The sequence below is a fragment of the Castor canadensis genome, chromosome 5, assembly GCF_047511655.1.
Source record: "Castor canadensis chromosome 5, mCasCan1.hap1v2, whole genome shotgun sequence".
Lineage (NCBI taxonomy): Eukaryota > Metazoa > Chordata > Mammalia > Rodentia > Castoridae > Castor > Castor canadensis.
Genome location: NC_133390.1, coordinates 164104596 through 164313465, shown reverse-complemented (window position 1 = coordinate 164313465; position 208870 = coordinate 164104596). Strand labels below are relative to the sequence as shown.

Genomic DNA, 208870 nt, shown 5'->3' with positions numbered 1-208870 from the left:
AGGGAGCCTTTTGGTAGGAGGACTTAATTGGTACCGGTTGCCATGGAAATTTTTTCATTATGAAAACCACCAAAATAAGAAGGGAAAAAGAGAAAGCCAAGCATTTATTGTCAGTTACATTCTATTCTTTTTATTTTTAATTTTAAAAACCTTTTATTATGGAAACTTTTAAACACAACACAAAAGAAAGAGGAATTCAGTGAGTGTACACCGGGGTCCAATGTGCAGGGGTTCTTTGTTTGTCATTGTTGTTGTTTAAGCAGGGGATACATTGATGGTCACAAAACCCTATAACATTTCAGGGTTTTTTTCTGCAGAAATCAGTAGGGGTCTTCAATGATGAAAAGATTTTAGCTTTGATTCTGATCTCCAACGACTCCAAAAGTGAACCTTCAAAAAATGACTTACAACGATGCTTTTTGCCTGCAAACATTACTCTAGCATCTCCACAACTGACTTTTTTTTTGGTGGTGGTGGTACTGAGCTTTGAACTCAGAGCCTCACACTTGCTAGGTAGGCACTCTATCACTTAAGCCATGCCCCTAAGACTCTTTTTTTGCTTATTAATGGGCAAGATGAGCCAGCGTTTACCTGCAACTGTTAAAGGACATCCGGCTTGGGATGGCATCATTCACTCCTGCCAGTGAGTGCTTGGTGCAAATGACAACAGAATGTTCTGAACTAATTGTTCTTAAGAAAGAAACCACAGCCAACCTTGATGAAGTCATCAAAAAGTAAAAACAGAGTGGGAAATACTTGCAAGCACAGCAGTAACCAAGCCAGGCTGGTAGGCAGGTGGACACCAGGTAAGTAGAGAGAAGACACAGAAATGCCAGCACCAGCCAACTTGTTCCCAAACATTCATATTTTCCTTCATTTTTTCTTTCTCAGTAAAAATGTGTGACTTTTTTTTACCTTGTCACCCACCATCTTAGTCCATTTCTGTTGCTACAACAGGACACCCAAGATTAGGTAAGTTATAAAGGAAAAAGGTTTAGTTTGGTTCACAGGTCTAGAAGTACAGAGCCAGTCCTAGCTCAGCCTCTGATGAGGGTGACAGGTTTCTCCACGCATAGTGGGAAAGCAGATAGGCAAGTACATGAGTGTGGAAGAGAGGAGGGGACAAAGGAGCACCTTATAACCACCCATTCTCTCATGATGAGAACTAATCCATTCCCAAGGGAACTAATCCAGTCTCAAAATAATGACATTATGCAGGTGCAGTTGCTCACACCTGTAATCCTAGCTTCTTAAGAGGCAGAGATTGGGAGGATTGAAGTTCAAGCCAGCCTGGGCAGAAAATTAGTGAGCCCCCATCTCAACCAATAAAAGCTGGATGTGGTGGCATACAACTGCCATCCCAGCTACAAGGAAAATGTAAATAAGAAGATCATGATCTAGGTCAGCCCGGTCATAAATGCAAGACACTACTCAAAAAATGAATAAAGCAAAAGGGCTGGAGGTGTGGCTCAAGTAGTAGAGCACCTACCTAGTAAGGGTGAGGTTCTGAGTTCAAACCCAGTACTGCCAAAGGGAAAACAAAACAAAAAAGCATTAATCCCTCTTGAAGTCCTCATTCCAACACTATTACACGGGCAACCAAATTTCTACGTGAGTTTTTGGCAAGAAAAACCATATCCAGATCATAGCGGTCACTAAAGCGAATAGTAGAATTATATCTGTGATTTACATATCTGTTTCAGATAATTCTTGAAGGCTCTGTAATGTTTCTGCTGATCCTAAGTTTATTTCCTCCTGGGAACCTGGTCAGGGAACACTGGCCCTTGCTCCCAGGTTCTCCCTCACCCCCCATCCCCCCGCCAGATACGATCTTACAGCTCTGGATGGTTCCTGTAAGTGTGTGTTATTTTCCTCACCCTCAAGCTGCAGAGGGCTGTGGACAGCAGGCAATCACTGGAGCCCTGTGGCCTTGCAGTCACTGCAGATGCTGTGGTCTAGTGTTCCCTCAAACTTTCCCTCCTCCTGGGCCCCATCCAAATATCCCTCTGTCCCCAACCAAAATCTCAGGAGAAAGCCTCACCTCCCATTCAGCAATAGAAGCATAGATCATTTCCACTTCCTGCCACCCCCTCAGCCCTCACTGCACCTGCAGGCTCTGCCTCCCAGGTCCACTCCCCTCTTCCCCTCCCACCTCTCCTCCCTTGGGCCTGGGCCTGTCTCTTTCTAGACCTCGCCTCTCTCTCTCTGGCTCCTTTTCCTCTGTCTAGAAACATCTCAGCATCCTCAGCCTTCTCTGATGTGGCTCATTCCTCACCTGCTTTTGATTTCACTCTTTCCTCTTCCACTCCTTCACCCCTGCACCTTCTCCCTGACTTAACCCAGTTCTGCCCAGGCCCCAGGCAGAGGGCACCACTGCGTCCCTCCTGGCTCTAACATCCAAGACCTCATCTGTAGCTTCTCTGAGTCCCTCAGAAACTTCTCCCTTGCTCTGTTGTTTTGGCTCTCTCTCTCTCTCTCTCTCTCTCTCATCTCTCATTTCTCTCTCAAACACACACACACACACACACACACACACACACACACACACACACACAAACATGCCTCTCTGAACACACCTTCACCAACACAACACTTTTTCCTTGGTTTTCACCTTTGACATCCCCAGCTTTTGCCAGTGAGTCAGTTTTTCTCCAATAAGTTGGGGCAGATTTTGAAGCTTCAGCTTGTTTTTGTTACAGAAACTTTTTTGTCTCTTTTTTCCACTGCATTCGAAGCCACAGAGCCCATTCTTCTGAGAAGAGTGACCCTCTCTGTGGTGGAACACAAACATCTTCCCTCTTCCCAGAATGCCAACCTGATGGGCACTGGGGTGCTTAAGTCCTGGCCATCAAGATGGGGAAACTAGTCTCCCTGCTGAAGAAGATTTGGGCTCCAAATATAATGGGTAATCAAGACTTTTTCTGATTAGGGGAAAGGAGAATAATGGGGTTTGGGGGAGGAAAGAGGGAGGATCCCTGGGAAGGAAGCCCTGAGAAAGCCAGCAGAGAGGCCAGGAGCAAGGGGTGGGTCTAGGAACCCAAAGATGAAAGGGTGGTCAGTGAGGGACAGTTGTCTTGGAGGTGCCAGGCCAGTGCAACAGGAGAGGACAACCTCTAGAGGCAGCATCCAGTGGCTTGGTTTGCCCCAGAAATCCCTAACACTCTCTGACCAGGGGCTTCACCAGCTGTCTGGGAGGAGGGTGGTTACCAGGACCACCACTTCTCTGTGGCTTTAATAGGAGCCCTGGAGGCCAGTGGGGTGGGCCTCCTGATCTTGCACTAGAAGACCAGACTGGGAAGGGGCAGGGAACAAATGAGACTCCCAACTATAGACATAGCCTGTTGCCTCTGGACATCCTTCTCCAGGGTATCCACAGACATATCTACTTCAACCTGGCTTTCCTCCAAACTTGTGCTACCCCTCTTACCTTTGCCTCAGCAAAGAGACTGGGAATCTGAAGTTACCCTGAAGCCCTTTGCAAGTCGCCAGGGCTCTCAGAGCTGCTCCTAAGCTCTCTCGATGTCCTCCTCTCCCCTCCATCCTCTCTGATGTGAGGAGATTCTGGCCGCAGCTTGGCTACCAGCACAGCCTCCTGACCCACATGGCTGCCACTTGCCTTGTTTCCTTCCCCACAACCACCCAGGAACTCTTTGGTGGGCAATTGGGTGATGATGAGATGGGGTCCTTCAGGATACAGAGTCAGAGGAAGTAAGAGGAGTGAGGGAAGGGGAGGCTCTGGCTGGAGGTGGGATGGGGCCAATATGGGCAGTGATGAGACACAGTCAGGGAACAAGATGCCTGAATCCCAGCCTAGCCCCCAGGTCAGGGGAGGGACCAGTGAGATAAAGTCCTGTCTACTCTTTTCCAAAGGAACTGGGAAGCCAGCCAATGCTAGTATGGCCAGGAATGTGGAGGACTCAATGTAGAGGCTCCACCTGGAAAAGGCCTTAAAGTCACATGGTAGGTGGCAGGAGCAGGTGGGTGGGACCCAGGAAATGAGGCAGGGCTGTTGGAAGATAGCGGTGAGGGTGGTAAGGCCCCAGCAGAAAGTCCTTTTGAATAGATGCCAAATACATCATTGAGCCCTAAGCATAAGACAGGGGACACAGCCCTTGTGGAGTGAGGATCCCAACTCTGACCTCACCCCTGACCCATATCCAAGCAGATCCCTAAGCCTACAGTTCTCCCTCCAGAATTCCTGCCCTGTCTGCCTTCAGCAAGTCTTGCCCAGATTCCAGTACCAGCCTAGTGTCCCTTTCTCATGTGATCATGGGCAGGAGATGATCCTGTACCCACAACTGCCAGTCTGGAGGAAAACTCAATACAGGGACAACAAGGACCATGCCTGTCTCAAATGGTTTCAAGTAGATTCATGGAGCTGGACACCAAGAGTCTCCATTCACCACCTCCCCAGCCTCTCCTAGTCCTCAGCCTTTACACAGATGCCCCCCACTGCCCCCCACCCCCCGTTTAACCCCTCCCCCTCTGATTAGAGCATGCTCTTCCCAACTCTCATCCACTTCTGCCCCTCCAGTCTCCTGGTGCCTAGAGCACAGAGTCTGAGCCATCCTGACTGTGCTTTCTGTACCAAAGTGGGGGCCCAGCAAATGTCCCTGTGAATTAAGGAATCATGGCAGAGCCAGTCTGTGATAAGGACAGTGTCTGGGTGAAGGCCAGTTTCTGCCTGTCCAAGCATGAGCTTTCTATGGCAAAACTCACCCTCCCCTCCCCCTGGAGGGTGGACCCTCTCTGCCTGTTTTGGCCTCTCTGTGCCTGTCCATCACAGGCCCACTACCTCCATCACCAGCAGGTAATCCAGTGTGGTGTTTTACTACAGCGACCGTGAATAGGAAAGTTAGAGGAGAACAGGCAGAAGTCATTCCCAGAGCCTTGTACCCCTACCTCCATGCCTGGACAGCTTTGCTCCCCTCCAGTCTGTCTCTGTCCCTGGCCTAGACAGGTCCAGACACTGGCCCCTTTGGCAGGGAGCGGCTCTAGCCCCCACTGGAATCAAGCCAGCAGTACCCTGCATGCTTGCCAGTGGCTACCTTCCTGAGAGCTCCCAGCTGGAGGCTCATCCTGGCCCTGACTGTGGTGGATGGGCACAGGGAATTCAGACCACAATCCCTCTCCCTGGACTTGACCACCAGAGCCACCCCTGCCCCAGTCCTGATGTTTTATCTCCCCTCTGCCTGGCATCTTCCAGACTCCTTTCCACGCCCAAGGCCCCAAATCAGCTGCCAAGGTCTATCAGCTCTCTTTATCCTAACAGCCACTAGAATCTATCCCTGGTCCCCTCCCAGGTCCCTGATGGCCTGGGGCTGACAGTTACAATACCATCCCACTGGTCCGTCACTTTCTGTACATGCAGTAGCAGCTCAGGATGTTTTCTATGACAGTTCTGTAATCCCCATTCTCCCGCTGTAAGTCTGGACGCTTCACTTGGGTGTTCAAGGCCCCTCTTGTCTGGCCACTGCCAATCTCTCTTGGGACCTGGGCCACCCAAACATTCTAGGATTTTTCCTCCATCCAGACCATGCCTATTGCCTGGGGTATTTCCCACATGGTACCCTCTAGTGTGAACTGTCTTGTGAAATGCTCTCTGACTCTTTCTCCATCCCAGGTGTCCAGCCACTTTGTCCTCTGTGGGCCTGCGCCACCCTGTGGCCCCTGACCACACCAACTATCATGTTCACTAACCTCTCAGCTTGCAGGTCTGTCTCCTGAATTGGGTCACATTCCCCAGAAGCAGAGACTGAGACAGGGATCCACATTCAGGTGATTTATAAAGGCAGTGGGGGGTGGAGGGGAAGACTCTCAGGAGAAATACATAAGGGAGGGAGAGAAGCAGAAGACAAAGGCACAGAACAATAGACATCAGGAAGAGTTTAGACATGGCATAATCCAGGGGTTGTGCAGCATAAACTGCACTATGAGCCTCTCTAGAGGTGAGCAGGCTATCTTTTGTGTCACTGCATCGGCCAATCATTGGCTGTGGGGTGGGAGGTTCATAACTTCCCAGGGGAGGTGACTGTCATCAGCCAGACACAGTTCATGGCACAAGGGGGAGCTATGGGCAGCAGCAGTCATCACGCCTATGACAGAGGGATAGGTGGGTGCACTAGCCAGGTAAAGAGGGTCTGGACCGGATACCAACAACCCACTGTAGAGTGGGACCTCTGACAGATTTCTGAATGAGTGAGAAGTGTGTGGACTCCTGGCTCACCCAATACCAGAATTCCTCAAACACATTGCTGTGCGTGCTGCTCTCGGAGAAGGTCCTGCCCTCAGACTGTGGGGGCATAGCCAACTGTTTCAGGGACTGGAAAAGGGCCAAGACATCCAACCCCCAGAAAAGGACTCTGTGCTGAGTACTGCACAGCTGAGTGTCTTTATATGCCAGATCATATAGCTGGGAGTTTCAGCCAAAGTTCTCATCATCCCTCATAATACCCATTTTGCAGATGAGAAAACAAAGGCTCTGAGGAGTGGTGGGACTCCAGGAAGGTCATCAACTTGTGAGAGGAAGAGCTGGGATCCAAATCTAGGTCTGATTGACAACCTGCCTGGTTCTTTCCCACAATTTAAGGACAACCTTGGAGTTCAGCTCTTCCTGACACCATAAGAGATTGAGAGTCCAGGGTCGTCTCTCTACCCCAAAACAGGGCTCTGAGAGTCCTCCTAATCTTAGAGTCCAAAAGGGTCACATCTGCATTTACAGTAGTTGGAAAACCCACACATGTATTTTGCATATTATTTGTATAATGGTTGCATCTGGTTTGCATGTGTCCATGTTGAGAGCCCATCAGCACTGCACAATTTTTAAGTTGTTTCTAAGCCACTCTCACTCAATGGAGGTGCATCTGGACTTTACAGAGTCTAGTTTTTGTGATTTCTGGACTCTCCCTGGCCTTCACCTACCAGCTGCACTCCAGGGTCCTGGGCGAAGCCAGCTGGAAGGGGGTCACTGCAAATTCCTGCCTCAGAAATTCATATAGATTTAACAGTCACTTTTTTTTTTGATGGCACATGTGTAATCAAAACGCTGATTGGACTTTGAGCATGCAGGTGTTGATATTAAAAAGAGAACGAGGCTGGACTGAGCCTTGCTGCATAGAACTGCCAAAGGTGGCCCCATGTGCAGGGAGGCCCAGCTGTGCACTCTCAGGAAAAGGAGACTGGAAAGGGGTGGTGGGCAGGGACAAAGGACTGGATGGAGTCAGTAGCCTGTACTTTAATGGAGGCGCCACCACCAATTGGCTTGGGGGAAGAGCAGCTGCGCCTTTCTGAGCAGCAGGGAGGGCTCCTACCAAAAGCTGGCAGATTCCAAGCTTTCTATTTCTGTCCCTTTTAGGAGAGCTACATTCCATAAACTTTGTGTGGCTTCCACTAATCTTATGTGATGAACCCTGGGTAAAGAAGAGACACCTCTGTGTGGTGGAAGGAGCTGGGAGAGAAGAGAGGAACTTCAATTCTGAGAAGAGAGTGAAGGCAGGGAAGGGGTGTCTCAGGCTCATGGGCTATTGAACACCAGGGCCCCATGCTTACTCGCCACCAGGCAAGCATCTTCCTGACATCCATTCTCAAACCTCTTTCTGCTCCAGGAGGCAAAGAGAGGAAAGAGGGAAGCTCTAGTGTCCAGTAGAGGTTCCCACTCATATCCCCCCACTGGGCCCCTGAAGGATTTTAAAAGCAAGAGTTTACTCTTGTGTCCATCCAGGATGCTCTTGTCATCCTGACAGCATCTTCGCTTCTTCCTGAGGAGAGAGGTGGTGTATCTATGGCTAGGGCTGTGAAGGTAGGGAAAGTGGGGTGTGTGTGCGTGCGTGTGTGTGTGTGTGTGTGTGTGTGTGTGTGTGTGTAATGGGGAGTGGTCCAAGTGCATCTGGATGTGGTTGTGCATCTGTGCATCTCATGGGAGCAGAAACCTTGCGCCTGTGTGTGGTGTCAGCCTGGAGTCCCTCCAGGTGGAGAAACTCCGATCCGAGTCAGGGAGAACATGACTGTCTGCCTCTCTCCCCTGCCTCTGGCTTCCCTAGGTTTCCTGTCTGGCAGATGCAAAGTGGCCTCATCGTCTACAGGGAGACCCCAGACTCTGGCTGCATCCAGCTAAAACCCTGAGCATCTCCCTGTGCTGACCTCCTCTGCCTCCACAAGGATGGGGCCCAAGCCCTGGCTCCCCAAACTGTTCTAATTAAAGAAAGAGCCTGGTTTTTATGTCAGCCACCTGGAAAGGGGAAGAGGGGTCCAGCTGTTCTTCCAGCCCTGTTACATGGACATTTTCAAGTTCAAATAGGGTCCGGCCTCCTTCCTATGAGTTGTGGGCCCCACATCTGGGGCTGGGGAAGGGAGTGAAAGGAAGGGGTGGGACCCCCTTGGAAAAAGATCACAGCTCCTGGGGTGAGGGAGTTTTGTTCCGGAGCCAGCTGGGCAGTGCTGCCAAGCAGAACCCGGCCTTGGGTGAGGAACTAAGCTCTGCTTATTTCCCCCTCAGATGTCTCTCACTTTCTGAAAAGCAGAAAGTCAGTGGTTGTAAGATCAAGTCACATGGGTGCTATGTCTTTGCCCCTAGCAAAATGGCTCATAACATCTCTGTTAAAGTTAGACAATATAATACAGCATTTGGGGTTTTAGGAGGAGGGCACAAAGCTGTCTTGAGCATCATTCAGTTGCTCAAATGGTGGATCATTGGAAGCAGACAGGGAAGCCATAGTGCATCACCAAATGGCTATGTACCATATTTTTCCCTGAGTACCACAGCCCCTTGTCTCTGGCTCAGTCGCTCAGCCAGCCCTCAGTTCCTCATAACTTCTGCAAAGCATGCCATAGTGTGTCTTCTCACCACCCCTAAAAGCCCCCATAGTGGATTGGATAGAGCTCTCCTCCCCTTAAAATTCACGTCCACCAGAACCCCAGAATGTGACCTTATTTGGAAATAGATCTTTGCAGACATACTTAAGATAAGGTTGTGTTGGGCCCTAAATTCAATGACTGTTATCCTAATAAGACAGGCCACACAGACAAACAGAAAAAGACCATGTGAGTGCCAGATACAGTGGCTCACACCTGTAATTCCAGATACATAGGAAGCAGAGATTGAAGCCAACCTGGGGAAAAAGTTAGCAAGACTCCATCTCAACAAATAAGCCAGGCACCAGCCAGTATGCAGTTGTGATTCCAACTACATGGGAGGATGAGGTCTGAGACTGGCCTCAGGCAAAAACAAGAGACCCTGTCTAAAACAACTTAAAGCCAAAAGGATGGCCCAAGTGGCAGAATGTTTACTTAGCAAGCCAAGACCCTGTGTTCAAAACCTCAGTAATGCTACATGGTGTGTGTGTGTGTGTGTGTGTGTGTGTGTGTGTGAAGATACAGAGAGAAACAGAGATGGGAGTGTTGCTGCTGCAACCCAGACGGCCAAGACTGCCAAGAGCCAAGAAAGGATTCTTCCTGAGAGCCTTCAGAGGGAGAACGGCCTGCTAATACCTTGATTCTGGACTTTTAGTCTGATTCCCTGAAGCTCAGGAGAAAGGACAATCCGTCTGGTTGGGTCAGGTGTCTTCCAATGGCTGGGAGAGGGCAGAGCCATGGATATGAGTTCAGACCTGCCCTTTCCAATATTCTAGATACCATCACCTTGCCCAAAACGTGTATATTCACACCTGAAAGTCAGTTTAGAACGAGGTCTTTCCAGGCAGGCCCTGCAGTCCAGTGCCTTCTACACAGCTGTCAGACACTTGGGTGAAGATACAAACAGCTGCAGTCACCTGTGTGGATGAGACAAAGCCAGAAAGAAGTGCTACTCTGTTGGATGACAGAATCAGGATTCCAAAGGCTCCTTGCAGGTTAGGAAGTTAACAAGATGATGTCGATTACTATAAAAGCCAACTCCTTGTTTCCAAGAGTCAATTTCACCACGGAAACATGGAGGAAGCCTGACTTAAGTACAACTTCCTATGAGAAAGACCTAAAGGTTTTCTTTGACAGGAGGCTAATAACAAACCAGAGCTGTGGTTCAAATGATTCAGAAGTTTCTTTGAGCAACACACACACACACACACACACACGCGCGCGCGCGCGCGCGCGCACACGCACAAGCAACAAGCCAGAGGGACAGCCTGGCCACTAAACTGGGTTACTGAGATTGATGGGAAGAGGAGTCTGTGGAGTTATCAGGTCTCCGGGTACCACCAGACAACGACGAGCGAGCCTGCAGGAACAGTCTGGCTGGGGAGGGAGTGCTGGTACGCCCCAAAACACAATTATCTCGGCTCCAGATCCCTGAACCGCGGTACCCAGACACACTTAGACTTTTAAGACCACGATATCCTGCGAGTGGGCGGCTCCTGGAGAGCCAGCGGCCAGGCCAGCCTCAGGGCTCTGTTTCTCTGCTTCTGGCCTGTACCCACCGGCGACCGTAGTGGCAGGGTAAGTGCGGGGGGCGTCTCTGGGCACCGCGGCCTGCGCTCCGCCAACCCGCGCCTGTTCCCTTCTTAACCTCTTGCTTGCAGGAGGCGGCTCGGGCTTCAGCTCGGAGCCGGGGCGGGGGGCTGGCAGCAGAGGAGGGGGCTGGCAGAGGAGAGTGGCGCGGCCCCAAGTTTATGCTAATCTGCACAGAGCCCGCCTCCCGCCTCCCCTCTGCGGCCCCAGCCGCGAGCAGCGCCGGCCACTCGGCGGGACACAACCGCCGCGGAGCGCCAGGCGGCCAAGTGAGCGCGCTCCGGGCACCGCGAGTGGCGGCGGGACCCGGGCCGGCAAGCGGAGAGGGCGGCGGGCGGACACCCGCGGGGGGTACCGCGCGGAGCCAGGTGGAGACAGGACCGCGATGGGCCACCGCCGTCTGTCCGTCTGGCTGTGCGCCGTCGCGGCGCTGCTCACAGGAGCGCAGGCCAAGGGCACCCCGCTCCTCGCGCGGCCCGCGCCGCCCGGTGCCTCCCGCTACAGCCTCTACACGACGGGATGGCGCCCGCGGCTGCGCCCGGGGCCACACAAGTAAGCGCGGGCCGCGCAGCGGCGGGAACGGGAGGGGTGGGGCCCACGCGGCGGGTCGCCGCTCCCACCTGCCCGGACCGCGCGGGGGCGTCGAGGCCCAGGGTACCCCCGGCCGCGACTCGGAGGGGAGGATGCCCAGGACTGAGCTCTTGCTAGGGCGGGCGCCCTACGCTCCAGGAGGCTGCGGGACTGGAGAAGAAAAAGAAGCGAGGGGGCCCGGCGCGGTGGCTGGGATCCTGGCAGTGCCCGCGGAAACCTTTCCAGCAAAGTAACATTTTCCAGCTGCGCTGTGTGCAAACTCCGGGCGCGGTGGACCAGGTGGAGGGAGAGGAGGAAGGGCTGTTCGTCCTGTAACACGGCTCCCGGGCCCTCCATCTCGCCCTCGCCCCGCCAGGTAGTAGACGGAGCCATGCCCCTGCCTGCTGTTTGGTTCCAGCGGTCAGCCCCTCCCCTTGGGAGCCCCAAAGTGGCTGTCTGAAAAGCTAGTGGGAGCCTCTGTGTTCTACATACCTATTGCGGAACAGGCAGGCGTCCACAGCAGTGGGCTCAAGCCTGAATTTGAACTCTTAATTGAATTTGAGAAGTATTGTAGGAAGAGAGAGTCCAGCCCACAGCCACTCCCAGTGGACCTGATGTGCCTGAAGGAGACAACACAAAAAATGGTCTGAGTGAAGAAACGGCAAAGGCAGGGACTGGAAGCTGTTTCAGGGGAGAAAGGAGGCCACTAAGTTGGGATTTCAGAATCCTTGAAGCCCAAGATAAAGAGTTTGGAACTGGTGAAGGAGTTAGGGGTGGGAGATGTGGAAAGGCACTTGGCAGAGAAACCAGTGGGCCTCTTCCCCAGGTAGGGTGAGCAGCTACATTGGGCTCCTGGTTCATTGTAGCCCTTAGCCCAGTGGCCACCAATAGAGGACATAAGAATCAAAGAGACCAGCGGTGGGATTGAGTCCAGCCCAGAAGAATCTGGACCCCAGGCAAAGGCCCTGGCTTCTAGAAACAAGAACAGACAAAAGAGAAGTGGGAGTCTGGTCCGCTGCTAAGGCCAACAGGTGGGGAAAAGAGGGTAGAGGCCTTAAAGGGCTTGGCTGGGGCCAGATAGCTCACAGGTGCCATTTTCCTCTGTAGGGCCCTCTGTGCCTATGTGGTACACAGGAATGTGACCTGCATCCTACAAGAGGGAGCAGAGAGCTACGTGAAGGCTGAGTACCGGCAGTGTGGATGGGGGCCCAAGTGTCCTGCAACAGTCACGTGAGTGCACTCCCATCCCACCCTCTTGGGAGCCCCAGTGCTGCCTTCAGTTGAGAGGAGAGCCAACTCCAAAAGGGCCGTAATTTTTTGAATTCTAAAGAGCCACCTAAGTCCCAGTGCAGGCCAGAGTGGGCCAGGGCCCCATAAGTAGGCTAGGGAAGACCTCAAGGTTTTGAACTTGCAGCAGGGCCTCACTCATGAGTCAGGCACAGGCTTAAGTTGAAGCCTGGAAACCATAGGGGGACAATGGAAGGGTTTTGAGGAGAGAAGCAGAACAAGACTAAGAGTATATAAGGAAGGAGAGGACAGAGACTTGTTCGGGCAATGGTTGATACTACAGGGGGCATGGGCAGACCCAGGGAAGACTGTGGTGATCATGAGAAAGTGGGGCAGAGATGACAGGTGGGAGCCAGATACCCAGGCAAAGGCCAGATTGGTGGAGCTATCTGGGTGGGGATGTTTCACAGAGACATGACGCACAGGTCTGTGTTTGGAAAGGTTCAGATGTGTGTGTCTGGAAATGGACCTGTGCCCCAGTGTGTCAGTGGGTACACAGGTACATGGATGAACAGATGAAGGTGTGGCCTCTGGTGAGCCCTGCCTGCACCCTGGGTCTTCTCCTCCCTGTTTGAAACCAGAGGCATCCTCCCCTAGCCTCAATGAACAGAGCTGAGTTCTTGGAATAGGCTAGAGAGGAGTGGAAAGAACTAAGGGAAGCAGGTGGGACCCCAGAGTGGCTCCAGGGCCCTGAGGGAGGCAATGCCCCTTCTACCCACAGAATGGGTCAAATGGTCTTAGGAGGGTTGGGGCTTAATCACTGCTAGCTTTCTCCCCAAGCCACCACCAGGATGGAGCATGGCTTCTACCTGTGTCCTCCACTCACCAGGAGGCTCAGAGCCTTAGAAGCGCCCTACCTGAAACCACAACTGGGTTTGTTGTCGTTTTTCTAAAAGAAAAAAAAGAAACTCCTGGAGAGTGGTATGGAGATGGGGAAATATCTAAACTTTATGCAGGTGTCCAAGGGTAGCCCTGAATGCCAGCTGGGGACAGGAATCTCAGTCCATAGGTGCAAGACCTGCCCTCTCACCTTCCTAACCCAGGTACCGCTCAGTGCTCAGACCCAGATATAAGGTTGGCATCAAGACAGTGACAGATCTCGCCTGGCGTTGCTGCCCTGGTCTCGCTGGAGAAGGCTGCCCTGAGCACCTCACAAACCCTGGGGCCAACCCACCCCAGCAGGAGCAGGAACCCCAAATTCCCTCAGGGCAGCTGGGCCCAGGCCCCAGACCCCCTTCTTACAGCAAAGCAACCCCCAGACCCCATGGTGAGTTTACCTGTGGACACCTTTCCAGGAAGATCGGGCGTATGGGCTCAAGGGCAGAGGGCGGGGATTGACCCAGGCTAGCTGAGCTCTGGCGGGATTGGGGAGAGTACATCTTACACTGGGCATAACAGTGAGCCTTCAGCTTCCATCCCCTGACCCCTGGCTCAAAGCATGGAAAAGGGCACAGGAAACCTCTTGGGTGGCTTGGCAGTGTGACACAATGTGAGGGCAAGCCTGTGATGCTCCTGGGATCTCTCCCTCTCTTTCCCAGGAAGGAAAGGCCTAGGGCTGTTTGGTGAGCGGCTGGAACGCCTGGAGGGTGATGTCCAGCGCCTGGCACAAGCATATGGTACTCTTAGTGGCCTGGTGGCTAGCCGTGAGCATCCCAATAGGGTGTTTGGTGACTCCAGGACTCCTGCTGCCCCTGTGGGCTTTGGGGTTATCCCTGAGGGGCTTGTGGACCCAGGAGACAGAGACAGAGGACCATTCGCACCTCCCCTGGGCGAGATCCTGAGCAAGGTGTCAGAGGTGAGCAACACGCTGCGAACCAAGGTGCAGTTACTAGACAAGGTGCATGGGCTGGCCCTCGGCCACGAGGCCCACCTACAGCAGCTGCGGGAGGCCCCGCCATCCCCTCTGACCTCCCTGGCACTGCTAGAAGAGTATGTGGACAAACGGCTACAGCGACTCTGGGGGAGCCTATTGGATGGTTTCGAGCAGAAGCTGCAAGGTGTCCAGAGTGAGTGTGACCTGCGGATGCAGGAGGTAAGGAGGCAGTGTGAGGAGGACCAGGCAGCCAGCCGGCGATTGCACCAGAGCCTCAATGGCCGGGAGCTGGCCCTGCGTCGGGAGCTCTCACAGTTGGGTACTCGGCTGCAGGGCTTGAGTGTGGCTGGTGGGGGCAGCTGCTGTAGCCAGCTGGCTTTGATCAGTGCCCGAGTGGACAGCCTTGAGAGGAACCTGCAGACAGTCACCGAGACCCAGAAGGGTCCTGGTGCCCAGGCTGGGGATGATCTAGAGCACCTCTCTGCTGCCATGCTTGAAGGAGGTGTGGATGGGCTGCTTGAAGGCCTGGCAACCATCAATGGGACAGAGAATGGAGCAAGAAGCTGCTGTTTGCGAATGGAGATGGGAGGCTGGGGTGTAGGCGGCTTCACGTCCATGCTGGAAGAACGTGTGCAGAGCTTAGAGGAGCGTCTAGCGACATTGGCCGGAGAACTAAGCCATGATGGTGCCCCACCAGGCAGGTCAGCACGGCCTCTCGTGCAGACAGAGCTGGCAGTGCTGGAACAACGGCTGGTCTCACTGGAGACCTCCTGCACTCCCAGCACTACCTCAGCCATCCTGGACAATCTCGTGGCAGAGGTGAAGGCCTGGCAAAGTCGGAGTGAAGCCCTCCTACACCAGGTGGCCAGACACACGGCTCTGCTCCAGCAGCTCAATGGCACTGTGGCAGAAGTCCAGGGACAGCTGGCAGAAGGGTCAGGCAGCTCACTCCAAGGCGAGATCACTCTGTTGAAAGTCAACTTGAACTCAGTGAGCAAATCACTCACAGGCCTCAGTGACTCTGTCAGTCAGTACTCTGACGCCTTCTTGGCTGCCAACACGTCCCTGGATGAGCGAGGACGCAAGGTGGAAGCTGAAGTCCACGCTATTCAGGAGCAGGTCAGCAGCCAAAGTTCAAGACTTCAGGCTGGTCACAGACAGGTCTTGAACCTGCAGGGGGAGCTGGAGCAACTCAAGGCTGGTGTGGCCAGTGTGGCTGGGAGTCTGAGCCGCTGCCAGGACACAGCCCAGGAACTCCAACATGCAGTAGACCACTTTGACCAGCGGGTGGCACAAGTGGAGGGTGCGTGCAGGAGGCTGGGCCTGCTCTCTGCCAGACTGGACAGCTTGCCCACCAAGCCACTTAGGTCCAGAGAGGGCCTATGGGGCCACGTAGATCAGCTGAATCGCACGCTGGCCCAGCATGCACAGGACATCGCTCGCCTCCGGGATGACCTATTGGACTGCAGGGCCCAGCTGGCTGAGCAGATGAGGCCAGGGCAAGCCAATTAGGCAGACTGGACAGTATCCAAGCCCCAGACCCCACAACCCAAGGAACATGACCCTAGAGCCCAGCGGTACTCAACAGTGCCTCCCAACCTCCCCTGGCCCACTTCAGATGCCACTTCAGAGGTCACTGGATGAATGGTCCTGGTCCAGGTCCGCATGACTGTCCTGGCCATCAAAAGCCATGCTCAGTGCTGCACAAACTGGATAATTCAGGATAGCTGTCAAGGCAAGGACATCCATTGTGCCTGAAAACCAGGCTGGACTTCAGAGACTGCATATACCACAGTTGCAACTTGTCCTTGGGCAGACACACTAGAGCTAGCAACTATGCAGAGATCTCCAGGCCCAGTGTCAGACAGGGGGCCCGACGACAACTCCCTTTGCCCATGAGGGGAAGTTGCAGCCCTTAGAGGCATCTGTTCCCTTGTCCCTTGGCCTCTATCCCTAAACATCTGTGTGAAGTTTCTGCAAGGAAGGTGATACCCACTGGAACTGCCTTCACACCTAGCAGCTTCACAGATGCTGTTTGTGAATCAAGGACGCGAGGTCATCTGAGGTTCCCAGCTCCTCACACATCCTTCAGGACAGAACTGAAGCACAGAGACCCAGCGGAGAGTACTCTTTATTCCTTTGATCCTCCCTCATAGTGAGGGCGTAGGCAGCTGTAAACTCCCAGAGGAAAGAATTGGATCCAGCAATCTGTTTGGAGACCCCACCCCAACTTTTCCTTTCCTTCCCCACATAAGTTTTCAGAGTAGTATGGTGTCCATGTGGTTCTCCTCCTTCTAGTCAGGGAAAGCCTTTTCCCTCCAGGTCAGTACCTTTCTGCTAAGAGCAGCCTTGGTGTATACTGGGGCCTGAAGGAGATCAAATCCTGAGAAGAAGGATCTTCTCAGGCAAACGGGATCCTGACCTTGCTTTTAACATCCTTGCAAAACCCCAGCCCTGCCAGGATGTTCACACAGTGAGAAATTCAGGTATGAGACTATCCAGAGATAACAGGAAAATGCATGTTTTCCTCTGGCCTGCACACTCTTCAGAGACTCTGATACCTGACTGTGCTCAAGTTCCTGGTCTCAGTTCTCCCCACAGCAGCACAACTTCTGTGCTGTGTGCAGGTTCCCACAGCCCTATCTTCTGGTTTCTGGACATTTGGTGTTGTGCCCTTGACTCTGGCACTGTTGGAGAGCAGACTCTGGATTAAAGCTTTTAGTCAGTATAAAGGTGCTTTCTTCACTAACAGCAGTGGGAGGGAAGGCTGCTTGTGGTATCACCCTGGGCCTCTCAGAGCCTAGAACCACAGTTCACTTAGCAGTTGAGCACTGAAGTGACCGGCAGAAGCCCAGAAAGAGCACTTGACAACACCAACTGTGGTTGCCGATTTGGGGCTGAGTTCTCAGGGAAAGTGCCAAGAGAATCAGGGCAGTGGATGGGGCAAGCAGGAACCCTGCTCCCTCAGCTCTTACATGGCCTGAATTCCCCTTCTCTGGTGCCGGAGAGGCCTTGGAGCATCCGAACTTGGGGCTGAGATACCAGGGCACCAGCAAGGGGAAGCACTGATGGCCTGGCTCAGCACAGGGCCATGTTAGGCCAGGCTTTGAAGGGTATATAATCTCCCAAAGTGAGGTGGGGAGCACTATGTTCTTCCCAGACACCCCTGCTGCTGCCAACCCCCACTTCCCTGTTTATCCAAGGCTTCACATCTCCATGGGGCCTCCTTCTTCTCTCTGTCCTACTAGGAGCTTAGCCAATGCCCCAGGGTGTCAGGGATAGACACAACAAGGGAGAACTCTGCAAGGGCCTAGGTGATAAACATTTAATTGCTACAGGTCAGGGTGATACTGAGTCCTGGAGCAGCTGCCTTGTTCCTTGTGCCTTTGGGAGAAGGGAGGGTCTCTCTGGCTGCAGCCTTCTTTCCCCTTCAATGGGTTGGCCCTGTGGCAACTGGCCAGGGTACCAGGGGTACTCCCAGACCCCCGGTCAGTCCTGAGCAAGGCCAGGGCGGAGGGGAAGCCAGCATAAGCTCAGGCCAGGGCATCAAGGTCTACAGCAGGCAGTGGCTCGCGCCAATAGCAGAAGTTGCTGTATTCAGGGTTGGCCAGGTCTGTGCTGGGGCCACGGGCCAAAGGCGGGAAGAGGAGCTCAACCACCTCACCAAGCCGCTCATACCTACGGGCAGAACAGGGCACCACTGAGGGCCTAAGTCACCACCAGGCCATGGCCTCTACCATGGGAGGTGAAAGCTCAGCATCCCACCCAGGATTTGTCCAGGGGAGGAGGTAAGATTGGGGTCCAGTGAGAGACTGGGATATGGAAATATGGCAGGTCATGGGGACACATGGTCTCACGTGGATTTGTGGTTCTTCATGAGCTCCTGGATGAGCTCTCCCCGAGGATTGACTGTGAAGATCCGGGATTCAGGTAGGCCCACCTGCCGGTAGGCAAAGACATCCTATGGAGGACAAAGGTATTGGAACTGAGACCACTGAGGGAAGAGGGATGGAGTACAGCCATGGAAAAGGGGCTCACTCACATTGGGCCTGTTCCCAAAGGCAGCATAGAAGGGCTTTCCATGGGGGAGAAACAGCTCCTGGATATCACTCAGGCAGGCAACCTTAAACACCTCTGGCTTCTTCTCAATCACTTCCCTGGAGCAACCACACCACGGACAGAGAAGGGAGCAGAGGAGGGGCAGAAAAAAGAGAGGGTAGAATAGTTAGGTGACACAGAGTCTGACCCAGCCACAGCTAATACCCACAAGTGAGTGATTGCCATCCTGGGCAGGCCAGAGAGTGAACCTGCCTCTCCCCCCAAGGGCCTGTGGGCTTATGTTGTGTAGAATATTACCTGTGGAGGGCAGAGAAGAGGCTGCTAGGAGACAGCAGTATGGGGCCCTTTGGGAGGCCACAGCCACCTTCACTCACCCACTGCAGGTACCACTTGGTGAGATTGGCCATACCAATGGCCCGTGCTGAGCAGTATAGGAACTTGTACCCATTTCTGGGGATGGGGAATAAGGATGGTATAGAGGCATCAGAGACCAGCCAGAACACTCTACCCTCTTGGCTTTGGCTAGCCAGACCAACTCTGGTGCTCTTGGCCTTTAAACTCAGAGGTCTATGCAGGGAGGGGATTTAGGGAGAATGGCTAGGCCAGGCCTGAGAAAGGTAGCTCCAGTAGCTTTCCCAATTGGAAAGAGTGTGGACACAGTCCCAAGACCCAGTGGACCAGAATGGAAGGGGGCTTTCCCCAGCCTGAGGCCAGCAGGTCTCAGTGCTCCATTGACCTGCCATGCTGCTTCCACTGTGGGTGTTCTGGTCTCCAAGCCTGGCTTCCCAGGGCAGAGATCACAGTGGCCTAAGACATCCTGTCACCCCCTCCCTCCACCAAGGGACCCTGTTCCAGCCGCAGCCCAGCACTCACAGGTGGATTTTGTGATAGAGACTGGTGATACCCTGGTGTGTCCAGGCTTTCCCCAGCTGGGGCAGAATGTGGCCCAGAGCATCTGACCTACAGCCAGAGAGGAAGGGTCACTCAGGCTGTTCCACATAGCTCTTACATTCCAAGAGTATGGCCCAATGGGGCCTAGACCCCAGCCCCAAGATGGCACATCCTGAAGGAAAGGCCTCCCACACTGTTGTACCACACACACATACACACACCCAGAACAGAGGGAGGTGAGTCTCCAGGCCCTCCCTGTCTTTCCCACAGCCAGGTGGGTCTTGGGTCTCACTTGGTGATGGTGCCATCAATGTCAGAGATGACCACCTTGTCATCCCATTTCCATAGGTAGATGGTGGCCTTGCAGCGGCAGGTTCCCTGGTACTGGGTGGTCACACTGAAGACCACATCGTTGGCACCTTCATGCAGATTCAGGCACCGCTGGAGCCAGACAAAGGGCAAGGACATTGTTACCCTCCACAAGCAGGCACTGTCCATCTGTGGCCTTTAATCCCCACAGGCCTCTCATTATCTCTTCCTCTAAACTCAGAGACCCTAAAGGTTCTGACAATAGTCACACAAACAAATATCCATGTGGGCAGAATGTGCCCGTACTGGTCAGATCCCTGCACAACATTTGGCATGGCAGCCCTGACCTCCCTTTATTCCCCTTTGAGATGAATCTCACACAAACAATGCCTGTGACTACCTGCCCAGATTTCTAGGTCAGCCCCAAGGTGAGGCTGCTCTTGGCAGAGAGATATCCCACTCTATAGATAGGAGTGTCTTTCTGTGAGATCTTCACAGGAAGCCCCTTTCTGGAGCTAGGGTGCCTGACTCTACATTTTCCTAAAGAGAGGCCTAGCTCTGTGGTCCATGGAGAAGGATGAGGGTAGCTCTCCACCAAAGTCAGGTGACTTTGTGGCTCACCCTGAAGTGGGTGTGAGCCCCAGGGTACCAGACAGATGACAGCTGCTTTGTACCAGGCTGGTGAAACCCTTGCTGACCATGGAGCCACACTCAGGAAGAAAACATGTTCTTATCACAGAAGCTACCAGCTATGGAGGTCAGAGAACACATGATATGAAGGAATGGGGCTGCCAAAATCTAAGAAACTATTATCAGCCTTGATTCCTTGAGTGTGGCTTCCAAAGGCAGATCCAGAGCCAACCAGTTCACTACAGGTAGATATTCCAGAACATGAGAGGACTTTTCCAATCAGAGCACCCAACAGAGAAATGGGCTGGCACTAAAGAAGTGAGCACCCACCCCAGGAGGTATTTAAGGAGAGGCCCTCAAGGATGGACTCTGGATTTTGATGACCCACGTCTCATCTTGGGACAGAATTAGCTCATTCCCAATCCCTCTACACATGAATCCATGTGTGCATACACTTACAATCTGATCAGAAGAGAGGCGGAGGGACTTCTTGTAGGTAGGAATGTAGGCTGGAGTGGAAGGTGGCGGGAAGGGGGCCTCGAGGATCACAGGGCTGTCTGGGGCATCATCATCACTGCTTAAAACTTCAGTCTTCTCTCTGTGGGCAGCACTGGGGCTCAGGCCACCTCCACCAATTGAAAGCCCTTCACTTGTAGTAGGTGCTGGCCCTTGCAGTCCAGGGCATGAGGACCCTGGAGCTTGTCCCTGTCAGTCCAGAGGCTACCTCTCCCTCTAGGTGCCACACATGTGGAGTGCTATCTTCCAGTGTCCGCCCAGATAGAGGCCCAGGCTGTCCAGCCTTAGTGTGCCTCTGTAGCCAGATGCAGGGCCTGCCCTGGAGATGTCATCCTGAAACAAACTGGCATGCATCCTGGGGCATATTCCCAGTGCCACCTGCTTTGGTTTCAACAAGCCCATCCTTCATTACCCTCCACCTAAGCTCAGGTGGCTGGATCTGAGACTGAAACAGGGAATCCAAGTCAGCTGGTCCCCATAAGTTAGAGGAAGAGAGAAGCCTCTCTCTCTTTAATGCTGCAGCTCCTCAACAGGGCCAGAAGTTTGAACTCCTATTATATCTCTGCCATTTCCTGGCTCAGAGACATTTGATGTGTCTCTAGGTCTCAGTTTTCCCTTCTGTGAAGGAGGCACACTTCTGAAGACAGTAGCGCTTGAGGAAAGACAAAGAGCCACAGCTGGGGAAGGGGTACAGGCTCCGCCCCCGCCCAGAGCAATCCTTCCCAGGCTCCAGCTGCAGAACCCACAGGTGCACTCACCCCTGCTGCTCTCTGGATGTGGTTTTCTCCCTTTGGGCACTGTGCTGTGGGAAGAACATCTATGAGTGAACCCCACCTCCTGCCCTGTCCCAGCCCCACTCTGTGACCATGACCACCCACCTCCTCTGCTGGGAAGTCCCTCCGTCGCCAGGAAAACCACCACCGCCCACCCTTCCGCGGCATCTTCTCCTTTTCCAGCTTGTCCACCGTGCTCTGTGGGCAGATGAAAGCCATAGAAGTTCTTTCTATACCACACAACCCCACCTTACTTTGCCCTTGGGATTTTCACAAGCCCAGCATCTCAGCCAACCCGAGACCAATGTGGAGCAATACCTGGAGGTTGAGGAAGCACATTCTCACCCCTCTTCCCCCCACCCCCACCGACACGATTGTAAGCAATGACTTATGGAACTACACATGGGAGACCAAGGGCCATTCCTGTTCCCCAGTCCTGACTCCCTAGCTCAGTCCAGCCTCAGTCGGACTCCAAGTCTTGCAAGTCAGCCCGCTTACTAAAATAGCTGAAGGTAGCGCTGCTTTGGATTTTCTAGAGAACAAATACTCCCTGCACAATGCTACCAAATGGCAGCAGAAGAGACTGTAGCTAGAACCTCCAAGATAGACAAGGCAACCTCCTAAGGTCAGTAATCCTATCCGGTATGTTACCATCACTTTGGTTTTGGTGCACCATGACCTCGTGAAAAATGCTGATTAGATGTGTGCTAGATAACCCTAGGAGGAGAGCAGATTGAGGCCCACCTGGGGACACTTCAGCATCCTACAGATGTAGAATGAGAACTCAAGTCAGGAGGACACGGGGATCAGGGTGGATCAGTCAGGTGACCCCTTGCAGTGAGAGCAGGTTTGCAGGGGGTTTCTCAGGGGCCTCAAGTGGTGGGTCTGACTGAGTAAGGTGAGTAGAGCTAAGAGAGGAAGTGGCTGTCTTCCTTCCCAGAGGCTCTGGGTTCTAGCTCTGACCCATGGTGAACCAAATGATGGAGCTCATTGTCACCAAAGGGAGGCACCAGCTGTCAACATCTGACTGGTAATACTTGTTGGACAAACCTGAGTGAAGAACAAGGGGCCAGATTGGGGGGCACCCTGGATGACTCCCAGAGGGGCAGAAGGGGCAGGTACAGTCACAGACTGGCACTGTCTGAGAGGGCACCGTCTTCTGAGAGAGGACAGGTAACCCAGGAGGTCCAGGAGAAGGTGCTGGGAGGGAGTGAAGAGGCTGGGTCCCTTCCCACCTCTGAGCATCTGTACATACAGTTCCCTGCTCCAACCTCAAGGCCACAGCCTCCAGTCTGCCCAGGGGACACTAGCTTGGCAAACTCCCTATCATAGGCTCATAGCAACCTGGGTGGCTCCTTCCCAGCACTTAGCTTAATTTGATACTTAGTTGGGCATGTGATTAACTCTGACTTCCTAGAGAGTGGGGACAGTTTCTGTTTGGTTCATGACTGTCCCCATCCTGGGCCTAGAACATAGACTAGCCTGGAAGGATAGTCTTAGAGGAAGGTGAAGGGTGGAACCCCATCTCCCAGGCCTCATCTTTTATATCCAAAATCCTCCTGTTGAAGGCCTGTCCCAGTTTAGGAGTGTTTGGGATGTTTATTCCCCTCTGGTTTGTCCTGCGCTCCTTTGATATAAAGGTCAAGTGTAACAGGATCCAGTTATAGCCAGGAAACCTGAGAAGGGTGGCCTTTGTCTACAAAGAATGGGCAAGGATCTGGCGATGTCTGTCTTCTTTCTCTGAGTGGCTCTTATAGCTGCAGGCCCCTAGGCCCACCTCTGCTCACCCTCCATTTCATCATTGAGCCAGACATCAAGGCCATGGCCCCAACCATTACCTCAGGCAAGTTTTTCTGGAAGGCTTGCAGGGAGAGGATCATTGGGGCAGCCACAGCCCAATTATAGTGCCTAGGGAGACAGAATGGGGTACCAGGGTTGCATCAGCTGCAGAATCATGGAAAGCAGGTGACTGGGATCAATAGCAGCCCCATCCTGCCACTTACTTCTCATTGATTTTCACTACTAGGTTTGGGTCATCCAGGAGCCCAGGGTTTTTGGTGAGGTCCTGGTAGGAGACGATGTACTGGTTGAACTTCTCTGGGTGCAGAGACAAAGAGTGAGGGTGAGGCTGGCACATCCCATGTGACCCACTGCCACCACCGGACTCCAGAATCCCCATACTCTCCCACCCACTTCCTGCAGGCTAATTCTTTGATCTGGCAGGGTTCCTCCCTACGTAAGGCTTTTGCACCTGTTCTCACCCTGGGAATCAGTGGATAAGTCAAGGATTAGCATCAAGCATTTGCTTTACAGGAACTTGGGAATGCCCAGCCCCCACTTGCTGGAGTGGGCTCCCAGGGCAGAGAATGGCAAAGAAGCCCAGCCCAGCCTCATGCCTCTGCAGCCCCACCCTCGAGAGTCTTACCTGCCCTCCCCTGACCCATGGCTAGATCATGGTCGAACATACCCAGGGAGATGTCCCCACTGTCAGCCAGTCCACCACAGAGGGACAGTGCTATTGTGTCCACTGAGTCTGGAGCGGATTCTGGCACATGTTCAGGGGTGGGGTTCCTCAGGAGCTTCTGGCTGCTGGGTTCACTCCACCTCCTGGCCCCCAGCCCACAGTCACTGGGGACAGAGGGGCCAACAATGATATAAATACAAGAAACGGGGAAGTGGGTCCCCACTCCTCCCAGGCCCTTGACTGTGGACCTTTGGCTCCATGGACCCCAATCCCAGAGCCAGGCACCTCTGGGGAAAATATAGGGCTGCATTCTCAGAGTCCAGGGATGGCAAGTCGTCCAGGTAGATATCACTGGGGCCCAGGTGCTGGCTTCTCTTCAGGGGTCCTGAGGGCAGAGGAAGTGACACCCGTAGACTGAACACATACTCAGTGGCTTCAGGAGCAAGTGGCCCCTTGCATTTGAATGCCCTAAGGAAACAGAACTTTCTGTGGTGATAGAAACATCTTATGTCTGCACTGTCCAATAGCTACTAGCCACATGTGGCTACTGAGAACACTTAAAATGGCATTAGTGTGACAGAGAAATGGATTTTTAAATTTTGTTTAATTTAAAATCACCACAGAGAAGCCAGTGCCAATGGATTTAGACAGTTTGGGCCAAATGCCTTCTTACCACTTTTAGGTGAAGCCCAGCTGTGAGCTAGGAATAGTCATCCCCTGGAATTTGTATCCCTGTCCTCTCCCCTCCTTGCTCAAGACTTGCCAGCTGCCTTCAGTCCCTAGGCATGAAACCTTTCTCCTATTGGAGCCCCAACTTGTACTGCTCTCTCTACCTAGAATTCTCTTCCCTGTTCTTCCTCACTTGGTTGGATCTGGATCTTTATCATTCACCTCTCAATTCCAACATCACCCGCTCAGAAAACCCTTCCCTGATCATGTGACTTAAATAGTCTCCATTCCAACCAATTGCTCTGCACTGTGTGGCTCCGTGTCATGTCTTTCCTTGTTTTGCACATGTCTTTTGTCTCCTTCACTGAATCGTGAGCCCCATAAAGCAGGTGTTCAAAATGTACTTCGTCTCAGAGCTCCAAGGGAACCTGAGGCCAGGGAAGCAGTGCAAGTGGTCCAACCATCACTCACCTTTCCCCCCGGAGCTCTCTGGCCGCCCAGCGGGAACAGGGCCCTCCAGAGTGGCCCAGCTCCATGATTTAGCAGCAGAAGAGAGGCCTGCACCTCTGGAGTTCTGAGTCTTGGTTTGCTCGTTCTCTGGAGTAGGGAAAGGGGGACCCACCAGAGTCTCTCTCCAGTGGTACTCCACTTCCGGCTGACGCAGGTCAACACTGGCTCCTGTTTGCAGGATTGGGGGTTCCGAAGGGCCCACACCAGCCACAGAGGAAGAAGAAGAGGTGCTGGGCTCCACCAGGAGAGGAGAGGTGGCCTTGGCGCCACTATTAGGAACCATCAAGGACTCAGGCCACTCAGCTTTGGCCACCTTCAGTCAAACAATTACAGAAAGATGTGGGCTGGTACAGAGCCTGCCTCCTGTGTCCCACAAAGCCTTGGGTCTTAGTCACTCCAATCCTAACTCATGGAGGCCCGGGTGAAAAGCCAGGACTGAGGGTGGGATGGAGGAACTTACCTTAGGCAACCTCCCCCAGGCCCACTGCATGTGGGACTCAGTTCTTAGGGGACTGGGCTCCAGGGCCCGCAGCTCCAGCTCCGAGTCACTCTTTGGGGACATTAGCCCACCTGATGAGAGGCTGCAGGGGACAAGTACTCAGAGACTCCTCTAGCTAGTTGCCACCCCAGCCACCCAGCCCAATCTGGGAGAAAAATATTTGCAACAACGATATGCCTGTGTCAAATCCAGAATATATAAAGAATATGCAAATATATCCAGAATATATAAAGAATATGCAAATATATCAAGAATATGTACATATATAAAGAACTATAAATCAACAGTAAGAAGGCAATCCAGTTTTAAAATACACAAAAAGAAGGGAAAGCTGCAACCACTTAATGGGTACAGGGTTTCCTTTTGAGGCCGTGGGAGGTTCTAGAACTAGACAGTAGTGACAGCTGCACAACCTTGTGAATTTACTTAATACCATTGAATTGCACACTTTGAATTGGTTATAATGGTGAATTTTATGTTATGTGTATTATACCACAATTTAAAAATTGGGTTTGGCTCCCAGCACTGCCAAACATGTAAAATAAAAATTGCCAAAAGATTGGATCATTTTATAAAGGAGAAATGCAAATGACCAATAAACATATTAAATGGATTCTAAGTCATTAATTATCATAAAGATGAAAACTGAAACCATTCTGAGACCTAGATCAGGGGTCTTGGCCTGCACCCCACTCAAATGCTTACCTGGCCTGGGGAGACAACTCTCCATCAGAGTAGGGGTAGATGTCTTTGGACTGCAGTGAGGACTCCCCTGCTGACTGAACACTGCTGAAGGACCACAGGGGAATGGTCACCGGCAGGGAAGGACACCCCCAGCAGGGCATGGGAGTCTGGATATTAGGGTTTGGGGAGGTGAAGTAACTAAAGCCCAGAGAGGTTAAGTCCCTTGCCCAGAGTCAGGCAGCATCAGCTGAGGAAACAGGAGTTGAACCCCACACCCACAGTCTCCCCCCTGGTCTCCACACACCCTGGAGATTCTGGCTTTGGCTTTTCCAGCTGGGATGGCTCACTCTCTGTGCCTGCCTCCAGCTCCTCTGAACTGGAGTCAGTGGTCACAGCATCCTCCTTCCGCCTGGGTTTCCTCCTACGACGTCTCTTCCTTCTCCCCATGAAGACCAGGCCCTCGGGCTCACTGGCTGTGCCAAGCTGGGAGTCAGAGGGGACACCAGACAGGCCTCCCCAGGGGATGGGTGAGGTGCACAGACGAGGAGGCACGTCTTCCTGTGGAACAGACCGGGGGCCATAGCTGAGAGGTCTCAAGAGGAGTGGGGCTGCCTCACCACCCAGCCATCCTGAGCCCTGCCTGAGGCCCAGGCCATGCACTGAGCTCATTTATGAGCTCATTTATGGTCAGGAGCAGGTGTGGGGGCTGGACAGAGAATGGTAACATCATGGCCTTGCAGCCTCAGCTGGCCACCAAGCCTAAAAGAACTAAAGTACCCCTAATGCCAGAGGACCTACGTGACATCCCAGCAGCCAGGCAGAAACCTGTGCTTCAGCTTCTCATCACCTCCTTTTGCCCAGATACAGTGGGCACCTATTTCTCCTTTAAGACTCAGTCAGCTGCCACCTCCTCCAGGGAGCTTGCCCTAACTACAGTTCCAACTCCCTTCAGTACAATGACCAAGTAGCTCCACCATTTGTTGTTCATATGTCTCTCTCCCAGGCAGACTAATCTGGAACTTTTTTGAAGGCAGAGGTTGCCCTTGTCTGAGTCTACTGCATAGTGTTTGGCATACAGTAGGAGCTCAATTAAAGTTTGCTGGACACTGGTGGCTCATACCTGAACTCCCAGCTACTGACGAAGCAGAGATCAAGAGGATCACAGTTTGAATCCAGCCTGGGCAAATAGTTCTTGAGACCGTATCTCAAAAAAACTCATCACAAAAAAAGGGCTAGTAGAGTGGCTCAAGGTATAGGCCCTGATTCAAACCCCACCAGCAAAAAAAAAAGTTTGCCAAGCTTAAGCAGCTCAAACTCCTTTGTTGGCTTGTGCTGGACTCTGCCTTCCTTCTGAAAACACCCTCTCTTCATCCCCCACCCACCCACCTCTCTGCTCCAGCTGCACAGAGCCAGCACCAAAACAGAACATGTCAGGCCCTATTCTTTCCAGCATCTGGCCATTCCTCATTGCCCTGTCCTCTCCACGCTCCCTGGCAGGTCTCCTTCTCACCCCTCAGGGGGCCATCTCAGGAGACCCTCTTCGGTGACCTTCCCCAACTTCCGAGGAAGTAGAGTCAGCCCAAGCTGGCCCCTTTCTCAGGGCTCTAAAGCAACCATATCCTGAGGGTCTGAGGCCAGCCACAACTGATCCCCTACATCAGACCTCTGCAGACAGGATGCTTCTGAGGGCAAGGACAGTGACAAAGCCAAGGACTGCCCAGAGGAGGCATGAGAGAAGGGGCGGGGGCAGATGAAATCCAGAATGATGGCTCTCACCTCATCGCTCTCCAGCTCCTGGACAAAGAAGGCCTCCCCATTGTCCCCCAGCTTCATGTGCAAATCCACTGGCTCCCCATTGATCTCAATGTCCACCTGCAATATGAGTGGTGGCCAGGGGTGGCATGGACAGTACTATAGGCCCTCATGCCCACCTTCCAGGCCACTGGAGACACAACGCCTGGGTATCTAGAGTTCTACACCAGTTGGAACTCTCTCCTCCAGACCTCAGCATGACTAGCTGCTTGTTTAGTACTTGATTTCCACACTCCTCTCTCTCCCACACCCCACAAAACAAGGACATGACCTGTCTCATGAGCTGTACCCTAGCCTCCAGGTTGCTGACTGCTTGAACAGTGGTGAGAATCCCTACTTATTGGGCATTTCATATGGTGCTGTATATAGATCATCTCCCTTAATCTTCCCAACAACTTCTTGTAGTAGCTCCTATAATTATCTGCACTTTATAGATGAGGAAACTGAGGCTTGGGAGGGGGTTTAAGTAATTTATGAGGAAGTGGCCTCACAGCAAGTGAGTCTATGAACCTAAAAGATCTGAGTCCACAGCCCAGCTCTTAGGATCTTGAGGCACACTGTCTCCTCCAGGTTCTCCTTTCCTATCAGGAAACTGAACTAGAAAGTTCACAGTTGCCTCAATGCAAGGAGGGTCTGATGCCACCTTACTGCCATTCGTACGTGGACCTTGGTGCTAACAAAAGTCTCTGTCATGTTTATGTGTACCTGGTGGAGACAAGTGTGGCTTTACTAGGAGAGGAACTAACTGTCTCCACATACCTGGCCCCAAGGCAGCATTAGCTGTGCTTGTTTACTCTCCCAAACCATCCCACCACCATCACTAGGCAGATAAGACCTTGCCTGTTCCTAGGTGAAGTGATTGGCTGGAAGACCTGAGGTGATTTAGCAAGAACACAGAGGAGGGCTTATCTTAGCAAGCTGGAGCCAGCTCTGATGGCCACAACACCTGGGGCTGCCCCACTGGGCTTCTTCCTTGGGCAAATGGGGATATTCCCAGACCCAAACCCCCAAACCATCCCCAAAACTGTCAATGAAAATACTGAAGAAGAGAACCCTGTCCCCAGAGGACAGATGCCCACCTTAGGGAGGCCAGGTACTCTTCTAAGATTGTAGTGACTGTCCTGTCTTAAAAAGCCTAGCCCACAGTGGCCACCTTGCACTTACCACCTTCTCCCGAGACCGCAGGACACCCAGCTTGCCGAACCGTACATGGAAGGGTGAACACCTGAAGGAGCCATCAGCCTGCTTCACCACCAGCACATCAATGCCACCGCTCAGCGTGGCAGGGTTCAGGCCCCGGTATAGCTCCTTCATTGTCCCAAACACCGTCTCAGCCAGTTGCCCCACGTAGTTCATGGCTGATGCTGGTAGAGAGAGATAGTGCCATGGACAAAGACTCCCTCAGTGGGGAGCTTCTGTAGCCTGACTGCCCACTGCCCAGGCTTACGTTGTGTCCAGCCTTGGAGAGGGAGCGCCTTTGTTTTGTCTCAGCAGCCGCAGAGAGGAGGGGCTCCCAGAGATGTGGGTCTAGCCCAGCCTCACCCACCAACCTGCTGTCGGACCCTCAGACAGCTGGCTCCCTTCTCCAACTGCTGATCTCCACATCTGCAAAAATAAGAGCACAGAGTAAGACAATACCTGGGTGCCTGTGCCTCTAAATGCCATGACTCATGATAATGACCATGGGGTTCCATGGGCATGGCTCATTTAGTCTTCACAACAACCCTGCAAGGCTGGCAGAGCAGGTGTTATTACTCCTGTTTACCGATGAGCCAGCTGAGGCTCAGAGAGGTGGAATGACTTACTGAGGGTCCCACACCTAGTAAGGAGAGGACCTGGGATTTGAGCCCAGGTCTGTCTGGTCCATACCCAAAGCCCTTAGCGTGAACCACTGGCATGACCTGACTGTGGAAACAGGATGGGATGGGCAACTGGATAGCTTCATGGTAAATCAGGCCCAGGCACAGCTGGATAATGGGTGACAGTTTTAAAGGAAAGTGGAAAAAGAGGTCTCTGTTTCTCTAGCTGAGAAATAGGTTCAGCTGTCTATCTGCATGGGACCCCAAATTCCAAATTCTTTCCAGTTTTTCTTGTGGGATGCCTATCCATGGCCTACTCCTCCAATCAGGCCCACAGTTTGACCCCAGAGTCTCCAGGCCACAGTTCACAGCTCCCAGTTTCAGACTGAGGCTCTGCTAAGAAGGCCCTTAGACCCATACTCAGGCTTTGGGCCAAAGCTGATCCTTCCCCAGCCAGACCGGCCACTCCAGCTGTCCCACAGGTAGGGCTGGGTGATCACAGCCCAGCAGGAGGCTGTGATGGCCACAGAGAAAAGCCAGGACTCGACTGAGAGCTACTTCCACTCTGGCATGGCACCCACCATCATACCAGCTTCAGCTCATCACACCTGCCTTGCTGGCCAGGTCAGTGATCTGCTGCTCCTCTGGCTGCCAAGACCATCCCACTTCCACCGTGTACTTGCCTCTCTGAGACCCTGCTCCCAAACCCCTAGAGGACAGCCTGCCATGTATCACCTCAAACAAGTTAAGTGACGTATCCAAAGTTAAGTGACTTATTCAAGCTCTATGAAGCTAATAGGGCATAGATTGTGTACGTGGTGGGGGAAGTAATGACTCAGGGCTCCTGACTCCATACCATGGGCTCCTTCCCAAACAACACCAGAGTTGTCTGCAGAGAGGGTAGCTTTGTGATGTGTTGCTCAGAATGTAGTCCGTGGACCAGCAGCATCAGAATCATTCGGGAGCTTGTTAGAAACATGGAATCTTGGACCCAACTCACTCCTCCTGAGTCCACATCTGCATTTTCACAAGATCTCCAAGTACTGCCTGAATGCTTTAGTGTTTCTGAAGAGCTGTCTTAGGGTTCACCATCCACAGCCTACTCTTGGAAGAGCCTGAATGACAGACAGGATCCCAAAGGAGAGCATTTCTCAGGGATTACTGCTATTCTGCCTGTCCTGGGATGCAGACCAAGTACTGGATTCCTTTGATCTATGTCAGAGCTTCACAAACACAAGGCATGGTTTGAATTGCTAAAGTGAAAAAGCAGTAAAGCGAAACTCTTTGGACCCCTAACATGTCACTCAAATTCAATAACTTATTTTCAAGGCACCTACTGTGTGCTAGGTGAAAAATTCCATTTTGGCTTCTCCCTAACACCAAACTCTGTGACTATAGATCTGGGGAGACAGATAGACTGGCAAGAACAGATATTTATCTGGTGTGCAGGGATCTAGACCAGTGAGCTCAGGAAAAGCAGAGTGACCCAGAAGTTTCCAGAAATAAAGGAGTGAACATGGGAGGCACAGAGCAGGGGAGGGGGCAAAGGTCTGGCCAGCTGGAGGCCCATACCTGAGCTATCTGCCCTGCTAGGAACAAAAAGGGTGTACTGGAAGGGAGGGCAGCAGGCATGGCTAGCTCCTGCACGGGTTCTCAACTCAGCATTACTGTTATTTGGGGCCAGAAAATTCTTTGTTGTGGGGTTGTGTATTGTAGGATATTTAGCAGCCCCTGGCCTCTGTGCATTAGAGGTCAGTAAAACCTCCTCTCTCTCACCCCAGATTGTGACAACCAAATTGTCTACAGATATTGTTAAATGTCTTCTGGGGACAAAATCACCCCCAGTTGAGAGCCACTGATCTGGAAGAAAGAACCAGATGGCAGAGATGGGCACTGGATGGAAGGGGTGGGGCACTTGGGTCCTACTCAGATCCACCCAGGCTTGCCTGTTTCCCTTCTATGATACAGGCCTCAGTTTAGACCCATTTCAGCTTGAATGTCACGGGGTGTCTAGAATTCTTTCCTCCCTCTCTCCTCCCATCTCTCCAATGGATGCCCCCACATCTACCTATTCGGCCTATGGGGGTCTTCCAATGAGTCTCCTCCCCTCTGCCTTCATCCATCCCTGAGGGCACATTTTTTTTTTGGTGCTACTAGGGTTTGAACTCAGGGCCTCCACACTTGTTAGGTAGGCTTTCTACCACTTGAGCCATGCCCCAACTGCCTAAGGGCACCTTCTTTTCCCAGGCCTCTGCTCTGCCTCCTTGTTCTTCTCCAGACAGGGATATATATCTACTTGACTTCCCTATGTAACCCTCCACCCCCAAACTAACATGTCTAAAACCAAGCATTTTACCCTCATCTCCTGGAAATCCAGTCAGCTGAATACCTCTCAGGACTTATGGCACCCCTCCCTTCCAAGCCCTCTGAATCCCATCCCCCAGGGTCCAGCTCATTCCCTCCTTTACCCTCCTGCTGTCCTAGACTAGGCTTTATTACCAGATGCCCAGATCATGGATAACAGTGGGACATTTTGAGTAAGAACACCACAGCCACTTACTAGCTGTGACTTTGGGCATGTCATCTGTCTGAGTCTTAGTGTTAATCTCTGAAGTGGGATAACATCATGGCTGTGTAAATGATGACATAATTTGTATAAAGCAATAATTGTCCGTATGTGTCACCAAGCAGAAGCAGCCGCATCTTTTTGGCATCATCACAGCCCCACTCACCCAGCCTGGTCCTGAGGGCACTGCAGTAGCAGCCTCTGATCACTGTCCCTGCTTGCAGTTGACAGTTTAGACATTAAGTTGGCATGAAAGGCCCTGCGTAATGGTGGTCTTACTATTTGCAAAATGAGCAGGGTGGCTCCAGGCAAGTCTCACAGGGTGACTTGCCCTAGCCTCAGACCCCATTCTGGGAACATCTGGAGGCCTTCCAGGCTAGCCCGCCCTCTACCACAGGGAAGCCAAAACAAGCTGTCCTGAGTCTGAGCTCTCAGCCCTCCTGGGCTCCCAGATCTAGATGGGAAGGAAGGGTGTGGCTCTCCACCTAGGACCAGAAGGCTAAGCATTTCTTCTCCTTTTTTTTTTTTTTAAGGCAAGTGCTCTACCACTGAGCTATATACCCCAGCCCAGGTAAGCACTTCTATTGCCCTGGAAGACAGAAAGTGCCATCTCAGTCCCCCTGATTGACTTGCCCAGTCTCAAGGCAGGCAGGGCAAGGATCAGAAACCTTGCTTTGCAACTGGCAACTGAGTACACTCAGTACCAGAGAGGATGGGTGTCCTTCCGAAGGTCACACGATCAGCCTAGGGTAAAGCTGGGCCAGCTTCCCTGGGAGGTTTTGGCATCTCCTTCTCTCCAGAGTCATGTTTCTGGCCATCCAGGAAGGCCGCAGCCACTGGGCCACGGAGAAGGAGGAAGCTAGGACGGCTCCTCCACCCATGCCTTCCCATCTGATTGCTAAAGGAAGAAGGTCAGATGGCAGGACAAATGGACAGGGTGAAAGGGAAGCATCTCTTCCCTGGCCCTGGTTGGGCCCTACCTGGGAAGCTGCCCATTGGACTTCCTGGAGCTGGAGTCGCCGCCTCTGCGTGTGCGCACAGGCTCAAAAGGTAAGCGTCCTCGGTTTGCACTTTCCGGGCGCTTCCGCCTCGTCTAGGACAAGGTGTGATCCCGGCTCCACCCCTTCCACCAACCAGGTACAGTCTCCGCAGTCCATAATCCGTCCAGGTTCCACCTCCAACCTCGAAAAGACCCCGCCTCTGTCCCGTCTCCTATAGGTGCTCCGCCCCTTCGGGCTCCACCCCCGGCCCCGCCCGGCGTCCTCTGACCACCTGTTACAACTACAGGAACTATGGGAAAGCTGGGACTTTGGACTTGATCCGACCTAGGTTCTTCTGGCCTTGCTCCCAGCTCCCTCTGGGACCTTGGGCAAATTCTTTTCCCAATCTGAGCCTGTTCCTTGTTTTGTCAAAGAGGAGCGCTACAGTACGTGAAATGACTTTGTGAGGTGCGAGGCGCCCATACTCCCCATCCTGGGGGCAGTTTTTCTTGTCCCCTTCTACACCCTCAGTCCAAACAGGGCCCCAAGGTAATATGCTCACATAGCCCAGAGTTGTAATTTAATATTTGTTTGACTATTTGATTAATGTCAATCTTTTGTTTATTTTACAGTGCTTGGGTATCGAACCTAGGGCCTCGCTACACCCCCAGCTCCGAACATCTGCGTCTTTATTTGAATTTTAACTCCATGAGCTCAGGTCACGTTCATGCTTACACCCCAGCGCTCAGTACAGTGTCTGATCATAACAGCAGTCATTCAATAAATGTTTCTTCATTCCAGCCATCCCACACATTGGTCGGAGAGTGGACTCAATACCGCCACTGGCCAGCAGAGGGCAGACGGTGACCAGCCTTCTCACCCAGCCAAGCTCCAGCTCCACTTGGCAGGTTCTGCAGGAAGGAGACAGGTGGATCCCCTGACCAGGTATGTCAGCTCATGTACCACGGGGAGGCTTGAGCCAGGGAATAGCAGGCTATCGCTCGCGGCCTTCTTTGGCTCAAAGACCTCTCTGACGACTTGTGAGGATTTGTGGTCTCTGCAGAGAAGATGCACTGAGAAGGGTCAGGAGAGGAGGGTGGCAATGGCTGGACTGGACTCAGTCGCCTCATTTTAGAAAGTCATCAGTCCCAAAGCCAGACAGGGTCTAACGGCCATCCAAGAGCAGAACAATCTCAAGGTGGGGGAGGGGGAGGGGGGGGCTGTACTATGCCACAAACATGTCCACCCGTAGCATTATATTATAACTATTACATATGACAGGAAAATGCTGCAAATCAGGGTTTTTAGTCTTTTCTTTTTTTAAATTTGTATTTATTTATGTTTTGTGGTACTGGGGTTTGAACTCAGGGCCTACACCTTGAGCCACTCCACCAGCCCTTGTTTGTGTTGGGTATTTTTGAGATAGGGGCTCTCAAACTATTTGCCCAGGCTGGCCTCCAATCGAGATCCTCCTGATCTCTGCCTCCTGAGTAGCTAGGATGACCCACCCGCACCTGGCTTATTCTTTTATTTTTGAAACAGGGTCTCACTGTGTAACCCAGACTGGCCTCAAACTTGTGATTCTCCTGCCTCAGTCTCCCTAGTACTGGGGATTCAGGCTTGCAACACCATGCCTGGAAGGAATTTCTCAAAGGAACTGGAGAAGGAAGGAAAGAAGGGTCACAGGTTGAAGCTACAGATGCCAGAGTTATTTCACTTTTTGAGCCTCAATTTCATCTGAAAAATGGTGGTAAAATTTACCTTGCAGGATTTTATTGTGAGGATTTGCAGGATAAACTAAATCAGTGGTTCTCAATCTTGGCAATACATTTGTCACTGTCCCCTTGACAAAGACAGATCCCAGGGTACTAGGATTTTGAAAACTCCAGGTGATTGTTCCAAGGCTGAAAACCACTGAGCTAAATAAAAAGTGGACAAAGTACACAGCACACAGTAGATATTCAGTAATGTTTATCACACTTTTTTTTTTAAGAGGCAGGGTCTTGGCATGTTCCCCAGGCTGGTCTCAAAACCCTGTACTCAAGTGATCCTCCTCCCTTACCTCTTGAGTGACTGGGACTACAGGTACACACCACTGTGCCTGACTTTATCTCACAGTTTTAAAGATGGAACATAAGTTGTTTTCATTGTTCTTTTTTAGAGGAAGAAAAAGTTGACATTAAAGCTCATTGCAGAAATTGGATTTCCAACAGGCTTGTTTCAGGAGCTGTGAATCACCTGGGATTTGGCACTTGAGAAGACTGATGGGGCAAGGAGGCAGGCTTTGGTAGTCTTACTTGTCCCAGCACCCAACTGAACGAGACTCTAGCTTGTGGTTTACATTACCAACTCCAAGACATTCCTTGAGCCTCATGAGTATCATGGATGCTTTGTTAGCCCATTCCTGGGGTTAAGGTAGAGGCCATTTTTTCCCTCTCCCTGGGTACAGCCACTAGTGGGCCTATGCCGCTGGTGGCTGTTGGTTTCTAATTAATCCAAGAGTGGAGGTGACACTTCTTTCTTTATGGAATTTGGTAGCCTACACGCTCTGTTAATTCATGGATCCAGTGGCTACTGTGTCTCACTACTTTCTTGCTGGGTTAACCTGCCAGGAGATGAGTGGACCCTCTCACCTAGGCCTGCAGCAGTTCTCCCAGGTCATAAGCAGCAAGTCTGGATGCCAGAGGCAGTTCCTCCATCATTCCTGGTAACCTCATTAAACGTGGAAAGGAACGCAATGGAAAGTGGGGTTGGCTTCCCCAGCATGCAGGTTTAGGGGTGGGGAGAGGCAGGCAACTGGTATGTGGCTAGGATTAGCAAATAAAAATAAAAGAATAGCAGTTCAATTTTAATTTCAGACACAAAACAAATGTCCCATGAAATATTTGGGGTATGCTTATGCTAAAAACTGATTCATTGTTTATCTGAAATTCAAATGTAACTGGGTGCCCTTTATTTTTATTTGCTAACTCTGACAAATCTATCTCTGACCAAACAGCCCAGCCTCCAGCACATGGGATTTGCTGCTAGCAATGGCCTTCTGCCAACATTGCCACATTTCAGCTTCCATCTGTCACTGCCCAGCTCTACAACTATGCATGACTCCCAGCTGCTTCCACGGTACAACTAGGACTCCCTGGCTGCTGTGCTTAGCTCTTCTGCCAGTGCAACAGAACTGCTCTGTTCCCCTCCTTTGTTCTTGTCCATGTCTTCCCTAGTTGGAAGTCTTCTGCCCACTTGCAGAAGCAATTCTTTTTTTTTTTTTTTAATATTGGGGTTTGAACTCAGGGCTTCATGCTTGCTAAGCAGGCACTGTACAACTTGAGTCACTCCACCAGCCCTTCTTTGTGTAAGGTATTTTCGACATAGGGTCTCTAGAACTATTCGCCCCAGGCAGGTTTTGAACTGCGATCTTCTTGATCTCTGCCTCTTGAGTAACTAGGATTACAGGCATGAGCCACCAGCGACAGGTCAATCGCTAATTCTTATCGAGCACCTAGTGGGTGCGGACACCATGCTGAGTTCTTCATTTGCATTGTCTTATTGGATTCTCACAAAACCCAGGACAGAGGGGACAGTAGTTATCCCACTTTACGGAAGAGACTAATGCTCTAAGACAATGTTTCTTAATGTGTAGTCCCCGGACCAGCAGCAGTAGCAGCGTATGGGAGTCGGTAAGAATGCAAATTCTCAGGCTCCACCCCTAAACCTAGGAGTCAGAAACTCTGGGGGTGGGGTCAGCAGTCTGTATTTTAATCCCTTCCCTCTCCTCCCCCACCCTCAAGTGATTCTGATACTAGCTCTAGTTTGAGATCTGCTGCTCTAAAAGTTGAAGTCTTGGGAGTCTCCCACCTGGGCGTCTCAGGTAGGTTGCTTATGATCTACTGACACCAGGCCTGGGCAAGCCTCAGGGATCACACCGGTCTTGGGACCTGGGAGGAAGAGGAAGAGATGTCAATCAGGCAACTATGATGGATGGTGAGGAGGGCTGAGATGGGGCGAGCCCAGGAGTCCATAGCTGGATGAGAGCGGTCACAGAAAGTTTTTTCAAGTAGGTAGCTAAGTCTGAAAAATAAGTTAGACTTAATGAAGACGAGTGGAGCACAGTGTTCCAGGTGTGGGGACTCCTTTATACAGAGCCAGGATAAAGCAGTTCAGTATTGGAGGTGGGGGGCTGTGAAGTTCCCGGTCCGCAGAGCAAAGGAGGAAGTATGGAGAAAAAGCCCTCTGCTTCCCAGGTGAAGCAAGCACTGGGGAAGATGAAGGATAGAGGCAAAAAGAGACCCAGGGGGTGCCAGGCCTTGCCCGTCCCTTAGAAAAGAGAGTTTCTGCGCTCCAAGGCGTCTGCCGAGCGTCTCACCCGAACTGCGGCGGGCGGGTGGGCCGGTGAGCGGACGCAGGCGGGGAGCCAGCGCCGCAAGTCCCTGTCGTAGGGGAGGCGGGGCCCGGGGAGGCAGCGCGTCCTCCCGCCACGCCCCTCCGTCGTCACCACAGGGAGTCCAGTCCCAGGATCACTGGCCTGGTTGCTTTTGCCACAGCTTTGCAGCCGCTGGGGAACCTCTTCTCCCAGTCTTTTGGGAGCTGGCCATGGATCACCCGGCTGGAGGGCAGGAGACTTCCGTTGCCTTTCCCCACGCCTGCCAAAGAAGCCGTTGGTGCAATCAGAGGACTGACCCAGCTTGGCCAGGGTGCCCAGTAGTGGGGGCCGGGGCTGGGCAATTCCAGGCTCCAACTCTCCTTTCCGGAAAAAGCATCAGATTGGCGAGCCTTCTTGGAATTCTTTTGGGATTTCTAGTTTAGAGAGGAATGCTGTAAGATCATTAACTACTGAAAAGTGGAGCATTCTAGGTCCTAAAAATTTCTCAGGACTGACTCCCCCATGGGTTGATTCCCCGGCAGGAGGACCTCCTATTCTTCTTATGTGGCTGTATCTTCCCTCTCCCCACCCCCACCAGTAGACCATGTCTCATTATGCTTTGAAGTGTGAAGAGGGTGTAACATGGTGCCTTCCACTTAAGCAGATGTTCAGAACCATCGCTTAGGGAAGGCTGGTGTCGGGCCTTGGATTATATGTAGATTATATATATGGAAACAGGTGCCTAAGTGGATGAACGTTGTAAATGAGGGCATGAATGCTGAAGAAAGAAAGTGAATGTAAGGAGATGGATGGTTTTGAACATGGGCAAAACCACATTAGGCAAAACCACACACTAACATAATTAAATTATTTAGGAGCAGAGTGTAAATTTCATGCTGGTATGGCATAACGTCCTTCATATAGCATTGTATTTTCCAAAAAAGCACAGCTGTCTTTCCAAAAATACTTCTGGGCTCCTTTGGTTTTCCCAAAAAGCTTCTCTTAATTTTTACTTAAATCATTCTGAAACTCTTGCCCTATTACTGTCCTTTTCCACCCTTGTGTTGCCAGATCCTCATCTGTCAATGCTTTGTACAATTCCAGCTATTCTCCAATATTGCTTTCATCAGCTTCATAAAAATCTACATTTTGGGCAAGATTTACAGTTCTATTTTACACTCTACTTGAATTGTTTAGTCAGAAGTCAAAGCAATCTGATGGCAGGATGCTCTTAAAACCAAAGTCAGTTCCGATTACATCTCTGCCCTTCAATGGTTCTCAGTTCCCCTCTTCCCATGCCCCCCACTTCCCAGCCTTCCTCTCCCACTGGGTGCCCTCCCTCCCCCCATTTTGTTCTGCAGTTGCCATTCACCCACTCATGGATCCTCAAGCCCAGTGGGCACACTGCAGCCTCTGCACTGCTTCTTCCACTCAGAATACCCTTTCTCCAAATGCTCACATGGCCAGCTCCCTCACCAACCTCATGACTACTCCAGTGTTACTTTCTTAAGGAAGTCTGCATTGTCTGCTCCTAGCCACCTTTCCCCACGCTAGTCTTCTCCAGCAGTGGGAATCACTTCCTCACAGGTTGTCTAATTTACTTCTTGATGATTAATGTGGTGGTTGTATCCCTCCACAGGAATGCAGGCCTCATAAGAACAAGTCTTCACTACCCCAAGATCAGTGTCTGGCACCTGACAGGTCTCCAGTAAAGGTCTTACTTCCACCTTAAAGTCTCTGTTGCTTGCTGCTGCCACTGGCCTCTTTCTCCAGAAAGCTGGACCCTGCTCCAGGAAATAGGACTTGTCTGGTGTCTGCTAGACTCTAATGGGCCTTCCTAGGTGCCAGTGTTTTGACCTTGTTGTGTCTGCCAAGTCACCAGCATACACGAAATAGCAAATTCCATTTTTTTTAAGTCAAGAGTGTTAAAGAGAAGGAGCAAGGAGAAGGGAGATGATAAGAGCAGCAATCAAAGTGGAGGGGAAGAGAGAAAATGCAATCACAGATTTTATGGGGTCCCCACCCTGTCAACTTTCCAAGCAACTCAGAGCAGCAGCCAGCAGTAAGCCAGGGCTGTGTGCCACATATCCTGAGCTTTGAGCCACATGGCAGAGCCAGACCTGTTGAGTCATGGGATGCTCAGTCACATTGCTTTGTAGAGTTTGGTGTGTAGAATATTTTTGTTTTTTGCAGTCCAGCTGTCTCTGTAATGACTTCCTTCCCATGGCCTTGTTCACCGAGGTGTCCCTGAATGACTAGCTGAGTCACTACATTCCTTGCTGCTTAAGACACTGACCCAAGCAGTATCCCATGAAGGATCAGTTCCTTCATGGAGGTGAGTCTTTCAAGGGCTGCCAAAGAGTGTAGACAGAATGTAGGGCTCCCATCTCTAAGCTGCACCCTCCCTAAAAATATGATTTATAAAACAAGAAAGAGTAAACAAGAAATTCCATCTGTTAAGTAGCTAGGGAATGGCCACAGCCCTGTACCACAGTCTGAAGAATTATTTGTCAAGACTATAAGGTCAATGCCAAGTTGACATGGAGATGAGGGGGAACACCAGGAACAAAGTCCGTCCCTTCTGTCTTTTTGTAGTGCGAAGGGTTAGAAACTCAAATGAAGAGACGGAGAACTTTCATACCCAGCTGACAGGAATATCAACTTGCTTAGTACCTCTGTAAAATAAGCAGGTAGTTCTTAGTAAAAACGGAGTATGCATTGGGTTTGTAGCATGCCTTACTTCTTATATTCTGAGAATATACCTAGAAAGTTTGCTCAGATCTGTAGGAAGGCAAGCAAGAGGTTATTTGTTAGAGTGTTGCGCATGGATGGGACACTGGAGGCAAAGGACCTGGGGAATAAGTTAGCAAAATGCATACCTTCACGATATTGCAAATTCTTCACAACAGTAAGGACCCATGACTTAGATGGTCCTCTAACACCATGGATGTAACTTACAGTGTTAAGTGGGAAAAACAGTAAAAAAAAATTAGAAACATTATTTTTCCAGTTTTATTGAGTTATAATTGGTGTATTATAAACCACATATATTTAAAGTATACAATTTGGGTCTTGACATGTGTATGTACCTGTGAGACCAGTTACAATTAAGATAACGAATATATCCATAGCCCTCCAAAGTGGGAAGTACATCTATATGTACTAAAGCAGATAGGTATTTAACATGTACTGTTAAGGTAGAAAAGTTCAACAATATGGGCATCATACTCCCATATTATAATAATTATAATAATAATGCTTGGATAGTCAGAAAAATTCTGGAGGAATATACACCAAACTTAATTATGTTTAGTATTGGGAATCTTTCCAAATCTGCATGCCCCTATTTGGACATGTCTCATGCTGTATCTGGGCACACATTTTGCTAATGTGCCTTGCACCTAAGAACTTGTGTCTACTGTTTCATATCAAGGTCTTCAGGATGAAGGCCCCCTAACTTTGAGTGACTTTTCTAAAATGTCACAGAGGGTCCTCACAATGGACTCTCACAGAATAGTGTCTGGTTCTGATGTTCTCTGTCATTACAACAAAGGCTATCTCAATAATTTCCTTGAGCTCACTCACCTCCAGAACCAATTTCTATCTTTACTTCTTCAAGTAGGAGATATGCCACCAGAGGGTTAGTTGTCTGTAGATGGGTACAAAATGGTGATTTCCCAACTTGCTATCATGAAATCTGTCTTTTATTACCATTCTTCCTGTATCCATAAGTAAAGGAGTGGTGGAAGAGTTTTGGGGCAGAGGCATGTTTTGTCTAGTTGAGTTTTTATTTTTTTTTAAGTATATAAACTGTTTATTAATGGAAAGGCCCCACACTCATTTCTTCTTGGACACACACACATTGTGACCACTATGGCCAGTGGTCTTGGTGTGCTAGCCTCTGAAGCGAAGGCCCCAGAAGTGGCGCAGGCCCCTGGCCTAACCTTCTTCAGTCATTCCAGGTCTTCACGGAGCTTGTTGTCCAGACCACTGGCCAGAACCTGTCTATATTTTACATCCTTTACATCCTTCTGTCTGTTCAAGAGCCAGTCTGGGATCTTGTACTGGCGTGGATTCTGCATAGTGGTGATCACACGTTTCACCTCATCCTCGGTGAGTTCTCCAGCCCCCTTGGTGAGGTCAATGTCTGCTTTCCTCAACATCACTTGAGCATATCTTCACCCCACACCCTTAATGGCAGTGATGGCAAAGGCTGTTTTCTGCTGCCCATAGAGATTGGTGATGAGTACTCCCAAAAAGTGATGGAACTGCTCTTGGATCACTGGAGACATGGCAGCAGTAACAGTGGTGGCATGTAGGCCTGAGGTGGAAGAGTCTAGTTGAGTTTTATATAAAAGCAGTCACAAGGAGTGTTTTTTTTGGGTCTGACTTCTTTGGCTCCACATTGTTTATAAGATTCTTCCGTGTTCTGTGCAGCTATAACTACTTCACTTTTATTGCATATAGCATTGCATTTTCCCTTCTGTTACTTGTGGGCATTTGGGTTTTGATGTTGCTATGAATACCTTGCATTTGTTTACTGCTGTATCTGGGCATGCATTTCTTATGGGAGTGTATTTTGGAGCAGAATTTCTGGATTATGAGGTATGCCTATGTTTAACTCTACAAAATAACAACAAGCTGTTTTCCAAAATGATTATACAGTGACTGGGGGTGTAGTTCAGTGATAGAGTACTTGCCTAGCATACACAAGGCTTTGGATTTGTGCCCTAACACCACCAAAAAAAGACCTAATTCCTCAAGATGATTACACAAGTACACTCTCCTCAACACTGTATAAGAACTTCCCTTATACATTCATCAACAGTTATTATCAATAGTTGGCACTGTCAGATTTGGAACTCTTAGCCATTTGGTGGGTCTATAGTAGTCATTTCCTTGCCTAAGCTAAGCTATTTCCAAACTAAGCTATTTGTAATTGTGGCTATTTGGATTTTTTTGATGTACGTGTGTGTGTGTGTGTGTGTGTATGTGTGTGTGTAAAAGCCTGTTCTTATCTACTTTTTTATTGGTCTACCTTTTCGTTATTATATACATATTATTTATAGTTTTGTATATTCTGGATATTTGTTAGTTATTTGTATTGCAAATCTTTCTGCTCTGTGGCTTGCCACTTCACTATCTTAATGATGTCTCTTAATGAACAGAAGTTCTTAACTGTGAAAAAATTTCAATTTATTAATTTTTCCTATGGTTAGGGCTTTTTCTGTCCTGTTTAAGAAAACTTTTTCTCCCTTGAGTCATAAAGATATTAATCTGTGTTATTCTGTAAGGTTCTTTTATTTTACCATTTATGTTTAAGTCCATATCCAATAGGAATTAGTTTTGCTGATCACTGAATAAAGGCACAAGATATCATCCTATGTATGTATCTATTTGCTCAAGCACTGATTGATTATTTTTTGTGTGTCAGGCCATGTATAGTTTTGCTTCTTCCATATTTAGGTTCATAATTCAGAAACTGTCTTTTGAGATAGGGCTCCAAGTCATTTTTTCTATGCAGATATTCAATTGACTCAATGCCACTTATTTAAAAGATAATTTCCCCACATTATTCTGCAGTGCTATCTATATCATTGTTTTGGGATTCTTTCATTAGTTGGATTTTGCCTATTCTTGTGCCAATATTCTGTCTTAATTATTAGAGCTTTATTAGAAATGTCATTAGATAATAGAGCAAGTCTTCCCACCTTGTACATCTTCAAGACTAACTTGGCTATTCTCAGCTTTCTATAGTTTCATGCAAATATTATATTTGTCAAGTTCCATATGAATATCAACTGGGAATGTTTTGATTGGATAGAATGATAGCTTTACAATATTGAGTCTTTTTTGTTTGTTTGTTTTGTGGTACTGGGGCTTGAACTCAGGGCCTTCACCCTGAGCCACTCTGCGGGCCCTTTTTGTGATGGGTATTTATTTTTGAGATAGGGTCTTGTGAACTATTTGCCCAGGATGGTTTCAAACCACGACCCTCCTGATCTCTGCCTCCTGAGTTGCTAGGATTACAGGCGTGAGCCACCAGCTCCTGGCTTGAGTCTTCTAATCTATGAGCATAATACTATCTCCCCATTATTAATTTATTCTTTAACATCTATTAAAATATTCATGGTTTCCTGGGCTGGCTCAAGTATAGAGTGTCTGCCTAGCAAGAGTGAGGCACTGAGTTCAAACCCCAGTACCACCAAAAAAATATGTTCATGGTTTCCTTAATAGTGCTATTGCATGTCTTTTGTTAGATATGTTCAAAGGTACTTGGTTTTCTTCTATTTTGAAAAATATCTTTAAAAAACTATTTTCTGACATTTGCTGGAATATAGAAACAAGGTTGATTTTAGTGTATTGGTTTTGTATCAATCTTCCTAAACTAACTTATTCTAATTTTTATCTGGGTTCTTTTGCTTTTTTCCACATATAGAGTAATATCTGCAAATGACATTTTTCTTACTTTCCAATTCTTTATGCTGTTGTATTAATTTTCTTATTTTACTGTAGCAGTTCAGAGCTCCAGTACAATGTGGAACAGAAAGTGGTGATATTGGACATTCTTGTCTCATTCTTAGTTTCAAGCCCTTAAAATAGGAAAGATGAATAAATTGGACTTGTTCATAACTTTGAATATTTCACCATTGAAAAGGATGTTTACCATCTTTTAGGGTATTTGATCAAATGCCATATTTGTGTCTTTTAAGATGACCATATAATTTTTTCTCTTTAGTTTGTTAATGTGGTGAATCCTTTTTGGGAAATCCTCATGTTTGCTTCCCTGGAATAAATGCAATGTTGGGCTTGCTTTATTTTTAGTGTTTGTACATATATAACCAATGACACAGGTCCTACTTTTTTCTATTTCATGCTGTTCTTAACTTTTTCTTTCCCCATTGTGCTGGGGATTGAGCCCATGATTTTGCATAGTCTAGACAACTACTCTGTCACTGAGTTACACCCCCAGTCCTTCCTGATGTCCTTGTCAGTTGCTTCATAAATTGTTGACACTTGTTATTACCAATTAAAAAAATTTTTTTCAGCAGTTCTAATTTTTAGCGTTAAAACCAATTTGGATTCTTGGGATAAGTCACGCTTGATTATGATTTGCTATTCTTCCTATTTATTTCTGGATTTTACTTGCTAACATTTTGTTTAGGATTGCTGCATTCATGGTCATGAGAGTATTGTGATATTTCCCTTACGTTCTTGACAAGTTCTGAGATTAGGATTTGCTGACCTTATAAAATGAGATGAAAATTGTTTCCTTAAACCTTAGAGAATTTGTATAAGATAGTTATTATTTCTTATTTAAGTATTTCCTTGAATAGTTCCATTTTACCTTTTAATCCTATATTCCCTTAACATATATCTCTTATAAACATCAAATAGTTGAGTCTTGGTTTTTTTCAACTCAGTCAGTTTTTTCCTTTTGCTAGAATATTTAGTTCATTCACACTTAATGTCATTACAGATATGACTCTAATTTATGTCCATAATCTTTCTATTTGTTTTCTATTTGTCCTAACCAGCTTTTGTCCCTGTTTTTTTCTTTGTCTTCCTTCTTTTGGATCAGCCAAGTATTTTTCATTATTCTATTTTATCTTGTCCACTGGATTTTTTAAAATTTCAGTAAAATACACATAATATAAAATTTACCATACTAATCATTTTATTTGTACAGCTCACTAATGTTAGGTATTTTCACTTTGTTGTACAACCAATCTCCAGAATGCCTTTTGTCTTTCAAAAGTGAAACTATACATCCATCCTTCCCTCCCCCAACCCCTGAAAACTATCACTTTATATTCTGTATCTGTGAAGTTGACTATTTTAGGTCGTTTACATAAGCGGAATCATATAGTATTTTCCTTTTCTAAAAGCTATTTGTTGTTTGTTCATTTGTTTCTTTTCTGTTTTTTGAGACAGGGTCTCACTGTGCAGCCCAAGATTCCCTTGAACTCATGATCTTCCTGCCTCAGCCTCCTGGGATTACAGACAAGCCCCACCATGTTCAGCTGTATTAGTTTAATTTAGTATAATGTCCTCAAAGTTTATCTGTGTGGTAGCATGTGTCAAACTTTCATTCCTTTTCAAGGCTAACATTTTATTATATACCACATTTTGGCTTTCCATTAACTGTCAATGAATATTTGTATTGTTTCTACCTTTTGGCAATTGTGCACACTGCTGCTATGCACATGGGTGTACAAATATCTTATGAGACCCTGCTTTGGACCTGGGAGTGATGTACTTTTACTGGCCTTTATTGGCTAATCCATGTCACATGGCCGCTCCCAATTCCAAGATACAAGAAAGTATAATCCTATCACCCCATTTTGTTGGAAAAAAGATAACTTCCTCTTTTGACTGCAATCTATAAAAGGGCTCCCTACTCTGCAAAAAACCAGAAACTCAATACTCTCAAATGCCTCCAAGGGGGATTTGCCACAAAATGGAACCAGTAGTTCTGTGGGAGACTTCTATTAAAATAGTTCCTTGACCAGAAACAATTCTCCTTTTCCAAGTGATTGCCCATTCCTTGACCCAGAGAGATGGATTCCAGGTGAACCACATGACCTGTAAGCTGGTCATTATTGTCCTAGAAGAGGAGGTCACCTGAATTGATTGAGTCATTTAGAGCCCCTTCTCTGGGAGTTTAGAAGTGGAATGGTTAGGGAGTCTCAGCCTTTCTTTCTGTAGTTGGAATTACATCATATACTCAGGTGTAGTTGGTAGACACACTTCCCATTGTTTATAACCTGGAAGCAGAGAAAATAGGTTTGCACAGAGTCCCATTAGCACCCCTTGCTCTGCTTCCAACCCATCCAGGAGTTCAATTGGGTTCTTACCCTTGCCCTCTGAGAACACCCCCACAAAAAAGCCTAGAAATAAAGTTCTCTGTTGTTTGTTTTCCTTAAATTAACCTGATAGGTTACTGGTACTTGCAGCCAGTGAACTCCTGATATGTGTTCTTTGCCTCTGGACCCTAACATAGAAAGTTCACAGGTGTATCCCATTCCATGAAACAGAGATCGAGTTGTACTTGATAGAACAATAATGCCGCCATTGTGAATCAGCCAAAATGGTAGCCCCGGCCTTAAACAAATTCCCATGCTCTAAGACAGCCCCACCCCTACCAGAGACTACTGCACACGTGCTAACTTCCTTACTCTCCCCCCCTATAAAAGCCACTGCTCACCCAGATTCGGGGCTGCGCCATCTTTTCCCCAGCCAACCTGGCAGTTTGGGCCTGCTGTTAAACTTTGCTCTATGGATGTGAGACTTTTCTCATGAGTTTTCTTTGTGAGCAGGGTTTTTCCTAACATTTGGTGCCATGACTTGGATCAGGTTGAGTTCCCGGCACTGTCCTTGTTCTCCTGGCCTCCCCCACCCCATCCCTCCCTCTCTCTCTCTTTCTCTCTCTCCTCTCAATTCCCATTTCCTTTCCTCCTGGATCTGAGCTGCTTTACTGGGACCCCTGATCCTAGAAAATGCCACTCACTAGCTCACAGGGAAGTTCCTCCACTCCAGCATGCCTCCAACTGCCATCCACCACCAGCCAATCTTCCCTCAAGGTCCTCTCTCCCTCGATGAGTCCTCCTTGCATGCTGAGCTGTGATCTCTCTCTCTCATTTCCTCAAAACCCTAGTGCTAGGTTGCAGCTCACTCTCGTCCTGGGAACTGGATTCCCCACTAGGGACTGTGGACCCCCCAGTGGTGAAGACGTTCCCTCTGGGCGTTGTGTTCCACATTTCTCTCTCTCTCCTGAGGACCTGATATTTTGGGGACACCCACCATATCTCTCCTCAGGTCAGGCCTTCACCATGGGAGTTGGACCATCCCAAATTCCTTCTGACTCCCCATTGGGATGTCTCCTGGCCAACCTTGGGCCCCTCCGCCTAACACCTGATCTTAAGCCATGAAAGCTCATTTTTCTCTGTAATCAGGCCTGGCCCCAATACCTATTAGACAATGCCTCCAAGTGGCCACTTAATGGCATTTTCAATCCCAATATTTTAAGGGATTTATACAATCTCTGTGAATGTACTGGTAAATGGAAGAACTTTCCTACATCCAATCCTTTCCCTATCTCTGTACTTTCTGTTCCCCTCTGTACTTTCTGTTCCCCTGCACAGACTCTATTAGCCTGTAAACCAGTTTCTAAATCAACCAATTCCTCTCCCAAACCTCCTCCTTCCCCATGTAAACAGACTTCTTGCACTGCTTACCATGCCTATCTTCTCCTATCTTCCTGAAAAACTTTCTCCATCATGGAGTTAAGCAAGCCACTCCTTGCCAACTCTGGCCTCAAGGCGATTCCAGCTCTGGGAGAGCTCATGCTCCCTTCCTGTGGGCTGAGACCAAGCCCCAGATTTATTTGGGTACGCCTCATGCTACAGTGGCAGAGCCCTGTTTGATTATGTCATCTGACGACTGCTTCTCTTTTCCCCCTATCTAATGTCCCTTTTTCCTGAGACAGCAACCAGAGAGTGGAGGTTTTGTTTTGCTGAAAGTGTTCCAGTACCAGTCAATGGGAGTGACCTAGAGGCACAGGTGATGGCTGACCCCTCAGGCGTGTGTCATGCCTCGAGGCTCTGCCTTCCCCTCCCTTGCCTAAGATGTCAGGACACCTTTTCTGCTTCCTCCACAGTGGTCTCACTGTGTGTCCTTTGTCTTAGTCTGCATTCCCCTCCCTGGGCTTACTGGGACCCTGCCTCCCATGAAAAACCTGTAGCATGGTACCTTATGACTTAAGTTATTCCAATAGTTTACCAGGCCTCTCAGTCTAAAGTAACTTTAAATTAGCTGCTTTACAAAAACGCTTACAAAAAACTGTGGCTGCCACACTCACGCCATAACTCCGCCCCCACAAGGGGAGGAGGGAAAGCAAACAGGCACGCTAATGCACAGGATGCCAGCTCCTGGACACAGCAAAAACACCTGCCATGGCTAAGAAAATCCATAGAGAGGACCCAGCACATCCTGGGCTGCCAGCCACATGTGGTGATGGCTGCAGCCCACCACCACTTCCCCTAGAATAAACACATGCAGAGTACACAGGAATGGGGGAGGGGCGACAGGCTGCAGAATCAGGCCTAGGCAGTCAGGCTTGCTTGTCCCGGGTGTGTGTGGAGGGCATTGGTGCCTTATACACACCCTGCTCCTAGCCCCACCTCACACCTCAGGTCATCAGACCCAGCCCTTGTAAGCCAATTGTTAGCTCAAGGTTATATTTCCAGAAACAACAAAAAACTTCTCATTTAAAATTTTCTATACCTTGGGCCTCAACATAAATTTTTCCCTCCAAATATTAACACTAGTTGTCCCGTATGTACTGTTATTGGCCTGAAATGCCCTCTGAATGCCCTTCTCTAACTTTACAAATGATTTATTTCTTTGTTAAAAAGGTAGCCTTTATTAAAGAGGCTGCCTGCTGTTAGCTAAAAGACAGGATCTTAGTGTTTTGTTCTTTCTAGATGGACCTGCCCCATACCAATCTTCTGGCCTGTCTTTTATTTTTTATTTTTTTTATTTTAAATTGCATTTTCTTGATCTATCAACCACAGATAATACATTTTTTTTTCATTTTGTGATACTGGGGTTTGAACTCAGGATGTCCTGCTTGCTAGTCAGGTGCTCTACCATTTGAGCCACACCTTCCCACTTGGCCTGTCTTTTAAAATGTTAAAAAAAAATATTAAAAGCTTTGTACTGAGGCCCGGCCTCAATATGCCATGGGTGACCAAGAGAAGTGGACTTCACAGGGTTCCTTAAATTACAATACCATACTCCAATTAGACCTTTTCTATAAAAGTAAAAAAATAAACTGAGGTCCCCTATACAAATTTCTACCTTCTAAGCCACCCCAATACTCAGAACCTCTTAATGAGTGCTTCCCTCTTCAACAGGCAATGGAGGGCAAGTCTTATGTCCCCTTCCAGTTATCAGATCTAAGGGAAATTTAAAAACATCTAAACAGGTATACTGGTGCCCAGACAAATACATTCAGGCCTTTATCTCTGTGATCCAAAGCTTTCAATTGACATGAAAGGATATATGATTCTACTAGACCAGACTTTTATCTCATTAGAAAAGCAATGGGTTCTGGCCCAGGCCACTCAGGTTGGAAATGATTATATGGCTCAAGCAGTAGAGTGCTGCTTTACAAGCATAAAGTCCTAAGTTCAAGCCCAGTACAGCCAAAGTAAAAAATAAATAAATAAATAAATATATTTAAAAAAATAAATATATTTAAAAAATATATATATAAATATACATAAAAAATAAATATATTAAAAAAATAAATATATTTTTAAAAATAAATATATTTTAAACATATATATATATAAATATATATAAATAAATATATTTGAGGCTGAGGAAGTAGCTCAATGGGAGAATGTCTGCCCAGCATGTGCAAAGCCCTGGGTTCAATTCCCCAGCATTACTAAGTCAAAAAAAAAAATGGTAAAGAAGATAAGTGGCATTAATGTCACTTCAGCCATCTCATAGTGGAAAAACGTAGTTTCACCTAGACCAGATCCCTCATTCTTCAAGTGAGGAAACTGAGGTCCAGAACAGTTCAGAGACCTGCTTTCCAGAGTGTCAGGTGTCAATGTAAAATAACAACTTTACTCTATAGCAACAACCTAAAAAAAAAAATCCTCTTACCTTTCTACAACATCTTAAGGAGGCTATCAGAAAGCATACCATGATGGACCCAGAGTCACAGGTGAGAGAGGTTATCCTCAAAGATAAATTTCTAACAGTCAGCCCCAGGTATTTGTAAAAAACTCAGACTGTGGTTGAAGGGAAAAAGTCATTGAACCAAGTAATACAGCTAGCACCATGTCTGTATTTATAACTATGTCTGTATGTCCAAGACCTGACTAACAGGAGAGAAAAAAAATAAGAGACACCATGGCCTCATTGCTGCTCTCAGAGAGGGCCCCACCCGACTGGGGCCTTTATCCTGAACTTGCTACCATGGTGGACAGGAGGGGCACTTCTGCAGAGAATGCTTAAGGGGGACAGCCCGGGAGACAGCCCCACCCCCAACCAGGACCCTGCCCTCTCTGCAAGGGTAACCACTGGAGGTCTTAAGTGCCCCCATCACCAAATGGAAGGCGAGGTACCACCTCCTATGGATTTATGGGTCCTGGCTTCCTGTCCATGCTCCACTTATTAATTTCAATATTGAGGAGCCTCAGGTAGTCATATAGTAGAGAAGTGAAAGGTCATTTTCCTCCTAGACAGTGGAGCCCATTTCTCTGTTTTACCCTTTTCTCCTGGTCCCCGGTCAAATGACAAAAGTTATCATTTGGGGCAAATCTGACAAGCCCCTAGAGTGCTAGTTTACCTGGCCTCTGGCCTGCTCTTGGGGAGACCTCCTCTTCTGTCACTCTTTCCTCATAGTACCTAAAACTCCAGTGTCCCTGCTGGGATGGGATTTACTGTCTCAATTAAAAACTCAAGTTCTCCTCCCCTCAGGCAGCTATCTCTGCTGGCCCCTCCTTCAGGAACAAAGAGATTCCACAGTGTGGACTGATGAGATGAGTGTAGGGTGGGCCAGGATGGCCCTCCCTATTCAAATAAAACTCAAAAATCCCTCACAGTTTCCACACCCAAAATATCCCCTCAAGACTGAGGGACATGAGGCCTTATGCCTATCATAAATTCCTTAAAACAACAAGGGCTACTAATTAGTTGCTTCAGCCCCTATAATAAATTAAAAATTCTTATAAAAGTTAATTTTAAAATACAAGTTATATAGTAAACAACTAGAAAGGATATAGATAGGTAGTGAATGTATTTTTTGAGAAGTTAAAGGAAAAAGAAGTGTTTTTAGATGAGAAAGGATTTTGTAAAGAAGGGTTTGTCCTAAAGATTGTTTCAAATAGGAGGGATAAAGACAAACCATCAAAGTTTATATAAAGGTCTAAGTAAGTTTTAAAAGTGTATAATAAAAAAGCTTCGGTGTGTAATAAAGTTGAGTGTAATCTAAGAGTTGCCTAAAAGATTTTTAGGGTCATGTCAAACTAAAATCAAATCCTCTATGTCTATAAAATAACAAGGTTATCTTAATATTGTTCTGCTCTGAGTAACATCTACAAAAAAAGTTACAGAGAAAGATTTTATCAAAAAATTATTTGTGTTTTCTGCTGATCTTGTCAAGCTTTAAGTACTACTAATTCAGAGTTCATTTACATATTTGCTTATGTGTCTTAAATGACCACCTTGTAACAGTGTTATGTTATACTTTATCTAAATATGGTACAAACATTTACAAAGTTAAAAGTGTCAATTTATATAAAATAATGAGCTAAAGCTCTCTTTTATCCAAGAGTGTTACATTTAAATCCTGACAGCCCCTGCCTCCCACAGGTCACCTACCTAGGTGTGGCCTTAAAGGGACAGACTCACTCCCTGAGTCATAAATGCATCAACCCAGTCTTCTGTTTCCCAACCCTCTAACATAAGACAGCTTACGGTTTTCCTGGGAGTTATAGGATTTTGCAGAATTTAGATCCCTAGGTATGCAGTCCCTGACCAGACACCTTTTTATGCTCCTCCTAATATTCCTATTTGGGTTTTAAATAATGTATGGCCACCCATTTCTCTTAGAAAACTTGCCTCCAACAGACTCTGCTCCTCTGGCTGACTACCTGCCTTCTCAGGGAACTTCTCAGAGAGCATGCAGACCAGATCCTGCCCCACCCTATAACATTTTCTGTTAAACCAGGGCATCTTGTTCTCCAAAAAGGATCTTCTACCCTGGGTTCCCCCAATGGTGGCATCTCTCAAGAAACAATTAGAAAAGTGGAGAAGAGAATTGGAGGACTCTTGAAATTGTCTAGCGAACATTTCACAGTGGTTCTCCTGGCCAATGCCCATCCTAATGCCTATGTTTCTTGCTCTCCTATTCTTAAGCTTCCTCCCTTGTATCACACTACATGTCTGCTATTGCTAATCAAAAGTTTAACCACTTGTACCTCCAGGGATACCAACCTCTCCAAAACCATCCAGAGGACTGCTATGAGGGCCCCTACCAGGACACAGGAGCCTGAGGATCCTGCCCCATACAATGCCCCCTGCCAGCAGGAAGCAGCTAAAGAGACTGATGCTTTGCCCCAATTCCTGATCCTCCGCCCCTACCCTCATCATTATTAAAGAAAAACTTGGGGAATGATAGAACAATAGTGTCGCCATTTTTTTGAATCAGCCAAAATGGTAGCCCAGGCCTTAAACAAATTCCCATGCTCTAAGACAGCCCCACCCCTACCAGAGACTACTGCACATGCGCTAACTTCCTTAACCTCCCCCTTCTATAAAAGCCACTGCCCATCCAGACTCAGGGCTGCGCCATCTTTTCCCCGGCCAACCTGGCAGTTTGGGCCTGCCATCAAACTTTGCTCTATAGACGTAAGACTTTTCTTGTGAGCTTTCTTTGTGAGTGGCAGTTTCCTAACAGTACTTATATCACATCAACTGTATGTCTGGCAATTTCTTTCCTGCTTCAGAAGGCTCATCAGAATGTGTGTGTGTATATAAGTGATGTAATTATAGGGACCACCGAAAATCTGATTAACTTATTTTTTAGAGGAAACTAATTTGCCTCCTTGGGCAAACATTATTGGTGCACACCTCCCAGCACTGGTATTAAATGTTTACTGTTTCCTCTGCTTTCCCCTTTCTCATCAGCTCTTCAGATCCAGCCCCAGAATCACCTCCTGCGGGAAACCTTTCCACACTCTCCTAACATTGTTAATTATGCCCCACAGTATGCCTCCCAAAGCAGTTGGCACCTCTATCTAGTGTTACATATTTTCTTCCAGAAGTATTTCTTTACATATATATGTATCTCCTCTGGAATACAGAGTTCCTTGGGGTTAGGAGAGCACCTTGCTTATCTTGGTATCATCCTCCTTGGAGCAGAATAGGTTCTTGGAAAAGTTTGTTAAATGAGTGAAGGTAAATTGGAGCAACATATCCTATATGTATTTTCAATCATTCAAGGTGTATTTATTGAGTACCTGGACATGTCAGCCTATGTCCCAGATGTTGAAGATGAGCAAAACAAAATTCCTACCCTCAGGAAATTAGAGACAATATTAGGTCAATAGGGTTAGGAGGGAGAGTAAAGCACAATGAGGGGATACAGAGTAGTAGAGGTTCAGACTTGATGTTTTAGTAGAGTGTGTAGAAAAGTCTTTTGGAGGGGTAACTTTTGAGTATAAATTTGGAACTAGGACATACATCTTTCTCATGTCTGAGAGAAGAAATAGGAAGCACAAAGATCCCAAGGAAGGAGTAGGCCTCCCTCTTCCAGGAGCAGGAAGGAGGCTAGCGTGACTGGCTGAGGAATGAGGGAGAAGAAGCGAAGGAGATGCAGTTAGAGAGGAGGAGAAGGAAAGAGGAGAGAAGGCAGATCATGTAGGATCTTGGAGGCGATTGGGTTTTATTCTGCGTGAGATGGAATCCACTGGATGCTTTAGAGGAGGAGAGAAACATATTCTGACTTAGGTTTTAATAGGATCTTTCTAGCTGCTGTGTTGAAAGCAGGGTGGAATCAGGGAGAACGGGTAGAAGCAGGCTATTGCAATATTCCTGGGAAGGAGGAAAGAAAGGTAGAGATGACAGGCTTTGTTAATGAATTGTGTGTAGGATATGGTAGGAAGAAAGGAGTCAAAGATGACCACAGTGGTTTGGCCTGAGTCACTAAAATGCTAGAGTACTTTGAGATAGGAAGATTGTGCAGGGAGCAAGTTGAGGGACAAGGTTGGGTGTTTGCCTCTGGAAACGTTAAGTTTGACACATTGCTCACACTTAGGTATTGGTTCATTTGTTTCCAATGTCTGAAGGTTCTAATGCAATCTCAAGTTAAAGTCAGGCTTTTTATGAGTTTTTTTTTTGAGACAAGGTCTTGCTAGGTATCTCAGGCTAGCCTCAAACTTGCCACACTATTCCCCAAGTGCTAGAATTACCGGCTGTGCCACCATGCCTGGCTATTTATTGCATACCACGGCACTCTGCAGAAAGCTTTATCTAGGCTGTCATTTAATTCTTTCACTCATCCTATTGCTTAGTTGCCAATATTTATTGCCCTTTTATGGATGAGAGGTTAACATGTCCAAAGTCACTCTCTAATTAATAATCTGTCAGATTATTGCAGACCTGGAATTGGGAGCCACAGACCTTTGTTTATTAATCACAGGATTCTGAGAATATTTGTTACAGACACGGGTTGCACGACAAAAACAGTGCCTGGAACATGTGACAAAAATTCAGAAAAGGGCCTACCCTCATTCCAGGTAGATTGCACAGTAACTGTGAAGAAAGATCACATTGCTGGAGCCATGTGATTGAAAGCTGAAGTATCTGAAGATTTTAAATAATGTTAAGAGAAGTGGTGATCAGAAGTTTGTTTTGGTTATTATTACTTTAAATAAACAAGAAGATACTAAAAACTTCAGTGAAGCCATGGAGGTGTAAAAGAAAGACCAACTCCCAGGCAGTGCTTGTTTGGAAACATTGCAGGGGGAGAGCAGAGGCAGACAGGGTCCAGCGCCCCTGTCCTGTCTATATGATTTTGAAACCACAGCCTGGTGTGGCCTTCCTTAAGTAGTCCTCTAGAAAGACCAGGATATGGAGTACAAAAGCCGGGAACCTCTGGGGCCACAGCATCCGCTCAGCAGGGCCCCCTCCTCCCGGGTCCCCTTGGGCCTCAGCGTGAAGAGCCGGACAGGATCCCGCGCATGCGCTGGGAGCAAAGCCCGCTCCCCGCGACGTCAGGGGGCTCGCGCCCGCTCAAAAGCTCCGCCCCTCGGCGCCTGAGGCGACCTGGGCGGGGGGCTCTGGGCCACGCCCTTAGCAGGGCCGAGCGGATCCGAACACTGCCGAAAGCGGCCGAGCTGAGCCGAGCTGAGCCGAGCCGAGCGGCCCGGAGTCGGTTGGTGCAGCTGCGTCCCTACCGCTCAGCAGTCGGCGGCTCTGGCGTTGCCGCCGCCTCTGCGGGGCCTGCGCCGGCCGCCTGCCCGCCCGCCGGGAGGGAGGGAGGCCCGCAGCGTGGGGAAAGCGGCCCGGCCGCGGGTGCCGCCGCCACTGCCGCTGCCAGGTGAGAGCCCGCTGCAGCCCGCTGACCCTGTGTGCTCCTGCGGCTGTCAGTCCCCGGTGTTTGTATGTCTCTCTGCCTGTCAGCCCCTGTGTCTGCGCGAACTCCTTCCCGCCAGGCCGGGCCCCCGCGCGGCCCGCAGGCTCCGTCAGCCCCTCCGCCCGCTGCCCCTGGTCTTTCTGTCAGTCGCCAGCACCCCCATGCTGCGAGGCCCCGCCCCTTCCCCCCGAGGCCCCGCCCTTCATCTGTCATCGCCGGGAGTCCAGGCTCCATGCCCTGGGGTCCCGGGATCAGTGTGGCCTGTGGGGCCACAGTTGTGAACAGAACAGAAGTGGGTGGCGAGGGCCAGTGGGGTGTTCGCGGAGGGGCGCCCGGCCGTGGGAGTGCGTGTCGGGGAGCCGCTCGCTTCCTCTGCAGGCTGTTGGCATTGGGGCAGCCCATGCCTCTGGTGTAAAGAGCGTCAGCTCTACCAGCGGAGGCAGCTGAGCCGGTGCTCGAACCACTCCCGGTACAGTCGAATCATGAATCCTGGGACCCTTGCTTGCCCACCAGAAAACAGTACTCGTGGACCTCGTGTTCCCGGATGCCCTGAATGGCGTGTGAGCAGAGTTTGGGGCTTGTTAAATCTTCCCAGTTTGGGATTGTCATTCAGAGAAGACTGTTGGAAGTGATTGAGGAGTGGGTTGGATATAGACCTTCGGTGGAAAGGACTTGAGAGCTTGAGTCATTTTGAGTTGCATGTTTTGCATTTCTGAGCAGTGTGCCCTGCAAGAAACTTGTGTGACTGGGGTGGGGAGAGGTGTTACGGGAGAGGAGGAGGGAAGGCATGTTCCTTTCTGTTTTCATGTATGTCATGTTAACCCTTGCTATGTACTTATCTAGACACCCTAAATGTTTATTCATCAAGCGTCCGCACATTTTCAATTTTAAAAAGGATAGGGCAGTTTCCATTTATATACTTGTTCTTGTATGTTGTTATCTTGATCTTTATTTGTGGTAACTTAGCATAGCAATATTTCAAAATTAAGAGAAACAATTGGTAGTTTGCTGGATAATTCTCAACCATGGAGAAAGAGCCAAAAGCTCACTTCATTAGCTGGAACAACTTATTCGGGCTTAATTTGTTTCTAAGAGACATACAGTGGAAAAATCCAGAAGTGCAAAACAGTATCAAAGAGACTTAGGAAATGAATGAAAAGGGCCCTTCTATTGCTGCCTTGGAAAGATAGTATCAAAGTTGCTTTAGAGGACGGATGGAAGGACTATGTAATGATAAACATATTAACCAAGTTGGTTTTGTGACCTTGATACATTGAGCCATGCTTGATTTGTGCAGTGGTTCACAACAGGCAAACATTGCATGGAAAGTGTGGTAATTTTTGAAAAAAATGTTCCTGTAGTTTCTTTTCTTTTCTTTTTTTCCCACATTGAACTAAGATTTCTGGGTAGTCTTACGATGGAGTTTTGTTTTGTTTTTTTAAAGATAACATTGAAACTTACAAATTAATTCATGTTTAAGGCAGAATACTTGAAAAACAAAAACATAAGGAAAAAAATCCATAATCTCACAAATCATAGTAAACCACAGTTTGGCATTTATCTTTTCAGTCTTTTGTTCCTATGTGCATGTTTTTCCCTTGTAAAAATGCCACCAGACTATACAACTTTTATTGTGTGCTTTTGTCTTTTGCTTATAAATAGATTATGAAGGATATGTCTTAGTTTTATGAGTAGGGACTTGCGTTCTCTTTGTGATCCATTTAAAAAGTAAGCCGTATTGTGTCAGTTCTCTCTTAAAGTAAAATCTCAAGTCTTGCTGTGGCCTACCAGACTACCTACCTCCCTGTCTTAACTTCCATCCTTGCCAAAACAATTTCTTTGCTGTTCCTTAAAAACTTCAACCATACTCCAGTCTCAGTGCCTTTGCGTTTACTGTTCCCTCTGCCTACAACTCTTGCCTCTAGATGTTATCATGATTGGTTCCCTTACTTCTTCAGGTCTTCATGTTTTCTCTGACTATTCTATAAAATATACCTCATCCCCTGGTCCTTCATGCACAGTTTTAATTATCATCACTTAGTAGAACTATTTATTTGTTGGTTTATTGTCTGTCTCCCTCATTAGCCCAGAAGGGTGAGACTTAACTGTGCCTGACCCACTGTGGGTACTTAATATTTTCTGAGTAAATAAATGGATAAACATTCATTATCAATCCATTCATATGACCCTTCTGGTAGTCTGCTAGATGGCTATATCATGAGGTAGAATAACACTCTCTTAAATATCATGACATTCCTCTCCTTTCCATATCTGAGAAGAAGAATTTTATAAGGTGAAACTTATGATCTTAAGAAGAATTGCAAGCCGGGTGCTGGTGGCTCACACCTGTAATCCTAGCTACTCAGGAGGATCATGTTTTGAAGCCAGCCCCAGGCAAATGGTTTATAAGACCCTACCTCAAAAATACCCAATACAGAAAAGGACTGGTGGAGTCGCTTAAGTGGTAAGAGCACTTGCCTAGCAAGTGTGAGTCCCTCAGTTCAAACCCCAGAGGGGAAAAAAAAAGTCCTGATTTAACCTCAACAATCGAGGGAAGAAACATTTTTGGCAAAATGTTACTGGCTTTCCTTCTTATGCGTTATCCCTGTTTTACATTGGGAATCTTTGAAAAGTATAAATTGTCCCAGTATGTTTACAGCCATGATTCCAATTTGGTAGTTCTTAGTGATAACAGAGGCCTCAAGAGCATAGTGGACTTTTTGTGTCAGCAGATACACACAAAGGTATAATTACAGCTTTAATGTGTTTTCATTTGAGGAATAGCTGTTGTATTTACTTATTTTTCTTGGCAATTCTATTCTTTTCATCTCCTAGCTTATCATTTTTGAATGATCTAAACAGGTACACTTGCTTTTTTTTTTTTAACATTTCAAAATTAATCCTTGACCTTTTGAGCATTTTACATTTCTCATGTGACTTTTGAATTGCTTGAAAGTACCAGTTTCATCTTTCAGGATTAAACAATATCTGTTTAATCCTAGGATAGGAAAATTGTATCTTGGGCATAATGTTTGCAGAGAAGATACAATGTGACTGTAAGCTTCTTAAAGACTTGAACTTCCAGTGGGCTACTTTTTAATTTTAGTGATTTTTTGAAAAAGAAAAGACTTACTTTTTGCTCTGAAGGAAATGGATCCTTAGAACAGTCTAGAGATCTTCTAATACTTTTTAAAAAATGTTCCAATATATAAAAACTTGGGAGTCCTAAGTGAAAATTTTATTATTTTAAAGGGACTATGTTAAAATTTATTTTTATTTGTTCCATAGGTATTTGTTGAGTAAGTATTTGGAGCAATTCTGTGTTTTTGTGGGGTTGCCTAACCATGTTCAATTTTAGATTACCAACCTGGTTTCTCCTCCTCTTCTTCCTCTTTTTTGTGGTACTGGGATTTGAACTCAGGGCCTTGTGCTTGCTAGGCAGGCACTGTACCACTTGAGGCATGTTCCCAGCCCTTTTTAATTTAGACATTTTTCAGAATAGGGTCTTATCTGGATTGCAATACTACTATTTATGCTTCCTTCATAGCTGGAATAACAGTTTTGTGTCACCACACCCAGCTTCTATTGGTTGAGATGGAATCTTGTGAACTTTCTGTCCAGTCTGGTCTCAGACTTTGATCCTCCTGATTTCTGCCTCCTAAGTAGCTAAGATTGCAGGCATGAGCCACCATGCCCAATTCCTCTTCCTCCTTTTTGAGACAGGGTCTTGATATGTAGCTCAGACTGGTCTTGAATTCACTATGTAGGTCAGGCTGGCCTCAAATTTAAGATCCTCCTGCCTCAGCCTTTCAAGTGCTGGGATTACAGGCATGTAACACACACTTGCCTTATTTCTTTTCTCACTCAGCTACTTCCCTTCTCTCATTACATTCTCTCCCTGAATTATCTCATTCAGTCCTACAACTTTATTACCCCTCCTCCTTCCTTTATGCCTCCCACCCTTTCTCTGGTTCCAGGCTTGCATTTTCACCTACTAGGCCTTCCTGTTGTCTTTGCTTCCTGCCTCTTAGTTATCTCAAATGTCACATGTCCAAAACTGTTGTTTTAATCTCCCTCTCAAACTTCCCAGTTTGTATTCCTCATTTCTGACCCATCCCTCCTGTGTACTCCTCAGCCTTCCCTGTCTCAGTGTCATTACTGTCCACTTATTCTTCAGGCCACAGACCTGAAGTTGTCCTTCATTCTTCCTTTTTCCTCATCCCATGTCCAGTCCATCAGTGTGACTTGTCAACTTACCTGCTAGAATATTTCAACTCCATCCTTCTCACTCCTTCCTAATTCAGCAGCCATGGTCTTCTTTCAGCTGGATGAACACCGCTGCCTCCTAGATGATCTCCTGGCTTCACTCTTCCTTCTTCTAGCACATTCTTCCATAGCAGCCAGAGTAAGCCTACTAAAAGTAAGAGCATGCCACCTCCTTGCTTAGTGGCTTCCATCTGCACTTAGGATTACATCCACACATGGTGAGGTGCCAGCCCCTGGCTCTGTCTCCAACTTCTGTTCATTGCTCACCCATATTTGTTAGCTTGAACACCATCAGTCCCTCAAATATGCCAAGTTCTCCTGTTTTGCAGAGGTCCTTCCCTCTTCCTTGCGCTCTTCTCAGACATCCAGTCTCAGCCAAAATGTGACTCAAAGTGGTGGTCACTGATAACTCCTATATAGCTCAGTAGCTCTCTTCCCACCGTCCCCTGTCTCAGTACATGTGCATTCTCTTCTTGGCACTTCACCTAATCTCCAACTAACTCATTTATATATTTGTTTCCCTCTTTATTGTCAAATTTCCCAGTTGATTGCAAGATCTATGAGGTAAGGAACAGCCTTCCTTTGATCATATCATCCATTTTTCTGTCTAAGATCCAGTAGGTATAGGGACTCAAACATTTTGAGTAATAATTATAACAACTAACTTTTTTTTTGAGACTTGTTATGTAGCAGGTCCACTGCTAAGTGCTAAATCTTTGGGAGAATCCAGTAAGGTGGCAATGATAATTGCATTGCCATTTCTATTCTTAGTTGAAAAAGTGGAGTTTAGAGAAATTAAGAAATTTTTAAAGTTACACAGCCAAGAAATAGTGGATTTAGGATTTTTATCCACGGGATCTGGCTTCTGGACCTTCCACCTTAATCACTGCTGCTTCTGATGTGAATGTAGGAGTGACTGATTATGAGATATGCTGTGACATTAATATTCCATGAGTGTTCATGTTTGTGGTTCTAAGCATATGTGGGAGCATAAAAACTAAGAATGCTTGGGTTAGGATGTTATGTACTTCTGGGAAGTTTCTCTTAATAGCACTATGCCAAAGCAAATAGATTAGTTTGCTTTTAGGCTCTGCGTTTTAACTTTACCTTTGCCACTTCCTAGCTGTAGTTCTTGGGAAAATTACGTCTGTTTTTTTCACAGAAATGGAAGAAGATAGTTTTTATCTCACAGGATCATTGTGAAAGGCAGATTTACGCATACATGCACACAAATCAGTGTTAGGTATAAGGAAGGAAAGACTTACAGTCTCATCAACGAGTTAGGGTTCGATTGAGAGTGAACAGCAGACCGTAACTAACTTAGTATTCTTTCACTGACCCTCATTTTGAATTTATAAAAACTGTCAGGGAATTGACTATTTGGCTTGGGATTTATAATTATTCTATTGACTATAGCAACTTGATGTTTGGATTTAAGCTTGTTATATAGTTATTAGATAAGATAGGTTTCTTCTTTCAAAACTCTTCTTCACCTTTAGGATTCTCAGGGTCAAGAGACTTTTCTTGGGGGCGAGGTGCATGTGATGGTACTGGGGATTGAACCCAGGGCCTTGCACATGCCACTTTCCAGCCCTAGTGAGATCTTTCAAGAAGCCAGAGACAGCATTTTGTTTTCCTTTTTCCATCATACTGTTTACTTCAAGATTGCTTACCACTAGGGAGCGCACTTCAAATAACCGTGTGAATAGTGGGCCCAGTTCAGGTCCCATGAACTTGGCAGCCCTCATGGTGGAATAGCTGGGCAGAGTCAATTTTCTAGTGGGATGACATATTAATGAGTGCCAGTCTGATGAGTTCCATCATCTCTGTGAAATAGAGGGTGAGGTTCTCTGCTAAGAATAAGTGGTAAGAGATCAGAGGAAAAATGGCAAGTTTTGACAACAGTTGAGGTTAGGAAAAGGCAGAATGATCTCAGAACAACGTTCATCATGTGCAGGCAACATGAAGGGCTCCATTGAGATAGGAGACCATGGATTGATTGGAATGCCAATAGCATTCAACTGTCTCGTTTTAAGAGCAGAGAAGGCATTGAGCCACAGATGGGGTTTGCTAGGGGTGAGTGGCAGGATAGTGGAGCATGCAAAGTAAGGGTATTAGCTAGAGTGTTGAACACGATAGGTTGGATGGCAAGGGAAAAAAGACCAGAGATGTTGATGAAGTCAAGGAATTAGTGTATTGGAGTGATGGAGTAATAGGAGGATGTGGTTAGAGGGACATGTGAATGGAAGATTTCAGAGTTGGAGCAATTAATTACTGGACATAACAGACTACTGTGTTTTGCCACAAACATGAACCACTGTGAGGTGAACTCAGTGAAGATGGCTGAAGTTAAGGAGGTCAAATAACTGAGTGGCTGGAGAGTTGTTTGGGTCATTTATATGGCTAGAGAAGCTATCAGAAGGATGGCAGGATATTTGGGATAGAGAAAAAGAAGGTGGGCCAAGTCTTCAGTGAGTAAGGTAGGGTGAGAGGTTATGGGAAGATGTCAGAGAAGTTACAGTCAGTCTGTAGGAGCCTCAAAGGATCAAGGTATTTTGTCTGAAAGAGGTAGAAAAGCATGACCTGGAACATTTATTGGTTGCAAGGCCTCTGGAAAAAAAAATCAACCTTGGTCCATGTTCTTTATGCTTCTTGAAGGAATCCCAATTCAATTGGGTAGCACTGGTGGCATGTATTACTGTTTCTAAACTGTCCATGAAAATCATCTGAGAGTATTTCTTAAAAATATAGATTCTAGGCTCTATCCCAGAACTAGAATCTCCAAGAGAAGAAACTATGAATATATGTTTAACACCCCTCCTACATATACACACATTATAATTCTTTATAATTAGGCAAGTTTGGGGAGTATGGCTACAGTGATTGAGAACACGGGATCTGGAAGCTGACTGCCTAGATTCAAAGGAGGTGAGACTGGGGCCAGGGAGTGAGCCTTTACTCATGACTCTTAGTAGCTTGGCTTTTCAGGTTCATCTGATAACAGAGGCAACAAATGAGAGAATGCTGCATTAGAGGCAACCAACCTGAAAACAGCAAGAAGGAACAATTGGTAATGACAGAAACAGAAATACTCCACAAAATAATTCAAAGTATTGCCAGTTTGGGGAATGTTCACCATAGAGGAAACAGTTTCTGTTTGCCTTTGTACTCTCTGAGCATATTAATTATTATAATTGTTATCCTGTTCAACAGGAATAGGTCAAATTATGATTTGGTTTACCATAAAGACTGGGAAGGAAATCATGCAATTCAGAAAGCTTTCCATCATAAACTATCAAGTTTTAGTGCTTTAGTGATCCATATAATTAACTTATACAACACAACTCTATGTCTGAAATACCAGATTAAAAGAAAGATTTACTCAATACAAGCAAAATTAAGAACAGTTTTTATCCCCAAGGAATATATATGTGACTGTAAACTTAATATGATTCTAGAAGCCCTACTGTCCCATTTTCTCTCTCTTTACTAAGAAAATTCTTCCCTTTCCATGACAAGAAGAATTCTATGAAAGAGTAACTGCTGAGGATGGAACTTGAAGTTAACCACTCTTAGCTGACTATTGAGAATCCACTTTTACTAGTAAGGAGGTTTTGAGTTTGAGTTGCATTATTTAGAATACTTAAAGCTATAACTACCACCAGGTTTATCACAACCAAACACTAAAATTTCTGGAAAAGATTGTAATCACACTGATAGCAGTAGATGCTTTGAACCTTAAACCTAAAACTTTTATTTTTCTCTATCATGTATTCCATGTCTTATTTCCTCTTAGACTGAGAAGCCTGGCTTTCAAACTAGGTAGCACCTCTGAAACATTCCAGTCACTTACCACATTCTTATATTTGCTGTCTCTTCTCTCCTCCTCTGTGAACTCCAGGGAGCTAGTTGCAACGCACATTGTGAGGCCTGGAAAATGTGACAATGGAGATTTTTAGCACTGCCAACTCAACCAGAACTTTCAGTTTTTAAGTTGAAGCTTTTGAAAACTGATTCCCTTTTATAAGAAAAATAGGAATTCACATTATTTTTTTCCTTTTACAAAAACATTTTCTTCTGAAGTAGAGAAATACTGAACATAGGTAGTGGGTGTTTTAGTGATAGTAACATCTTTTTTAGTATCATGCTTTTCCTTCCTGTAGAGCTGGAACCTCTGGAAATTCTGGTGTATTGTTGTGTTCTTTATAATGTTCAAATCACTGAGAGTATTCAGTTTGTGAAGTATTTGTATGCTTGCTGTGAACTAGGCATCTTGGGGTTAAAAAAAGAAGTTCCCTAGCCTCAAAGAACTTATTCAAAAGTTGAACAAAGTACATTTAAATCTCCAACCTCAAGCAGACCATGCTATGTGCTGCAAAGGAGGTATAATCAACAAAAGAGAAGTTATTTTTAGAAGTGGTGAGATTAAATTTGAGGATGTTTTAAGGAGGTGTTTGCATTCAGACTGGATTTTTTTTTTTTTGTAGTGCTAGAGATTGAGCTCAGGTCCTGGTGAATGTTAGGCAAGTACTCTACCACTGAATTAGAAGATTGAGTAAAATTTTGAACCATTAAATTATAGCTGATTTTTTTTTGTTTTTTGTTTGCTTACTAAGGCATCACTTATTTTAGCAAGACTACAAGAACATTTTGATGTTTAATAGTTAGCCTTCAGTTACCCAAAATGACTAATTCACCAGAATGCCTCATTCCTTAATTATTTTGGATAATGTCCTTGTTTCTGTAATTAACGTAAGTATTCTACTATAGTGGAGAAGTACTTTTATGGACACATAGCTGAAAATGATCTTGGGATCATAGTGGATATCTGAAAGAATTAGAAATACAGTCATTCATTGCTTAACAATAGGTATACATCCTTAGAAATATGTCCTTAGGTGATTTTGTCATTGTGTGAACATCAGAATATACTTACACAAACTTAGGTGGCATAGACTATTACATACCTTGGTTATATGATATAATATTGCTTTTACCCTACAAACCTATATAGCATACTACTGTACTGAATACTGTAGGTAACTGTAACATAATGGTGTTTGTATATCTTAAATATACTAAAAGTACTAGGTGGCAGGAATTTTGTGATTCCACTGCAATCATATGGGACCATGGTCATATTTATGCAGTCCATTGTCACCTAAAACATCCGAATGTGAGTCATGCTTATATAATGGTGTGAAAGCCAGAATGATAATGGAATGTATATAGTTTGGATATATGGTTTAGGAATTGGGGGAAGATGGAGCGCTAAGTGATGTTACTGAGGCTTTCACAGAAAAGGAATAGTCTGCTAGGATAGCAGGCCTTCTGAATGTGCACCATCTCATTTCTTAGTATTTTTTTCTTTTTTTTTTTTTTTTGTGGTACTGAGGCCTGAACCCACAGCCTCACAGTTGCTGGGTAATGTGTTCTCAGCTATGTTCCCAGATATTTTGTTTTTGAGAGAGGGTCTTGCTAACTTTGCTCAGGCTGGTCTCAAACACATGATTTTCCTGTCTCTGTCTCCTGAGTAGCTACGATTATAGGTGTGTACCACAGGCCTAACTAATTTTTTTTTTTGAAACAGTCGCACTATGTAACTTAAGTTGGTCTTGAAATCAGTACGTCTGCCTCTGCCTCCTGAGTGCTGGAATTGTACTACTGTACTTGGCTCATTTTTGAGTATCTTATTCAAGGATGGTTGGTGATATGGGCAGGACAGCCTTGTGGGGCCATGGAAAACAGAAGGGTGCCAGCTGCTCCTCAATCTCCCTTGCTCTACAATGGCTAAGCACAAAGGAACTTATAGAATGGCTGTAAAGCTGTGCTCAGAGTAGCTCTTTCTGCTCCAAGCCTCTGTGTGCCTGGTTCCTGGGCTGCCTAAGAGCTACATCTTCCTGCCACAGAATGAATTTTCTCACTGATGTATGTTCCCTTGGGTGAGTCCTCACTCCTTTGACATACCATTTTCTTACTGTGGTAGGTTAACTGTAGTTGGACCATCATGCCAGCCTTGCAAATGGTTAGTTATGTCTGGTACCTTGCACTTACCTTTTCTTTCCCCATGTTAAGACTCTGTTCTCACTCTTTCACCCTCTCACTCAATTCAACTGTTAATTTTCCCAAGAAGCTAAAAAACAACAACAAAAAAACCATGCCACTTGCTGCCTTTTGTGCTGAAACAGGGCTTCAGTTCAGAATTCTGGTCTTCCTGGGATATACAATTTAGGAAAGATGACTTTTTTTTCTTATTTTTGATAATGCTAATAGCTTTTTAAAAAATTATTATTGTATGGTAGTTTTAGTCCAGATATTTGGCAAGCCATACGCCCCATTTTACCAAACAAGGGACTAAAGCCACACTAAGAGAATGAAGTCAGCATTTCATCAAAAACATACTTCTGTGTGCATACTGTGTGTCAGGTACTGTGCTGGACACCAATAGAAAGCAAATCAGACATGGCCCTTCTCTGGCCTCATGGCACTTATAGTGTGATGGGCCCATGGCCAGAAAGCCATGATAACTTTATAGAATGACTATAGGCCTAGAGATGAAAAGACCTGATGTGTAGTCTTACTTTTGCTTTTTATCAATTAGATGAACTTAGGTATTTGTCTCTATTTTCTGTCACCTGAAATAAGAAGGATTTGCTCTGATTTATAAGACTTTTATAATACTTAAATGAGACTACACAGAAAAGAGCTTTGAAAATGTCAAGTTACTATGTATGCAAATATAGGTGAGGATAATCAACCCTGCCTTCTTTGTAGAAACAGATAATAGAGAGTTTTTACTACTCTGTGGCTAATGCCATGATGTCTCCACATACATACATGGAGTAAATATTACTAAAATTTTACTAATTATAATGTTTATTAATAATAAATAAGAAAACCAGCTATGTTTTGAGTTCCTAAGACTATTTAGTCATCTCTAAAATGTAAATTTAATAATACTGGCATTATTTCAGTGGACAATGCTTTTGGTTATTTACTACACAAGAAATTTATTATAACAATTAATATATGATAATTTTAATAATTTAATACACACCACAATGTTTTAATACAAAAATTAATATAGCCAATATTTATAATAAAAGAAAAAGTATTCTTTATGAATAATAGAATTGTGACCATCTGTTGTTTTTATGGTCCCTCTTACTTGCATATCACTGAAGAATGATATATGTACCTTTCGTTGTAGATATTTCTGTAGTAGCCTGGACAAGACCCTTAATTTTTCTGAACCTCAATTTATTCATAAATTGTGGCTTGCCTTTTCTTTGCTATGTAAACTTTATAGGGTTGTTGAAAGATTAAAAGAAAAGTACTGGAATGAATGTACATCTGTCTGTGTGATGGTTCTCACTCAGTTATTGGTGTGATAGTCGTGCTGTTCTGGCAAATGAATGCCCCAGGACAGCTCTGTGTTAATTTGTAGCATAGCCCTTGTTAGAGCCCTACTTCTTCCCCATCATGATTACAGTGCCTTCCACATCCTGTTATCCAGTCACATAATAGCATCTTATTTTATATACATTTGACCAGAATCCAAAACTTAATTGAGCTTTTGCTGTGTGTCAGTCTTGTGCAAGATGCAGGGGATATAGAGTTGAGAGGGCCAGACCTGTCTTCAGGGGTGCTTATTGTAGTGGGGGATGAGCCCAAGAATGCAACATCAGTTCTTGCTTAAATTTCCAGCCTGCTGGCCTGTTCTGCAGATTTCAGATTTGTTAGCCCTTACAATTGTATGAACTAGACATCTGTGTGTGTGTGTGTGTGTGTGTGTATTCATATATACATGCACACACATATTAGTGTGCTTATATTGGTTTTGTTTCTTTGGTGAACCCTGACTGATACAGTGCTCAATAAATGTTCTTTATTGATAGTAAATAAGGTGCTCATTGTGTTTTTAGCCATGTTGAACTTGAGGTGCCCATGAAATTCAGATGGAACTACCAGCAGGCATATATTCCAGAATGTGGCGAACACATGAGTAGCCTGGACTGGTATATCAATGTGGAGGTCACCTGTCAGTTGAAACTATTTTCATGACTATGTTAGGCAAGAAGAAGTATAAGGGTGGAACCCCAGGTTATACCAACATTTAGGGAGAGATGGAGAAAGAGGAATCTATAGATGAAACTAGGAAGGTATAGACATAGAGAAGGAGAATCAGGTGAGTGAAGTCATGGAAATCAAGGCAGAGGAGGATTTTCTAGGAAAGAGTCCCAACAATATCAAATGCCATAAAAAGTAAGAGAAGCATTCAAAATTGCCCTATGAATTTAGCTCCTAAGAGGTATCATTGAAGGTGACTGTTTCAATGTCCCACATTACAGAGGATAGAACATGAATTACAGTGATAATGTGGAGATGCATGTTTGTTCCTGCTGCTTCTTGAAAGAGCTCAGTCAGAAAGTGTGAGAATGGGCTATGGCCTTCCTGAGGAAGGGATGCTTTTAAGAGGAAGGGGCCTCTAGCATATTCACAGACCGAGGAAAAGAAAGAGCCAGAAGAAAAGAAAACACTGGGGGTTGAGGAAGGAGGGAGAGGGAAGGAAAGAGGGAGGGAGGGATGAAGGGAGAAAGAGAGAGGGAGAGGGAGGGAGGGAGGAAAAGAGAAAAGTAGAGAGGAGAGAGGAGAAGAGAAGGAGGAGGAAGGGGGAAGAAGAAGGGGATGAGGAAGGGGGCAGAGAGACAGGAAGAGAGGAGAGAGAGAGAGACTGACTCTCTCTCTTGCTCAGGGAAGAAAAGATAAAGGACTGAGCAGGATCTCTTCCATGGATGGAGGGACATGCACAGGAGATGGCCAGTAGCATTGCCAGAGGGAGGATATCTTTCCTATTTGATGGTATAGAAAGAGGAAAGGTTATTTGGAAATACAGAGAACTCTGTGGAAGGCTGAGGGCTGGGGGTTTTTCCTTTGTAAAAGCTTCAATTTTCTTTGAAAATGGACCTTTGGAACCAACACATGTACAAGGAGAGATGGTACAGTAAGGTCTTTGAAGAGAGGAGAGTATATATATCAAATTACTGCTGTGGATCTTGGACGTAGGAGTTGATTATTGCTCTCCATTGTGTATTGAATGAAAATTATTCTCTACAGACTGATGTTTATAAAGACTTCCTCCACCATCTATGATCAGTTTTACCACACTACCTATCCTTTTTGTTTCATTCCAGCACCCTTGTATACCAGCCAAAGGTATCTCTGATATAGCACCAGGATATGGCTTTGAGAGGCCAGATGCTGTAGTAAAAATGCTATTAACTATGGGTCAGGAGTCCTGTGGCTCTGTCTTGGCTCCTCCATTTAGTAGTGATTTACATCTTTAAGTTTATTCTTCATTTGGAAACCGTTTTAACCATTTATAATAACAACAACAATAAGTGGTGATGATGGTGTGTCAAATGAGAAAGCACATTTTAAAGTTCTTTGAAGATAAGTTATGTAAATGGGGGTGGTGTCATCAGACCATGCCTCATCGTAGCTCCAGGCTTTTGTATAAATTTTCTTTTTTACCTTTACGTTCTTCTCCTCTTAAACTACCAGAATTTAGTTGTATGCACAGAGAAACACTAGTTCTGTAGTAGACAATCCCTGCTCAGTAGTATAAAATATTACACATTTTTTCCTGCTCATTTGTAATCTAACAGCTGTGATGGAGGAGATCTAGTATGATAGATCTCTAGTGTCCTCAAATCATGTTTTCCAAGATTGCTTTGTTTATGGCCAGTAGGATGGGGGAAGAGACTGAGAGTGAATGATTATCTGGGAGACTTTTATGCATCAAGTCTAGGATTGGAGCTAGTGAGTAAGGCCACAGAAGAGAGGCTTGAGAAGATGCATCTACTAGGTGAAGGAGGTAAATTTGGGTTTGTTTGCACAGAATGGTGGAAGGGCTCTAGGAAGAGTGAGGCAGGACTTGTACAGCTTCAGAATAGAATGGAAAGGCCACTGCTCTTGCCTCAGTGGGCAGGGATTGGGAAGTTCTGAGGGGTCTAGGACTGGTTCCTGATGAAGACAAGTGATAACAAAGGTGAGAAAGAGGCCCCCAGGTCAGAGGAGATATGACTGAGAATTAAGGTATACACATACTTTCTGAAGTGAGCTTCCTAACAGCGGGGGAGGCAGATGCTATTGACCCTTTAAGATGAGAAAATTGATGAAATGCCTTGACAAAGGATTAACAAAGGCTACACAATTAATAGTCAACAGAGAAATAAGCTAAGCCTGGATCTTTGGTGGCGAGAGTCAGGAACTATTCCACCTGGAAGACTAGACAACCTGGACTCTGAAGGAGTTGATTGGAGGTGAATCTCTGGGCATAGGGTAGAGGAGGATCTTTGTGGTAGCCTATTCCTTTGTAGGTAACCTCCTGTTGGCTGTTTCAGTATGAGGAGGGAGAGTAAGAGAGGAGCATTTCCAGGCAGATGGAGCATCCTAAGCAGGAATCCTAAGGTAGGAATGTGCTTAGAGGTTTTGAGGATTGAAAGGAGACCAGATTGGTAAAAACAAGCAGGCAGGAGAGATGATGTGAAGATGAAAAGGAGGGAAGTAGGGCCTAGGTCACCCAAGAACTTACAGACCTTGGTAGGGAGTTAATATTTTATTCTATGGACAGGAGGAAGCCATTGTACATTTTGACTGAGGGATAAGATTGTATGACTTATAATTTAAAAAGACTATCCATGCTGTTATATGAAGAATAGGTAGAGGGGAGGCCGGGGTATAAATTGAATGTAGTAGATGAGGCAAAAGGAAAATTTCAAGAGGAGTCGAGTCTGGAGGTCACAGAAGAAGTTTAATCTGGAAAATAAAATTTGATCTTGTATTTCCTGTTAGCTCACTCCCTATTCTAAGCCAAGCTTCCTGGGAGTAGCCTTATCCATGGTTTCTGCTTCTTCACCTTCTGCAATGAAACCCTTTGTGCTTTGGCCTCTATTGGTGCCACTTCCCTGGAATGTATCAGACAAGGAGCACCTAAGACCCTTTGTAGTTTGCTAAGTCTATGTCTTTTACTTCTGCCAGACTTGACTTGCACACATTCACTCTGTGAACTATTCCATCCTTGAAATGCTATCCTTCTTAGCTCTTCTATTTGGCCCCTTGTCCCATGGCTGCTTTTTGGTCTCCAAGTCCTCACACCAGTCCTGAAATGATAGCATTCTCCAGGCTTCTGCTTTGGTGTCCTCCTGGGTTTTCTTTTTATCACTCTGCATAGAATGAACCCTCTTCCTGATCAAACCTTTCCAGCTTTGTCTTAGGTGCCCTCTCCTCCAAAAAGCCTTCCTTGACCTCTGTGACTGTATTAGGCACTACTTCTTGGTTTCCATTTCTCTTGGAGCATAAAGTAGATACCTTCATGATAGCACTTAGCACCCTGTTTACTTACTTGTCTGCCCAGCTAATAGTGCTTGAAGGATAAAGTTACAACAAAATACTTTGTGATCTAGGCCAAAGATTGCTTTCTCCAGTTCAGGTGAAAGCCATACTTCATTAGGAAGGTATCTACACTGATTGTATGTCCTTTATAGAGCATTTATTCCCTACCAGATCTGAAGGCTGGAATTCGGGTATAATATATTCGATGAACAGAAGAAACTAGTTTAATTCATAATAATTAATCAGTAATTGTCTCCATGTTCTGAAAAGAAAAAAAAAAACGATTTAATAATCTGAGTTGCTACAAGTTTCTAAAGACTTGTGTTTCTTGTCTGGTAATTTGCAGCTCTACTCCCTTGTTCACAGTCTAAAACCTGTTACATGTGTCTTGTATTTTGTGATTTCACAATTCTGGTTTTGACTTTACAATTGCCTCCATGGTGATGAGCGTTAATGTTCTCCTATGCTGAATTGTGATAGCCGTGGAAGGCAGCAAATAGGCCAAATGAAAGATGAGCTTCTGCCTTTATGTCCTTCCCTCCTGCAAACCAGCTCATTGTGGTGAAGATAAAAGAAGAGATGAATAAAAACATCACATTGTACACTTAGATACACAAGTCAAACATTTGAAATTTCAGTAAGGTTTGAGGAAGTGAATGTCACTAAACTCTCATGCTTGTATTTCAAATGTCTTTTTCAACTCTTTTGAATCCTTTTTGTCTATCAGTTCTAAACCCACTATCTTTTTTGGCAGGTGGAACAAAGAAAATAAAATGTTGAATCACTTTCTTCCCAGTAGCTGTGATTTTTAGAATCTTTCTTGATTTTTTTTATTACTGTTATTTTATAGGCTTACATTGTACATTGGTTAGATCACCCTCTTGATATATATATGTATATATGTTTAGTTTTCTGAGCCTAACAGCAAAAAGCAACGGTGCCTTTGAGTATATGAAACTCTTAGCAGCATTACTCAAAATAATGCAACAGATTATACTTGTGCCTTTTTTTAATATAGTGTTGGTACTTAAAATTTCTTTCATTTTTGGGGGGCGGGGTGGGGAGGTTACCCTGGGACTCCTGAAGGTGACATGAATGACTTGTCAGAGGCCTGGATAAGACCGATGATGCAGTAAGTAACAAAATTCCCTAGACACAGTACGGCACAGCAACATTTTTAAGGAACTGGAGAAGCAAACTTAATTTAAATCAGCTTCAGCCCATTGCTATGTGGACAGAGACCTGTGCCAACACAGGCCACACATGCATTCTAAGGGGGCAGCCTGACAAATACCACCTGGGCAAGGACCTGCCCAAGCACCAGGAAAGGAAGGCCAGTTTGCCACATGGGAACCTTAGAGGGGTACAGAGCATTATATGTCTATAATCATTAAGGAGGCCTTGATAGGACTCTCTGGAGAATAGGAACCCTTTACCTTTCTTCTTGCTCTTCAGCTGATTTTTTTTTTTTTGGCAGTAATGGGGCTTGAACTCAGGGCCTCACATTTGCCAGGCAGGCATTCTACCACTTGAGTCATGCCTCCAACCATTTTTGATTTTGTTATTAGAGATAAAGTCTTGCTTTATGATCAGGCCAGTCTGGACTCCCATCCTCCTATTTATGCTTCCCCAGATAGCTGGAATGACAGGTGTGCACCTCCACATCCAGCTATTGGTTGAAATGTGGTCTTGTGAACTTTTGCCCAGGTTGGCCTTAAACTGTTATTCTTCTGATCTCCACCTCCCTAGTTGCTAAGATTATAGACTTGAGCTACCATGCCAGATACTTGGGCTGATTATTTTTAAGAAAAATCATTATGGGTTATTTATTTGTAACTAGAAAATCTCTCAAATGTATATGTGTATGTATAGTCCTCCATGTTATCATGGTGAGAAATTCTGGCATATATGAGCCACACTCTATTGATTAGTACTTATGTTTATTTCTGGTGTGTATTTCCAAACAAGACATTAGGATTAAAGACCCTCAGGAAGTGATCATTTTCCAGCATGCCTACTGGTGAGATGCTAACTCTTTATATAGATGATCTCTTTGTTTGCTCAAGAACATTCTTCCTCAAAGGAAACCACAGTCTGTGTTTTTAGACTTTTGGTCCACTGGACTTACAGACTGAGTCTTTCCCAACATATGCAACATATACAACCCTTCACATATGTAAAGAAAGCTATCATCTTCCTTTTCATGTCTAAGTCCTTTTGTCCAGACTCTGAATCCCTAGTTTTTTTACATGTAACTTTTTTCCTTATTCTATATATTGTTATCCTAATAGATCATCCCAAGGTCTCATTAACTATTTCTGGTGGATCAGTCCCTTGGTTGAACTTACTCTTGGCTGAAACTCAGGTGAGTTTCAGTAGGTTTTCAAATGTCTCAGTACAGGTTTTCAAATGTCTGTTTTATCTCAGTGGTCTCACTAGCATAGTTTCCCTGTTATGTCTTGTTACATTTGGCAAAGTTGTGATATACTTCCCCTTAAAAGAAAACAAAAGTTTTTAAGTCTTGGAATATAGGTAAAATGCCAGTAAAGCCATGGAATTTGATTTCCAGCTAGAATAGACTTAGCCACTTCAGTTGGGTCTGATGACAAGAGCTAGCATTTATTGAGCCTTCACAGCATACCAGTCACTGTGCCAAAGACTTTTACACATATCTCTTAGTGTTATGGAAAACTCTATGTTAATAATAATACCATTAATAGTAGATAGTGCTATTGACCTCATTTCAGTGAGGAAGAAATAGAAGTTCCAAGTTTTACAGAGCACAGTCTCTTAATATGCTACTATACTACTACTTTGACACCTTTCTGCAGGTAAAATTGTGTAAAACTCCTTTTTCTTGTTCTTTATACAGTATTTATCTCTCTGATATTGTTAATTAAAATGTAGATTTATGAAACTAAATTGGATTATTCTTTTCAACTCACCAGGATGCCTAATAGAGCACTATGTACACGAAGGGCAGAACTGAGGTCCTTGGCTCTATGTCTTTAGACATAGTAAAAAGAGATTTTTTTAAACCTTTGGGGCTTCTTCAGTCCTGGAATGACTGGGGCCACTACAGACCTCCTAAGTCCATCTTAAACCAGTAAAAGTCTGATGCATTGTGGTGGTCTTGGCCTGTTCTTGGGAGAGTGTTCCCTTTGACTTGCCTTTGAGAAACTTTGACTACAAACTAAATGGGAGTGCATGGCTGTCAAAGTTAAAGTTGGACTGGCAGCAAGATGCTAGTATTCATTTCTGGCTCTTTTTTGCGTATTTATGCTCTGTGGGCCTCAGTTTCCTCACTTTCTCTGGGAGTTGGGAGGAAGGGAAAGGTGGGAGGGCTTGGTTACTCGACATTCTTTCCCACTCTGTCAGAGGTTAAAATAGTCATTTTGTTTTGGAAACTCTACTTTTGTGCTCTGTTTCCTAACTCCTCACTTGAAACAGTGGCACGTTTAAGGATGATGTTTGAGAGGCTTGATGTTTTCTCTCCCACTCCCTAAAAAATTAGCATCAGGCACCGTTATTAACTTGGGAAAAGACTGGGATTTGTTGATTAAGACTGAACTGAAGACTTAAAGTATGGGATGGCCCAGTTCACAAGCCTGGAAATGGTTAGGAATTGATGTTATTCCTCTGGAGTCTGAGGAGAGTGGCCCAGGTGTGTTACTGATTCATGCCTATTGGGGGAGCACAGGCTAGCCTTGGGAGTTGGGCATTTAGCATCTCAGTTTGAGGGGAACCCAGCATTATCTATTCTCCATGTGTTGGTCAAGATGTAAATGATTCTGGAATGCTACAGCTAGTTGGGATTCTCAATTTAGGATAATTCCAGGAGAGATTACTTAAAAGATGTATGGGTCAGATGTAGAGGTAATCATAGGGGTAGTGCAAGAACCCTAGGTTTTGGCAATGGAGGCAGTATTACCAACCCTCACTCTGAAGAAACAATGAATGAACATGGTGATCAGAAGCCAGAAGAGATTGTCTCTTGAAAGGGCCACCTTAAGAGGAGCTGGTGGCTTTTGGTTGAGGAGTGCAAGCAGATCACGTAGAGTGAATCTTCCCAGGATCCTTCCTTCCCTATCCCTTGTTTCCTTCCCCTGGCTTCTTTCTGGACTTAGTGTTGATGAATTCAATGAGAGATCAAAGGGCTTAGGGACCTGTTGGTCTGATCCGTAAAGACCAGCCTTCCCAGGTCGGAGAGCAGGGTAGAGAGAAGTAGACAGTATGAGACATAATTACCCATGACGTTACACAATGGGCAGAACTTGTGTGTGTGTGTGTGTGTGTGTGTGTGTAAAGTGGAATGAAAGGATAAGACAAACATTTTTTGATCATTACCACATGCTAGGGACTTTCTTGTGGCCTCACGTTTTGGGGTAAGTAGATTATTTCCATGTTACGGATGTGGAGAACTTGAACCCTGATCTCTTGGCTCTGAGTCAATTTTGTCCTAGTGGTACCTGTGGTGACAGATAATAGTTGGATATTTCTTCATATCTTTTGCTAACCCATTCCAGAAAGCCACATTTTGTGGCATTGCTGGGAGAACAAGGGAGGGCTCTAACAGGCCTGCTGTGAACTTTTTTTTTTCATATCTATGAACTTGAGTGGAAGGAAAAAGAAGAAGAAAAAACTCAACCTGGCATGAGAGATGTTAAGCAAGACCAAATAAGGTGAAAAGCAAAATAGAATTCAGAAATTTAGTTTTGCTTTTGCCCAAAGTTCATGGGCATCTGCTGTACAAAGTTCTTTTTACATTCCACAAATGTTAAGCACTTTTCATAACTTGAATCTCATTATCTTTACTTTTGGTTGTTTATAAACTTAAAAAGCTTTATAAAGGACAAAGAACCAATTGAACTTGAAGATCAACTGTGTTACCTTTGGTATTTCATTTCTTGTTAATGTATAAATCCTTACCCTTATAGTGAGTTAGAGTTAATTTGGTCCCTGATAAATTTATCGTAAATGTATTTATTGAACAGGCAACAGTGAAATAGAAATTTTAAATAAAAAAGAAAAAATCCCAATACGCTAGAAAGTAAGCTTTAATTTTTCTTTTTCCCTAGCTTTTGTGCACATGTATAATTTTTACATGGCTAGAATTGTACAAGTTTTTACTTTTAACTTGTCATTATAAGTCACATAGTAACCTGAAAAATTACTTATAATATAGTATATCAGTTTACCTTAAACATTCTCTTACTTGTTGGATATTTATTTATTTATTTATTTACATATTATTATTTATTTATACCCTCCCCATGAAAAGGATTGGTTGTTTTGTTGAACATTCAAATGGTTTATGTATTATGTTGTTTTATAAATATTGTCCATTTGCATCTTTAGGCATCTAGTTCCTCTACCCTTTTTTCTTTGTTCTTTCTGGAAGTGGGAAGGGAATTGTTATTTCTTTAAGATAGTTTCAGGAGTGGGATGAGCACCTATGAAGCGATATTAAGGAACATAAGATATAGGAGTTTTAGAAAGGTAGCTGAGAAAAGCCAGGGTCCAATTATAATTAGTCAGTAAGCAGAGTTCTTGCTTAAAATGTTAAGTGGATTTTTATTAACTCTTAGGTTTTAAAAACTATTGCTAAACATGATAAAAGCGAGAGCACATAAGGGAGGGGTGAGGATAGGTAAGACACCTAAAAAACTAGCTAGCATTTGTTGCCCTTAATGCAGAGAAACTAAAGCAGATACCTTAAAGCAACTGAGGCCAATAGGAAAAGGGGACCAGGAACTAGAGAAAAGGTTAGATCAAAAAGAATTAACCTAGAAGGTAACACCCACGCACAGGAAATCAATGTGAGTCAATGCCCTGTATAGCTATCCTTATCTCAACCAGCAAAACCCCTTGTTCCTTCCTGTTATTGCTTATACTCTCTCTACAACAAAATTAGAGATAAGGGCAAAATAGTTTCTGCTGGGTATTGAGGGGGGGAGCGGGAGGGGGTGGAGTGGGTGGTAAGGGAGGGGGTGGGGGCAGGGGGGAGAAATGAACCAAGCCTTGTATGCACATATGAATAATAAAAGAAAAATGAAAAAAAAAAACTATTGCTAAAAGGGAAATATACAACATACAATACAAAATTTAGCTGGTACCCTAAGTTGTGGTTAAGTTTTAAAAAATTTGTTCTCTGCTAAATTAACTGTAACATAATTCTAAACAAATCTTGTATTAGATTAATAATACTGGCCCCAATTATCCTGTAACCCTGGAGTATTAACACTGATCTTCAAGTCCCCTGGGTTAATTCCTGGGAGGTGGTCATCCTCTCCCTAACCCATTCTTGCCAGCTGTAGGGAGCCCAGGCACTCTGTCTGTTCAGTCCTGTACAAAGCTGTAGCCTTCTGACCAGGAGGAGCTTACCTTAATGGTGCCCATGTCATTCCACTTGCCTTCTACTAGCCACAATTCTGTTTTTTGAAACTATAGTCAAGTTTCTTCCACTAGGCAGGAAATATCAGAAAATCAGAGAGCAGTCTGTTTTTCACTTTATGTATCCTTAACTCCTGGAATAGTGCCTGGCACATAGCAGATGCTCAAAAACACATTTGCAGAAATGAAATTCAAATATATGAAATTCATTCAAATATATGAATACTCCACAATGTCCTCTTTGTCAACTAAGTTTTTAGTGTGTACGTATCGTTTTGCTAAAACTGCAACTAGCATATAGGTGAATACCTACATAATTAACCTTAGTTATTTATCTGTTTATCCAACAAACTATTATTGAGCACCTATTATTTATCAGACATGCTGCTAAGGCACTTATAATATAGCAGTGAACAAGGAAGGCAGAGTCATTTCTCTGTGGTGGTTGTAACCTAGAGAGCAAAAAGCTTTCAATTCAGTACCCTGAATTGTTTAAAAAATGTGACAGTCTTAACTAACATTAGTAAAACTGCTGAAAAGAAAAAGGCGAATTTTGAAATGTTTAGTAGACATATCCAAACCTCTTATTGGTACAAGATCTCATCCTTGGCATGCTACCCAAAAGGAAGACAGATGTCTTCTTTATGAATAAAATGAGTTGTACTTAGGGAGACACCACTCTGAATCCAGTGCCATGATATAACCAGCCATTTAAACTCAAATTTGAAGTAAAACAAGGAGCTCCTTTATTTTCTGTCTGTTTGATTGTGACTTTGGAGCTACTCATTCATGAACTTGAATTTGGAGGCATAGTTACATTAAACAACACAACTGAAATTGTTATTCAGCAGTGACCTAGTAATTATTGGAAATGGCTATAAAATCAAGAATATTTATTAAAGTCCATTAATTAGCATGTCTAAAAGTGTCCTGATTTCTTCTAAAAATTTCTAAACATGTGTCTATTCAGTTTAACATATTAGTGCTAAATATTTATAAAATAAATGCAATAAAATAAGCAAAGTTACAGAGCCCTGAAATTCAAAGGAGCTTTAAAGACAATTTAGGACAGTTGCCCTTCCAGTGTGAAAATGCCCTCAGCCTATTTTCCAACACCTCTAGAGATGGAGAATGTTTAACTGTAGACTGCAGGGGGCGGGTATCGTAACATATAATATCAGGGTGTGGATTTGCTTTTTATAAGACAAGAGAAGTAGTATCTATAGTAGCTGTACCTCTGTAAGTACAGTCTTCTTTCCAAATATCATTCTAATCAAGGCAATCGTCTACAGGCCAGTTTCTGCCTATGATCATCCATGCGTTGCCCTTTTAGTAAATTTTGGCATTGGGTAGGGAAATATCCTAAGATAAATTTGTAATTAACATTATAGCATATAGTTTTAACCATGTGTTGATTTAGCAAATATTTATTAAGCGAGTATTTTGTGCCAGTCACTTTTCTTGGTTAAAGGGACACTATCATTAAGTAAAAGTCACCACTATCATTGCTGTTAACTACAAGTTGCTCTGCAACTGCAGCGCCAAGTACTGCCATGTTTCCTTAACTGAGGCAGTGGCTACCCATCACCACTGCCATCAGTTCCCTAGCCTGTGGCTCTCTGGTCCCTCCTAGAGTGCCTAATCCCACCCTCCTGTTTAGGGTGGAGTGGGCATGCAGAGGCAAGGGCCCTGCCTCCAGCCCCCCAGCTCACCCAGCAATCAACCCCTTCCTTCCCTGGGGACCCAGGATGTAGATAATGTACAAAGGTTTCTAAGTCTCTTCTTTTCTATGCACTTTTTTATTTGAGAGGGTGGGGTCGCAGGCAGGAACACCCTCCCCCACCACCCCCCAAAGTCTGTCAGTGTTTGAAAATAAAATAAAATAAAATAAAAAAGGTCCTTGCTTTGCTCTGAATTTGAATTTAAAGGGCTATTTATATCATCTCAGGGGATACAGAATGGTGTCTTGTCTCATATTTTATATTTTATTTTACACAAGAGGGTATATTAATTATCTATTGCTGCATAATAAATGAGCCTGGAAGTTAGCACCTTAAAACAATGATCACTTACCTAACAGGAAGGAGTTGTGAATCTGGGCAGGGCCTAATGGGTACTTCTGGTTTGCGATCTCTCATGAGATTGCAGTTGCTGTAGGCCGGGGATGCAAGTCTGAAGGATTATCTCAGGAGAGGAGGATCACTCATGTGGTGTTTACTAGGCCTTAGTTCTTCACCACAAGTGTCCATCTATCAGGTTTCCTCATGACTTGATAATGGGTTCCCCTAGGAGACATGATCAGATGATGATGATGATGATGAGAGAAGAGAATCTAAGATGGAAACCATGGTCTCTGTATAACCTAATCTTGGGAGTGACATTCTGCCACATCTGCTATATTTTATTTGTTAGAAGTGAGTCAGTAAGTCTGGCCCACATTCCAGGAGAAGAGGTTACACAAGGGCATGAATACCAGGAGACAGAGATCACTGGGGATTGTCTTATAAACTGCCTAACACAGAAAGTAAGACATATGATAAAAAATATAACATGTCAGCAGGTAAGAAATTCTGTGAAGAAAAAAACCCACCAACTGAAAATATCTAAACTATCATTCAAGCTGAACTGTCATTAGATATAAAGCTATCATTCAAGAATGTAGGTAAAATTGTTTTTTTAGACAAATCTTGGGAAATTTGCCATCCACTAATCATTGTTAAAGAACCCCTAAGGAGAAGTAGAAAAATGAATGGAGAAGGAAGAAGTGGGAGGTAAGAAGCAGTATTTCAATCTATAATTCAACAATGGCAGTGTTTCTAAATGTCTTTAATGTTTTCAATTGTAAGTGGCTAATTTTGGATAATCAAAATTATTTTCTATATTTTTTTGCATTAAATTTTTAAATGTTTATTTTGTGGTTATTGGGCATTGCTCTTAAGGCCTTGAGCTTACTAGGCAAATGCTCTACCACTTGAGCCATTATCCCCTGTTTTTTAAAAATATTTTTAATTTAAAAAGAGGCTTTCCAAATATGCAAAGGAAGTACATTCTGAACAGTGATTTTTACTCTAATACTATTATAAATTTTTCTTCCCCATGTCAATGAAAGAACATTACTAACTACTAGTTTAAAATTGTAAGAAAAGTTAACATTGATTGAGCCTTTACTCAACCCTTTGAGTAAATTGAGCCTGTACTAGGTGTACTATAGTATCCATTTTACATGTGTTACGTAATATTATGAAATAGAACTTTTTTTATTTCTAATTTGCAAAAGAAACAAATTCATGTTATAAAAGCTGAGTAACTCTTTGATGGCAGTTCATGGTTTTTGTTTGTTTGTTTGTTTGTTTGTTTTTTGGTACTGGGGATTGAACCCAGGACCTCATGCTTGCTAAGTAAGAGCTCTACCACTTGTGCCTTATGCTTTTAACTGCTATACTCTTCTCTTCTTCTACTCAGTTTTGATTATTTTGATGTAATTATCAAAGTAAAAAATTAAACCAGGATTCCTCTTGAAATGATCTGATGACTATGTCATACTGATTTTAGTGTTATAGAAATTTATAAGTGGAAAGAGCTTAATGTGTTAGTTAAGTGCTTTCATTTTATAAGCAAGGAAACAGATGCCCAGAAAAGTTAACTGACTTGTCCAAGGTTTCACACAACTTTCTAGATGTGAAAGCAACATCTAGAAGACAGGTCTCCTGACACCAATGCCAGTATTATTTCCTCTGGAGTCTGAGTACTTAGCCTCAATAGGTCAGCTCTACTTGAATAGCTTCAGAAAATAAATGTTTTGTCTAGAAATGCTTATTCAATAAGCTGGTATTCATATAACCAATATTTGGTGACATAAATACCTTCCATGGAAGAGTGTCAAATAAGACCCTTGGCCTCAAGTAATTTACAATTTAGTATGGATGCAGAAGAGTAAAAAAGAAACTACAATTCAGCATGTTAGGTTCTGTGAGAGCGGTGGGAACAGAAGAACAAATAACCAGTATTGTAGGTGGAAAAAAAAATAGTTAGGGAAAGCTCCTTGAAAGAAGTGTCTAAGCTGAAGCCTAAAATGACCAGTAGGAGTGTACCACGTGAGGGCTGGGCATGGTGGTTCATGTTCCTGTAATCCCTGCTACCCAGGAGGATTGTGGTTCAAAGCTATGCCAGGCAAAAACTTAGTGAGATCCCACCTCAACCAACAAGCTGGGCATTGTGGTTCATATTTATAATGTTAGCTATGCAGGAGACCAAATGTTGTAGGATAGTAGTCCAAAGCCAGTATAGTTAAGATCCTATCCAAAAAATAACTAAGGCGAAAAAGGGCTGAGGGTGTGCCTGCCTAACAAGTGTGAAGTTCTGGGTTCAAAACATAATACAAAAAATGTACCACATGAAGGAAGGGGTGGGAGAGTATGTAGAGGAGGCAGAGTATGTCAGGTAGTAAGGAGGAAAACCATGGGACAAGTGAATGCTTATGTCCGGGTCCCTAAAGCAATCCAGCATAGTAAGACCTTCCAGGGTAGGTGGGAGGATGGAACCTGGGGGTGGTTAGATTGGTGAAATATGAGGCTGGAGAGGCTGAAAGCCTAGATTCAAATTGTAACATGCCTAGACTTGATGCTGAGGGTTTGAGGAAGAGATCCTGAAAACTTTCCAGCAGAAGAGCAACTGACCAGACTTCTAGTGAGCAAGATTAAGCCTCCCAATGTCAATAATTCCAGGACTCTAGAGGCTAAGGGAGGAGGATTGTGAATTCAAGTAAAAAAAAAAAAAAGATTAAACCTGGAACAGGGGTCTTGGTTAAAACGGATCTTTCTTTGAACAAATATATAACTGTGACAAGTAGCAGACAGATTGAAAAAAGGTTCAGGAGAAGAATCTGACAAGGGTTGGATGCTGGTGGAAGGTGGGAGATTAGGAAGAAGTGGGTTTAGGCAGTTAGGTATACACTAAAGTGGGCAACAGAGGTAATGCATCAATTCTGAGGAAGAAAAGGATTCTGGTTTGGGATATGTGAAGCTTGGGAGGCAGTGGGTGATCTGAGAGCAGATATCCAGTGGGCATCTGGCACTGTGGAGAGAGAAAGCCACCTTTGGGGATTGTTGGCATGTGAGGTAGAACTTGAAGCAATTGGAGTGGCAGAGATCAGCACAGGACAGTGAGGGCCTGAGAGAAGGAAAGGGTCTAGGATAGTATGCTGCTTGGCGCCTTGTAAGTACCAAATAAATGTTTACAAATTCATTTATTTCATCAGCAGCTTTTAAAATAGTTATGTAATAAACATTCCCTATTTGGTAATCAAAATATTATGAAGCAAATGCAATTTTCTCATTACTCTGGGGAGGCTAATTTTTCTATTACAAAGGTTGGGAAGTAGAGGTCTTTGTGTAATAGAATTGTTTTTTCTTTTTAAAGTTATGTAAGTAATATACAAACACATACTTGTAACATTCCAAAAACATGAAAGTATAGAGAATAAAAAGTTTGCCACTTTTACCTTTCTGTTCTCCCTTTCTTGACCCAAGACCTTTTAAAAATGGCCATCCATTTACTGTTCTTAGGAGAAGCTATGTTCTGAACAGTACAAGTTGGAAATTGGAGGATGTAATTTCTCACATTTGTCCTCAGTTATATTAATGTTCAGTGACTGCCTCTCCAGGAGAGGAACATGCCTTTGCCCTTAATGATGGGAAATCTAGATTATATAGGATGTTATTCAGTTTCCTAGTTAGTGGAGAGCTGAAGCCCTACATTATGAACTTTGGGGAGCTCTACCACAGATGGACAGATGCAGAGGAGAGGATTCTCATTTCTAGAGAATGGAAAAATCACTGTGTGAGAATGCACATGCCATGATCACAGACACAGTTCAAGGGGATATCTAGGAGTTGTGAAGTATCTTTGGTGATGTATTGACTATTGACTTTTTCATTTTATTACTTATGTTGGTCTAACTAATCAAAATAATCATCTTTAGGGATTGTTAGTGAAAGTCATTGCCTATTTTATTAGATTTCTTATTTGCCCAGTTTTACTGTGTGCAATAAATGGACTTAGGTTTCTTAAGTTGATATTTGGCCATTATTTAGAAGTGAACCTCATTGGAGGCATTAAAAGTCTAATTGTGCCTAATGAACCTCTAAACTGTTGCTTCTATAGCGTTAAATATACATAAAATATGTGCTTGAGGAAGATTGTTACTTGATAGAAAGAATGAAAAGAGAAATCATATGATTGTCTTTGGTATTTGTAGCAAACCACAGGATCTAGGGAAAGTAGTCCAGAGCAAAAGTACTGAAAAATTTCTTACCATTTCTTTAACATCTTGCTGATCTGTTTCTCTTCTGATATTCCCCATCTTGGTAAAATGATAGTTTCATGGATTTAGCTGTTAAAGCCAGAAACCTGGAAGTCTTCCTTAACAACTTTGCTTCTCATGTGCAGTACATCAGAAGATTTGGTGATTCTACCTGCAGTATACAGAAAACTCATCTGTACTGCCTGCACCCTAATATAGGACTAATGCATGGATTCTGCAATAGTCTTCCACCTTCTCTTTCTGCTGCTACCTCTTGTTCCACTCCCATCCATTCTACACTTCAGAGCGGTGTTTTTGAGATCCTAATTCAACTGTGTTTGTGTCCTGCTTGAAACTCTTAAATGGCTTTCCATTGCATTGAGGTTAACATGTTTATTCTCCAACTCTGTCTTCAAAGGCTCTGTGTAAATATGGCCTGGAACTAATCAACCTCATCTTGAGCCTTTTCACTTCCATTCAGTACCATCCAACCAGTTCCTAGAAGAGATCATTCTTTTACTTGAATCTAATTGTCTGTAGGCATCTAAATTTAAATACCATATATGTTGTCTCTACAAACAAGAAAATACTGTATGTCAGCTTCTCTTTTCCTACTCCTCTGTTTCTCAGATTTGTTTCAGTGTTTATGATTAACTTTCTACAGTATATCTTTTTTTTTTTTTTTTAAGAATTCTTATTAGGCTGGGTACCTGTGGCTCACACCTGTAATCTTAGCTGCTTGGGAGGCTGGGATCAGGAGGATCGTGGTTAAAGGCCAGCCCAAGGAGATAGTTCACAAGATTCCTTTTCCAAAATAACAAGAGCAAAATGGACTGGAGATATGGCTCAAGCAGTAAGAGTACCTGCTTGGCAAGCGAAGCCCTGAGCTCTTATTAGCAGTTGAATTTCACTTCATATCTATTTTATCAATAGTTGTGGAGCTTTAAATATGAGTTTTAATTCTTTTTAAATTCACTGCTTCTTGTATCCTAAGTCATATTTTTTCCTCCATGGATTTATATTTAATTTGCTATATTACAACTTTTGAGTTTCTCCCTCCTCTCAAAATGCATGATGGTAAATGGAACATACCTACAGATAACTTTATTTTGCCTTCATATATCATAGTGATAGTTTTAGAGAGAAATGGGATTCTTTGTTTAAAAGTATTTCTCTCTTTAAGCTGTAGAAATCACTTCATTTGTGTTTTGCTTCTGGTGTTACAGATGTTAGAAATGCCATTCCCAAACGGTGATTAAGGAAACACTCAGGAGTCACTCAGCAAGGCAAAAAGAAAAGTTTTACTTCTGCAGAAGGGCGCAGCCACAGACCATAGTCTGATAGGCAGAACACACTGAGCTGGGAGTCAGCTCAGTTTTTATCTCTCTGCCTCTTACCCTGATGGACAGGTTTGGGTTCATAATCTTCCCAATTGGCTAGCTATTGTTTGGGGTAAAGGCAGGGTTTTCTGAGGCAGTGACATTTTTTACAGCTCAGTGAAAATAATTTCTCAAGGTTCCCTGAAGATAGGGGTCAGGGCTGACATTTTACTCATCAAGCAGTTTGAGATTAGGGTATCTGGCAGTAAACAGCTCTTTGACCACAAGAACCTTGCCAAGGTCAAGCATGTAGGCAGCAGTTCAGGGAGGTTAGCTGGCATCTATACGATGATAGTTAGACATTAACTCCTTTGACAGAAAAGACCTAACTTTAGTTGATTCTCACACAGACATGAAGTCTGTGGCAAATCCAATTTTCACTTTGCTATGATTAGCACCCCTCTTCCTCTAACCTTAAAGTACAGGGTTCTCTTTATTTTTGCAATTTAGAATTTTCACCAGGTTTTATTTTGGTGTTTCCCTTTCAGTATTGTTAGAAGCTACTTTGCGGAGAGTTTTAGCCTGACAACCATGTCTCTCTTTAAGAGAAATTTGGTCCTGTTATTTCTTTGGCAATTTCTTTTCCTTTACGCATGCTGCTGCAGCCTTCTCCCTCTCCCTTCTCCCCTCCTTCTTTTTTTAAAGTTAGATATATATTGGATCATCTAGATTTAGCCTCCTTTCCTTCTTATAGTTTCTGGCTTTTGGTTTAGGAGAATTCATCAATTCAATGTTTCAGATTTCTGCTTGAGTCTTTGCTTATGCTCTTTTTTTTGTTATTCAGATACCTGATGAGGGATTTAAAAATTTTTTTATAGTTTTGTTTCTTTATTCCATACATAGTAAATCTTTTAGCCCCTACAACTGTTTAACTATCTTCACTTCAGAGCAGTGGAAAAATTCAATGGGCTTGTGAATTTGTATTGTGATAATTTTATCTGACATCTCCTTTCCCAGTGAGCCATGTATATTCAAGGTAGGGTTGTACAATTCATCTGAAATCACAGAGGAGGTAGCATATATGGCTAATATCAAATGTCAACATAATAATGTAATAACATCTCAAAAAAGTTCTTTATATATATGTAATCAATAGAATTTTATAATGTCCGCATAATTTTTTTTTCATGGTACTGGGGTTTGAACTCAGGGCCTTGTGCTTGCTAGCCAAGTGTGCTATCAATTGAGCCACTTCACCAGCCAATAATATCCTTATAATTCCAAGATTTTAATTTTATTTTCAAAATCAAGGGCCATTGGTCTTGTCTGATAAGTATTCTAATATTTTATATATTCTGACTTGAATGAAACTAAAACTTGATTTATGTTTCAAGAATGAGAGGACAGTTAGTGCTGAGTGACTTACATATTCTACCTGAATAGTACAGTCTAGTGTTGAGTCATGTTTCCTCTTATCAAAAATAAAAATTACTCCGTTGTTACATTTATTTAGTAAACACTTGTCTAAAAGGCTGCCTGACCCTTTAAAATTATCTATATCATAGCGAAATGGAAAAGGTGCATAAGCTATGGTAGGTTGGAGTACTCTCTGCTAAACCAGGGAGCTGGTATCAGGATAACAACAAAGTTTTTCTGGGTATACTCGACTACTAGTATTTTATTTTTTTAATTTAGAAGACAGCATTTCAAGCAATTTATTTAAAATATATTGAACAATATATCTTTTACACAAGGTAATGATGTCTGTCGATAATAGAAAATAGAAGAAAATCATAGAGGAAATCAATTTTTGAGAGTTTTGCTTGTTCTTCTAATGGTGTCTTTTTGCATTGGGAAAGTGTGATGTGAACTTCATTTTCTTTTTTTTTTTTTTTCTTTTTTTATTGTGCTAGGTGGGGGTACATTGTGGCATTTACAAAAGTTCTTACAATGTATCAAATATATCACACTTGCATCCACCCTCTCCACTATTCTCCTTCATACTCCCCATCCAACTAGTAACCCTTTTAGTATTGCTCCTTCCCTCTTAGTGTCTTTATAGATCTTTGAAATGGTATCTTTATAGCGCTTTCAGGGAATTATAAAATTGTTTTCTATTTTCTTTGTTAACCGTTTCCTCTGGACCTGGTTCCTATGTTCAGTTTAGTGACACTTTTCAATCTATCATTTTTCTTAGTGTTTGATTATTAGTTTATTAGTTGGGTCTCTGTTCGCATTTATAAATAAGGATCCAGAACTGTGGTTTTCTGTCCTATGGGTACATTGAATATAAGCACCTGGACATATTCATTATATAAATGTTGACTTAATTGGACTGTGGTGTGGTCTAGGTGACCGATGTTTTTAAGAAGTTCCCCAGATGATTCTGATACGCAGCTAAGGTTGAGAACCTGGTTGTGTGATCAGAGTGGTAACTGTAGTGGTTCTGTTAGCTCAAGTGGGAATCATTGTTCTTTCAGAAGTCAATTCAGACTATAGGAGCCCTTGTCCTGCTAAGTACTTAGTTCAGAGTAGGTTACCTTCTGGGTGGGTATGTGCCTTGTGATTTGTACAGCTATTTCTCTACTCTGTAGTCCTAGCACCTTTGTGGGTGGTCCTCTACAGCTGACCCCCCACTTTATTACAGAGAGCTGTTCTCACAGCTTAGCCTTTCTGAGAACATTAGAGGATGCAGCTCTTCCCCAGACCTTTACTTATTCTCCTGACAATCCCTGGCTCACTTCTACTTCCATATCCACCTCCTACTGTCTCTGAATTTAAGTTTGTTGCCCACAGGGTTCTGTGGGCACACTCCATTCTTAGGGGTCCTTTCTTTTGCTTGATTCAAGTTGAAACTTCCACTGATAGCATCTTTCCTGTATCCTGTGCTACTGTAAACTTATCCTTGCTTTTATATTTTTATAATATATATTCTTACTTTTGCAATAAATACTTATTCTTTTTAATTGGCCATTTTATTATTTTTTTCTTTTATTATTCATATGTGCATACAAGGCTTGGGTCATTTCTCCCCCCTGCCCCCACCCCCTCCCTTACCACCCACTCCGCCCCTCCCTCTCCCCCCACCCCCTCAGTAACCAGCAGAAACTATTTTGCCCTTACTTCTAATTTGGTTGTAGAGAGAGTATAAGCAATAATAGGAAGGAACAAGGGTTTTTGCTGGTTGAGATAAGGATAGCTGTACAGGGCATTGACTCACATTGATTTCCTGTGCATGTGTGTTACCTTCTATGTTAATTCTTTTTGATCTAAACTTTTCTCTATTTCCTGGTCCCCTTTTCCTATTGGCCTCAGTTGCTTTTAAGGTATCTGCTTTAGTTTCTCTGTGCTAAGGGCAACAAATGCTAGCTAATTTTTTAGGTGTCTTACTTATCCTCACCCCTCCCTTGTGTGCTCTCGCTTTTATCATGTACTCAAAGTCCAATCCCTAATGTCCACATATGAGGGAGAACATACGATTTTTGGTCTTTTGGGCCAGGCTAACCTCACTCAGAATGATGTTCTCCAATTCCATCCATTTACCAGTGAATGATAACATTTCGTTCTTTATGGCTGCATAAAATTCCATTGTGTATCGATACTAATTGGCCATTTTAAAATACAGAAGAAATACATGCTAATACTCCATTATTATTTTATTTATTTATTTATTTTCTTTTATTTATATGTGCGTACAATGTTTGGGTCATTTCTCCCCTCCCCCCCGCCTCCTCCCTTACCCCTAATACTCCATTATTTATGGTAAAGCATAAATCCCCAAAACTTCTTGGTTAACTCTGAAGTGTCAGACATTTGTACACACTCCTATGGAATGCAAAGTGTGACCACTCTCAGTGCAGTTTTGCAATATGGATCTTAAAAACATTCATATTCTTTGACCCAAGAATTCAAATTCTGGCAGTCTATCCCAAGGAAATAATCATGCGTGAAGACAGTAATTCTTATACAAAACTGACATAAAGTAAATAAAAGCAAAATAAACGTTCAAATGCCTGACCATGGGTAGTTTTTAAATTATGATAAATCTGTACAATTAACAAAATTTTTCAAACAAAACAAAGCAAACAAAAGTAAATATTTATAAATATTTTAATGATAGAGAAAATACTCATGTAATATTAAGCTAAAAAACATATACTCTAAAACCAGATTTATCCAGAATGTCAATTCTATAGGAAAGCATTCAAAGAAAAATAAAAATTAGCTGTCATGATTATTATGATATATGTTTTTCCCTTATAGTCGTATTCTCTTCTGTATTGTCCACATTTCTACAATTAAGTGTTATAATCAGAAATGAAAATTAGCCAGGCACTGGTGGCTCATGCTGTCATCTTAGCTACTATAAGCAGAGATCAGAAGAATCATGTTGAAAGCCAGCCCAGACAAATAGTTCAAGAGACCCTATCTTGAAAATACCCAAGACAAAAAAAGGCTGACAGAGTGACTCGAGTTCAAACTCTAGTACCACTGAAAAAAAAGAAATGAAAAATTAATGTGTTTTAAACTGCCAACCTGTCCCACAGAAAAATGTAAATGACCAATATTCCCATGAAAATGTTTTAACCACAGTAGCACAGTAAAAATGCTCAGTAACATGGGAAGCGTTTGTTACATTTATTTATTTATTTATTTTGAACTCCAAAAAACATGCTAATGTATTCAGTATGCTCCCAGTTGGATTGAATTTATGTGCACATGTGTGTGTGTGCTACCAAAACTTTACCAGTTCTCATTTCTGGGCAGTGGATATTTTAGGGATGACTTTTAATTTTCTTGTTTATACTTATGATTTTGATTATAGTCCCCTTCTCCTATAGTTTTATGTATACTTGTGTATTTTCCAGTTTGCCTATATTGAATGTGTATGGCTCTTACAATCAGGGCTTTTTGTTCATACACTAAAAAGTAAAATTAATATTTCTATCTTCTATACTGTACTTTTTTTTTCTTAAAACTTAATGCTTAAAATATTTAACATGGAGGTTAGAGTAAGAGAAATTTGAGGGAATTCTTTATACAATTAAGTCTAAAGAATTAATTAAATTCATTAAGATAAATTTCCATACAGCTTTATAGAAATTTATCTTTGTTTTGTTTAAAGAGGTATATTTGAATTCACACTTCAAATATCTTACCTCTTTCTCAGAATGTTAGCCACATAGGTACATGGTGGAAACTGCCTAACAGCCTTTGTGCATCTTTTTAAAAAGGTTTTAAACTTTTTCTTTTCTTTCTTTTTTTTGGTGGTACTGGGGTTTGAACTCAGAACCTTGCACTTACTAAACAGATGCTTTCCCACTTGAGCCATGCCCCAGCTTGTTTTTAGTTATTTTGAGATAGGGTCTTGCTTCATGCCCAGGATGGCCAGGACCACAATCCTCCTTTGTGTGCTTCTGTGTGTAGCTGAGATGACAGGCATATGCTACTCCGCCCAGTCATTGGTTGAAATGGGGTCTCCCAGACTTTTTGACCAGCCTGGCCTTAAACTATGGCAATCCCAATCTCTGCCTTCCAAGTAGCTAGGATTACAGACTTGAGCCACCACACTCAGTAAACTTTTTTGTTTTTTTGAACAATTGAGATATAATTTATATACAGGAAAATAAAAGATTTTAAGTGTACACTTCAATAAGTTTGGTCAGATGTTTTTACTGATGTAAATGCCATCTCAAGCCCTACATAAGGCATTTTTGCCAGTCTAGAAAAGCTCCATTATGCTCCTTCTTGTTAGTCTTCACCATTTAGCAGTGATCGCTTTTCTGATTTTTTACCACCATAAAACAGAATCATGTAATATATTTTCTTTTATATCTAGCTTTATTTACTTGACATGATTTTGGGATCCATCCATGATATGTATTTTAGATAAATAGTCTTTCTTTTTTATTGCTGAGTACTATTCCATTGTATCAATCCACTGTCATGGCGACAGACATGGTTCAGGTTCTGGCTATTTTTAAATGGAGGCTGGTTAGTTTGTAGCTGTCCCCACTGTCACAAAAAATAATCAAAACAAAAAAAACCTCCCAGGCTGGGTTGGGTGATGTATATACACAATTGAAAAAACAAAAAAAACCCACAGACTCAAGTGGTTGTCATGCATTCAGGTACTAAGCATATCACCTAAGAGCAGGACTTCTGAGTTCTGGGTTTGAGAGGCCTAGGCTGTCTCTGTGACAAAACAGAAAATAACATCCCTAATCCTGTCTCATTTTTTTTCTACCAAGCCTCAAAAGAAAGAATCCTGACTCATTTTTTGTTGAGTTCATTTCCCTCTGTGCTACCACTAACCAAAGAGAATGTGGCCTTAACCCTCTTTCCTTAGGCATTGCTCTTCATCCCACATGTCCTCTAATTCTTGATACTGAGTTCAGGTGAACTGAGTACAACTAGAGCTGAGGAAATGTGGAGGGAGAAGTAAAATTATCCAGTTAGGTTGTTGAAAATATTCTTAGAGGATGGGAAATTGTAGGGGCCCTGAACGTAGGACCTTGTTAGGATGTGGCAGGACCAGAGAGGAAGCCTTTCTACCTCCCACATTAGAAGGGCTTCTGGTTCTGGAGGAATTAATACAAAATTCATGCCATGAGAATGCATCTACAAGGATGTTTTATTGACCCACATTGCTGATACCTCTGACTGCTTGGAGTCCTCCAGCAAGCCATCCACTACATGTCATACATCCTAGTTCAGCTCTACCTCTCCCAAGACCATAATCCAACTGTTGCCTCACTGTGTCAGGTCCTTATCTGGTTATTCTAGATCCAAGTTTTTTCCTGGGCCTATTTTTTAAACTTGCCCTTTCCCCTTGCTCTTTTCAAATTAAACTTTCTGATAAATAAATAAATAAGCAAACATTGAGTTACAACTCCCAACTTTGCATTAGTTAGCTAACATTCCCTTCCAAAGCACTGGCTGCAATTACCTGCCAGAACATATTTTTTTGCCCTTAGTTTCATTATAAACAACAGGATACATGGAATGGGATTTGGTTGCTAGTTGTTTATTTAAACACCAGATAGCATTTTTTATTGACGTTATTTAGAAGTAATTTGATTCTGATGTTGCTGGATCACTTCAGACTCTGAGTATCATTTGCATGGTTTATGTATTGAGAGGAGGTGCAAACTGAAGCTCTCAAAAATTGCCATCAGACATGTAAACTGAAACAGTTCTGCCTCTCAGGCTCAGTCTACTGGTCTCAAATGACTTTTACTTTTGGGAGATATGCAATTTCCTTGAAATTGCTAGTCTTAGAAAGCTCTGCAATTATTTTCCCTAGGTTAGTGTGTAGTCTTCAGTTCTAATTTTGATGTGAAAGTAAAGAACAGATTGTGTCCTGCTTAGGCTGTTTTTATAGCTTCAAGTGATTGGTCTCTCATAGATTTTAGCCAAAAAATCTTTAAAAAACTTTTAAAAAGTCTTCTTCCCCAACCTCCCACCAAATTATTGTCGACACTTTAAGCTCTGACTACTCAAGCTTCTTTGAGCAAAATCTTTGCAAAGTAGCTAATGTTTTATAATAATTTTGGGGGGGGATTTGAACTATATGAAATACAGTTCCTGTTATCATTCTGTAAAGTCTGTTAAGCAGCTCACTCTTACCAGTGAACACACAGTTCATGTATATCAGTTTCTCTACTAGGAACTGACAATGATGAAACTTAATTACAAATCAAAGAAATCAAGTCCTTGAATTCAAACCTTTCTCATTGACAAAAGCAAACAGTAAGACATTGAATAATTGACACCCAGTCCTTAGAGTATGAAGATTGGATCCTCTGTGGCAAATGTAAACTTCATATCTGTGAATTATTCTAGGGAGTTAGAAAATTAGCATAGAGATACGGACAACTAAGGAAGTTAGTATATTACTTTTCCAAGGATGTTTTAAGTAACATTAAAATTGCACCATAGAATGAAAAGACATCCCATGTTCATGATTGGAAGATTTAATATTATAAAGGTGGCAATACTACCCAAAGCAATCTAAAGATGAAAGTCTCTACCAAAATTCCAGTGGCCTTTTGACAAAAATGGAAAAGCTGATCCTAAAATTAGTATGGAATTGCAAAAGGACCCTGAGTAATTTAAAAAAATCTTGAAAAATGAAGTTGGAAAACTTGGTGTCCCCATTTCAAATTTTATTGTGAAGCTATAATAATAAAAATAGTGTGGTACTGACATAAGGACAGATATTTAGGTATATGGAATAAAATTGTGAGTGGAACATAATTGAAAAAATGAATGTGATCAGTTGAGGCTTTGAGAAGAGTATGAAGGATGATATGAAAAGATTAATCTCCTCAACAAATAGTGTAGGGACAACTGGATATCCACATACAGTAGAATGAATGTACCCCAGCCTCACACCATGTAGTAGAATTAACTCAAAATTAATCAAAGAGCAAACTATAAGAGCAAAATCCATAAAACTCTTCAAAGAAAACATAGGTTAAGTATTCATGATCTTGGATTTGATAATGGATTCTTATAAATGATATCAAAAGTGCACGAAATGAAAAAACAGATAAATTGGGCTATAACAAAATTTAAAAACTTTGGTGGTACTAGGGTATGAACTCAAGATATCATGCTTGCTAGGCAGGCACTCTACTGTTTGAGCAATGCCTCCAGCCCTTTTGCCCTAGTTATTTGGGAGATAAGGTCTCACTTTTTGCCTAGGCTGACCTGTACCACAGTTCCTCTATTTTAGGCCTCCTGCCATAGCTGGGATGACAGGTATGTGCCACTGTACCCAGCTTTCCCCTATTGAGATGAGGATCTGGCAAACTTTTTTACCTATGCTGGCTTGGCAACACAATCCTATGATCCTCCCAATCTCAGCCTCCCTGATAGTTTGGGATGACAGAGATGCACCACTGTAACCCAGCCATTGATTGAAATGGGGCCTCTCAAACTGTTTGCTCTAACTGGCCTCAAACCATGATCCTCCTGATCTTAGCCTCCTAAATAGTTGGAATTATAGGTGTGAGCCACCAGTGCTTTGTCAAAATTTAAAACTTTTGTTCAATAAAAGACATTATCAAGTGGAAATACAGCTTGCAGAATGTGAGAAAATATTTGCAAATTTCTTAAGTGCTTGTTATCCATAATCTTACAATTGAAAAACAAAGACAAAAGACTTGAATAGACTTTTGTATACACATGAAAAGGTATTCAGCACTATTAGTCATTAAAGAAATACAAATTAAAACCACTATGACAGACCACTTCACACCCGATAGGATAACTATAATTTAAAAACAAAGCAAAACAAACCAAAAACTACAGAAAATTACAAGTACTGGTGAGGATGTGAAGAAGTTGGAACCCTTATACTTTGCTAGTGGGAATATAAAGTAGTGCAGCTGTAGTAGAAAATGTTTTGGTAGTTCCTCAAAAAGTTAAATATAGAATTACTATATGGCCCAGCAATTCCACACTTAGGTGTGTACCCCAAATAGTTGAAAACGTGTTCAAATAAATACTTTTGCAGTAGCCAAAAAGGTTAAACAATCCAAATGTCTGTCAATGGCTGAACTGATGAACAGAATACTATATATTCATACAGTGGAGTGTTTTTTAGCCAGAAAAAGGAATGAAGTAGTGAGACATACTACAATGAAGATGAAGTTTGAAGTCTCATATTAAGTGAAAGAAGGAAAATTCAAAGGGTCACTCATTATATGATTGCATTTATATGAAATATCCTGAAGAAATAAATCCATAGAAACATAAAGCATATTAGTGTTGTCAGGGTCTAGAGGAAGGAGAATAGAAGTGACTGCTTAATGAGTATGGGGTTTCATTTTAGGTGATGAAAATATTTTGGAACTAGGTAGAGGTAATGGTTGTACAACACTGTGAATGTTTTTGATGCTACTGAGCTGTACATTTAAAAGTGGTTAAAATTACATTATGTGAATTTAACCTCAATGAAAAATTACATCATCTGGTTTCTGTGATCTCACAAATAACTATGACTTTGCTGTCATAGTTACCTTGTGAATGTTGGAACCCACGTGCTTTGTAGCATTAGTACACTGGGAAGTTCTTTCCAGCTGTGTCCAGGAAATCTCAAAGACAGATGATCCCAAGTGGGTTTCTCCCTATAATAACAATTAAGTAATATAGTTTTGCTTTCTTATTTTTATTTACTAATGCTGAGAAAACTTCCACCTTGAATGAACTTTGAATTATTTTATTTCATTTATTTATTTTTCTAATTATGTTTGTGAATTGTTTTTGGAGTTTGAACTTGGGGTCTTATTCTTGGTAGGCTTGCTAGACAGGCACTCTACCACTTGAACCACTTCACCAGCCCTGAGTTATTTTAAAATGTAGTATGGTCTGATATTGGCTGGTTTCTTCATTTAATTTGAAAAAGCATATTTAAAATAGCTTAATATTATTTCAAATGGAGCAATATATCATGAAAATGTATAGTAATTTTTTAAGACTCTTAGGAAGAAATACTTACGGAATTCCAGTCATTTTTTTCTGGTGGCCTTCTATGCTGCACTGCTAGAAAAAATTGATACTTTCTAAAACCATTGCAAATGTTTTTTATTGTCAGTAGAATTGGTGTCAGAAATAAGAAAATTCCATTTTTAGTTTAATCAAGCAGAATTTGTGTAAAAACCAACATTTCTTTCTTTCTGTTTTTTTTTTTTATGGTACTGCAGTTTGAACTCAGAGCTTTGCACTTGCTAGGCAGGAGCTCTACTGCCTGAACCATACCTCCAGCCCTTTTTATCTTATACCTGTTTTGTTTTATTGAAGGAGGAATTTTAGATTATACTCTGGTAAAATATCTGAGGTTGAGAAGTGCTTCTTACTCAGACAGGTAGAAGTGCTTTGATGTTGATCATGAAGCTTTTCTGCAAAGGAGGCACTTGTTTCTCCAGAAGGTGTGTTTATGTTAGGTGTCTTGCATACTCCCACCCAAAATCTGCCATCCAGATTTTACAGATCAGAGTTTACAGATGTGAAGTAAAGTTCTGTGTTCTGTAGTGGACTGAACCTAGAGCTTTGACATCATTAGCATCATGTGCCAGTCAACTGAACTAGAGATAAAAAGAAATGCCTTGCTTGAGCAAAGGCTTTGTGATTTTAAAGTTAGAAGGATCTGGTAAGCACAGAAAAATATCTGGAGTAAATAATAAACTGAAGTGGTGGGTGAATATGAATAGTCAGCTTAGAATAATTTTTGTTTCTGATTTCCACAAAATTAAAGACTTTCCTTCTTCTAATGTTCATAGGAAATTTTTTAATTAAGAAAAGGTAAGCTTTTTAAGTTACACAGAATAAGAAACTGGGCATTTAAATAAATTGTGAATTAGGAAAAAATTTCAACAAGAGATAATTTACGTAGGCATACCAGGACAGCAGGAAAAAAAAAGTGAAATAGGTGGATGAGCCTTTAGCTTACTGTAAAATTATATTTGCTCAGAGACTTCTGTTCATGAAAGCAGAATAGCACATAGTGCATTTCTTTGACCTTTTTATGCCTCAGTTTCTTCATCTGGGTGATTAGAATAACAGACTCTATCTACTAACACCATTACAAGGATTGTATCAGTTAATGTGGTTAAAGTTCTTAGAACAGTGCTTGATGCACAGTGTAAAGATAGATAAGCATATGTTAAAGATGCAGGAACACTGGTAATAACCCATTTTTGTACCTCTGGAATTCATACTAGGAAAAACTGAGAGCTTTGAATGGAAGAACATTAAAAAAAATAGCACATCCTTAAGGGTACGCATACTTGAAGTTGCAAGATCATCAATTAATTACTTCTGCCAAGCCACCTCAAACTTAGTTAGGAGGGAGGGATAGAAGTTCATTGATGAAAAAGGTGTTAAAGTTTTAGGTTTTAATGAATGATCTTGTTTTGATCTGTTTTCAAAGACAATTGAGTTTACCTTACTTGCATTTATTCCAGTTTCTACTAGCATTTTTAGTAGTTGTAAATTAGTAGTTTGTATTTTGATGATCTCATTTTGTTCTCTCCACCTGCTGTTTGTGTACACTTGTAAAAAAGAATTTGGAAAGGATATTGATGAGATTAGATAACTCAGCTTCCTAGAATGTGCTTTCTCTTCTCATGAAGTGATGACATGGCGATTCTTTTACAGAACTGAATTGCAACTGCAGAAGCAACAACAAATGATGCTGAGAAGATGCACTAGGGGCTGCATAAAGTAAAGAAGAAAACTGGAAAAGCCAATGAAGTAAGGAAGAAGTATATTTCTCAGGCAAAATTTAACAAAATTCTCACTACAATCCATTACTATAACTTTTTAGAGCCTGGATTATAGCCATAGTTAGTCTTTGTATTGCTATTAAGCATTCTTTGCTTTCTCCTGTTTTTTTTTTATTGCTTAGCTCTTTGATCAAGTGATTCATTTTTAGATTAGCCTAAAAATCTGTATTGAAAGTATAATTTAGTGAATTCTTAGATCATTTGGTAGGAACCTATTATACCTTTGGTTGACCACTGGATATTATAAAAGCAGAGTTATGTATTACATCTTTGTGATGTACTGATTTAGGGCAGGTATCAACAGTTAGTCTGAGTATAAAACTTATGCTTTGAAAACTAGTTTATATTCTAGTTATCCAAGCCATATTCTCAAGCACACATCTTTGGAAACATTTTTAATGCTAATTTAATATAGAGGATAAAGCAGACTAGCAGTCAGTGTAAATCGACATGGACTTCACTTGATGAAGTAGATATGCCCCATTAAAGATTTGTGTGTGTGTGTGTGGTACTAGGGTTTGAACTGAGGGCCTTGCAATTGCTAGGCAAGTATCCTAGTAAAGATTTTTTTTTAAATAAAGAAAATATTTAAATTATTTTCCTTAATAAAGTTACGAAACTTTTAGCTGTGCTCTTGTGGCTCACGCCTGTAAGCCTAGCTACTTGGGAGGCAGAGATTAGAGGATCATTGTTTGAAGTCAGCCTGGGCAAATAGTTTGTGAGACCCTGTCTTGAAAACACTGAACACAGAAAATGGCTGGTGAACTGGCTCAAGTGATAGAGCACCTGCCTAGCCAAGCATGAGGCCCAGAGTTCAAACACTAGTACTGCTAAAAAGAAAAGAAAAAAGAGGAAACTTTCTCCAATGTGTTGAATGAAAATTTTTGGAAAGAAAATGGAGACACAGTCATCAAAGGTGCAGTATGCTGGAGTTATGTGCCATAGCGTCCTTAGACAACTCCATAGCAATGCCACTTCTCCACAAGCCCATGAGATTTTCCCCACGACTGTGACCTCTGGAGCTTTCTGTGTCATGTGGCAGTGGGGTCTTCCCTATAATGGATTCCAGCAGGACCACTCTTCGATATTTGATGATTTTTTTGAGCTTTAAAGTTGAGTAAAACTATCCAGTGGCTTTGTATAGCAACCCTATAAATTAAAAATGGAATAAGAGAAGTTTCTTGCACATACTTTTTCTATTGCTCAACCTCACACTGGCTCTGTCCTGGCTGCTTCAGTCCATCCAGAAATGCTCCTGCTTCTGGGCCATTGTACTTCTTTCCTCTGCCTAGAATCCCCTCTTGCCGGATATCCACGTGGCTCCTGTCCTCTTTATCCTTCAGGTTTCTGCTCCAAAATTACCTTATTAGTGATGACATCCTTGATTGAAAATGATACATTACTCTGGAATCACTCTATCTTGCTTTATTTTCTCCATAGCACTTATCATCATATATTACTACACATATACTTGTTTGACTAGCTATCTCCCTGCCCTCCTCCCTCCATACCCACACACCTTCCCTTCCTGAGCTCCCCAAGAGCAAGAACTTTATCTCCAGGATCTAAAACAGTTCTGGAGAACAGATGCTCAGCAAGTATTTGTTTAAAGAGTGAAAGAAGCATGTTCGTGTTAGGAAAATGAAATAAATTTAAAGATCCTGTGATTGGATTGAAAATGATTAACGGGGGCTGGGGATAAAACTTGCCTAGCATGTGCAAGGCCTTAGAGTCAACCCTCAGCAAAGAAATAAAGAGTGAGAGAAAGAAGGCAAGAAGGGAAGTGAGGGAGAGAGGGAGGTAAAGAGGAAGGGAGGAAGGAAGGAAGGAAGGAAGAAAGATAGATTTTTATGTTTTTTCAAGCTTGAAGACCAGAAATACTATTGATTTTTCTATATTGGTGATGACTCTGGTCACTTCAAACTTATATCCATTTAAATGATTCCTTTGGGTTTTATTAGCATACAGTGCTATGGTATGTAAAACTATCTTGTCTCTGTCTTTATGTATCTCATTCATTTTTATGTTGCTTTGTATTGGAAGAAATTTCTGATACTCTTAAATATCAGTGATTACAAAATGCTTCTTTATTTTGTGCCTGCTTTTAATGACTGCATATCTTGTCCTTTCCCTTGAAGTATAATACCCACATTTGTGTTAAAAAGATACTGTGATTAAAGTTAGAAAGTATAACTTTATTATTAGTTTTAGAATTTTTAAATTATAGATTGGTATTGGGATGGGCATAGAGGTTCACAGCTATAATCCCAGTACTTGGTAGAAGGAGGCAGTAGGATCAAGAGTTCAAGACCAGCGTGGGCTGTATAATGAGACTCTGTCTCAAAAAAATATATATAAAAATAGGTTTTGAATTTTAACAAATGTAGTTTTGCTGTGTATTGGCAAGATACAATTCCTAGGTTCTATTTATTCTTTCTTTTAAGTTTTTGAGCATGAATCCTATATGTGTTCTGTCTATAGGCTTTTCTCTTTTCATTTTTTAAGCCAACTTTAGGATCAGATTAGTAGAATAAACTAGATAACCTATATCTTGACCTGTTTTAAGTACTATCACTATAACATGTGAATTACTTGTTTTCAGAGAGTTTGAAAAGATTCACTAATAAACCATAAGAGATTAGCTGCTTTGGGGAAAAATAGTTATTTAATTTCTTAAAGATGTTGGTTTAGTTAAGTTTTTTATTTTTTCCAATGTTATAATTTTCAATAGAAAATCCATCTATTCAGTTTTATCCAAATTTATCAACACACATGCATTGTATTTTAAAAAATAATTTGTTGCTTCTTTTTATGTCCTGTTTTTCCAAATGTATGTGTTTCCTTCTTTTGTAATTATATTTGCCAATAGTATCACTTTTAGTCTAGTCACAGAACATTTTAGTTGAAGTATAAAGCTAAAGTAATGCAAAAGGAAAAAGGAATATAAAAAATATATAAAGGGATGTAGTAAAGTCAGTTTCCCATTCACTCCTGCTCCTCAGCCAGTTCCCCCTTTAATAGGCAGCAACTCCTTCCAGTTTCTTATAAATCCTTCCCAAGGTTTTTGTTTGTTTCAAAGATATCAAATTTCTTTTTAAAGTCTCTCTAAATTGTTTTGTTTGCTTCTCAAGATTATTAGTTGTGTAGTTTTTATTTTTATTTATTTATTTAGCTAATACTGAAACAATGCTTGTTTTCTGTTCCTTTCATTAATAGTCTATTTATTGTGTATTTACTTATTAATTTTGAATCCGGGTCTCACTAAGTAGCTCAGATTGGCCTTGAATCCATGATTTTCCTGCCTCCACCTCCTAAGTACTGGGAATGCAGACATATACCCTACACCTGGCTATAAATTTCTTATGCATTGATTTTGTTATGCTTTCTAACTTCACTAAGGTTATTTCAGAGCTTACCTCTTGTGAGCAAAATATTGTTGGGTTTTCTCTTTTGATTTATCTTGAAGATTTTTGTCTCATTTGGGAATTTATACTCTTGAATTTATGGTTACTATTCTATCTTTTGTATCTATTTTGTTTCTTCATTTTTATATTAGTTATCTCTTCCTCATCCTGTCCGTTTGCTTTATGGAATATTCTTTCCTTCCTTTTAGCTTTCAAACAAACTTTAAAGGTGAATATTCTTTGGAATTCTCCTAGTGATAAAAATAGCATTTGTGAGGGCTGGCGGAGTGGCTCAAGTGGTAAGAGCACTGGCCTAGCAAGTGTGAGGCCTTGAGTTCAAACTCTAATGATACCAAAAAAATATATATATATATAGCATTTGTTTCTATACTTATTTACTATCATCAAAGCTGAAGCATTAACTTTCTTTTCCTTCTATGTTAGGAAACTCAGTTTCTCCCTTTTTTTTGGCATCCTCTCTTTTCCACCCACATCAGTTATTTTTTCCATATTTTACATTTATTCTATGAGGTATACTGATTCTTCTGAGTGTAAGCCTGGTACCCCTCTAGATATTTTGCTATTTTTGGTTCAGTCAGTTACACAACCACTTAGGCCACACTTGGAGTTGAAAGAGGCAAGACAATACAAAGATAAGGGTAGATCTTTCGCTACCTAAGGTCCCCTTTCTGGTTGAAGAGGTAGCATGTCAAGTAAACCCACCAACAACAGGAAAAGACATGTTTGTATTGGAGACATAGAGGAGGAAGGAGTGACGTTCAGTGAGTGAGTGAAAGCATCCTGGGAACTGAGTGTTACTGTGTACTGGGCAGGGCTTTGGGGACAGAGGATAAAGTGAAGATGTACCTGCATAGCACCTCTATTCTAGGGAGAGTAGGTAGAGATGAGACTGGACTAAGGGAGGTTGGGGCCAGTTGTGAAACACTTTAAATGCCTGATCAACAAGTTTTTGTTTGTATACTGTGGGGTGCACCAATGACATTTTAACAGGGAAGACTACATTTGAGTTCACGCTTAGAAAGATAACTCCTGCTACTGTGTGAAGCATTGACTGCAGGGAGGGAAGTCAACTAAGCAGCTGAAACAGTCATCCAGATGAGAGGTAAAGACTACTTGAACAAGGAGGTAGCAGTGAGGAAGGAGAAGAGAAGGTGAAGCATTTTGAGACAGAATCTACAAACACTGGTACCTGACATGGTGCATGGGAGGGAGGGGTCTAGAGGAGAGGCAGAGACTGGAGTTAGAGGATGCCTCCAAGGTCTTTTTATTTATTACTTTTGGAGACGGTGATGATAAATGGTCAAACTATTGACCAGAATTAGGAGTGAGGCAAAGGGTGTGGAGTAGGGTACCACAATTAATTTGGGGGAGAGGCAGAGGAGTTTATTTTAGGATTTGTTGAATTTAAGACACCTTAAAGACGTTTAGGGAAACATCTAGGAGCAGTTGGAAATATGGGTCCAAGGGTGCTAGAGATAACGTGTAAGATTCACTTACTTCAAGGGAAATGCTGATGCCATAAGAAAACACATAAAATCTCCCAAGGAGAGCACGTAGGCAGGAAAAAAAAAAAGTCTTCAGATGAGCTCTTGGCAAAGTCCAGGCTCTATGTACAGGAAATCAAAACATATTGAGCACTGTAATAGAGGTCCAGAAGGCAGTGGCTGGAGCTCTTCAGATGGCTTACTTTATCTACTCAACAGCCCCATGCATGGAAACTATTATTACTCTGTTTTGTGGGCCAGGAAACAAAGGCTCCAAGGCATTGTTACTAAACTAGAAAGTGGAATTGCAAACCAGGTCCCAATGCCAAGTCTATGCTAGAAGGAAGAGGAGAGACAAAAAGGTGGTGTGGAAGAGATAATTGCCTGCAAGAGGCAACGACCACCAGAGACCATAAACTCCTTCTTGTTTCTTCTTTTAGGTCTTTTCATTCTGGAAGCATTTTCTTCTCTAATTTTCAATCTTTTGTTCAAGTCAGCTTCCTCCAGAACTCTAATTCACAGATTGTGTCTCCTCCAGATGACAGTTTATTCATGTATTTTCTTTTCTTTTTTTTGTAGTGCTGGAGTTTGAACTCAGGGCCTACGCCTTTAGCCACTCCACCAGCCCTTTTTTGTTTCAGGGCTGGTTTTTACCTGCAGTCCTCCTGAGTAACTAGGATTACAGGTGTAAGCCACCAATGCCTGGCTCATGTGTTTTCTGACAATAGAAAGGTGTGGTGTTAAGCTCATGGGTGCTAAGCCAGGCTAGCCAGGCTGCCTGGGTTCAAATCCTGACTATGTTCAGTGACCTTGGGTACCTGTGTCTCAGTTTCCTCATTTGTAAACTGGGGGAAATAATAGTATCTACTGACAAGTGTGGTGAGCGTTAAATGAGCTGCTATGTGAAGTACTTAGAATAAACCTCGTCCAGTATTTATCATATATTACCCTGCTGTGAGCACATTTTGTTGTTATTGTTTTAGGGGGAAGTAGTAGATGAGATGACCTCTTCCTAATTATCATTTGGATCATAGAAATAAATGTTAAATTTACAGACTGTTGGAGTCTTATATGATGAATTACAAATAGACAAATCCTAGAGTAAGATAGCGTGTGTGTGTGTGTGTGTGTGTGTGTGTGTGTGTGTGTGTGTGTGTCTTTACTGGGGATTGAATGCAGGCAGAGCCATACCCCCAATCCTTCCCTCAATTTTTGAAGGAGTTCAACAATGAACAATTTTAACCTTAGTCCAGATGTGACATCTGGAGTTACAGATGTCTACTGTGTGACCTCACTTTCCTATCACAGTATTCAATTGATGTTCCTTAAAAATAGGCTGTAAGACTTTTATTTCTACTTTATAGAATAGCTCTCCCCAAAATTTTTTTACTTTTGCTCCTGTAAGTATCTAGTCATCTCATTTGCAAACACTTTTAACTCCCCATGCAATATGTATGCCGTATTTAAGGTGTCTTATTGCATTGGCCAAAATTTCAAAAATATTCAAGGTGGTAATGGTAGCCCATATCCCCTTTTTTTGACATTTGACTTAGACAAGGTGAATTATATTATCTTGTCTTATATATGACCTCTTTGTCTTAATGTTTTTATTAAGAATGAATGTTATCAAATGATTCTCTTCTGTTTGTTGAAAGACTTATTGGTTTTTTTCATTTGATGTTTTCATTTTGTATCGTATTTATCTAGAATTATCATTCCATTCTGGGCCAAATCCTTATCAGTTTGGTTATTCTTTTATCATTTAATTATTTTTGGCAGTCACTAAAATTCTTAATTCTGCTTTCAGAGTTGTTACCTATGACTGGATTATTTTTTTTTAATTGGGGTTTTTAAAGTAGCATGCTCTTAAACCAGGCCTGGTGGTGCACATCTATAATCCTCATGCTCATGAGTTAGAGGCAGAAGGATAGAGAGTTCAAAGCCAATCTAGGAGTCATAGTGAGACCCTGTGTCAAAAAAGAAAGAAAGAAAGAAAAAGAGAGGGAGGGGGGAGGGAGGGAGGCAAGGAGGGAGAGAGGGAAGAAGGAAGGAAGGAAGAGAAAAGCAGCATGCCCTTTGTAAAAAGTTCAAATGATATAATAATTATAGACTAGCTAAAGAATAAAATGCATCTGATAGTCCTGTACTTCAAGAAGTAATTAATGTTAAGTTTATTGTGAAACTTTCCAGATTTTTTTTCTTTGTTTTACATATATAGTTTACTCTTCCTCTCTCTTATTCATTTTCTCTCTTATTCACTTTCTCTCTCTCTTCCTCACAACGCTTTCTGTTTTTCTTTCCTTCTTTCTCTATCTTACCAAAAATAAAATCACACAAAGTCCTGAAAGTTTTACATTTAACAGAATATCATGAGCATCCTTATATGTTCATGCACAAATATCTACTTTATTCTATATGTGTTTCATTCTTTGTAATATATGTACAGTATTCCAGAATGTGGAGTGATCATAATTTATTTAGTCAGTCCCAATGGATATTTAACTTATTCCTGATTTTTTGCTAATGCTACATTAAACATCTTGGTATATGCTTACATGTGCAAGTATTATAGGATAGATTACTAAATATGGAATTGTTGGTTGAAGGAAAAACAGAAGAGGGATTCTTAGTCTGTGAGCCCCTAAAATTGTATGCAAAATATATATAATTATTATATATTGTACATTTTAGTAGAATGAGAGTGTATAGATCAGATACACAAAAAAAAAACACTACCTCCTTAACACCCTCCTCTGAAAAATTACTAGCATACAAAGTTAAGTAACTTGCCTGAAGTCCATGGTGGGACTGGGATTTAAGCCCATGGTATCTTAATTTCAATCGTGTCAACAGCAGAAAAAAGATTCAGATGGAATATACATCAAACTATCTATAGTGCCTGCCACTGAGGGGTGATTATGAGAGCTCCATGATTTTTTTAACAATGAATATATATTATTTTTGTAAGGAGAAGAAAAGTAAAACTCACTGAATAAACAAAAACATAATAACAAAATGACAGAAATGGTAAGGGGAAATCATACCAGCTAATCCCTTGGGGTTTTTAAGGAGAATAAGCAGGTTTGCGAATGAGGGAGCCAGAAGCCCTTTAAGAAACCTTTGACAAATCTTGCATACTCTCAAACTACCTCAGTATGTTTGTTTACTATAATGGAAAAGATAGTAAATTTATGGCAGAGAAATCACCTTAACTAAGTGATCAAAGCAACATAACCTGTAATAAGATATAATATAATGAACCTGATGATATACACTAAGAAGACCCAGCATTCATTTCTGTGGCATTTTTGCTAAAAATGCAAAATCTCAGTATAATTTTAGAAAATATCAGGTGAACCCAAATCAAGAGACAATCAACAAACTAACTGATTAATATTCTTAAAGTGTCAAGGATGTGAATGACAGGAAATACTGAGGAGTTCTTAGAGACTGCAGAAGACTGAGGAGGAATAACAATTCAATATACTGGATAGGATTGTGGGACAGAAAAAAGACATTGGTAGAAAAAAACTGATGTAATTCAAATAAGATTTTGGTTTATTTAATAGTATTATGCCAGTATTAATGTCTTGGTCTGTAAAATATACAATGGTTATATAGAGGAATCTGGGTCAGGGATACATGGAAATTGGACTATTTTTGTGACTTTTCAAAAAGCCTAAAATTAGATCTTAAAAATAAGATTTTTAAAAACATAAACCTTGGCAAGATTCCTATGAAACATATCTATTTTCTATATCATTTTTCTTTTAAGAAGATATGTTGAGATTAGAGAAGCTATTTGTTCCTCAGTAGAAACTAGCTTAAGAATATGAAAGAAGGCTTATGGTTAAATCCTCTTCTCTGACTGGGCAGATGCTGAATGCTGACTCTCTACAGTGTTGCCTTTAGGTTCATTTTCTAATATATTTAGTATTCTAGCCCTTTTAAAGGGATGCAGTAGTGAAAAGCCACGATGAAAGATTTTCCTGAACATTTTATGAAGCTACCTGAACTGAAACTTAGCCAATGGGAGATACTATACTTAAGGAAATAAATGTTTCAAACAAGATTTGTATAGAGGCATGAGTCCCAAGATATCACTTACTACTATAGAATTCCCTGAAAGTATTGCCTCAATGTTTACTGCTGAAGCCAAGATGGCCTAAAAATGGGTGCACAGTCATGCAGATGTGACCATACCCAAGCAATCCTCTGGAGGCATAGGTAGATAAAGATCCCTCTTTTGTCACGGGAAGCAGCCAAGCTAAAGCACCATGCACAGAAAAATCTTAAATGTTAGGGGCTTATAACATGTTTAGGTGACACATGGTGCAAAGGGACAGCAGACTGGAAGTTTGCATGAAGTTTGGAGGGTAGGACTCTTGTAAGAGTGGCTCTGGTCACAGAAGGGGAGATGCCACATTGGCCCCAAGACAGATATTCTGGTTGCTACAAAGCAACCAGATATATAGGTTGAAGACATTTTTAGGAGCTCTAAATTTGTTTCTGAGGCAGCAATCTGATTAGAGATTCTGTTCCCAGAAGCTCTGATTTTAGAAAAGGACAGGTCTGGGTGAATGACAAGGACATTAATCATAAACCTGCCCCTTCCTAGCTGTTTGCATCAAGCTGTGATGTTCGTAAGGCTTAGTGGTTTGCTCAGTGCACATGGCAATCCAAAATGTGTTAACCAAGGCACAACAAGCTCTGAGAGGAATAGCTTGGCCAGCCGACAATGTCCAGAGGGAGCTAACTTTTCTCTGCTAGGTTGTGGACATTCTCCATTCCTGAATTTCATCTCCTGGATCAGATTCCAAGTTGTAACCTCAAAGTAGTGAATCAATGAATGGCTCTAACTCATTCTACAACACGGTTAGTAACTTCATCCCTGACCCTTTCTTCAGAGGCTCTGGACCTTTTAATTTCATCAGAGGTATGTTCTCATGCTTTAAGTTGATAAAATGGCTAATGTTATAAATTCTTAGTTTTTCTATATGAAGAGTGCAGTGGATTAATTAACTAATTAATTTTTGGGTTTTTTTTCTTTGAGACAGGGCCTCACTGTGTAGCCAATGTTGGCCTCAAAGTAATGATCCAAGATCTTGCCCCTGCAAGATCAGTGCTGGGATTACAGATATACACCACCGTGCCTGGCTTTGTATTTATTTACCAGATAGAAAACTCAAAAGTAAATTTTCAATTGATATAGTGAATTTGCAAGACTCAGCTCTGCAAGTCTGGTGGTGTGTGAATAGATGATCATTTTTTCCAAGTATTTTTGCAGAGCAAAGTCTGTATTCATCAATCAAACTTTCCACCACCTGATCCCTTTTCCAGCTATGAATTTTCTTTTTTTTTAAATGACCCAAACATTGTATGCACATATGACCAGCTATGAATTTTCTAACGTACCCAACCTCACTTTTGTTAAGCTCTAATATGTTGTCCCATGTCCTTTCACATTACTGAGCTTTTTGTTTTTTCCTTCTCTGACTCCCGAGTCCCAGTTCATCAAATGCTACCCTTCCCTCAAGGGAAGCCTTCTTTGACCTTCCTCAGTCTTGCTATTGGTCTCTCTTTCAGGTATCCCAAGCCCAATGTAGTGTGTCTCCTGTAGCATACATCACAGGCTACCTTGTGATGACAATGAGTCTGTTGATATGGCCTTTTCCTCTCTATGAGGTGGCAGGCTCTTACACATTCATCTTTATGTCCTCTGATTAACCATCACAGTAAATTTGTTCCAGCCATTGTTGTCTAAACAATTTATATATATTTTGTGTTTGTCTTAACACATGAAAGTGATCCTTATCCTTATTTTACAGATAAGGAAACTGAGACACAGAAAGGTTAAAGATTTTGCCCAAATCTACAAAGTGGTGGCATTGGACTTTGAAGATAGTCAGAACAGGCTTCTAACCACTACTTTGAAAAATATGCAGTAATGGCCATGCTCTGTAATGTGTGCCATACTGGCATGTGAAACAACTATGTGGCAGGGACTGGGCTGTATTATATATTATCTCAGTCCTCACACAGATCCCATGATTCACATGCAGTTATTCCATGGAAAGGAAACCACAGTTCAGAGGTGTTGAGGTTAAGCAACTTGTACTAGGCAGTATTACAGTGTGGGCCTGTGATTTCCAGTGAATGAGGAAATGCATGAATAACTATAGGGAGAGGGTTCAAGAAGAGAACTAATGTGATTGAGTGCCTTCTTTTTCAGTAGGATAGTTTTCATTACATTTTATTATGAAAAATTTCAAGGATGTTGCACAGTTGAAAGAATAGTGAGCAACCATACCTACCACTGGGTTTGAACCAGTGGTTGAACATACATTTTACTGTATGTACCTCCTATCCCTCTATCCAGCCATCTATCCATTGTGTTTTTGATGTATTTCCCCCTCAGTATTTCAGCATACATATCATTAAGTAGAGGTCCTTATTGAGGTTATTTTATTTTGAGGTAAGATTTGTACATTTCACTGTAATTAAATTTTAACTGTACATTTGCCTGGTTTTGACAACTACATACATCTGTGTAACCCAAAGATATTATCATTATCTAGAAAGGTGCCTCATGCCTCTTCCTAGTCAGTGTCTACCCCTCTTTCCAGAGGATTGTCCTCTGTTTTTATATTGTCTATTTATATGCTAACCTGTTCTAAAAGAGCTTAAGGTAACTCACTCGGAAAAAAGAAACTAAGAGGAACATTAAATGGTATCAGGAGAGCACCAGTGATATTCCAGGAACTTTCAGTTTGTTTCTCCTCCTCGTCTTCCTCCTCCTATTCCTCTTCCTCCTCCCTGGGATTTGAGTCCAGAGTGTTGTGCTTGCTAGACAGGCACTCTGTCCCTTGGGACACACCCCAATCCTTTTTTTTTTTTTTTTTTTTTGCTGTAGTTATTTTTCAGATTGGGTCTCAAAGTTTTTGCCCACAGTCAGCCTCTGATGGTAATTCCCTTACTTATGCATTCCTCATAGCTGGGATGATAGGCATGCACCACCATGCCCAGCATGTTTTGTTGAGATGGGGTCTCACTAACTTTTTGCCTGTGCTGGCCTTGAACTGCTATCCTCCCAGTCACTGCCTTCTGAGTAGCTGGGATAACAGTCATTTACCATCATTCCTGGATTCAGGAACTTTTTATAAGTAATATATTAGTTCTCACAAGTGGTATGCAGAATTATTTCCATTTTATAGATGGAAAGGCTACAAACTTGTGTGGCTAATAAGTAATAAGGACACGGTAACTCCAAAGATTATACTTTTTTTCCACTTCAGCCAAAAAAGCAAAACAGCAGGGAAGTTTATTTTAAATGTTAATGTAGTAATGAACAATAAGTGATGAAATATTTGTAAAATTTTGTTATCCCACCTTGTTGGTAGTGAGCCATAGGAGATGACAAGAGAGATGACTAATCTTGACCTGTAGTCCTTATAGCACCTTAAAGTTAGGATTTGTTCTGAGTTATCTTGTGTGCCCCTGCCCCTTACAGGTTTAAGTTCATGTCTTCAGCTAGAGAAAAAGGCAACTTTTCTAGGACGGGTGGTAAGAGTGATAAATCTTGGCTGGAAGCATGGCTTGAGTGGTAAAGCACCTGCTTAGCAAGCACAAAGCGAGTTCATCCCCCAGTACAAAAAAAAAAAAAAAAAAGAGTGACAAATCTTGAAATGGGCCATTTCCTGCTAAGTAGGGCCCTAACAACATCAGCAAGGAAACAATTTATACAGAAAATAATCTTCAGAGCTTTGTTTTGACTTTAATAGGGCTCATTTTCAGTTGTGTTAAGAAGAGTGAAAATAATATTTGATAAAGAATTACACTCTAGCACTCAGGTGGCTGAAGCAGGAGAATCATAAGTTTGAGGTCAGCCTGGGCTACATAGTGAGAACCTTTGTCAAAAAAATTATGATTCTCTAATAGGAGACCTTAGAAATGTGCTGGGTCTTCTTTATGAATACAGATTGGTTACATAAAGAAAGAACAAGGAAGCATTGAGGATTACTTTGAGATTTCTTGAAATGCCAGAAAAAGGATTGGGCCTGTTATAAAGTAGGAAAGGTCCCTGGAAAAAATTAGGGAGAGACTTTGAAAGAAAAAAAAAAAACAGAAAGGAAGGAAGATGGGCATGTTAAATTGATACCTACTCAGCAATGTAATACTGAAGATTATTCTTCTGGACTTTGGCCCTTAGCAGGGTAGGATGATGATACCTGGTTTGGCTCTGCTGGGCCAGGGGGAACCGAGACATGTCATGTGGTCTTGGGATGCAGTGAGGAATGCAAGAACCACCTCAGTGGCCAGACCTGCAGAAACCTAGAGCAGTGATGCTGGAGACCACTAGAAGTGAGGCAGGTGTCCAACAGGCTGACTTTGCTATCCCTTCTCAACTCTCTTTCTCCTTCCCACTTGCCACTTCCTACCTCTACTTCCTGTATCTAAAGCTTGCAAAAAATGATATTTCCTGGTCTTTTAGGTCTTCTTCCCTGTGCCTCTAGTCCTCTAGAGGGTTGGGAGGGGATGAGCAGTCAACCCACCAGTATAAACATCCACATTGATGATGCCAATGATAAAGACTAATTCCCCTTCTCAATAACATACTACTTTAAGAAAAGAAAAAAATTAAAAATAACGTTGTTTTCTGATTATAAAAGCCACTCATTTTGTGATAGATAATCTGGAAGACATAGGCAATCATAATGAAGATAATTGTTTACACAGAGTATAATACATATATATATATAGTATCTTACATTTAGAATATTTATTTACGTATTATGTCTTACTAAATATAATATCCTAAATAATTTCCTGTATCGTTAGGGTCCAATGTTCTTTCTCACTTTTTGAATTTGCAGAGGCAAAAGACATGTGCATCTTTGGGTTTTCATCACATGAGGTGAAAGAGACAACTTAAGAAGAAGGCTAGTGGTTTTAGTTGCTTGGCTCTGTTGCTCTGGGCCTTTTGGGCTCATGAGTAGTGAGACAGAATATCATGGCAGAGAGCATGTGGTAGAGCAAAGTTGCTCACCTCCTGGCAGACAAGAGGCAAAGAAATGTTCAGCTTCTTGAATCTGTAGATTTAGGTCTTTCACCAAATTTGGGGAAATTTCAGCCATTTATTTTTTTTTATTCAAATTTTTATTTATTTATTTATTTTTTCTTATTCATATGTGCATAGAATGTTTGGGTCATTTTCCCCCTTCCCCCCACCCCCTCTTTTAACCCCACCCCCACTCCCTCTCTCTCTCCCCCTTCCCCCTCACTACCAGGCAGAAACTGTTTTGCCCTTATCTCTAATTTTGTTAAAGAGAGAGTATAAGCAATAATAGGAAGGACCAAGGGTTTTGCTAGTTGAGATAAGGATAGCTATACAGGGAGTTGACTCACATTAATTTCCTGTGCGTGTGTGTTACCTTCTAGGTTAATTCTTCTTGATCTAAGCTTTTCTCTAGTTCCTGGTCCCCTTCTCCTATTGGCCTCTGTCACTTTAAAGTATCTGTATTAGTTTCTCTGCATTGAGGGCAACAAATGCTATTTAGTTTTTTGGGTGTCTTACCTATCCTCATACCTCCCAAGTGTGCTCTCCCGTTATCATGTGATCAAAGTCCAATCCTCTTGCTGTGTTTGCCCTTGATCTAATGTCCACATATGAGGGAGAACATACGATTTTTGGTCTTTTGGGCTAGGCTAACCCCACTCAGAATGATGTTCTCCAGTTCCATCCATTTACTTGTGAATGATAAGATTTCATTCTTCTTCATGGCTGCATAAAATTCCATTGTGTATAAATACCACATATTCTTAATCCATTCGTCAGTAGTGGGGCATCTTGGCTGTTTCCATAACTTGGCTATTGTGAATAGTGCTGCAGTAAACATGGGTATCTTTTTGAATACTCTTATAGCCCCAAGTCTCTCTAAGTTCTTCTGGGACACTGATAGTATAAATATTTGTTCTTTTGTTATTACTTCATAATTGTCTGAGATTCTGTACATTTGTTTTTAGCCTACTTTTTCTCTTTTGTTTGTGTTAGGTAATTTCTATTGATCCATCCTCAAGCTCATCAATTTTTTCCTCTCCATCCTATTATTAAACCCACCTAGAAAATTTTGTTTAAATTTCTGGGTTTTTATCTTTCAGTTCTTTAATTTCCATTTAGTTCTTTTTTATAACTTATATTTCTTTGATAAATTTAAAGTTTTTTTTGTTTGTTTCAAAAGGACCTGTAATCCAGGCATGGTGGGACACATCTGTAATCCTAGCACTCATGAGGCTGAAGCAGGAGGATCAACAGTTCAATACTAGCCTGGGCTACATAGTGAGACTTTGTTTTGTTGTTGCTGTTATTGATGGTTATTAAAATTTTTTTACAAAAGAACTTGTAATTGCTTGTTGAAGCATTTTTATGATGGCTGTGTTTGCATTAGCTAATTTTTTTTCCATTCACGTTGTGATTTTCTTGGTTCTTGTTATAATGTTTTCAATTCTATTTTGGATGGTTTATCTGTAACATTAGGAGACTCTAGGTCATATTTAAATCTTCTGTTTTAGCAGGTAGTCACCCTGTTTAGGGTTAGTGCATGGGTTTGGATCTACTTTTGTGATTCCAATGACTTGAAGTACTCATTTGGTCTGCTTGGTTAATTTGTTGTTGGGGTTCACCCTGGCTTCTGATGATCTAAGGGGAGTAAGGAGTTTCCCCACACCATGATTCTTGGTGTCCCTAGGTGGGAGAGGGAGTCTCTGTCCTCTGAGATGAAGAGTAAGTACTTCCTGGAGGCCCTGTAGGGAGGGAGAGCATGTTCCCCCAGATTGCTTATTGCTAGTGGGATCCTGAGGTATGCAGCTAGTTTGTAGTGGTATTGTCAGTGGAATTCCCATTCAGTCCTAGACTGCCTTCTGTTTCTATGTAGGGGTTTGGAAAACATTGAGCCTTCTACTTTAGTCGGCTGTGTCAGGGAGGGGGACCATTAGATGCCCAGCTCATATGTTTTTCCTCCAGTCCTGGGGTCCCTAACTAATTCACCTTCCTTTTTCCATCTTTCAGACTTCTCTTTTGGTTTCCTTTTGTGTTATTTCCAGGGTTTATAATTGTACATACAAGGAGATGGGAAATGAAATGGGTTTATACCATCTTGTCTGGACTGTGACAGTGTTCTATTTAATCATTCATCTTTTGGATTATACAATTATTTTGAATGGTGAGTACTTTAGACATCATGAAGGGGTGGAGAGATGGGGGAGGAGAACTTCTAACAGACTTGAAATCTGAAAGGCTTCTTTACTCCACAGACCCATGAGCTTGGGCCTGGTTAGCTGCCCAGTACAGGCTGTTACTCATCTGTCTTCTCCTTGCTTGGCTGGTGATGTAGACTCTTCATGTCTGCTTTAAAAGCAGGCTTTTTTTGTTCTTATGCTCAATCAGTAATGCAGAAGTTTTTCATACTTCTACCATGATCAAAACAGATGAACTGTTACCTTTCTAGAGCATTTTCTTAGACTTTTTGGTCAAAAACATCTCCCTTTTGGGAGGGGCTTTATTTTAAATTCAGTCACACAAATTGTATTTGTGACCTAACTGTAAGCTACTTAATTTTTTATGTGGGCATTTTTATTTCAAAAATGAAAAACAATAACTGAGTTTTTAAAAAATCCATTAGTGCAAAGAAAGTTTTTGACATTTTCCACTTGTAAATGAGGAATTTAAGGTCATTTCAGTTCTTCCACAGTAAGCATGCCTTTAAAAAGTCAGAAGTAGATATTCTTTATATTAGAAGCCATGGATCATTTTGTATAGCTTACAATAATAGTTTTGCACAAATAATTTCAGGTTAAAATTACATACTATTTATTCCCACACATTTCCTTTATTGGCTGTGACACACAGGAATTACGCCCATTGCTTGACTAACCTTTCTGACCTTTTGTTACTTGGCTATAAATTGACTTGGGTCTTTTGCAAAAACACTGGGGGGGGGGATCTTTTTGTTAGAACCCAGCCAATTCCTGCTTCAGTGCAGAACAGTTTGTTCTCCTGAAGAAATGAGCCAGTTCAGTGAACAGAAAAACATAGCCATAAACTGGCATTGCCAAAAACTGCAAAAGTAGTTGCCCATGTTCATTCCACAGAGCAAGAAACTTGTAAAAGAATGAGACTTTGGGGAGAGAAATACAGTTTTGAGCTCCCCTGGCTTTAGGTAAATGTAATTGACTTGTTAAGAGTAAGTTGTAACCATGTAAAAAAGGTTTGTCTTCCTGAACTCTGGCATTCACCAACATTTTAATATTTTAAGTGGTAGTGTAGTAGAATTCTCCCTCTGCCCACTTCTACAGGCTTCTCAAACTGTGCTGGCGCATGTGTCCCCTGTGTTTCATCTGATTTACCTACCAGGCTGGGAAGGGCGTTCAACAATACATACTTCCCAAGTAATTGCTTTATGCAAGGCTGAGTGTTGGTCCATCCCCAAAGAAGACATTTATAGCAGTCAGTGAATTATAAGAAAACAAGAAAAAAACATTACATGATAGTGAGGCAAGTTCAGTGATGGAAAAATGTACCAGATACAGTCAGTATTTGAGAAAGTGGATCATAGAAGCATTTGGGTGAGGTTTGGTGTTTATTAGGAGTTTGCCAAAAGTATGACAGAAAAGTATTCTGGGCAGAGCAGAACAGATGTAAAGTTAGAGAGTGATGACAAAGGATGGGGTTTCAGGTACTAGAAGTAGAATTATACTTGATTATAAAGTAAGATTAGGGAAGGGAGTGAAACTGGAGGAGGGACAGCAACTGGACATCATGCATCTTAAATGTCACATCAGGTTAACTTGGAATTTCTTCTGTTGGCCATAGAGCTATGGAAATACTTGGAGCAGGAAAATGGCTTGGGTAGAATTGGGGTGGGAAGATGTGGGTTTTCAAGGAACCATGAACTCAGGAAGGGCAGGTTGGCCAGACTAAGAAAGGACTATGATAACAGGTTGAAATGGGCTCCTGCAGAGAGTCACTAAAGACAACAATTTATGTTCTGGAAAGGCAAATAGAGTTGTGATTCAGTGGACCATATAGGGAGGGCAGGGTGCAGGTAGTATAGATCACTAAAGTAACTACAAGTGAGAGGAACAGTGCTTAGGGGCATCTTTGTGACTAGGAAGTTCAGAGGGGAGGGAAGGAGACAAAAAGCCCAAAACAGGGCTGGAGGCATGGCTCAAGACCTATGTTGAACTCTCAACATGCCTACTTTCACATGTACTGACTTGCTAATTTTCATAGTAAGCCCTATCCTGGGAGAAATGACCCAAACATTGTATGCACATATGAATAAAAGAAAAAAAAAAAGTAAGCCCTATCCTGTTTGCAGTCAGATGATTCCCGTTGCACCCAAGACCCAAGTGACCTGCACTAGGAAGTAGCCAAGTTAGGGTTGGAGTCCAGGTTCATATGACTCCAAGCATAGTGGTGACATGCCACCCTTTTTTAAATTACTCATTTTTTTGTTTATTAGCATGTATTTGTTGTATGGGGGGGTTCATTGTGACGTTTACATATGTGCTTATAATATGTCTTAATGAGATTCACCCCCTCTATCATTCTTCCACATCCACCTTCCCTGCTTCTTGGAACAATTTCAACTGGTTTCATTGTTCTATTTTCAAATTTGTATGTATACAAAGTACATTCACTATATTTTCCCTTCTTCACCACTCCCACTGTTACCTACCTCCAGACAGAACCTCTTTTACCTTCCTGTCCTTCGTTTTTTAAAGTGTGTATTGATTGTTCGAGGGTGTTTCACCTTGGTACTTCGCATGTGTATATATAGTACTTTAATCAGATTAACCCCCTTTATTACTTATTCCTTATCACTGTGTTCCCTTATTATTCAACAGTTTTCAGTGCATTTCATTATACATTATACTTCATTATGAAGATACACAGATGCGATATATTTCAGTATTATTCACTCTCTATCATTCTCTTTTTCTCTTTTGCCTCTCCTTAGTCTTCTCAGGCCTACTATTATAATCATGTTCCATGTTCTCTCTCACTCTCATATTTACATACATATGTGTATATATATGTATATATACACACACACACGCACATATATGTGTGTATGTATATGCATATAAGTTTATATGTGTATTTATATAGACATTTATCTTATAGGTCTAACTTCCACATATGAGGGAAAACATGCAACCTCTGAACCTGCCTTACTCCACTTAACACGACGATTTCCAGTTCTATCCATTTACTGCAAACAACATAGTTTCATTCTTATTTATGGCTGAATAATACTCTATTGTGTGTATATACCACATTTTCTTAATCTATACATCAATTGTAGGATGTATGAGCTGTTCAAAGCTTGGCTGTTGTGAATAGTGCTAACATGGGTGTGCAAGTGGCTCTATTGTATCCTGGCTTACATCCCTTTGGGTGTATGCACTGGATCACATGGTAGGTCTATTTTTAGTTTTTTGAGGAACCTCAATACTGCTTCCCATAGTGGTTGTGCTAATTTATTTTCCTACCAACAGTGAATAAAGATTGCTTTTCCCCTTCATCCTTGCCAGCATTTATTGTTGTGTGATACTACCCTTGAATATTGCTATAACTGAGTCACCCAGTGTTGAACAAGTCTCAAAATGTGTACATATTCTTTTTAAACATTTATGCCTACAAATAATTGTGCTATTAATATTTAGATAATCCAGGTGCTGGTAACTCATACCTGTTATCCTAGCTACTCAGGAGGCAGAGATCAGGAGGATTGCAGTTCAAAGCCAGCTAGGCAAATAGTTCCATAGACCATATCTCGAAAAAACCCATCACACACAAAAAAATACATCTGGTGGAGTGGCTCAAGGTGAAGACCCTGAGTTCAAGCCCTAGTACTGCAAAAAAACCCAAAAAACTTGCATATTAATATTACCACTAATACAGTTAATATTTAGAAAGCCTATTTTTCTTTCTTCTTACCCTGTTTCCCTGAAAAAACATCAGATACATAATTTCATTTCTTAAAATCTCATCATTATTGTAGAATTGGTTTGGAGGAAGGCCCAGCCAAATTGGCAAAAAAGTATAAATGAGTGTATATGACTAAAAAAAGGGTAATTTTGAACGTTTAAGTGTAAGTATATAACAATTCATATTAGAATAGCAAAGTCTGGTTTTCAGAAACTAGAGAACCTTTTAGAACTAACATGAATTGATGGGATAATTTTTAGTAAATGTGTGCTTTAAAAGGTCTCAGAAAACATGTTTTTCAGGTAACTGTATCTGAAGAAGGTGTTTACTCAGCAAAAATGATCTGCAGTCGAGCTCTAGGACAAATGAATGGTTCTCTCTTTGCAGCATTCATCCTTCAGGGAGGAGGGCATGAGTTCCAGGGTTAGTTACTAGAAAATAGGTGAGAAAGAAGCAAAACCAAACCTGGCCTACTCTATACTAGTTAATGGATCATCCTTTATTGAGTTGCCAAAGGAAAATACTGCCCTCTTTGGGACTGGAGTCTTGAAGTTCCAGCATCAAAGGCTTTAATTATGGCATGTTGTAAGCTATCTCTTCAGCAGCATCTTGTTTTTACACTTTCTTTGCTTTTTTTTTTTTTTTTTTTTACAGGACAGGGCTTGGATTCAAGGCCTATACCTTGAGCCACTCCACCAGCCCTTTTTGTGATGGGTTTTTTCGAGATAGGGTCTCATGAACTATTTGCTTGGGCTGACTTCGAACCACAATCCTCCTGAGTAACTAGGATTACAGGCACGAGCCACTGGTGCCCAGCTGCTTGTTTCTTGAAGTGCAACCAGAAACAATGCATGTTTTCAAGATTGAAAAATGCAGGAAATGAGGGCAAAAGTATCTAAACTTTAAATATCTTAAATCTGTATTATTAAAAAAAAATAATGACATTGCTGGTAAAATGCTGTTTTTTTAGGAAAACATTAAAGCTAATGTGACAAAATGTGGAGTTGCAGCATGCCCCCCTACACAAACAGAGCTGGGATTATATATAGCTCAGAAGTAGAAACACAGCTCTGCTTTCCTCTAGTGGCTGCCTAGCATAGCAGGAAAAGCAGTTATATAACTGGGTGTGCTCATTAGTTCTGCTGTAAATTCACACAGCTGGGCCTTGGCGAGTCCTTTGTTCACCTTAGCATTAACTCTTGCTTGGTTTCTTGGACTGTGAGGCCTGTGCCTGACACATAAGAAAAAGCTCGAGGCTCAGAGCCCAAATTGCAGTCTCTGACACTCTATTCTACTGGAGCAGACAGAGTTTGTAAGCAGGCAGCCACAGCTCATGTGGAGCAAAAGGCTGTGGTTGCCGGAGCTAAGGAGGCACAGCGTGGAGGAATTCACCAACCAGGCCTGAGGCTCAGATCATCCTGGGAGGCCCCTAAGTCTGTGAACTTCCCTCTTTACACTTCACTTTATAAAAAGATACCTAGGTATTGCATGATGTCAACACTAGATGTTCCTTCCCCAGAATTGTCACTTACTGGGCATATTGTAAATATTCTTTTCTCTACCACTTTTCCTCAGCCCCTAGCCACAGCTCTACCTTGTTTTCTTTTTACTGAGAAGCATGGTCCCATTTATAAATTCCATCAATAGATCTTTCTTGACCCTCACACTTCTCTCATCTTCTTCTCTTTCCTTCCTATCTCCCAGGAGTAAGTATATCAACTCCCTTGCTCCTTTTTCTGGGCAGCAGCAATCCAAGGGTGAGAGGTGAGGGAATAGGAGATAGCTGGAGAAGATAAGGATGGCATTGATATCATAGATCAGTATTGCTCCTAATCCATGTCCCCTCAAATCTCCCAAAGAGGTTTGAGAATTCCAGGCTCTTGACTATCCTGTAGAGTTGCCATGTCTCCCTCTCTTGTTTCCACTTCCTGAAAAGAGAAAAGAGAGTCAGGGTTTGCCCTTTCCAAGCTGCCTAGATCTAGAATCTGTTCTCTCCTCAGATAGATGTTCTACTGCAGGTGTTCTTTACAGGGCTCCTACTGTGGGCTTTCATTGGGCTACATTTGCCCTATGTCATCAGAATCTACATCTGAGGGAGTTGGTGAGAGGGCATTCTGATCCTCTCCAGGTCCCCATTCATCTATCCCTGTCACATCTTCACCTAAGGCAATGGTTCTCAACCAGGTATAATAACATCATCCTCTACCCTAGGACATTTGGCAAAATCCTAAGACTTTTTTGTTTGTCACAATCTAGGGATGGTCGGGGTCATTGTATGCTACTGGTATCTGTCAGGTAAAGGTCAAGGATATTGCTACCATATTCTACACTACACAGGGTGTAGAGCTGTCTGTTCCAAAATGTCAGGCCAAAATAACAAGGCCTGATCTAAGTGTTTCTCTTGTGAGCTCTTTTTCATGTTTGCCTGGCTCCTTGCCTGTCCTGAGAAGCTTTTGCTAATCTCAGGAGCTCCTCCAGAAGGAGGCTTCACCTCCTTCACATCTTTCTTCCATCCCTTACCCCAGACAAAGTGAATCCTCCCCCTTGGGTTCCTAACTTGCATGTCTGTTCATTGTAGTTCTTTCCACCGTTTGCCTTCTGATATCCCTTTTCACAATGCCTTTTAATTTTCTTTAGAGAGCAGAGTAAGCTCTTGATTGAGATGAGGATGATCATCCAAGTCCCATATATTAATGCTGTATAAATATCTCACAGGACCAAACCCTGGCACAAGGTGACTCAGAGGCACACAGTGGAGTAAACGGAGGACTTGGCATCAGGAGATTCAATCTGGTACTCAACTACAATTTTCCAGCTCTATGGCAATTGGCATAACTTTCCCGAGCTTTAGGTTCCCCATAGGTAGGATAGGGATAATGTCCATTTCCTGAGATTAGCTCTATGAGGAGATGTTAGCATAGAACCTGGTACATTCAAATATGTTTCAAATCTGGAAAATAAAGTCAAGGTTTAAGATGTGACCCTGGTCATGGTAGTTAGCTCATGTAGAAAATATGATTGTTTCTCACTGCCTGGATAGTAGCAACTTAATTTCCATTGGCCACATAAGCGTTATATCTGAGAATGCATAGAAGCTCTGCTAGACTGGGTCCTGTGGCACATCCTGTTCACTGTAAGAAAATGTTGATTCTCAGAAGGATTGTGGGGGTTTAAAAAAAAAAAAGAAAGAAAGAAAATGTTGATGCTTTTCCCTAATCCCATGGAAATAGAGGGAAATCTTGTACACTTAGATTCTTCATTGTTTTATAAAGGAGATATTTCTCCCTCTCTTGAAACATGGAATCCTAGAAACATTCCTGAAGGTTGAGAGGTCTTCCCTGACCTGGGGTAGCCAGAAGTCAGCTGCTTTGTAAAGAGACTGCTAAGGCATGAGAGGGACACCACATCCATTCACTTCCATGAATTTTGAGTACATGAAGACCAGCACAGAGGAAAGTATTACATTTTGGCAAGACATTATAATACATTTGCCTGTTTCCATAGCACTAGGAGGCTCATGACAATTGATACCATGATCAAAGACCATGGCAGGGATAAGGTTATAGCAATTGTATAAATATTCAAATACCACCTGGTATTTATTTAAAGAATTTCAAGCCTACTCCTTCTGGGTATGGCCTTATATTTAGAACAGAGAGGAAGTCTGTGCATATCAAGGAAAAAGGTGATTCCATCCTTGAAGAGAGTTTTGAAAGATCCTAAGGTATATATAAATGTTGTTTTTTTTATTCCATCAATATCTAAAACCTGAAGACATAATACATAAGTAGGTCATTGATCATAGGCCAGTCAGAAACAGATTGTGTATGACCAGTTAGGCATTACCAGGGCTCAGATAGCTAACAGCAGCATATTTGGTACCTCCTCACTCTAGTTGCTTTGACTTCTCACTCCTAGAATCCTAAGGCACTTTGCTGTATATCTGAGGACTTAGCTCTTTAGTTGAGTATACTCTCTAGTACTGTTTACTCTTATAGGATGTTTGTGTCTGTTTTCTTGCTATCTGGAAGTGCTATGGGTTAAGCATATAAACTCTGGAGTCATGAATACCTGGCTTTGAATCCCAGCTGTTGCCTGTTGCTTATGTGACCTGAGTCAAGTTTTATAGCTACATTTGTTTCTCAGTGTGCTAAGCCAGGTTGATACTTAGCTCATGGTATTATTGTGAGAATCAAATTAAACGAGAAAATAAATGTAAAGAAGTTTGCCTTAGTGCCTGACATATAGTAATTCTATTCAGTGAGTGGTGGTGGCAGTTGTACTGCTTGGATACAGGTACTCTGTAGCTTTGAATTCTTCCTGTTTCTACCATATTTCTTGGCACCAACCTAAATATCTAGTAGCACTCAAATATTTTTATTTGAAATAAGTGAGAAATACACACATATACACACAAACACACACTCAGAGGATCATCTGAAAATGACAATAATTTGAAACACTGTACAGGTATGTTTTTAAAGTGTTTGAACTCACTTCAGAAATTAGATACATAAAAGGAAGACTAAGATAGACCAGTTACTACTCTTTGCAGTGTTAGAATTTGAAGGAAAACATCTGGACTGTATCATCTCAGTCCTCTGCTGAAACAATTTCACTTGGTTATAACTTGTTCTGTCCCCTGGATCAATGTAAGAATGGCCTATTGAGTGTGTTTCATTGAACCTTTCCAAACTAAGCCTGCTGGCCTCATCTTTACCTATTTTTCCTTATACTTCCAAGACATGCTTCTCCTTGAGTTTCCCTCCAAAAGAATTTGTCTCAATTTAAGCATAAATTTTTGTCTTTGTTAAATGATAGAAGTAATATCACTAAAAATACATTTCCCTTGATACTGGGACTCTCAGCATCAAATTCAATGCCAGGTGAAGGGTGGAGGACATTCTTAATGTCTCTCTCCCTCAACAGGTCTCCCTTCTGAAGCAAACAGGCCATGTTTGTTTTTGTCTTTTGGGGTGGGTCTTGATTATTTAACCCAATCAGGTAACCCCACACATTACCACAATGATGAACCCAATAACTTGGCAGTCAGTGCCAAGGGGGAGTTTAGGGTGGGGCATATGAGCTAGTTCAGACCACTGTCAGTCTTCTGACAGGCCTTCCTAAAGCCAGTCCTCTTTTTATCCTGAATTCTATGGAGATATGAGCTTGGAACTGGTATGGCTATCTTGCCATGACTAAGGAAACTACCCGTAAGATGTGACTAACAAAGAAGAGTGAAAGAAAACTGGCCCTTGTTTTCGTCATAGATTCCCTGAATCAAACTCAAGCCACACTGAAGCTACCTAACCTATTAACTTCCCATTTACATGTATCAATACGCCCTCTTTGTTATGCAAACCATTTTGAGTTGGGTTTCATACTTGCATCTTAGAATCCAAATGGCATTGGTAGATATGTTTCCTTGTATTTTGTGCATATTAGTGATTCTAACCTACCATGGGGAAGAAGGACTAGGGATTGAAGGGACTCTATTTTAGAAAGACATGAATTGCTTATGTGAGCAGAATTTGGCAAATTAATATCTTGCCTATATATGCATTAATGTTTTTCAATTTATCTTTTTTGATTAAGGAAATACAAATTTAGGTACAACTACTGAACTTACAGGTTTTTATCATATAGTTTTCACAGTGAACAGATGGTAAAAGCGTCATGTAAATTGCTTTAAAAAACTGTTCATTATTTACTATCCTACCACTATTCTTGATCAGTAATTCTCAGCCTTCTTTCTTTGATGAAACAGCAGTTCTTGCCATAAAGCCAAAATTTTGATACCCCAGCTCCTCTGCCACACACACTCTGAATTTATTGCAATCAAAGCATTACAATAATTTAAAATTGTAACTGACTCACGTAGCAGATACTTCCTGCTGTTCTGCATGGATATAAGTGAGCTAGTTGAACTCTATCCATTTCTCTCCTACTAAATAAAGTATTGCTGAATGCAAGTGAGAGGGACTTATAGGATAACCTTGAACTGTCTCCCAGCTTGTTTTAACCAAAACAGAAAAACCTTACCAACTCCAGTATTTCGTGTCAGCAGTGACAAAGGCTTGCTGAGCTCCTCAGGAATGTCCTGGCCCTGTGTGCTACTTCTAGAATGCCAGCTGGAAGGCCAGGCCAAGGCAGCCAGCTGGATGTGGAACCCTTATTCTAAGATTGTGTTGCCCCTTTCTTGTGACACTCAAGTCAGAAGCAAATGGGACTTGCTGCCAGTAACCCAAAGGGCTGTATTCAAGCATGACCTATTTTTACACCATAATCGAGTTGGGTTTCTGTTTGTCTTGCGAGGCAGTACTCTCATATTCTCCTGAGTGCTTGAGAAGTCAATTCCCTGCTGCAGCTCCTTGGCTTGGTTGTCGGTCAGTTTGACATAGGTCAATATGAACTGAAGACAGTAATACTTACCTCTTTTCCTCATAGGAGGGTTGGGGTTGATTTATGAGTATTAAATGGAGGGATAGGAAAACATTAGCTAAGTGAGGATAGATGTTTTCTGAAGAACAAAACCAGGTGAACTAGATAGAGGATGGCATTTGGGATTATGGGTCCAGGGTGCTCCTCTTTCAAATCCTAATCACACACATCAGCTAATGACTTAGTCAAGCTTCAGTGTGCTGGGTGATGGAGATGCGGTGATGAAAAGGCACAGCTCTTGCCTCAGCCCAGTCTTGTTAGAGAGGAAGTTTGTTCTCCTAAATATGAGGCAGTGTCGTCAATGCAACAAAGTGGGTGGACTGGGGGTGAGGCCACTAGCTATGCTGGGGAAGTGTACTGTGAAAGGTGTCTATAGAATTTCTGCTGACCTTCCCAGCCTAACTCCTTTTTCCCACTACTCTCCACTCCTATCTGTCTCACCACCACTGGACCAGTGCTTGGTCTATGTCAGGTTTTTGTTTTGTGTATTTGTTTATTGCCTTTTAGGTATGTGTTACATTTAGGGGTCAGGTTCTTCAGGTGCATTTCTCATATCTTCTCAAGGAGTCCTCCAGGACAGGAAGAAAGTGTGCTCCTTTTTTCCTGAGGGTGACCATGCTCTTTTTTTAAGACCATGGGAGCCTTTGCACCAAGAATGATGCATACTCCCCTCTCCTCTGCCTGAACGACTCCTTGTCCTTAGGATCTGCTCTCATAACATGTGAGCTCCATCTGAGATCTTAAGGGAGAGGACACCTGGCTAATTCTTTCTTGGCGTTTCCATTGCCTTTCCTTTCCCATTAATATTTACAGCCTTAAACTTCTGTTTATAACTCCTTCTATCTGTCTTACCCACTGGACTGTGAATCTCAGTCACAGGGCCTATGGGTTTTTTTGTTTGTTTTGGTGGTACTAGGGTTTGAACTCAGGTCTTTGTGCTTGTTAGGCAGGTGCTTGGGTCATGCCTCCAGTCTTTTTTTGACCTGCTTGTTTTGGAGATAGGATCTCATTTTTTTTGCTAAGACTAGCCTGGACCACAATCCTCTTATTTTATGCTTCTGGCCATAGCTGGGTGACAGGCATGCACCACTATGCCCAGCTTTTTTCCATTGAAATGAGGTCTCATGAACTTTTTTGCCCAGCTGGCCTGGAACCTTGATCCTCCTGATTCTCTCAAGTATCTAGGATTACCTGTGTGAACCAGCCCTGCCTGACTGTGTTTTATTCCTTAAAGACGCATCACTTGCTTAGTATGGTGCGTCACATGAAGGAAGTGTGTATGTCAAGTAAATGAAGTTCCTATCTGGCACCAAGATGACTAAAGATATAGAGAGGACTGCAAAAGATTCTTTTTAAAACTTTTTTTCTTATTTATCTTGAGACAGGGTCTTGCTATGTTTCCCAGGCTGGGCTCAAACTCTATCTTCCCGCATCATCTCGTGAATGCTGGGATTATAAGTATGTACCACCCTGCCAGCCTACAAAAACTTCTCAATTGAGTCTCAGGCTTTTTGAGCTGGTTAAATGTCTTTTAACTTAAAAATAAAAGGATATTAGAAAAGTTTTGGAGTGTATATCCTATGAAGGTGTAAGAAGTGACCTATTGGCATTCAGGACACAAGAATATCAGTAAGAAAGTGCTGTATGTGCCATGGGATAGCAGGAGGCCATGTCAAAGGGAATAGCCCATTTAAGAGTTCCTTGAATTTTGTGCACATTATACTCCTGTATCCTGGACAAAATTCACATTATCTGGCAGACAGCATCATTATACCACAACACAAAATGTTCATGTGCCACCTGATGCATCAAAGTCTGAATTCAGCATTTGAATTGTGATTGGGAGATACTGATGCCTACAAAATATGGAACTTGAGGTTGCCTTCATGTTCCCTGGTACCAAAGGAGAAAGTGCATAGTGCTTGATAAAGATCGATGTAGTGAATAAATGAACACTGATATCAGCTTTGTGTATATTTCTCTCAATTTTGCATGGTTTGGACCTCATATTTTGAGAAGTGATGATTTATACATGGTTTCTTAATTGAGAAACAGTTATGTACACCAGAGGGTGCTATGTTTCAGTTTTCTTATTTTTACTTCATTTTCATTTTTGTGGTTGTTACATGATTCATTTGAGAACTAGTTAGTTGAGAATTTGCCCTTAACAAAGGATTGTAGAAGGTCCTATCCTTTTGCAACTTTCCAGCCTAGTAAGTTCAGAAATGGCTTTGCCTGGGTCTCCTTTGCTGTATTACTAGTTCTTAACTGTTAAGTTCTTTGTTAAAACTAGACACCTTTTTCAGGCTGCAGCTTAAGTACATTTCAGTATTCTTTCTTTGGTGGAAATGGAGAACATCTGGTCACTATCATCTGTATAATAACAGTGATTAAAAATTGTTAAGTCACCCTTCAGCCTTTTCTCTTGTTTAGGCAGAGTTGTCTCTGTTCCTGTGTCCATGCCCTATAAATCTCATTTTCCAACCCTTTAATCATCGTGGTGGCTTTCTTTGGAAACTACATCAAAGGCTCAGTTTCAGTGCCTCTATTCTGGTGGGGTCTGGGCTGTTAACATTTAATGGATATAGAATGTGTTTGTTCTAGCCATCCAATTTCCGTAGCTAGTCCTCACATTTCCAAGCCAGTCCCAGGTCACTGACCATTAGGGACTACTTTACTATCTCTTCATTGTGGCACACTTTATAAATATTTTTGATTGAAGTGTTGATCTGATTAAAATACAAGTTTCATCTTTTGAATAATTCTAGCTATTGCTTGGTACACTTTTGCAGCCTGATCTGTTGCATTTGAGATCCTTTTCTGTTTGATTTTAAATGGATACGTCATCATATATCAGAAGATATTCCAAATTTTCCTGTATTTTATTCATTACTGACTCAACACTTGTGAGTGTATGCTCTGATTTGGATACTGCTCTAGGGATTGAGGACCCAAAGATAAACAAAACATGGGGCCTAAATTCAAGGAGCTCATAATTTGGAAGGAAAGTCAGACATATGCTTAAAAAGTTATAAGATGAGATGTGCTGTAAAAGATTAAGTATAGTGGACGTTTATGAGGTCTTCACTGAAGATGTCATATTTGGTGTATTGGGATTTGAACTCAGGACCTTGCACTTGCTAGGAAGGCACTCTACTACTTGATCCACTCCTCCAGTTCTGAAGAAATCTATTTAAACTGGGTCTATGCATTAGTTAAGTTTTCAGATTTAAGAAGCCTTTGGTGCAGGTGCAGGTAAGAAGGTAGCATGTACAGGGTGCAGTGAATTAATTATGACCAGACATGGACTTGAGTGGCCAGAGAGATAAGCGATGGCAGACTAGAAGCCAAGTAGTGGCCAACAAAAACATAATGTGAGCTACATATGTCATTTGAAATGTTTTAGGACAGAATAAAATAAATTAAAATGTTTTAGGAGCCACATTTCAAAAAGAAAAAATAAGCAAGTCATAAAATGAACTGCAAAGTCATGGAAAGACATGGGGGAATCTTAAATGCATATTACTAAGTTAAAGAAGTCAATCCAAAAAGCCTACAAACAGACTGGAGGTTTGGCTCAAGTGGTAGAGCACCTGCTTTGCAAGTGTGAAACTCTGAGTTCAAATCCCAGCCCTACCAAAAAAAAAAAAAAAAGAAAGTGCAAAAAGCCTACATATTATATGATTCTCGTGACACTCTCCAAAAGACCAAACTATGGGGAGAGTAAAAAGATTAGGAGTTGCCAGCGGTTGCAGGGGGGGAAGGATGAATAGGCAGAGCACAGAAGATATTTAGGGCAGTGAAACTGTTCTGTTTGATACTGTAACCGTGGATACATGTCATTTTGTCCAAACCCATAGCGTATACAACAGTAAGAGTGAACTCTAATATAAACTGTGAACTCCTGGTGATGATATGTCACTGTAGGTTCATCATTTATAACAAATACACCACTCTAGTGGAGGATGTTGATCATGCTGTAGGCTATGCTTGTAAACAAGAAGTTTATGGGAAATCTTTGTACCTTATGCTTAATTATACTTTATTATGCTTCTCTAAAAAATAAAGTATAAGGGCTGGGGCTGTTGTTCAGTGGTGGAGCACTTGCTTAGCATATGTGAGGCTTTGTGTTCAATCCCCAGCAGTGCTAAAAAAAAAAAAAAAAAAAAAGGAAGATGAAAAAAAAGTCTAAAGTAAAAACAAGTTAACATTAGTAATAAATATTTATTGAACCTAATCTATCAAAATATTAATATTTCAAAATATAATTGATACAAAATTTATTGAGATCTTTTACTTTTATATTCAGTCTTTGAATCTGGTTTATACTTTATACTTATAGCATATTTGAATTCAGGCTAGCCACATTTCAAGTACTTAGTAGGCCTCTGAGTACCGGTAACTAGTGACTGCTGTGTTGAAGCCCAGATCTTGCAAACTGGGCTTGCCTAACTCAAAAACTTCAATTTTTAACCACACCAGTCTCCTTCTTCCTAAGTTCTGTAATGGTTAACACAAGAGGAAGGGAGCTGACATTAAATCATCTTATCCCAGAATGTCAGCCTTTGTTTTCCACACTGCTTCATGGCTCCAGTTTGGAGCATCTAGGACAGTGCTGTCCAATAGAAATATAATGGGAGCCACATGTGTCATTTTAAATGTTTTAAGAGCCACACTGAAAAAGTAAAAAGAAAAAGGTGAAATTAATTTTAAGAATTTATTTTAACTTATGTGTTCAAAATATTATTTCAACATGTATTCAATATCAAAAATTATTTCTGAAGACACACAGACCAATGAAATAGACTAGAGAGCCCAGAAATTAACCCTCATACATATGACCAAATGATTTTTGACAAATCTATCCAGTCTTTCCTGTTGGTAAAGGACAATCTTTTCAATCAACAGTGCTGGGAAAACTAGATATCCACATACAAATAAATAAGGTTGGGCACTTGTCTTACACCATATACAAAAATGAACTCTATATGGATCAAAGATCTAAACAAAAGAACTTAGAAACACTTAGAATAAGTCACAGGGGAAAATCTGCATGACATTGGATTAGGTAATAATTTCTTAACCAAATCAGGCAAAAATAAAAAGATAATTGGGCTGCATCAAAATTTTAAGCCTCTGTGCATCAAAGGACACATTCATCAGAATGAAAAGGTAGCCCATAAAATGAGAGAAAAGATTTATAAACCATTTATCTAACAAGGGGTTAATATCCAGAATTTATGAAGAAATCTTACACAACTCAACAAAAATTAAAAATCCCCAAACAACCTGATTAAAATGGTCAACATGATTAATGGACATTTCTCCAAAGAAATGGCCAGTAAGCATGTTTTTTAAAAGCTTGACATTGCTATCATTAAGCAAATACAAATCAACACCACAATGTGATATCTACCATCTCACACCAATTTTCATGGCTGCTTCCCAAAACAAAACAAAACAAACAAAAAAATAAGTGTTGGCACAGATGTGGAGAAACTGGAACCCTTGTGGGAACGTAAAATGGTATTTGAGACTCTGCTGCTATGGGAAACATTCTAACTGTTTCTCAAAAAATTTAAAATAGAATTGTCATTCTTAGTCTTTCTTCTACTTTTATAACACAATACTATAGAGTGGGTAAATTTCAAACAATGTTAAGTTAGTATGGAGACTGGGTAGTCTGGGGTTGATGGGCTATATCTGGTGAGGGTTGTGTCATAACATGATAGAATGGCAAGCAAGTATGTGAAACAGAGAAGAAGAAGTCAGGGTGAGCTCTCTTTGTATTACTAACTCATTCTTGTGATTATTGACTCCTCAATAATAGGAGTTAATTCATTCATGAGGATGGAGTCCCCATGACCAACATCTTTCAAAGAACCTAACTCCCAATATGGTCACAGTGGCACATAACTTTCAACATGAGTTTCAAAGGGAAATTTCAAACCATAGCACAATATGATCTGGCAGTTCTACTTGCAGATATATAACCCAAAGAATTGATAGTAGGAACTCAAATAAATATTTGTATATCCATGCTCATAGCAGCATTATTCACAATAGCCAAAAGGTATAAACAACCCAAGGGTCCATTTGTAGATTGAGTGGATAAAATGTGGCATGTATATACATACATACACACATGTGCACACACACACAAACACACAAACAACAGAATAGTATTCAGCTTTTAAAAAGTAGAAAATCCTGGCACATACAACAACATGAATAAAATGAAAACATTACATTAAGTTGAATAAACTAGTCATAAAAAGGCAAATGCTGTATGATTCTATATCATAGGTATTTTAAAATACCTAGAACAATCAAAATTCAACAAGATGGAAAGCAGAATGGTGGTTGCCAGGGATTGCAGGGAGAGGGAAGTTATTCCTTAATGAGTATAGCATGAAAAGATAAAAAGAGTTCTGGATATGGTTGTTGGTAGCAACTGCCTAACAGTGTAAATGTACTTAATGTCACTGAACTGTTCACTTAAAAATGATTAAGATGGTAGATTTTATGTTACATGTATTTTATCACAAATTTTAAATCCCCTCCCCCAAAATGTAGTAATTATGAGACCATTAATGCTGCATATGAGAAAAGTACAAAAATGGAAATGTGAATAAAAGGAGCTAGGAAAACAAGAAAATACCAAAAAATGCAAGCATGTTTATTCAAAAAGGTAAAGGTAATTTAAAATACACTAGATGAGCATGTGTTCTGCCTCTGTTTTAAAGAACTCTATTCTACAAAGAAATCATTGAGATGGTTTATATTCATTTTCATACAAGTCTTCAAATCCAATGTGCATGTTATCCTTATAGCACATCTCAATTTGAATAAGCCACAATGTGGCTGGTGGCTACCATTCTGAATAACGTAGGTCTACTGTCTTCTGATTGGCAGTAAGAAACCTGCAGAAATTCTTTAAACCAAGGGGTGGCATGAACAGATTTGTTTTTTAGGATCTTAACTAAGTGGCAATGTGAGAAGTGAACTGAAGGAAAAAAACAGGGCTGAGAGTGTGGACAATTATTACAGGATTCCAAGCCAGATGAGACAGGCACTGAAATATGGAAAAAGGCACAAAGATGATGCCACTAGTCACCAGTCAATGGTGCATTTGCTCTGTGTCAAGCATAATGTTGAGCCACATACACCCTATCTTGATTCCTGTTGCCCTCCTCCCCCCGAGATTGAAGCTACTATGTTTAGAGAGGAGAAAATTGGGTCTTAGAGAGCATAAACTCAGGGTATCATATGTAGGGAATTAGGACGTGAACAAGACATATTCAAGCTCTGGAACTGAAATCCTTAACCATTAGACTGCATCTCACAAAGATGGAGACAAGAGGTCAGATTTGAAATGTTCTTAGATTTATAGGATTTGATGGCAGACAAATAAGTTAAAAGAGAGGGCTCCATAAACAATGTAAGAGTGATCTGGAGCTCTCTGCTTAGAAATCTAGAGTGCACTATGGTCTTGAATGTTTGTATTCTTCCAAATTGAAATCTGACCCCCTCCCCAATGTGATGGGATTAGAAAGTGGGGGTTTTGTTTTGTTTTTGTTTTTTTTGGTGGTAGCGGGGTTTGGACTCAGGGCTACATGCTTGCAAAGCAGGTATTCTACCACCTGAGCCACACATCCAGTCCAAAGTGGGGCTTTTAAAGGGCGATTAAGTCACAGGGACTGAGTCTTTGTAAATGAATTAGGGCCCTGTAAAAGAGATCAGAGAGACTCATTTGCTTTTTCTACCATGTGAAGACACAGTGAGACGACAACTCTCTGTGAGACAATGGGCCCTTTCCAGACACAGTAGCTACTACTGGCACCTTGATCTTAGGCTTCTAGCTTCCAGAACTGTGAGAAATTTCTGTTGCTTATAAACTACCCAACCTATGCTATTTTTGTTATAGCAGCCTAAGCTAACTGAAATAGATGATGAGAAGTAAGATGGAAATCTGGGCTGTAGAACATGGTAGTGGACTTTTCTGTTTTCTTGTTTGGTTTTGTTTCCTTGGAGAAGACAGAAACTATATTGACAGACTTTTTCTTTAAAAGTCCACAGGGACCAATGAATGTTGGAAGTGCTAGATTTGGAGCTTGGCTGATAGTCCAGGGTTGGCAAGGGTATTCTGGAAGTCACTTGGGCATGGGTGAGTTTGCCTCTTGTAGAGAGGTTGTAGAAGTGTAGGTCTTAACTTCCTTGGGTCCTGAGGATTCTGAATGGCTTTGAGACTCAAAAAAACAATCTAGGAGCAATTGTTGGAAAGAGCCAACAATTGACTGATAACCTTGAGGTAAGTAGTTTGAGCAGAATGGGGGGAGGCAATAGAGCCTGCAGTGAGCCAAAGACTAAGCAAGGAAATTGAATTAGTGGGACTGTCTGGCTGGCTTCTTAGGGATGGAGAGAATGAGAGAGGGCCAATTATGGGGATACTTTCTATCTTTTATGAGAGTTACATGATATTTTAAGTAAAGTCAGATGAAATTTTATTACCCAAGATTATCATAGAAACAATAACAAACCAATACTTGATATTAAAGTAGCCCTTTTGTTTACAAAAAGTGTAACTTTTACAATTTGAGGCAGGCACATCATGTCTGTTTTCAAAATCTGGCATCAAGGGAAATTCTTAGAAACTTTCTTTTTTGAGACAAGGTTTTACTATGTAGACCAGGCTGGCCTCGAACTTGTGATATAGCCCAGGTTGGCCAAGAACTTGTGATCCTCTTGCCTCTATGTCTTTGAGTGCTGTAATTTTGGGCATGTGCCAACCTTACCCACCAGAAACTTGAGTTAGGCTCCTGAAATCTCATGGAGAAGAAATAAATACATCCTGTTTAGCTGTGCAAATTAATTCACACTCAACACTCTCCTGAGTATTTTGGTGGTGAGTTTGTATGTGTGTTCATGTATGTATGCCAATATATATATATATATATATATATATATATATATATATATATATATATATATATATACACTGTATGTAGGAAGAGGGTTGAAGTGAGAATAAGGATGGTTTTGAATAAATAGTTGTCGGACTTTTATATTTTGCACCATCACATTATGTCGTACTTTGTGGTTTGTGATCAACTTTACTGCTTTATAGCCTAGAAAAGGCTCAGATGCTGAGGCCTGTTCTTCATCTTTTCTCTCTGCCCCCTGTCACCTCAGTGCTCTAAGGTTCCTCTGAGATAGAACCACATGCCCACAGCCCCAAGTACCTTCATCTGGCTATCAACACTTCAATCTGCTACCCCCAGAACAAGAAAGTAAAAGTGACTGAGATCCTGAAGTGTTTTGGGAAAATGTGGAACTTTATTGATCAAATCCAGTTGGTCCTATTACATGGGCATCATAAAATCAGAAGTGGATTTTCATAGACACATCGTATGAAATGTTGGAAGTGCTAGATTTGGAGGTTGACCAATATGAAGATCCACTTCCTGACTCTAAGTCATAAAGTTGATCAACACAAAAGAAAATGGTAATTCTGATGAGATACTAACAACATTCAAAATATTGCTCATAAAGTGGACATTATTAAACTTCCCAGGCCAACTGAGATCAAGCCAACAGCCCTTTCCAGGGGGCTGGGTCCTGGTCTCATGTGGATTTGTTCTGCTCAGACTTGAGGTAGTGCCTTCCTCTAAATGAGAGACCTGGACCCTTCCAACAGAGAGAGTGAGGAAAGGCTTAGTAGCTTCTTTTCCTTTTCGACAGGTGAAATAAATGTAAAGTTTGACCTGTTGAGTTCACTTAAAAATAGTGGAACCCAAAGGGGGCATCACAAAGGACTAGGGCATGAACTTGGGAAGAAACAATAAGATCAAAAAGGTGAAGTTACACTGATGGCTCCTGAGACTGCTGCTGCTCTGCCAGCATCATAGACTTGATGGGAGTTTTAAGGAAAAAATGATTCACACCCCAAAGAATTGTCAGTAGTAGGTCTTGAGGAAATATTTGCACTCCATATTCACAGCATTACTTACAATGGCTAAGAGGTGCAAACAACCTAAATGTCCATCAATAGAAGAATGGATAAAGAAAATGTGATATATGCAGTTGGTAGAATATTATTTAGTCTCTAAAAGGAAGGAAATTCTGACACATGCTGAAATACAGATGAACCTTGAAGGCATGATGATAAGCGAAATAAACCAGACACAAAAAGACATACTTTTTGTACTTACATAGATTTCTGCTAGTATTAATTGTGGCAGTAGGATGATTAAAAAAATACAGCTTCCATTTAATTCTCATCTTGTTGGACTATATCTTGAAATATGATTTCACTTATATGAGGTATCTTAAGTAGTCAAACTCTTAGAAAGTAGAGTTGTGGTTGCCAGAGGGTGTGGTAAGAGGGAAGAGAGAAATAGTTGTTCAGTGGGTATAGTTTCTGTTTTGTAAGATGAAAAAATTCTGGAGATCTGTTGACCAACAATGAAAATATTCTTAACATTACTGAACTATACACTTAAAATGGTTAATATGGTAACTTTTATGTGGTTTTTACAATAGTAAAAAGGAGGAGAAATGGACTGTATGAAACAGCTGGTGTAGCTTTAGCTAACAGTTAATTGTCATCCTCTAGCACCAGCCTCTGAGTGGGATGTGGTGGCAATTAGAGCAGGTATAAGCACTATAGTAACTGTGATTTATTGAGTATTTACTGTTTTTCTGACAGCATGATAAATCCTTTTTCATATTTCTTATCAGTTCCCTGAATCTCATGTCAACTCTATGAGCTAGGCTTTAATATCTCCTCATTTTACCAATGAGGAAACAGATCATGAGGAAGTAAGTTGTTTGCCTAGGAATATACAATTAATAACGGAAGGGCCTTGGGACGTAAACCAGCTCTGATGTTACAGTTCTTAATCATTCTTAGATCCCATTTATTCATCCATTTAGTCAGTGAAAATCATTTGTGAACCAGGCACTGTTCTAGATGCTAGAGATACAGTAGATAGAGGCCTTACCTTACAGAGCATTCAGCCTAGTCAAGGGGAGAGACAGAAAGCTGAAAAATAAATGAATAATGATCCAGTGGCATCTTTTGATAAATGTTATAAAAGAAATAGAGTGCTATGATAGAGAACAAATCAGCATGGATTTGGGAGACTGAGTTAAACATTTAGATAGGGTGTTAAGAATTCTTACATTCTCTACTTAAAATGAGAAGGTAGAATTCAAAGAGGCAGAGGGAAAGAAAGCCAAGTCCTCTATCAGAATTATAAATAAGTGTTTATTTTAAAATGTTTTCCCAGATTGCCTTGTGATAACAGAATCCCAGTCCTGCTTAATTCCAGCAGTGTTCCTGTATCTTTCTGGGTCACTTCACCTCCAATACCTCCTCTCTGAGGGGAAAAAGAAAATAGAATTTGTGCATAAATAGATTCAGTTAATATTACTAGTGGTAGAATTACTAGTGGTAGAATGCTGAAAATACAGCTTCCATTTCTCTTCTGGTTGAGCTACATTTTGAATGCTTTGCTTCTAAATGTCACATTTTGAGACAGACTTGGGCAAATTAGAATGTTTTCAAAGAAAGGGCAAAGGATGTAACTCAGTGGTAGAATGTGTTCAAAGAACTGGTCACCAGAGAGAACATGGGATGAATTCAGGATGCATACATTGCAGAGGCAAATACTAAAGGATGAAATGACAATCTTCAACTGCATGGCAAGCCAAAATATAGAAAAGAGAATTGATTCATGTAGTAAAAAAGAATTGACTTGGCTTATGCCTAGAAGGCAGATGTAAAACCTGGCAATCAGGATCAACTAAGAAAAGAGTTCTGTAGTAAAATTTCATAGTGATAATAAGCTCCTGGGCCTTGGGGGTACTCAAATGGAGCCTGGGTTGTAGATTGCTGTAGAGTGTTTTAATTAGGAAAGAGATTGGTTGCATATATTGTTTCATTTGTCCATATTAGGTGTTTCTAAATTAATTTAGAACAATAGCTTTAATCTGGAGACAAATGTTATATAGTTTTAGTTATTATATTTAGTATAGGTGAAGTACTTATGTGCAACACCACAGAAGTTAAACCAAAAGTTTATGCATAGCTATGAGAAGTTTGACATGTAAAGGAGCTCTTCCTGGTTTCCCACCCGGTTACATATTCTGTAAGGACCTCTGCCTCGACCCCATGAGCCTCTTTCTTCTTATTTGTAACAACTCATACACTTTGGGAAATGTGCTCACATTTTTCCATTTATTCAAATTTTAGGCTTTTGTTTTGAATATGTAGTGTATTCATGTTGTTCAGACTTTTCTAGAAGAGTCTGTGGGGAAAAGCTCCCCTAGACCCCACTGTCTTCTTCCTCCTCAGGAGCAAACACTGTGACTGGTTTCTCAGGAATTTTTCTAGAGGGATTTTAAGTATTTATATACATAATCATGCACATAGTTTCCTTCCACACTTTGCATAAAAAACAATATGTATCAAGATAACTTGAAGGTTAATCCATAGCAGTTTGAGAAGTGCTGCCTCATTCTGTTTCATAAGTGTATATTCTTCCACTGTCTAGATGTGTCATAATTGATTTGATTGTCTTTTGTTGTCCTTTGCTATTACAATGCTGATAGCAGATACCTTACATTACTTTATATGTGCACATGTATATCTGCAGGATACATTTCTAGAGTCAGAATTGCTGAATCAAAACGAAGGAGCATTTTCAATTTTGTTAGATATTGTTAACTTTTAGGGGAAGTATTTACCAGTTTTCACTCCTGCAAGCAGTGGTCTGTCTATTTCTATAAACCCTTGCCAACTTGCTATATTATCTCACGTTTCAGGCTTTTTCTAAGTAAATGAAAGAGAATCAGAGTAATTTTAATTTGTATTTCTCTTACTGTGAGTGAAATCAAGTATTTAATGTGTAAAATATTGCTGGACTTTCTAGTGAGGACATTGAAAAAAAGTCACCAATGTATACTAAATCTGGAAAAAGGAGGATCATTATAAATACAGAGTAAGCCAGAGAGTTCTTTTTTCAAATGAATGTTCTTTAGAGGTTCCCATAAGCTCACCACCCTGCAAGCTATTTAGCCTGTAAACTATCTGACCCAACAGGAAAAATTCAATTAAAACAAAATAAATGTAATTTCAGAAGTAAAGCCACATCCGGAACAAACCATTTATATTGCTTTTTTTTTTTTTTAGTTTTAAATTTAATAAAGTAATTCACTTTTGCACTTGGAACACAATTTATTGTGCAAGTTCATTTTAAAGTTACACACTGGGCTGACAGAGTAACTCAAGTAATGGAGTGCCTGCCTAGCAAATACTCTGAGTTCAAACCCCAGTACCACCAAAAAATTAATTAATTAATTAAAGTTACATACTAACTTTGAAAGGAGCTGTCTCACATCTCCACGGGGTGCAGCCTCTGAGCACTTGCCTCTTAGGATTGCCTTGCTATCCTAGGTTCTCTCCTGGCTCCCCATCCCCTAACCCCTTGAGCTCCACTCCCACCCTACTTTCTGTAGTTTCTCTGTGGGTCTGAGCAGGTTTTAGCAAAGATCAGAGTCTTTTCACTAGGAACATTGGCATTGTATAGCCTCCCTGCTCATTAGCAGTCTGACCCATTAATTCCCTGACACACTTATGACCAAACCATCTTCAATCTAGCTTTTCCCCCAGAAAAGAACCTCCATTCTTAGCACTTCAGATTTCCTTTTGCTTTTGTATGACGTTTACCAGATTCACACCTATTTTGGTTGATGGCAATGCCATCTTTCTAATTGCTGAGGTCAAAAATCTGAGTCTTCCTTGATTCCTGAGGAAAAACATTCATACCCTCTATTCAGTCCTTTAGGAAATTCTGTTGGCTCTGCTTTCAAAATGTACCCAGAATCCAGCCACTTCTCATTACCTCCATCTCTATCCATCCTATCCACACCACTGTCATCTCCTGCCTTGGATTGCCATAACCTCTTGATGGATTGCCCTGTGTCTCCATTGACTTTTCCTTCAAGTCTGTTCTCAATACAGCCAGGCAGGCAATGCTGGGCACAAGTGGGATCTTGTCAGGCTCCTGCTCAAAGTCCTCCGTTGGCACTGCCTATTTCAGAGAAACTTAAACCATCACAGTGTTCCTTCATGGAACCTGTCCCCAACCCCCCCCAATACACACACTTCTTTGACCTAGTCTCCCTGCCATCTCTCCACTACTGCTACTAGCCCAACTTGCCTCTTTAGTATTCTTTGACAGTGCCAAGCACATTTCCATTACAAGATCCTAGCACCAGCTGGTGCTTCTGCCTGGAATGTGCTTCCCTGACTATCCAGATGGCTCACTTCTGCACTTCCGAATCTCTGCTCCAGTGTTACACTCTCAGTGAGACCTGTCCTGACTGCCATATCTAACATTACAACCTCTTCTCTTCCTACCTACCACATTCCTCCTACCCTCCCCTGCTTTATTTTTCTTCATTGCACTTACTACTCTCTAACACATGATTTCATTTGCTTATTTATTTGCTTATTATTTCTCTCTCTTCAAACTAGAATTTAAATCCATGAAGGCAAATATTTTTATTTCTTTTTTTGTCTTCTCCATATTATTGCATCTGGAGCAGTACCTGGCACAAGGTAGGCACTTAGTAAACATTACTTAAAATGAATTAACTATCTTTTCTCTACCACGCTTGTTCCTCAAATTCTGCCAAACCTAAACTGAAACAGATATTGTACTGTGGTGCTGGTGAATTAAATCCAGGAGCACTAATTCATATATTTCTATGAAATCTCACATTATAAATAATCTGTCATTATTTGGGTAGTAACTTATATGAAAAATCAAATATGATCCAAGAAACTCCATAAAGGAAAGTGATAGATATACTTAGACTACACCTAGACAATTAGATTTAAAATTGGTGCCACTCTGCAAAGGACTGTGGGCAAAGGAGAGCACATTGGGAGGAAAACACTGGGAATGGTACAGAATTGCTAACCCAGTCACACCAAATGCAGGGATCAAGGATGACTGGCTTGGGAGAAAAGATTTTTAGGGAACATGACTCAGTCTTTCAAACGTTGAAAAAGGTGTCATGTAGAAAATCAAATATTTTCTCAGGGCACCTAGGATCATCTCCTCATTTCCCCCAACCTCATCAAAAGCAGACCCAATTTTTGTAGAACTTGGACCCATCTAAGATAAAAGTATCAGTATGAAGAATAGGAGGAGAGCAGAAAATCATGACTGTTTAAAGTTAGATACAAGCTTGGATAGTGCTGTGCAAATAAGAGACCCTGAAGCTTCATCCTCACTAGCTGCTCAATAAACCCACCATGCCCAGACTTCAGATGCCAGCAAAATGGAATTGCCTGCCCTCCAGACTTGTCATGTTTTCTCTGTGTGGCCTTGCATAAAGTGCTCCAGAACTTTGTCTAGAACACCTTTTCCCCAACTTATCTACTTGGCAGTTTCTTCTCATTCTTCAAGAATTCAATTCAAAGGTCACCACTTCTGTGTGCTCCTTACCTAGGTTTCCCAGAAGACTTAGGTGGGTGGCAAGTCTTTTGCTATGCCCCCATTTCCTATGCATTCTTTTTTTTAGGTTACTACTAACTAACCTTGGTCTAATCACTCAGCCCCACTGTCACAGAGGTTTCTATTTAGATGTTAGACTAATAATACAGCCCCCTTTGGACAGTGAAAAAGCATTATAAATGTTAAGGATCGTAATAGCACTGCCATGCCTTTTTAATTAAAAAAAGAAAAAATAGAAGAAAGAAAAGAAAAAGGAACACTGAAATTATTCAGTTTGTAATATTTTTGAGCCCTCTGTAAGAAGTAAATGTAAAAATAATTAGAGAATAGGTTTATTGTTTAGTGGAGATTCTAGATGAATTAGCCTAACAGAGCTAAAATATATGGCTCTGCCACCTTTCATCTGTGACGGTCCTATCACCTCCCAGTCTTGCTCAGTCCTCCTTAATGCTATTTGGGGGAGGGAGAATAATAATCATCTGGGGAGGGGGATGGGGAAAGACTAGGAAGATATGAAAGTGTTTTGCGGGCTGTGATATACTTTGAATGATGAAATTGAAGTGAATTTAGTTTTCTGGTTGGTCACGGAAATTTCCCAGAAAGGCAGTTGATTTATTTAGGGTTGGCTTGGGCAGTGGTAAGGTGGGTGGCTGCCTCTGGTTGTCATGGTCAAAGTTAGTGTTTCCCAAGAAAGGAAAGAGAACCATTTCAAACAAAACATTTTTTAGAAATATAAATTTAAGCTTCATTTATGATATAAGCTTTCTTTTTTATATGTCCTATTTTTTATTCTTTTTATTATGAAAATGTGAAAGATACACAGAAGTGGAAAAAATGAATCATATGTATCCCAGCTCAACTCAAATAATATCAGTTCATGGTCAAATTTGTTTCATCTTTTCTCATTTTTTTTCTATAGTAAATCCTATGTGATGAATTATTTTAGCCATAAATACTTCCGTGTGTCTCACTAACCAATTAGGACTTTTGTTTATAACATAAACAAAATACCATTTTTACATATAGAAATAATAACAGTATTTTTTTTGTGTGTGGTGGTACTAGTGATTAAACTCAAGGCCTCTTGCTTGCTAGGCAAATTCTCGACCGCTTGAGGCACATCCCCAGTTCTTTTGCTATTATTTTGTTTTTCAGATAGGGTCTCATGCTTTTGTCTAGGCCTGCCTCTAACCATGGTCCTCCTACCTACTTCCCTGGCTTGCTTTTGAGATAGGGTCTCATACTAACTTTTTCCAGGGCTGGCCTCAAACCATGATCCTTCCAGCTGTGCCTCCTGTTAATAGTAATTCTTTAATGTCATTTAATGCCCAGTTGTGGTAGATGTGCTCCAAAACATGGCTGCCATTGCTTGTGCTCCTCTCTATATGGGTGTTTAGCTCTTCCCATGAAGAGGTAGAGTCTGTTTCCTATCCTCTTTAATGAGGAATGACCTTGTAACTTGTTTTGACCGGTAGAGTGTGCCAGAAGTGACACTGCCAGTTCTAGGCCCAGTCTTTAAGATGACTGGCAGCTCTAGCTTCCTCTCTTGGAAGTCATCCAAAATGCAAGGACTCTGATTACTCTTAACCACTATGCTGTGAGAAAACCCAGGTTGTCAAGTAAGGAGAGAATGAGTCCTACATAGACTCTATCTGTTTTAATTATCCCAGCCAAGGCATCAGACATATGAGTAGAGAGAAGCCATCTTGGACATTTCAGCACTAGCAGATTCCACAAAAAAGCAGAAGAATCTCCCAGCTGAGACCACTCACAATCATGAGGGTATATGTTTTTCATTTTTGTTCCTCCCAGTACTGGCGCTTGAACTCAGGGCTTTGTGCTTGTGAAATAGGCACTCTACAGCTCGAGTCACCCCTCCAGCCCTTTATGATCGGGTTATTTGAGAGATAGGGTCTTGCTTTTTTGCCAAAGGGCTGGCCTGGGCCATGATCCTCCTATTTTATATTTCCTGTTGCAATTGGTATGACAGGCATACCCACCATGCTTAGCTTTTTTCTGTTGAGATGGGGGTCTTGCAAACTTTTTTCGCTCAGGATGCCCTGGGCCACAGACCTCCTGATCTCAGCCTTCACATAGCTGGGTTTCCAGGTATGCACCACTGCTCCAGGCTATTGGTTGTGATAGGGTCTCATGAACTTTTTGCCGGGGCTGACCTTGAAATGCAACCCTCCCAAGTGTCTAGGGTTAGAGGTGTGAGCAACCAGCACCTGACTTGTTTTTCATCTTTAAATCACTAAATTGTGAGTATTTTGTTTTTTTAACATGACAATAAACTAATAAACATTTCATGTTCATGTTTCCCTGGTTGGTCAAAAAATAGCCTTTTGCCCTTGGATAATCAGGATCCAAATAATGCATGACTCATTTGCAAATGACATTTTTATTCATATTGAACATAGTACTTACTTAACATCCTGAGCAGATTTTTAAAAATCTCGTTAGAACTTTTGTTTGTCTTTTTTTGGGGGGCAGGTCTAAGTTTGAACTCAGGGCCTCGAGCTTGTACTTTATGTACACTTCCCAGCTTTTTTGCTTTAGCTATTTTTCAGTTAGGGTCTCTAGTTTTTGCCCTGGGCTGGCCTCATACTGTGATCCTTCTACCATAGCCTCCCATGTAGCTGGGATGACAGGCATGCCACCATATTCAGCTTTTTTTCTTTTTTGTTTTTTGCGGCGCTGGGGTTTGAACTCAGGGCCACATGCTTCCTAGGTAGTCGCTCTACCACTTGAGCCTCTCCACCAGCCCATATTCAGCTTATTTTTAAAAATATATTTCACATATCTTTATTTACTTCAGCTTTAAAAATTCTCAAAGCAACATTTTAAACTCAATTGTTATTTGAAGGGAGAAAATATTCATACCATTTAAGAAATATTTTCTTTTCCATAGAACTCCATGACATCATGAAAACGAGTTTTCTTTCCCATGTAAACCTTCCATATTATTTATAGAAGTCTTAGGATGGCATAAATTATACCCAGCATATTGATTGTGATGGGGTCTTACTAACTTTTTGCCCAGCTGGCCTCAAACCTTGATTCTCCAGATCGCTGCCTCCCAAGTAGCTAGGATTGCAGGCATGAGCCAGTGTACACAGCTTCTTGTTTGCCATTTTTAATCTACCAAATGTAACAAAATCAGTTTGAATGCATTATGAACTTCAGGAATTTTAAATCTGACTTACATTTGTGTTGGTCAACCAGATAGGCTAATGAAAATTTAACAGTGATGTTTATTTAATTCTTGAGTTCTCTTTTCACACGAATATGAGAGCTCTTATGCTAAAAGATCAGAGACTGGGCAAACAAATGTGGAGACTTGGAACCGTGATCAACGTTGTTAGTGTTGCCCAAGTTATTGTAGTTCTTAATAGTCGGGTAACAGGGGAGCTGCTTTAACACTTTCAAACTGTTGTAGTTACAGTGGTTTTTCATGGAATTTTCTTACTAGACAATCCCCTCACCTTGTATTGTGATCAATGACTGACCCATCAGAGAATGGCCTGCAGTATTATGCTCCTTTGCCATTTATTTGAATGATAATTTGGGTCTAATTGGATACTTAATTTTGAATGGCAGTGGGACTATTTCCAAAAATCTTCATGTTGTCCACTTCTCAGCCTTAGAAAATAAGACACTAGGAACATAATTTATTTACCGCTTCTTCAGTGAACTGAGTCCCTCATCATAAACAGCTGTGCTGGCTCTGTTCCTCAGTGCTTGTGCCACAGAGGCAGGGCTCTGCACTTACCTGCTCTTAAGTCCTGCTGGCCGCCTGGGCCTGAGCTCTCTTCCTGTGTTGTAGTGGTGCTTCCAGCTGGTAGGTCTACATCTTTCTCACTCTCTCCTGCCAAACTAAAGTTCACAGCCATTGACACTCACCTTTACCCAGGGTGGATTTAAATTACCTCCAAGGTAACTCAGGAGTATCACAAATGATGTTACCTATATCAGAACCTTAGAAGTGCAAATGATGACCCTCTTCTGTAAGAAGTAAGGACTGTAACTTGATACTCTTTACCTTTCTTGGGTTCAGTCTTCTTTTAGTGGTTTTTAGTGCATTCACAGAATTGGACAGCCATTCCTACTATTTAATTTTAGAACATTTTTATCACCCCAAGAAGACAGCTCATACCCATAAGCAATCACTTTCCCTTTTCTCCTCCCTTTAGCCCCTGGCAACTACTAATCTACTTTTTGGCTTTATGGATTTGCCGTTTCTGAATATATTTCAAGTAGATGGAATCATAAATGTGTGGCATTTTTGTCTGCCTTCTTTCACTTAGAAGTCATCCATGTTAGCTTGCAGCATACGTCAAAACTTCATTCTATGACCAAATAATATTCCATTGTATGGATGTATCACATATTCATTCCTCAACTGATAATTGATTTGTTTCCATTTGGGCTATTATAATAATATCAATACTACTATGAGCATTTGTGTACAAGATTTTGTATGAACATGTTTTTACTTCTATTTCATATATTCCTGGGAGTAGAATTGCTAGATATTATGGCAACTCTGCATTTAACTTTTTGAAGAACTGCCAGAGTTTTTCCAAAGCAGCTATACCATTTTATATTTCTTCCCACAGTGTGCAGGTTCGAGTTTGTCCATGTCCTCCTCTGTACTTGTTACTATCCGTCATATGACTGTAGCCATCCTGGTGCAGTGAAAAAGTATCTGCTTGTGCTTTTGATTTACATTCCCTAACTGCTAATGATGTTGAGCACTTTTTAATGTACTTATCAACTTTTTGTATATCTTCTTTAGAGAAACACCTGTTCGAATCCTTTATTTTAAATTGGGTTGTCTCTTGATTGTTGAGTTGTAGGAAGTCTTCATATAGTCTAGATTTACCTCATCAAATAATTTTCACTTTTTTGTTTGTTGTTTGGTGCTGCTGATAGAGCCCAGGGCCTCATGCATGCTAGGCAAACCCTCTGTCATTCAGATATACTCCAGACCCATCTTTCACTTTCTTGTGGTGGTCTTTGAAGCACAAAAGCTTTTAGTTTTCATGAAGTTCCATTGGTTTGTTTTTCTTTTGTCCCTTGTGCTTTCAGATAATCTATCTGATGTCTTCTATGACTTATCTAAAAATCTGATCTACTCATTAGGCACCTAACTGTATTATTCTTAGGTTTATTGATTTGGAATTATAAAGCATGTAATTAAAAATATTTTCCAAGTATATATAAAAGAGCTTAGAAGTTATGTACTTTGAGGCAGGGCACAGTGGCTCATACTTATAATCCCAGCTCCTCTAGAGATTAAATAAGAGGACTGCAGTTCAGGCCAGCCTCGGGCAAAAGCATAATACCCTATTTGAAAAATTACCAAAGCAAAAAGATCTGGAGGCATGGCTAAAGTGGTAGAGTGCTTGCCTAGTAAGCACAGGGTCCTAAAATCTAATCTTAGTACCACCACCACTGCCAAAAAAAGAAAGAAAGAAATTACATACTTTGAACTGATGAACCCATTTCTGTGCAATTAACCTCAGGAAATAATTTAATAGGAAAAAAAAATCCTGTATGTTCAAAGTTGTCCATTTCACTGTGACCCATGAGATTGTGGGTAGTGGGAACCTGTGCAACACTGAACAAGATTTCACAGAGTAAGTCCATTGTGATACATTATTAGGCATTTATCTAGACATTTTAATCATGAAGCTTCTATAATGAAAATGTTTAGGTACTATGTCATGTTCAGCAAGAAAAAGAAAACGAAGTGCATGCTCATATAATTGAAAATATGTATAAACTATTTTGACAAGATGAAGGATATATAATTACAGGTAGTTTTATTTTCTTAAGGTTCACTTAATATTGATATGTTATTTTTAAAGTTAAAATTTGATATTTTGGGGGGCAGAGCTGGTGTTTGAACTCATGGCCACATACTTGCTAGGCAGGAGCTCCTTATCACTTGAGCCACTCTGCCAGCCCAAAATTTAATTTTTAATTTTTTGTTTGTTTTTGAGATAGAGTCCCACTATGTATCCCAGGTTGCCCTCGAATTCAAAATCTTCCTGCCTCAGCCTCTCAAGTGCTGGGATTACAGACATGCACCACCACACACCTAGTTATAGTTAAAAATGAAGATAAAAAATATGTGCATGACTGGTGGCTCATGCCTGTAATCCTAACTACTTGGGAGGCTGAGATCAGGAGAATCGGCCATTCCAGGCCAGCCTGGGCAAATAGTTTGAGAGACCCCATCTCCAAAATAACCAGAGCAAAAAGGATGGGAGTTGTGGCTCAAACAGTAGAGTGCCTCCTTTGCAAGCATGAAGCCCTGAGTTCAAACTCCAATCCCACCAAAAAAAATATGTGTATGACATTTCCAGTTGTTGGTGGCATTGGTGACAAGTGGTTAGATCTGTGTATATGTTTATGTCTATCTGACCACAACTTTTTTTTGTACCAGTTATTTTTATCATCATCCTCATCATCAGGATTAGGTTTTGAGACAACAACAACAAAAATAATTTGCCTTGCTAGTTTACTAACAATTTGAATGGAGATATTTTAATTCTCTGTACATTTTTATATCAAATCCAAACACTGATAATTTGATTTTAATATTAGAACTATTATCTTAGTCATTACAGCATTACAATTTGCTAACAAGAAAGTTAATGATGATTAAATATTATGTTAATAGGGAGCCTAGAAGCACTTTTCTCATGGCATCTCATGAAGTAATTATTATTACAATTACTTTACATATAAGTAAATAAGTCTCTCAGCTTTTTAAACAAATTTCAAACAGATCAAAGACTTAATAGTTTTTTTCATGGAACAGTAAAAATTAAAAAGCAGTAAGCATAATACAAGGTCATGTGTAGTGTGTGAACCTGGGTGAGGACCTATTTTGAGCTTCTAGGTGTGTGGATACCCTGACCCTCTGACCTTTGGCTTCATGTGGATGACAATCATTTTGGGTAGTACATAACTATGAGGTGATCTCTGCCACAGCCTAGAATGGGAGCAGTAGGGCAGCAGGCAGGGAAGGGCCAAGGATGCCCAGCTCAAATGCCTGGCTCTTAACAGTGGCCCATCTTTTCACTCAGCCCTCCCCTGCATTCACACACTACAGCTAACTTGATTTTGGGGACTGGCTTGGAGGAGACAGAGGAACCATAATGTTTTTATATGTAGGAAGGCTATGAAAAAGAAAATCCCTTATTGGCCCAAACATTTAAAGAATTATTACACTAGATCTTTTGTTCTTACTCTGACATGGACAGAATTAATTTGGAGGTCCAAAAGAGAATGATTTTGGTTTTTGTTTTGTTTTGTTTTGAGGCTGAATTACTTAATGCTTGGATATGGTGGAGTAGAGAAAAATAAAACATTGCTTAATTCTATCAAGTGGTATTGAAACATCTCCAGGTCATTCTTCAGGGTCATGACTGAGGGGCTCCTGCTTCAGACTTCACATCCCAGCTTCTGGTAAAAAGACCCATGTGATAAAGGACAAACAGGGGAGTATATCTAGGGAATCTGAGAAAGAGACAGAGCTTAAGAGATCTTAATTATGTTTTTTTCTTTTCCTCCACAGGTTTAATAACCTGCTTTCTACAGATAACTGAAGAAAGGTGCCCTTAGAAGCTGTCCTTGGACCCTCATGGAGTAGCTAGGACTTGTACTGTAAAGCCTTTGATGAGGCAAGCTCTTGCCTGCTGATCACCACATCACCTGTCACCATGGCCAGCAAGAGGAAGTCCACCACCCCATGCATGATCCCAGTGAAGACTGTGGCACTGCAGGGTGCCAGTGTGGAGACCCAGCCTGTAGAAGTTTTGCCTGAAGGCCCCCAGCAGGATCTACCCCCAGAAGCACCTGCTGCCAGTAATGAGGCAGCCCAAAACCCCAGCAGTACTGATGGCTCGGCCTTGGCCAACGGACACCGAAGCACTTTGGATGGTTATTTATATTCCTGTAAAGACTGTGACTTCAGATCCCAGGACATGACCCAATTTGTGGGGCACATGAACTCAGAGCACACAGACTTTAATAAAGACCCAAATTTTGTATGCTCTGGGTGCAGTTTCCTGGCAAAAACTCCTGAAGGGCTTTCCTTGCATAATGCCAAGTGTCACTCAGGAGAAGCCAGTTTTGTGTGGAATGTGGCCAAGTCAGACAATCATGTAGTCGTGGAGCAGAGCATCCCTGAGAGCACCAACACTCCTGATCTAGCAGGTGAGCCCAGTGCTGAAGGGACTGATGGACAGGCTGAAATCATCATTACCAAGACTCCAATCATGAAGATAATGAAAGGCAAAGCCGAAGCCAAAAAAATCCATATGCTCAAGGAGAATGTTCCCAGCCAGCCTGTGAGTGAGGCCCTGCCAAAGCCTTCAGCCGGAGAGACAGAGGTGAAAGAGGGGGACCACTCATTTGTCAATGGGGCAACTCCAGTCAGCCAGGTATCTACCAACTCCTCAAAGCCCCCCCATGCCGCCAATGGGCCCCTGATAGGAGCAGTGCCGGTTCTGCCAGCTGGAATAGCACAGTTCCTCTCCCTCCAGCAGCAGCCCCCTGTGCATGCCCAGCACCATGCCCACCATCCCCTGCCAACATCCAAGGCCCTTCCCAAAGTCATGATCCCCCTGAGCAGTATCCCAACATACAATGCAGCCATGGACTCCAACAGCTTCCTGAAGAACTCCTTCCACAAGTTCCCCTACCCAACCAAAGCTGAACTCTGCTACTTGACTGTGGTGACCAAGTATCCAGAAGAACAGCTCAAGATCTGGTTCACAGCCCAGAGACTGAAGCAAGGTATCAGTTGGTCCCCTGAGGAGATTGAAGATGCCCGGAAGAAGATGTTCAATACAGTCATCCAGTCTGTGCCTCAGCCCACAATCACAGTTCTAAACACACCCCTGGTTGCCAGTGCTGGCAACGTCCAGCACCTCATCCAGGCCACTCTCCCAGGCCACGCTGTGGGACAGCCAGAGGGCACAGCAGGGGGACTCCTGGTCACCCAGCCACTGATGGCCAATGGGTTGCAAGCACCTAGCTGCTCTCTCCCCCTGACAGGTACGTCTGTCCCCAAGCCAACCACGGCACCCATTAACACTGTGTGTTCAAACACAACATCAGCTGTGAAGGTGGTCAATGCAGCCCAGTCACTCCTCACAGCATGCCCCAGCATAACATCCCAAGCCTTCCTTGATGCTAGCATCTACAAAAATAAGAAGTCTCATGAACAGCTGTCAGCTCTGAAAGGGAGCTTCTGTAGGAACCAGTTCCCAGGGCAGAGTGAAGTAGAACATCTGACCAAAGTGACAGGCCTCAGTACCAGAGAGGTACGGAAATGGTTCAGTGATCGGAGATATCATTGCCGGAACCTGAAGGGCTCCAAAGCCATGATGCCCGGAGATCATAATTCAATCCTCATTGACTCTGTGCCAGAGGTACCCTTCTCCCTGTCATCCAAGGCCCCAGAGGTAACCTGCATCCCAACAGCAGCCTCGCTAGCAAGCCACCCTGCTGCCAAACGACAATCCTGGCACCAGACTCCAGATTTCACACCAACCAAATACAAAGAGAGAGCCCCTGAGCAGCTCCAAGCCCTGGAGAGTAGCTTTGCACAAAACCCACTCCCCCTTGATGAGGAGCTGGACCGTCTGAGAAGTGAAACCAAGATGACTCGTAGAGAAATTGATAGCTGGTTTTCAGAGAAACGGAAGAAAGTGAATGCTGAGGAGACCAAGAAGTCTGATGAGCATGCCCCTCAGGAGGAGGAGGAGGCTGCTGAAGATGAGGATGGAGAAGGGGAGTTAGCCAGTGACCTGAGGGTCCCTGGTGAAAATGGCTCCCCAGAAATGCTTCTTAGCCAGATATCAGCAGAGCGCAAAGTCAGCCCCATCAAAATCAACCTCAAGAACCTGCGGGTTACTGAAGCCAGTGGCAAGAGTGAGTTTCTAGGGCTGGGTACTTGTGAGTCTGAGGATGACATGTTAAACAAGCTGGCAGAACAGCCCCCAGGCAAAGTGAGCTACAAAAAGACCGCCCAGCAGCGACACTTGCTGCGGCAGCTCTTTGTCCAGACACAGTGGCCAAGCAACCAGGACTATGACTCCATCATGGCACAGACGGGGCTGCCACGGCCAGAGGTGGTGCGCTGGTTTGGGGACAGCAGGTATGCTCTGAAAAACGGCCAGCTCAAATGGTATGAAGACTACAAGCGGGGCAACTTCCCACCAGGGCTGCTGGTCATTGCTCCTGGCAACCGGGAGCTGCTGCAAGATTATTACATGACACACAAGATGCTGTACGAGGAGGACCTGCAGAGCCTCTGTGACAAGACCCAGATGAGCTCCCAGCAGGTCAAGCAGTGGTTTGCTGAGAAAATGGGTGAGGAGACCCGGGCCGTGGCAGACACAGGTAGTGAGGACCAGGGCCCTGGCACTGGTGAGCCTGTGGCCATTCACAAAGAGCTGGGTGACACCTATTCCGAGGTGTCTGAGAACAGTGAGTCATGGGAGCCCAGTGCCCCTGAGGCCAGCTCAGAGCCCTTTAACACATCGAGTCCCCAGTCTGGACTTCCACTAGGTAAGGAGTCCACAGGGGGCCAGGGGCTTCCTCTGTGGGTGAGGGGAGGATGCACTCATTGATGGACACTGAATTTATTGCATAGGGGTCATCTGCTGTCTCTAAGGCTGCTGGGTTGCTTCTGGGGACAAATGGCGGCAGAAGCCATGGGAGCTAAATATGAGGAAGGGCTCACAGTTGGGCTGTTGTTTGGGTTCTTGCTTTTTTTTTAAGCTGTGCAGGGGAAATGATATGATGAGCCTCAAGGAATCCAAGCATTTGTGGTCATTACTTAGCAGTAGGAGAATAGATCAAAACATCACCAAAGTCAGCAGATGCCCAATCACTAGGTGGGAGAGAGCAACAGGACACCAGAGGAAATTCAGCTCACATTGGTGAACAAGAGGAAATAGAGCCTTTCATTGTCTTCATACACATGAAGTACTTTTTCTAATGATGAAAATCCTATCTTATGTTTCTATTGTTATTCCTGACAATGGGAGAAATGTTTATTGTAACGGAAAGTCATGTTCCCTCTTGGACATATATCTAATCTAAAGTTTGAATTTTGTTCCTTAGTTTCTTTGGATCATGGAATTTTAGTACTCAAAAGTAAAATTTAGAAGATTATTTTAAGTCACAGTTGTGAAAAACACAAACAAGTCACATCTTTGAGTGTTGATTTTCTAGGTCCTTGGTCCCCGAGTTCCCTGCCTTTCCATTCTCTCCCTATCCTTTGGCTTTTGCTCCTTTTTAGAGGCCCAATCACAGGACAACCAGGAGATCAGGTGAGAGTCAGGAAGGAAAGGTGTGACAGAAGCTTGAAGGGATTGGGGACCCCAAAATGGCAGCCCTGCCAGCTGGGTTGGCTGTGGTAGAGGGATGCAGTGGACACCCAGAAAATGTCTGTGGGATTGGACAATATGGAGGTTGGTCCCTGGAGAGTTTGGCATGAGCTGCTTCTGTGTGGGGTATATACTTGGCACCTCATCCACAAAGCCAAGCACAGCACCCTCCCCCTCAGAGATCCCACAGTATTGCCTGGTGGCATCCCATTGTTTACATACAATGACTGAACAGTGTTCGTTTGTTTTGGCCTGGCAAACCCTTGTCTCTCCACCCACTTGCTTTCTACTTGAGACCTCTAAAAGAGACAAAATTCTTTTTCTTTTTCTGAATATTTTTAATTTATTTGAACACAACAATTTTGAAACATAGTTATAGTATTGTTTCTTCACTCCTTTAAAGAAAAAAAAGAGACTTCCAAATCTATAATGAGGGTGGGGTGGTATGTTTTCCATCTGTTTAGCATTTGCAGAAAACCTATTCTTTTCATGCTCATGAACTAAAAGCAAACCCAGCTCAGCAAAACAAACAGAGCAAATCCCTGGTGTGAAGCACAAGTAACTGGTCAGTGGTTAGGGACTAAGCACATATGGCCACTGGCCTTTTGTTGGTCTCTCCAACTCTAGCCTTATTCCCACTGAGGAAAGACTGGGAGAAGATGCTCCCCTCCTATGGACACCACATCTCACAGACAACTTCCTGGAGTGGCTGGTGACACATCCTGGAGAAAGAACAGTACAGGAAAGAGCTTTCTTACAGTTGGTTTGACCCTTTTTCAGTGCAGAACAGGTTGTCTCTCTTCCATCTGCAAGGCTTCTTGTGATTACCAATAGGCCAGGGTGCCATACTCAAGACAGATGAAGGTGTTCAAATAAGCTTTATTATAAAAGCTAACCTGAAGAGACATCCTAGAAAATGGTAGAGCAGGAAGCACTAGGAACCCACTCTTCCATCAAAAGAACTATTAAGCTGGCAATAACTGCCTGAAGCAACTGTTTTTGGAACTCAAGTCTAGTTGAAAATTTGATATATCCAGGGAGAGCTTCATGGAAAGGTTTGTGATTTTGGTGAATTTCTGTTTCATATAGCAGCAGTTCCCTCCCATTCCTACAGCAGGCAGCTGTGATGACCACAGCCCAGTTCCTGGGGTGACTTGTTGCCAGAGTAGGCAATAATGATTCTGTCCTCTAAAAGTCAGGGTTTTATGTTTTGATTGCTGATCACTGAGGGGCCAGCACATCCCTATTGCTCCCAATCCTATGGGCTAAAGCAGCTTCCTAGCCACAAGGGGATTTAAAGAGACAGAGTCTGTTACCAAAAAAAAAAAAAAATTCTTCTTTTTGGCAAGCCAGAAATTTAAGGAAATCTTAGGTTACTACAGAGACAACAGAAGAGAAACTGCAGTGACTCTGTCACTAGAGGAGGGGAAAGAATGAAGGGGTTCCCTTGGCCTAAAAGTTGACACGCAAATCACGGGATCTTAACATCCATAATGAAAAGGCACAGGGCCAGTGAAGACTTCCATTTGCCAGACATGCACCCAGTTTTCTGTCTACTATTTGCAAAGTTTGCAGCTTCTTAACATCTCAAAGAAGGCAGATGCAGGTAGTTCCTGTATGTCTCCCAGTTCTTGTAACTTAACATCTAAAAAATGTTAGAGGGCTTGCTGCTCTGGTTTTTCAGTTTGTACCTCCTGGCTCTAATTTCTGAGCCTGGCCCTTTTAATATTTATCAGTTTTAATTTCCCTGTCACCTCATCTATCTATCCTGCCTCAGCCCCACACTACAAGGAATATATACTTCGTAAAAAACATTTGAGAAGTCACAAACAGATGACTCTAGCCTTAACAAGCAAAAATCAGCAATATGGAGACTAAGAGAACTATATTTCAAGTTACTACATAAGAGTACTCAGAATGTCCAGTACACAACAAAAAATTATAAAACATACAAGGAAATAGGAAAACATGGCACATTTGCAGGAAAGAAAAGAATTTGAGAGAAACCATTCTTGAGGAACACTAGGCATTAGTCAAGTGTTAAATTAACTGTCTTAAATGTGTTCAGTGAGCTAAAGGAATCAGGAAAACTGTACATGAACAAAATGACAGTATCAATAGAGGTGGAAATTATTAAAAGGAACCAAACAAACTCTAGAGCTTAAAAGTATACTCATTGAAAAGAAAATTTAGGTAGAGAGGTTCAACAGCAGACTTAAGCAGGCAGAAGGAAGAATCAGTGGATTTGAGGATAAGATGATTGAAATTATTCCAAAGAGCATGGTTATCATTAAACATATGCACATACGCATTATAGGAATCTCAGAAGAGAGAAAAGGGCAGAAAGAACATTTAAATAAATAATGGCAGAAAAGTCCCCAAATCTGATGAAAGATATGAACATACATATCTAAGAAGTTTAGTGAAGTTAAAGCAGGATAAATTCAAAAGAGAATTTTGAAAGCAGCAGGAGAAAAGTAGCTCATCACATGTAAGGGGTCCTCAATAAGAGTAACAGTTGAATTTCTCATGAAACCATGGAGGTCTGAAGGCATCGGTAGAACATAGCTGAAGTCTTGAAAGGGGAAAAAAAATCAACCAAAATTTCTGTATCAGGCAACACTATTCCTCAAAAATGAAAGAGAGCCAGGCACCAGTGGCTTACACCTGTAATCCTAGCTACTTAGGTGGCAGAAATCAGGAGGATCATGATTCAAAGCCAGCCCTGGCAAATAGTTCCGTGAGACCCTATCTCGAAAAACGCTTCACAAAAATAGGGCTGATAGAGTGGCTCAAGGTGAAGGCCCTGAGTTCAAACCCCAGTACCACACACACACACACACACACAAAGATAAAAGAGCAATTAAGACATTTCCAGATTATCAAAAGCTGAAAAGCATTCATTACCAGTAGACTTGCTTTACTAGAAATGCTAACAGGAGTCCTTCAGGTTAAAATGAAAAGGATACTGAACAGTAATTTGAAGCCCTAACAGAATAATAAAGATTACTAATAAAGGTAATTTTATAGGTAAAGTAACATTCAGTACCATTATACCTTTGATTTGTAGTTTCTCTTTTTCTCCTGTATAATTTAAACAGCAAAATCTGTAAAAATTATAAATCTGTGCTAATAGATCTACAATATAGTAAGATGTAACTTTTGTCAATAATAACAAAGCAATAAATAGTGAAAAGGGAGCCAGATACATAGGAGCAGTGTTTGTGTAACATTGAAACTGTTATTAGATTGTATTGTTTAAGATGTTAATTGTAATCCCCAAACTGACCACTAGGAAAATTTTATTTATATATATACTTATATATAAATGTATAAATTATAAGTAAAATTCTGTGTATAAAAAGAAGGGAAAAAAAAGGAATCAAACCTAGTAATCTGCAATCGAGTAAATATTCAAAAAGGTGGTAAAGAGGTGGGGGGCTTGTGGAGTGGTTGCAATGGAAAAGTGCCTGCCCGAGTTCAATCTTCACTACTGAAAAAAAACAAAACAAAAAAACATTAAAAAGGCAATAAGGGAGGAATTGAGAAATAAATATGTATGATCTTAAAAAACACATAGCTAAGTGACAGCAGTGAAGTCTTTATCAGGAATCACATTAAATGCAAATGGATTAAGTTCTTCTAAAGAGAAGGAATAGCAGATTGGATTAAAAAAGCAGGATCCAGGGCTGGTGGAGTGGCTGAGTAGTAGAGCACCTACCTAGCAAGCATGAGGCCTTGAGTTCAAGCAACAACAACATCAAAAAATACTATTTAAAAAAGCAGGATCCATCTATATGCTGTTTACATGAGACTTACTTTACATCTAAAAGTGCAAAGAGTTGAGAATAAAAGGATTGCAAAGTATATGCCATGAAAATAGTGACCAAAATAGTTGAGGTGGCTACATTATCATCAGAAGAAAACAGACTTTCAGTCAAGGAAGGCTAGAGACACAAAGAAGATATTGCACATTGATAAAAGGTTTAATACAAGAAGATAAACAATTATCAACAATTATATACCTAACAGAGCCCCAAAATATATGAAGCAAAAACTGACAGAATTAATGGGGGAAACAGACAATAATAATCTGATAGTTTAATGCCCCACTTTCAGTAACAGATATAAGCACTGACAGAAGCCAGTCGTGGTGGTGCCTATCTCAGTCCCAGTTACTTGGGAGGCCTGAGGCGGAAGAATTACTTGAGTTCAGGAGTTGAATACCAGCCTTAGGGACATAGTGAGAATCTGTCTCAAAATGAAGCAAAATAAAAATAACACAAACAAAACATAAAATAAATAAGGAAATAGAGGACTTGAAAAGCACTATAAATCAGTCAGACCTAATGTACAGAAAATATATCAATCAGCCAAGCAAAATAGCTAAAGCAACAGAAGAAACAACTCAAAGAAAAGGCAGGTGAAAACCTTCCAGACCTTGGGTCAGACCACAGTTTCTTAAATATGATAGTAGAAGAATAGGCAACAAAGAATAAATAAATAAATTAGACTATATCAAAATAAAAAACTTGAGCCTGGCATAGTAGCACATGCCGATAATCCTAGCACTCAGGAGCTAAGACAAGAGGATTGTAAGTTCAAGGCCAGTCTGGACTATATCACAAGACTTCCCCCCATCTCAAAAAAATTTTTTTAGGCATCTTTGCTCCCATTTCCTACATGAGGACAGGAAATGTTTCTCTCTCTTTCTCTCCACCCACCTTGTCTATACTTTATCCTGTTGTACTAAAATAAGTCCTTGCTAAAACTTCAAAAAAAAATTTTTTTTACTTTTGTGCATTTGATCTGGGGGGCTGGCTCAAGTGGTAGAGTGCCTGACTAATAAGCGTGAGATTCTGAGTTCAAACCTCAGCACAGCCAAAAAAACAAAAGCAACAACAAAAACTTGCGCATTAAAGGACACTCTCAAAAGAGTGAAAAGACAATTGACAACATGCAAGAAAATATTTGAAAATCATACATTTGATAGGGTTGTTCCTACAACAAACCAGTTAAAAATAGGTGAATGATTTAAATAGACATTTCTCCAAAGAAGATATATAAATGGCCAATGATAACATGAAAAGACTAACATCTTTAGTCATTAGGGAAATGTAAATTAAAACAGTGAGGTACCAGTTCACACTTAAAATGGTTTTCACACATACAAACACAGAAAACACGCATTGAACATACATTGCTGGTGGAAATATAAAATGATATAGCCACTTTGGAAAACACTTTGACAGTTCTTCAAGAAGTTAAATACAGAATTACCATCTGATCCAGCAATCTAGCAATTTCACACCAAAAGGACTGAAAAGAGGGACTTGAACAGATATTTATGCACCAGTGTTGATAGCATTATTCACAAGATCCAAAAGGTAGAAACAACCTGTGTCCTTTGCTAGGTGCACACACACACACACACACACACACACACACACATTGTCATAAAAAGGAATGAAATTCTGATACATTCCATAACAAGGATGGACCTTGAAAACATTATGCCAAGTGAAACAAGCCAGACACAAAAGACAAGTATTGTATGATTCCACCTATGCAAAGTATCTAGAATAGGCAACTTGTAGAGATAGAATTAGAATATAGAATATCAGGATTGGGAGGAGGAAAACATTGGGAGTTATTTTTTAATGGCTATACAATTTCTGATTAGGATGATGAAAAACTTCTGGAAATTTAGGGGATGGTTCATAACATGAATACACGTAATACCACTGAACCACACACTTAAAAATGGTTGTTATTGTACACTTTTGTTATGCATATTTTACCATGATTTAAAAGAACAGCTTAGCTGGAGATGGGATGAGTGGGTTTGAGTCACAAGCATTGGCTCCTTCAGCTACTGAATCCAACACAAAGTGAGGTGCTGGTGTCCTTGGTGGGACAGAACACAGGTGGCAGAGTGGCCACGCCATTGTTTCTCCATGCCTGAGTTTCCACACCTCGTTTCTCATGGCGTCAATGCAAGGCCCATCCCTGACCCTTTTGGCCAGTCTCCCTGACAGACGTTAGGCCTGCAAGTTGTAACTGACATGGAGAAGTACGAATCTGTACTGGGAACCAGTGACTAGAGCCATGTGCTGTAGGAAGCCGGGAGGCAGGTTGAGGCATTACAGGAAAGAGTCCAGAGGTGTTAGTGGTCTGTCTGGGGACACTGGGCTGAGGTGGCCACGAGTTCGTGGCCTGGAGAGGCCAAGATACTACTCTAGCTGCTAGGTTGGAGGTTTGACGCTGGTCCCTCTGGGAGTCTGAAGGCCTTGCCAGATCTGGCCAGCATCCTGTCCACTTCCTACAGGCTGGAGGGGGGAGTGGCTACCAGGAAGGCATTGCTTATGAAATTCAGAAGTCCCCACACTGGCACAGTAAGGACCTGGTACCCTGGAGCTCTATAAACTGTAGCTGCTGTGGAGTGACAGTCATGTATTTTCTCCTCAGAGACAGACTGAACTCGATCCATCACTGAGGGACCCGCCAGTGTGGATGCTGTCAGCCATGTGGAAGGGCCAGACCTGCCTCTCTGCTGCCACATGTTGTTTCCACAGCCAGCCGCTGGGCATCCCAGAGAGCCTCCGGAGCCCTTGCACAAAGCCAGAGCCCACCATGCCATCTCTGTCCTCGGCATGCTTAACCAGGGAAGCAGCAAGAAGGGGGTCTCACCACTCCTTTTTCCCATGGTGTAGGACCTTTCCTTTGCCTCCCAGGGATAAAATGGTTTCAATTTCATATTCATAGACACAGAATCAAGTTTTTACCATATACATTTGCCTATATACATTTAATAAAGGATCAGATTACAAACATTTTCATTACATAGAAACTTTGGTTAGCAGAACAGTACACTGTTCACATCATCTCAAAAATGCCGTGTCTGTTCTCTGAGGCACACTGGGACCATGGGTGTCCTCACCTTCCACAGTGGGCAGGGGTCAAAGGCACACTAAGAACTGTGGCTGCCTCCCTCTTCCCTGACAACGGCCCCGCTTTGCCTTTCTCCAGGCAGCAGCATCTTTGAAGAGATGTCCACGTTTCATGCCAGGCTTGCCTTGCTTTGTAAACTGATGGGTATGGAGGTCACTTACCCTAAGTTCAAAAACAGCCAGCTCAGCTGTGAGATTAGTGTTGGATCTTATCACTGTCTTCAGTTGCTGCAGCAGTTCTGCTTTGAATCTGGTTATCAGATCAACTAAAGAAACATTTCTTGTTAAGCATAATGTGCCATCTTCCCCCATCCCTTAATTCAGAGTGAAAGTAAAATGGAAAAAGGAAATGGATATAGCCTGTGGCTGTGGCCCTTGAGTGTTCAGAGCCCTTTCTCCACACTCAGAGAGCCTCCTGCAGGTTGGGAGGGAAGAACACACTGACTGGTAATAAGCGCTTCAGAATTATTTGGGAATGACCAGGGATGGGGTGGTCTGGAGCAAAGACCTGTAGGTGGGAGGTCCTGGTAGAACACTCAGAGTGCCCCAGCCCATGGACAGGTCCTTGTGAGGAGGATGTTAAAGTTCTATGTTTGTAACCCCAAACTTGGAAACGAGCTCTACCTACTTTAGCTTAACCCTCATGTCCTCGTCGAATTAAAAAAATCACAGGAAAAGGTGCCTTTGAAACAATGGTAAACTTGCGTATAGAGCTGCACTAAATAGTAAAGCCCCAGTTTCCCCAAGGCTGGCTGCTCTGAAAGCTAAGGTCACGTCACCTGTGGCTCTGCTAAATCTCTTAGAAGCTCCTGCTTCCTGAAGCACTAAGCACAGTACCAGTGCTCTGGGGCACTCCTGCTGCACCTGGCTGCATGGAGCACCAGGAGACCCAGAGAGGGCAAGGGCTTTGGAGAAGATACTGGTCCTGTTGTAGGCTCTGTTCTCCCCTACCCCACCCCTACCCCAGGGGACCAGAATGGCCAGACCACCTTGCTGGTTTGGCTCTGGGAGCAGCACTTCCTGCCTTCCAGTAGATAGATATTTCTTTGGAAACCCAAAGCCCTTGAACACTGTTCTAAAGTGTTTCTCCTGCCCTCCTGTCCTTGTAGGGATCACCTCTTATTTGTCTCTTACTTTTGAATATTGGCAAGTTTTGCAGCTCATTTTTGTGTACTTTCTATTTGCAGAGTGCATTTGGTCCCCAAAACCTTTGAAAAATTGCCAAGAATATTGAGTTACTGCCTTCTTTCAGAGAACAGACACCTGGAATTTTTCCTTTAGAGTTTATATACATGCAGATTAATTTATCCACATCTACAGTACAAATACTCATTTGATATTTTACTCATAATACATACATTTGCTGTGTATATTTGAGGAGCTTCATGACACACGGTGCCGGGAGAAGCAGCCTGTGTGTGAGGGAAATGCAGGGGCATGGGGCAGCCCAGCACACAGCCATCTGCAGCATCTGAGAAACCACCAGTGCCTCGCCCCAGCTGCCTGCTGGCATCACCCCCATGACCTGCTGCACTGGCCAAGCATTAGTGTTCACAGAGAGAATTTTACTGGTTGTTAGTGTTGAGATTCAGTTTGTAACCCGAACAGCAAAACAGAAAAAAAGAATAAGTTATATGGTAGACAAGTTCGTGTGGGAGATAAAGAATACCCCAGCCTCAGGTACCAGCTCATCTCTTTGAGGTGGAAAAGTTACAGTCATCACAGCCCTGGCACGTTTTTCTCAGGGGCATTGCCCAGTAGCCAGGGCCATACCACAAATGATAAAACTGCCCAGGTAAGGAACTCAGCGGGCTGGACAGACCCTGCTTCTTCTTTTCCTTTGGATGGGAATGAGAAAATGTGGTTGGGACCTTGGGTTTGAAGAGATCAAAGGTGACACTGAAGGAGGTGCTTTAAGGGACCCAGGTCTTTGGGTGCTAAGCTCTGAGTACAGCAAGCCTGGCACAGGTGCATCCCCACCAGCCCAGAGGTCAGAACCATACAGACAGCAGAGTTGGGGATGTGTGTCTGGTTGCAGGACAGATCATTGTGATCGTGCACCCTGCCAAAGGGTTAAGTTGTATGTGTCCCTTTCAGAAAGACTTCTGTGGGCTGCAGAGTTGAGAGGTCAATCTGTCCACTCTTTTCTGTGTGTACTTGGACTACTCAGAAGTAGTAAAGTTTCAGTGTTTCTTGTTGCCCGTAGCTTGTACCTGTTGGATTTTTTTTTACATGGGGATGTAAATTCAGTTTTAATAAGTGAAACTAGACCACTACCCTACTAATGGAAATTTGAGTTTATGATACCTATACTTTGCATATTTCCATTACATAAGAGCTTTTTGATTTGGATTTGGAGAGGGAGAAAGTGTCATTTTTGGGAGTCTTGGCTTCCTAAAAAAGAATACTCTAGCTGGGTGGCTGGTTGTCACTGGAGGTTTGGTGGTGACTGAGACTTGTAACTCCCTTCTCCTGGCCAAACGAAGTGGCTGTCCAGTAGACCAAAGTGCCCCAGCCTGTGCCTGGCGTACTGCCCTCTGGAAGCAAAAGGAGTTTGGTAATGCTGGGTGGGAACTGGTGGGATTCTACCTGCATTCATAGTTTCCCACCAAGAAGCTCCAGTGTATTCTCCAGGCTGAATGGCTCTGTGGGTTTTATCTTATTTTTAGTGGCTCAGTGACAGATTCTCTGTCCCCTCCCTCTCCCTCTGGCTCTGGGAGATCTGTCAAGCTGCCTTCCATAGAAGCTGGAAGATGGTTTTCTGATGGGATGCTCATGGTTCTGTGTACAGTCTCTCCCTTACCTGCCTGCCTGTGCTGTCTCTGCCTTGGGCCCTGTTACCTCTTCCTAGTCTCTTGTGTGGACCAAAACCTTCAGACTAAAGCAGCTTTGGCTTTTCAAACATTGCAGGCCACTTTGCAGGAGAAGCAGCCAAGAAGAAAATCCTGAACCAAGATGTGGAGGTTGGACTTTCCCTTAAATCCCCCTCCTCTTTCCCTGCTGTTTACCAGGGAAAGTTTATTGGACTGCTTCACCTTTGCAGATAAACTTTCATATTAAGTCTAAATTTTCATGTACTATGTTCATTGGCAAGGCTGGGGGATAGTCTTTTAGACACAGCCAGCTCGTTCAGGCCAAAGCTGGCAGCCTAGTAGCTAGTGTAGCAGTAGCTAGTGGAGCCTGGTTCTCCTCTCTCTAGATTGGAGGCCCTCTTCAGGTCTGATGGCCCAGCTTCCTTCTCTGGAGAGCATACACCTCTACAGCCACCCCCCTAGACCTTGGGGGCTGTCTCCCAAGAACTCCAGCACCTGAGCCAGCAGGCAGTGGTAAGATCTTAGCCTTTCTCTGAGCACAGGTCCCCTTCCTGAGTCAGACTTTCAACCGAGGTACCCACCCTTTGGTTTGCTCTGGCCCATTTCAATGGGCAGAGAAATGGCAAAGCCATACAACCCCAAGGTTGATGAGGCTGTGAGGGGGGCCTCATCAAAAGAATGGCTGGTTTCATTTGAGCTGAGTGACTAGATGGAAGTGACAATCAGTCATGGTGCTGCCCAAATTGCTCCCCAGCCCAGCTTGACATCCAAATGGAACCAACACGTTGGTTAGAATTTGTTTCTGCTGGAGTCTGTGCTTCCAGTGCCAGGCCACATGGGGCAGCTTGCATGGCAAAGCAAGCCCAGGTACTCTTGTTGACCCAGAATCTGCACTTGGTAAGTGAAAGCTCAACCAGAGCATGTGGCCCTAGAGAGGGCAGTTTAGCCTGCTTTGGGGTCTTTTGAGTTCTTGTCAGCATTAGTCAGCTGTCCTGTCCTGCCCACAAATGTGACCTCTATTTGCAAAGGGGCCTAGTTCTTCAGAATGCAGAAATTTTTTAAAGCCCAGGATCCAGCAGGAGCCACCCACTTGTAACTGCCCTGCCCTGCAGTCTGGGGATAAGACCAGGCAACGCCTTGTCGCCACATGGACAAGGACAGAGGCAAACACCTGTTTCTCTGGTTTTAAAAGTCACCTTTTGGGTTGCAGGACTGAAAGGACTCAAGAGGATGTAGTTATTGCTTTGTGATTCTCTGCCCTCCCTAGAGCTTGGCTCTTGCCGCTGCTTGGGCAGGAGCCAGGCAGAGCTGAGGAAGGAGGGGCCAAAGCGGCTGTTCTGGCAGGGACTCTGGTCGCCTGCTTTTCTTGCTGCCTGGTATCTATCTATCTTCCTGCTGTCCACATGGGCAGGCAGGTGGCAAGCCAGCATACCTGAGAGGGGCCCACGTTTACCTGCCACCAGTGCCTGCCTCTTCGCCCAGGAGACTGCCCAAGTGTGCATGCACCATATGCACACAGACGGACACCTGTGTTAATGAGTCGCTTTGCTTGGTCAGTCCTTTTTAACTTGTGTTCCCTTCCATGGCAAATGAGTGATTCAGAATTAATGTGACTGGAATATAAGGTGAAATGTTTAGCATAAAGGTTGCTTGGTCACTTAACATACAAAGCCTGAACGCACCTGGTTCTTCTCAAAACAAGCCCCCATAGAGTCAACCACATGGTGCCTGTTAATCTGTAATTTGTATTTAAAGAGAGCTTTTCACTTGTCCCTGCTTCCTGCCCATGTAGCAGTTTCATTCTTGCAGCTTGTTTGACGAAGGTTCAGAGCCCCACATGAGACTGCTGGATAGAGCGCCAGCACCCACTCTTCAGCAGGGCTCCAGCATGACTGTCCGGTTTCTCCCCATGGAACTGGACAAGGGCCAGGGCAGCAGTGGCCACCCTGGGCAGTGAACTCCCCCATGTTTCTGAGCAGCTGCTTTGTTAAGCTGTGTCAGGAGGGTCAGACTGTGCCATAATTGTTATTAAACAGAGAAAACACGCCAACCTTCCTCTGTCTCTATTGTTTATTGAGTTTTACTGACAGCCTCTGTGGAAGTCAGGGAGGTTGCCAAATGCCTGTGGGTTCCTTCCTGACCAAGTCCCGATTCCTCTAGCACCCATCTGGATTCTGATCTTCAATACAAACCCCTTTGTTCCCTGGGGAATGAGTTGGACAGTTTACTCCCAATGTGCTTCCTGTCTCCCAGGGATGAGTGAAGTAATCATCCTGGTGCTAAGTGAGGAAAAACTGTCCTGTCTCTGTCCAGAGGCAAGCTAAAACATGCCAAACTGTCTGAGTCCCACCAACTATTATGACCAAGTGTGAGACCAAACAAATTTGCATACTGCCATTTAGACCTGGGTTGAATGGAACTCTTTACCCTGATAAATGTTTTAATGGAAAGATGGCGCTTGTCTTTGGTGTGGACTGTGGTTGTGCCAAGATGGGAGGTGCAGGGGTTGTCCTATTTGAGCTAAATCTCCAGGCCTCATGAGGTCCCCTGTGGGGATGCTGCTATTTCTAAAATGCAAATTGCACATATCCTAGATTTTCTATCTGTGGATTTGGATAAGGGAGGGGAACGGAGACAAATTGCTTGTATAGTTTGAAATAGGCCTCAATGGTACTTCAAATGTTTTGATTGTTCCTAAATAAAAATGTATATACATTTCCCATCTGCTTGTTTTGTGGGAGTCATACAAAGTAAGATAAAATCACTGTGGGCTCTGATTTATTCTGAGGGCAAAACTGACCTTGAAACTCTGGAAGATAGGTGGGGGTTTCCTCAGCTCACTGGAGAGAAGTTCCAGTTTGCCTGTCTCCTGTATTGCTGAGCTCACTGTAACAGCTTCCGTGTGAAATTGTGGTGCGTAGAAGTTGCACTTAATAGAGAAAAGGTAATAGACAAAAGGCAAACAGTTGGAGCTGGAACCATCAGATTCTGATGAGAGGACTTTTATCTAGTTTTCTTTTCCTTTTTGACAGGAAAGCATGTCATTTGCTGAGGGCTTGGCAACATGCACAAGGAGGCAGGGCCTTCTGGAAGACGAGGCTAAAACCAAAAACTAAGGTTTATCTGAATTCTGTTGGGATAGTCCTGAGGGGCTTGGCAAAAGGAAAAAAAGGACCCCTAAACTAAAATCACCTGAGGCAGAAACAAACCAAGGCACGGCAATGATTCTGGTTAGTCAGTCATCAAGGCCTAGGAAAGCAGCATGTTGAAGCTAGGTCCTTGAACTAGTACAAACTACTGTAAACTGTGGAGCCCATCACCTGAGTCCCATGGTAGACTCAAGACTCACGCTCATTCAGGACATACTTTGGGTGGGGTTGGCAATACTGGCCAGCAGGAGGGCTGCTGTGTCCCAGTCCAACCCACTGGGCCTAAGTCCTCTAGGTATTTCCAAAGACCACCTAGGGAGGAGAGGCCTCTCAGGCCAAGACAGGGCTTAACACATTTAATTACAATGTGAAGGAAGAAAAGACCGTGTTTTCTCACTGAGCTAGTTAGGTGGGAAAACCTAGGTTTCCTCTTCAACAGAACTGATAAGGTGAAAGATGATGGTAAGTTACATAGTTGGGAGGCAGCTGCCTTTTTTGCTCACACCACAGGTATTTGTCAATGGGTTTCCTCAACTGAGGCAAAAAAAAAAAACCTGTTCCTGGCTTCTTCCCAGAGGGCCATCTTCAGTCTGGTGGCAAGAGGGAGAATACCCTGACATCATAGGCAATGCTCTGTCCATTAGGTAACAGCTGGTAAAAGTTGAAGCCTGCCACTTTGACCCTTGTCCCTGGTCTGCTAGCCAGAATCAAGTATACTTTTCTTCTTCTATGCTCCTGGTACCATTGACTTCCCCTTCCAACCCTGTTCCTTTGGTTTGCTCTGCCCAAGTCAGTGGTTCTCAACTCTGACCACTCATTCTCATCACCCAGGGAGCACATAAAAAATCCCCATGTGAGAGCTCCATGTACTGATATTTTTCTTAAGTTCCCAAGGGGGAGAGCTAAACTCCACAGGTTATAACCCATTGGGTAGAAGGTAATACTGCCCAAGCTGTCACATGTAGGGACTCAGCCTACACGCATAGAGTGAGGCAACCAACCACCAGAGGCCAAGATATATAGCCCTAAGTAAGTCCCTCTACCCACACAACCGCCTTCTTGGGTCAGTTGACAATGGTCAGACCTGACTGGAGGAATTTGAGATGAAACTGATCTTGAAATTTGCCTGGCTGAAGGAAAGATGAAAACATTTGCAATAAGAGGCAAAGGCAAGGTGGTAGGGAGGCAAAGATAGATTAACTTCAAGTCTGTGAAGCTGCTTAGGGAAGTCAGAGCTGCACTTCTCCCAGGCCATATTCCAAAAGGGCATTTTTATTCAGTAATGGAGGATTGTACTGAGGAAATTAAAATGGTCAGCCTCCCACAAGTCAAGGCCATCACACAGCAATGCAGACAGTGCCAGCACAGACCTCTCCCTGCCGTGACAAGGAAGACTGTTTCCTCCTGGGCCACAAGAATCTCTGGGAAAACAGGGATCATGAGAGCCCAATCAATTCCCGCCTATCACATGTGTGGGAGAGAACTCCAGCTCCTATCTGCAATGGGGTGAAGCTCTAGGAAGAAAGTGGCTGATTAGCCAGAACCAGAGCAGCACAGCTAAGGCCAGTACACACCATGCACTGTTTTATACTCTTATCTGAGGCATTTTTGTTCCACACTGTGCCCCAGTACAGACTGCTACAAAAATAGAGCCTCAGGGAAGAGACCAGCCTTTTCACCATATTGTGGCCCACAAGTTCTGGACAAAAGCTAGAGAGGCAACCAGAGGACCACGTGGCAGCACACATCTGAACACTGTTCTTCTGAAGAGATTTCTGTGGTTGCTTCCTGCTCACCACAGCTGGCTGAACAGGAGAGTCTGGGCTTGCTCCGGCAGGATGTGCTCCATCCAGCCACGCTCCCAGAAGATCAGGTGGTAGAAAAGTGGCCTCACACCTTCTGTTAGCTCAGAAGGAAGACCTGAGAAACTTCCAGAAACTATACACTTGGTTCTATTGCCAAATGTCACCAGGCTTTCCTGAGCCCCCCTCAAGAAGTAAACAAGTTAAAGGAAAAAGGACATGAGGATGATTTATTTGGCAGTCAGATCTTAAGAGGGCAGCAGAACTAGCAAATGGCCAACCCTGAGCCCAAATGTGGGCAGTGGGTTTGCGTGTGCTGAATGCTGGCTATGCTACGAGGCACCTTTGCGCCCACAGGCCTATACCCCAGTCTCTGTCATCAGAACCGGGGGCTGCCTTCCCAACCTTTCCATCTCCTTCCTTGCATCTTTTCACCAGCTACACAGAAGCTGTGCTGAACCAGCAGCTTCATTCAGCACCTGACCACCTGACTCTATCTACCCATGAGGCAGGCAACTCTCTAACCCCTTTTCATGCCTAAGGGAGAGCATATTGAGTCTTCCTTGCCTTAAAAACAAACAAACAAAAAAAGCTCACCAGGATAGGCTTTGCTATTTTCTCTTCCCGCCCTTTCCTCCTTTACCTTACCACCCCACAGACAGCAGCCTCCTGACATGGCTGGCAGCCACTCTCAAAGGCTCTGCTCTGAGGTTTCCCTGTGAGGGTGAGGAGCAGGAGGAGTAAATAACTTAGTTACAATACCACTGAGAAGAAAAATAATACTGCTATTTTTATCATGATCCCCTGTATCTTCCAGACTAGGTAGTGTCCCTAGCCGTGGGCAATGTGCCCTTGTGCTGTATCCTCCTCCTTGGGCAGGGCAGAGCCCTTCTCCACACAGGCCCTGTGTTCCTCTGGCCTGGCTCCTGGGCCAAACTGCAGGAGCATCCACCTTCTCACCCTGCCCAGCTGTGGTTTTAAAGCTACAGGACAATGTAAACTTTGTTTCTTTCCCTGGCCCAGCAAGGATCATCCTTCTCCTCCAATCTCAGGAATGTCAGTGGCCCCTTGAAGCCTCCTGTGCTGCCACTGAGGCAGCCTATCTCTCCAAGGGGCGTCAGCCCTGGTCCTGACACCACAAGATGGAAGAATCCATCTCCAGAGTCAGGGCCAGATGTGTGTGCTTAATGCGAGACACAGTACAGTTTTTGCCTTCACCCAGAGCTGGGCGTGGAGGCCCAAAACGTACATCTCATTAATGGCTTGGTTTTGTCTAGCATTCACTGCTGGAATCCAGGCTCCAGGCTGCAAGACCAGGAAGGCTGCCATAGCAAGACACTTCCAGAGAACCCAGTTCACAGCATTCCACGAAGCGCACAGCACTTGCTGCTCTCCAACAAGGCTGGGCATGACTAGAGGCGGTTGTCTCCATTGACCCGAGTCCTTCTTGGGGCCCTGGAAAGAAGGGTAGTGTCTTTACTACTAACAGGGCCTTGTAGTCTTGATGGGACAGCTCAAAACTACACAATTATAGCTTTTCTACCCAGAAGAAAGACACCAAAGAAGCAAGACCAAACCACATGGAGCTAGTCTTCCTGCCTCTAGCACCCTCCCCAAGTGTCAAACCAGCCACTAGCCGCCTTTTCCTCCCCCTCCCTCACCTTCGTTCCCGGCTGTCAAAATGGTCTGTGAGATGCTCCTGGGAGATGCGGAAGTCCTCGAAAGGCTGCTGGTAGCGGGCTTCAAAGGAGCCTTCCCGGGCACGGCCATGAAACAGCTGGCTAGAGGCATCTGAGCCCCGTTCCCGCAGGGATGTACCACCAAAGGGACTGAGGTCACCATTCTCCTGCTCAACAAGGGGAAGAGCAAAGAAGTCAGGGGCTCCTCTATACCCTGGAAAGCTACTGCCTGGCTTTCTGCCTACCCCAGGGCAGCTCTCCCCTGCGGCAGTTACCTTAGCAGGGAAAATGTCAATCTTAATGAGCAAGGAGGCCAACTCCAGGTCTTCACTGTAGTTGTTCTTCAAAGGCACCGCTCTGTATCCTAGGAGGAGGTTGCTAAGCAAGGGGCCCAGCCCCACCCTGGCAGTAAGACCACAAATATTGTGTCAAGAAAGGGTCCTTACCTGTTTTCAGGCCTTTTATAGGGAAAGTAGCCTGAGCCAAGAAGTTCTGGTCACTAAACATGTCTTCCTCATACACCACAAAGCGGAGGAAGGCAAATTCAGGGTTACTGATCTGGAAGTGGAAGGGCTTAGCTGGCCACACAGGGTTTAGTCCATTGTCCACTGTGAAAGGAAAGGCAAAAGACTTCAGGTCGCCACTAAGAAAATGGGGTAACAGGTGGGGAGAGGCCTTAGCACCCCCAGGAGGATGAGGATGGTGGTGACTGGGAAGAATGACTTACCTACAAACTCTGTCTTTTGCTTGGTGCTGTCATACTCAGCTCCAGCCACCTCAATCTCCACAAAAGGACACACAATGCCTCGGCCATTCTTTGGCAGATGCCGGGCCCCCAGCACCTGTGAGGCGGGCAAAGATGGACTGGGGCTGTCTTCCTGTTCCTGCCATCCTCACTACCAGAATCTCTGGGAGCAAATGTGACATGGAGATAGTGCGCCCTCTGCTGGGACCCAAGGACACTGCCCAAGGACAGTGCATCAGCATCCCAAGAAGTCTAGAGCAGCTGCTGCCTGTAAAAATTTAAGCTCTAGCCAAAATATTTCATGTAAGTTTTGAAATCCACTTCACATTAAGTCCATTTTCAACATGAAATTCTTTTAAATTACTTCTCCTTAGGAAAGAAAAAAAATCTCTTCTCAGAAGTAGCAGTTATGTTCATATGTGGCTCTGCTCTTGCTGTAGATGTGCTCTTCTTGCCCCAAGCTACCCTCACTCCTCTTTCAAGACAATGCTAAGGCCTCCCCTGCTGTGTGACCCACACAGCACCAGGCAGGCCTTTATCACACACAGCTTTTCATTAGGGTTGTACTGGGGAGCTCAAGGATTAGTCCAAGTTACAGCTGTGGGGGCCTGGAGAGTTAAGGAAGGCCTGGTTACTCAGCAAGTCCAGCTCTGGCTTGTTCCTGTGGGCCCTTGCCTTGTTCAGCATGGGCCTAACTTCTTGCCTGTCCTCAGTCACTGTTACCAGCCTACTTCTGTCAGACAGTGGCTTCCCAAAGGGTTGCCTTATTGGACAACCTGGCTTCTTGCTGCCAAGAAGTGGCCCTGGCTAGCCCAGCACAATGAGGATCCATATGTGACTTTTCATCTCAGGACAGCTGTATCTTCCTCAAGCTCAAGAACAGTAAAGCTCCAAGAGTCCCCTCCCCCATACAAGACACAGAAAATGCTGCTCTCCTGTTGGCTGTGTGCCCTTCCCCACTTATGCTGACCAACCCTCCAGCTTTGACCCCTAAAACAATCCCCACTCTTGGCAAGCTCAGCATCAACACTACCTAGCCAGGAGCAGCCCCTTCCCACCATGAAGCAGAGGAAGCACTACCCACACCCACCTCGATGCAGATGGCACAGGGCTCTAGCCCTCGGAGGCTGCTCTTGTCAAAGGGGTCAAAGGCCTCATCTCGCATAGTACTTGGCTGCAGCACATAGCCACAGTGCCCACCAGCCATGAAGAGGGCCTGGTTCATCTGCATAGGCTTGTCTAGAAGAGTGAGGTTCCAGTGTGTTCCAGCCCAACTGTCCCAGGTGCTCCTCCCACCCTGCCCCACAGGGGACCTCCTCACCTGGGGTTTGGAAGTTGAGGGCCACAAGCTGACTGCCACAGATCCACATGGGCAAAGGATCATAATTGGAGGAATCCAGCCGTTGGCCCTTGGGGTAGATGCGGGAGAGCTGCAGCCGATTGTACTGCAGGAACTTCTTGCCTTTGGCCTTGTTCACATACTTCTCAGCCTTGGTTTCCGGGAAGGATGACATGTCCCGGTAGCAGGCACGTTCTGTGCCAATCTCTGAGCCAAACAGGAGAATGCTTACAGAATCAGCCCCCTCCCCCTCTCCTGGCAGTGTGTGGGGGGGGTGGGGGGGTCAGCAAGGGAGAATGACACCTGAGCATTTCTCTTGAACATCTATGAAGAGTACCTGTACTGCCAGGCCCCAAGTCCCCTCTGCCCCCACCCCTCCTCCCCCAAACCTGGGCCCAGCCTTACTCTCTTCATCAAATGGAACAGGCCGGCAGTACACGACAAGCTCAGAGAGCTCCAAGGCGATCTTCTTCCTCCGTTCCATCATCTTCCCTTCGGTGAGCTGGTGACACACATAAGGCCCTGTAGCCCCAGGCTAGGACCCTGCCCAGGAGAAGGAAGCCCCTGCCAGCCATGGGCAGGCCATGGGCCCTCTGCCCACTCTCCTGCATATTTCAGATACTACCAGATAGTAAACAAGGCCCCCTATCATTAGCTTCAGCCCAGAATCTTTCTTCTTCTGTCCCCAAGGATACACTTGTCCTTCAGTCTTCTCGGGATGGAATCCTCATCACCACCCATATTCCAAAAGACCTCACAGGGATTCTGGGGTTGGCGATGCTCCCCAGTGATGCTTTCTGGTCATTTCTGGCACAAATGGTGCCTCCTGATTATTACTCAAGATTTTACTGGGGCCTCATGCCCTGGATCAGCAACATCTGTGTCTAAGATGATCTTAAGCACATACAAGCTTTATAAGCCCTTCCTCTCCATGCCCAATCTCAGCTGCAGAAACCTACCACACCCCCAGCCCTGCTCCACTGTACCCATCTTTCTTCTCTTGGTGGCTCCTCTATTCAGACTCTCTTCCCTTTCTAGCCTAGACCCAGGATTCTGCCCTTTAGTTAATGAGCCTTTTAGCCCCTTGTCCTACCAGAGCACACTCCTGGACAAAATCCTTAGCACCCCACCATTTCTCTACTTGAATCACAGGTACCTGTTCTCCCAAACAGCCATAGGTCCAAACTCCAAATGCCCTGGGGGAATAGCCTCCTAAGAATTCCTTGCCCTTGATAATGCTTCTCCCTATCCCAAGGTTCAGTGAAAGGGGTATCCCTCCTCCAGAAGGTTGGTCCTTCCCACCACAAGTGGCTCCCCAACCACCCACAAAACCTCAGTGCCTACCTCTCCATCACAGCAAGTTGGACAGAGCACAGACTCCTAGCTGTCCACTGCCACCCAATCCAGCTTCAGTAGTGCCAGCAGTATTAATCATTGCTGCTAAGGCCAATAGGCACTTTCAGGTTCTTTTCACATCTGACTGTGCCTCTGAAGCCCTCGACATAAGAGCCCGGCAATCTCAGGTGGCTATAGCCTCTGCCCACCACGAGCTTACACATTCTCACGGACGGACTCTGAGTCCACTTCAGGCCCATGCCTACACTAGACCACCCCCCTTTCAGCCCAGGACTTACTTTTCTCAGTCTTGTGTATCCAAGTGTCTATTACACAGACTCACTTGGATGACCCAGGACACCACAAACGTAATACCTCCTAAGCACACCACAGTGCTGCCTTCTAAGTTGACTCTTCTAGGTCTCTGACCTAAGGCAAGGCCATGGTATGGCCAGCAAGGTAGTTGGCCCTCCAGTGCTGAGGAGCTGGTGGCCCTGGCCATCCAACAGTCTCACATGCAGCCCACTTAGCCCCCAGCAACATTCCAGGCTGCCACAGGTTCTCACCCTAGCATCTGCTGTCTGGGCCACTTCACGGATCTTTTTCACCCAATCCTGCAGCTCCTCCTGTGAGTCAGCTGCAACATCCAGCGACCAGTGGGCCACTGATGCCATACTGATGGAGAAGACGAAGAGTCGGTTGTTTTTGCCCTCAGGACGGATGGCTAGGAAGGTGAGAAAAGACAAGGACTGAAAACAACATCTCTCTATCCTCCACTCCACTCAGCACTGGCTCCAATGCATTCTATCTCATCCTGTATCTTCCTGCCCATACCCCATGGTGTGTGGGCTCATTTTACATAGGAGGACCCTATAACTCAGATACATGTCACTAGCAGTTGTGGTGGAACCAGGATTCCAACCCATCTCTGTCTCTTCCTTGGGCCATGTCCCCCCCACCCCCCATTTCCAAGGTCCTGTCACACACCTGGAAGCCTAACCTATTAGAACTGTGAATGTCAGTCAGTCCTCAACGTCTTTGCTCTCTGTCAACTGACTCCACAGTGCCCAGCACAGGCAAACATACAGGGGTCAAAGCTAGGGGTAACAAAGGGAGTCTGGGGTGTCCACAATACAGGAGAAGCTTGGAGTAAAGACAGCCTTTGGGGTTTCAAGTCATCAGCTTCCTACTTAGGAGCAGAAGGAGCCTGAAAGGTGAGACTGACTCTAAGGAACAGGGGGTAAGAAGAGAAAGAAAAGAGGGCTCACCAATCTGACAGGCTGGCACATCTAAGACCCCACGCAGCAAGTCCCCCAGAGGGCTGTTCTCGTCCAAGTGCTATGAAAGCAAAGCCCACAGGATGGTCAGCATGGCTGCTGTGTGCATGTGTGAAGGAGATGTTTATTTGTGTGTGACAATACATCTTGTGGGTGTACCATGACTAGCCAAGTGCCACAGGTACAACGGAAACCTTGGGCAAGGCCACCCACGCTGTGTGACTGTCTGCAAGTGACAGGTGCTTGCACGTGCACAGGCAGGCCTGGGACTGTGTGTGATGGTGCGTGTAGAAGAGAACCTGGGGACAGGGAAATCCCATGGTACCATATGGCTCTGCACTCACCTCCCTCTCAGGCTCCAAAGCTGCTGGGTTGACCATTTCTTCCACATAGTTTGATGGGAACCATAGCTGCTTCTTCCCACCATAGTCCCCTCGCCACCTGCAGAAGTCGCAGGGTACTAATCATCAAAAACCACCCCAAACTCCCATGAAGAAAACACCCTTTGCCTGGGGCTCCCACATCAAAGCCAGGCCAAGGAAGGCTCTGCTGGTGCACATGTAAGACAGACACTCCTCAAAGCACATCATCAAAACCCTCTCAGTGCCAGCTCCACGTGGCTGGACTCCTGTCCCACCACACCATAGGCTCTCTAACCCTAGGGACCAGGCTCACCAGCCCCCATCTTGCTTCTCCACATTTTGGATGATGGCGCTCTTGGTGAAGGTCAGTTCATCTTCTCTTTGGGCCTTATAGTCAAATAGAGCTTTGACTGCACACTGCAGAAGTGAGATGCATGGGTTAAAGCAGACAGATTCTCCCTGCCACTTCAGACCTGGTATAGTTCTCGCCACTGCCCTGTAGGAGGCTCCAGGGTAAACAGGATGAGGAGAGAAAAGGTCTCTGCCAGGGACGCTCCTAGCAACCAGGTGGATCTTTGTGAGCCCTGCCCAGGGAGAACCTTGAGTTTGTTAACAAGAGCCAGGGCTGGCAGGTCAGGGAGTGTTTGTAGTAACCTGGTATACATTCCCAGGACCCACAGCATGTGGGCATGGCTAGGACCCTATCATACCCCACCTCTGAAGGCCCCTGGCTGCTGAGGAGAGGGGTGAGGAATAGGACAGAGTCTCCTATTAGAAAAAAGAGCAAGAGGAAGATTCTGTCTGACAGGTTTTCATGAGCAAGGGAGGGACTTCCCAGTGTATCTCCTACCCGTTGCCCTGCTGCTGCCCGTGGAAGAAATGGAGGTCATCCCTAGGAATAATCAGGAATGGTCAGTGTTGATCCAAGTAAAAGGGGCTACGAGTATGGGCTGGCCCTGGGAGAGTCATGGTCATCTACCAACCGCATATCTATCAACCACAACCTCTTGGGCCTCAGAAAAATCACAACCACCACTTTTTCATACAGACCAGACAGGCCCAGAACTCAGACAATGCAAGCCCCAAGCAGCTGAGGATCCCTCTCCCCTCCAAACTTCCTGTGCCAAGGGCAACTCTGTACCTTGAAAGTTGGCATAGGGTTTGCCTCCACATAGAAGCCAGGATTGCGGCCTTCATAGAGGGCCCCGTAGTCCGGCTCCTGGAAACAGGACACATTGGAGTCTGTTCATACCCCAGAGCCCAGATGAAAAGCAGTTGCTTGTTCCCATGGGTCCCTTTCTCCAGCACAGCTGGCTTCCACCTGGCCCTCCCTGACTTGCCACCAAGTCCATTCCCTTCACTGACGCCTACTCTACGGGGACCCCTCAATCCCAGGAAAGATAGCCTTAAGGGCCTAGCCTCATTCTCTTCTTTCTGTACAATTCATGCCTTAGGACCCACCACATAATTCTAAAATCTCTACCTGGACTCCTGAAGGCCCAAATGCCAACTGCTCCTGAGCTGTTACCTCATGCTCCATGCTTCTGTTCAACAGCTGAGCCCAAAGTCAGGAAGAGCTACCAGCACACTCCTTCTGTCTCTCCTCATATTGAATCCCAGGCCCCAGTGGACAGTGGGCCCCTCTCCGACTACCACTGTGTCCACTGATAACAAGTCTCTCAACTGATCTCTTGCCTGAGATGCCCTCCTCCTACCTATCAGTCCTGCCTTCTTTCCTCATGAGGCTTCCTCTGATGGCCCCAGAGGTATCTGTATAGCCACACTGTAGGTTCACTCCCCTTGATCAGGATACTCTAGGCCAAGTCTGTGGGCATGTTTCTGGAGTATGTGCCTCTCCCTCTGTGAACTCCTTGACCCTGTCACCCAGCTTGAATTCTGCTGCTTGAATGTGATCCACATTCTAACAAAAACAATTCAAACATCACTCCCTCTAGCATAGCCCCCAGCAGGCTTAGAGTCCCTCCTGGGAGCTCCAACACCCCAGGACTGGCTATAATACACATTCAGACACCATGAGATTATGATCTCTCTTGATAGTCCCCTAACAGCTGTGCCCTCCACAATCCCCTCACAGCTGTGCCGATCTTCTCCAGTGCCTCCTCATTGATGGGGTAGCGCAGTTTCATTTTGCGGTACAGCGGGTGCTTCTCATAATAGCTGATGAGGTCTACGAGGCTGTCAAACTCGGAGTTCCCCAGCATCACAGTCTGGCCCTCCTGCTGGACGCGGCAGTGTTTGATCTTGCCCTCAGCCCTTCGTAAGGACAGGAAGTCACACAAGGTCAGGGCAACTCAGACCCAGGCAAGGTTCCATACCTCCTACAACACTCCTGGGCTACACCCCTCACCGGAAGGAGATAGCATATGAGTTCGGCTCATTCCGTTTCCGCACCAAGAAGGCTCCATCACGGGGTACACGCATCAGCATGTGCTCGGCCTGTGCTCTGGTTAGGCTCGCATGGTACCACCTGAGGACAGGCAGAGTCAAGCTGCAGCTAGCACCACCTACATCCCTGCCCACCAGCTCTGTCCCTTTCCTTACTCTTTGCTCTCATGGGCATTGGTCTGTGGGACAGGCTCTGAAAGGCGCATCTCAAACTCATTGCAGCGCAGGGGCACCTGCTGATAGTGTGTGATGAGGTCATAGAGGGAGTCAAAAACAAGGTTGTCCGTCAAGAAGAACTTGGGGGTCCCAGCATCCTGCCGGGAGTGAATACGGCAGTGCTGAACTTTCCCATTCCGCCTGAGGAAAGACAGGGTGGTGTAAGAAACAGGCCAGGGATCCAAAGACCAAATTACACCACAGACAACGCATCAAGTTCCAAAGACAAAGGTCAGTTGCCTAAGAAGCTGTAGGGGACAGTCTTGTGAGAAGTTCCAAAAACATGTGTGTGCACGTGTGTGTATGGAGAAGAAATTGTTATGTTCCACGTGAAAGCCTGGAAACAAAAGCTCAAATGTTAATTATAGTTATCTCTGGCAGAGTCATGTTCATATATTCATGCTGACTAAAAAATCTCCAATAGGACTGGGTTACCAGAAAGACAGAGTGTAGTCACCCACGAAGGTCTCACTCTCTCGTACTAGAAAGGAGCCATCAGGGGCCCCAGTCTCAATGCAGTACTCAGTGAGCAGGCGCTCAGCAATGTGTCGCCCATCCCGTCCGGCCCCGAGCTTCCCATGGAACCACTTCTCATTGGAGTGCAGCTCTGTGCTCCCAGTGGCCTGTGACAGGGATGGCAACCATAGACTCTCAGTAATTCTGCCCCAGCCTTGACCCAGCCCAGCCCCCAACCCTGGGCCACCTCACCTCTTTGGGCTCCTCCTCGTCCTCATTGCCCTGGTCACTGCTGGTCTCCTCAGAGTAGTAGATTTTACTGCTAGTCAGTACGAAGTAGTGGGGATACCATTCCTGGAACAGACCAAAGGGAGGCCTATGAACCAGAGTCCCCTACCAACTGGCCCCACTAGCCCAGCCCAACCCAGGCCTCACGTGGTTCACAGGGTCTTCCAGGTAGAGGATGCCATTCTTGATGGAGTTGCTTATGTCATTCTCAGAGTACATCACAGAGGTGGGCACCTCCTCATAGGCACTGCCCTCAGCCAGCTTCTTGTGCTGCGGGAGGCAGACCAGATCATAGGCCTGTTCCAGCCTAGTCCCACTTCCTCATCCAGGTCTAGACCAAGAGCAGGAGCCCTGGCCTGAGAGGGGCACTGAGAATTGAGAGCTCCACCACACCTTGATAAGGATTTTTCTCTTGAGCTGGTTGGGTGAGGGGAGCCCATCAGCAGCAATGTCTACAGGCTTGGTAAGGAGAGTGTCCCCAAGAACCTTTTTGAAGTACTGGGCCATGTTTCTCTGCTGGGCAATGCTGCAGTGGTCCTCAATGGACAGGATGACTGGATACCTGTGGGGGAGGGGTAAGTTAATGACATAGAGCCTACAATTCTGCAGGGTCAGGCAAGGTCCAAATAACCCCCTACAGAGTGAGGTGCTGGGAGCCAAGGGCCTGGGACACCTTATCCACAGGAGCTCTGTGAAAGAAGATGTGGCTACTGGTAGGGTTAGAGGGACTCCACAGGGGCAGTTATGGAGCACTGGGAGCAAGGGGTGGCCAGTGCTGAAGGGAACCCCAGAATTGGTCCAGTTATGAAGCTGCCCAGCAGTACAAGGGACACTTTACAACAAAGAGATCAGGAAATATGAGAAGCAACTTCCAAATATTACTGTCGGAGGATTCTGGGGATTCCTCCATGAAGTAAGAGATTGATAACCTCAGGTTAGGGGTCAATATGAACTATGGCGTGGCTCACAGGGAACAAACAATTCTTTGGACTGTGAAGGGGAAGAAGCTAGCAGGACACTGGCCTAAAGAGACCACAGTCACAGAAGTGTTTTTTGAGGATGAGATGAAGTAGAAATGTGTTCCTCACAAGAGAAAGACCCAAGAAGAAGGCTGGCCACAGATACAGGAAACAGAGGAAAGAACTTTGGAAACAATGGCTTGACCAAGCAGGAAAAGAGGAAGGGCAAGAGCAGGGGGACTGGAAGCAGGGTATGTGAGGGTCCCAGGAGCAAGACAGCTACAGCCAAATTAACCCCCATGTCCTCCACACCCACTCACTCTGAGGCCACAAAGGCATGTTCCTTGATGGTGTGCAGGACGTCTGAGAACTTGATCTTGGTGGTAAGGGTGTGCCCATGGTAAATGACAGGCATCCCATCTGGGCCATCCCAGCAGTCCACTGGGGAACAACATCACCACTGTCAAGCAGGCAGGTCTCCTACCTTCCCTCCCTAGCCCCAGGCTCCCACATACACTCAATGCAGCGACAGCCCATCCGCAGGCAGCGAGCATAGGCTTCCAGGGAGGACTCACTGGAGAACTGGTCCCCAGTCAGGTACCTGGACAAGCAAGGAGAGGCAGGTGTGGTCTGGTGGGCCCAATTCCCTCCCAAAGGAGCTGGGTGGGGCTGAGAAAACCACACTCACGTGTTGTGTGAGGAGGAGATCCAGTAGTGGGAGAGAGGGTTGTTCATAGTGTCTGGACACACTGCATCCAGCTGGGAGTTCCACACACTGTTCTCTTTGGAGAACAGGAAGGTGACAAACTGTCCAGAAACAAATGTGGAAGGGACAAGAAAGTAAGCCCAGCTGACACCCAAGATGCAAAGTGATAGTAGAGGAGACTGCCTAGTCACAACTGGGCTTGACAAGGTGGATGATAGGCAGGAATAAGATGGCATCCTCAAGGAGATTCTGGCTCCTGGGGCCCAGGCAGGGTCTGGTCACCCCACCCATTCTCTCTGACAAAAGCTATAAAAGGTTGGGGCTCACCTCATCCAGGAAGAAGTACGGCTCCTCGATCTCTCTCAAGGGGTCTCTGAGAAAGCTGAGCATGAACTCCTGCACCTGGAGTCGGTCAACAGCCCACAGCTCCTGATGAGTGGAAAGCGGGGCATGGGAGAGAACTCCAATGAGCCCACCCCTTGGCCTGACCTCCTGGCCTAGCCCCACCCAGCCCAGTCCAGCCTTACCCCCTGGTACTCAAGGAGAAACTGCTGGAACTCAGGAAGAGACACTCGGCAGAGCTCTGGCCGCTCCCCAGTCCTGCAGGAAGAGAAGGTAATTGCCTGGCCACCAGCTGATTGGCATAGTCCATACACAAGGAACCCCTTAGAAAGGCAGAACCCAACTCCCAATCAGCACTGCTGCACAAGATGGTTTGGCATGGCTCCCCCACCCACTGCTTCCCACCTGGATCTGAAATTACCCAGGGGAGAACCCCAATTCCTCCCCCAAACCAAACCTCAGAGAGCTGGCTTCCAAGAAGGGGAGGTCCATCTGCAGGAAACAGAATCTGGTCAGGATGAGAATCTTAGGAGGCCATGTAGCAAAGGGACTCTCAGGAAGAGTGGCTGGGGCAGCAGATGCGACAGGCCTCAGAAGAATGCTGGAGCAATAGCACCCACAAGACCCCCAAGCAAGGCAGCAGGGCTGAAGCAAGCAGGGCTGGGATGGGTGGAGGAGCAGGGCAAGGGCAGGGGAGGGCAGGTGGCTCATGCACCGTCTTCTGGGCGCTGTACATGAGGCTGCGGTACAGCTGAGCAAACTGCCCGTAGGTGATATCCCCGCTGCGCTGTTCCAGGTCCTACAAGGTATACAGCAGTACTACTGGTCAGGCCCTGGCTGAGGGACTCCTGGCCTCCCCTACCCTGCCAGCAGACAGCCTCAAGAGGCCCTTACCGTCAGCCGCTCGCGGAGGAAGCGCATGTTGGGGACCCGGTAGTTGACCTGAGACAGCATGTTCTTCAAGTCCTTGGCTGATATACTGAGAAAACAGGAATATTCCTTTGATCTGTTGGCTGAGCCCACTTGGGCCTGGACAGGTAGGTAACACTATTCTGGTAACCTGCAGTCCTAAGGCCAAGGGAAATCCTTTCCTTTCTCTGGGTCTGTTTCCTCATCTGAGTAAGAAAAGCCCATGACTCTGGCAAGTAACCAGGCTCAGGAAAGCAGGTCAGACATGGCAGGAAGGAAAAGCAATCTCCAGCAGCCCTAGCACCACTCATGCCTGTACCCCCAGCTCTCCAGCCTCTCCAGGTGGCGGATGACCTGTCAAGGACAGAGTGTTCAAAATAACACCTTGGTCTTGGGTTTCCCACCTGTTCTTACTGGGAAACCTCAGAACCCACAGCCCCTAGGTTCATCAGCATCACAGTACAAGGGGTGGAGAGAAGGGGTGAGCATGCTCTGCCAAATGCAACTGTTGGGGCCTGGGCATACTCCTGGGGCTCCAGAAAAGAAGCTCAGTCACAGGGAAAGCATCCCAGTCCTCCAGGGTTGTTCCGCCTTGGATATGGGACTAGATGTAGACCTGGCAACAGGATGGACAAGATGGAGAAGAGAAAAGAAGCTTTCTTTCCTGGAAGTGGGCACTGGGAGTAGGGGACAACCTCTTCCTCTAAACTGAGAGCCTGGCAGGAAGCACCAACATACCCTGAGGAGACTCAGCTCTGCACTGATGGTCAAATGCTGTTGAGAGCATTCACTCTGCACAGGTACTAGCTCACATGACTCTCAGCTACCCAGAGATAGGTGCTATCAAGGTCCCCATTTTTCAGTAAGGAAACAGATACCTCACTCACCCAACCATCCCCTTTTCCTCTGTAGACTCTTTCCCATCAGTACATGAGCAGGTTGTTCTTTTCACCTTGTCCTGCTTACCTCTCTAGCTGCTGCCCCTTCCCCTCCTGGGAAGAGACACCCACGTTCCCTTAACACCTAAGTCACCCACTATGAGGCTGACACTGCTCTTCCCATCATGCTAAACACATGGTCAACTTGCAGTCTTCACCATCCCCTTCCCTAGGGTTTCCTCTTAACCTGAGCTAGCTGCCACTCACCACATCCCTAATGTGAGAAGGGTCTGGGGTAATCACTGGACTGCTTGTATGTGTGCCCCCTGGGTGACCTCATCTACCCTCAAGGCTTTCCACCTCACCAAAATTATTATCTGTAGTCCCAACTGCTCCTTTGAACTCATTCTACCTACCTGTAGACTCTACACCTCTATCAGGACATTTACCGTGCATCATAAAATTTACATCCCACACTGAACCCGAGCTCCCCACAATGTGCTCCTCCCAGTTTTCCTATCTCAGTTAATGGCAACTCCATTTTCCAACTGCTCAAGCCAAAAAGCCTTGACTCCTCTCTTTTTCTCATACCCCAAACTCAATGTGTTAGGAAATTCTTTTTGGCTCTATCTTCAAAATTTTGATGATATACTCAAAATCCAGCCACCTCCTACCATTACATCCCCAATCAAAGCCCTCTCCATCTTTCACCCAGAATGGTGAAGAAGTTCCTAACAGCACTCCACACAGCAGCCAGAGTGTTACTAAGCAGACTCTAAGTCAGTGTATCTCACTCCTCTCCTCCAAACTACCCACAGCTTCCTGCCTCATGCAACCATCAGAGGGTGCTTCTGGTCTTTGTTCACCCATCTCTTGGACCTTCTGGCTGCCATACCAGGCCTGAAAGCTGTGAACTTCAAGGCAACCCCTCTTGCATTACCAGCCACCCTGGCCCTCAGGACATGCAGAGCCAGCTCCACATATCCACTCAGCACACAACAAACAGCAACTGGCTTCTCTCATCTGCTTGCACCAAAGCCACCACAGGGCTTTCTGCAGAAAGCTTTGTGTGCCAGAATCCCATGACCCACTTAGAGCAGGCTGGTTCCTTGGTTGTCTGGCTCTCCAGACAGCTGCTCAGAAGCACAACTACTGTTCTGACTGCTTCTCTACCCACCTCTAGGCATAAGCCACAGCTCAGCACCTACCGATCCTCACGATTCCGATCCACGGAGTAGAACTGCTTCCGGAGCCACCTAGGGAGAAAGAAGCCTAAAGTGAGGGCTACTCCTCCAGCTAGGGTGGGACCTGGGGAGAAGAATGGGTGCTGTCTGAAGTCTGTGTTCTTGGTCCCCAAGCCCCTGACCCTAACAACATCAGTGGCGGGTCATACCTCTCAATCTGCAGGGGTGTGGCTGCCTGCAATGTGTCCTCCATCAGCCAAGTTAAGCCCTTGATCCACATGTTCACTTCATCCTCAGATGTGGCTATGAACAGAGCAACAGCTGAGCTGAGGGCACATATCTCCCACTGGGCCAGGGACTAGCAGACATTCCCCTTTCTTAGCTCCTGCCTCCTTACTCCCACCTTGCAGGCTTAGGGTCTTCAGGCGGAATTCCATTCCATAGAGGATGACAAAGCAGTGTGACTGGTCTGGTCGGAAAGCAGGGTCCTCTTGATAGCGGTCAAAGTCTCGTGAGGTCTTCCCTGGACGGATCTCCTTGATTTCACGAATATCAACTAGGAAGGGAGTGAAGGGGCCTAGGTCAGGTTGGGGCATCCCAGAATCACTATCAAAAGGAAGGCAACTTAGTTTCCTCATTCATTCCCACTCTTCCTTAGGGAGTAACCACAAATAAAGACACTGCCCTACTCCCCAGGGGTAGAACTAAAACCACTCACCGGCATCCTAGGTGATAAAAGACAGCTGAGTTGATCTAAGGCTAGACCTTTGCTAAAGGGTGAGAAGTCAGGGCTATCTGGGGACAGAGAGCTCTGTGTGGTATCCCTTGCTGAGAATGCAATGCTGGAGACTTTGACCTGGAAAAGAGATGGACTCCAGAAGGAGCAATGGGGACCTAAAGCTGTTCCACGCAGACTGCTTTCTGACCCAAAGCTTACACAGAACCAATTGTAAAGTCTCAGGGGCAAAGCTGAGCAGGTCCAAATGGGCCTCAGGATCCCATGGAGGAATTAAGTTCAGGCCCAGACAACTGGGCATGCCTGAGATGTCCTATGCCTTAAAGACATGCCCACACAAGCTTCAGCAAGATGCCTAGGTTCTCCCCTCTCCGCCCCTAGGCAACAGCTGTCCAAATGCAGTGGGCACCCTGAGTCTAGCCAACCTTTTGGCCTGTTGTCTTAATTATAAAAGAGCCCTTGACTGTTCTCTCTGCCCTCACAGCACAGGTTGGGGAAGTACACAGCCCTGTGTGGCAAACAACCTACTTTGGCTGCTAACTTGAGTGATACGCAAAGCAACTCTGAGCTGGTGACTTGTTCAATTTCTTCCAGTCTCAGTGTTACCATCTAAAGAGCAAGGGGCCTGGGCTTCTCTGGAAGGCAGGTGGAAGGGAGGGTGGTAGTAACAACTTGCTCAGGTATTGGAGTGAAACTGCCTAGACTAGAATCCTAGCTCTCCCTCACGATAGTTGACAATCCTACAGAGACAACCATTGTCCTCACTGCTTCACTTGTGAAGAGAAGCAGTAAACAAACAAGAGCAGTGGGAGGATGTTGGTGAAACCAAAAGTTAGTTTAGCTAAAAGCACCAGTATTGTATGCAGCACACAGAAGGAGCTGCTCCCTGGCCGGCATTTGCTCAGGTGCAGAAGCTCTGAGTGCAGCACTCACCACCACAAGGAGGGCTAAACCCTGGACAGAGGGAGACACTTGACCCACGACACATTCAGGGAGGATCAGGTCAAGTGGAAGAAACTTGGCTTGGCTAACAGAGATGACTATGAGTGCATTCTCAACTAGGAAACCTCTTCAAATGCTCTGCCCCAGACTGCCTGGCCAGCCCCTACTCCAGGAGTCCTCCTCACCCAAAGTACACATCAACCTGGCTGGAATGTCTAAAGACCCCAACCATAGCTCACTCTCTCCCTATCCTGTCCCTCTAGCCACAGCAACAGTGGGCCCACCTATCCAACCTGGGAGTGCGAAGTGGCATCACTTCTGGCCTGATCCTCAGCTCCCCTGCTTCAATAGTACTGGTTCTATCTTGGCCTGATTCCATCCCCTCAGCAAAGCCCTCCAGCCTGTCCTTTATCTGGGAACCCTGACTTTCCTGCTGGTGGCCCTCCCTCCAGTTCTCACCAACTGGCCATTCTTCCTGAGTCTTCATAAACCCTTGTTTGGACACCTGGGGATCCCATTCACTACCCTCCTGAGGTTGCCCACTCTAGCCTAATGAGAACCTGTTCCCTCACAAAGTTTCTTTGTGATGGGACTCAAGAGATTTACCTCTGAGCTTTTGCCTATCTTCTTTGCTCTATCCAAACTAAGTCAAACCTACAACAAGAACAGCTACTGCTTCCTGTCCCCATTTAGTCCTGGACCATGGACTGGCTCTATTCTCTCCATACAAAGACCCAACTGAGAGAACAAACCTGCAATAATCATTCTCTCAATGTCTCATGCTGCTATGAAAAAAATGAAAATGTGTGTTCCTCATCTACTCCAGGTTGGATAGAGTCCCTCAAGTGAACAACTAAAATGAGAAAAAGTAGGCATGTGGGTGAAAGAGGGGCAGTAAAATGGGGTTGGAGTAAAAATGAGGCATTATATCAAGGGAGAAGGAGAACTGGGATAAAAAGACCTAATCTGAGAACACAGTTTCCAAGAATAGTAGGAGGAGCTTCCAGCAGGGGAAATGCTCAGATGAGAAACTGCACAAAAGCCACAAACTCTGCCCTTTGAAACAGAATCCAGAATGCTCTTCCGGTGTGAAGCTGTTTCCATCCCCCTCCCACACCTTCTTATAAAGGTGCATGAGCACACATATACACACAACACGCCCAGAACACACACAAATACTTAAATGCATTTAGGTCAGGGCCTGCATGGCCCATAACTGGGGGCATTTCCCCAACTCCACTGCCTATCAGGCACCAGATAGTCCCCAGTGTTATGGTTACCACTCAGCAGGCAGCTGCAGGGCCAGTCCAAGGCATGATGCCAAGCCACATGAAACCACCCCATACCTTCTTAAATACATACACACACACACACACACACACACACACACACACACACACACACACACACACACAGAGCCAGTGGGCCCTTTGTGAGCTCCAGCCTGCCCTATGTCCTTGAGTCCATACCTTCTTAAATACACATACACACACACACACACACACACACACACACACACAGAGCCAGTGGGCCCTTTGTGAGCTCCAGCCTGCCCTATGTCCTTGAGCACATTTCCAGAGACCAGTCTGAAAGCGCAGGTGCCTGCCTGAGACAGGGACTAGGCAAAGAGCAACTGGAGGCCATGCATCCTGCTTTCCCAAGCCACTGGCCACACCTGGTCCTTTGTACTTCCATAAAGAGAAACAGTCTGGCTCTGATGGTGTGAGTCCATTGAGCCAATAGCAGGCTGAAAAGGATATAGCAGCAGTGAAACACTGGACTGCACTCTTGAAAGCACAGCCTGTGCTACTTCCACTTGACACCCACCCACTTCCCAGAACAAATGCAGCATGGTCCTCTTTCCCAAGAACTACCACCATGGGGAAAGAGATTCAAGCATGGCCTCTGTCTTAGTTGCTGCGTGAGATGGACAGCATGGTTTGGGTAGACCTTCCATGGGCCAGGGAAGACAGGCAGAGAAACCTTCCCAGGTCTGTGAGTTTGGAGACGAAAAGATTGCTCAGAGCAGACTCACGGACTGTACCTGGAGACCCGTGACACAGCCTTCTCCCCCATATAGAACCACAGGAGAACAATGCTCAGGGAAACACTGGGGATAAGAGTCCAGGTACTCTTATCCTTCACTATGCAGTAGACAGGAGAGTGAGAAGGAACTGATGACAAAGGCAGGATTTAATAACCAGGGGGCATCAAGATGATAAAGGCTCACTTTGACCTGAGTGGTCATATTTCAGCAGCACAACCCATCAAAACCTTTCGCATGTCAACTCCTCCTCTAAAGCTCCATGCCAATGGCAAAGGTTACTAAGGCTTCAGGAATGGCCTGACACTACCATTCTAAACATGGCTGTGTCAAGCAACAGACAAGATGAGCTACCTGGGCAGTGAGGACTCAGACCCCTTACATTTAATCTCCACAAACTCTGATGAAGAAACAAAGACTCAGCCCTCCCTGGTGGGGGGAGGGAGGCTTTAGGGTAAAATGGGACCACCCACGCCTGTGCTAAGGACTAGCACTCACATGCCAGTTCTGAGGGATGAGAACCTTCTCACAGGCCAGGCTGCCTGGCACACCAGGTGCAATCTTGGGGCTCTTTTCTACTCCCCACCCAGTGGAGATCTGCCTCCTACCACTCCTTCAGAAAGCCTGCCTTGACCATCTGCTTCTTGTGGCTGCCAGGCCTAGTAAGGAGGACCACGCGGGTCTTGAATTACAGCTGTAAGGCTCTGGCAGTCCCTCACTCCTTCAGCCTGTTTGTCCGTAGGAAAATTGGGAATTCCTTTACCTTACAAGGTTGCTGTGAGGGCCTTCTTGGGAATCCACCTGCCTGTGTGCCTAGTGCTATTGACATGGAACCTATGAAAGTTGGCAGTAGGAGAGATAAACATAGCTGCTTGCCAGGGATCTGCTGGGGGTGAACCCAAACCTATGAGAAATAAAGCTAAGCCATAAAAAGCTGACATGTCCTAAAGGCACCAAGAAATTATCTCCCCGTTTGGGAGCCTCACAGGATGGGGGAACTATGTGGGGAGGAATGGGACTCTTAGGGCCTCATATTTTGATCAGCGTGTACAGACGTGCTCTAAGTCAAATGCTACTTCCTGAGTCTGCAGAACCCTGCCTGCACACTACCGAGTCTGGGACTTGTGCACCCCCACCACCTCACACGTAGTGAAGGTAGAAGACTGACAGAATTGAAATCACAAAATGAAAACCTTCTATCCTCTCTGGCTCATCATGGGTAAATGAAGGTGTCAGTGAGGATACACTCATCAAAGCCCCTTCACGCACAGACAGGCACACGGGAGTGGCAGTCCTGGTCTACCCTACTTCCCCAACCTCAGATTGGTTTCTATCTTGGTTTTTCGAAGAAGTAAGCATGCCTGCTGCTTGGCACTTGCAGCCAGCTCTAAGAACTGAGGCAGAATGCCATAGTGAATTTCTAAAATCAAAGTTCACAGGACCAGGCCAGGAACACTGGAAAGGGCAATGTTCCCTTTCCACCTCTTCTTTCTTCTTCCCTCTTTTCTTTCTCAGCTCAGGGACAGACTTGAGACCACAGAGACCAGACCACCTGGGTCATGCAGGCCTAGCCATCAAGTGCCTTTAGGACCTAACAGTAATGACAGGCCTTTTAAGAGCCCGTCTCCTTATCTGAGCCACAGAACAAAGCCGAAGTACTTTGGGAGCTGTAAAGCTAGACAGACAACTCTCAGGGTTGGCTGAGAACCTGCTTCTGCAGGAGAACAAGACACAGACCCATACCCACAGGATACCACGAAAGCCACTGGGTGGGCAGAGAAGGTGTTGTCAAAGGGACAAGCTAAATGGCAGACAGCCAGCCTGAAGCATGGGAAACAGGAGGAGAGGGAGAGTAGAAATGCTCACTGAGGACCTGAGCACTCATCTTCTCTGATGGCAGGACAGCTTCCTGTTTTGAATTCTCAATTCTCTACCCTCTCCCAGACATCAGACCAAGCCACAGGCCTGCCACCAGCTCTCCTGCCCAGTGCAGTGGGACAATCACCCTGTCTAGCTACTGCAGGGTTGTGCACAGGGGCAGTATTCTGTAGCCTAACCAAAATTCCAAGACAGCAGAAACCCTAGGGAGAGAAAGGGGATAACAAGGATGGGGCACTAAGCCTTTTTTGTGGCTCCTTGGAGAATGGCCCCAGGGAGTCAGCTAATCCTTCCCAGGGTTAGAAACATGGCAGATCCTGGAAAGGCAAGGGAGCCCAACCAAGCTCTTAGTTTAGACCCAAGATTCTTAGTCAGAACTCATGTCCTAGTGTCCCCCACCCTCAACAAAACCACTTTCTGAACAGTCCCATAGATAAGAGTCCCCCACATCTAGGGTCATGGGGTCACAAGGCAAAGGAAAGGTGATGCTGGGGCACACTCTCCTCCTCATGCCTGTGTAGCAGATGCCATAACACCAGTCAAGCAGCAGGAGACAGGACTAGCACCCACTTCCCAGGATACAGAAGACACCCTAGCTAACCATTAGATCCAGGTTACACCCACAAGGGGCTCCCTTAAACATCTGTGTAAGAGCACCTGGGCCTAGTTCGGCATCCAGTCCCTTTCTTACCTTGGTAAACAGGAAGAGGCCACTCAGACAGCTGAACAGAGGTCGTGGGAGCCCCCTACATAAGACCTTGCAGGTCACAGCTGTGCAGGATTCTCACCAATACACGAATCACCTACAGTCTAGTTTCTACAACAATCTCCTCTTTAGAGAAATGAGGAAATGGAGGATATAAAAGGTTTTATCATGGTCACACAGTGATTCAGGCAGATTGGGCCCTCTCAGGATCCCTACAACAACACCAGCCCTGAGTCTGGGTATATAGAGAAAAACCAGGACAGCCACAGCAAGCTTCACACTGCTCAGGCAGGCAGCCCTCTTTCCTAGGAAGTAGCTTATTCTTGCCCATTTCAGAGGTGGCAACAGCATACCTAGACCCCAAAGGGAAAGGTGGCTCCCAGATAACTAAGAGCTGGAAGAGAGCTTAGCAGTCATCTGTGAAGTTTATTCATTCATTTCATCATCCTATCAGTTACTAAGCAGATATCTGTCTACTCCACAGGGACAGGCCCTGGGTTGGGTCCTAGAGAAACAGATCAATAAGGTATTTGAGTTCCTGCCCTTGAGAAAACCCCTGCCCGACAGAGGAAACAGATGGAGAAGCAGATAACTATGAGGTCATGCAGAGAGTGGAACAACGGGGAGATATCTGTGGTTCTGAGCATGTGCAAAGGGTCTTGGAGTGCTCCACTGGATGGCAGGTCTGTAAGGCTGACTTATGCATATTGGGCAAAAGGGGTCATGGAAGATGAGGCACTGACACAGGAGAGTCTGATGTGTTCCACAGTGTGTTCAGAATGACATAGATGAGAAGGGAGGGAAGCGGCCTATACTGGTCTTGATCATCAAGACCAGTGAACGAAGGAACAGCAGGGAAAGGCAGCTTTCTCCAACTTCATTTCTGTAGCCCAGACAACTCTCTAGGCAGCCCAAGGGTCAATAGATCAGGAGTCCTATGTACTCTGATCTCTGCCTCCCTAGAAGGTGATGATACCCATGTTCTATTTAGATGGCTTATATCTGCTGGCTTGTAGCTGTAGGAGAGGCTGGGATGCAACAGGGCCAGGTCCCAGGACTATCCAGAATCTCAACAGGCCCCCACAGAATACCTCCTACAGTATATTCAGTTCACATGGAAAATCAGAGTACTATGTATAAGACACCTTTCTTTCATGTTCTTTCCTGACCTCAGCCTCTCTCCTACTTGAACCTTCATGTTTCCCATACAACCTTGTCTGGTTTTCCTGCTTCTTTGTGAGTTTCAGGCCTAGCCCCATTAAACACTGGCCTTCATCAAGGCTAAGGCCAAAGTTCTCTCCTCTTGTGATGCTCTACCTTCTCCCTAGTCAATGTCAGCCACAATCACAGCTTTAATTGCCTCCTATGTACAGACAATTCACAAAGTATCTCTAGCTTCTAAGCTTCTGACTCTACAATCCTACTGCCTATCCCACCTATTCATTTCAAAAACCAAACCAAATTCTGTCTTCTCTTACCCAAAACTCAGGCTTTTTGCCATGCCCCCCCATCCGGGTCAGTTAATAGCATCACCATTCAATGGGTGCACAAACTAAACTTCATAATCATCTCATACTGTCCCTTTTCTTTCATCACCCATATCCTATTGACTTTATTATTCACAATAAACTATACTTACTGTCATCTTTTAGGGATGGAGGTAGGGCCAGTCTTAAACCCCAACACAGAATAAACCTTGACCATGGGGTTGGAGACATTCTCAATGGATGTCAGAAGTCTGCTAGCTCAGATGTGCTGCCTCTGCAAGGGTCTCCTGTCTCAGAGCTTTGTGGACCCAGCCCCTCCACAGCATCTGACCAAAATCCCTTTGGGTCATACTAACCGAAGCCACTTTTCTGCCACTGTTTTGCTTCCTAGCGAAACAAAGACCTAGTGACTTCACCCCACAGCCAAACTTACTCACTCACTGCCTTCCCAGAGAGCCCACTCAAAATCACCTCCCCTGAAAGACAGCTACTTTGGGGTTTTCCCCTCCCAGGTTTAATTTCCTAGTTCTACGCTCTTAGGAAGCTTCTTACCCCACCCCCACTAGTACACACATCATTGCACTAAGATTCATGCTTCCAGTGTGGGCCAGTTCTCAGGGCCAAGACCAGGACAGCCTCTTGAGAGCAGTCTGACACTAAGCATTCTGTTCTCACTGTAGGGAAGGTCCTCCTGTTAATGCTGGTCTCAAGAGGCCCTCTGCAAAAGCTCTGACAAAGTGACATAAGCTACCTTTTCTAACCTCCCTGGTGGATATACTAAGAGCTTCTAAGAAAGGCCACAATCCCAATTGGGACTGACAAGCTAACACAAGCACATTACACTCAATTACTGCTATGGGTGGAAGAAGTGACTAGAGTAGGAAGAGGAGAGCTGCTTCCAAACATTTGGAATATCAAGTGGGACAGGGAGATCATCAGGTAGGTCTGCGGAGCCTCAGAGGAGCCCTTCTGTTGATGTTCAACCTGCCAGCTGAGGGAACCGGGCCACAGAAGTTGGGAGAAACCTGTGGGACCTGCAGTCAACTGGGGCCCTCAGGTTTTTCCTAGGGTTAGTCACCCTGTGAACTCAGGCCCACACTTCCTGAGCCTGAGGCTGATCAGAATCACTCAATTCCATGGGACTAGAATTACCCACCACATACTCACACCTACACAGCCAGAAGGTAGTGTGGTCAAAGCCCTATTCCCATGATGGTCAAGGCCAGGCCAAGGACATTGTGACCCTCAAGTATGAATGCCCTCAATAATCATTTTTCAGGACTTCAAAAAAAGCCATGTGGTCTGTGTTCAGGAAAACAGGAAACCAAGCCCAAAGTGAAAACCCCACCTGGACAGACAAAGAATCAGATTCTACACAACAATTGGTCAGACTTGCCGTGGGCCAACTCCTCACCAGTCTGCCCAGTTAACTGTCAGGGCCTGAAGTTTCAGTCAGGCTGCCCACTCTTCACAGTGTCCATGCCTTGCTGCCTTGTTCCCAGGCACCTCAAGAATCTTTATACAGATCTTTTACCCAACACTGCTGTGCCAGTTAGTGGAGAGGGACCCCATGGAGCAGAACAGGCTGCTACAGAGAGAATGCACATTCCATCTGTACCCTGAGGCTCAGCCTACAGCACTTTAAAGCACCACTGTCTTCTGTCAGCCTTGGCTTTCATGGTTTTCTGTATGTTCCAGATTGCAAATTTCCCAGGATTATCAAGGACTGGGTCTCCTCCTTTTCTTGCTTCCCAACTTCTCTGTGCCAGGTCTGGCTCAATAAGGGAGATGCCAATCTTTTGCAGGAGAAAGCCTCACCCGTTTACTCTGTATCCTGAGTCTTGCTGAAGCTAGGGACTCTGGCCAACACTGGGAAGGGGCAGGGCCGGAAGGAAGCAGCAGAGCCTATACACAAAGCCTACATGTGGGTTATAAAAAAGGAGTCCCTCCCTGCTCCCCCTCAGCATGGGCTTAGTTCCTAGGAGATAAGGTGAGGAGTGGGGCAAGAGCTAGTACTTGTGCCTAGACATACAGTCACTACAGACTTTCAAAGACTAGCCCAGCACCAAAAGGCATTTGCCTTGAAATAAGGGTGTGAGAGCATTAAGGGCTGAGTCAACAATCCAAGTAGAGACTCTATGAGCCCCATCTCTTGGGACTACTGCCTCCCACAAAGTAACCAACTCTACTATTCCCCCTGCCTCTTTTCCCAACTCCACAGTACTTAAGGATACTCCTCTCTCACATGTCTTTCTCTGCTCTCTGGGGGCTGAGCACATTCTCTAGAGGCCTCTATCACACCCAGCAAAGTTGCTCTGGGACCAGCCTTAATGAGAGGCTCTAATTCTGGGGTGATGGCGAGACACTGTGGCCACAACAGACTAGGTTCTCCTGGAAGCTCAAGTAGAGGCATGTTATGTTGGGCTAACACCAGGTGATTACAATTAGGTAAAGGCTTCAAATCTGAACACAAAGATACCTATTTCAAAGATACCAACCAAGACAGTCTCTTTTTTGAGTCTCACGGGCAGCAGTCTGCTCTACCACAGCAGCAAAGCCACACTTACCAAAACCATCCCTAAGTCACAAAAAGTCATTCCTTCCCAACCAGTGCTCCAAATCCCTTACCAGCCTAGTTTGTCCAGAGAGTTCAGGCTCTGCACCACAGAGCTGACCAAAGACTGAGGCTATTCTCACAGGACAGTGGTGTGGCTTAGGGGGATGTGGACATGTAGCACAAGGAACAAATAAGCCTGTTGCTATCAGACACTGAGGTTTGGGGGTCCCTGTCATCACACAACATCACAGCATAGGATAGTTCTTGCCTATCCTAACAGAGAAGCCTCTTGCTTGTTTCCTTCACAGCACTCATCACACCCTGTGATTATTTTTTCTGGTTGCTGTTATTCTTTCTGGCCATATCTACCTTAACTTTGCATGTTCACTATTGGACTCCACAGTGCTTGTGCTGGAGACGCACAAATGATGTCTCATCTGTTCAGTGAGCCACTAAGGCCCAAGACGCTGAATTATTTATTTATTTATTTAAAGGAAAGAGTAGCTATGCTGAGATCAAAAGCAAGCCACACTAGAGATCTGCTGGTACCATGAACAAGTCAGAGGCAGGAGCAATCACATCCAGCTCTGTGTCCAAAACACAGCAGTTAGGTCCACAAATGTACGATGAATGAATCAACGAAAGAGCACTTGAGTAGAGACGCATGCTTTGGAATCTGCCATGGGGCAACCTGAAGGACACTTCTCGGAAAGTCTGGGGCACTGAGTCCCAGGTCCCATATTCTCCTGCAGTGGCACAGGTAGACTTTAACCATGAGCAGGTAAAGAGCAGCTACTACCTCCACACCTGTATAAGTGGAGGGAAGGCCAATCATCTCAGCAGAGATGTCATGGGGAGCAGGAGAGGCTCTAAAACTGAGACAAGGGCTGGTGGAGTAGCTCAAGTAGTAAAGCACCAGCCTAGCAAGTATGAGTCCCTGAGTTCAAACCCCAGTACCACAAAAAGAAGAAGAAAACTGAGGCAATGAGTCCAGAGAGCTGGGCAAACACATCTGGCCAGAGCAGAACAGAGATCAGCCATTTTTGTCACATTAAACCTCTGGTCCCATAAAGAGTTCATCTTATTGTTGCTTTCTCCAGAGTGGGAGAAGAAACAGAACACTATAGCAGGAATTAGAAATCTAGGCTTTGCCATGAACTTGCTATGTGACCCTACCCTTGAGACCTTGGTTTCCTCCAAAGAGAGGGATAATAATTCCTGCCCTCCCTAGATTCATGGAGCTATTGCAAATCTTAAATGATATAATGGATAAGAAAATTCCTCGTGAACTCCCAATGCACTACTGAAATACTGTATTTTTTTTTTTTTTTTTGATAACCCAGTTCTCAGTGCACAGACTTAGGGAGAGAATTAAAAACAAGTAGGAAATAAACTCCTAGCTAGATTATTAGAGCAACCATTTATGGCCAAGCTTGGTGGAGGAAAAGAAGCAGAGTTTTGCAGCTAAGTAAGGTGGAAGGAAAGGGAAGAAATACTTATAGGTTCCCTGACTGCCAAATGCTATGTTGGGCACTTTCACGTAAAATCTCTTACTCTCGGCCGGGCACCAGTGGCTCTGCCTCCTGGCTACTCAGGAGGCAGAGATCAGAAGGATTGCAGTTCCAAGCCAGCCCAGGCAAACAGTTCGAGAGACCCTATCTCAAAAAACCCTTCACAAAACTAGGGCTGGTGGAGTGGCTCAAGGTGAAGGCCCAGAGTTCAAGCCCCAGTACTGGAAAAAAAAAAAAAAACCCTTACTCTTATATACAATCTCATTTGATTGGCATTAATATACAACTCTGGGAGGAAGTAATTGTTTTTACATAAAGATCAAGTGAATAGGCTAAAGTAATTTGCCAGGGAGACAGAAAGAGCTGAGATTGCCTCTACCCAGTCCTCACAGCTCAGGCTAGGAATATCTGGTCAAGGACACTCCTTGTCCTTGAGGAGTCTTGCCACCTGTTGTGTTCCTCTAATACAGCACTTAACAAGGAACACCAGAACATTCACACTAAACCCTCCTAGGACTGCCCTTAAAGTTCATATTGACAGCTTCTAAGAGAGGAAGGAAAAAAAATAAGTCTAACATGAAGCTCTAACATCAAGCCTTTGCATCCTCAGAGCTCACTTCCTCTCTCTTACTATTCATCTGAGGAGACACTGTCCTTGAAGCCACATCCCACAAGAAAGGGCATAGTGAGAAGAGATCCTGTTGAGTTAAGGGAGACAGACACAGACAGGGGCAGCAGAGGCATTCCTACCCACTGTGGACAGTGGCAGAGTGCTTTCTGGAAGACAGGGTCTCCCCATGGCATGCTCTGATAGTCACATAGAACTGGCTTACAAAAAGGCCAATATAATGCCTTACCATCCAAGAAGCTGCTTCCTGCCAACCACCCTGTCTCCCTGCAAATGTTCACAATGGGAAGAACCCTGAGCATAGAGGCACTGAGAGGTCTAAGAAAGGGTGAGCAGCAGAGTAGGAGAAAATCTTTGCCAGTTATACATCTGACAATATACAGGGAGCTCAAAAAATTAAACTCCCAAAAAATCAATGACCCAATGAAGAAACTGGCAAACGAACTGAATAGAGCTTTTTCAAAGGAAGAAGTCCAAATGGCCAAAAAACACATGAAGACATGCTCAACATTCCACCTCACTCCTCTTAGAATAGACAGCAACAGCAAATGTTGGTGAGGATGTGGGGAAAAAGGAACCCTCAGACGCTGTTGGTGGGAATGTAAGTTAGCACAACCACTATGGAAAACAGTATGGAGGCTCCTCAAAAAACTAAAAATAGAACTGCCGTATGATCCCTAGCACTCCTAGAGATATACCTGGAAGAATGTTAAGTCAGGTTATAATAAAGACACTTGCACACCCCTGTTTACTGCAGCATTATTCACAATAGCAAAGTTATGGAAATAGCTAAGATACCAAACAACTGATGAATGGGTTAAGAAAATGTGGTATTTATAGACAATGGAATTTATTCAGCCATAAAGAAGAATGAAATTTTGTCATTTGCAGGTAAATGGATGGAACTGGAGAATATCATCTTAAGTGGTGATGTTCATTCAAGAAAATCAAAGGCTGCATTTTTTCTCTCATATGTGGAATATAGGCCCAATGCAAATACAAGCAGTATTATGAAAAACAGGTCACAAACAGGGAGGTCAGTAACAGGAGAGGAAAGATAAAAGAAGTTAAGAAGGTGAATCTGGCTGATGTACTTTCTATACAAGAATAAATATAGAACTTTCAAACCTGTTGAAATTACCATAAGAAGGGGACTAAGTTAGCAAGGAGAAAAATAGAGGGAATGAACCAATTCAGGTTATAATACATATATACATGGAAATGTTAAAATGAAACTGTACAGCTATCTTACACAAACAAAAATGTCTTTTTTCAAAAACAGAGAACAGACAGGCAATACAGGTCCTACCTGGGAGTTGGCACAGTCGAAGGAGGGAAGGATGTAGGAAAAAGGGGTAGGAGGGTGAACATGGCGGAAATACTATGTACACATGTATGAAAATGGAAAAATGAAACTTGCTGAAACTGTTCCAGGAATGGCAGGGGGTGGAGGGGTAATAGAGAATTATGGAGAAGGTGAATTCAAGTATGCTATATTGTAAGAACTTTGGTAAACATCATAATGTATCCCCCCCAGTATAATAACAATAATAATAATAATAAAAGATATTTTTTAAAAAAATGGGCAGGAGGCCTCCTGCATTGAATCGAAGGGCTTGTTGGGCAGACATTGTCCCCTGAACAAAAAAGTTATGTCCACTCTCCTTCCCCCCAGTTCCTCCTAGGGACTCAATCCTATTTTTCTGCTCTCAGAACTCTACACATTAAGCAAGTACACCATGCCAAGCACTTTACAGAGATTCTCATCAAATCCTCACAAAAACCTGGGAAAAAACCCTGTTAATAATATGCCCCTTTTAAGATGAGGAGCTCAGAGGGTTAAGGTGTACGCTCAGGTCACTGAGCGAGTCAGCTGAACATCAGGATTATAACCCTTGCAGTCTGAACTCACAGTCCAAATGCTTAATTACTAAATTCTACTGTCTCATCTTGAGGCTCTGCCCATTTCCCCTCTACCGCCACTGTATCCTATCTCTGCTACCACGAGAAGGTCTTATCTGAGACTTCATCAGTGCTCCCTCGCAAACTCCAACAGCTCACTGGCCTCCCTCTTCAACATCTACCACACAAAGAGACAAGTCAATCCCACTGCAGAAGCCCTACTGACTGCCACTGTGCGACCACTAAGCTTAGTACAATGAACACAGCAAGCAGGGGGCCCTTCCAAGGCTATCTCCAGCCATCCCATCCTCATCTCTACCATGCCAAATGTGCTCCCAACCTCTGCAGGGAATGACCCCCTAGTTCTTACATCCCCAAACAGGCAAACTCCGTTACTCAAGGTCATTTCCCTGGCTCTCTGCACTCACAGCCCTTTGGTACAGATCTTTGTTAGGGTATCTAACACACAGAATTATAATCATGTGCTTCCAAGGCTAACTATCCAAGAGTTTCTCAATAGCACAGACCACGTCTTATTCATCTTTTGACCCCTCAGAGCCCAGCACTGGGCAAATAAGAGGTGCATAAATAATGATAACATAACAAGTAAGTGCCCCTCATTCCAAGGGGTCATCTGAAGCAGAGCTAGTGACCAGTATCTCTAAACTTCAACTAAAATCTCTGCATCTGTGTAGATACCCTCCCACTCCAACACAGACAAACAGAGTTCTGGGAGAAGCTGGAAGTGTTGAGGTTCCCAGCGCTGAGCGTGCTCAGCTTTGCTGGACATCTGTGAAGCAAGCCCTTTTCCTAGGTTCACAGGAAACAGAGCCACAGTTGAATGGGGTGGGGGGGAGGCTGGAAACCTGTACATGAGGCAAGCCTGGGGTGCTAAGGAAACACTAAGAGCTCTGACTTCCCCTGGAAAAACCACAGTCAGACAGGAAACATACAGGCAGGGATGGCTAGCTCTGGAGATCTGGACACATGTTCTTGCCCTTCCACTAGGAGTACCCAGTCAGCACAAAGGAACCCTTGAGGACACCCAACTGGTACCTCAGGCATGGTGGGCCTACCCTCAGAGCAGGCCTCTTGGCAAGCTCCTCTCCTCATCTATCACACACTGGATACTTACAGCTGGTCCCAATATCACCTCCCTTCAGAGCCCATTTGCCCCATCAAGGCAGTCAGCTGTTTTCTTCTGCTACTGTCCCCTTCATTAAAGTTACCAGTCAGGATTTCATTGTTTTAAGTTTTCTTGAAGGCAAGAACCCCTTTTCATTCACCACCAAGAGGGCTTGGTGTCCAGAAGAGTATTTACAGACTAATCAGCCAAAGATGGAAGACAAGACCTCAGAAGCCCCTCAGATGTGCTCAGCTGGCACTACCAGAGCACCCCACAATCTCCACCTGGGGCTGCTGTGCCAACAGTGACTCTCAACTGGACGACCTCAGGCATGGGTCTGACTATCTCATCACAGAAGGCACCAGATAGAAAGGTAGAGAGCCAGAGGTGGAAAGGCTGAGGTAGTCTGGGATGCAGAAGCTGAAGAGGTCTCTGCCCAGAATTAGTCTAAGCATGAAGGTTTCTCCTCACAAGGGGCAACACAGACCATAGGGAGCATGGGGCCTGAAGTCCACTGGCAACATTATATAACCCAAGAGCAATCACCTTGGAGGACCTGCCAGCCCTGCTGGAAGGCTGGGCCTAGTTGAGGTGATGGCACACTGGTACTGATCACACCCTGCAAAGCCCTTGTGAGGACTGGCCAAGAAAATAGGGTGTAAAGTCTCTTTAGTTCTCAGAAGAAAGTCTATAATTGCTTTTTATTCACTTAAAAGTCTGTAATATAAAAAGCCAAATCCACCCTGATTCCTGACACACTACCACACAACCAAATAGCACCCAAGCACTTCCCCATTCCTCTTTTGAGTCAAACTCCTGCTGCAGAAATCAGCAGGTGCCACCCTGCTTCACAAGTGGTACAGTTGAGAGGATACAGAGTTAGGACAGAATAAGGTCTCACACACTAGTGCTGTACACGTTCATTGAATGCCACTGTCTCTCCTTCAAGTCCATGGGACAGCCTAAGGGTGGCAGAGTGTCTTTCTTTGGCCAGGCTTGAGGCACTGAATGGTATCCTGGCAGGGTCAGAAGGAAAACCCCAAAGACCCAAGGCAAGAAGCCAGGTCGCAGGGGATCCAGCTAGCAACCCAACCCTCCTCAGAGTCTGCAGAATGAGGCTGCAAGGATAGAACCCACCAAGGGAGTGAGCCACAAATGGACAGAAGTGGGGCAGGGCTTCAATAGGAGGTTCTATCTTCAAGGTCTGAACTCCATACACTAGTCTACTACCCTTTTTTCCCAGGCTCCTTCAATCTGGGCCCCCAAATCAAAGGGCCAGGGCCCCCTCTATATCCTCTGCCTACCCTCCATGTCTCTCAAGTCTCAGCTAACCAATGAGAATTTGCACATCTCTGGTTGATTCACCAGTTGGGGGGGGTTGGGAAAATTAGTTCCTCTGCATTCTTGCCTCCATCCCCCAAAGACCTGAGTGAGACACAGATTAGTTGGCCCCCTCTCCACACCCTTTCCTTCTGTATAGGCCCCAATTTACAAAGAAAGTCACACTTAGGAGTCAACTGTACAAAACTCCAAACACTTTCTCTACAGAAACACTGTTCTACATGATGGGTGGGTAGATAGGTTGGGGTAAAACAAAACCGTTTCCTCCCTTTTTCTGAGTAGTGAGCTAAGTGAAACATGAACTTGGTCTCTGTCCTCCTCCTTCCCATACCCTTATCATCTCTTTACAGTTGCATTAGATCTCCCTCATCATTCCCAGTCTAGGGTCTATGAGGACAGGCATAATGTATTACTCTCATTATTAGTAACAGCTACTTTTTCAACACCTACAATGTGTCAGCTCACATTTATCAAATATTTAAAGTGTGGTGCAAGAATGCTTCACACATCAACTATCTCATTTAATCCCCAGAGCAACCATATATTACCACCATTTTACAGATGAGGAAAATCAAGACTCAAAGAAGGTAACGGGATGGGTGATGCAAAACTGACATACAGACTTCAAATGCAGACATCTCTTCTATTACTCTGCTACACTTATTGCCTACTGATCACTTGCAAGGTTTAGAATGCAGTCGTTACCCAGGAGATCTCTATCTGGGAACTCCCAGCCAGAGTCACCACTTTAGCACAGGGAGTACTACAAATCTGAGGAAGGGGACTATGCCTAGAGTCTGATGCCTGAGAGATGTTCCAAGGGCTCTCTCCACTTTTTGCGGCATCAGTTCTTCCTCCACATTGTAATCCAGTCTTTTAAATCACTAAAATATCCTCCCAATGGGAACCAGGGCCAATAATGGCACTGAGGAAAGTAGGTGCTATCGCTATGTTCAGCAGCTGTGTCAGATCTGAAGTTTGTAGTTAAGGATGCCTGCCTCACCACAAGACCTTCCTTCCTCCTCATCTCCTGGCCCATCTACACTGTATGTACACCATACCCAGGAAGATCTATGGGACCTTCTTGTGGGCTGTCACTTCCTGACTCCCAACCCCCCCACTTCTCCACACAGACCTGGTTCTGAGTCTGGGTCTTCTCCAACACCAGACCTTGCAGGAAGCAATTTGAGGTTACAGACTCATCAACTCTTCAGCTAGGGGACTGGAGGGCAGAGCTGAGTGCCCATCTGGCCATAGCACAGACAAATACTAAAAGGAACAACACTCACAAAGATCTGGAGTTTCTCAAAATCCAACTCCCTCCTCCCACCAGAGACCTGTGCAAAAGTAGCCAAGCTCAGGCCTGGGAAGGCAAAGAGGCAGGAAATCAAGAGGAGCTCCTCCCGGCTCCCTGCAGCCACCGGACACAGAACACAAAGGGCTAGACCTAGACTGGCAGCACACTACTGAGAAGAGTACCTGACTCCATGGCACTGGGGCTAGGCTCCTGGTTACCTGCTTGCAGGGGCAAGAGGGCCTGGTTCCTTTACCAAGAGTCCCAGCTCTGGTTGGGTATCTGCCCATCCACACAGACTTCCAAAATTCAGCTTCAGGACAAAAGAAGCATCCAGGAAAAAAGCAACCACTGCCTTCTTTGAGGTTTTTCCAATCCAAACAGGACCACCTTCTTTCCTCTGGAGAGGCAGATGAGTAGGCCCGGCTCTGCTCCAAAATCAGGCCTACTCTAACATCTGCGTAAGTTCTACTTACAGAACCCAATGGTCCCTTTGCACTTAGGGCCTGGAGGCCCTAAGCTCTGCACAGACTGCGCTTTTGGGAGAAAGGGCGGTGGGCAGGGAATGTCTGCTCTGGAACCAAGTTTCGGAGAAGTGGGGTGGGGGTGGGCTCTCGATGCCTCCAGCCCCACTAGCCTCGACTCCAAGGATTTTTAGGCCTCTGGGCAAAGTGCCTGGAACACTCCCCTCTACTGGAGGAGGGGGTGTCCAGTCAGGTGATCAAAGACCCGGATGCCCCCCCATCCCCCCACCCTGGGTGACCACCGGAGACTAGACGGGGGCGGGGCCCGACAGGGAGAGGGAGAGCCTGAAAGTTTGCCTAAGCGTCTCGGCCCGCGGCGGGTAGAGTGCGGAGAGCCTGGCCGGGACCCCGCAGCCCCAGCGCGCGCAGAGGGCCGGACCGGGAAGGAGGCACACTTACTGGCCCCCTCGATCTTGTCGGCGCCACGGCTCCACGTGATCTGGCGCGTCTCCAGTTTGACCTGGAAGGTCTTCCGCTCTGGCCGCTGCGACTTCTTGGAGTAGAACAAAGTCATGACGGTGCCCACCTCGAGGCTGCGGCAGAGGTGCAGCACTTCGGCGTCCGAGGGCGTGCCGGGTCCGCAGCCGTTGGCGCAGGGGGACGCGGCGCCTGCCATGGCTTCGGCGTGGGGGGCGGCGGCGGCGGCGCAGGTCGGGCGGGCCCGGGAGCAGGCGGCAGCGGTGGCTGGGGCAGCCGGCGAGCGGGACCCGGCGGTGGCTCCTGCGGGCGGACACGGGGCGGGGCCTGAGCGCGGAGGCGGAGCGACACGAGGCCCCGCCCCTCCGCGCGCCGGGAACAAAGGCGTCCGCAGGAGGACCCCCGCCCGCGGGCTGCCGCGCCTGCGCCCCGCGACCCCCGGACAGGCCGCAGGCGGGAGTAGTAGTGGTGGTGGTAGGGGTGGTGGTAGGGGGGGTGGGGGGGGGACGGTGGCCTGCGCCACTCGCGACCGGCCTCCTCCCGCAGAGCTTCTCCGTGGGGCCCCCGACAAGGCGCGGGGCCACAGCCAGGCCGTCACGCACGCAACCCCGCCCACAGGCTGCGGCCCGCGGTGGCTGCCCGTCTGTCAGGCAGGAGCGCGCGCCGGTGGCCGCCTGCCCACCGTCCCGCGCAGGCCTCGCCACAGCCCGCGCAGCTCGCGCGGCGGCCGGGACGGAATGAGAGGATGCGGCCCGCCCCCTGAGCCCGCCCGCCGAAACCGGTTACCTGGGCACGCTGCCTGGCGGAGGGAGTCGGGCCAGGCCGGACCGCCTCACTCCCGCGGCGGCGGCGGCGGCGGGGGCGGGCCCACGCGTGCCTTCTCCGGTGAGGGGAGGGGAGAGGGTGGGGCCTCCTGAGGATTGGCCGGTGGGCTTTGATGGACAGCAAGGCTGCCCCGCCCCCCGCAGACAGCGTTGGCCGCGGCGGGACCCGCGTCTGCCTAGTCCCTGGTGCTCTCAAGGTCCCTTCATTTGGAAAAGTCACCCATCCAGGCCTGAGCAGACCCCCTGCAGGGCCTTTAGATCTTTGGCCACGTCCTCCGGGTCTTCTCTCGCTTGAACGGCTACCCACCTACCCCGCGCTCCATCTGCACGCTGCAGGATTCAGTGCCTTCCTTCTCTGTACCCTGCCTGCAAATGCTCCTAGCTTTGGTTTTCTGGGCCTTGTTTTTCATGTCCCTCCGTGCGGTCCCTCTTGACCTCAGAAGCCTCCCTTCTCTGGACTCAGTGCCGGGCTACTTCCAAGGCGACCTGACCTTTCCCTTGGTTTTGTCCTCCAGGCAAGCACGGGTGACTCCAAACCTAGATCTGCCCTGAGTCCAGCATCCCAGGGCCTGCTCTATCTACATCCCCACCTTAACGCTGCCTCTTGCCTGCCCTCCACAAACGGCTCCTTCCACCGTCTTCGTAACTTTCTCAATATGGCACTAACCTCTTAGGTTGCTCCAAACCTTGCAGAGAAAGCCTTGTTTCTTCTCTTTGCCTCACCCCAGTTCAATCCATTGAGGCCTATTCACTCTACCCTCAGAGCTCTCTCTTCTACCCACAAATCCAAACCTCCATCTTTTCCCCAATGATTTATCCTTGTTAGTCTTGCCTGCATCTGTGTTCCAGGCTTTACTCTTAACTATGCATGAGTTCCCATTGCACCTAAAATCAGCATTCCCTACTTGGTCCAGCAGTCTTGTCTGAGCTGATCCCTGCCTATCTCGCCCACTTCACCTCTCACTACTGACCTTTCACTCTCCATTTTCCAGCCACAACGCATTTTTGTAATTATTGAGTAATTCATACTCTTTGTCTTCCTGAAGCCATTCCTCAAACAGCACCCCAAAACTGAGGATACCTGTGGTCACTGTGGAGCCTATCTGATCAACATTGAGCCAGGCAGCACAGGACAACTTAACTGCATTTCAGAGGTGAGAGGCCCCACAAAGCATTCAGCTGATGTCAGAGAAAGATCCAGGTTTTTTTGTAGTTTTTGAGATTAGAATTTGTGTGTATGGAAGAGTTCAGTGTGTGGGGCCATCTCTGCTTTTGTTTTACTGTAGTGGTAACGTGTGTGTGTGTGTGTAGGTGTTTTGATTCCCTCAAGTGTGGCCCCCTAAGAAGCTCTGAATTGAACATGACTTTGAGGAACTTTGTCAGAAGGGAGGATAAGGTAGCTGAGATGGCGGACTGCCACCTAGTGTCAGGCCTTTAAGGTGGGTGGGGGGAGGAAACTAGAGTTGACCCATTGCCTGGTCCTGTGCTTTAAGGGTTGCACATGTGGTCACACCTGATCCTCTTCATTACTCTCTAATCAAGAATGATGGTCTCCAACTTACTGATGAGAAACAGAGATTCAGAATAGTTCTGCAACTTGCTGCAAGGCCACATATCTTAACAAGTGGAAATCTGAACCCAAATCTGTCCGACTCCATGTGTTTGTGCCTCAAGAGAACCACTGGCTTAGGTAAGTCCTGGTGGTCAGGAATTGGCAAAGAAGCTACCTGACTAATCAGCACAGGTGAGGGGTGATGTGCTCACAGCTGGCCCTGCAATCCAGCAGAACATGAGCAAGCACAGAGCATGGCTTGGGTAGACTGGCTTAAAGTGATGTGACCTGCTAAGTAAAGACAGTTGTGATGAGTATAATGTGTAGGAAAAGAGTGCTATGCAATGAAACATAGTAGGGGACCTACTTCAGATGTAGACAAGGAAAACCTCTTTAGGTCTGTAGAACTTGGGAGAGGCCAAGTGAATTATTAAGGGTTAGAACAAAGTACTTTCCAGAGTACTTACAGAGGTCCTGAGGCCAGAAAGAGATTGTTGAGTTTAGGATATAAAAGGCTGGAATTTACTCAGTGAGGGGGAGCACCAGGAGGGTGATGAGGCTGAGAAGGCTGATTGGCGCCTGCCCTGCCTGCCTGATCTTGTCCATTTTCCCTCTTGAGTTTTCTGCACTACCTCTAGCAGTCTTCAAGCTATGATGCACTTCTAAAATCTGTTTCTCTATTTTCTAGGAGCTTCCCAGCATGCAGCCCAAATTCTCTTGCTTTTGCCCTTGGGGCTCCAGAAATCCCTGCCATCAGGAGTCAAGTTTTCTGTTGTCAGTCTTAACCAGAGAGCAGGGTTCCATTTCTGTTTTGAACTTCTAGGCTAGCATCCCAGGCCTCAGGTACCTCCTTCCATCAAAGGAGAGCCAGGAAAAGCAGGACACGAGCAGGGTGTGGCTCATGTGGGCTTCCCCCAGTTCAGCATATATATGGGTGCGTAGGTGGTACTGGCAATGGTGCAGCTGTGCTGTCTGGGAGGTACAGCCTAGCACCCACACAAGGAACACACCCATGACATCGCCTGGGCTAGCCCTGTTTGGGCCTATTTCTGGGAACACTCATGCTTCAGCATGCCCTAGCTTACACCATGCCCATGGCTGGCATCTGGGAAGAGACCTAGCCCAACTGCCCCCAGCCTGTGACTTGGCCTCAAAGCTGTTTGTTTAATAACCTCTTAGAACAGTGGTTGGTATACTGTGAAGATGTTATAACTGCTTTATCCATATTAGCTCATTTCCTACTCATTACAGCTCTACAAGATGTTATTATCCCCATTTAACAGAAGAAAAAAAGTGAGGCTTTGCTAGGTATGGTGGTGCACATCTGTAATCATAGCACTCAGGAGGCTAAGGCAAGACGATGAAGAGTTCCAGGCTAGCCTGGGCTACATACATAGTGAGACCTTGTATCAAAAAACAAATGGCCAGGTGCCGGTGGCTCATACCTGTAATGCTAGCTACTCAGGAGGCAGAAATCAGGTTCAAGACCATCCCTGGCAAATAGTTCTTGAGACCCCCCCCATCTCCAAAATAACCTGAGCAAAATGGACTGGAGGTGTGGCTCAAGTAGTAGAGTGCCAGCCAAAGACTTGAGTTCAAACTCCAGTCTAAAAAAAAAAAAAAAAAAAAACACCCAAAAAATGTATTAAGGTCACATAGCTAACAGGTGGCAGAGACAGGATTCAAACCCGGCAGTCTGGCTCCACTCAATGCTAGCTTGCCTCCCATGTACATGTGAGCACTTTATTCTGTATCCTTACCCCTTTCTGAAACACCCCTACCTAATGTGTTTCCTGTTTTTAGTTATTTTGTTCCACGCTGTCAAGGTTGGGTTCTTTGGGAAGCAGACTCTGTGAAGGTTGGTGGGCAGAGTGTTTATTAGAGAGTACCCCTGGGACTAGCACTCTGGAGGGGACAGGAAGGAAAAAGGAGTGGGTACAGGGAGAATTTAAATCTGTAATGCAGGCTGATGACAGCCTCAGCTAATCCCTCGGGAGCTTCGTTGTCTGGCACTGGCCTGAAATGGATGTGTATGTTCTGGGAAAAGCTCAGCCTTGGCCACAGGACTCTGCAGCTGAGGTGATCTTCATGTATGGGGGAGGGCAGGGCAGGTGGGGGGAACAACAGGAGGGGAGAGGAGCCAGCAGCTAAAGGTTTTCTGCCGTTTTGCTGACAGCTCTTCCAACAGTTGGGGCAAAACATCCTCCTTTGAAGGGGGAACTAGGTACGGCATATTGCTATGTTCACTACAAATGTATTCATTTCCAGCCCTTTAAAAAAAAAGTTCAGAGTACTTAAAAACAAAGACCAAAAAGTATACAAAAGTATTGTGCTATAGAATGGGATGAGATTATAAAAAAGGAGACCATAGTATGGTTAACATGGGTTAATGTAGCTGCTGTGATTGAAAATCAAATGTGGCTGAGCTCCCTGGTAGCCAAAGCAGTAACTTTCCATTCTGACAACTGGTTCCTTATGGTAGAAAAATTTCTTTGGATTAAATTATAAGAGAAATTTTTCACATGGATATCTATTTTGTTGAAATAACAGATGGTTCTCAACAGGTTAATAGTAAATGCTAACACAGGTTTAATTTGTTCCTAGTAAGGATCTTGAGTGAATATAGAAGGCATAATTTAAAAACAAAGTTTAGTGACGCTCCTTCCACAGTGAAAGGGAGGCAGATATATAGATTTGCAGTGTGTAATGAATCCATGCTGAAAACTGTTCCTTTTCTTTAAACTGTTTTCTTTCTCCAGGCAAAATTATACCTGGCCCAGTGGCTCCCAGGGACTGTTCTCTCCAAAGACCTTGCTAACTCCCTACTGATTGGCCCCAGTGAGGCCCTCCAGTTGGGGAGAGCAGGATTGCTTCACTGAGGTCAAGGATGGCACTGAAAGAAGGGAAGGGGTAACTGAGACCAGGACAGACCCACTTTTCCCTCTCTCTCCCTTTCTTCGAGGAAGCATCCCTGATGCCACCTCCAAAGCATTAGGATAGCAGGGCTGAATCAAGACCAAGTGCCCGCCTCAGGAGTGGGTACAGAAGTGCCAACATCCCATGCTGATTTGGTGACAAGGGCTCTGGGAGCAGAGAAGGGCCTTACCTAGATTTGGTGGTAGCTGTGGGGAGAGAGAGAAAATTGAGAGATACTATGTATGTCTGATGATATGCCCTTCCAACTATGAGGTGAATTCTTATTTTCCAGTTAGGTCCCTCCAAGGTGTTTTATGGTTGTTTTTTTTTTTTTTTGCAACTAAAATGTTAACATTAGAGATGCATTATTAAAATGTCCAGGTGTTTGTTCAGTGACATACTTTAAATCACATTTAAAAAATTTATTCATTAATCTTGACTTCTCACACTCACATTTCCAGTAATAAATTTAACTCTGCATGAATCTGATTTCTATATATTTTTCAACATGAGAGCCACTTTTTGAGCTATCCAATTTAATTTCTCAAAGCACATCACCTTTACTGCCTTCCAAGTTTCAAAGACCACTTTTGAAAAGTCAACTTTTACATATAAAATGAGCTTTGAAAAATGTCTTCCCTCCGTGACTTCTACCTAATCAGGATGCAGAGCCTTTCCATCACCCCCATCCAGCAACTACCAATTTACTTTCTGTCATTACAGGTGAGTTTTGCCTATTCTAGAATTTCATGTTTATGGAATCATAGAATATGTACTCTCAAGTCTGTGTTCAGTGTGATGTTTTTGAGATTCATCCATTTTATTGTAGAAAGATGATACATGCTATTATTGAGAATTTTAATCTATCATAATTACTTTTTAGTATAATATTAAAACAAGTTTTTCCCCATAGATATATATGAACAGTCTTCACAATAATTTCTTATTGTATCATTTTAAACATTTAGTGGAGAATCTCAAATATATGTTGTTTTATGCTGAGGACTGAACCCAGGGCCTCATGCCTGTTAGGCAGGAGCTCTGCCACTGAGCGACATCCTCAAACCTCACTTCAGCAATTAAGAACTTATGACCACTTGGTTAATGCCAGCTCTACCCCCTAAATCCCTCCCATGCTGTTTTGAACAGTTACCAATTCTATCATGTTATCCATAAATATTTCAGTATTTTTCTAAAATACCACACACATATACACACGTATGGCATAATTACCAAGCCTTAAAAAAAAGTCATTAGTGATCTTTATGAGACTTCTTTACATGGAATACTTGAGATTGTGAGAAATAATTACTAAGCCTGTGTTAAATTTCTTTGCCTCTTTGTTTACCAATTTTGTCAGGGGACTACTCATAAACATCCAAAACTAGCTTGACTGAGGTCATGTTAGGGTAATGTTTTCTCCAAAAAGTGCTGTTTTGGTTCAAAACAAGTTGAAAGTATCTCATTATACGATACGAGGGAATTTGTAAGGGCTGAAATGTAAGTCAACTGTTTTCTTAGAAGAAAACTTTAAAACAATTTCTTTCCTTCCCTTCAGGGGAAATGTCTATATTCAGTAAATGTGGTATTTAGGAAGTGATTTCAAAGTTGGTAATTTCGTGGATGTGAGAAAAAGAGAAAGGGTTGGTTGCAGTGTAAGATGGGGCTCTCTGGTTCCCAGGTTGGAGATAGTGTGCATGTGGAACCTTTCACTGAGACAGGAAACCCAGGTCCTATGGGCTTGGAGTGATAGATACTGAGCTCCCTTCCAGAGGTGCCTGAGGACATCCCCTGCAGAGGTAGGGTTGGCATGTGCAAAGTTCAGGAGAGGGGTCTCCTTCAGTGTGACTGTAATTAGCTACCCAAGTAAGATGAGAACCTTGGCACCTATGACCTGATACTGGAGGTGACTCAGCAACAGCCTGACCGGGATAGGAGTGAACCAGGAGTGGGTGAATCATTAAAATGGAATGGCCATATAGTGTATTATTCTTTTCACATGAAAAAAGTTTATAGAGACATCAGTGGAACCAAGTACGGGAATGCAGATGAACTGTATGTGGGCATTACAGACCTTACTTGGGGGGATGAGAATATCCTAAACCTGATTTGTGGTGATGGATACTCTAGCCAGTAGTTACTAAAAACCACTGTATCCTTGGAATGCTGGATTTATGATAGGTGAAATATACTTCAGTGTTAGTGCTAAAATTAAAAAAAAAAAAAGAGTGGTCAACAGCATCCAATGCTACAGAGCTTAAGCAAGAGGCAGTGATGGGCCCATTTATTGGTTTGATCATTTAGTCACTGGTAACTGTGGTCAAAGTACAGGGGGGCAATGGGGCAGGAGCTAGTTGCAGTGGGTGGGGAAAGACTTGGTGGTATGAATGACTCATGGCAGGTGCTTGTTTGTGAAATGGAGAGGAAGAAGAGGTGGTGGCTGAAAAAATAGCTGATTGTAAAGTTTTCATTTTTTAATCTGACAGAGGTCTGAGGTAGACCTTGGCTTTTGGCAGGAAGAATGGACAGACTTGTTGATCAGATGTGGAGAGGGGAGCTGTTTGGCTTGAGTAGCATGTGGAAACCAACGCCTTCTGTTCATAACTGGATTCAGGCACTACAGAAAGGTCCAATAGGAGTTTCTCAGACCCTGCCCATTTGGCTGGCCTCTGCTCTTGAACATGGCTGGAATTAAGACCTAGTGGATGATTAGGCAAGGGGGTAGGTTTACTCCTGCTTCCAGGTTCAAGTGTCCTTCAAGGACCTTTACATCTGTCCCTCCCCTCTATTTGTGCAGCTCTTCTTTTATCCTCCGTGGTTAGGTCAGCTTCCTAACAAAGCTTTTTGCTTTGCTCTCCCAGGCCTACCAAATCTGAGGGCCACTTACTTACCACATAGCCACAAGTCACAGTGTGTCACTTGGATACCTGAAAAGCCTCTGTTGCTATTCCTTATGTTCCATGGTCTGGCTCTACCTCAACACCACAAGAAAATTTAAAACCTGGTTGCAATCTCTTGCTCCAAAGCAATAATGGCTACATAACTCTCTTCATTCCCTGGGGTTGTGCTGTTTTTTATGCTGGTCAATGAAATATAGCCTGTCAACGACCCCCAGAATTCTCTACTGTGGGCCAACCATCAGCAAGTATTGAGAAAATCAAGGAAATGGCTCTGAATGATCCCTGAATGTATCTGGTCCTGTCAACAAGCTAGAGGGCCCAGGGTCCTTTCACTCAGTAACTGCTTCTGACCTTCCTGCTCCCTTTGACCTGAAGACCTCACCACTTAACTAACCTAGAATGATGGAAAGATTTTGGTAGTGACTGTGGCCAGCTAGGATACCCAGAGGACAGGGAACTGATCCCAGATCACTCCATCTTTCAACCAATCAATCAGTGCAGGGAGAAGTCTCCTTTCTACCTGGGAGGGGGCTTCTGGGATCGTGTGTTCTAATTTACTCACTACTCTTAATTCTTTCCATCCTGACTAGAGGCTTAGCCACATAAGCAAACCTAAGAAGTGACCTTCTGGCCAGTCACATGCATGGAAAGCTTGCCAAAAATCCACCTCCCAAATAAATACACTTGATTCTGTCTTGTTAAATGATATTACCCACACTGGGTTTCAGATCTATGTGGGTTTCT

At 44.1% G+C, this 208870-nt stretch overlaps 4 protein-coding genes and 1 pseudogene across 18 annotated transcripts; 2 read left to right on the top strand and 3 right to left on the bottom strand.

Annotated features, from left to right (window-relative positions):
- The first annotated feature begins 10663 nt into the window (after positions 1-10663).
- Emilin3 (elastin microfibril interfacer 3) lies at positions 10664-16897 on the top strand. Its single transcript, XM_020187209.2, has 4 exons — positions 10664-10992; positions 12118-12240; positions 13341-13564; positions 13836-16897. The coding sequence occupies exons 1-4, from the start codon at positions 10826-10828 to the stop codon at positions 15620-15622; spliced, it is 2301 nt and encodes a 766-aa protein (XP_020042798.1). The 5' UTR covers positions 10664-10825; the 3' UTR covers positions 15623-16897.
- A 523-nt stretch (positions 16898-17420) lies between these two features.
- Lpin3 (lipin 3) lies at positions 17421-33477 on the bottom strand. 5 transcript variants are annotated; one of them, XM_020187196.2, is made up of 21 exons: positions 33272-33476; positions 29374-29531; positions 29091-29290; positions 27891-27986; positions 26419-26672; positions 26136-26219; positions 25392-25512; positions 24893-25244; positions 24038-24137; positions 23756-23916; positions 23292-23385; positions 23127-23196; positions 21394-21486; positions 21274-21317; positions 20459-20597; positions 19353-19501; positions 19043-19129; positions 18467-18619; positions 18153-18267; positions 17968-18071; positions 17421-17788 (listed from the first exon to the last, which is right to left on the bottom strand). In XM_020187196.2, exons 3-21 carry the CDS (start codon positions 29280-29282, stop codon positions 17644-17646), a joined length of 2553 nt encoding a protein of 850 aa, XP_020042785.1. In that variant the 5' UTR covers positions 29283-29290; positions 29374-29531; positions 33272-33476; the 3' UTR covers positions 17421-17643. The 5 variants fall into 5 exon arrangements, 4 of the variants coding, with proteins under 4 accessions (XP_020042785.1, XP_020042791.1, XP_073930876.1 ...); XM_020187202.2 differs by having other exon boundaries at positions 26136-26216; XM_074074775.1 differs by lacking the exon at positions 18467-18619.
- Positions 33478-37050: 3573 nt separating this feature from the next.
- Zhx3 (zinc fingers and homeoboxes 3) lies at positions 37051-157818 on the top strand. Of its 10 annotated transcripts, none has more exons than XM_074074769.1 (6): positions 55558-55752; positions 97630-97725; positions 107437-107602; positions 113767-113885; positions 147221-150222; positions 157515-157818. In XM_074074769.1, exons 5-6 carry the CDS (start codon positions 147366-147368, stop codon positions 157523-157525), a joined length of 2868 nt encoding a protein of 955 aa, XP_073930870.1. In that variant the 5' UTR covers positions 55558-55752; positions 97630-97725; positions 107437-107602; positions 113767-113885; positions 147221-147365; the 3' UTR covers positions 157526-157818. The 10 variants fall into 10 exon arrangements, with proteins under 10 accessions (XP_073930867.1, XP_073930870.1, XP_073930866.1 ...); XM_074074767.1 differs by lacking the exon at positions 55558-55752 and adding an exon at positions 56011-56348; XM_074074766.1 differs by lacking the exons at positions 55558-55752; positions 107437-107602; positions 113767-113885 and adding an exon at positions 37051-37136.
- LOC109701712 (small ribosomal subunit protein uS13-like) lies at positions 41466-41920 on the bottom strand (annotated as a pseudogene).
- An 8145-nt stretch (positions 157819-165963) lies between the features above and the next one.
- Positions 165964-200224, bottom strand: Plcg1 (phospholipase C gamma 1). 2 transcript variants are annotated; one of them, XM_074074761.1, is made up of 32 exons: positions 199917-200224; positions 181245-181397; positions 181051-181144; positions 180866-180913; positions 178765-178849; positions 178586-178669; positions 178328-178362; positions 178056-178128; positions 177856-177957; positions 177511-177629; positions 177338-177423; positions 177143-177263; positions 176257-176425; positions 176011-176133; positions 175828-175929; positions 175555-175742; positions 175060-175260; positions 174866-174985; positions 174591-174771; positions 173639-173716; positions 172811-172914; positions 172480-172576; positions 172127-172196; positions 171425-171582; positions 169929-170025; positions 169506-169730; positions 169275-169423; positions 168167-168281; positions 167886-168047; positions 167715-167803; positions 167422-167606; positions 165964-167215 (listed from the first exon to the last, which is right to left on the bottom strand). In XM_074074761.1, the coding sequence occupies exons 1-32, from the start codon at positions 200131-200133 to the stop codon at positions 167173-167175; spliced, it is 3873 nt and encodes a 1290-aa protein (XP_073930862.1). In that variant the 5' UTR covers positions 200134-200224; the 3' UTR covers positions 165964-167172. The 2 variants fall into 2 exon arrangements, with proteins under 2 accessions (XP_073930862.1, XP_073930863.1); XM_074074762.1 differs by lacking the exon at positions 199917-200224 and adding an exon at positions 198835-198853.
- Between the last annotated feature and the right edge of the window lie 8646 nt (positions 200225-208870).

Bases quoted from the DNA above. Each gene is read 5' to 3' on its own strand.
- Plcg1 (XM_074074761.1), bottom strand. From the start codon at position 200,133: ATGGCAGGCGCCGCGTCCCCCTGCGCCAACGGCTGCGGACCCGGCACG. The intron at 175,743-175,827 runs GTGAGGTGGCCC...TCCCTGTCACAG, and splicing joins ACGAGGAGGAGCCCAAAGAG to GCCACTGGGAGCACAGAGCT. The intron at 171,583-172,126 runs GTGAGCCCTCTT...TCACCTTCCTAG, and splicing joins TGTGCCAGCCTGTCAGATTG to CCATCCGTCCTGAGGGCAAA.
- Zhx3 (XM_074074766.1), top strand. From the start codon at position 147,366: ATGGCCAGCAAGAGGAAGTCCACCACCCCATGCATGATCCCAGTGAAG.
- Lpin3 (XM_020187196.2), bottom strand. From the start codon at position 29,282: ATGAACTACGTGGGGCAACTGGCTGAGACGGTGTTTGGGACAATGAAG. The intron at 26,673-27,890 runs GTGAGAGCCATC...TCTGTTCCACAG, and splicing joins AGGAGCTGGAGAGCGATGAG to GAAGACGTGCCTCCTCGTCT. The intron at 18,620-19,042 runs GTGAGTGCTGGG...CCCCATCCCCAG, and splicing joins CTCTATCACAAAATCCACCT to AAATGGGTACAAGTTCCTAT.
- Emilin3 (XM_020187209.2), top strand. From the start codon at position 10,826: ATGGGCCACCGCCGTCTGTCCGTCTGGCTGTGCGCCGTCGCGGCGCTG. The intron at 12,241-13,340 runs GTGAGTGCACTC...TTCCTAACCCAG, and splicing joins AAGTGTCCTGCAACAGTCAC to GTACCGCTCAGTGCTCAGAC. The intron at 13,565-13,835 runs GTGAGTTTACCT...TCTCTTTCCCAG, and splicing joins AGCAACCCCCAGACCCCATG to GAAGGAAAGGCCTAGGGCTG.